At 39.1% G+C, this 288,358-nt stretch overlaps 4 protein-coding genes across 20 annotated transcripts in view; 1 reads left to right on the forward strand and 3 right to left on the reverse strand.

Moving 5' to 3' along the window:
- The window catches only part of epc1b (enhancer of polycomb homolog 1 (Drosophila) b), a 127,656-nt gene extending 102,989 nt beyond the window's left edge, over positions 1-24,667 (reverse strand). The window contains exon 1 of the mRNA XM_017495214.3: positions 24,201-24,667. Coding sequence (XP_017350703.1) covers positions 24,201-24,434 — 234 coding nt within the window. The 5' untranslated portion in view covers positions 24,435-24,667. The remainder of the gene's footprint in view (positions 1-24,200) is intronic.
- Positions 24,668-52,096: 27,429 nt separating this feature from the next.
- arhgap12a (Rho GTPase activating protein 12a) lies at positions 52,097-136,912 on the forward strand. 9 transcript variants are annotated; one of them, XM_017495223.3, is made up of 14 exons: positions 52,098-52,350; positions 71,875-72,901; positions 88,664-88,909; positions 97,428-97,532; positions 109,554-109,615; positions 109,954-110,035; positions 110,102-110,203; positions 123,996-124,094; positions 125,903-126,071; positions 126,155-126,253; positions 126,623-126,700; positions 134,901-135,035; positions 135,260-135,365; positions 135,495-136,912. In XM_017495223.3, the coding sequence occupies exons 2-14, from the start codon at positions 71,945-71,947 to the stop codon at positions 135,670-135,672; spliced, it is 2,418 nt and encodes an 805-aa protein (XP_017350712.1). In that variant the 5' UTR covers positions 52,098-52,350; positions 71,875-71,944; the 3' UTR covers positions 135,673-136,912. The 9 variants fall into 9 exon arrangements, with proteins under 9 accessions (XP_047018638.1, XP_017350714.1, XP_047018641.1 ...); XM_047162686.2 differs by having other exon boundaries at positions 135,260-135,369; positions 135,495-135,670; XM_047162682.2 differs by having other exon boundaries at positions 52,097-52,350; positions 109,954-110,203.
- A 3,334-nt stretch (positions 136,913-140,246) lies between these two features.
- zeb1a (zinc finger E-box binding homeobox 1a) lies at positions 140,247-192,783 on the reverse strand. 7 transcript variants are annotated; one of them, XM_047162681.2, is made up of 10 exons: positions 192,524-192,780; positions 169,706-169,867; positions 169,558-169,605; positions 169,188-169,325; positions 168,836-169,038; positions 167,890-167,992; positions 165,914-167,604; positions 165,166-165,777; positions 164,634-164,811; positions 140,247-143,902 (listed from the first exon to the last, which is right to left on the reverse strand). In XM_047162681.2, the coding sequence occupies exons 1-10, from the start codon at positions 192,579-192,581 to the stop codon at positions 143,346-143,348; spliced, it is 3,750 nt and encodes a 1,249-aa protein (XP_047018637.2). In that variant the 5' UTR covers positions 192,582-192,780; the 3' UTR covers positions 140,247-143,345. The 7 variants fall into 7 exon arrangements, 6 of the variants coding, with proteins under 6 accessions (XP_047018637.2, XP_017350696.2, XP_017350695.2 ...); XM_017495207.3 differs by having other exon boundaries at positions 165,914-167,601; positions 167,890-167,995; XM_017495206.3 differs by having other exon boundaries at positions 167,890-167,995; positions 192,524-192,779.
- An 18,714-nt stretch (positions 192,784-211,497) lies between these two features.
- Positions 211,498-288,358, reverse strand: part of gpsm2 (G protein signaling modulator 2) — an 87,617-nt gene continuing 10,756 nt past the window's right edge. For 2 of the 3 annotated variants that reach the window (XM_017495241.3, XM_047162689.2), the window contains 13 exons: positions 272,203-272,424; positions 256,981-257,116; positions 254,123-254,262; positions 253,443-253,566; positions 250,211-250,326; positions 231,042-231,197; positions 227,397-227,505; positions 226,158-226,287; positions 225,936-226,012; positions 225,529-225,693; positions 225,023-225,197; positions 224,012-224,241; positions 211,498-214,803 (listed from right to left, as the gene is read on the reverse strand). In XM_017495241.3, the coding sequence (XP_017350730.1) occupies positions 214,654-214,803; positions 224,012-224,241; positions 225,023-225,197; positions 225,529-225,693; positions 225,936-226,012; positions 226,158-226,287; positions 227,397-227,505; positions 231,042-231,197; positions 250,211-250,326; positions 253,443-253,566; positions 254,123-254,262; positions 256,981-257,116; positions 272,203-272,424 (1,930 nt within the window). In that variant the 3' untranslated portion in view covers positions 211,498-214,653. Of the gene's footprint in view, positions 214,804-223,575; positions 223,631-224,011; positions 224,242-225,022; positions 225,198-225,528; positions 225,694-225,935; positions 226,013-226,157; positions 226,288-227,396; positions 227,506-231,041; positions 231,198-250,210; positions 250,327-253,442; positions 253,567-254,122; positions 254,263-256,980; positions 257,117-272,202; positions 272,425-288,358 lie in introns of all 3 variants that reach the window. The other variant, XM_047162692.2, reaches the window with a different exon arrangement.

The raw sequence follows: 288,358 nt of genomic DNA on the forward strand, positions 1-288,358 counted from the left end.
AAGATTATCTGATCTCCAAGATGGCAGCAGGGTAGCACACAGCGGCCACTTTGGGTCCACTAATATGGTGCATGTTATGTGTAGCCTACACTAATTTGGAAAAGTTTGAAACAGATGTACATTGGAAGCACTGGTGTACATGTCTACCATCGCCAAATTCTGCTGAACATTGGAGAACAAAGCTCAGGAAGAATAAATAATGGACTGAAAGATAAGCTATGAAACCTCGGGCTACTACGCGAATCAGGCCTTAGAACTACGGTATTGCCTGATGCTGCTGGCCGGAAGAGAGAGCACCTGAAACGGTTTGCAAGGCAGCTAAATCGCAGAAAGCGAGCCGGCATCCGTGCTAGGCTAAATGCTAACCCAAGCCATCCAGCTCAACCATCTATTCTCCTCCCCAATGTTCGCAATAAACTTGACCTACTCAAACTACAGCTAATTACCCAGAGTGAAATCAGGGACTTCCACATTTTCATTTTTACAGAAACATGGCTCAATGACAGCATTTCAGCTAGCCGGGCTAACCACACATTGTGCCGAAAGAATAGCAGCATAGTCCGGTAAGACTCATGGTAGTGGTCTGTGTGTTTACAGGGATGTCACGAGAACTGATACTTCGGTAACAAGTTGGTACCAACATTCTTAAAACGTGACGGTACCTGTTTTTCTGCAGTAGCGTTAGTAATGAAGGTACCAGGGTTGCAATTCTTCCGGAACTGAAGGGGACAGCAAATATTCGCAAGTGTTTTAGTCGGTCCACAAGTGGTAAAGAAGAAGAACACCTACAAGCACATGGGGAAAAACTACAGAAGTTTAGCTCCGCCCCGACTCGTTGAGAGGAAAGGTGGTAGGAGTCAAATATGGAAACACTTTGCATTCGAGGCGGATGACAAGAAACATATAATTGATGTGAATTTAAACTAATGCTTGCATTCGGAGTATAAGGGGTATTTGTGTGTGTGTGTTTAGGAGTGCACCTTAGCACTTGTAGCCTCCATTGTTTTATTAGTCATTGTCAGACAGTGTTTGATAACTAAAATATCTCCCCCTCCTCTCTCTCTCTCTCTTTTTGCCAGTATTAACCAAAGGAGGATGTCCACCGGGAGTTTTTAATTTTATTTAAATTTTATTTATTTATTTATTTTTTAAACCACACCGTGGTATCAACTTTGGTACTGAGTGTCGTGTACTTTTGGTGGTATCAGTACCGACTACTAGATTTTTGGTATCGTGACATCCCTAGTGTTTACATAAACAAAGAATGGTACAGGAATGCCATTTTGGTTTCAAGCTACTGTTCGTCATTGGTGGAGTTTATGACTGTGAAATGCCGACCATATTACCTGCACAGAGAGTTTACCATTGTGCTCATTGTCACAGTGTACATTCCACCCAACGCTAATGCTAAGTAAGCTCTAAGTGAACTCTGTAGCTATCATTAACTTATAGACCGCGCACCCCAACGGATTTTTCATTGTCGCTGTAGATTTTAACCATGCAAATCTGAAATCATTGCTATCAAAATTCCACCAGCATGTTGATTTTGCAACCCATGGTACTTTGGACCTTGCTCACACCAACAGTTTACAAGGCTGCACCCCGCCCCCACCTCGGCAGCTCAACCACATCTCTGTTATGCTAATCCCAGCATACAGACCACTACTGAAACGTGCCAAACCAGTTCTGAAAGAGGTGACCACTGAAACGGGTCATGACATGTGCAAACTAGAAACCGTGGATGACTGCTTAAGTCTGCTCACTGTTGAAAACACAAGACTCTGCCTTCAGGTCTGATGACAAGGCAGCCCTCCGCACAGCAAGGGCCTATCTGTACCGGGCTATCAGAAAGGTAAAGTGCAACTACACAGAAACAATCCACAGTTACTTCACAAACACCAAGGACACAAGGTGTATGTGGCATAACGCCTTGCTCCCACATGCCCTGAACGATTTCTATGCACAATTAGAAGCACAGAACAACATGCCAGCAAGGAAGCTCCCACCGACCATGTACTTCATCTGTCTGCAGTAGACGTCAGTAAAACTCTGTCCCGAGTCAACCCAAGGAAAGCTCCAGGTCCTGACAACATACCAGGCCATGTGCTCAGGGAATGTGCTGATCAGCTTGCAGATGTCCTCACAGACATCTTCAACATTTTGCTAAGCCAAGCAGTTGTCCCCGTGTGCTTCAAGACAACCACCATCATCCCTGTGCCGAAGAAATCATCTGTGTCCTGCCTGAATGACTACCGGCCTGTTGCACTCACACCTATCATCATGATTTGCTTCAAGCGGCTAGTCATGAAACACACAAAGAGCAGTCTTCATACCACACTGGACCCACTTCACTATGTATACCTTGCCAACCACTCAACAGAGGATGCCATATCTGCTTCCATCCATCTGTCTCTGACCCATCTAGATAAAAAGGACAATTATGGTAAGGATGCTGTTCATAGACTTCAGTTCAACATTCAACAGTCATCCTACAACTGACAACAAAGCTGAGTCTGCTGGGTTTAAAAAGACTTCCCTCTGCAACTGGATCCTGGACTTACTGACCGGGAGACCCCAGTCAGTCAGGATCGGCACAACCACACTGAACGCTGGCGCCCTCCCAGGGCTGTGTGCTCAGTCCACTGCTGTTTACCTTGCTGACAAATGACTGTGCTGCAAAGTTCCATTCTAATCATATCATCAAGTTTGATGATGACACTACAGTTGTGGGCCTCATCAGCAATAATGATTAGTCGGTATACAGGGAGGAGCTGAACCAGCTCACAGAATGGTGTTGAAGAGACAGCAATCCATCTCTTAAATGTAGATAAGAGTAAAGAGATTTAGTCTTAAATCTCTCTCCTGGGCAATAAATAAATAAATGACAATAAAAACCCACTTCACTTGATATGATGATCAAGTCAAGTGGGTTTTTAATTGTCATTTATTTACATCAGCTTGCAGGTGTTTTTGTTTCAGCATTTTTTTTTTCCCATTTTTGACTGGCACATTTTTAGGAGAGATAATTCTCAAAATAAGGTGTTCACCTTAAATCTCTACTGGTCAACTGATTTTGGATTGGGAGGTGTTCTGAAAGTTAGCCACACCAGCCCCATAAATGGTGGCACTGCCTCTGACATGGCAGAATGAACGGAGCGGAGTACTCAGCAAAAGGGAAACTACTGCAGTTGCATTAAAATGCTGATAAAAATAATATGTGCAGCTACTGAATTGTTTGTAGATGCATTTGGATATATTTATTTATCATACAACTGTCTTCATTCCATCCAATGGAGTAGCAGTTTAAATATCTAACATTAGTTTCTTAATTGGATTTGCCCTTCCACCTTAAAAAGGACCAGGTCTTATGAGCTTGTGCCTGTAGATGGTGCCATGAAGCACACTAATATCACATACAGGCTCCTATAACATTATCTCCCCATTATCAAAATGTCACAAAAAATCATATGAAAAGTGTAATGTATTGTAGAAATACTTAGAATGAAGAAAATTAACTGCAGTATTTTTAATATTGGGCCTGTGTACATGGCATTTGAGACCATTGGATGCTGGCAAATTGCACTTTCTGCCTTATTCTTACTCCATTATTTCATTATTATAATAATATGGTACACTTATTTTCGTACAAAATGGTCTCAAATGTCAAGGTCACAGGGTCGTCATTTAAAACATTCTACAGTAAATTTCTTTATATTGAATATTTTGAAAGTATATTATTTTCAACTTCATAGAGAAGTGTCAGATTTAGTCAGATAATGGTATCGTAATTGGGCAGAAACTGTAAATAAAAAATCTGAATAAGAAGCTGATGAATAAGAAATCAGCTTCAGCCTTGTCACCTAGTTATCTTTTTAAGCTAAAAGAAATATGTATGAACGCATCTACAAACAATTCGGTACCTTGTATCACTCGTGGGAACACCACAGATATTTATACAGACAAGGGGGTTCCTACCCTCTGAATATTGAGTACTGAGCATTATGGAATAAAACCAGACCACAGCAAACTGTTATGAAACTCCCAGTATGTACTATACACATGATAGAAGTGAAAGAACAAACAATCAGAAAGTAAAAAAAAGTACAATAGTTAGTGTGTGTGTGTGAGTGTGAGTGTATGTGTGCACAGAATCTTTCATGTCCCAAAGTCCTATGTACAATTAGTAGAAATTACTGGACCACTCTCACCGGCTTAGACCTGTCCTCGGCGGCGTACTGCAGCTAAAAGGTCCAAACTGAGCATGGTGTGTCCTTCTTTGAGTTCAATCCCATAAGCATGCTCAGTTCTGAATAAACTCCGGCAGTAGTGAACATAAAGGAAAACCACAAAAAAACCAACAAACAAGTCCAACTCTGAAAGCGATCACAAAATAGGAAAAAAGAATGGGAGAAAACAGAAGGGGTTTTTTTTTTGGTCAGGATACCAGCTCCTTTTAAAGTCCATGTCCTAGTTCTAGTCCTGGTCATATTATGGAAAGTGGTATGTCTAGCCAGTCACGGTCTCATGAGGCATTAAAACATTGAAGGGGTAAACAATAACAATAATTACCATTAAAACATCTCTCACATTAATTGGTATTAATTGTAAACTTAATTGTAAGTGTATAAACTGTGCCCATTATGTGGCTGTGCTACAACCTACTCATTATTTTGTTATCGTTTTAAAAGCAAACAGTTTCCCTGCTGCTGAGTATTTGGCTCCGTCCATTGTGCAATGCCAGAGGCAGCGCCAGCGTTAATGGGGTTGGTGTAGCAAACTTTCAGAGCACCTACCTCTCAAAAATCAGTTGACCAATAGAGTTTTAAGGAATACCTTCTTCTAAGACCCACCACTACTTTAATAATTTAAACAAATTAATAAATAAGTCAGAAGCAAAAAGAATTGCAGAAGCCTGAAGTAGAAATAGCATGTAGACAGAATATTGGAAATTTTATGTAAATTTGCTTAATGATGAGCAATGTTGTAGTATGATGAGAAAAATCTTATCTTCAGTTAAGACAAATGATGACACTGTTTCTTATGGAAGGAAATGGGATATTTTAATATAAAATAAGAAAATACTCAATATTGATTATGGTAAAAGAATGAGTAAAAAGCAAAAAGAATTAGAAAGACAATTGTTAAATGCCATCAATGATTATTGTAAAAGGATATCATCAGCTACAAAAAAAGGAAGAACTGATTAGATTGCAATCTAAATTAGATGAGTTGTATCTGAACAAGATATACAATAGAGGAATGCACAAGAGGAATTTATATGATCCAGAGTTAAATGGATTGAAGATGGCAAGAAAAATAGTTGTTATTTCAGTAAATCAGAAAAAACAAGACAGGAAATAAATGCAATCACTGCTGTAAAAATTTTTTATAGATTATAAAGTTGTAACAACTAAAAAATGCAACCATTTATTCAACATACTGATTCAGATTTTAAAAGGACATATGATTCCAGTTTAAAAATTGAGGAGCTTGATACAGCTTTAAAGAAAGAAAATGGCTTTGGGGAAATCACCAGGTCAAGATGGACTTACAATTAACTTTTATCGGTTTTACTGGACTGATATAAAACAAACGTTCTTTGAAACATCAAAAGAATGTTTAGAAAGTAATGCATTACTAACAACAATGAATATATAGGTATAATTACATTAATACAAAAACCACACAAGAATAAAACAATTACTGATGATCTAAGACCAATTACATAAATTATGATTACAAAATATTTACTCATTTATTTATTTATTGTTCTTTTAATGCCATGCCAGCATCAGTGGCTATTTTCATGGCAAGGTCAAGGTAAGTAAAACAGGGCAGTCCAGTAAATCTTACAGCATTACAACAATAAAATCAACATTTCAGCAGTGTCAACAAAATATTTACTCAAGGCATTGGCTAATAGACTTAAAAGCAGTTTGGTTAAAATTATAAGCAATACACAATCTACACTCTAAAAAAAAATGCTGGGTTATTTTTGTGGCAGAGTCATTTTCACTTACAGTTACTGCTCCCCCATCCCAACGAAGTCTATATATAAACACCACTTTAGCAGCTCTAGCAATACATTTCTGAACACCTTCTTGTGTATAAATAAAGGAGACACCATGTTGACATTTGTTTATAATGTGGTATATTTGACATTTTCAAAGGGTAAAAATAACACTGAAAATATTAACCCATTTATGAAATAAAATTAATCCAGCGTTTTTGTCATTAGTTTAGTCAAAAATGTGGTCTGTCCTATATTTACCTAGCTGTTAGGCTAAAAATTACCCAGTTTGGGTTGGTTTTAACCCAGTGTTTTTTAGAGTGTAGTTTTCTTCCAAATCGATTAATACATACAACCCTGGCAAAAACTAAGGAATCAAACAGATTTTTACTTCATAGCAAATAAACAAAATCACAGATATGACAAAATTATTTTTGTTTAATAGCTGAACACTTTTATTTATGTTTATGTAGTTCTTGCAAAAGGGACAATGTACATTAATTAACATTCAAAAATCAATTTTTATTTTATATTACCAGGAAGTCCCATTGAGATTGAATGATCTCTTTTACAAGAGAGACCTGGCCAAGGTAGCAGCCATGCAAATTTATAATAAAAAACACAACATGTACAACATGTATTTAAACATCAAAACATTTTACCAAAAACAAATACATGTCTCCTTCACCACAATCTTTATGATTCCTTAAATTCTTCAATAGATGTGTATTCAGATTTAAATATTTTCATACATCATATTTTATTCCATGTCCAAGGTGCATAATAGGAAAAAGCAGTTTTCCCCAGACATGTCAGAACCCAGAGTATATTAAAAAGCACTTGGAGGAGCACAACTGGTAACTACCTGAGCTAAGAAAAAGAAGGTTAAAAAGTAGGGATGCACCGAATGTTTGGCAACCGAAATTATTCGGCCGAAAAAAAAAAGCACTTTCGGTGTTCGGCCGAATAAGTGGAAAAGGCCAAATAAATTTGAGCGAACAATGACATGTTTGATGACGCGACCAAATAGCCTAGCAACCAGAGTGAGACACACGAATGTCACGACCTCCACTTCCGGCAGTGCGCTCGGAGAGATGAGGGGGCACGCGCATGCACGAGCTACGTGCACGAGTGGTCAGCAAGCGCATGCTCTTCGGATGTTGACAACCATGACATTGTTTACTGTGGACACATGCGTTTGTTTTGTTTCTCTTCCGGAGTATTCTGTCACGTCGCGAGACGTAAGGAAGCAGGAGTACGGAAGCAGGTAAAGACGTATTTATTTAAGGGCAGGCAGACAAATCCAATCGTTATCCCAAAAACGTAGGCAAAGGGTCGGGTGATCAGCAAAAAGGCATAAACGGTGCAAAGCAGGAATCAAAGTCGCGGTCACAGAAAACAGGCTCAAAACACAAAACAAGAAACATGAACTAGTACTATGGACTGGGAGCGGAAAAACCAGCGGGGACTAAATGAACTAATCTATAGTTTAAACTAACTAAATATATCAAGAAACATAACATTAACAACATATCTAACTATACTATATCTACTATAATACTATATATCCCAAATATAATCGGCCGTATATAAGTGAATATAACCATTTTTTGCACTCGTCAATGCACTTTTTAATGCAGGCTACAGTGTGTTACATTCTTTCAGCAGTCAGTTATAGGCCTAACGTAGGTTATTCAAGGGGGGCTCTAAGATGACCACATAAAAATATTTTTATTTTACTAATTTATTTATTTAAAGTTATATTGTGCCTTGTTGATTTTTTTCTTTGAAAAGCAAGACAAAATAGTAAAAAGCACATTTTAACTATTTAATTTATGCAATGGTGAAAAAAATGGCAAAAACGCGAAAAATCATGTTCGGCATTCGGCCTTTGGCCAAGTTTTTCCGTTATATTCGGCCAAGAATTTTCATTTCAGTGTATCCCTATTAAAAAGGTAAGGTGGAAGATTATCTTTAAAGTTAAACATGGTAAAGATTTATCAATGCTGTACCCAAGTTAGCCTGAAGGAACATTCTGGCCTTGTGAAACATACCTCAATAAATTAAAATTAAATTGTTTTAATTAATGGCATATTTTTTTTCAGATCAAGTAGAGGAAAAAATTATGGAATCACTCAATGTTGAGAAAAAAAAATTATGGAATCAAAAAAAAGACAAAAAAACAACAACAAACAAACAAAAAAACAGCACAACAATTGATACTTCATTGCTCCTCCTTGGGCTTTTATGAAGGCCTGAATTCTTTAAGGCATGCACTTCACTCATAAAAAACAATATTTTCCATCAAGCTGGTTCCAATTTTCTCAAATAGCAGTTGACAGATCAGCTTTGCAGGATGGAGAATTTTTTTCATTTCCACAATAAATTTTCAGTTGGATTGAGATTCGGACTGTTTGCTGGCCATGTAATTGACTTCATATGCCTTTCCTGAGTCCTTTACAAAGACATCTTTGTAAAGTGCCCTCCACTAATATTGGCACCCTTGATAAATATGAGCCAAGAAGGTTGTGAAAAATTGTCTTCATTGTTTAACCTTTGATATTTTGTTCAAAAACATTCACATAAATACTCTGCTCTCATGTATATTAAACAATTACAAACACAACACAGGTTTAACAAAACAAAATTCTTTGTTAGATATAGATGTGCAACAATTATTGGCACCCCTATGACTACATATGAGAAAAATATATTTGAAGTATATTCCCATTTATATTTTACATTTTAGCACACCTGGGTGACTAGGAACAGTAAGTTGTTCAACCATGACTTCCGCTTTCACAGGGGTATAAATATGAGGTCACATGTAGGCCAAATTTCCTTAGTCATTCATAACAATGGGTAAGACCAAGGAATATGGCTGTGATGTGTGGCAAAAGGTTGTTGAGCTTCACAAAATGGGAAGTGGTTATAAGAAAATAGCAAAATCATTGAAAATGCCCATTTCCACCATCAGAGCAATAATTAAGAAGCTCCAGTCAACTGGAAATGTTATGAATCAACATGGAAGAGGACGTGTTTGTTTCAACGCACTGTGAAGAGAATGGTTTGAGTGGCCAAAAAAATCTCCCAGGATCACAGCTGGAGCATTGCAGAAATTAGTTGCACATTGGGTGTCACCAACATCACTACGAGTTGTTTGTAAGGGTTTCAAGTAAAAAGCGTTTACTTTCATCCAAATGCAAATTGAAGCGTCTTCAGTTTGCCAGCACTACTGGAACAAATCGGATCGGGTTCTATGGTCATATGAAATGACAAGAGAGCTTTTTGGCAATATATACCAGAGGTGGTTTTGGTGCACACAGAGAGGTAGCCATATGGAAAAATACCTCATGCCCACAGTTAAATATGGTGGTGGCTCTTTAATTTAATGTTTTGGGGCTGTTTTTCTGCCAGAGAACCTGGACATTTTGTTAGGATATATGGCACTATCAAATATCAACAGATTTTAAATGAAAACCTGACTGGGAACAACCGGCATTCTTTTGCCACATTCAGTGATGGATTTCCTTATTGAATGAGTTTTAAAATCCTTTCCATTGTTTCCTTTGACAGCTTGTGATCTCATGTTAGGGCCATGTTTTATTTCAAAAAGTCCAAGGTTAAGATCTGTAAGCACTCTTAACTGCAGATTAATTTGTTTTAGAAATCCAAATTCCAAAATGTTGCCATAATTATTTCCAACATTGAGCAATTCCACAATTCTTTCTCTTTTTGATCAGGAAAAAAATGCCATTAATTTAAATATTTTCACTTAACTTGTTTGAGGTATTTTTCACAAAGCCAAAATTTTCAGCTATTAAACAAAAATGTTTTGTATCAATTTGTTTATTTGCTACAAAGTAAAATATATATATATATATATATATATATATATATATATATATATATATATATATATATATCTCTGAGTGACATGTTTCTTGCATGTTCTAGCATACCTAGCATTACCATTTACTGGCATATTTTAATTTGTTGATAGGAGTGAATCACAGTGTAAAACATGACACTTCCTGTTGCCAGTTAGGTGGCACTATGGCTATAACGGGATACTGGCATTTAGATATCTTTAGGTCGGAGTTTTATCAAAACGTGAAGTCTGGAGCAGATTGGACATTGAATGTTTGTCCAATCTGTTTGTCCACTTCCTTTTTCATAGCGAAACACTGAAATTTGAGAGACCGCCATGACCATGCCATTGAAAACTCAAAAGCTTTGAAATTTAGCATTGTCAAGGCTTTTAGATGAGACTGAACAAATATGATGTTGATCTGATGAAATCTCTAGGAGGAGTTCATTAAAGGCCTTGAAATGGCAAAAACAGCAAAAATTAAAGAGAAAAATCAAAATGGCTGACTTCCATTAAGTTTAGGGCATTGGGTTCGAGATTTTTTGTATGTTTTGTATGGATATTGCACAGGTTTACCAAATTTCATACATGTAGGTGAAACATAGCACATCATTGAAATTCTGAAGGTGGTGCCATCAAGCCATTTTGCCATACTCAATTCTGCAACCGCTATCAGATGTACATTTTCACCATTTCTGACACATCTGCAAAGTTTTGTGCGTTTTTGGGTATGTTTAGGCCCTCTATAATGCGATTCATTTCAGAATGGAATTAGTATAATAATAATAATAATAATAATACTTCCCTTAGCACTGGCTATGTACCAAAATCATTTAAATTAGCAGTTATTAAACCCGATTAAAAAACCTGACCTCGACCCCTGACAACTGTCCAGCTATAGACCTATATCAAATCTCCCCTTTTTCTCCAAGATCTTAGAAAAGGTTGTACACAGCAGTTATGCTCGTACTTACATAGGAACAACATTCATGAAATTTATCAGTCATGATTTAGACCTCATCAAGACTGACCACAGTCTTTCATTTTATTTTCATAGGATAGACTTCTTTCATCTCAGAAATATTGCTAAGATAAGAAATATAATGTTCCAATATAATGTTCCAGTAAGAGCATAAACAAACTCCAGTTAGTCCAGAATGCAGCTGCAAGAACCCTTACTAGAACCAGAAGATACGACCACATCACCCCAATCTTATCCACACTGCATTGGCTCCCAGTGAAATCACATATTAATTATAAAATACTATTATTAACTTATAAAGCACTAAATGGTCTCATGCCACAGTATCTAAGCAAACTTTTTTTTCTTCTATGATCCACCACGCCTACTTATATCAAAAGGTGCAGGCTATTTGACGGTACATCAAATAGCAAAGGCTACAGCAGGGGGAGGAGATTTCTCTTATAAAGCCCCACAGTTATGGAATAGCCTTCCAATTAGTGTTCGGGACTCAGACAGTCTCAGTACTTAAGTCTAGGCTTAAAACATATTTGTTTACTCAAGCCTACCAAGAGTAGACTTTCCGCTACGCAAAGCACAGTCTTACTTAACAATCTCTCCCTCCCTCCTTCTGCAGAGCCACACACGATTTTATGGAGATACTAGAGATCCTGATCCTTTCTGCTCTCTGGACCTGCCTGATCCATTCGGATGCCCTAACTCTTAATGGAGCCCTCATCTACTCCAATTCCAGATGGACATTCTCACTGTGGTTGCTGGGACTACGTTTGCTACTAAAGGCCCCGGGACTGCAATTACAACATGCAGTTTTGCACGCAGGTCACTTTTGAACAGTGGACTAGTTCAACAAACAGACTTCATATTAAACCATAATGGACTTTCCTTTACTTTTACACTATCTGTTGTTACCCAGATGAGGATGGGTTCCCTTCTGAGTGTGGTTCCTCTCAAGGTTTCTTCCTCATATCATCTTAGGGAGTTTTTCCATGCCACCATCACCACCGGCTTGCTCAATTGGGATAAATTCACACATTTAAAATCTGTATCCCATGTTTATACGTTTCTGTAAAGCTGCTTTGAGACAATGTGCATTGTAAAAAGCGCTATACAAATAAAACTGAATTGAATTGAAATAATAATAATAAAAAAAACACTGAGCACATCCAATAGGGCTTCACACCAGCGGTGCTTGGGCCCTAGTAGTTAAAGCTGCAAACAGCGATGAACGTGCCCTAGCACCCAGATGCATGTTGGGGTGGCTCTGCCAGGGGAACACCATTACATTTATATAAAAAAAAAAAATAAAAAAAAAAAAAAAACACTTTTTAGCACTTGTATGTTTTCAGGAGTGTATCACGATGCAAAACATGTAATTTCCTTTTGGCAGCAGGTGGAGCTATAACCATAACTGAATATCGGCATGAAGATGTGTTCAGGCCAGGACTCTTATCAAACATGTGAAGGTTGGAGTAGATTGGGCATTGTATGTTTGAGTTATAACAACTTCCTGTTTCATGGCGTTTATAGCATGCTTTAGCACTTAGCTGTGTTGCTAGCAGGGTGTAACATATTTCTAGAGTGTTGCTAGCATATTCACCACTTGCTGGCATATTTTAATATGTTGCTAGGAATACATCAGTGTAAAACATGTCACTTCTTTGACAAAAGAAATTAAGAGGGGGAAAAAGGATCAGGCTTTGTTTTGAACTATCTTTGGTGAAATAGAAGAAAAAGACAATAATGGAGTCTACAGTATGTACAACCCCAATTCCAAAAAAGTTGGGACGCTGTGTAAAATGTAAATAAAAACAGAATGCAATGACTTGCACAACTCGACTTGGCATTATTTTGCTCATGCTTTCTTGCAAAAGCATTCTAGATCCATCAAATAACAAGAGCAACCCCTGTGCATAGCCTATAATAATTTATCATCATTGGCCAATTGTTGAAACACCACTCAAAGTGCTTCTCAAATTATTTATTTGATCGAACATATTATATTTACTTGATTATCATTTACATATAAATTTACCAAAGTTTATACAGACCTCTGGGGCTAAGAGTTAAAACAGGTTCACCAAGTTTTGTTCCATTTGATTTTTTTTTTTTACATTGTCTAGTAGCTTTTAATTTTTAGTAGCTTTTGCATTCTATTTGATAATTAAGGACAGGACTGAATACATTCATCCAAGCTGCACATGATTTCAACAGATATTTGTATTTTGTTTTTAAGGTCTTGAAAGGCAGGTTTGGATTCAGTTTGAATTAAAAAATGTAATACACTTTTGAATGAACTATTAATGTTTTTGATGTGTAACATTTACTTGTGTAATAAATTATTTTATAAGCAAAAGGCCTCAACTTTTCATTATTTTTTTTTTTTTAAATTAAATAGATTGTAGCTACTCTATTGAGTACTAGTGATCCAATGTGATTGTAGCCTAAAGTGTATAGCTGTAAACATACTTTAACTGTTTAACTTACAGATTAGCTAACATCTATTTGTGTAAATTTAAAATATATGCCAAACACTGTTAAAAATTATGATATAAATGCAACTACCGTAAATAATTTCACTGTACAACAAGGATATTGTATTTTAAGGCATACTATAAAATAGTGTGAAAAAAATTGCTGTAAAGAAAATGCACTGTGTTCCAATATATGGTATGCAATTAACTACTGTAAATAATATTATAGTAACAATATACTGTAAATCATTACACAGTATGCTGTAAATTACTGTTAGTTTTACAGTATTTTGGAATACAGGATTTTGCTGGCTATTTGTTGCCAGTAAGTTACTGCTAATTTTCCAATACATTTTTACAGTGTATATTTAGGTATTTATTATTTGTGTTGCCCCCCCCATTTTTTCTCACGTTAAAGGGTCATGAAACACTAAACTACATTTTCTGAGATTTTAACAGAGGTGTTCTTATTACACATCATAAAAGAATCTTAGCATCCATTAATTTTAATTGTAGGAGAAAACTGGTTAATTTTGGGCTTTTTTCCTCTGTTTTCATCTTCCGGGTTTAAAATCTCGTCGTATCACACGTCACAGTACGTCAATGACGCATCGGTGTCTCAATTATTCATGAGCCTGCATGTTCTTATCCTATGAGAAGATGCTGTCTCTTAATTATTCATGACAGCACATGGTGCTTTCCTACAGATGTAGTAGATGAGCAAGGCTTTCAAATGGGTCGCAAGAGTTTGTTTCAATGGTGTAAGAGTTAGAGTGTGCTGTCTCGGGAGAGCCATGAGAACCGGAGAAAGATGGACTCTGGAAGTGGAATTTGCATGTAAACAATGATGCAGTACTCGGTCCCAAGGACTTTTCTATCCCTTCAAATGAGGTATGTGTCTAAATTTTAACCAACAGTTTTACTTGCCTTTTAAGCTAATTTAACCGCTTAAAGCTCCACAGGCTGTCACATGCAAAACTATGCAACGAGAGTACGCATTAAAGAGAAGAGCCTTCTCCCTTTTATTCATGAAAAGCTTGAGCCTATTTGCTAGCTACAAAGGTAGCTGACAATTCTCCCATCCGCACTGTCTCCAGTTTTGTTTTGTTTTCCTCCATAGTCATGCCAGGTGCTAATGGTTCAAATAGTTAGGGCAGAGGACCTACACTGCTATCTATTGTGTCTCCATTTAGCCCTGGGGATTCAGGAGGAGAGAAGTCATCTGCCGCAACTGCAAACTTTGTCACTATCCAACTTTATTGAGAGTGTTCTGAAGTCTCGACCCCCTCTTCCTCCCTGCCACGTCCACTCCCCTTCCCTTCTTCGCACAGCCATACATGCCCATTTAAGTTTCATTTTTCAAAAACATTGAGAGGTAGACTTGAGCTGAAAGAGGGAAGTTTCATGACCCTTTAAAGTATGCTCCTTGGATTTGTTGGTGTGCTCAACACTCCGTAGGCTTACATGGACAACAATATCCCATATTAACCCGATTAAGAAACCACCACGTAAACAGCAATTTTTTTATTACCTTACTCCGACTAAAGTCATACTCAAAGTAAACACAAATAGAATTAAGACATGTGGAGTATTCCTGTTTTAGTCGCATTATCGACGTGCGTTACAGACATGTACACACCTTAATCACACTATTAACGTCGTGTGGGAGTTTTTGCCACATTTTGTGACAGTGCATCCGGAAAGTATTCACAGTGCTTCACTTTTTCCACATTTTGTTATGTTACAGCCTTATTCCAAAATGGATTAATTTAATTATTTTCCTCAAAATTCAACAAATAATAACCCATAATGACAACGTGAAAGAAGTTTGTTTGAAATCTTTGCAAATTTATTAAAAATAAAAAACAAAAAAGCACATGTACATAAGTATTCACAGCCTTTGCTCAATACTTTGTTGAAGCACCTTTGGCACCAAGTCTTTTTGAGTATTATGTTACAAGCTTGGCACACCTATTTTTGGGCAGTTTCTCTCATTCTTCTTTGCAGGACCTCTCCAGAGATGTTCAATCAAGTTTAAGTCTGGGCTCTGGCTGGGCCACTCAAGGACATTCACAGAGTTGTCCTGTAGCCACTCCTTTGTTATCTTGGCTGTGTGCTTAGGGTCGTTGTCCTGTTGGAAGATGAACCTTTGCCTCAATCTGAGGTACAGAGTGCTCTGGAGTAGGTTTTCATCAAGGATGTCTCTGTACATTTCTGCATTAATATCTTTCCCTTAATCCTGACTAGTCTCCCAGTACCTGCCGCTGAAAAACACCCCCACAGCATGATGCTGCCACCACCATGCTTCACTGTAGGGATGGTATTGGCCATGTGATGACTGATGCCTGGTTACCTCCAGACAGGATGCTTGCCATTCATGCCAAAGAGTTCAATCTTTGTCTTGGTCTGAGAGTCCTTCAGATGCCTTTTGGCAAACTCCAGGCGGGCTGTCATGTGCCTTTTACTGAGGAGTGGCTTCCGTCTGGCCACTCTACCATACAGGCCTGATTGGTGGACTGCTGCAGAGATGGTTGTTCTTCTGGAAGGTTCTCCTCTCTCCACAGAGACATGCTGGAGCTCTGTAAGAGTGACCATCGGTTTTTGGTCACATCACTGACTAAGGCCCTTCTCCCCCGATCGCTCAGTTTGGCTGGGTGGCCAGCTCTAGGAAGCGTCCTGGTGGTTCCAAACTTCTTCCATTTATGGATGATGGAGGCCAGTGTGCTCATTGGGACCTTCAATGCTGCAGAAATGTTTTTGTACCTTTCCCCAGATCTGTGCCTCGATACAATCCTGTCTCGGAGGTCTACAGACAATTCCCTGGACTTCATGGCTTGGTTTGTGCCCTGACATGCATTGTTAACCTTATATAGACAGGTGTGTGCCTTTCCAAATCATGTCCAAATCAACTGAATTTACCACAGGTGAACTCCAGTAAAATTGTATAAACATCTCAAAGATGATCAGTGGAAACAGGATGCAACTGAGCTCAATTTTAAGTGTCATGGCAAAGGCTGTGAATACTTATGTACATGTGCTTTTTTTTTGGCTTTTATTTTTAATAAATTTGCAAAGATTTCAAACAAACTTCTTTCACGTTGTCATTGTGGGGCATTGTTTGTAGAATTCTGAGGGAAATAATGAATTTAATAAATTTTGGAATAAGGCTGTAACATAACAAAATGTGGAAAAAGTGAAGCACTGTGAATACTTTCCTGATACACCGTACACACACGGCAGTGCTCAACCGTTTGACGGCAAACAGGAGAGATGGCTGTGTCCGAAATTGCGTACTTACCTGCTACATAGTAGGCAAGATACATGTTTTTCAGCACCTAGCGACAAATCTAGCGACTTTTTGGACAAACAGTAGCAACTTTCTAAATGTCCCAAATACTGTCCTGCAAGAGCGAGGTCTTGCTATCACACTGCACCCTCACCTTTCTCTGACATTTACATGGATAGCAATAATCTAATTATTTACCTTAATCTGAATAAGGTGTTTACATGAGTCGCTTTTAGAATATTTCTTTCATGTTCCCGTTTTACATGTTAAAGAACATAGATCGATTAATGGCACACATTAGAACCCCATGCCATGCCGTCCGACGTTCCCTCCAGAATTTCACGCATCAACATACCGTTCGTCTTCGTTATGGTACTGTATACAGTTTTCTGTGTTTATTTTTTAATTTCATGAAAGCTTCAAATGCAGTTAATTATTTGTTATGCTATATGTGCAAATAGGTGACTACTTGAAGCAGGGCTCTATGGTAACAATTTCTTTTAGGCGCACTTTATTACAAAGATTTAGGAGCACGGTTGAAGTTTAGGTTTTTATTTATTTATTTTTTTTTAGAGATGGTAACGTTAATGTACCACAATATAACACACTAGTAGGCATGAGAAAACTTGAGCTTTTAAGCTGTCAATTATGACAGAATTTAGGACATAGTGTGAGCAATGACATTAATTTACCTTCTGATAAACTAAATTTAATATTTTCAGTTAATTTTACAGACTGTATACAAAAAACAACTGTTAACCTTTTCCACCTTTTAAACAAATACCAAAAACCTCAATGTTCAGTCTTTGAAGTCTGCTCCTCTTAAATATATTTAAAGCTACACTATTATTTCCGCTGTCATGGTTCTGGGTTGGAGTCAGTTCTCAAACCACTCTGTGTATATTGTGTATATATCTGAATAATCTCATAGGATGTGATTGGGTGAGTTCATTTACCCATCAGATGCAAAGCGCTTTAGTTTAATGGCATTCATTAGGGATACACCGATCAGGATTTTTACAGCCGATACCAATCCAGATACTAGGGATGCATCAAAATGGAAAATTCTTGGCCGAAGCCTAATATAATGAAAAACTTGGCCGAAGGCCAAACATGTTTTTTCCCTTTTTCCCATTTTTTTGCCAGTTTTTTCACCAGTGCATAAATTAAATAGTCAAAATGTGCTTTTTACTATTTTGTCTTGCTTTTCAAAGAAGGAAATCAATTACAAAAACTACAATTTCAAAATATTTTTTAACACTGAACATTTTTTTTCATTCCAGCAGGCATAGGCTACCAACAAGGCACAATATAACTTTAAATAAATAAATTAGTAAAATAAAAATATTTTTGTGGTCATCTTTGAGCCCCCCCTTGAATAGCCTATGTTAGGCCTATAACTGACTGCTGAAAGAATGCAACACTCTGAAGCCTACAACAAAAAAGTGCATTAAAAAGTGCATTGATAAGAGTGCAAAAAATGGTTATATTCGGGTTATATACGGCTGATTATATTCGGGATGTATACCGCCCGCATTCCTGTACACCTCGCGGAGTACTATAGTAGATATAGTATAGATAGATACGTTGTTAATGTTATGTTCCTTGATAGATTTAGTTAGTTTAAACTATAGATTAGTTAATTTAGTCCCCGCTGGTTTTTCTGCTCCCAGTCCCTAGTACTAGTTCATGTTTCTTGTTTTGTGTTCGACCCTGTTTTCTGTGACCGCGACTTTGATTCCTGCTTTTCCCCATTTATGTCTGTTCGCCGATCGCACGACCCTTTGCCTGTCTTAACTACGTTTTTTGGATTACGAGGATTTACAAATTTAGGATTTGTCTGCCTGCCCTTAAATAAATTTGTCTTTACCTGCACCTACATCCATACTCTACTCCCTTACGTCTTGCCACGTGACAGATACTCCGGAACAGAAACAAAACAAACGCACAGTAAACGTATCCACAGTAAACAACGTCATGGTTTTCAACATCCGAAGAGCACGTCTCTCCCCTCGTCTCTCCGAGCGCGCTACCCGGAAGTGGAGGTTGTGACATTCGCGCGTCTCACTCTGGTTGCTAGGGTATTTGGTCGCGTCATCAAACATGTCATTGTTCGGTCAAATTTATTCGGCCTTTTCACTTATTACACGATGCACCGAATGTTCGGCAATAATTCCAGTTGCAGAACATTCGGTGCATCCCTACCAGATACCAATCTTTTTTTGTTTAAGCTTTAATCAGGAGGTCTGTCATAAATAGTTAAATGTAAGTTCTCTGCTCATGGTCACTGTTAACCGAGTTAAAATAATAGCAATGAGAAATACTGTTGGTTAATTGATAAATAAGCATAAAATATTTATTTTTAAATATCTTAATAAATAAAGAGTCCTAATTAAAAGTAGACTAACACAAAAATGATCCATCTTAGGACACAGGCTAATAGCCTTCTAAGGAAATAGCTTACTAAGCTTAATGTCAAATTGATATTAAATGCAACCCATAGTAATTAAATACCATTTAATTTCTGATTTTATTTATATTTTATGAAGTTATTATAGTATCTACTTTTATATTAAATGATTTATTTATAACTAAGCACATTTTAGCATTTTATTTTTTGTTTGTTTATCCATTTTAGATGGGTTCCCCCAGTACAGTGTTGCCATGTCTGCTTATTGTGCTTTTGGGGGGATTAAAACATGGAAACTGGAGTTGAATTTTCTAGCTCTATCTGGCAACCGTGAGCTGAAATGAGGTGAATGGGCTGTCTATTAGAGTTAGTGAAGGGAATGAAGGAGAGTAGCAGCATACTCCTTCTGAACAGTTGCTACTCTTGATTATGATTGGTGAGGAATTATTTAACAAAGAAGTTTGAATTAAACGAACCTTGTAGCGTTAGCATTATTGATAATTTACTCTGCCCGACGCGCTGTGTCTACACGAGCAGGTCGCAGTCGCTGGTACAGGTCATTTTGCATGATCAATAGAAGATGGCGGTTTGTGAGATCAGGAAGTTGAGAGAAGCAGATGATGTACAGTGTTACTTATCATAATGGCTTCTCTGCAGTATTTACACACTTGCCCGGTTGACTGAGGAGATGAAAAGCAGCGTGAAAATAACCATTGCGTGGTGTAGATGCATTTTGGACTTCCTGTAGTTTTTATCCCGATTGTATTATACAACTCTCAACAGGTCACTCGCACTGGTGCGAAAAAATATTTATTCACAGTCGCACAAAGTACTTTTCAGTCACAAATGCAATTGAAATGGTCGCACTGTAGAGCCCTGTGAAGCCATGGGCTGCGTCCGAAACCGTGCACTTACATGTATTTCAGCAGTTTCAGACACAGCCATGCAGTTAAATATTTGTCATGCTGTACGCGCAAATAGACGACTGCTTGAAACCATGGTCTGCATCCCAAATCACGTACTTACCTACTATATAGTAGCCGAGATACATGTATTTCGTCTACTACAGGCCAATAGGAGGCAAGTACGAGGTTTGGGAGCCAGCCGCGCTCTCTTTTTTGCAGTCAAACTGTTGAGCACTGCCATGTGTATGTTTCCTGTTCCTAAATGCGGCAAAAACTCCCACACGACTTTAATAGTGTGATTAAGGTGAGTACATGTCTGTAATGCATGTCGATAATGTGACTAAAATAGGAATACTCCACGTCTTAATTCGATTTGTGTTTACTTCGAGTATGACTTTAGTCAAATTAAGGTAATCAATAAAAAATTGCTGCTTACATTGTAGTTTCTTAATCTGAGTATTGTCTTAATCGGGTTAATATTGGATTATTGTTGTCCATGTAAACATACTGACTGACAATGCCTGTTTGTTATTATATATATATATATATATATATATATATATATATATATATATATATATATATATATATATACATATATATATATACACATACATACATACATACATACACACACACACAAATAGCATTCTTTTTTTTTTTTTTACAAAAACTACGACAAAAAATACTCTGGGGATGGTGTTCCAGTTCAAACTAATTTTTTTCTGGAAACGAAGAGGGTTTCCATATTTTATCCACTCAAAAGCCTACGAACACAAGAATCTAGTAGTCTGTACCGATACCACCAAAAGTACACAATATTCAATACCAAAGTCGATACCACGGTGTGGTATAAAAAAAATAATCAAAAATTTTAAATAAAATTAAAAACTCCTGGAGGACATCCTTCTCTGGCTAATACTGGCAAAGAGAGAAGGGGTTATTTTAGTTATCAAACACTGTCTGACAATGACTAATAAAACAGTGCTAAGTGCTAATAAGTGCTAAGTACACACACACACACACACACACACCTTATATGCTGAATGCAAGCATTAGTTTAAATTCACTGATATGGTGGCAGGCCAAAAAGATTTATTAAAACCATTAACATTTCAATATTGGGACAATAGGCTACATTTTGCTGACAGGACACCGGCTGAATGGCAATGCATGGTGGCCCATTCAGAGGTAGTTTATAACATTGCAATGCGTTAGCGTCGTTAAAAAATAACTGGCTATCGGAAACATTACATGGAGCATATCGTTAGCTAGCTTCACGGCTACAATGCCAGCTGCCTCAAACATCCATAATATAGGACCTGTCTTTCAGGTGCTTCGCCAAATTCCAGGTGTTTCCTCTCTGTTTGAAATGAACGAGAGCATCGGCTGCAGACAACCAATGCTACCTTTCCTCTCAACAAGCTTCCCTCTCTTTTCCTCTCAACGAGTCGGGGAGGAGCTAAAATTGTTGCCATTTTCTGTACTTTTTCCCACGTGCTTGTAGGAGTTTTTCTTCTTCTTCACCACTAAAACCGACTAAAACTCTTGTGGGTATTTGCTGCCCCCTTCAGTTCTGGAAGAAATGCAACATCGGTATCTTCATAACTAACGCTACTGCACAAAAACAAGTACGGTCACGTTTTAAGAATGTTGGTACCCGACTTGGTACCAAAGTATCGGTTTTTGTGACATCCCTATTCTGCGCAATGTTGACGTTCGTGATTGGCCAAAATACATACAGGCTGCAACTAATAGGAATGGTTTTCTATCAGTGCACATCCTCAAAGGACCATCTTAAGTAAGTTAGCAGAGTCAAAAAAAGGAAAGAAAGAGAGAAAAGACTTTGAAGGGGAAATAGACAGTCAGTTGGGCAGGATTAAAAAAAAACTATATTAAATTACTTTGGATCACCTGGTAAAAAAAAAGCTAGGAGGGAGAGGGCAGAGGGTTGTGATACGGTAGATAAGGATGAATGAACGACGTTTGCTTTGTGCCACACATAATTCAGAAATTAGTGCAAGTGTAATGTTATTATATACTACAGAGGCATTTATATTTTGATTATATTTACACAGACCAGAACTAATCTGTTCTATTCTCATTATTTTAAGTAGCTAAATATGTGTTTTTACATTTTGTTAATATTTGGCTTGCAGAATTTATTTGAAACTTTCTGCAAAAATTAACTCCATACAGAGCGGTCACACTCACTGTACTTAAGCACAATTTTGTGACATTGCTAGAACGTCATCAGCAGCTGTCTTTTTGGCAGTTAAGTTTTTTGCCACCGGCAACCATGTCACATTCTACTTTCTAAAGTGCCTTTCACACTGAAGACAATTAAGCGACGCAAATGTTTGATGCGATGACGTTTTTTAATCGAAACAATAGATCCCTATGGAGCTATTCACACCAGGCACCAGTCACAGTGCGAAAAAGCAACACTTTTTTTTTATCCAATGTGTCGATTTTTTTTCCTGTCGCTCAGCGACAAAACAGGCCATTCAATTATATTTGAGCTTTAGATCACGTGCCTGGAGCTGCTGCTGTTGCACAAAACGGCACGATAGGTGATGCTATAGCACAGAAGGCTGTTTTGGAAACCAGAGTAAAACAGTGAAGAAGGGTATTCCAGAAGAGAGAAGATAATGGATATTGAGTTCTTGGTATCAACTTATCAAGTTTCCATCCACTTTTAGCACATTTCTGTTATCGACAATGTGACAGTGCTTTAAAAAATTGCCATATTTGTTGTCTCCCGCCTGTTTCCATCCAATTGGCCTTTTATTGATTAAATTGTGTGCGCATCAGTTACTTATGCATTAAAAAGTGCTGTTTGCTCAGCACGCATGCTCTCTCTCTCTCTCTCACATGTGCACGTACCACGGAGATATAAACAAACTATCATCACACACCGTATTATAAAGTATATTTCTTACTGAAATATTTAATATTTGTTTGAATGCAAACAAATATTTATTTTCATGTTAGTTTGAAACAATATTCAGTATGTCATTTGTTATTTACTTTTATATTCTTGTTGAAACATGTCAGTAATAAATAACAAGATGGTAAGAATTGAACTGTCACTTCATTTATCAAAGTTTTTCCACCACGGAAAAAGAAAGTGGGCTGGTCTTGGGCATTAAACTCGGGTTTTGTCCCATTACTGTGTTATTGCATTATATTTCACATTATTTCATTCATACTAAAACAGCTTGATGGTGCTGTTCAAAAAACACAAACTTTCTGCCTCCCTTTCTGGGTAGAATACACATAAAATAAGAAATGTTTGTTTCTGTGCTTCTTAACAGTTTGTGCTGTGGCGCTATGCGCCAACATTTAAGTGATTCTTCTTCTCAGTGGTCAAAGAGTTTAGGCCGATCAGCTGAATAGTGAGTTGCGCCACCTAGTGTGCAGGCGTAAAATGACTCTCGGTCAGCGCCACCTATCGTGCAGGCGTGAATTAGGTGAAGGCGATAAATCGTTTAGCGCTGTGTGAAAGCACCGTCCGTCGGCGATCCGCTTCGATTTATCGCGTCGCGCTCAGTGTGAAAGGACCTTAAGATAGTTCTCGACCAACTATGATACCATGCAATACACGACTGTGCCTGCTGTAGCACAATCGGGCTGAATATCGTACAGTGTAAATCCGGCTTAATCCAGAAGTGATAAAAGCAAAAATAGAACAATTCTAGAGGCGTAGTGCTTGAATAGGTGTCGAAAAAGCTAAAGATGCATTACGAGTTACTCCTTAACCGACTATAGCGTATAAGCAATTAGCTTTCAATACCTCATGACCTAATGGGTGTCTGTTTACAAACTGATTACCAAACTAGACTAGCATTGTACAAACTACATGTTTAGACCAACTAAATGTTTAGACCCGTCAGTCTGCCAGTGCTGTATAAATACATCCAGTTTCACCGTGTCCCTCTATCTGAAATTCTATGTTACTACACCAACAGCAAAAAGAAAAGGAAGAAAATGGCGGACTTGGTCGTGGCTTCTTTGTACTCATCAGAGAATCTGTTTTAATAAATACTACACGTAATTAGTCACAATTCCATGATTTAATCCAATTGAGTCGCTTACGTTTAGTCTTGGCGCAGTAAATACCGCCCATATCATAAAACAAATACGGGGGTTATTTCGATTGTGTGATGGCGGCCATTTTATGCAAACCAACGCAGCCAAGCAGGGGCGCACACCGAATTGGGAAAGTGAGATTAAATTTGTAAACGCAAGCGACAAAAACCTACCGATTCCTCCTCTTTCTCCATCCCCGTTGGCATCTGTGGCACAGCCCGATTAATAGATGCATATTCGTGCAGGTCGGGTAGATCCTCACAACGGAAGATGGGTAGAGGCTTGGATGCGTCCAGCGCCCGTGCCCGAAAAGACAATTTACTCATTTTTAGAAAATATAATACGAGATGCAGCATAAATATATCCGATCTTCTAATGTTCACCACTGATTTTAATACAGCTGTCATGAAAGGTTTTATTTCGTGATCCTGGAATCTACGTTTCGATTGACTGTAGGTATAATTTTGCAGAGCGAGCGAACCCGGGAAGGCCCGGATCTCGTTCGCTCTCTCGGTCTGCTTTTCCCAGTCGCTCCGGTCCCTTTCTCTGGTTCAATACGCCATGGCCAACATGGCCGACATTAAAAACTCTTTAAGACTCCATTCGCTCTTGACGGCCCAACCCCCTGATCACAGAACTGCCATTCCCACAAGGTTTATTGCGGTTGCGCTGTGTGCGTGTTCGTGCCTGCTCAAAGCTAGAAGATATACATTATATATATATATACATATTTGACATACATGTGTGTGTGTGTGTGTGTATATATATATATATATATATATATATATATATATATATATATATATATATATATATATATATATATATATACCTACCTTTTAATAAGAACACAATATACAAATGTATAAAACCCAGATGGGCATGATTATTTGACTAGTGGATATCAGAACAGGTATTATTTTATATATTCATATCATATGATATATACTTATTTGCATTAGTGTGCTTAATCTTATAGGGTAGGGTAGACTAGCCAAAAACTTTAATACTGCTAGCTAAAAAATAAATCACCTAAGTAAATATATGTGTTCAGAAAAATTTCTAATAGCTTCTATAGTGAGGGTAAAAAGAAGTATATTGAAATGACGACTCACATATTACTCTTTACTAGCAGGATCAGATTAAAATTTCAAAGGTTACTTATGAAATAAAAAAATATGTTGTATATAGTGCATAAAGGTCATTTACATTTATCAATAAACATATATTACTTCATGCTATTTTCTTTTTTCATACCACTGGAAATCCATCATCAACACAGTTGGTTGAAATCACAGGCTGATATAATGGTAATGAGTCTTCATTAGTCACATATACATTACAAATTGTTTTCTTCGCATACACCAGCATGTCAGGAAGTTGGGGTCAGAGTGCAGGGTCAGCCATGATACAGATACCTGGAGCAGAGAGAGTTAAGGGGCACAAGGGCCTTGCACAAGGGCCCAACAGTGGCAGCACTTGGGCTTGAACCCCTGACCTTCCAATCAGTAACCCAAATCCTGCCACACACACACACACACACACACACACACACACACACACACACACACACACACACACAAAAAAAAAAAAATTGTGTTTTGGGCTTTATGTTTGAAACTTATGTTTTATTTTTTTAAACTTATGTTTAAGTTTGAAACTTACATTGTTGTTACTGTAGCACAGAATAAACCGATAACCCTTCAATGATTTAAACAACATGAATTATTTTTCTTGTTCATATATTGATTTTAAACTATGTTAGACTATTTAATGCAGATATTCAAACTGTAAAATGCCTGTCCGTAATGTAAAAGACATCAACAATTACACTTAAAAAAAACAAAAAACAAACTAGTTGTCACCTCTTACTCCCACCATCCCAGTCACCAATTGCATGAAATTAAACCAATGACATATAACATGTCCAATTGTAATCAGATGGTGGGAGTAAGAGGTGACAACTAGTTTTGTTTTTTTTAAGTGTAATTTTTTTTAAGGTCTTTGCATGAAAGGGATTTCTTTTTACTGCATCTGGCAAAGGATCACAGGACTAAATTCAGAATAAATTTATAAAATCAGGTGTTTCAGAAAATTCAAAATGCCAACCATGCTATAGTTTGTATCATTGTTCTCGGCATGACCCAAGGAATCTATCAAGACCAGTCTTGTGACAATTGGCAAAAGTAGTCAAAAGATATTAGCTTTTTTGAAATTTAATTATAATTTAAATTGTGCTGAACCTTTTTGTGTACCTTTAAGACATGGTACCAATGACAAATGCTGATTTTCATAACAACACAACAAGACATTCGTAAAATACATCATTTTATGTGTAAATTCAAAATGGATGACACCCAAAATGGCCAACAGGGTAATTTCATATAATTCAACTTTGCATGCCCCACAGAATATGCTTTTCTCATATCTCTTGAGCACTACGTGGAGCTGCTCAAAAACTGTGCAGGTACCTTCAAGTGATAATGTCTATGACATATAGTAAGATTGGTCTTAATGCACTAAAGCATTATAGAGATATAGCCTCACGTCCATTCTGGTGTCCTCGCCTTCGCCTACAAAATTCGTTTGTATGTTATTCGGGAACAGTTTGACCAATCAACAGGATTTCCATAATTTTAAACATTCTAGGAGATGTTGAAAAAAAGTAGGATTTTCAGAAAATTAAAAATGGCAGAAAATCGTGTAAGCAGAAATTAGAACCATATGTGTGATTGTGTCCTGTCGCAAAATGCGGTGAAAACTCTCACACAACGTTAATAATGTGATTAAGGTGTTTACATGTCTGTAATACATGTCAATAATGCAACTAAAACAGGAGTACTCCACATGTCTTAATTCAATTTGTGTTTACTTTGAGTATGACCTTACTCGGATTAAGGTAAATAAAAATAGCTGTTTATATGGTAGTTTCTTAATCAGAGTATTGTCTTAATTGGGCTAATATTGGATTATTGTTGTCCATGTAAATGCACTGAATGACACACAAACTTTGGTGTCAATATGCCAAAGCCTTGCACAGATTTGTTGCTGCATTAAACGATAACAGTTTGGTATATCAACACAAAATTTATAGATTTTTGTTGGCATGGTCTGAAGATGATTGCATTCCAATTTGGTGAAAATCGGGCAAAAAGTCTAGGAGAAGTTAGAAAAAGTAAGCTTTCCAGTTTGACCAAATATGGCATAATTGGTATAATTGGTACGCTCTCACCTGTTGCAAGGAGGCCATCTTTGTTTTCTTATTGGAAAAGGTAGGCAATGTGCTGTTCCTGCTTTCTCTGTAATCTTATTAATCCTTTCATTATTATTGCTCATCTGTAATATTTCTTATATTGGTTTAAGTAATTCGATGTTAGTCGATATGTATCTATGGCTATTTTTGGTGAATACATGGAAAAAGGCATTGTTTTTGATTGAATAAGAGATACCGTATCTCTTGGATGCAAATGTATCATAAAATAATCCAGTGCAGCTTCAAATGTTCTGAAGGCATGATACGGTTTGGTGAAAAACAGACAGAAATATAACATATTGTTTAGCGAAAATGTTGACCTTGGCCTTTCTAATGATGTGCTCATTCATGAGAGTACAGCCGTTATGTTTTATTTCGTGATAATTATATTTCTTGCAAGATCGTTTTTCCTTTTCTTTTCTTTTTGGAATTTTAGTTTTTATTTAAAACTATATGGTACCGTGTTGCCTCCAGGCAACATAGCCTATTTTAGCTTTATATATATATAAAAATGAGATGCCCATTTAATTGGTCAATGCTATCTTGGGGCAGAGAACTCAAATACCAACCAATGAAAATGCAAAAAAAAGTGGTAACATGACCCAAAGGGTTTAATTTTGTATCCTCTATCAGCACATGTCAGATGGCTCCATATTTTCTCCATTGAAACATACATTTTTCTCTCATTTTTGTCCAGATAATAACCTACAAAAAACTGAGTCACCTTCATTGGAAAGTAAAGAATTATTTTCAAAAACATTACATTATGTATCATCAAATGTATCATAGCACATTACAAAAAACTGCATGTTGCCTCAAGGCAAGATTGTACCATACCAGGCATACTAGGTTTGAATAAAATTTTATTTGTAAGGAAAAGAGTTAGAATTATCTGAATGTATTTGCATTTTTGCATGATTTTGTAATGTACAGTGGCAAGAAAAAGTATGTGAACCTGACAAATATAATGTGTCTAAAATAATAACACAAAAAAAATTCTGATCTTTCATGTCTTTATTGAGAACAACCAAAAAAACCCTCATAGTGCTTGTGGAAAAAGTATGTGAACCCTTGAGTTATGACCTCAAAAAAGCTCATTGGAGTCAGGTGTTAGCACACCTGGAGTCTCGTTAAGAAAATGAGTTTGGAGGTGTGGACTACAGCTACTTTGACTGATAAAAACCCCTCAAACTTTAGGAGTTTGCTCTGCACATGCTTTTGTGAGCCATGCCTTGCCAAAAAGAGCTTTCAGAGGATCTATGATCAAGAATTGTTGATTTACATAAAGCTGGCAAGGGTTACAAAGTGATTTCAAAGACTTTAGAAATTCACCAGTCTACATTTAGGCAAACATTCTACCAATGGAGACACTTTGGGACTGTTGCTACTCTACGAAGAAGTGGGCGCCCAGTCAAAATGACACCAAGAGCACAATGAAGACTCATCAATGAGGTAAAGAAACAACCCCAAATGACAGCCAAAGATTTTAAGGCATCATTGGAACTGGCTAACATCTCTGTTCATGAGTCTACAATATGTAAAACATTGAACAAGCAGGGTATCTCTGGAAGGACACCACGAAGGAAGCCACTGCTTACTAAAAAGGACATTGCTGCACGCCTGAAGTTTGCAAAAAAGAGCACATTGACGCTCCACAGCGGTATTGGCAAAATGTTTTGTGGACTGATGAAACTAAGATTGAACTATTTGGAAAAAGCACACAGCACTACATCTGGTGTAGAAGGGGCACTGCATATCATCATGAAAACATCATCCCAACTGCAAATTATGGTGGAGGAAACATCATGATTTGGGCCTTCTTTACTGTATCAGGGCCTGGCCAGCTTGCAATCATTGAAGGGAAGATGAATTCCCAAGTATATCAGACAATTCTTCAGGATAATGTGAGAATGTTTGTATGTCAGCTGAAACTGTGTAGAAGTTGGGTGATGCAACAGAACAGCGACCCAAAACACCGGAGCAAGTCCACAACAGAATGGCTTTAGAAAAACAAAATCCGCCTTTTGGAGTGGCCAGAGTCAGAGCCCAGACCTCAACCTAATAGAGATGCTATGGAATGACTTGAAGAGAGCCATACACATGAGATATCCAAAGAATATGACAGAGCTAAAGCAGTTCTGCCAGGAAGAATGGGCTAAAATTCCTCCTGAACGATGTACAGGTCTGATCCACAACTACAGGAAGCGCCTGGTTGAGGTTATTGCTGCCGGGGGGGTCCACAAACCAGTTATGAATTCTAAGGGTTCACTTACTTTTTCCACTGCCATTTTGAATGTTGAATGAGCGTGTTCAATGAAGACATGAAAGATCAGAATTTTTTTTGTGTTATTATTTTAGACACATTATATTTGTCAATACCCTTGACTTAGATGAAGATCAGATCACATTTTATGACAAATTTATTCAGAAAACCATGAAATTCCAAAAGGTTCACATACTTTTTCTTGCCACTGTATTTATAATAACACTAATTCACATAGTATATCTGCACATATTATGATTTAATATTATGATTTAATCATTGAGACTGATCAATTGTGACAGCCTATACGTAGAGATAGTGAATACTAAAGACCATTGTCTCTTTGTGAATTGGAAATTAATAGATGTTCTACAGTATGAAACTGTCATTTTTTATAAGTAATTGAGAGGGGTGCCCTTTCCCCCCACTTGAGCATCTGCCCCCCAAAATGTGCAAGGCCCTGCTAAACATGTTTGAAGGGAAATCAGATTGCAAAGTCAGGTGCATTAATATTCATTAATGTATGTTTTACTCAATGTGGATGTATGTTCAATCATCGTTGACTAATTTTTTAAAACATTTTTTGCTATTTTTATATGCAATGGAGAACGAATGGAGCAGTGCAAGTTAAGGTAAGTTAAACTACATATATTCACAATATACAGTTCAGTAAATAGCATATCAGACAGATTGAGGTGAAATGTTATAAGATTTATTGTATTATAGTTTGTCTATTAATTGCCTATTTATCAGATGTCTTTAGTGAATGTAACTGCCCATCGTTGGTCTATGAACTGAATTTAGTCTTTTTTCCTGTATTTTTCAGAAGAATTTAAAAAAAGATTTCTTCCTCAGTCACGTGATGATTTAGCCTCCGTCTGATGGTGACTGAGGTCATGTTGGGAATAAAAGTTAAGGCTGACAAACAGTAAACTGAAAAAAGTCATTGTCCGTGAATCTGGGCGTCTGCTAATGCTAGCGTGCATATGATGTCATGTGCCGTCGCCTAGAAGCGGCTTATAGTTCCAGTTAGTAAAAAAAACGCTAGTGATATACTTGAGATGATATTACCTTTCTAAAATCCACACACTAGACGGTAGAGTACACAGTGCATAGTGTACAGTACTTCATTTGGACCCAACTTTAATATTTACTCTCCAAAACATGTTTTCGGAAGAGAAGTAACGTAATGAGTAAATCTCCCCCGTGCCGCGCGCAGACCAACTAATCGATAATGAGATTTGTTGACGATTTCATAAATCGATTATTATCGATTTTATCGATTAGTTGTTGCAGCTCTACACTGAACTATATGAAAGTGTGAACAGTGTTCAGAAGCACAGTACAAGACATTCAAAGACATGCCTGAAGTAGAGTACAGTTTGTAGATTTAATTTTCCATGACCACCATCTAGCCGTACCTTTATTAGAAGAGGAAGTAACACAGATGAGTTGAAAGGGAATGATGGAGATGCCACAGCAAGTGCAATTTTAAAGAAAGTAAAAATGCATTAAATTCTGATGTTAGTTTTGATGCAGTCTATTGTAAGGATCAGGCTAGATCCTCACGGGTTTCTCAGGAAAGTTAATATAACTCAGCTGGACACAAAGTAAAAGTGCTGTTCTTCGTTTATTGCACTGAAGGATACCATAGGCTTATGCAGGTTACAGATCGGTCATTAAAAGAGGATTAACCAAGTAAAACATCCCAAAAATGGTACCTTACATGAGACGGTGTGTCAGCACACAATGTGGAGGTCAGAGAGAGAGAGAGAGCAGGGCGGCGATCACGCCCCCTGACCCCACATGACATCATCATAGCCAATCATTACATATCCCCCCACTTAAAATAAGGGCTGTCCTCAGGCCATAACATAAAGGAAACTTAACAATGCCTAGGTGCCTGTGTGACAGCTGACATAAGTAGGGCTACAAAAAGCAGTACCATTAATCACACCTTTGCCTGTTCCACATAACTATAGTCCAACATTCTGCAACAAGAACAGCATTTCTTTTTTTTCAATGTGCATTGAATTAACATTTTCAGAACTTCACATTGTTTGAAATAATAATGTAACATCAAAACCTCAAGGCACATAGACATTAACAGTATTTCAAAAACAAAGCAGTATGTCACATTATCCTATATAAGAAACATTCACTCTTCTTAGACAATAGACTGTCAAACCAATATAAGGCCTTCACAGACATAGCATTTAAAAAAAATATAAGACCAGAGAATGAGAAAAACTGAAAACATATCACTTAATTATTCAATTAGAGGAGCAAAATAAGGATTTGTCCACCTGTTAATCTCAGTTACAGGTGTGTGCCCAGGATGAAGGGGGTATGAGTGCATTCCTGTGTGAGTGGGCTGTGCATGCATATGTGTGAGGTAAGGAACCTCTGCATGCCTAGGGCCAAGGGCGTATGAGTGTGTTTCTGTGTGCACAGACTGTGGGTGAGTGAGGCGCACATCAGTGTGAGGTAAGACAAAGTCAGGGTGTGTGGACACCGAGGGAGCCTATGCCACCACTGGCTTTAGGTAGCCCGCCGGCTTCTGGTTGGTCAGCTTGGACAGCTGGCAGGTTACACAGGACAATACATACTTCTTAACATCACCCCACATACCTGGCCAGTAGACCCGCTTCTGTAAGTGCTCAAGTGTCTTGGTTACACCCAAGTGGCTAGCCATAGGGTGATCATGGAAGTATTTCAGCAGAGTGCCCCTCAGAGATTCTGGCACATAGAAGCATAGATCCTTGTGTGGATGAAGCCAGCAGGGAGTCCTTTTGTCCACAAAGTAAACCAGCCCGTCCAGAATATAGAAGCCTGGCGAATCCACACAAGGGCCGCTCTGCAAGTCAGTATATATTGATGAGATGATTTTGTCAGCCTGCTGGAGTGACTGAAACTGTTTTTTGTCTTCCAACACCATTAGTGGCTGGCGCCTTAGGCGCCAACTTAGAGCCAACTATGGTGTAAGATGGTAACAGGTCTATAGGCACCAAAGGGCCACTGGAAGAGTTTCACGAGAGTGCATCCGGAAATAGATTGGCCGAGCCGGGTCTGTGGACAACCTCAAAGTCAAAGTCCTGCAGCCACAAGCACCATCGAGCCAGTCGTCCTGAAGGAGAGGGCCTTGTCATCAACTACCTCAAGCTATTGTGGTCCATCACCACTGTAACACTAGAGCCCTCAATGTACGGACGAAAATGTTCCAGAGCCCAAATTACCCCCAGGCACCCCTTCTCTGAAATGAAATATGGGCATTCTGACTTGTGCAGGGTACGGCTCGCAAAAGCGACAGCCCTCTCCAAGCCATCCTCATCAGTCTGGGTCAATGCGGCACCAAGGCCTACATCACAGACATCCGTGTGTACTGCAAAAGGCTTCTCAAAGTCAGGCAAAATAAGGACTGGGGCACTGATTAGCTGTTGGTTTAAATAATCAAAAGACACCCGGCAGTCAGTGGAACACACAAATGGGGCATCCTCCCTCATGAGGGCAAATATTTGGATCGGCTATACGGGCATACCCTGAGATGAACCTACGGTAGTAACTTGTCATTCCTAAGAATTGTCGCACATCTTTAACTGTCTTCGTGTGGGAAACTGTTTAATCGCAGCCACCTTACCCTCGTCAGGGCCAAGGCCTTCTGGTGTCACCAGGTAACCCAAGTAGCATAATTTTGGTGTACAAAAATGGTACTTAGCCAGCTTCAAGGAAAGGCCTGCATCTGCCAAATGCCCCAACACACTGGCAAGGTCTTCTAGGTGCTGGTCAAAGGTCGGTGAGGCGACCACAGTGTCGTCCAGATACACCATACAGCAGTTGTGGGTGAGCCCTGCCAATACATCAATCTTTGAAATGTTGCAGGTGCATTTGATAACCCAAAAGGCATAACTTTAAACTGATAGAGCCCTTCATGTGACACGAATGCTGTCTTTGGTTTTGCGTCTGGGACCACTGACACTCACCAGTAACCCCGTGTAAGGTCCAGTGTGGAAATAAATCTACCACGTGCCAAAAAATCTAGAGAGTCATCCACTCTTGGAAGTGGGTAGGAGTCCTTCACTGTATATTTGTTCACTTTCCTAAAGTCTACACGAAATCTTGGATCTGCGCCTGGCTTTTCGACTATCACAATTGGAGAGGCCCAGGGCCCTGAAGCAGGCACAATAATGCCATCCTCCAACATTTTGGAAATCTGTTCCTCGATAATCTTTCTTTTTGCAGGTGAAGCACGGTAGGGAGGAAGACACAATGGCTTTGCAGTCCCAGTGTCTATTGTGTGCTCAAACAATGAAGTACGTCCCAACTTTGCCCCAAAAAGATGAACAAAGTCTCCCAATAGGTGTGCCAGTTTTTTCTTGTCCGCTGAAGGCAAGGCTGCTTGTTCCACCACTGGACCAAGATCGGTCTGGACATCCTTAAAGGTGAGGCTAGCTACATGGCCCTCCAAATCATCAAACTCCAGCAAGCATAGGTCTGGCACTGAGGTGGCATTATTTCCCAGTTTAACGCTTCCTGTGGATGGGTTGATATGGATGTCAGCCTGAATCATAAAATCTGTCCCTAAGAGAATGGGACAAGACAGGTCTGGAATCACAGCAAAGCGGTGAGTAAATGGTTGCTCCAGTAGTTGAACAGGTAGCCATACAACACCAGATAGGGTGCATTTTTTTGAGTCTTCCAACTCCAGTGGGGAAAAATTCCAAGGAAGAATGACATCTCCTTCTATCTCGCATTTAAGAAGGGTAAATGCTGAAATGGATGTGCCTGTATCCAGAGTCGCCTTCAGTGAAACCTGATTGACGACCACCACTGCCATCAGTGGAGTATTCTTTGACCTCATTGGGCTGTTTCGCACCAAATTAACTGTGTGTGAACTCTCTGTCTGTTGTGCACTGATCCCTGACTCCGTTCTCTGCTTACCCTCATGAGCCCTTTGAAACCTACGAGGCCAAGCAGAAGTCCCACCTCTCGTGACCTCAGAAGTACTTGGGGTCTCCTGGCTTATCTTAGAAACTACAGCTACCCCTCCGGTAGGTTCAGCACTACCACTCTGCCTATTTTTCCTACAGTTCCCACAATTGCGTGTGGTGACCCCCGGAGTCAAACATTTGTAGCAGTGCAGGTCCTGGTGAGGAGGTGTGGGGCAATGGGGGCTCTACTAGAAGAAACAGGTCCTAATACAGCATGTAGTTCATGGGCGGTCAGAAGTAGCTCTGTTAAAGTTGTAGGTGCGGTAGCATGAAGGGCTAGTCTATACTGATCAGAGACATGCCAGCAGATTACTTCAATCTGTTCTTGCTCAGATGGCGGTTGCTTTAGTCGCTTGAACTCAGTCACTAGGTGAGATACAAAAGTGGGGAGTGGTTCATTTGAAGTCTGAACTCTGTCCAAAATCCCTCTCCAGATTTTCTCTACATTGTTTGTAAGCAGGAAGGCCTGTTGAAAGAGATCTGAGAAATGCTCCCATGAGAGTAGGTGTGGCTGCATGGCAGAATACCACTTCCGGGGCTCCTTTCCAAATAACCTTATCAACTCAAGGAAGAACTGAGTGTCACATAAACCAAGCGTTGTCTTGTACAAAGAAACAGACTGAAGCCATTCGTCTAGGTCAAGAGATTTACCCCCATCAAACATGGGTGGCATAAGTCCAGGGAAATGGGCTAAATGAACAGCAGGTGTCTGTGGATGAAACAGCTCAGTGTGGCTAGTGAGAGTGTGTGTAACCGGGGTTGAGCTAAATACAGGGTAGGCATTAGAGGCTTGTCCCTGTGTCTGTTGAGAAGTCTGATGATCTTGGTTGGTGTGGCTAGTGAGTGTGCACGTTGCAGGGGTTGAGGTAAGTATAGGGTGTGCCTTTGTGTCCTGTCTATGTGAATGCTATGAGGTCTGTTCTTCTAACTGCTGCAGCAAGGTGCTTTGTAAGTCAACAGACATACTAAATGCTGATGTCAGCGTGTCTACCTGTCGTTGCAAATTATCTACCTGAGCAGCAAGACTCTGAAATATAAAAGACCCACCATCCACAATTTCAGGTGAAACCAAACTACCCTCATCATTACTACCCCCATATGTGAATATATCAAAACGCTTAGCCATTGCAAAAGTTGAGTAAGAATCTAGGCTGAAATGTGGTTATACTATTGCAGAACACCCTATCAATAATTAAATGAGAAGGGGAAAAAAATGCTTAACATTAGTTACATTAACCTCAGTAAGACACGTATCTCAACGGAGAGCAGTGATGATCCTAAGACACATATATAGAAGAAAAGATATATGCATGTATATATACACATGTATCCCAAAATACCCATTCACTGCATGTACTCCCAGTAGCAACAGTAACCTTAGTAACAGCAACCTTAAATCCAACAGTAACAGTTTAAAATGAATGGGTGTTTACTTTTTTATCACCCAAACACATACGTATTAAACACACGGTGCACACAAACAAAAGTCACAAAAAGGTCTCTTCTTTCTTTATAAAAATAAGAACCCGGGAACACGCAGAAAAACAGCAAGGGAAATTCACATCGAAAAATGTAGACCGCAACACTTAGAAAAACTATAGTGGCAAAAAAAAAATTTTTATTATCCCACGGTGGGTTTTCTCCACCAACGCAGTGAGACTTCGGTGGTTGCTAGTTTATCCTGCTAGCATGTGTGCCAGCTAACTAAAGGCCCAGCACGAATGAAACTTCACTTACAGTTCTCTTGCCTTATGAGCATCGAGTACGAAAGCCACATTTAAAGTTCATTCACTCTCTGGTGTCCAAACTTTTCTTTCTGAGGATGTTCATTCACAGTTCGGGTGCCAATTGTAAGGATCCGGCTAGATCCTCACGGGTTTCTCAGGAAAGTTAATATAACTCAGCCGGACACAAAGTAAAAGTGCTGTTCTTCGTTGATTGCATTGAAGGATACCATAGGCTTACGCATGGTTACAGGTCGGTCATTAGAAGAGGATTAACTGAGTAAAACATCCCAAAAATGGTACCTTGCATGAAACTGCGTGTCAGCACACAATGTGGAAGTCACAGAGAGAGAGAGCAGGGTGGCGACCACGCCCCCTGACCCCACATGACATCATCATAGCCAATCATTACACTATGCTTATTCATCTAATGCAGTGGTTCTCAGCCAGTGGGGTGTAGAAAGATCAGAAGGGAGGGCGCAATTTTTTTTAAGAATTCACAGATACGGCATCATTTGGGTACTCGGTGTATTTTATTGTGTTTCAAATAGAATATGCATAAATGGAAAAACTCAGCGTTCCCTCTCCCTCTGTATTTTCTTATTGCTGGGGAGAGGCAGAGTTTAGCCTGCTTTATATCTACTCGTCTGTGCAGACTAGTGTTGGCAACTTAACGACTTTTCAGACCCCTTTAGCGACTTTTTTTTTTTTTTTTTGCAAAAAAAGCGCCTAGCGACAAATCTAGTAACTTTTTGGACATACCTTAGTGACTTTCCAAATGTCGCCAGTACTGTCCTGCAAGCACGAGGTCGTGCTTTCCCGCTACACTCTCACCTCTCTCTGCATCTGCTCTGTTCAGTGAATGTCTGACAGCCGGAGATTTAACAATGTCATGGATAATAAGATGCGCCCTTCGTCCCAATTTATACAATTCATATGCAAATGAATTTTAGAATGCAAGACGAATGGAAGGCAACATGTTTTACATGTAAAATAGTACACATTATTACAGCCTAGTTTTCTTGTTCAAAGTAGTTATAGTGTTCAAAAACATTTTTAATAATTCATGTTCAATACCTGTCCATTATATAGTTTTATAAAAGTCATAAAAGTTATTTTTTTTTAAAAACCACAAGTTATAAGTTTTAAAGAAATATAAAAAGTACAAAAACACAAACGCAAAAAAATCTATATCTATCTATCTAGGCATGGAAAGCAAATATGGATATTCAGTATGTCACAGATGCTTTTTCTGTAGCGGTCTATATACTTAGTTACATCACAAAAGCAGAACAAGAAAGGGGACTGTTGCTTCAGCGTGCGCAAAATGAAGCTATGAATAGAAATCCTGAAACTAAGGCATCATTAAAACAGTTGGGAAGTATCTACCTATAAAAGAGAAAAATTTCAGCTCAAGAGGCAGAGTACAGATGGACAGGCATGCATTTGAAGGAATGCTCTCGTAAAGTACAATTTATTCCAATAGGATAGAATCCTGTAAATATGAGTTTGCCTTTGCATATGCTCCAAAATTATGTGGAAAAGTCAGATGATGAAAGCAGCTTTTGGATGACAAGCGTTGCTGACAGGTACAAGAACAGACCAGAGAAAGAACCACTACAAAATTTATGTCTTGACAGTTTTTGCTCTGAGTAGAGAGTTCTGACAAAATCAGAGATTTTTTCAGCAGAAAAATCAAAATCAGGAGAAAACAAAGTAATTAAACTCAATAACTGTGGGTATGTAAAACAAAGGACACAAACTGAACCTGCAGTAGTGAGGTATCTGAAATTTTAGACTACAAAGGATCCAGAAAATTATTATCATTCATTACTGCAGTCTTTTTTTTTTAACCACATTATAATGACTGTCAGCTAAAGAATATTCTCAAAAAATATGGTCAGGAAGTGCAACTGGTGATGGCAACAGAGCGCTGTTTGAAAAGGAAAGTGATACAATAGATAACAGCTTTTGGAGCAAGATGTTGATTTTGAATATGCATGGGGTCTAATATGTTCTGAAACTGAAAGACAACGTCATGAATGTATAGAAGTGATGATGGATAAAGTATTGCCTGATGAAAATGACAATCAAGGGCTTATTCCAGATCTTACAGGAAACCCTCAAACTACTTGTACTATTGAAACAAAACATATGGCAATGTCTAGAGATGATGCATATAACCAAACCCCGAGAAGGTCTCAGCGATCAAACAAATGGAACCGCTAGAGAATAAAGCTGAACTGGAAACAGTCCTAGGTATGGTAAATTAACTGTCTAAGTTTGAACCCTGCTTATCAGACATCAGTGCCCTGCTCCGTCAACTGCTAAACAATCCAGTGAGTTTGTATGGGATTCACAGCATGACATTGCATCCGCAAAATGAAAGATCTCATAACCAAAGAACTTGGTCCAGTACTAGCATGACCCACAAAAAGAGCTTCACCTTCAAAAGGACACATCGAAATACAGCCTTGGTGCACTCATGCTACAAGACAGCAGGCCAATCAGCTACTCATCAAGCTGACTAACACAATGTAAAGGCAGCTACGCTCAAATAGAGAAGGAGCTCTATGCGGTCATGTTCAGCTGCAAATGCTTTCACCAATATGTATATGGCCAAATAGTCATAGTGGAGTCTGACTACAAACCACTTGAGTCAGTGATGAAAAAAAAACACCGGCTGCAGCCCCACTATGACCTCAAAGAATGATTTTGCAACTCCAGAAATGTGGCTGTGGCTTACACCCTCTCAAGGAAATCCATAGATACAGAGAACAACAATCTCAGTAAAGGAATGGACATGCAGGTTCATATGGTGTAAAAGGCTATCTCTCTAGTGATGAAATGCTGCAAGAGATCTGTGCTGAGACTGAGACAGACAACCAGTTCATTCTGCTCAGAAAGGTGATACTGGAAGGATGGCCTGGAGAAAGGAGACAATGTCCAGCAAACATCACTGATTTCTGGAATTACAAAGACGAATTCTCACTGACTAACAGAATCATCGTCAAAGGTGAGAAAACCGTCATACCCACCTCACTCAGAGAAGACATGCTGTCACGCATTCACCTCAGTCATGGGCATAGAGAAATCCAAGCAAAGACCACAAGATGTATTATTTTGGCCAGGCATGTGCAAACAAATTGAACACATGGTCAAAAAATGTGCTACTTGCCTGCAGAAACATCTCTCAAATGCTAAGGACCCCATAATTCCTCGTGGAATTCCAAACAGATCCTGGCAGATAACCTCTCCACTTGGAACAAGGAAGAAAACATGGTCACTATAGACTTCAACAGCCACTACTTTGAACCGGACAAATTTACCACCACCACATCTGCCACAATCATCAAAAAACTCAAGGCTGATTTCATCAGACATGGCAGTCAATGGCCCACAATATCGGTGCAAGGAGTTTGAAGACCTCTATCTCAGTTTAGTGGAGTATAGAAACATTACCATTGACAACTTCAAATTACCTTCCCAGGTATTCATGAGCCTCCAACTCTGCTCGATACTGCCAACCACCAACCTACAACTCCTTCCCACAATCTTCAGTTTCACAGATGTATAGTCCAAATGCATACAAAAACAACAGCATCAGAAAAGGTATTATGACCGCTCAGCTCACACACTTTTTTTATGAGGAAAGTACTAGCAACTCTGCACCAAGGATGAAAAAAGCAGCAACACTCCATCACTGTCTCAGGTGCATGTGGAAATGACAGCACAGCATCAAAAAGACACAGAGATGCAGCCTACCACATAAGATCAGGCCGAATAGTCCGGCCCAGAGTAATTCTTGAATTGTAATTCATCTAGGGTGTAGGTGGATCACTGCCCATATAAGAGAAACAGAATGTAAAAATAAATTGGCAGAAATTGACTACGAAATAATGGACACATTGTTCATAATCACTGTTGCATATTGTGTTATGTTAAATGTTAATCGTTGTTGGAATGTACAATAATCTATGTGCTCATGTTGACGCAACAATGTGCCAACGGTATTGAGATTGTACTGTTTGAAATTTATTATAGGGACCTTGTAGTGGTTCTTTAGCCAAGCCACAGCTGTACATCACATTGTCTCAAAGTTTGTTTGGTTTGTTTTTTTAAAGGAAGGGGATATAATATTCACGAGCAGTGGACCCAGAACTGACCCCTGTGGAACACCAGTTATGAGTTGCTGAGTTTCAGAAATCCCTCACCTCCATGATACCTTGAAGGATCTGTCTGAGAGATAGGATTCCACCCAGCACAGAACCGTTACGGTGATGCCCAGGCTGGAGAGAGAAAATCCTAAAAAGTAGCTACTATCGGGCAAAAAAAAACAACAGAACACCAGTGGTTCTAATCCTTCATCTTTCCCATATTTTGAAAGTATGCATGACATATTAGCTAACTAGTAGGTTACAGTAAATAGTCTATACATTGCTAATTTTATGTATTTACTTTGCCATATAGAAAGTATCGTTAGGGATGAAGTCAGTTTTCTAGCATGCCAGGAGGAAATGAACGAGGATGCAGATGAAGATAACGCATCATCAGGTGATGGTACTCCAGAGGAAAGCTTTTCAGCCACACCACCAGATGTCGACCCACCCAGGACACAAGGCGACATTTTTTTGATGTAAATGCTATTTCAGTTAAATAGGCACTGTGTATGTATGTATGTATGTATGTATGTATATGTATAAGACAACTATTTGGAGGCATGTATTGGTTTGACTCATCAGGTTCAGTAGTTGTTACATAAGCTAGCTACTGTATGCTTCACATATTTGTCCCAACATTTAAAATGTGCATAATGTAGTAAATGGAAACACTTAAAAATATCTTTTTTTAATTTTCCAAGACTTTTAGCCATGTTTTTGTCAAAGCCTGTCACTTCAACTGATATTTCTATTTTTTTTTTTTAATGGAAACATATTGTGTACGTTACTCTCAAAGAAAGAAGTCTGTGAGATGCACTGTGATCTCTCAGCATCAGCAGCTCATGATACAGATGATGAGGCAACAAAATGAATGGGTTCAAGACCAAATCCAGCAATCCAAGCAAAGAGAGGAGAGACCCCTTAGTGCTTTAATTGAGAGCAATGTCCGTTCCATCGAGCCCATGAGATCAATACTTGTTGAGGGATTCTGAAGCACCCAGCCATAGACAATGTTTGCACCTCCTTCACTCCACCCCCCACACTTTCAAGGGTATCGCACACAGCCATCTAACTATCCCATGCATGGTTCTGCTGTGTCAAACACATCCACTGCTGAACATGAGTCAGAAGAAGCAAATAACTATACTTGATCGTATACTAACCTGTGAGCAGCCCGTCATTAGGTTAGCAGAAAACCTGCTTATGTAAAATAGTTTGTGAATGCCTGTATTGGCTTGAGTTTAGATATGTTTGCCTACATTACAGGAAAGACTGTGCCTTGTCGTTATATACAATTGCTTCGTAAGTGAAACTTCATTTTTTGTTTAAAAAGAAAAAAAAATATTTTCCATCCTACAGGGTGGTGAGATATCTGGAGCCGACGCCAGAAAACATGGGGCACAAGGCAGGGTACAGCCTGGACGGGGTTGAAATGTTTTTTTATTTAAACCTCTATTTTTTGTAAAGTAATATTTAACATAAGTGAGCAGAACTTGAAGAGATCCCTTTTTTATTGTACCTTTTGTTGTGTCCTTTTTTGCACTTCAAACCTGTGTGCAGTGTTCCTGGAATTAAAGCATATAAAACCCAACAGAAATGGTGTTTCTTTCTGTGATTAATGAGTAACACAAAGTACGTAAAGAAATTGTCTAGTTCACATTAAAATAAAAAGTGCAGCCCTTCTTCATAAAATAACTTCTTGAATACAGTTAACATCAGAGACTGGAGATAATAACATTGAACAAATACTAAGAAGTGTGACTTTCCAAGATCCTCAAAGCAAGCAAATATGCTGGAAGTTAACCAATTGTGCCTAATGTATACTCCTCCAAAGGGGAAAGGTTGCTGCCATGTATGCTGATAATGCATCTCTTATGACATAAGCATCTGCGCTGGGAGTGTGGTTCTGTGGTGCACTGTGGGGCTGGGGTAAGACTCTCTCCATAACTCCACCTAGACTTCAATCTCCCAAAAGCAATCTCCACTGTTGTTCTTGCTGAGCTGAGGTGAACATTGAACGACTCTTGTACAGGTGTTAGGCCTGGAGACTGTGGGTAACACTTCATCAGCCAGTCCATGAATGGATAAGCTGGATCTCCGAGGAGAAAGAAACGCACAGGTTTCCCCTGAATCACCCTCACCCTAAAGGTCATACAACAACACAAAGTTATTGATGTCACTGTGATCATTTAATGTTACCAGCCAAGACCATGGATAAATATTTTTTACCCTGGGGAGTAGATGGGCCTTTTTGTATAGCTGTGATTGCCGCTGTACATTGGCATCATGCACACTTCCAGGAACTTGGCAATTGACACTCCAAAAGCTAGATAAAAAAGAAAAAAGTAATGTCAGCATTACAGAAGTATATGTGAGTTTATTGGTCATATTAGCAGATAAACAACTTAGGCTCTAGTGTTTTGCATATGATATATAGGTTTGAGAGAAAGGTAGATATCCAAGTGAAAAGCCACTTATATTTTAAATTAAATAAAAAATGTGTATTGTGCTTGTTACTGACAAGTCATAAAACACTTCACAGGGCAGATAAATACTTAAAATGGAACCTATGATAGGACAGATACCAGTAAAAACAATTGATCAAATAACAAATATATAAATACGTGCTATATAAAATAAAGGCAAGATTCATGTGGGCTAATACAGGTAAATAAACATATTCTTGGATACTTAACAATATCGGTCATCAACGACTGCCTGCAGCACGTATGAGGGCCATCCTTTACGATTAACAAAGTCCCTATATCCATCTTTTGGTGGAAGTATGGGAATGTGCATCCCGTCAACGCATCCGATTATCTGTGGTATGTGATGTTCCGTTTCGAATCGGTGAGCAATTGCATTTGCCTCCTCCAGACTAGGAATCTGGATTAGATTTTTTGCATAGGATACCATTCCTTGCAAAACATGTACACAAACTTCTTGACCGTGCATTTGTGCATGCCAAATTGATTAGCTATTACTCGGTATTCCCCGCAGCTACCAAGTTGGTACAGGACCACTGCTACCCACATCTCCAAGGGCATAGGTGCATGTACAGCGACTTCCTGGAGACTCATGACACTCTCCATCACAGAACATAATTTTACAAATGATCTCCGGGACATGCAAAAATTCATTCCATTCCACCATTGCCCTGTCGGCCAGGGGCTGAAGTTGAGCTGTAGAGACCCTCCTGTTGGCCAGCTCCCTCTCGTAATATGAGCGGAAAGTCTGAGTGGGTTCATCCGTTAGACTGGGCCTTCCTAACATTTTTTCAAGGTCAGGTTTGTGCCTTGGACGTCCGAACACCTGAACTAAAAGTTTAACCAACCGGCTTACATGACTAAGCTCACCAGCCCTCCCTAGAAATCAGGAACTCGGCCCAACTGCGAGTTGGGCCAGTGAGTCGAGTCAGCATGAATCCCAGTCACTGCTCCTCTCTGGGCGTGGGGTCCTCCAGGCTTGTAAAATAAAACTGGCATTAAAGTATATAGCCTTCGGGACATACCTCAAAGCCATCGAAGAAAGCTGGTACTCCCAGGGGTACCACTGAGGAAAACACACAAAATCAATTGCTGGTATAGAGATCCCTGCGTAATGCTCTACTGCTGCTTCCATCTTGTAGGCAAAGTATTCTGTCACATAATAAACATAAAGGACACTAGGATGGACACAAGTGCAGATAAGAGGTTTTACTTAAAGAGAGGCAGGCAGACAAATCCAAACCATCAGACAATAGCGTGGTCAAAAAAACAGGCAATGGGTCAGGTGATTGGCAAACAGGCATAAATGAGGCAAAACCAGAATCAAGAACGAGGGTGAGAATGAGATCAAAACAATAACCCGTGAACCGATAACAAATGCTTGGTATACAGAAAACTCACATAATACTTTGCAAAGTCATAGTGTTAGAACAGTCTCTTATATACTGTGGTTGTGAGTGTGTGTGAGATTGGATGCAGGTGTGTGTGATTAGAATGAGTGTGAGTGTTCTGTGTGTGTGTGTGTGTGTGTGTGTTCTGGGAATTGCAGTCCATGGCGACCATGTTTGTAGGTTGCTGTGCCGTATGGGAAATGTAGTCACTGGTTTTGCTGTGATATGACACTTACAGTTCAAAAGCTATTAGCACAAACTGTTTGAGCTAGAGGGTTTGAAATAGCAACTCCAAATTTGCTATGGTGACATTTCTATCTTCTATCTGTGTATCAAATTTAATAACTTTCTTATTTATGGTTCTGTGGGCTGCCATAGACTCAAGAGTGGAAGAAGCAGAATAATATTAATAAGAAGGATGCTAACAATTACAATAGGTGCCTATGCACCTGTGGTGCTTGGCCCCTAATAATAATAATAATAATAATAATAATAATAACACAAATGAAAACAATAGGTACCTATGCACCTATGGCAGTACTGGGTTCTCCCCTTTGGGCTACAACAACTTAGTTAGGGCCCCTTAGTGCCCGCAACATTCCAGAGGCTGATGGACATCATCCTATGACCACATCGTACCTTTGCAGCCGCCTACCTGGACGATGTGGTCATATACGCCTCTACTTGGTCAGATCACCTTTTCCACCTGGGGGAGGTTCTGAAGGAGCTCCGGAAGGCCGGGCTGACAGCCAACCCGAAAAAGTGTCACCAAGGACTGACCAAGGCACAGTACCCAAGATACCATATTGGCCGGGGCCTCCTAAAACAAGCAAAGCAAAGAAGATCGAGGCAGTTAAGGACTACCCTCAGCCTATGTCAAAAAAAAAAGGTACGTGCCTTTTTGGGGTGGCGGCGTATTACCACAGATTGGTGTCTAACTTCTGTAGCCTCCCCCCCTCTCAGATCTCACAAAGAAGGGACAACTGGACAGGGTGAAATGATCTGCTCAGGCGGAGCAGGCGTTCCAAGCTCTGAAAGAGGCTCTATCCAGTGCCCCAGTGCTGCGTAACCCGGATTTCACCCTGCCATTCACGGTACACACAGATGCATCAGAGACCGGGCTGGGCGCCATCCTCTCGCAGATCTTTGATGGAGAAGAACACCCAGTCCTCTACATAAGCAGGAAACTGTCCCCAGCCAAGAGGAAATATGCTGCTATGGAGAGAGAGGCCCTGGCAGTAAAGTGGGCCTTTGAGGAGTTGTGCTACTACCTGGCAGGTTGACACTTCTCCCTGGTGACAGACCATGTGCCCCTACAGTGGATAGCCAAAGCCAAAGACACCAATGCCAGGGTAACACAATGGTTCCTTTCATTGCAGGACTTCTCTTTCCAGGTCCAACACTGGGCAGGAACCTAGCATGGGAACGCAGATAGCCTGTCACGACGTGACACGCTGTGGGCCCAATGCGCCGTGGCAGTAGGCTCTGAGCTGATGGCGGGTACTGTGATGGCAGGCCGGTGGCCGGCACACAAAAGAGGAAAAGCACTCCTCCTGCAAATGCCGCCAGGGTGCTGAAAGAACAGCTCCGCTTCAGCACCACAAATGTTTTGGACAGCCGGAGAGCATGTGGCCGCGAGGCAGGGCCAAAGAAACATACACAGCTGCGGCTAATGATCAGCGTGGCAGCTCTCCACCAACCAGCAGCCGATAGGAGCATATAAAAGGGCCTTCCTCCTCTAACAAAGGGAGAGACCATCTCCAAAGCAATGCTAACATTTTGTTCTCTGTTTCCCACAGCAGATACGGCCTCAGAGGAGGACCTTGCTCCCTGGCTGCCTCCACCGAGCTCCCCGACCTCCAGAAAAGGCCTAAACCTCCCTGGAAGACCAAACCATGCTCTCTACACCAACGAGGAAGACACCAGTCCCTGAGCACCTCACTCCACCACCCCTTTTCTCACCCACGCACGCACTTTTGAATAAAATAACCCTCCATGTTTTACACCTAAGTGGCCTCCTGTGTGATTGCGCTCAAACTGCCACAACCTAGGCTCGTTACAAGACGTTTAACCTAAAAAAAATATATCTTTGTTTAATATAGGTGTGCAACAATTATTGGCACCCTTTCAGTCAAAACTTTGTGCTACCTCCCTTTACCAAGAAAACAGCTCTGAGTATTCTCCTATAATGCCTGATGAGGTTGGAGAATACATGGCAAGGGATCTGAGACCATTCCTCCATACAGAATCTTTCCAGATACTTCTAATTTTGAGGTGCATGCTGGTGGACTCTCCTCTTCAGTTCACCCCACAGGTTTTCTATGGGTTTCAAGTCAGGGGACTGGGATGGCCATGGCAGGACCTTGATTTTGTGGTCAGTAAACTGTTTTTGTGTTGATTTTGATGCATGTTTTGGATCAATGTCCTGCTGGAAGATCCAGCCACTGCCCATTTTAAGCTTTCTGGCAGAGGCAGTCAGATTTTCATTTAATAGCTCTTGATATTTGATAGAGTCCATGATGCCATGTATCCTAACAAAATGTCCATGTCCTCTGGCAGAAAAACAGCCCCCAAACATTAAGGAGCCACCACCATATTTGACCGTAGTTATGAGGTATTTTCCATATGGCTACCTCTCTGCGTGCACCAGAAGTTCACCCAGGTGTACTAAAAAAAAATTTTTAAATATCAATGGGAAAATACTTCAGATATATTTTTCTCATATGAATTTATAGGGATGCCAATAATTGTTGCAGACATATAGCTAACAAATATATTTTTTGATAAACCTGTGCTGTGTTTGCAATTGTTTGCAAGTATTTTGGTGAATTTTTTAAACAAAAGATCAAAAAGGTTAAACAATAAAAACAATTTTTCACAATCTTCTTTGCTCTAATTTATCAAGGGTGCCAATGTAAGTGGAGGGCACTGTACGTGCTTATGTCAACTTTGACAATGTGTTTTATGGAAACAGTTTGAGATATCAAAAGTTTTTTCACCATGCTCTGATGATGATCTATGTGAAATTTGGTGAAGACTGGATAAATGGTCTAGCGGGACTCTGAAAAAGTAGGTTTTTGACAGCTTTTTTTTCAAAATGGCTGACAGACAAAAGGGTGTACTGTGGAAAAATGTACAGTATATCACTGGTGTTTGTAGGACCTAAAATCTATAAGCATATTGTAAATTTTGTTATATCTTTTTACCACAAGGTTTCCCCAAACTTCTCAGGTACCTTCAGGGCATATACCTGTAATGATATGCCAGTGGATGCCAATTTTTAAGTCAGCCAGACCGACGGTTTGGTTTGGTCTATCAAAACCATCCATAACCAAAAAATCCATAACTTATTGCTGGCAGGGACTAAAGATGTTCTGAGTCAAATTTGGTGGAAACTGGACAATAGTCTGAAGAGCAAAAATATGCTTTTTTCATATCTTGTGAGCACTAGCTGGTGTTGTTCCACTGGTAACACTCAAGATAGGGAAAGGTCAGATTAGACTTTGATTTAAAAAAGCTAAAAAAAATAAATAAAAGCCTGCCAGTTCTGGAACAAGATTAAGTTCGTAACAAAATGTGTAGTCAAACACCAAACTCTGGCCCGGTTATGATTGATGATCTTTAAGGAAAGAGATTTGTATCCACCCATGCCAAAGGCTGAGATCAAAGCCCAGTGGAGACCCAGTGGCCTCAAATTGAAACTTCAGAAAGTAAAGAATATGCTTAGACAGAAGCAGATAGTCATAGTAGGTGTTACACCAAAAGGGAAAGAAAAACTCACCAGTACTTGAGGGACTATGTAAATGATCAAGACTGATGACCAAATATTAGCCAACATTGATTACTGAAAATCGAAATCACAGATTCCGGCTAATGCTATGAAGGAGGAAATGGATTCTCCATTCTCCAGTCTATTAAATCGAATACAATGGGTCTGAAAGGCCAGATATGCTGCAAAGGGTTATAGTCAAGTAGCAGGAATAGGCAACCAGAAAACTTTCTCTCCGACTGCAAATATTACATCAGTACATACCTTGATGCAAATGGCAGCTCAGTTTGACCTTGAGCTCCATCAGATGGATGTTAAAACAGCTTATAGTGCTGTGAAAAAGTATTTGATTTATTCTGTTTTTGTGTATATCTCATACTAAATTGTTTCAGAAATTAAAACAAAATCTAAGATAAAACGAAATCAACCTGAGTAAACACAAAATACAGTTTTTAAATGATAATGTTATTTATTGAAGCAAAAAAGTTATCCAATACCAACTGGACCTGTGTGAATATGTATTTGTCCCTGTAGTTACTAGTTCCCCAAATCTACGAAACTGCATTCAAAATGGGGTTCAGTTGGACTACACGCAACCAGGCCTGATTACTGCAAACGCTGTTCAATCAAATCAACACTTAAATAGAAATTTTTCAACAGCATGAAGTTGGTTACAAGGTCTTATCCAGTAACACACTATGCCAAAATTAAAAGAAATTCCAGAAATGATGAGCAAGCTATTTCAAAGGCTCTTGGACTCCAAAGAACCAGAGTGAGAGCCATTATCACCAAATGGAAAAACTCAGCACAGTAGTAAACCTTCCCAGAAGTGGCTGACCTTCCAAAATTCCCCCAAGAGCACAGCAACTACTCATCCAGCAAGTCACAAAAGAGCTAAGGACAACATCAAAGAACCTACAGACCTCTCTTGCAACAATAAAGGTCACTGTTTATGAGTCCACTATCACAAAGACACTGGGCAAAAATGACATCCGTGAAAGAGTGGCGAGGCGAAAACCACTCCTAACCCCAAACAGCATTAAAGCTCATCTTAATTTTGCCAAAACACACCTTTGATGATCCTCAAAGCTTTTGGGAGAATTTTCTGTGGATGGATAAGTCGAAAGTGGAAGTGTTTCGAAGACAGGTGTCCCCTTAAATCTGGCATAAACCAATCACAGAATTCCACAAAAAGAACATTATACCTACGGTCAAGCATGGTGGTGGAAGTGTGATGGTGTGTGAATGCTTTGCTGCTTAAGGGCCTGGGCAGATTGCATTAATTGCGGGAAACATGATTTCTGCTCTCTACCAGAAAATCCGAAAGGAGAATGTCCAGTCTTCAATGCGTAAGCTGAAACTCGAGTACAACTGGATTATGCAGCAAGACAATGATTCAAAGCATAGGAGTAAGTCCACCTCTGAATAGCTCAGAAAAAGCTAAATTAAAGTTTTGGAGTGGCCTAGTCAAAGTTCTGACTTGAACCAGTTCAATAGATGCTATGGCAGGACCTTAAACTGGTAGTCCCATAACTTTTGAAATAGGTTTATAACCCTTCCCAGACTGAATATTTCAATCACCTTTTTCCTCATCATTTCTACAATTTCTTTTAACTTTGCCATAGTGTGTTACTGGGTAAGACCTTTTAACCAGCTTCATGCTGTTGAAAAAGTTCTATTTAAGTGTTGATTTGATTAAACATGGTTCACAGTAATTAGGCCTGGTTGCATCTAGTCCAGCTGACGCCCATTATGAATGCAGTTTCATAGATTTGGGGAATTAGTAACTATGGGGGCAAATACATTTTCACACAGGCCCAGTTGGTATTGGATATTTTTTTTTGCTTCAATATGTAACATTATCATTTAAAAACTGTATCTGGTGTTTATTCAAGTTGCCTTTGTTTTATCTTAGATTTTCTTTTAAGTTCTGAAACAATTTTATATGAGATATATACAAATCAGAAGAAATCAAGTACTTCAAGTACAAATACTTTTTCACAGCAGTGTAATTGAGGTGACCGTACAGTGGGCATAAGGTTCTGTTCTGCTAAGCTGATAGAATGTGCAAGCCATAAATGATTCCCTTTGTACTGAGAATACTCACTGCTATAAACTTGTTACACCGCTGTACCAGTGTGAGCAATTACGTAGGCCTACCTATCAGCCTCGAATATCGTTTGCTACATGAGATTCTAGAAGCACTGTAAGTTCCGGTGTTGTGTTGAACTCTGTTTCCCTAAGTTATATTTTGAAAATCATGTAACAGAACCTATGTTTGTTGAGTTTTTATGTCTTTAGTAACACACCCATATACTGTTATTTTTTATATATTTTTATCAATAAACAATGTTTTCACTTTAAATATTGTAGACTTTTGGAAGAATGTGTGCTCATGCACATCACTGTGAATTTTTCAAGTCTAAATATGTGACCGTTCTCAAAAGGCACAATACCTGGACATATTGATCATATTTCTCTTTTTTCCCCTTAGTTTGCCCTAGTTTAGAAAGGGCTGGGGATTGGGGGAAACAGATCCCGATGCAGAAACAGATCCCGATGCAGAAACAGAGTTGGACAACAACACCGGGACCTTTTACGTGCCTCCCTACTTGCCGAATCACTGCTGTCTTATTGTTCCGGGACCTGCAGATTTACAAATTAAGCACTGGCTACAACAGCAGAAGACCAACAGCAGTGATCACCTCAGATTCTTGTTCTTGACTGACAGGAGTGGAACCTGATGTCTTATGTTGTTGTAGCCCATCCACCTCAAGGTTTGATGTGTTCTGCTCACCACAGTTGTAAAGAGTGCTTATTTGAGTTATTATAGACTTCCTGTCAGCTTAGACTTGCCTGGTCATTCTCCTCTGATCTCTCTCATCAACAAGGTGTTTCAGCCTGCGGACTCTGCGCACACAGGATGTTGTTTTGTTTTTAGCACCATTCTGTGTAAACTCTCAAGACTGTTGTGTGTGAAAATCCTAGGAGATCAGTAGTTTCCGAAGCCCTCAAACCAGCCCATCTTGTACCAACAACCATGCCATGGTTAAAGTCACAGAGGTCACATTTGTTCCCAATCTGATGTTTGAAATGCCCATTAACTGAAGCTCTTGACCTGTATCAGCATGATTTTTTGCATTGCACTGCTGCCGCATGATTGGCTGATTAGATAACTGATAACTGTATGGATGTACAGGTGTTCCTATTAATGTGGATGGTGAGTGTATAATAATTTTATTTACTCCTAACTTAATTTAGCCTACATTTAATTCACCTTTTCTGTAATATAGCTCCAGATTTTGGCCAGGTGCTGTTACACTGCTAAATAATATGCACTTTTATTGGCTTAGATGTCAGTCAAAATATGTTTAGCTCCTACTTGTCATTTTGGCTCTGTGAACTATGGAGTTTTGTAGGTGTCACCAAATGCAAATCTGCTGTGCCATGCATGTGCCTGGTAATTTACGGGTGATTGACATTCATCAACATATGCAAGCGAGTATGAAGAAAATCAGTGTTTTCAAAACTTTTGTAAACACAGTAGAACTTTGTAGTTTGGTTTAGATTACAAAAATGTACACATTTACACACAACTTTACTAAAAGATTGATAAATGAGGCCGAATGTGGTGATTTTATTTGGTAAATTTCCATCTCATTCCCCCTGAAATTATTTCCTGACTCCCAGTGCTAACTTCAGAACACAGATGTTTAGGAACAATTACTTCATGAGTAACTTCAAAGGCATCCACAGAATACACCACAGAGGGCAAAAATTAAATAGACTTGATGGATTCTGAAATCTGTATGAATTGCACACAAAATACTCAGACATCTACATATATGCCATATGAAACTCCTACAATAATTTTTACTGCTGCGTGTGAACACAAAGACAGAAAGAGACAGAGTCCATTCAATTCCACATAACATTGCTGCTTGTGTCTGTCTGTCTGTCCACGCGATGGTGCACGTAATCCAAACCAGATTTCGACACCGTGTCGCTGTGACGATGAACTTCAGCGTTTTATGGAACTCGCGGGTGCGCGCGCAGGAGAAAACAGTGGAGTGTCTGCGGAGAAGTGTGGAGTGTCGAGTGTCGCCCCGTACCGAGGTCTGTTCTATTGAAACGAAGAAATTGTAAATAGGATTAACTGTAAGCCTAACTGTAAACCTTTAAAATAATAATAATAATTAAAAAAAAAAACCACCCACACACACAAGGACGAACACACATCACTGGACGTCCTCGCCGGACACGAAGAATTTTCCGTATAAAAGTTTCAGGTATGTGTCCCTGAAGGTTAGTACTGGATGGAATGTTAAATTTCACCAAAAAGAGTTTAACTTAAATATGTTAGCTAAATTTACGTAACTTAAGCAGGCAATCTAAGTATGATAACGAAACTGTACACTCTATTGAAACTTCCTGCTAGTGCTAATGTAACTCCCGTTTCCCTCACAGAGGAATGAGAGAGAACCTGTTCCTTCATGTCCGAGTTTAGGACCTGTTACAACTATCTCATTGACTCGCTAGCGATTTTTATTTATTTATTTATTTATTTTACCTGGTAATGGTCCTCGTTTATTAGACGTTTTTAAGTCAAACCCATCAAATATTGCTGTTTGTTGGTGCTTCCTCTACGAATGAAAATTCAGAAAATACGCAAATAAACAGTTAGCGAAAAAACGAGGCATGTTAACTCAGGCATGCAACTGCGATTGCTACCAAGGTGGCTAACCAATTTAACCAGGACGAAATATGTTCTCGAGTAGAGTTAGAAAATTCAAAGGACGTGTTTTGTAATGAAGCAACTCGAATTTTTATCTACAGAAAAACATGTTGAAGTACGTTTATTCTAGCGACTACTGGCAGGTATAGTTATGAAGTTGGCTAGAGGTATTGCAAACAGGTATTTTACTTGTTCGCTTTAACTCTAGACAGCTTTTTACAAGTCGTTCACCCAATCTTTAACTCCGTGTCAGTAACGTTTTCAAAATAATGTTACGTTCGATGCATTTTACACGTCGAACAGTTTCCATAAGGTGCGTCAACTGCTTAGGTAAGGTCTCATTTTAAAATTAGTTTTTTTCTATTTCCGGCAACAGCATTTGTCAACAGTAAAACAATTTTCCCATTGTATAGAATAATAATCTTTCTGTGAGTATGAACTGCTAGTTATCACCGCATTCATTTATATAGCAAATACACTCACTGGCCACTTTAATAAGAGCACCTTGTGTAAGGTCAGTTATTTTTACAAGTGATATAGCTAAAACATACACACAGTAGTCATATCAGAATAAAACCCTTTCCTGACACCTAAACGTTTAAAACAATTTCTTGTTAATAGTAATCAGACAGTACGCTTACATGGACAACAACGCGGGGACGTAATGATGTGTGCCATTAATCGATCTATGACATGTAAAACGGGAACATGACAGGAGTATTCTGAACACGACTCGTGTAAACACCTTAATCACAATATTGTCTTACTCAGGATAAAGTCAATAATTAGATTACTGCTGTCCATGTAAACATTGTCATTGTCAGTGAACTACTAAATTTGTATACAAGTCCATGTGTGAGCATTATACACTCACTGTCCACTCTCACCTGCTGTAAACCTGCTCATTCATGCCATTATCCAACCACCCAATCCTGTGGCTACAGAAAAATGCGATCTCTTACTGTCCAAGTTTGTGTGTATAAATTTTGAGGTGGTAATTACAAAGTGGTGTGTGTTCAAGTCATTTTGGAAAAATCAGATATCATGAGAACTTTGTTTGGTTTTAATTTTTATTTATTTATTTATTTGTTCTTATAATGGGTATAATCAACAACAGGAAGTAAATTTTGAAACAAAATAAATAACTGAACCATTAACATGCATAATTATTACTTAAATCTTATTGTCTGCTTCATATTGGGAACTTCCAACACTTTTTGTTATTGACATGCCCCCCAACTTGGAAAGTTGGGGCTCATAGGAAAATATGAGTTCCCGAATATTAATTATGACATTGTAATGGCATCCATGTGCGTTCACCTAATAATGATCACATTTCCTGTAGGACTTGTAGGCAGCATTAGTTTTTGCCATGGTTGGTGATGTCAGACGAGCTGGTTTCCGTATTTCAAAAACTGCAAATCTCCTGGCAGTTTCATGCACAATAGTGTCTAGAATTTACAATAAGATGGTAAGAGTCAAATATGGAAATACTTCGCGTTTGAGGTGGATGACAACAAACATATAATTGATGCTGTGAAGCCGGTGTGCAGCCGATGCTATCGTTCATTTCAAACAAAGCGAGGAAACACCTCGAATTTGGCGAAGCACCTGAAAGACGGGCCTTATATTATGTTTGTTTGAGGCAGCTGCTTTGTGGCCGTGAAACCAGCTAACGTTATGCTCCATGTAATGTTTGCTATAGCCAGTTATTTGTTAACAACGCTAATGTATTGCAATGTTATAAACTACTTCCTAATGGGCCACCATGCATCGCCATTCAGCCTGTGTCCTGTCAGCAAAATGTAGCCTAATGTCACTAAATTATTGAACTGTTAATGGTTTTAATATGGCCTGCCACCATAACTGTGAATTTAAACTAATGCTTGCATTCAGAGTACAAGGTGTGTGTGTGTGTGCGCGTGCTTAGGAGTGTACCTTAGCACTTGTAGCCTCTACAAGTTAACAACTTAATAAAATGACCACTTTATTAGTCATTGTCAAACAGTATTTGATAACTAAAATATCCCCCCTTTTCTTTTTGCCAGTATTAGCCAGAGGAGGATGTCCTCCAGGAGAGTTTTTAATAAAAATTTTTTTAAATTTATGTTTATACCACACTGTGGTATCGACTTTGGTATTGAGTATCGTGTACTCTTTGTGGTATTGGTACAGACTACTAGATTTTTGGTATTGTGACATCACTAGTAAGTAGAGTGCGCAGGGGTTAGCATGGCCTGCCTGCAGTCCTGACCTGTCTCTGATTGAGAATGTCCGACACATTATGAAGCACAAAATAAGGCAATGAAGGCCCTGTACAGTTGTGCAGCTGAAGAAATGCATAATGGATGAATGGACAATTTCTGCTTGCTAAACTTAACCAACTGGTGTCTTCAATGCCCAAATGCTTAAGTGTTATAAAAAGAAAGGGTGATGTTACACAGCGGTAAACAGTCGACTGTCCCAATTTTTTTGGAGTGTGTTGCAGTCAGTATATATTTTCAAAAATAAATTAAATTCACTAAGTAAAATAACAGTTATTATTATTATTATTATTATTATTATTATTATTATTATTGTTAACAACAAGAAATTGTTTTAAAGGTTTAGGTGGTATTAAACAGTGTTTTTTGCAATTACTTGTGTGTGACACTTTGAATAATCACAGACCTGACACAGTGCTGATTGTGTAATGCATTTGTAACAGCATAGCATCAGAAGGAATGTACTGTGACATGAAAAAATATGAGAAATGAGTGTCTGTCTATATTTGATTGTGAGTGAGAAAATGGGCATCAAGGTGTGCGTGCTATTTATTTTGTATATCCTAAAAGAACCAACTCAATTTAAAAAGAGTAGGCTGATCTTTGTGATTTTGTGTATGAAGAATTTAGATAGGCTCAATGTACGAATGTTTATTTGCACTTGGCAAACACTTATTAGGAGATGTCTTATACATGTTGTAGGCACTCCTTTTGTGGAATGACTTAGCACCATTCAGATATTCAGTCATGATCATACTCATGTTTTTATGTGCCACTACTGGTTCAGTGGATGAGTGCATTCTGTTGATCAGAATGTTCAAGCCCCAGCTCTGCCTAGCTGCCACTTTTTGGCCCTGGGCCCTTGACCATCTCTGCTCTAGAGATGCCATATCATGGCCGACTGTAGATTCATAAAAAGTTGAGAAATGCAGAGAAAATAAGTTCCGTATAACCTTTATACATTGGAATGGAATGGAATTTCTCCAGGACTGGTGCAACACCGCAATGGTACAGTGGCACAGTACACAGGGCTACATAAAGTGCCGATACATAGCAGTGTGAGAAGAGCACAAACAGTACAGTAAATACACAGCACAAGCACATTACCTTCACCGGACAACAGAAACAATTGTTCTTGCCTTCTTGGCTAGGCAGGTAGAGCCTAGGAGAGAACTTCTGTGCACACCAAGAAACTTGGAGTTTTTTCTTTCTCTACACTTGTTCCATTTATGTGCAGTGGCGAGAGGTCCATTCGGGTCCTTCTGAACGATCATCTCTTATCAACATTAAGAGACAGATTGTTGTCTCTACACCATTCTACAAGCTGCTCAACCTCCTCCCTGTATGCTGACTTGTCATGGTTGCTGTAGTATCGTCAGCAAACTTGATGTGATTGGAGCTGTGTATAGCAGCCCAGTTGTGGGTCAGCAGTGTAAACAGCAGTGGACTAAACACAGCTGTTGTTCAGTGTGGTGGTGCTGGATCCTGATGGACTGGGGTTTCCCAGTCAGAAAGTTTAGGAACAACTTGCAGAGGGAGGTGGTCAAACCCAGCAGGCTCAGCTTTTGTTAGTTGCTGTGTGGATGATTGTGTTGAATGCTGAAGCCTGTGAACAGCATCCTTACATAATTGTCCTCTTTGTCCAGGTGAGTGAGTCAAAGACAGGTGGATAGAAACAGATATACTGTCCTCTATTGAATAGTTAGGGTGGTAAATGTACTGGAATGGGTCCAGGGTTGTGGAAAGACTGCTCTTTGTGTTTTGTGGTTAACTGCTCAAAGCACTTCATCATGACGGTCATTGAGGCAGGTCACAGATGATTTTTTTTTTTGGGCTCAGGGATGATTGTAGTTGTCTTGAAGCACATAGGGACAACTATTTGGCTCAGGGAGATATTGAAGTTGTCTGTTAGGACATATGCAGGTTGATCAGCACATTTCCTGAGCACCCCAGCCAGTGGGTTAGCCCTGGACAGTTTTTTCCTGATGTCTACTGCAGACAGAGTACTTGGTTCACTATATTGTAATTGTATATAGTACAATAAAAGGCTCTAATCTAAATATACGCACATTCATTCAACAGACAACAGTAAGAATAAGGGGAAGTAAATGGGAACAATACATTTCTGCTGACTAGGAGGTGCTTTGTTGGAGTTCTTTTTGATATCTTCAAAAATGTCATAAGGTATCCACAAAACAAGAACCTGAAATAAAACAGAATTTACAGACTTTAATGTTGTGAATTCTTTATATTTCCAGATTTTTTGCATTAACACTGATGTCTGCTGAAAATTTCATTTGAATAGCCTCATTAGAAATATATTTATGGAAAAAAAATGTTGATGGATTTAATACTTATTTCCCCCACTCTATGTTCTAAAAGGATCATGAATAGGATACGAATAGCTTGTACAAATGCTCCTAAGAACTATTTATGAATAAATCCGTTCTTATCTAGCTTGATAACTGAGGCACTGTAGAACCCTGTTGTGTGAGGGCGTGGAGGGAGACTCTTGTTCTGTGTTTTAGTTCGCACTTTTCATCCTACTTTCAAAAACTCAACAAAAAAGTACAAATTAACAGAAGAGAGTCCGTCATAGACTTACGTCTTTTGCTCCACCATGTACACGCGCCGTGTGTGTGTTAGAGCTGCAACAACTAATCGATAATAATCGATTATGACAATCATTGTCAACAAATCTCATTATCGATTAGTTTGGTCTGTGGGCGACACGGGGGAGATTTACTCATTACGTTACTTCCGAAATCACACTTTGGAGAGTAAATACAGAAGTTGTGTCCCAAATGAAGTACCATACAATTACACTATACACTGTGTACTCTACCGTCTAGTGTGTGGATTTTAGAAAGGTATTATCATCTGAAATATATCACTAGCGTTTTTTTTTTTTTTACTAACCGGAACGATAAACCGCTTCTAGGTGACAACGCATGACGTCATATGCACGTTAGCATTAGCAGACACCCAGATTCATGGACAATGACTTTCTTCAGTTTACTTTCTGTCAGTGTTACCTTTTATTCCCAACATGACCTCAGTCTCTATCAGATGAAGGCGAAATCGTCACGTGACTGAGGAAGAAAGTCCTCTAAGGCAGGGGAACATTTTATTAGGGCTGCACAATTATGGCCAAAATGATAATCCCGATTATTTTGATCAATATTGAGATCTCGATTATTTATCACGATTATTCACTGTTTTTAGGGACAACATATTTTTATTGTACTTTCACATTTAAATAAACTGACCGCTGCTTTCACCTCCATGTTGTGCTACATTCCTGCCAATGTGCAAATTTTTGCATCAAATTAGACTGATCATTAAAGTGCATCATCTCATAGAAGCAAAATATAAATAAAATTGTACCCAAATTATAGGATAAGTAAAAATGCCATCACTCAAATGAAAATATGCATCAAATATAACAATATGCAACTAAATGAAAACAATTCAGGCATATGCAGAAAAGGCAATAACAGTGTTTACAGGAGGAGAGATGCAAGACAATTTCTTTTAGGAGATTACAAAAATTTAGGAGTACAGTTGAAGTTTAGTATTTATTTATTTATTTTTTAGAGATGGTAGCGTTAATGTGCCACAATATAACACACAAGTAGGCATGAGAAAACTTGAGCTTGTCAATTATGACGTAATTTAGGAACATAGTGCATGATCAATAAAAGATGGCGGCTGTGAGATCGGAGAGTTGAGAGAAGCAGATGATGTTCAGTGTTACTCGTCATTATAATGGCTTCTCTGCAGTATTTACATACTTGTTTGGTTGACTGAGGAGATGAAGAGCAGTGTGAAAGTAACTGTTGCTTGGTGTAGATGCATTTTGGACTTCCTGTAGTTTTTATTCTGATTGTATTATACAACAATGAACAGGTCACTCGCACTGGTGCGAATAAATATTTAGTCACAGTTGTAAATGCGAGTGAAACGGTTGCACTGTAGAGCCCTGAGTTTATATGCAAATTTGTCTTTCTTATTATGGTAGTCACTGAAAGCACAGAGACACACAAGTAAACTGGCAATAATGAGACACTGGTGAAAATGATCATGTGTTACCTGCCGGTTCAAGCTGCCTCCTTCACCACATACCCCGCCTTGACCACATATGCTCGACTCAGGCTGGGGAGCCATCCAGCAAATGGCGAATTTTTCATTGTTTCATGAGACCTTGTAATAATTCCACACATGACTGCAGCACTAAAGTTTAACATCATTATGTGTTTTACGTGCTCACATGTTTTACATCATCAAATTGCGATTGATTCGTCAGCTCGGCCAAATTTAGAGACTACCGATCGAGTCATAGATGTGATCAGGGCTGCAACTAACAATTATTTCGATTAATTCCCTTTCGATTATTTTGATTAATTCCCTTTCAAGAACCTTCAAACTAACTGTTCCTCAGTGGTGGAATGAACTTCCAACCTCAATCCAGACCACAGAATCTGTCACCATCTTCAAGAAACAGCTAAAGACCCACCTCTTCCGTGAACACCTAATCAACCCCCTAAAAAAAAACCCCAACAAACTCACTCTGGCACTTACACCTCTACTCTGCGCACTTTGCTTCTTCTAGAACTCAATTAATGGATCTTGTATGGAACTACTTGCATTGTTCTCTGCTTGATATATCGCTTTGCTTGTATTTTCATATCTATAAGTCGTTTTGGATAAAAGCATCTGCTAAATGAATAAATGTAAATGTACATTTTCAAAATCCATTAGTTGGCCGATTATTTTTTCGATTTATTGACTAATCGGAAGGTGGGGGCAAACTCTCGGTACCATTTTTTTCATTTATTTAAAATTAAATCCTAAATCTACTTCTGTATTAATGTGGTTCTCTGTTTTGAGGCTTTGACTGGGTTAGAGTTTCTGTTTATTTAATGTTATTAGTGTTTTTTCCTCGGCTTTACATCCTACACTGTTATTATTTGTTACAAGTCTTTAAAAATTAAGGACATTATATTTGTTATTGTGCGCAGACTGTTTATCAGACTTGAAATCAGTAGGGGCCTTTTCTTTTACTGGAACTTTTTGTCTTGGTAATTTTTTTTGGTTAGTTCAGCTTACTCTCTGAGTTGTTTTCACATTGTGGACAACTTTTGGTTATTGTGGGAAACACTGCTGTCTCATTTGTTTTATGGAGACTTTGGGTGTGTGTGTGTTTGAGGGATTGTGAGAGGATTGTGCTTTGAAAGATGTGAACTGGAACAGAGTAATGTTATTCAATTGCGAATCTGTTTTTAGAGGATCTAAACCTAACATGGTGAACAAATTATATTATAGAATTCAGCCAATTTTATTTGGGTTATCTCATACAGTGTGGCAAGGAATAATCTGGAAAGACCTTTGTAATATCATAGTCTAAAATGGGATTTAAAGAGAAGCGAATCAGTAAATGAATCACATGAAAATGTATCACATGAAAATGAATCACATGTAAATGAATAAATAAATTACAAAGAGGAAAAAAAAAATTTAAATCCACAAACTGAGTGCTACAAATATAAACTTAAGACTAAAACTTTACACAACTATTTGTCCAATTAGATAAGCCTGAAAAGACCACAATACACTCACACACACCAGAATATATATATATATATATATATATATATATATATATATATATATATATATATATATATATATATATATGTGCGTGTGTATGTATGTATGTATGTATATACATACATACATATTTAAAAAAAAAAAAAAAAGTATTTATTCATTAGTTTTTATGGATGCACAAAAAGCACGGAATTAAACTACATTTATAAATTAATAATAAAGACTCCCTTTCACTGCACCTTATGATTTCTGTTACTCACTGCTTTTAGGCATATTGTTTTACTTTTGATCATAGTGTTTTAATTAGTCATTACAGATCTTACTTGCGCTCCCACTGCGTGTGAGGAGCAACCCAGCCTCGTTATTAACAGATCACTTCCGTTATAATAAATGTTAACTGCAAGCGAGCAAATACAACATATTATGACAAACTTAAATTAAACTTTGTTTGTATCTTTCTCATTTGTAAGTCGCTTTGGATAAAAGCGTCTGCTAAGTGAATAAATGTAATGTAAATGTAAACTAAACCTTTTAAGCAACTTGCTTGGATACAAACATAAGTTTGTGCTCGTGCATTACTGTCGTGCTTCGGTGCTACACAAACTCTGCTTTATAAAGTTTGATCTTCAGGGTGTTTAATATAAAATGATACCCTGCCTTAAAGGACTTGGAGGTCACACACTTTCTTCCTCAGTCACTTGAAGATTACAACTCCATCTAATGGTGACTGAGGTCATGTTGGGAATAAAAGGTAATGTTGACATGAACAGTAAACAGAAGAAAGTCATTGTCGGTGACTCTGGGTGTCTGCTAAAACTAGTGGCATCACATTACATGCGTATGACGTCATGGGCCACTGACTAGGAAACGGCTTAATAAAAAACTAATGTGTTCCATTTGAGATGATACTACCTTTCTAAAATTCATACACTAGACCAGTCACATAAGGTTCTAAACCTTTTGTGAGCTCTGGACCCCTAGCATATTTCGAACAATCCACAACGACCCCCTCACTCCACAACAATTATTGGCTATATGTTGCTTTATTTTAATAATAATAATAATAATGATAATAATAAACTTTATTTTATAAAGCGTCTTTAAAAACAGTTTCTCAAAGCGCTGAACACAAAATAAGCAGTACACAGAATTTTTAAAAAAATAAAAGTTAATAAGAATAACAACAACAATAATAATAAAAGTAGACATCAACAGTTAAATGCAAGTTTAAAAAAGTATGTCTTGAGTTGAGCTTTAAAAATGCCAAAGCTCTGAGCTTCCCTAAGTTCGATAAAATTTAATCAAAACATTTCAAGATTTTATTTTTTACACTTTCTTGATGGTGTGACATTTAATTTGAGACTCTCTTGTTTATTTTATCCATCAATGTGACACTTGAACTTGTCTACCACTCACAGGTTTTTGCAAATGATTTAATTTGTAAATAAATTAAAAAGGCAGGCCACAATTGCTGCTGTTTTATCAATTTAGTGAAGCACCTGCCCATGGCCCATGCAAAAGCCCAGATACCTACCTCCACCCGCCCAGCTTACAGTGCTGTGAAAAAGTGCGGTGATTTTCTTCTGCTTTTGTATATGGGTCATATTAAATTGTTTCAGAAATTAAAACAAAATCTAAGATAAAACAAAATCAACCTGAGTAAACAAAAAATACAGTTTTTTAATTATTTAATGAAACAAAAATGTTATCCAGTACCAACTGGGCCTGTGTGAAAAGGTATTTGCCCCTGTAGTTACTAATTCCCAAAATCTATGAAACTGCGTTCATAATGGGGTTCAGCTGGACTAGACACACCCAGGCCTGATTTCTGCAAACCCTGTTCAATCAAATCAACACTTAAATAGAACATTTTCAACAGCATGACGTTGGTTACAAAGTCTTATCCATTAACACACTATGCCAATAATTAAAGAAATTCCAGAAATGATGAGAAATAAGGTTATGCATCAGTCTGGGAAAGCTATTTCAAACGCTCTGGGGCCTCTCTTGCAAGTCCTGACTTGAACCAATTGAAGTGCTGTGGCAGGACCTTAAACAGGCAGTTCATGCTCTAAAACCCTCTAGTTCTGTAAGAAGACTGGGCCAAAATTCCACCACAGGCCTGTGAAAGACTTATCTCCAGTTATCGGAAGCATTTGGTTGCAACTATTGCTGCTAAAGTTGGCACACTGAAATTTTAAGTTTAAGGGGGCAGTTGGTTTTTCACATAGGTGATAGGTGTTTCATAGCTTTTTTTGATTCAATAAAAAATCATAAGAACTGTATTTTGAGTTTACTCAGGTTGCCTGTGTTTTATGTAGTATTTCATTTGAAGATCTAAAACTATTTAGTATGAGAGATGCACAAAAACAGAATAAATCATGAAATACTTTTCATAGTACCGTACGCTCTCTCTTGACACAAAAATCATAAACAAAGACAGGAAACAAAATTAAATTAATCAGTGCAAATAATAATATATAATACTAAATTATATTTTGGGCACATGGTAGATTAGTGGTTAGAACGTTTGCCTCACACTGCCAGGGTTGGGGGTTTGATTCCCGCGGCTGCCCTGTGTGTGGAGTTTGCATGTTCTCTCCATGCTGCGGGGGTTTCCTCCCCAGTCCAAAGACATGCATGAAAATGGTAGGCTGACTGGCATGTCCAAAGTGTCCTTAGTGTATGAATGGGTGTGTGAGTGTGCCCTGTGATGGATTGGCACCCCGCAACCCTGAAGGATAAGTGGTATCGGAAATGGACGGATGGAAATTATATTTTTGCTGATTGTTCTGTTTACTGTTTGTCTTTCACTGGAGCTTGAGTCTTTTTTTTGCCTTTGTTTGTCAGTTCTTTGAGCTGCAGTTGTGCCAACTTTCTCTGCAATTCCCTTTCTTGAGTTTTGAGCTTCTGTTCATTCTTTCTATACTGCTTCACAGTGGGAGACACATGGTCATAAAACTCCTTATGTGTTTTGAAGTTTAAACCCCCTACTTCCTCCAACTTGCAAACTCGCGTTTGTGACTGAAAAGTACTTTGTGCGACCATGAATAAATATTTATTCGCACCGGTGCAAGTGACCTGTTCGGTATAATACAATCGGAATAAAAACTACAGGAAGTCCAAAATGCATCTACACTGATCAACAGTTACTTTCACACTGCTTTTCATGTCCTCAGTCAACCGAACAAGTGTGTAAATACTGCAGAGAAGCCATTATGATGAGTAACACTGTACATCATCTGCATCTCTCAACTCCCCGATCTCACAAACCACCATCTTTTATTGATCCCACAAAATGTCCTGAACCTGTGACTGTGACCTGCTCGTGTAGACACAGTGGCATCGGGCGGAGTAAATTAATAATAATGCTAACGCTACAAGGTGGGTTTAATTCAGACTGCTTTATTAAATAATTCCTCACCAATCATAATCAAGAGTAGCAACTGTTCAGGCTATAAACATACAGTATGCTGCTGCTCTCCTTCTTCACCAACTCTCAGCGCATTCACTTCATTTAAACACAGGGTTGCCAGATATTACTAGAAAAGTCAACTCCAGTTTCCATGTTTTGATTTATCCCCCAAAAAACACACTATTAACAACAGACATGGCAACACTACTGGGGGAACCGATCTAAAAGGAACAACTGATAAACAAACAAAAATAAAACTATTAAAATGTAAAGACAGAAAATGTGCTTAGTTATAAATAAATCATTTAATATAAAAATATATATACTATAATAATTTCATAAAATATTAATAAAATGAGAAATGAGATAATGTTTAATTAATATGGGCTGCATTTATTATCAATTTGACATTAAGCTTAGTTCACTGTTTTCTTAGGCTATTAGCCTTTTTCCTAATATGGATCATTTTTGTGTTAGTCTACTTTTAATTAGGACTCTTAATTGTTTAATATATTTAAAAATAAATATTTTATGCTTGTTTATTTATCAATTAACCAATAGTATTTCTCATTGCTATTATTTTAACTCGCTTAACAGTGACCATGAGCAGAGAGCTTATATTTAACTGTTTATGACAGACCTCCTGATTAAATCTTTAAAAAAAAAGATTGGTGTCTGGATTGCTTTCGGTCGTAAAAATCCTGATCAGTGCATCCCTAATGAACACCATTAAACTAAAGCGTTTTGCATCTGATGGGTAAATGAACTCACCCAATCACATCCTATATGAGATTATTCAGATATATACACAATATACACAGAGCAGTTCGAATCCTGGCTCCAGCCCAGAACCATGACAGTGGAAAATGTCTAATAGTGTAGATTTAAATATATTTAAGAGAAGCAGACTTCAAAGTCTGAACATTTGAGGTTTATTGTATTTGTTTACAAGGTGGAACAGATTAACAGTTGTTTTTTTACATACAGCCTGTAAAATTAACTGAAAAGATTAAATTTAGTTTATCAGAAGGTAAATTAATGTGTCATGGCTCACACTATGTTCCTAAAGTCTGTCATAATTGGCAAGCTCAAGTTTTCTCATGCCTACTCGTGTGTTTATATTGTGGCATATTAACGTTACCATCTCTAAAATTTAAAAAAACAACAACAAAAAAAAAACTAAACTTGAACTGTACTCCTAAATTGTTGACTGTGCTCCTAAATTTTTGTTATTAGGAACACAAAGAAATTGTTACCATAGAGCTCTGGCCTAACAGGAGTTTTTTTTAGAATTCAGTCAATGTTAATATGAATTAATAATATTCAATAAGTTAAGAAATCTTACTTTAATCTTCAGAATTTATAATGTGTTAATGTTAATTTGAGCAATGTGTGTTCTGTTTATGAGACCAGTTACTGTGAATCAACTTGTTGAAATGGATAAAATAAAGTTTTTATTTGCATTTCCTTCAGAATTGTGGAATTAATTATTGTTAATATAAAAGAAGGCATAAAAGGCAGAACTATCGGTATCGGTTATCAGTCTCGGCTGAGAAATTTATCATCGTAATGTGTGTGCATCTCTAATGTGTGTATATGCATGCATGCATGTATGTATGTTATAATAAAGCAACCAGTGCCCATCAAGTCCATGCTGACCCAGCGAATTGGAGCGTCCAATTACCAGATTGACATGGTGCTTCAATACACTGAGCCGGCGATAGGAGATACAGAGTACCTCACAGCAGGCGTTGTGAGTGATTTGGGGTCAGGTAGGTCATGCTGACAGGAACTCACCTATGAAAGAAACAACCACCCTACAGCCCCCAAACTAGGGACAACACCAAGGAAAGGAAAATAAAAGTAAAGATTAAAGCAGAGAAAATCCTTAAAGAAGCAAAGAGCATAGACTTATTTTTAACACTTAGAAGCACAGACTCACACACACACACACTTCTTAGGGTGGTGCCAAGCTCTTGCAGACACACGCTTGCACACACACTCACTCCTCTGGCACAGTGCCAACTTCTCGCCTCTGTCTAGTTACACCCTCTTTCCACTAATACAGCAGAGTGTAGGTTCACTGTTTACCAAAATACACAAACATTTATTTTTTTTATTCTAAGCTTGAGTGTCAACTTTTCAGGTGGCCTATCTGTTTAGACCATATTGATCCACTTCCTTAACATAAGAGTGGTATCCATAGGACTTTGCACACTTTCTCTTTTTCTGTATATTTTACTGCTGTCCATCAAGGCCCACTTAACAGCAACAACAGATCATTGCATGCAATTATTTCTTTTCTCAGATAAAAACACCCTCTTCTTAATTTGGAGAAGCCTTTTAAGAGTGTTTTTACTGCCTCAGGCTGACCTACAGCAAACCACACAAACTAATTATCTTAAAGCAAAATTGCTTACCTTTTTTCAGTGGCTACTGTTTGTACAGCACGATTCTGCGTCAGTCTGCTGTCGCTTCTACTTCTTGGCTCCTTTCCAATCTTGCCGACAATGGCAGTTTTTATCTGATGGAATCTTGTTCAGCAAAAATAAAAACTCTTCAGAGTCTTGAGGTTTTGATGCCAGAAAATAAACTTTATTACGAAGCAATAGATCCAAGATGTCCGCAGTGCATCTACCAGACTCCATCCTGATACACTCCTTTTTTTTTTTTTTTTTTTTTAAGAAACTTAAAACAAAAACACTCTATAGCTTATCTCTGCTATGTGATTACACACATGTCCTTGAACATTGGTGCGTCTTCTCTAACGAGCACCTTGCTGCACAGATGGCCTTATCAGTCCTTTGTGTACATGCACATTCTGTATTTTTTAACTTCTGCAGTTCGTACAATAGAACACTCAATTCAAGTCTTGGCAATAGTAGTAGATACACGTTAAGGAATAACAGATACCAAGCTAGCAAAACGATACAGAACAGGATCAACTGTATTCGAAAAAGATACAAACTGCACAATTTACTGCCCTCCAGTCCGAGTTCCTCCCTCTTGGGAACCACTATTGCCAGAGCCACAGGAACTGCCTCTATCCAGTTTTAGGAGATTGTGGTGTTCTATATGAAGTGCATCACCTCTATCCATTCACCTGACCTCACAGTCGATTTCTTTGACTCATTGTGTGACCTCAAAGGGTCCTTGCCTCTTTGCAAGTAGTTTGTGGGTAGTAAAATGAGTACTTTATCACCCAGTGCAAATTCTGAATACCCCTGTCATTCAGTCAGGATTGTCGTTCTTGGGCCTGGCGCAAGTTTTGCCCTTCGGTCCAGAACATACTGAATTTTGTTTCTGATATTAGAAGGTGCCTCCTTCCAGTTTTCCCTAATGATGTCTAAGATGTCATAATAATTTGAATGTTCGTGCCACTTATCCCAACTTACGAATCATATTTATAAGCTGTTTGATCAGCCCATCCATCTGTGGATGGTAAATGTTGGTGTGAATCAATTTAGTCCCAAATAATTTGTAAAGATTGCGAAGTGTCTGTGATATGAACATAGCGTCCTGCTCAGTCAGGATTTCTTTCGCATAATCCACCAGGACTAGCACAAAGCAATAACCTTGTGTGAACATTTCTAATGGCCAGACATGCTCCATGCTAATTACTTTGAAGGTGGCCTTGATTTAAGGGTTATAAGTGCAATGGCTCTTTTGGGGTTGCCGGTGGATTCACCAGCTGACGTTTAAGATATGCCGCACACCACCTACGAACATTACTGCGAATACCCGGCCAAAAGAAAGAGCCATTAGATGGCTTAGTGTTTTATCAAATGCCCAGCCGTGGAATTATGATAAGCTGCATGCAACAGAAGTTCTTCTTTAGGTTGAGTGTCCTGCATCACTCCATATGACCTGTCCTTAATAATCGGAAAATGCGGTGGTCCGACCTCTGAGGAGCACAGATGCTGCATGCTTGAAGAGCTCCAAGAAAGCCTCCAGATCATCCATGGAGGCCATTTACATGAATGTCTATCATCATGCGTTATCTCCCGGTTCAACCCGTCTCCTCTCCACTCACAATATTCACTCACGAACTGAGAGAGAAAACGTGATCTTCCGAGAAATCTTCCACTAATTTGAAATGACACTGCAAACGTCCGTGGGGATTTACTGCTGTAAAATATGTTTTGGACTAAATATTTTTACATAATTGGATTGTTTGTTACACTGGCAAAGGTCCAATGTTGGGATGTTATGGACCAGTGTACTACTACTACTGGGGCAGCTGTGGCTCAGGTAGTTGAGCCTGTTGTCCACTAATCATAGGGTTGGCAGTTTGATTCTCGGCCCACATGACTCCACATGCCGAAGTGTCCTTGGGCAAGACACTGAACCCCAAGTTGCTCCCGATGGCAAGTTAGCCATCGGGCTAACTTGCCATCGTTAGCACCTTGCATGGCAGCTCTACTACCATTGGTGTGTGTGTGTGTGTGTGTGTGTGTATGTGAATGGGTGAATGAGCCACAGTGTAAAGCGCTTTGGATAAAAGCGCTATATAAGTGCGCCATTTACTATGAGGCTTCAAGTGTGAGTTGCCTCCATTTTGTAATGGTTTTTGTTTGTGTGTTGGTGGTCTGACAGACCACTGCTGTTCTGATTGTATCTTTTTAAAATGTTTACATCAATCGAATCACAAGATTCTTAGCTTTCCAACAGTATTTGAGTACCTATGTACACATAGAAGCTGTGTAAATGGCAATGTTTTGCTCAAAACATGGCAAAAAAAATCTATTTTTACATGGTGGGCCGTCTGAACATCAGAAGGTTAACCGCCATGTATTGAGTTTTTCTACCTCATCCAGGTTTCTAACTAAATAACAGTTTCATGGTCATATTCATCCCCTTATCAGGGATGAAAAGTGAGTGGCCAAGTCAATCACCAGACTTTAACCCAAGTGAGCATGCATTTCACCACCTGAAGAGGAGACTGAAGGAAGAAACCCTTCAACAAACAAACAACTGTAAGAGGCTGCGGTAAAAGCCTGGAAAAGCATCACAGAAGAGGAAACCAACAATTTGGTGATGGCATTGAGTGGCAGGCTTGATGCAGTTAATGCATCAAGGGATAGGCAACTAAATATTAAGTGTTATTTACTTTAATTTACTTCAAGATTTATCTGTTTCTGTACTTTTGCTTGCCTAAACATTGTGGTAAACATGGTGGTACAAAAGGTTCTGTACTCACCGAAACTGTACAATTGAAGACTTGTGATTGTGACGATTGTGATGATTGTGATTTTCTTTCCCCTAATGTTCAACCGGCCAGTTTGAGAGAGCCTGTGTCCATGATAGCCTTAGATTCCTGTTCTTGGCTGACAGGAGTGGAAACCAATGAGATGGTCTTCTGTTGTAGCTCATCCACCTCAAGGTTTGATGTTCTGTGCATGCTGAGATGCATTTATGCTCATCTGTAAAGAGTGATTATGCATTACTGTAACCTTCCTGGCAGCTTGAACCAACCTCATCATTTTCCTCTGACCTCTCATCAGTTGCTCACCCATCTGGTACCAACGTATGTCATGCCACATTATTTCCCCATTCTGATGTTTGATGTGAAGGTTAAGTATACCCTTGGCTTCAGAAGCTAGTATTGCCCCCTTAAGCAGAAATAACTTCTTGTAGGCTTTTGCATAGTTGTCCACCAGTCTCTGACTGGCTTGTTGAAATTTTTTATCACTCTTGCATGCAATATTCTCTCAGTTGCAAGATGTTTGAGGGTTTCTTGCATGTACTGCCTATTTAATATACCCCCCCCAAACAATGTGATTCAAATCCGGCTTTGACTAGACCATTTCATAATCCTCCATTTCTTCTTCTTGGTGTATTTGCTTGTGTGCTTAGGATCATTATCCTGTTGAAAGGTCCACTTTTGGTTCAGCTTCAACTTTTGGACAGATGGCCTTACCTTATCTTCAAGAACTCTTTGATATGATGCAGAATTCATAGTCGATTCAATGAATGCAAGCTGTCCAGTTCCTGAGGCAGGGAAGAAACCCCAAACCATAACCTTTCCACCACCGTGCTTCACAGTTGAGATGCTTCTCCTGAAAAGCTGTCTTTGGTCAGCCCCAAACATGTCTGCTGTTACTGTGGCCAAACAACTCTACCTTTGATTCGTCTGTCCAGAGCACATTATTCCAAAAGGCCTGATCTTTGCCTATATGCTCATTGGCAAACTGTAGTCTTGCTTTAATGTTCTTTTTAGACAACATTAGCTTTTTCCCGGCACACCTCCCATGCAGGTCAAATTTGTGTCACAGTCTCTTTCTGATTGTAGAAGCATGCACTTTGACACCAACAGTTGCATGACTTACTTACTAGCAGATCCTGTGATGAAATTTTGGGCTTCTTGGAGACTTCTTTTTGCATCAGAGAGTCTGCTCTTGGGGTGAATTTGCTGGAGTGGCCAGTCCTGGCCAAATTAGCAAAAATCAAAAATGATTTTCCTTACAGTGGAATGATGTATCCCAAATAATTTGGAGATCTTTTTAAATCCCTTGCCAGACTCTTAGGCAACCATTTTTCTGGAGACCTTATGGATCTCTTCACATCTTGGCATGATGACATCACACCTCAATAACAAATAGAACACCAGACACTAGATATAAAAGGGGTATGAATAAGACAGGTTCCATCTACACTCCTTAAGCAGGTTCTAATCATTGGCACTCAATCTTGAACACCTGGTTCTAGGGCTGCACAATTATGACCAAAATGATAATCTTGATTATTTTGATCAATATCGTGATCTCGATTATTTATCACGATTATTAATTGATTTTAGTGATAACATATTTTTATTGAGTTGAGAGAAACCGATGATGTAGAGTTACTCTCTTCATCATAATGGCTTCTCTGCAGTATTTCCACACTTGTTCGGTTGACTGAGGAGATGAAAAGCAGTGTGAAAGTAACTTGGTGTAGATGCATTTTGGACTTCCTGCAGTTTTTATTCCAATTGTATTCTACAACTCCGAACAGGTCACTCGCACCAGTGCGAATAAATATTTATTCACAGTCACACAAAGTACTTTTCAGTCGCAAATGCGAGTGGAATGGTCGCACTGTAGAGCCCTGAGTTTATCTGCAAAGTTTTTTCCAGTTCTGCTTGATGACGTTTAATGTCCTCGACAACCTCTGTAGTGCCATTTAGCATCATGCTAGTGTCATGATTTCCCCTCGCACTAGCGCTGGAGCTCGAAGCAAAGCTAGCCGCTAGAGGGCTAAAATCCTAACTCCGTTTCGTGCTTTTGGTGCTACAAAATGACGTCATCCCTGTGCCGCGCTATGTGATTGGCTGTAGTTAGGAAGTGCTTGATTTGAGTGGAGGAAACAGTGGAGTTTTCTCTGAGCGGAGGACGAACTTTAAACGTTAATACTGAAGTCGATCGTGGGCAGTCAAAATCGTAATCGCGATCGATATTCGATTAATTGTGCAGCCCTACCTGGTTCTAATTTTATAGATTTGAAGGTGTGTGAAATAGGAGTGTACTTACTTTTTCCATGTGACTGATCTGGTTTTTTATTTATTTATTATTTATTTATTTATCTGTTCTAATTTAAATTGTGAAAACTACTACAAAATGTAAATTTTATGTTTCATTTGATAGTGTACCAACTTTATTCATATGCAATGTTTCAAACAGGAACAAATGTTTGATTGTCAAAATATGTAAAATAGATGTACTTATTTTTTCAAATTTATATTTGAATTAGCAGTTCTCTCTCTCTCTCTCTCTCTCTCTCTCTCTCTCTCTCTCTCTCTCTTCTTCAGATGAGTTTCTATTGTTCCAGGACTGGAGAGAATGCTTCCAAAACTTTGACCTCTGGCCTCTAAGGAAGGGATGGCTGATCGCAGCGACCTCGCAGTCGCCCCAGGTCAGCTGTACATTGAGGTGGAGTACGACTATGAATACAAATCCAAAGACCGTATGATTTCCATCAAGCAAGGTGAATGTTACCTGCTGGTAAAAAAGACCAATGAAGACTGGTGGCAGGTCCGTAAGGAGGAGGGCAGTAAGCCTTTTTATGTACCTGCCCAGTATGTCCGGGAAGTGCGGCGAGCCCTCATGCCCCCCACCAAACCTCTCCCGCACACTGGAGGTGGGGTTGGGACAAGAGTAGGATCTGAGAAAAAAGGTCTAACTACCATGGAGCTCAAACAGTTTGATGAGAGTTTGAGCAAGCAAAGTATTGTTCAGTCACCATATACTGGATATCAGGCAGCATTGCATGCACCCAAAGAGGACAAAGCCAGTCCCAAAAGCCCCAGGAGGCACGGGCAGCAAACGTTCCCGATCATGCAACACACTTCTCTGCCTTGGACCAGGGCTGAGTCCCCTCTCAGGCTCAGAGCACCACTGGATTTGGATGGAGAGATTGATATGGAGGGTGAGAAGAAGAGAGAAGAAGCAACAGGTGATGGGGAGAGGAAGAGAGAAAGGGGAGGTAATGGGGGGAGAGAAGGGTGGACAGGGGACAGAGAGTGGAAAAAAGATGGAGGCTGTGATAGAGATACAGAGAGGGAGAGTAAGAGGGAAAAAGAGATAGGAGAGGATAAATCAAGGGAACGAAAAAGAGAAGAAAGGTGCAATAGAGATGGAGAGAAAGTGGGGGATGGACAGAGGGCGAAGAGGAAAGAAGGAGAAAGAGCAGTTGATGGAGAAAAGGAGAGAAAGGGGGAAGGAGGGCGACACAAGACTTCTGCACCTGAAGAATATCCTAGAGAAGCGACGGAGAAAAATTGGAACGATTTGGAATCTGGAGATGAGCTCAGCAGCAGTTCGACCGAGCAGCTCCAGGTAGGTGGTGCTTTTAGAAACAGCATATGAGGACTAACTGATTTTCAACTTCATTGCAAGTGTCCCTCAGTGTTATGTTTCCCTTACATCACACCTCCAGAAAAACATTTAATACACTGACATCACAACAAATTGTGAAACGTAGAAGCAGTGGTGTGCATGGTATTGTTTTGTTTAATCCCACCCTGAAGGAATTCTGACCAATCCCTCCTACTCACACAGGCACTGTTGACCAAATGTATAGCATTACTTATCTTATAGCATTATCCTGCTCCACAGTTGGTTTTGTTTTTCTATCTACAATATTTTCTACTGACCTTAGTTGATTCTGTTTCTTACAATATAAAAGAAATAAGCAAGTTAAATCACAGCAGCACTGCTACAAATTAATCACTTACTATAGATGAATGAAATAATGAATAAGTAAAGTCCAAATGGGGTCAAGGTATCAGACATCACTAAGGCCAATATGACCCCTGTTAATTAACATGGGTTTCTTTGTCTTGCAAGCTTAATCTCTTAGTGCCTGATTTGACTGCTTGAGAGTAAAAATGGCCTGCTCCTGCTACTTTTTTGTTGTGTCTCATGGATCCTGTTCATCCCAGTTCTGATGTACACCACAATGTAGAGTTTTCCACCATAAGGCTACAGTACAGAAAAGTACTATTTCTTTACAGGCAGTTGGACATGATGGAAACATTTAACAATACATTCATCTAAAGCACGTACACTTGCATTTTTATATATATATATATATATATATATATATATATATATATATATATATATATTGTATATATATTGTATATATATATATTGTATATATAAGTATTTTGGTAGTGGAGAAACTTGATAGAAATTGTGTATTGTTGTGTTGTGACGTTTCAGGTCTTCGTGCGAACCCAGAGTAAGTTGAAGTAAGAGATTTCTTAATTAAGGAAGGACTTCTTAAGTTACTACAGACACATTGTACATCATGCCAAAACACTAGCGTTTATCAGGGCCAGTGTTTAACCAGAAACGTTATCAGAGACAACACCAGTTGTTGAGCTAGAATTTTTTTTTTTTTTAGCTAAAGTTTTCCAGCTAGTCAGTTTATTTTGTTTAATATTTCTTTGTTTACCACTATAGCTAGCTAATTTGCTACAGTTGACTCGTTTGCTTTTGTTGAGCACAGACAGTTTCATTCTGCTCATTCTTGGTTAGCACAAATGCAAAAGGATAAAGAATGCAGCTGAAGCCTAATAGTCAAAAGAACAGCAGTCTCATAAGCAAATGATCCATGTAGAGCACTACAATTTAATTTAAATAGCATGCTGGACATGGCATTTAAACAGTCTTAAAATGTATTTAATTTAACCTGTGGTAATGTTGGGTCCGAGTCCACCTTTGTCGAGTTCGAGTCGAGACCAAGTCCTTAACCAATTGAGTCAGAGTCCAAAACGGGCCGAGTTGGACTCAAGTCCGAGTCCTTAATGGAAGAGTCTAATTCAAGTCCGGCTGAGTCCAGAAAGTAATTAAATTGAAAAAGATTTTGCAAAAAAGAATCGCAGTTGTAAACTCAACACTGAACTGTTTAAATAAATATTAACCTTCACAAACCAATGGCAACATAAATGGAACAAAAAAAATCAATATTACATCTTGCCATTTAATATTTATATTTCATGTCATCAGGACCTCAACTAGTTTCCTATCAAAAAATGGTTTCAGAGAAACAGGGATATAGAAGTATGTGTAGAACTTTTATTATATTATAAGTATGTGAAAATACAAATGAACCTGTTTTATTGTATCACACTATATTGTCCTCCAGTTCAAGTTGACATTTCAGTTATTTGATGCCTCTCCCCCACAGTTATATAGGCTGAGAGAGAGTACAGAGTAGAGTTACATTCAGCAGCATGTCATAACAACAAGCTTCATGCTTTATTACTGATTTTAATCTGTCTATGAAGGACAACAAACTCAATTCTGTACACAGCTCTGTTCTTGTAACTTAAAATTTTTTTTTTTTTAAATTCCTAATATGAAAAAAAGAAAAAAAAATCCTATCAGCTGGGTTTATGATATTTATTACATTAAGAAGTGAATTTCAGGTGAAATGTAAGAATGGAATCACCAAATGTTTGGGGGTGGGCAATATGACTACAATATTATTTCACAATAATTATATATTTTCTTAGGTAGGTTTTCCAGTAGTATTCAAGTATGAAATACTATAGAAATTGAATAAAGCAATTAAATGTAAAATGAAATAGACTTCACTATATGACCTATACAGTGATTCTTATTAAATTTACTGAAGTTATTCAGTCAAATGAGTGAGTGAGTGATTTTCTCTTTCTTTTGTTGTTTGATTAACATTAATGACACAGACAGTTGCAGGTTTATTAGACTGCTGTCACTTTAAGACTTAATGCACAGATCCAATATGCTGTATTGATACACCTCCTATTTTTTCCCCAGCTGTTTACATTCACTGAAAGTGTATGCATGAATACTTGGCTAGGCCTGCATTTTGAAATGATGTGCACTTATTTATTTGACCGCCCAAGCGTAATAAGCCACTGAAGAGAACTCAATTCGGTACTCGCACGATGAGGCAGCTATCTGTGCGCACATTTCATACATAATTATTGTGTGCTGTGTGCATGTTACGTCATTACAGCAGAAAATACCAGAAACTGTTTACGAGTCGGCTGCAACTGTAATCGCTAGCATTAGTGTTTAGTTGTTTTTGTTTTTTTGCTTATTTATCTTTTAAAAAGGTCAGGAATGCTGTCAAAGTCTGGACTATAAATAAACCTAACAAGTTATTAGTTATAACTAAGCTCCTTATCAAATGTACAGTAGTTACTCATCATTACCGCTGTTGCAGCTGCTGCCACTATATTTTATTTGCAACTGCAAAAAGGTGAAGAGTCTTACATTAACATGTTTACTGAATAGACATTGTTGATCATGCTCTTTTGAATAGCATGGAATATAATGATGGTGGTGTTTTTTCACTTATTATTATTATTATTATTATTATTATTATTATTAGTGGCTCAAAACTTATTATTATTATTAGGGCTGAAAACTTATTATAATTGTAAGGATTTTTATTATTTAAACAAAAATTTCATTATTATTATTCTGCCCTAAAACTGATTGTGCATACCAAACCGTAAGGACTAGAGAGATGAAACTTTGAGGGAAGGTAGTACTACAGCGTTTCAAAGTTTCGGACAGATTGGCCCCTATGGTATAGTGAGCATGTTCAGAAAAATGTCCGTAACTTTTAAACCATTTGTCACACTTACATTTGTGGAATCCTTGGGACCAGATGAACAAAACGTGTATTTTTTTTTAAAACCTACTTTTCCAAACTGGTCCTAGCTTTTTTGTCCTATTCTGAACAAACCAGTGCCAAACAAATCTATTGTCTCCCTATCAAAAATGATCAAAAACAGTTTGAACTTTTGACTTGACGTAGCTACGGTATGTGAAAACACAGGAAGTAGGCATGGCCACTTTTAAATAAATGGCTATAAGTCTTGAAAGAAATGAGTCAATTCACCAAATTTGGTGTGCTTTTGTGTAAGGACAATCTGTGGTTGGCCAAAAAAGTTGGCAGTTTTGCCAGATGGTGGTGCAATAATACTGAAAAAAAGTGAAATTGGCTGTAACCATGGAGCCTTGAACTATGAGCATATTCATGTCTATTGAAAAACATTGGCTGCCATCGGCCAATCAAGTTTCAATAGCTATTAGACAAGGTTACCAATGGCCGATCAGAACAAAACTTGGTGGACCTATTTGACTCTTGGTCTAAGAGGCTTGTGCAAAGTTTTAAAGAAATTGGCCACTAGTTGGCACTATCACGATTTTTGTCGTTGTTAACGGTTGTAGGTAACGCAGTGATGGGTCTTCTCATTCTAAACATATTTGCCTCAAGAACCATTGGTGTCTGTCAAACCGTTCGGTAAATATTTCAGATAATATTAAAAACCTTCTTTTGTGAACTAGTAATAGGTTTTTTGCTGAAGTGAAATAAAACTGTTGCCGGACAATACTTTTGACATCTTGGATCAATAGTTATCAAAAAAGTGCAATGAACTTTTGATTTACCCTCACAAGAGCACATCAAAAGGTTTGAAGTGGCTGTGGCCACTTTTATTTAAATGGCTATAACTCTTGAGGGGACTGGTCAAAAATGGAGGAGTTTGGCCACTTGCTGATACTATAATATATTAAAGAAAAAAAAATTGAAAATGGCTGTATAAATGGTGTATAAATGATTGAATATCATTCAGTGTTTCAGAAATACACACATTCTTTGTATCATACATTAGATCTCCTCATTATAAACAACTTGGCCCCTAGGACCACTGCTGTCAAATCATATTGTTCGTTAGCACCACCTGCTGGCAACATGAACTGACGTGTTTTACACTAACTCAGACATACCATGTTCAATGTGCACCAAACTTCACGTTTGATACGGATCCTGCCCTGAAGACATCTACATACCAATGTTCATTTATCATTATAGCGCCACCTGCTGGCAACAGGAAGTGACATGTTTTACTCTGATGTATTCCTAGAAAAATTATAAAAATATGCCAGCAAATTCTAAACATGGTAGCAACACTTAGCTAAGTGCTGAAGCATGCTATTACTGCTATTAAACAGGAAGTTGTTTATAACTAAAGCATACAATATTTAATCTGTATTCCTCCCTGAAGACATCTACATGCCAATATTCAGCTATAGTCATAGCACTGCCTACTGGCAACAGGAAGTCCTTTGTATGTAATGACAGCGTCAAGAAGCTTCTTGTATGAAGAAATTAATTGGCCACAGTATTCAGGTGTGATTTTGGCCCATTCTTCTAAACCTATTGTGTTTAAATCTTGTTCAATTGGTTTCAAGTCAAGTGATTGACTGGGCCATTGAACGCCTTGATTTTTTTTTATTCTGAAACCAGTTGAGAGTTTCCTTTGCTGTATGCTTTGGATCGTTGTCCTGCTGGAAGGTCCACCCACATCTCATCATTATGGTGGATGGCAGCAGATTCTTCTCAATAATCTCCCAGTAAAGGGCTCCATTCATCGCTCCTTCAATTATATATAAGTCTGCCAGATGTTTTTCATCCATGCGATGAAAAACAGCCCCACACCATGATGCTTCCACCTTCAAACATCACTGTTGGTATAGTGTTTTAGGGTGATGAGCAGTGCCATTTCTTCTCCAAACATGGTGTGTAGTATGACAGCCAGAAAGTTCAATTTTCCTCTCGTTTGTCCAGACTACACTCTCCCAGTATTTCACAGACATGTTTAAATGAGTTGTAGCAAACTTTAAACAAGCTTCGACATGCCTCTTCTTTAGTAATGGAGTCTTATGGGGTGAGCGTGAGCAATGGAGTGCATTGCCTATTGTTTTCTCTGTGACAATGGTACCTGCTGCCTCCAAGTGTTTCTGGAGCTCTTTCCAACTGGTTCTTGGGTTACTCTTCTGACTATTCTTCTGACTCCCTGGTCAGAAATCTTGCAAAGAGCTCCTGTGCATGGCCGGTTGATGACGGAGTGATGTTGCTTCCACTTGCAGATAATGGCCCCAATGGTGCTTACTGGAACCTTGGTAATGAAAATCTATAGACCATCAATTTACAAACCCAGCTGATATTAATTTGCACAGGTATAAGTACTTTCTAACTACTAACAGATTTCAGCTGGTTATCTTACCTTGCCGAACTGCTTTTTCTTAGCGTGTTCATTATTTTTTTTCCTGTGTCATTCCGCTTTATTACATGTAACTTTAATTATGGACTTTCATGTTGTGAATTCTTTATATTTCTGGATTTCTTTAGTTAATACTGATGTCTGATGAAAATTTCACGTGAATAACCTTATTGGAAAAATATTTACGCGAAAAAATGTTGACGCGTTCAATACTTATCTCCCCCACCCCCCAATGTATGGTTGTAACAAATATACAGAGTTTGTTGACTGTAGCTGAAAAAGGGGCATACCAAAAATGCATATTTAAAAGGAGGCAAAATAAAGCCCATTTGATTGTGTCACAAAATTACCACTTCCTGTGTGTGTGTGTGTGTGTGTGTGTGTGTGTGTGTGTGTGTAAAGATGCATGTAAACGCCTCCATTTTCAGTGCAAGGCAGAAACAAAAGGCCTTGTGAATTCATTCTCAGAGTGAAGGGTGCTATAGCTTGAGGGTTACTTTCGAGAAGGTGTCATCATCCATTTAAAGCAATTCCCTAGTCATTAGTTATTGGCTTTTTTTTTTTTTAAACAACTGATTAATTATTAGCAATTTTTAAAAGGTATGAACTTTATTCCTGTCCCCAACCAAAGTGAACAGAAGAAATTGTTTTAGGTTTGTCAGCGTGCGTATGTGTGGGTGTTGGAATGAGAGAAAGAATGTGAGCATGCCCAGTGGCATGTTGAAACAGCCTGGTGGGGAATGTGAGCTTTCAGCACTTACACTTGTGCATGTGGCGCAATTTTATATATATATATATATATATATATATATATATATATATATATATATATATATATACACATATATTATATATACATATTATGAAACTGTGAAACAGTGCCAATTAATAAAGTTGATATACTTGAACAAAACCATAAGGAAAATGCTTTTTCAATCATTTATTCAACAGAAATATCAATAGATGTGATATTCGTCTGTGGAAAAAAATAAAAATACACCTCATAAGTTATTATTGCCCCTTTTAGCAGAAAGAACTTCTTGTAGGCTTTTGCACAGTTGACATTGGCTTGCTGGAATTTTTGACCACTCTTCCATACAATATTCTTTCAGATGCAAAATGTTTGAGGGTTTTCTTGCATGTACTGCCCATTTCAAATCCCTGCAAAACATTTCAATGGGATTCACCCTAGTGTGTGCCAGTGCTACCTCCAGGTCTTTGCATGTGTGTCTCCTTGACATAGGTAATGTGTCTTTTATAAACATTTAAACAACATTTGACATTATGTTGAATTCTCTCCAACATAGAAGCACTCACTCTCTCTGCTTTAAGACAGCATTTTCCAGCTGATTCAATCTGTGCTAAAGAAATCACTGCAGCAACTTGGAATTTCATATACAAAGATTAAAGCTGCAAGCAATGATGAACGGGTCCCTGCACCCTGGTGCACATTGGGGCTGCTCTGCCAGGGGAATGCCATTCCATTTTCTTAGCTCTTTTTAACACTTAGGTTAGGAGTGTATCATAACGTAAAACATGTCATTCGGATCAACATCATATTCGGTCAGTCTCATCTAAAGGTCTGATCATGCAAAATTGTGAAGCTTTTGAGTTTTGGCTGCACGGCGTGGGCGTGTTGGTCTCACTAAATTTGTTTCATCATTAAAAAGGAAACTGTTAAAACGCAAACATACAAGGTCCAATCTGCTCCAAACTTCACATGTTTGATAAAAGTCTGGGCCTGAAGATATCTACATACCAATATTCAGTTATAGTCATAGCACCACCTACTGGCAACAGGAAGTGACATGTTTTATACTGATCTGTTTCTAGCAACATATAAAAATATTCCAGCAAATTCTAAACATGCTAGCAACACTTAGCTAAGTGCTAACTAAACAATCTCATCTAAAGGCCTTGACGATGCCAAATTGCAAAGCTTTTGAGTTTTCGCTGAACGGCGTGGGTGTGGCAGTCTCACAAAGTTTGATGAAAAAGGAAATTGTTATAATAGAATTGTATCTCATATATTTAATGAAATCGTTCGTTAAATATGAAATTTCACAAACCTTGTTTTGCGAAGTAGTCCTAGGTTTTCAGTTATATTCATAGCGCCACCTGCTGACGACAGGAAGTGACTTATTCTAAATCAGAGATACAATGTTCAATCTGCACCAGACTTCACATGTTTTGCACAAAACCTATCCTGAGGCTATCTCCATGCCAATATTCAGCTATTGGCATAGCACCACTTACTGGCAACAGGAAAACGTCAAAAACAACTATATAAATTCTGAAAAATGGAATGGCTTTCCCTTGGCAGAGCAGCCCCAACAGCCACCCGTCGGCGAGGGACCATTTATCGCTAGTTGCAGCTTTTAATTTTTTTTTTTTAATTAATTAATTTAAAAAAGTAAGTACTTTTTTTGGAAAAAGTAAGTACTCCCCTACGTTTATCACACCTATAAACCCATAAAATTAGAATCAGTGTTCAAGATTGGGTGCTAGTGATTAGAACCTGCTTAGGAAGTGCAGCTGGATTCTGTCTTATTTAAACCCCTCTCATATATATTGTCTATTTTCAGTTCTTATTGAGGTGTATGGTCATCATGCCAAGATATAAAAGAATTCTGTAAGGCCTTCAGAAAAAAAGGTTGTGGATGCCTATGAGTCTAGCAAGGGATTTAAAAAGCTCTCCAGATTATTTCAAATACATCATTCCATTGTAAGGAAAATCATCAAGTGGTGCAGATTTCAGACACCGTCACAGCAAATTCAGCCCAAGAGCAGACAGTCTGATGCAAAAGAAGTCTCCAAGAAGCCCAAAATTTCAGCACAGGATCGTTTAGTAAGTCTTGCAATTGCTGGTGTTAAAGTACTCCAATCAGAAAGAGATTGCACAAATTTGACCTGTATGGGAGGCATGTCAGGAAAATGCCTTCACTTTCTCAAAAGAACATTAGAGCAAGGCTACAGTTTGCCAATGAGCATATATGCAAAGACCAGGCCTTTTGGAATAATGTGCTCTGGACAGACGAATCAAAGATTCTACAAAAATTGTTTGGCCACAGTAACAGCAGACATGTTTGGTGCAGAACAAAGACAGCTTTTCAGCAGAAGCACCTCATACTAACTGTGAAGCACAGTGGTTGAAATGTTATGGTTTGGGGTTTCTTCCCTGCCTCAGGGACTGGATAGCTTGCTAGCATCAGATCAATGAGTCCTTGAGGATAATGTGAAGCCATCTATCCAAAACTTGAAGTTGAACTGAAAGTGAAACAAGATAATGATCCTAAGCACACTAGCAAATCCACCAAGGAATGGCTCAAAAAGAAGAAATGGGGGGTTATGGAATGGCTTAGTTAAAGCCTGGGTTTGAATCCCATTGACATTTTGTGGGGGGGATTTGAAATGGGCAGTGCATGCAAGAAAACTCTTGCAACTGAAAGAATATTGCATGTAGGAGTGGTCAAAAATTCCAGCAAGCCTGGTGGACAATTATGCAAAACGCCTACAAGAAGTTATTTCTGCTAAAAGGGGCAATACTAGCTTCTGAGGCCAAGGGTATACTTACATTTTCCACAGAAGAATATCACATATGTTAATATTTCTGAATAAATGATTTAAAAAGCTAATTTTCCTTATGGGTTTGTTCAAGTATATCAACTTCATTAATACGCACTGTTAAGCTAACAGTTTCAAAAGCTAACAATTTTCCAACAATTTCATTTTATCCACATGACTATTAATCCTGGAAACAGTTCCTGGTTGGCACAAAGGCTTGTGTGTTCAAATCTGTGTGCTCAGAAATATGGCTTTGAACCTCATTTTTTAATATTTTGATGATATTGTGCACTATGTTGTAAATAAACTACAAACAAAAACTTCTTTCTTTCTTTTAGCCTCCTCAGATTCTTTCTGTTTCCACAGTGGCATTCCAAATTGATTAACCCATTAGGGGGTGTTTCATTATATCCCCATTTGTGAAAGACATCACTATACATGACCATTGACATTCCCTCGCATACAGCCTTTCTAAAACAAAAAGTGTCACACAAAAGTTAAATCAATGGATTGTTTTATGTGAATGAACTCTAGTTTACATAATCCAGTACTCAGAAGTCTTGGAAAAATATATTTAGTATGTGTTTTATGGCCCTATTTCAGTTTCCTTATTTTTTTTCTAACCAAGTTTAAACTTGATTTTCTAAAAAATACAAACATGTACATACATGCTGCTCACATATTGTAGCAGAATTAGTGCTGAATACAGTGCAATGGCAGTTTTGCCACTAATATGCTGTAAGTAACCGAAATAAGAACAAATGTCAGTACATCTCCAGGATCCAAAAACATCTCAGACTTTGTGGGGTTTCAGGTATAAACTGACCTTAAAGCAAATCAACAAAACAAACAATATCAAAAGTCCTAGGCTTGAGTATTTCAGTAATTAAATGCAATGGCTTCACATATCAATTACAAGGCCTGTATAGATTGAACTGGGTGTGTGAACAGGGTAAACAAAAATCTCTAGGGTTGTGTGTCCCTCCAGGTCTGAGCTTTACACCCCTCAGTTAAATCACAGTTTGTATGGAATTTTGTACTATAAGAACTGTGGCTAAATCGTATTCAAAGCATTTTAAATGAACTATGAAAGGGCACTAGGCACTCAGGGATGGTCTATATCGAGGTGTTTCTTATGCCAAAACGGCTAATTTAGGCTGTTGAATGCTAATGATTGTCTGCAAGCTATCATTAGAATAAGGATGCTGACTACTATCGAGTCTCTCACTGTGACCATGACTCAATTAGAGAATAAATGTGAGGATTTGGAGTCGAGGTCACGGTAGGGCTGGACGATATGGCCAAAATGTATATCACGATATATTTCTTAATTTCAGTCGATACGATATAATTCCGATATCGATATGAACAATATAAATCCTCAGAAAAACTGCCAAGGGCGCCCACAACAGATGTCTGTACCTTCAAACTTCTGTAAACTTCTCCTCCTATAAAACTATATAATAATTTAGAAATAAAAATGGCATAAATAAATGAACGTTCACCTTTTATTTGAATTTAACCTTCATACAAACAAGAAATGTGAAATCACCGTCAAATAAACATAAAACTCTCACCTTTGTAATATTAATATCTTTCACTTTAAACTACAACATAGGCTGATTATTTTATTCTTATAGACTGAAATTAAAGTCAGGATAAAAAAAAATATGAGAAATGCTCAGAGTTGCTGAAGAAAACAGAAAGTGTGAGCAATAACAACTACACATGTTGCTGGGGCAGGCACATTGTTGGGGCTTGATGACACCCTATGACAGGCTCTAGAGGTTTCTGGCAAGAAATACAAGCTGGTCTACATTATCTGGCTTCAAAGATGCCCTTTTACATGTGGCAATATTGCCACCTGTACTAAAAACCCTCTCAGAGGGGGAGCTTGTGGCGTGAATACACAAGTAATGTTTTGCCAGTTGGCTTACTCTGGGGAAGTTCTTATGAGGGACTTTCCACCAATCCAGAGGATTTGAGTCATTGTCAGCATCTGGAGACAGAAGGTAGTTGCTGAGCTCCCTCTCAACTGCCTGCTGTACACTCAAGCCTTCTGTGTTGGTACTGGTGGACCTGTTTGAAAAAAAGCTAGCCAGAGACCGCTTTGTTTTCTTGGCTGGTGTCACTGCTGCAGAAGCATCTCCCATGGCTTCTTCTCTGGACTCCTCTTCCCTTACCACAACAGCTCTCTCTCCCTTCAGCATCTCCAACACAGCTTTCTCTTTTGATGTATTCTCTCTTCTCCTCCTGAGTGTACTGAAGCTTGAATTTTGGGTCAACGAGGCATGCCATGTCAAGTAGATCATCCGTGGCTGGGTCATCATACTTTTCATTCAGGTATCCCATCACTGTTGTCTTTATGGTCCTGGTGAGGTCTGTGTCATCCTCTGCTTCCTTCAAGATGGAGGTGTTGAAGAGATGCATCACTGGTTTTAGGAATGACACACTGACATAGGACTCACCGGACAAGGCATCGGTGAATTCAAGGAGCGGGCTTAGAGCGGCATCTATAGACTCTAAAACGTCCACATCTTGCCAAGTAGGAACTAGCGACCTGGTCTTCTTGTCTTTTGAGAGGACCTCTGTGATGGCCCTTTTCTGCTCCAGAACCCGCCTCACCATTTGTTGACGGGAGCCCCATCTTGTTGGGGTTTCACTGATGAGCTTGTGCTGTGGCAAGTGATACTCCTCCTGAGCAGCTGCAAGGTCCCGTTTCTTCTTCCAGGAGTAGGAGAAGGCAGCCACCACCTTTTTACAGACCCCAACTGCTCTGTCCACTCGCTTGTCTTGGTGAACTTTCTCTGTACACAGAGAGAGAAAAAAAATATTGCAATATATAGTTCTCATTTGTATTTTAACTACAAAATTTGATTTATTTATATTATTCTTACAGCAAAATCACAATTCTTCTGCTTATGTACATTTTGTTGTTTTTATTTCACACCTGATTTGGCGAAGTAAACATCTGTTTCCATGCCAGTAAAACACCTTTGAATCTTATTAATATAACTGCTGTATGTATAAATCCATACAAATATGTATGTCTTAATTAAAGAATAAATGAATAGCCTATTCAGTCACTTAAACTGGGGGAATGAAATCACATGAAATCATAGCCTACACAACACAGAGCACCTCAACTCAAGTGTTTTAATTATCAAATCAAATGCACATTATAACACATGCTCAATGAACGTCTTATGACATGGCATGCAAAAACCACATAGCAAGCATAAAATTGTGTGAACACAAACATACTATAAACAAATATAAAGAATATAAAAATAGCTATTAGGACATTCAAGCACTAATAAGCTACATTTAGGTTAGGCCTATTTTGTGTTAAGCATATCGCCTATTTGTTACTGCAATGATCGTAGTAATGCCATAAGCAAAATAACATAACATAATACTCAAATGTATATTAACTGTGTATAACTTACCAATAGCGGAGTTCAGTCGGTGCCCGAAGCATTGTAGCCTTGTCCATCTGTTCAACTCAGCGGCTTTGATGATATTGGTCCCGCTATCTGTGGTGATGCAGACCTGGCGCTCCTCGCTGAGTCCCCAGGAGGTGAGCGCGTCTGTAAGTCCGGCTGCAATTGCTTTGCCCATGTGATCCTCGGGAAAGTAAACCGTCTGGAGGCATAAGCTGACAAGCTTCCAATCTTGGTCAATAAAGTGGACCGTCAGGCTCAAGTATGGTTCCGAGGTTCGGCTTGACCACAGGTCAGCTGTGATCGCAAAATATGACCCTGACTTCAGTTGCTCCTGCACCCTTTCCCTAACTTCACCGTAAAGTGTAGGTATAGCTGTGCGGGAAAAATATTTCCGGCCAGGGAGCTTGTATCTGGGGTCGATGACGGACATCATTTTCCTGAAGCCCACATTTTCTACCGTACTAAACGGCATCATGTCCTTAGCCAAAAAGTTTGTGACAGCCTTAGTAATGTCTTTATAACGTTTAGACTGTTTGTCATGAGGCATGAATGCAGCGATCCGCGTTTGCTGCATCGGTTTCTCTTTTGACACAGCTGGTGATGGGGATGTGGGTTGCGGTGATATTTCAGAGACAGGTTGGCTTAAACCTTTATGATGCCTCATCTTCTGACTCTCAGAATATTCTATCGGGTGGAACTGCTTCAGATGGTGGAACAGATTTGATGTGTTCCCGCTGCTAGTCGGCACCACTCTCCGACACATTTTGCAGCGCACTGAAACCTGAAGTTTATCAGAGCTTAGATAGCCAAACCACTTTCATACCACTGAATTAGTCTTTCCTCTCTTATCGACTATTTCATCTGCTTTCTCTTCACTTGTGGAAGCTCGCTCAGTCGCATTTGTATTGGGGTACTCATTTTATAGCTAAAACTTGCCGTGTTTTAGCTTAGCTTAACACTGCCGAGCACTGGCTGCGTGCCTGTGGTTTACGTCATCACGCACGTAGCTAATTGTGTTCTGCTCATTCTCCTCGGCTTGAATACAACAAACTGACTCCTGCGCCCTGAACGTCAGTCAGTGACAAATGTTTTAATGTATATCGAAATATCGGAAATGTGTTTAAAAATCATATCACCGTTATTGAAAAAATTTATATCGCGATATATATTGATATTGAATTATTGTCCAGGCCTAGGTCACGGTGTAATAACGTTAGGATAGTCGGAGTTCCAGAAGGCGCTGACACCTGTACAGCTGCTGCTGTAGCAGCCTTGTTAAAAGAGGCGTTTGGTCTGGAGAAGGAGCCGGTTTTGGACCGGTCCCACCAGACCCTTCAGCCGAAGCCCAAGCCTGGTGAACGACCACGAGCTATTGTGTACAGATTCCACTATCACAGTGACTGTGTTGACATTTTACGCCGTGCGAGAGAGATCCAGCGGATTAAAGTGTGGGATTTTACCATCTCCGTTTTCCCTGACTACAAAGCAAAGATAGCCCGGGCCCGCGCTGCATTTAACGTGGTTCGGCATCAACTTCGTGATATTGAGGGCGCTCGCTATGGAATACTTTACCCAGCTCGGCTTCGCATTACATATAACGGTGTTCAGAAGGACTTTATTTCAGAGGAGGAAGCAGGAGACTATGTTAAACTCTTGATATCGGGGTGGACTGCATCACCGACACAGCGGCGTCTTTTTTGTCAACGACAGTTCAAGTCAATCAAACCTATGGTTCATGTGAAGATTTTTTGTAGTTTTGGACAAATTTTTAATGTACTGGAAATTCGATCATGGCGGACTTTATGGGTCCCAATGGCTTTTTTGTTCCCCGTGAGAAATAAGTCATGTACAATTTTCAGACATCTTGGATTCATGGAGCAGAGGGAAAAATCATGTAGATTTGGGGCCTGGCCATTCAGATCTTGAGTTATTGGACACTTTAGGGAGATAAGGAGAATAATAAGAAGAAGAGGCAGAATACTAAGAATAACAATAGGTTTCCACCTGATGGAGGAATCCTAATAATACAACATAAGAGAATCAAACTTGCATACCTGGTAGAGAAAACTACACAGAGCAGTTGTGCAGGAGATCTGTCTGCAAATCCCCCGAGTTCCTTGCCAACCCTCCTTAAATATCCAAACAGAGAAAACCTTGTGTACTTTAATCAATAAGAATTTGGGGAAGAATGTTTTTTTTCGACCTCTTGGAGTTTGACGTTATTTTGACAGACACCTTACATTCCAGACACACAGAAACCTCTTAAACGTAATCCACCAAATGATACTGTCTTTTGATCAATAAGATTAACAAAGCGACCTTCTATATCAGTCACACCCAGAGACCTCTAAGATTATGTCAAACATGAATGAACAGGAAACCCCTTACATTGCAGAATATAATAATTCTCTCAGTGAGGGGTGTTCATTCTCCAACCTGAAAACACCTGAGCTCTTAATCAGAAAAGTCCTTACATTTGCAGAACACAAGTCGCTCAGTGGGGTGTGTTCTTTTGACTTTTACCGGAAGTGATGAGGGTGCCAGCCTTAACACACTTACCTCGTTCCAATTAATCTTCTGTTTTTTAAACTCCACTCCACAGCTCGTCTTTTCACTTCTCTTCACTCTGCAGTCATGGCACATGTGTGGTAGAAATCACAGTAACCTAATTTGACATAATTTTCATATTTTTGAAATGAGAATTTTAGGGATTTGTATTTTTATTTTTTCCAAATCTGAAATCTTAGGGTTCCGATTTTTTTACAGCCTGAAATCTTATCCCTAGCAATTTCAAAACAAAAAAGGTAAAAGTGTACATTTACTAAATACACCACACAATTAAAATTAAAACAAACTATTTAGTATGACATGTATTTAATTAATATATAAAAAATTCATATTTAAATCCATTGGTCAGTTTCCAAGCTCCATACATTTCCAGGTTTTTTAAAAATATATGTTTATTACATGTTTGTTTTTGAATTTTATGATTAAATGCATCATCTGTGTCTCCTTGGAAGGGAAGGCCTGACTCACCTGTCTACACTAACCTGCAAGATTTAAAGATCAATCAGTCGTCTTTGCCTCCACTGCCTTCATCCTCCCCACTTACTACACACACAGACTCGGAGACTTACAAAGATGCAAATGGTAGGCACTTCTGCTACAACCGCACCATGCAGGAGCGTACATGGAAGCCCCCACAATTACGAGACAGCTTTGTGAAGAGGGAGGAGAAATATGTCACTGAAACCACAGAGACTGAGGTATTGTTAACACCAACCGCGCTTTTTCCCCCTCATGCCTATGTATGATTAGTATTGATCAGTTAACACTTACACATACCAAACACAGGGAACAGCATCATCACCTTTCCCCCCCCCATCATCTCTTCTGACCAATTCTGAGCATCCCACACCTGTCACAACTGCCCACACACTAGTGAAATGCATGATGGGGTAGAGACTTGCCTAAAAATAATTTTGTGACCAACTTGTCTTTCTCTGTGTCTTTAATTTTACACTATGCATGCATAGCACTCTAGTCAATGACCACTAGCACGGTTAGATACTGTAGCACACATGTTGTAGGTGATAAAACAAACTATTTATTTTTAAAGATCATTTGTCTCATCTGCACTTGCATCCTTTTTAATTTTCTTCTCTGACTGGGTGAAGACTGTTGCTGGAAGAGAAATGTTTCTGTGTATCAGGTAGCCAGTATGATTCATACCCCTAGAGGCTGGTCTGAGGAGCTGTGTGTATATTATACATACATACATATATATATATATATACACACACACACACACACACACACATATATATATATATATATATATATATATATATATATATATATATATATATATATATAAACATGCACACTCACACACAGTGCCCTCGACTAATATTGGCATAATTGACATATCTAATATTCCCATTGATATATATATATTTTTAAATTGTTCGTGTGTGTGTGTGTGTGTGTGTGTGTGTGTATATATATATATATATATATATATATATATATATATATATATATATACCTCCTTTCTACAGTGGAGCTGAATGTCTACTAATATGTCATGGAGAACTTGCTGTTCATTGTCCAAAATGACTGATAGTTGTTGTGTCCTCTTTTCCACCACCACCTTGAAACTGTCCAGAGAGCAGCCCAAGACTTGGCCAGCATCTCCAGTTCTAATGCTGCCTCCACAGCATACTACTGCAAAGAAAACTTCTCTGGCAACCACAGACTGGTAGATGATCTCTAACATCTTGCTGCAAATATTAAAGTACCTTAGCTTCCTCAGAAAGTAGTCTGCTCATCCTTTTCTTGTACACACCTTCTGAGATGACCTTCCAGTCCAGCTTGTTGTTGAGATGGACACCAAGGTATCTGTAGGTGTCAACCAGCTCAACGTCCTGACCCATGATGGTAATGGGGCTGGTTGTGGTCTGCTTCCTCCTGCAGTCCACCACCATCTCCTTGGTCTTGGCCACACTGAGGAGCAGATGGTTCATGCTACACTACTCCACAAAGTTGTTGACCAGGTCCCTTTACTCCTCTTCCTGTCCATCCCTTGCACACGATGATCACCAGCAAGTCATCAGAAAATTTCTGAAGATGGCAGAGATCTGACCTGTACTGAAAAGCTACGGTGTACATGGTAAAGAGAAAGGGGAGAGCACAGTGCCCTTTGCAGTGTATATATATATATGGCAAACTGCAGGGGATCCAGAGTAGTGATTCCTTTGAGGATGGCTAATTTGGGTAATTGGGAAGGTAGAGGTGTGAGTCCTCTGAAGAAGGCTGTGATTGGGGGGGTGAACGGTTCTGAGATGAGCAGGGAAGAATTGGTGTGGATGACAGGCTGGGAAAAGATGCTTGATCTTGGGGAGGAGTTGGGGAAGAAGAGTCGGAGTGAGGGAGTGAAGGAGATGTGGGAGGGTGTCGTGCTGAACTTATTGAAGAACAAACTCATCTTATTGGCACTTTCTAGATTGCTCCCCGCCGGTTGTAATTTTGCCTTGAAGCCAGTGATCTGCTTCATGCCAGCACACACCTCCTTTGTGTTCTGCTGAAGCCTATCTGCCAGCTTCCTTCTGTAGGCTTCTTTGTTTTCCCTCAGTCTCACCATTAACTCCTTCTGCACCCTCCTAATCTGTTCCTTGTCCATCTTCCTGAAAGTCTGCTTTTTTTTGTTCAGTAGTTCCTTCAGGTCCTGGGTAATCCAGGGTTGTTATTAGGAAAACACTGCACCCTCCTGACAGGAACTATAGTGTTTGTGCAGAAACTGATAATCTGTTATGCAGTCCGTCATGTTGTTAATGTCTTTCCCAGCTGGTTCACATATCACTTACCAGTCTGTAGTCTCAAAGCAGATCTTCAGAATCTCCTCTGCCTCTTGTGACTCTCATCTTATGCTATTCTTTTTCATAAACTGCCTTGCGACAATAGATGACCAGGTTGTGGTCAGACCTTCCCAGTGGAGGCAGAGAAGAGGAAGTATATGCCCCCTTCACACTTGCATACAGGAGATCCAGTGTTCTGTTGTGAAAAAAAAATCACACTGCACTCCTGATACTCCCTCTGCATCCCGATCAGTGCATTGAGCTCATCCATTTTATTTCCAAGAGACCGAACGTGATGATGGAGGGAATGAAGGGCTTGTACTGTCTCCTCTTCGCCTTTGATTTGGATTCAGCTCTGCAGCCTCTGTATGGTCTCAGCAGTTCTTTAGGAATGTTGAACCACATTCCGGAGTGCAGCGCAGATCTTTGTAGCACTAGCAGCTAGCTGATCGTGTGTGTACATGAAGCGACCTGCTCTCTCCACGTGGTTCTCCATTCCTAGTATAGAGTGCATGATGTATAAAAAAAAAACTAATATATATAAACAGACTAAAACTTGGAAGTAAGAAAAAGACGAGCTAAAGAAATCGGATACCATGTCTTCAGGTTTTTCCAATGGGACAACCTGGGACAACTAAGAACAAAAATCTGAGGCTATCATGACGTGGCACAGACTCACCCAAACTGGACAGTTGTAAATTGGAAAAAGACCAGGCGATATTTTTTTCTAATCTTCAACTGTTTAATTTGGGTGAGCATGTGCCCATGATAGCATCAGTTTCTTGTTCTTGGCTGACAGGAGTGAAACCCAATCTGGTCTTCTGCTTTTGTAGACTATCTACCTCAAGGTTCAATGTTTTGTGCATGCTGAAATGATTTTCTGCTCACCATGTTTGTAAAGAGTGATTATAAGAGTTACTGTATCCTTCCTGGTAGCTCAAACCAATCAGGCTGTTTTGCTCTGACTGCTCTTATCAAAAAGGTGCTTCCACTCACAGAACTGTTACTCACTCAGTGTTTTTTGTTTTTTGCACCATTCTGTGTAAACTCAAGAGACTGTTGTGTTTGGGAAAATCCCAGCAGATCAGCAATTTCTGAAATACTCATACCAGCTCATCTGATACCATCAACCATGCAATGCTTACAGTCACAATTCATACAATTTACAGTCACAGAGATCATGTTTTTTCCCCCATTCCAATGTTTGCTGTGAAAATTAACTGAAGCACTTGACCTCTGTCTGTATAATTTTATGCATTTTTCTGCTGCCATATTATTGGCTGATTGGACAGCTGTATAAATGTGCAGGTGTACAGGTGTTCCTATTAACGTGGAGGGTGGGTGTATATTTACTTCATGTTAATGAACTCACCTTAGTGAATATTAATGAAATATTCTTAATTTACTAGTTAATAAGGAAGAGTTCAAAACACTTGTAAATCATTCCAGATTAATGTCTATTGACTTGTCTCCCGTTTTATTTGAGAGAAAACAAATACTGCACTTTTTGTGTATTTTTGAGTGATAACTTATTTACGTGCAATTGCAATTACATGCAAATGTCAGCCTTACATTTAAAAAATATAGTTCTTAACAAAAGAACAAAACCCTTTTTAAATTGTCCATTTAGGTAGGTATTTTACTGCATTAATGTGCTATAGTAGAAATTTTAAGGAAATTGCCATGTTTATCCACCACATATGAGGTGTGCACGAATACTAAAATGACATTTTCAACCAGCCATATTTCATGTTTTCAAAAGAGGGTTCAAAAACCTCTTTTTTTAAACTTTATATTAACAATAAGCATTTTGCAGAAAGATGGACAAATGTCTGAGAAATAAATATACTCAACAGTGCTGTGTGTGTGAGTGCCTTTTGAATTTGTAATGGCTATATTTAGGAAGTCACAACGCTTCATTGCTGTGTCACGTCCATAACGTTTTCAAGGTTAAGTTTATATCATATACTAATAATTACTATGGTCTGCACTTATATAGCACTTTTATCCAAAGCGCTTTACACTGTGTCTCATTCACCCATTCACACACACACTCACACACCAGTGGTAGCAGAGCTGCCATGCAAGGCGCTAACTTGCCATCTTTCTGTACAAAACCTTCTTTCTGTACAAAACTTTCTGTACAAAGCCAAATTATGTCCATGTTAATTATGATCAACAACTCATCTCCCTTCTTTGCTCTGAACAGCCATAATAATGCGTTATGAACGAGACTGTTACAGACGCTTCATATTAAATTATATGCATGTCACCGGTGCATGTTTGTTTACCATGATGCTGCTGTTAGATGACTGACTTATACAGGGCTCGAAATTAACTTTTTTTCTTGGCAGCACTGGTTCTCCTAACTCTTTAAAGTTAGGTGTGAAACAGGCTTTAAAGGGTCATGAAACCTCCCTCTTTCAGCTCAAGTCTACCTCTGAATGTTTTTGAAAAATGCAGCTTAAATGGGCGTGGATAGCTGTGGGAAGAAGGGAGGGGGAGTGGGCGTGGCAGGGAAAGGCCGGGGAGGAAGAGGGGGTGAACCTTAAGACTGTAAACACAATAAACTTGGATAGTGACAAAGTTTGCAGATGTGGCAGAGGACTTCTCTCCTCCTGAATCCGCAGGGCTAAATGGAGACACAATAGATAGAAGTGCAGGTCCTCTGCCCTATCTCTTTGAACCATTAACCCCTGGCGTGACTATGGAGGAAAACATCAAACAAAACCTGAGGCAGCGCAGATGGGAGGAGTGTTGGAATGGTACTCGAGCTAATAGGCTCGAGCTTTTCACGAATAAAAAGGCGAAGGCTCTTCCCTTCAAGACGGACTCTCGTTGCATAATTTTACATACGATGGCCAGCGGGGCTTTAATATTATATTATATATTGTATGTACAGTTTTATAATGTTTTATGTTGTTTTCCTCGAGCCGGAGGCAGCGCGGATGCGAGAATGTCGGAATGGTAGCTAGCTAATTGGCTCAAGCTTTTCACGAATAAAAGGGAAAAGGCTCTTCCTTTCAACGCGGACTCTCGCTGTATAGTTTTGCACGTGACCGTCTGCGGTGTTTGAAGCAGTTTAATTAGCGCAAAAGGCAAGTAAATCTGTCAGTTAAAAATTAGACATGCCTCATTTGAAGGGATGGAAAAGTCCTCAGGACTTGTTACCGCATCATTGTGTAGATGCAAACTGCTTTCATGAGCAAGTCTGAAGTCCACCTTTCTCCAATTCTCATAGCTCTCCCAAATAAACACACTTGAACTCTTACACCATTGAAACAAACACTTGCGACCGATTTGAACACCTCTCTCATCTACTACATGTGTAAGAAAGCACCACATGCTCTCATGAATAATTAAGAGACAACATCTACTCATAGGATAAGAACATGCAGTCTTATGAATAATTATGAGACACCGACACGTCATCCAAGTATTATAGTACATTGCCACATCACTGCCTGTCACAGGATGAGATTTTAAACCTGGAAGATGAAAATAGCGGAATAAAGCTCAAAATTAACCAGTTTTCTCCTACAATTAAACTTAATGGATGCTAAGATTGTCTTTTATGATGTGCAATAAGAACACCTCTGTTAAAATCTCAGAAAAAGTAGTATAGTGTTTCATGATGCTTTAAGCCTACTTTTCCGTTGGTGGATCCATGCTCAAAACATAATTGCCATCACCAACTTTAGGCGGATTACAAAAGAAATGTGTTCTGTGTTCTTTTCGTCCTCTCTTCAGCGCGCTGGATAGCTCCCTGTCACGTGACAATGGAGGGCAGTATAAGGGAGTGATTGGCAGCTAATAGTGACCAATCTAAACTCTGCGTTAAAGTTGAGAGTGTAAAGATGAAGGTTAATTGGTTATGTAACGTTGGATAGAACGGTGGACCGGTCACTGTATCAGCTCATAGCAGGCACATACTGTGCAGTAATTAGCAAAGGTTTTTAGAGAAATGAAACCGGTCGCACCACAACAGTTTTTTGCACTCGCACAAATGTTCAAATATATTTTGAGGTCACACAGATTAAATTTCGGGAGCATGTGCGACCAAAATGGTCACAATTTTGAGCCTTTCTATATTACTACAATCTGTTTCTGGCTTACTGTTTATCGGAACATTTTAGAAATTTTTATTAATTTATTTATTATAGTAACATTTTAGAAATTAAATTCTAAAAACGAAAACACCATGGGGATTTACATGGACCGCTACAATGTTATCGTTCTTATAGTATTTGAATAAATCTAAGTGTGTGTGAGAGAGAGACAGAGAGAGAGAGCGAGAGAGATGAATAGGAGTGCACATACAGTATAGTTTGTTACTCAGCTGATCGGTTACCCCCTACCTTAAAGGACACACCTCTCGTGATGATGTTTTTCCTATCTGTTTGACAGATTGCTTCTTTTTTACTCCTCTAGGTAGAATCTAAATGACAGCCATTATTAGACATGGTTAAAACATAACTACTGAAATCGTTAATACTTGCCAACGGCATTAGATGGACTGTTAATCATCCGGGGCTGAGCCCAGATTCTTCTCCATCAAAAGACCTTTAAAAATGTGTACTTCTGAATAAAATAGACTGAAAATCCATGCATGTATTTTCTTGCATGTAAGGGCTAATTTCATGTGGAACCTCCCATCCCAGATTTTTTGTCTTTTGTGTTTGTACTTTTTTTTAAATTACTTTTCATAACTTTTATGATTTTATAAAACTATATAACGGACAGGTATGGAACATGAATGATCAAAAATGTTTCTGAACACTATAACTACTTTGAACAAGAGAACTAGGCTGTAATAACGTGTACTATTTTACATGTACATGTTGCATTACATTCATCTTGCATTCTAAAAACATTCGCATATGAATGATATAAATTGGGACGAAGGGCACGTCTCGTTATCCATGACATTGTTAAATCTCAGCCTCTCACTGAACAGAGCAGCCACAGAGAGAGGTGTGAGTGCAGCGGGAAAGCAAGACCTTGCTCTTGCAGGACAGTACTGGCCACATTTGGAAAGGTTTGTCGCTAAAGGGGTCTGAAAAGTCGCTGGCTTGGCAACACTGGTCTGCACTGACAGCTAGATAAAAGGTAGGCTAAGCTCCGCCTTTCCCCAGCAAAAAGAAAATGCAGAGGGAGTAGGAATGCAGAGTTTTTCCATTAATGCACATTCGATTTGAAAATCAATAAAATACACTGAGTACCCAAATGATGCCCCGTCTATGTTTTTTCTCTTGAAAACACCTGTATGTAAAACACCAAATTGGGCCCAATTTGTACATTTTCACTTAGAGGTGTACTCACTTTTGTTGCCTGTGGTTTAGACATTAATGGCTGTGTGTTGAGTTATTTTGAGGGGACAGCAAATTTACACTGTTACACAAGCTGTACACTCACTACTTTATGTTGTAGAAAAGTGCCATTTCTTCAGTGTTGTCACATTAAAAGATATAATCAAATATCTACAAAAATATGAGGGGTGTACTCACTTTTGTGAGATACTGTGTGTGTATGTGTGTGTGTGTATGTATATATATATATATATATATATATATATATATATATATATATATATATATATATATATATATATATATATATATATATGTGTGTGTGTGTGTGTGTGTGTGTGAACGCAGGCTTAAATAATGCATAATCAGAGTCTCAGAGGTCAAAATTTGGTGGTTTAAATACCCACTAGACATCTCTTAATGTTTTTAAAACATATACTTTTCCATAGACAGGACCATAACGGTGAGATTTCACATCTGTAACAATGGGTTTTTCCTCATAAATGTGAAAATATTTTATCTTCTATGGAGAGCCAATGTTAAAATCCAGTACTTGTATGTAAAATGTGTTTAGTAGGTTTTGTAATACAGTGTAAATGTCACTGGATATTGTAGCGGTGTAATATTGAGCAGGGACAATAAAATCTTATACTTAGTACCCCTCACCCTGTGTTTTTAATCATTGACATACATGACAAATTGCTCAGTATTTATATAAGGAGATTATTTATTTAGCATTTATTTATTGAGGCTCCAGTGTCAGTGCATTAACAGTCAACTTCAAAGGTGTTCTTTTAATTTTTTGCATGGGAAAAATCTTTCAGAAAGACAGAGTGGGGAGAAGTGATGGGTAATAGTTTGTTTGCAGTTGTTATAACAAGCACTATAATTTTTACATTCTATTCTTTAGGTAATACTGCTAAATGTATAACTTGTGTAACGTAGTCACTTTCAAGTAGTGTTGTCTGTCACTAATGAATGCATTTAATTCATGTTCTTGAGTATACATGTTTTATTTGGACATCTACTGTTTGAGTGGCTATAAATTGTTTAGTTCTTGGTATATACAATGTGTGTATATGTGTTAATTCTGATTTAGTTCAGTCTGTCTCTTGCAGGGGAGTGGAAATATGGCTAAAACATGCAGTTTGGACCGAAGACAGCCCGCTCCCATTGTGACAAAATGGAGGCATAGTACATGTTTGTTGGAGACTAACAATAAGGTGTGTGTGTCATATATATATATATATATTATTATTTTTTTCTTTTTTCGATTAATCGGATGGGGGAGCAGGCAAACTTTCTTGTTTATTTAAAATAAAATCCACAAACTGAGTGTTACAAATATATAATCAGACTAAAACTTTACACAACTGTTTATCCAATTATATAAGACTGAAAATAACCCAATACACACAGACACACACCAGAATATATATTATTAATTTATTACTTACTATATATATATATACACACATACTTACTTGGCGGAGCATCGTCCTCAGTGGAGCAGGAATGCGGCATGTCGTCCTCCATTTACTCTGCAGGCTGAACTTGGTTGGCTGTGTCAACAGACTCAGGCATGAGCAGAACTTGGTTATCCGTGTCAACAAACTCTGGCGCGAGTATAGCTTGGTTGGTCATGATGTTGGTTTCAGGCATAAGGAGAACTTGGTTGGTTGTATCAACAGACTCTGGCGTGAGCATAACTTGGTTGGTCGGGACATTGACTTCACGTGTGAGAAGAACCTGGTTGATCATGACGTCGACTTCAGGTGTGAGCAGAACCTGGTTGGTTGTGACGTCAGTTTCATGCATGAGGAGAACTTGGTTGGTCGTGTCAATAGACTCTGGCGTGAGCATAACTTGGTTGGTCATGTTGTCGGTTTCCGGCATAAGGAGAACTTGGTTGGTCATGACGTTGACTTCAGGCGTGAGGAGTAGTTGGCTGGTCATGTCAGCAGACTCTGGTGTGAGCATAACTTTGTTGGTTGGGCCATTGGTTTCAAGCGTGAGCAGAACCTGGTTGGTCATGATGTCGCCTCGTCGACCTCCGACAATAACTTGGCGTGGGAGGTTGCCTCGTCGACCTCATACAGGAAAGTGTCTTGGGAGGTCGCCTCATCGACCTCAAACAGGAAACTGCCTTGAGAGGCCGTCTCTTCTACCTCAGACAGGGATCTGGCTTGAGAGGCCGTCTCGTCGACCTCGGACAGGGACCTGGCTTGAGAGGCCGTGTCCTCAACCTCGGACAGGAACCTGGCTTGAGAGGCCGTCTCTTCGACCTCGGACAGGGGCTTGGCTGGAGAGGTCTTCTCATCGACCTCGAGCAGGAACCTGGCTTGGGAGGTCGCCTCATTGACCTCAGACATGAACTTGGCTGAAGAGGTCGTCTCTTCTACCTCAGACGGGAACTTTGCTTCGGAGGTCACTTCGTTGACTTCTAGCAGGAACTTGACTTTATGCTGGAGCTCTGGAGATGGGACAACCTCATGGGTCTCAGGCTGGAACTCTGGGGATGAGACCACCTCGTGGGTCTCAGGTTGGAACTCTGGGGAAGAGGTCGCCACGTTGACCTCCGGCTGGAGCTCGGCTGCTCAGACCACATAGTGGGGAGCAGGTCACCCTCTTTGCCTGCTCATAATAGGTGGTGAATGGCAAGTCAGGTTTATCTATGAGGCAGGCCTTCCCCAAACACTCCTCCAGGTTGGGGGCGTACTCTAGACTCCCAAACTTGTTTATTAATAGTCCCACAAACTGAATTACATTGTACAAACCCTTGGAATCTGTACAGGCCAGCCGCGCCGCCCACTGGTGGGCTTGGCCAACAAGCCGGGAGAGTATGAACCCTAGCCACTGCTTCTGGTCAGGCTTGGGGTGTGCCAGATTCAAAAAATGCGATTGGCAGTCAAAGAGAAAATACTCAGGATAGCCAAAAAAATCCATCGTATGGCTCTGAGAGATCCATGGCAACCCATTGAGGAAGCTTGACAGAGTTGAGTCTTTGTAGGGTGCCGATCATCTGGAGTGTTTTGTGCTGGTCAGACCAATGCAATAAGACTGTTCTGGTCACGCAGACGTGGTAATGTTTCACTCAAACACAGACAAGAAAATAGATGATTGCACGGATTCTGTTTTAGGATTCTCCAGGATCTGTGTAGTGGATGCTAGAACTACTGCTTTTGTCTAGGGGAATGGAGAAGAATACAAAAATCCAGTTATACTGACCCCTCCAAAAGTGTTGGAACAGCAAGGCCAATTCCATTGTTTTCACTATACATTGAAGACACTTGGGTTTGCGATCAAAAGATGAATGAAACACTAGATAAGAATTTCAGCATTCAATTCCTCATATTTACATCTAGATGTGTTAAAACTTGGCACCTTTGTTTGAACCCTCCCATTTTTTCGAGTGATCAAAAATATTGGTACATGTGACTGGTGGGTGTTTCTCGTTACCTAGGTGTGTTCTGTTAGATTGATCATTTAAGCAGTTAATAGCTCTGAATTTCTACTCTTGGTTTGAGCCCTCGGTATTATGTGAATACTACATTTGTTGTTAAAAAAGATAAACCACCATGAAGAGCGGAGAGATATTTATGGGACAAAAGCAAGCCATTTTGAAGATTAGAAAAGAGGGAAAATGAATCAGTCATTGCACAAGCATTGGGCATAAAAACATCAGCAGTTGATGACAGAAACATTGTGAGAGTTGTGAAGAAAAACCCCAAAACAGTATTTAGTGGCATCACCAACAACCTCCACAGGGCAGGGGTGATGGTACCACAATTCACCGATCGAAGACTTGTAGAGGAACTGTAGAAATGTAGAGGCAGAAAATGTAGAGGCCTTACCACAACATGTAAACCACTCATCAGCATTAAGAATCAGAAGGCCAGATTGGAAGTCACAAAGAAATACAGGAATGAGCCAAGCTCTAGAACAAAGTGTTCTTAACTGATGAGACCACAATTAACTTCTACTAAAGTGATGGATGGACGAAAGTGTGGCAAAAGAAAAGATCTGCTCATGATCGGAAATGTACAAACACGTTGGAGGTAGTGGCATGGCAACTTCTGGAATGACCTCACTAATTTTTATTGATGCCATTGTAACTCGTGATGGTAGATGCAGAATTAATTCAGAAGTCTACAGATTCTGCCTGCTTTACAGAGAAATGCCACCAATTTAATTGAGCAGATCTTCATCATGCAGCAAGGTAATGACCCAAAAACCACTGCCAACAGAATGAAGGACTTCCTTAGGTGGGAAAAAAGTTAAAGGTTTTAGACTGGCTAAGTCAATTGAGAATGGATTTCACCTCCTGAAGAGGGGACTGAAGTTAGAGCCCCTTGTAAAACCTGGAAAAGCATCACAAAGGAAGAATGCAACATTTTGGTGATGTCAGGGGGTTGCCAGCTTGATACAGTTATTGCAAGAAAGGGATATGCAACAAAACATTAAGTGTTATTTAGTTTTATTTACTTTGAGACTATATGTAGCTCACTTATAAATTGGGTGGTCTGCCACCAAAGTTTTTTCAGCCACTTGGTGCAATAAAGGTTCCTCTTTAGGAACCTTCAAAATTCAGATTTGTCTGACCCTTCCTCCCCCAGACATCCTCATTCCATTAGTATAACATGTTCTATCACTTTTTCACTAAATTTTCTCAAAGCTGTTCCTCTTAAGTCATTCTGTCTTTTTGTTTCACTGAAGTTACTGAATAATTAGTAAACTACTAAATAAATGAATTTGGAAATAATACAGTGGGGGAAATAAGTTTTTCGGTAAATATATTTCCAATGAGGTTATTCACATGAAATTTTCACCAGACATCATTATTAACTTAGGAAATCCGTAAATATAAAGAATTCACAAGATTAAAGTCTAGAAATAAAGTTATGTGTAATAAAGTGCAATGACGCAGGAAAAAAGTATTGAACACACCAAGAAAAAGCAGTTCCCTTTCAAAGGGAACTTCGACGTTGCATTTAGCATAACAGTATGGGAACACCTTGCGCGCGTGACCGGTATCTGAAGCTTGTGTAAAATCATGCCTCTACTTATAGGCCTGCCATTATCAGGTGACGTGGCAATTAAGCGCGTCGCATGATATATTTATATCTCTCTATATTACTCTATATTTTCTCAAAATCTCTAAACTTTTCTATCCCTTTTTTTTTTTTTAGAAAAAAAAGGAAAAGAAAAGAGAGAGAAGTAGTGAGCGAGAAAGAATTCAAGTGTGTTACGGCTTGCTCCTGTTTCATCACGGGGAAAGGTGCACACTTTCCTCTCTGACTCCGAGGAGCCAGAAAGATGTGCTAAAAACTGAGAGCAGCATATAAAGAGCTGCTTGAAGTGATAACTAAGGCTGGATGAGCCTTTTTCTCCCCAGTGAAAGTAAATCCCTCACACTGCAGAAGCTCCCCTGTCTTCCAGAAGTGCATGACAAAATATCAGGCTTCTGGGGGAAAACCATGCATAAGCCATATTTATAACCCCACGATGTTGGATTATTCAGCCATTGTGGGGAATGAACGGCATGGCTATTTAGCTATGCTGAAGGTGGAGGAGGCGCTTGCGAGCTACCTCTCTCCATCGACGGCAGGTAATTGGGGGGCCGGCTTTGCATCGCAGACCACCGTATAAGGCTGCCGAGGCATTGGTCGGCAAGCCTATGCAGTAGTAGTCTTGCTTGTGGGTCACTGCAGACAATGACAGTGTTGCAGGCCTACCAAGCAGACCTGCTGAGTGAGCTCGACATATGGCGGCATTCAAAAAAGCCAGTTCCTTCCCTGTTGTCTCAAGCTCACATGGGCATCCACAAGTGGAGCCCGGGCCAGCACAAGTGCGAGGAAGACCCAGAAGGCGAGTATGGCAGCCCGCCAACCCCCGCAGACAGTGAGAGGAACCGGACGGCCACAGTCGCGTCTGCTACTAGGCCTGATCTGAGAATGGTCATAAAGGCCAAGCAGGCAAAGAAGAGCAGTCCTGAGGGGCCGTGGAGGGACGTATCAGGGGACATGAGGTTGTTAGGGCAGGTAGCCCCTGTAGGGCCTCCCCTAGCCTAGGCGGTCCCCAAGTTTTCAGTGTTCTCTGGTCAGCGAGTTGTCACAGGGCAACGAAAATTTGATGCTTTCCCTGCAATAGAATATGGAATAGTTAACGTCACTAAAAGAACATCAGGCAGCGTGGAAACTACTTCCAAATGTGTCTCCATGTTTTCTATCTACTGTAGAAAAGGGTTACCGGGTCCAGTTTATAGCTCGACCCCCCGCCCCCTGGTTCAGAGGTGTGCTCACCACAGTAGTCAGCACAAACCAGAGCCCGACGTTAGCGCAGGAAGTAAGTTCCCTTTTGGACAATAGGGCCATAGAACATGTACCCCGTTCCCTAAGGGACCTCCCTAGGTTTTCACAGCCATTATTTCCTGGTTCACAAAAAAGATGGGAGTATGTGGCCAATTTTAGATCTGCGTCATCTGAACCGTACTCTTCGGACATACAGGTTTAAGATGCTGGCACTCAAACTTATCGTGCCACAGATTCAGTTTGAGGACTGGTTTGTGGCGATAGATCTAAAAGGTGCATATTTCCACATAGAAATATCGCTAGCTTTATCCCTTCGCACCTTCACAAAGTGCATGGATGTTACTCTGGCTCCATTGTGACTTCAGGGCATCTGTGTACCAAACTACCTGGACGACTGGTTAATTCTAGCACGATCCAGGGAACTGGCGGTTCAACATCGAGATGTTGTTCTCGCCCACATGAAGGGCTTGGGGCTCAGGTTGAATCTCAGAAAATTATGCTTTCCCCAGTGCAGTGGACAACTTTTCTAGGGGTTATAAGGATTCTACTATGATGAGGGCGTGTCTATCCCCAACACGCGTAGGGTCAATCCTATCAACACTGAGAAAGATAAAGCTGGATCTTGGGAGACTATTGGCATTTATGGGCCTATTGCACAGGAGACCGTTCAGTGGTGGCTCAGAAGTTGGGGGTTTCATCCAAGGACAAAACCTCTGAGAATAATCAGTGTCACGTGGCGATGCCTACGTGCTCTGAGAATTTGAGTGTCCCCAGTTTCTAGCCGTGGGTCACACTCTAGGGGTGTCTCCTTAGCGCAAGACGGTAATGAGAGACACCTCCCTCATGGGCTGGAGCGCAGTCTTAGGCAGCTATCCAGCTCACGGTCTCTGGTGCGACCCTCATCTGGAGCAGGGTGGCTCCATCCACAAGTGGTGGAGTCCCTACTGCGAGGTTTGGCCAAGCGGGATGGCATGTGTTCACCTCCGAGGACACAACACATGGCCCGCTGTGGTTCACCTTCACTCCTCCTGCACAATTAGGGCTGGACGCCATGGTTCACATGTGGCCGAGGTGACATCTGTACGCTGTTCCCCCCCATCGCTCTGCTCCCACAAGTTCTAGTGAGAGTTCGCCAAGACAGTCTATGTCTACTGCTAGTAGCACCTTATTGGCCAGTTGGAATATGGTTCTGAGAGATAATATCCCTGCAAGATGGCACTCCTTGGGAGATTCCCATCCGCAGGGATCCACTGTAGACCCAGTGAACTGCACAATAGCTACAGTCCTGGAGTTCTTACAAGAGCGTTTCTCAGCGGGGTGGGCTCTTTCTACAATCAGGGTTTACTTGGGCGCCGTTTTGGCCAGCCATGCCCCTGTTGATGGAGCCTCTGTGGGGCAACATCCTCTAACTTCGAGGTTCATGCGTGGTGTCAGGTGGCTCAGGGCCATCTGCAGGCCGCGCATACTTTTCTGGGACCTTCTGTGGTCCTGGAAGGTCTGTCAGGTGCCCCATTTGAGCCCTTAGAGTATATCTTCTGTCTCAAGCTGGAGAGCTGATTTATCACCTTCGGCCAGAACTATGGAAACTGTGGGTCTGGCCCCTGAGGGGCACCAGCTCATAGATTCTTTTCTCACAACTGAGATTGTAGAGACCATGTTAAATGCTAGAGCACCATCCACAAGGAAATTGTATGCACTCAAGTGGCAGCTTTTTGTCTTGTGGTGTGAGGAACATCAGCTAGGCCCAGTGAACTGCGCAATAGCTACAGTCCTGGAGTTCTTACAAGAGCGTTTCTCAGCGGGGTGGGCTCCTTCTACAATCGGGGTTTACGTGGCCGCCGTTTCAGCCAGCCATGCCCCTGTTGATGGAGCCTCTGTGGGGCAACATCCTCTAACTTCGAGGTTCATGCGTGGTGTCAGACGGCTGAGGCCCATCTGCAGGCCGCGCATAACTTCCTGGGACCTTTCTGTGGTCTTGGAAGGTCTGTCAGGGGCCCCATTTGAGCCCTTAGAGTCAGCCTCTGAGAAGCTTCTGACTCTAAAGGTAGCTCTTGTGCTGGCCCTGACATCTCTCAATCGAGTTGGAGATCTACAAGCTCTCTCTGTTGCCCCTTCCTGCCTTGACTTTGCCCCTCGATTAGCCATGGCCTTCCTGTATACTTGGCCGGATTATATTCCTAAAGTGCCTACATTGGCTGCCCACCCTGTGGTGTTGCAGGCTTTCTGCCCTCCTCCGTTTCTCACATCGGAACAAGTGAGGATGCACCTGCTGTGTCCTGTAAGGGCTCTCTGTACTTGCGTCCACCGCTCCGGCCAGTGGCATAAGTCGGAGCAGCTGCTGGTCCGCTCTGGCGGTTACAGTAAAGGTGATGCTGTGTCAAAGCTTCGCATCTCGAATTGGAAAGTGGAAGCAATCTCTATGGCTTACGAGGCGCGCGGTCTTGCCATGCCTCTGGGCATAAGAGCTCATTCCACTAGGGCGCTTGCCTCCTCGAAGGCTTTGCCCAAAGGGGTATCCTTGCAGGATGTGTGTGCTGCTGCAGGGTGGTCTACGCCACACACATTCATTCATTATTAAAGCCTGGATATTCTTTCCACCACGGGCTCGAGTGTCTTGCAGTGACCCTCGGGCTTGGGTATTTTTGAACAGGCCCTACCCTCAGTATGACGGAGTGGGTATTCCCGTTCCCATACTGTTATGCTAAATGCAACGTCGAAGTTCCCTTTGAAAGGGAACATCGGGGTTACGCATGTAACCCTGTTCACTGAGAAGGGAACGAGACGTTGCATAGCACTGTTATACTAGGGAAGGCCTGTGAATTGCATCTTCGTTTCAGATAATAGAGGCTGGGGCGTGGTTCACAGATATAGATATCATGCGACGCGCTTAATTGCCACGTCACCTGATCATGGCAGGCCTATAAGTAGAGGCATGATTTTACACAAGCTTCAGATACCGGTGACGCGCGCAAGGCGTTCCCATACTGTTATCCTAAATGCAATGTCTCATTCCCTTCTCAGGGAACAGGGTAACCCCGACGTTCTCCAAGGTAAGACAAGGAACCAGCTGAAATCTGTAAGTAGTTAGAAAGTAATTATACCTCCTATCTGTGCAAATTAATAACAGCTGCGTTAGTAAATTGATGGTCTATGAAAAGACTTTTTGTTACCAAAGTGTCACACAAGAAACATCTCATGATGGGTAAAAGTAAAGGGCCCTCCCAAGACCTTCGCAACCTTATTGTTGTGAAACATATTGATGTAATTGGATGTATTTAAAAACTTCTGAATCTTCCAGTACGCACCATTGGGGCCATTATCCGCAAGTGGAATGAACATCACTCTGTCATCAACCGGCCACACACAGGAGCTCCTCGCAATATTTCTGACCAGGGAGTCAGAAGAATAGTCAGAAGAGTGGCCCAAGAGCCAAGGACCACTCGTAAAGCGTTCCAGACACACTTGGAGGCAGCAGGTACCATCATCACAGAGAAAACAATAGGTAATGCATGCCACCATGACCTCTATACATGTTCACCCTGCAAGTGTCTATTACTAAAGAAAAGGCATGTCGAAGCTTGTTTACAGTTTTCTACAACTCATTCGGACAATCCTTTGAAATACTGGGGGAGTGTAGTCTGGTCAGATGAGAGCAAAATGTAACTTTTTGGATGTCATACTACACACGATGTTTGGAGAAGAAATGGCACTGCACATCGCCATAAACACACTATACCAACATCGAAGTTTGGAGGTGGAAGCATCATGGTGTGGGGCTGTTTTTCATCGCATGCTACTGGCAGACTTCATATAATTGAAGGAAAGATGAATGGAGCCCTTTACCGGGAGATTCTTGAGAAGAATCTGCTGCCATCCACCAGGATGATGAAGATGAGACGTTGGTGGACCTTCCAGCAGGACAACAAAAGCATATAGCAAAGGAAACTCTCAATTGGTTTCAGAGAAAAAAAATGAAGGTGTTAGAAGTCAATCACCTGACTTGAATCCAATTGAACAAGATTAACCCTGCAGGGGAAAATAGAATGTTCGCACTTCCTCATCAAAATCTCAGAGTTTTTATCCTACAACCATAAAATTGACATCCCCAGAAACCTTGAACAGTCTACTTTCCAAATGTTTACAGATCGAAACTACACATACTTTTAGAGCTTTGTGAGGAGAGTAAAATGAACAGAATGCACGTTTCAGTCTCTGAGTCAGAAAACAGCTCATGATGTCCCACCCATTAGCAATGAGAGATATTCATATGATAGCATTATGGTAAATCGGCGGTCGTTATTGGGTAATTACAAGGCAAGAAAATGTGTGACAACGCCCAAATTTACTCATAAAAACAAGAGCACATGTTACCCGAAAAGCAGGCACTTCTCTGGGGAAACACAGCGCCTGGCGCTCATCCGGAGAAAACCGCCTGGAGCTCGCACATTTTACACGAAAAGCAGGCACTTCTCCGGGGAAACACAGCGCCTGGAGCTCATTTTACCCAAAAATGAGGACAGTGAGGAGGAACGTTGCCATTTCGAACTTCGACTTGATCCGGCAGAGGATGTTTGTGATGAGTAAGTTTTGTTGTCTAGCTTTTGTCATGGAATGATTATGATTACATGCGTAGCACTGCAATTCATGATGCACGCAAGCTGCAGCTAAACGTTTCTAAAGCCTTTCATAGTACATACATGTTCAGAGTTGAGTGAATTATTTTGCCTCCGTCAACTGTGCATACCATATCTATCACTTTTCTAGATAAAACATATGTAAAGCAGCTTGCTTTGCTAAAACCTCTGTCTACGTAACAGATTAGAAAAACGTATCATAGCAACCAGAAAGGTCAACTAATTACCCATAAGCTATAGATAAAGTTTTTCATTCATAGTCTTTGCTACCAAATAAAAACCCCATGGGAGTGCAAAGTATGTGATGTCCTCCTTTGCCTTCAACAAGACAGAAACTGTTTTGAAGCTTGGCATCCTGATCAGGAATGACAATTCATTGTTCTTTTATTCATCTTATTTTGTAGTATTCCATTGCATGTTTGGGGTTGAAAACAGTATTTTCAATAAACTGTAAAAAGGATTTTATTGTCTCTTCTTTCCTTACAATTCACACTAACCAGATGGGTGTGGGGTGTGGGAGACACAATGACATCCCAGATGGGCAATTACCTTTGACAATAGGGAGGGCCATTACCTTTGACAGTGGGGATGGGAACTATTACAGGTGTTGACACCTATCTCATCTATATTCATTGTGTAAGCCACTGGCTTTGAAAAAAAATAGTGTCACTTCAAAGTTCTACAACTTTTGTAGTCAGACCACATGACATTTCTGCATGATTTAATCACCTATGTGTAGCCAACACCTATGTTTACAAGGTTCAGAGCTCAAAAGTCCTGTCAAAAATGTTTATAATGTGTTTCACAGCATCCCAAACACCACTGAAAATAGGTTTTTTGAAAAGTGTAAATTTAAAGTTGATTTAAACAAAACCTATATTCATGACATTCTTACTGATCTCAAATTACTGTTGGTGAGTTTGTAGTAAATATTAGCATATGTAGCATTTTTGTATGATTGTTTTTTAGATAGGTGAAATATATTAAAATGTAAAGGCATGTCAGACTACCTCAAAAGTGTCTGAAAGGCCTCAGACTGTAGAGTGTTAAAGACAATATGTTTAGAAGAATGGGCCAAAATCACACGTGAATACTGCGGCCGATTAATTTCTTTATGCAGGAAGCGTTTTGAAGCTGTCATTACAAACAAAGGCTTCTCCACTAAGTTTGAAATAAATTTCAGTTAGCATGTTCAATACATTTTTTCCTGTGTCATTATGCTTTATTACACACAACTTCATTTATGGACTTTAATGTTTGGATTTCTTTATGCGTGTAGATTTCTTGAGTTAATACTGGTGTCTGGTAAAAGTTTCATGTGAATAGCCTCATTGGAAATATATTTACTGAAAAAAAATGTTGACGCGTTCAGTAATTATTTCCCCCACAATATGCTTTATGATGAATCAGCTGGGACTGGGTTAATATAGTCCTATAAAATAACTATCAGTCTTTGGATGTGGCAAATGAATAGGAGATTGGGAGCTAATTTGTTTAAATTTGATTTTATGTGATAAAGCATTCAAATAACAAAGTACTTTTTTTTTTTTTTTAAAGAAACTTTAGCGGTTATGTGTCAGCTTTATTTATATTTTTATACTAGCTTGTGGACTACAGAGTGGTGCAACAGATGTTTGAAAATTTTTCATCCCTATCATCCAGAGATCACCCTGTCATCTGTGGCTGGAATAATTAGCTATGGTATCTGGGTAGGAGGGATGGTACGCTCGTATTCCCCTGTCAATCACAGTGACTCTAGCCAATCATGGGCATCTGTGAGTTCATGCATACAGAAGGGGGTGGATAGCAATTTTCCTCTAAGTGTGTTATCCCACCCCATGACACAGCATAAGCAGTAGTTTGAAAAGATGCAAATTGCAAATGATCTGCCGGCCATACTTTCAACACTAAGCTGATATTCATATCATCTTTTCACTGTAGGGGGAAGTATGTGATATATGCATTGTTTGTAGGTATTAAATGTTATTGCTGTTTTGCATATCTAAACACCAGGTTTATTATCCAAAAACTACATGGAAAACAATTTTAACAGTGTAATTATTATTATACCATTTTTAATATTTTGCTGTAACCTGTTATTATAGCATTATTATAGGTAGGGATAGTACAATTAACTAGGAGGACAGAGGTCTTATGCATCCAGGTAGATTCAATTTGTATACGTGGTATACCTTTGGTTTACATGTTGTTCCTGTATACTTTCTCTACTTTCTGGACCCACTCCTTATCCATCTCCTACTCCACTTTTACATTGCTATTTTATTGTCGTTTTCCTTAGCCCTGTGAAAAATCTGGACCCCTAAATGTAACCAAGATCACTGAACATGGCAAAAAAGTCCGGTAAGCTAAAGACATACCAAAGAAAATGCAATGATATTTTAAGATTGCAAAAAAAAAAATTACTTCTATATTCAGAGTTTCCTAATCTTTATTACTAGATGATGCCTTTTGGTACATTCCCTTCCCTAGCACCAACAATTTAGTTAAAATAAAAGACTCAATATCTAATAACTATAAAAAATACAAAAATATGCGTTATATTCTGTGATAAGAAATACTGATACATCAGGACCTCCTTTTAGCACATGGATGTGTAAAATTGCCCAAGGAAAACTGATAATTATAACAAACTGCTTATCAAGCTCTGATTTTCTTGTTGTCTCATGTCTCACCCATAGTAAGAACTGGACTTCATCTTGGACAGTTTTGCAAGGCTCTCAATTGATATTTGCCAAAAGTCAGGCTGTGGCCACCAGTTGGGTAAGTGACAACCTGATATTTGCTAACTTGGGGAGAGAGAGAGTATTCACATATGTTCTTTTTCAGTTTGGGAGCCATCAATCAAAGACCGAATTCAGTGTAGATCTGAAAGGAGCAACTGTAGAGAAGGCATCCAAAGACAAATCCAGCAAGAAACATGTTTTAGAGGTAAACACCACTGATTGGATAAATTATTTAATTAATGACTGTTCACAGAAATTTTTGATTTCCACTGCTATTGTCAAAAAAATTTACAATCAGTTGTGGTTCATGCATAGGGCCAGGTGGTGCAGAGCCCACCATACAGTTCCCTCTGAAAGTATTGAAACAGCAGAGACAGTTCAGAGCCATTACACAAGCCTTTGGGCATAGCCAATACAACACTTTGGAAAGTCCTGAAAAAGAAACCAGTGGTACCAGCCAGACATTGAACAGGTTGTCCATGAAATACAACAAAAGAACAGAAAAGAGCAGCAGTTGATGACAGAAACATTATGAGAAACCAAAAACAACACTTGGTGGCATCACCAACAACCTCCAAAGGGCAGGGGTGAAGGTATCACAATAGACTGTTCAAAGAAGACTTAGAGAGCAGAAATATAGAGGCCATACCACAAGATGCAAACCACCTATCAGCAGTGAGAATCTGAAGGCCAGATTGGAATTCACAAAGAAATAGGGAGATGAGCCACAAAAGTTCTGGAACCAAGATTAACATCTACCAAAGTGATGGAAAAGCCAAAGTGTGAAGAAAGAAAGGATCTGCTCATGATCCAAAACACACGAGCTCATCAGTCAAGCACAGTGGAGGCAGTGTCATGGCTTGGGCTTGCATGGATCACTAATCTTTATTGATGATGGAACTCATGATGGTAGCAGCAAAATGAATTCAGAAGTCTACAGAAACATTCTCTCTGTCAATTTAGAGAGAAATTCATCCAGTCTAATTGGGAGGAACTTAATTATGCAGCAGGACAATGACCCAAGACACACTGCCAACACAAAAAAGGACTTCATCAATGGAAAAAAAAAAGTGAAATGTTTTAGACTGGCCATGTCAGTCACCAGAGCTTAGCCCAATTAAGCAGCATTTCACTTCCTGAAGAGGAGACGAAGGGAGTAACCCCCAAAACAACAACTGAAAGACTGCTACAAGCCTGCAAAAACACTATAAAAGAAAAATGGAACAGTTTGGTGATGTCAGTGGGTCACCGACTTGATGCAGTTATTGCAAGCAACGGATATGCAACCAAATATTGTGTTATTTACTTTCATTTACTTCAAGATTGTCTATTCCTTTACTTTTGTTCACCTAAAAATTGGCTACTCTGCCACCAAAGGTATCATGTTCTAAGTTGTTTATTTACATGTACATGTAAATAGCAGGAAATGAAAGTTGAAATTGTGCTCGATCATATTCATCTTTTGATCTCAAACCCAAATGTCTTAAGTGTATAGCAAAAACAATAGAATTGGATTTGCCGTTCCAATATTTTCTGAGGGGACTGTACATATATATATCAGCCGTTCGACAAATGTTAATCATAATCTATGATTTTGAAGTAACCTAGTCAACAGAAAAAATCCCTTCACGGATCAGCACTATACAGTAAAGTACAAGAGATTTTAGCTTGATTGGGTGTATGGACTATGAAACAGTTATTTGAATCTAATCCTGCCCCTTATTAAAATCTGTAAGATGAACTATATTTTCTTATACACTCTTAGAAGAAAAGGTTCAATATAGAACCTTAAAGAGTTCTGTTGGGTGCTTCATATTTGGAACCCTTAAGATACTATATAGAACCCTTTCTAAGGGTTCAATCAAAAGAACCCTGCAGGGTTCTTTGTAGCCTGTGAAAAGGTTCTATATACCCCATGGAAATAGGGTTTTTTTTTGTTTGTTTTGTTTTATTTTAATACATATTTGGACAAGCAAACATTTGATCAGTTTTGAAACAGTGCCTATTAATGGAGTTGATATACTTGAACAAAACCACAAGGAAAATGCTACAAGTTTTCAATGATTTATTCAACAGAAATGTCAATAGATGTGATAAATCATCTGTGGAAAAAGTAAGTACACCCTTGGCCTCAGAATCTAGTATTGCCCCCTTTAGCAGAAGTAACTTCTTATAGACATTTTTCATAATTGTCCATCAGGCTTGCTGGAATTTTTGACCACTCTGCTATGCAGTATTCTTTCAGTTGCAAGCTGTTTGAGGGGTTTTCTTGCATGTACTGCCCATTTCAGATCCCCACCACAACATTTCAATGGGATTCAAATCTGAGCTTTGACTAGGCCATTCCATAACCCTCCATTTCTTCTTCATGGAGGAATTTTCCTGTGTCATTCCTCTTTATTACACATAACTTCCTTTATGGACTTTAATGTTTGGATTTCTTTATATGTGCGGATTTCTTGAGTTAATACCAAAATCTAGTGAAAATGTCATGTGAATAGCCTCATTGGAAATGTATTTACTAAAAAAATGTTGATGCGTTCAGTACTTATTTCCCCCATTGTATGCTTTAAGATAAATCAGCTGGCACAGGGGTTAATATAGTCCTGTAAAATATCTGTCAGTGTTTGGACATGGCAAAAGAATAGGAGATTGGGAGCTGATTTGTTTAAATTTGTTCTTATGTGATAGCGACACAAGCATTCAAATAACAAAGTACATTTTTTAAACTTTATCAGTAATGTGTCAGCTTTATTTATATTTCTATACTAGCTTGTGGGCTCCAGAATGGCGCAACACATGTTTGAAAAATGTACATCCCTATCATCCAGAGATCACCCTGTCATCTGTGGCTGGAATAATTAGCTATGATGTCTGGATGGGAGGGATGGTATACTTGCATTCCCCTGTCAATCACAGTGACACTAGCCAATCATGGGCATCTGTGAGCTCATGCATACAGAAGGGGTGGATAGCACTTTTCCTTTAAGCGTGTTATGATACCCCATGACACAGCATAAGCAGCAGTTTGAAAAGATGTTTGCGAATTGCAAATGATCTGCAGGTCATACTTTCATCACACTAAGCTGATATTCATATTATCTTTTCACTGTAGGGGTAGTATGTGATATATGCAGTGTATTAAATGTTATTGCTGTTTTGCATATCCAAACACCAGGCTTATTATCCAATAGCTAGATAGAATTCAATGCAAAAATGTAAGTACACCCTTGGCCTCAGAAGCTAGTATTGCCCCCTTTAGCAGAAGTACCTTCTTGTAGGCATTTTGCATAATTATCCACTAGGTTTGCAGGAAATTTTGACCACTCTTCTATGCAATATTCTTTCAGTTGCAAGATGTTTGAAGGTTTTCTTGTAAGTACTGCCCATTTCAAATCCCCCCACAACATTTCAAATCTGGGATTCAAATCTGGGCTTTGACTATGCCATTCCATTACTTCTCAAATTCTTCTTTTTGAGCCATTCCTTAGTGGATTTGGTAGTGTGCTTAGGATCATTATCCTGTTGAAAGGTGCACTTTCAGTTCAACTACAACTTTTGACAGATGGCTTCACATTATCTTCAAGCACTCTTTGGCATGATGCAGAATTCGTACAGATGGTACTCAACCAGAATAAACTTTTTGCGGCCGCTGGTATGGCTGCAGTTGCAGTGAGAATATACATTTGCTGCTCTTGACCACTAAGTGGTGCTATAACTACAGATTTTCACAAGAACGTGTCACAGCTCATTTTGCAAGTAACTGTGACATTTGCAGTCAGTGGAGAATACAAGAAAAACACAAATTAAAAACAAATCATATTAACGGAACCAAATTTAGTACTCAAAATTTCATGTAAGCATTTGTTGTTTAGAATGAATTCAAGCTGAATAGTAAATGTCAAGACTGTGTTCTGTGCTTACTACCCCGTATTTTATTTTGTTAAACTTTAAAAAGATGTGCATTATTATTTATATAATTGTATCTTGCAGTATTTAGTCATTTTGCAATAAAATAAAAAGATTGTTTATTACTCTGCATGGGAGCATTGAGAGTGGTAGCCTAGTTGTCTAATACTCTACATTAATTAGTAGGCTTTTTCAAATGTTGCGACCGCATTATTTAATATTTGTCACAAATACAAACATTTGAAATGTACATTTAATAATGAGAAATGTTGCATTTCAATAGGTGCTTTATTGGTTATCTGTCCTTTTTATTAGTAGTAGGTGTATTATTAATTGAAACATTCTTTGGAAAAAACCCCAATAATCAGAACTAGCCATTACACCCCCATCCCCCCAACCCAAAATTTACACCATGATCAACTGTAGTATGTGTAGAATGTAATTTCATTTGTAACATTATTGGTGTTTCGAATCGATTGTTAGTTTGTAATTAAAAATCAGATAAAAACACTAAAAGCCCCCCTCCATTGCACATGTTGGTTGATTAGTTGGTTGTAGGTAGCTTTGAAGATGAAGAGAAGCACTGCCCAGCAAATTATTTTGCATTACTGGTCAGAGAGGGACATAAAAAAAACATTTGCTCATTAGTACAGTAGGTAGTATATTAATATGGCGTAATCTAGCTAACAACACTCCACATCTATTGTAGCTAGCTTGCTAATTCATTGCAATTTAGCCATAACTATCAATATAATAAGTTAGCTAAAAAATGCCCTGTTATGTTAGCTAAATTTTATTTTAATTGTTCCCATTATCGTCAACAAGAAGGTTGTTCACACTGGACGTCACGTTCACAAAGTCTCACAATAAGTGAAGTATATAAGTTTTTTTCAGTTACAGTGTGCTTACATTTGGACTGTTGTTATGCCCTGTAGAATTTGTTTTAATGAAACAATCACTTTATCAGAAATGCTTGATAGATAGATAGATTGGTTGATTGATTGATGGATTAGACAGATAGATGGATGGGGAGGTAGATAACCAGAAATTATGCAGTGGCACTGCAGATATAACAAAGGTAATTTTTTCAGTGTATTCATTAATTTTTTTTTATTTAATAAAATTAATATCAGGAAGCATACCTATTCACACTTCTATTCAAACCAGGGTCCTATGTTCCCCAGTTCAATATTCTGTTAAAACACATTAAGAAAACATTTCACAAGGTTTTATGTAGTCAGGAATCAATTTCCAAGGGCTCTAGTAACTTTATTATCTTTTAACTTTAAACACCAAAACACACTTAAATTAATAACAATATACGTTAGTTTAAACATCCATTAGTATCCATTCTTCATCCACACTTGAAATTTATGAAAGTTGTGGAAAATTTACACAACTTGTATGAAATTTATGAAACAAATGCAAGGTTTATTATGTGCCATATAAATCTGGGGAACATAGGACCCTGGGAATGTAGATACACTTCCTGTCAAAAATAACCACTTGAATGTGATATACTTGCAAACACATACATACATGCACACCTCTTTATTTTTAAGAGTTCATTTCTGGCTGGGGGATGAGTCATTGTGACACATTTACAAATCAAAAGCTTTTAACAGCACAGCAGCTAGGGTGTTTGACAGGCATCTGGGAAACAGAAAAACAGTCCACTGCAGCCTCGCACGTGAAGTTAAAGAACTTTTTGTAATCCAATTTAAGAGCATCTGCTAAATAAAATTTCCTCATTTGTCGACGTTTCCCCAAATTATCTTCTAAATTCTCATATCCAAATCTCTTTGTAAACGATGTGTCCAAAGAGCACAAACATGATGCACATCCCCTGATTGATTACTGAATGGATGTTTAACATGTACATAAGAATTACATGGTGTTAGAATTAAGGTGAGATATCGATGGCAAAAAAGCCATTTTTGTGCATACTGGTCAGTTTTCAGATTTTGCTTCGATAGTGTCTTATTTAACACTGATACCATGAAAATGACAAAAGTTCACATTAAAATGATTATTTTTAGGCATTTGTTGTTTTTGCGTCTGCCAATTTCTCCGAACTTTGTCATAATTTAGCATTTTTAAGCCAGATATATCTCCGTGATCACTCTTGAAAACAGCGAGTGTTTGGTATCGTTGAAAAGATCATTCCCTTTAGTGTCATGATAGCTGGTCTAAATATGGTCATTTCCTTTTTAGAGATCACCAATAGTGAGAAACTACAGGCTGACCTAATCAAGAAGACAGAATTTATTGGCTAAGGAAGTTTAAAGTTAATTTCTGGCGATGTATGTCATTTGTCAAAATGCGTCACGTGATGTGTTCTGCTTGCTTACAACAGAGACATCATGTTAAGTTCTTGTCCGATACCAGTCGGAACCAAAATTTGGAGTGCAGTGACTGATTACCTCTTGTCTGGGCCCGGGAAGAAGTAACACCGACGCAGATATCAGTGAAAGCTTCTTAGTTTTAATATTCAGAAAGCATTGTGTATATAGAAAGGAAATATTGATAAAGAGTGATAAATGTCAATTGGAAGAGGTCACAGATTGAATCAGGACATCTGTTGCATAGGTTTGAGTGATATAGGAACTAAAGGCGGCTATTCTACAGGAGGCAAGAAGAAGAGCCAAGAGAGAGTGAGATCAAAAGGCAGAGTGAATAGGAATGAGCAAAACAACATGCTCCAAGAACACAAAACAATTCTGTTCCGGTGCATCGTGACCAGAGACCCTCAAAATTGAGACGCAGAGATCATGCCTTGAAACTTATCACATCAATACAGTAAAAAGACATGGGGAGAATACAGAAATTCCATGCAAAAAAATAAACAGATGTAAGCAGTTTTCCATAGCCCGATAAGTAAGTAAGGAAAGTACATGAAAAAAGACTCTGTTCCTGAGAAAGAGGAAACAAGCATTAGTGCATCGAGGCATAAAATACACGGGATGAATAACTCTATAGGAATATCTTCTCTGTCTGCCCTCCTCTCATCACATCTCTGTACGTACATTGTTTTAATAAGCTTTGAAAATAACAGTCACTGCTGATTTTTTTATTTGATAACATAAAAATAATGATATCATATTCTTGTTACTATTTATTTATTCTGTTATATATCATAAAGCGAAAGCGTCACAATTCCAGTCTTTTGCAAACCGTCCCTTTGTGCCACTTGGTGGTAATTTCTTGAATGACTTTCACATGTGACTGATTTGTATTTACCTCTGTGGCCTTCTGACGGCAGTACATGCAACAGTAATGGTTGTCTACCTACTGTAGTGGAATCAATGAATGCGAACTATCCAGTCCCTGAGGCAGTGAAGCAACCCTAAACTATAACATTTCCACCACTGTGCTTCACAGTTGGTATGAGGCGCTTCTCCTGAAAAGCTGTCTTTGGTCTGCGCCAAACATGTCAACTGTTAATGTGGCCAAACAATTCTTTGATTTGTCTGTCCAGAGCACATTCCAAAAGGCCTGGTCTTTGTCTATATGCTCATTGGCAAACTATAGCATTGCAAAGGCTTTTTCAAGACTTACCAGCAGATCCTATAATGAAATTTTGGGGTTCTTAGAGACTTCTTTTTGCGTCAGACGGTCTGCTCTTGGACTAAATTTGCTAGGATGGCCAGTCGTGGACAAATTTCTGAAGGCCTTACAGAACTCTTTAGACCTTGGCATAATGACACCACACACCTCAATAGTAAAGGGAACACCAGACACTAGATATGAGAGGGGAGTAAATAAGACTGGTTCCACCTGCACTCCCTAAGCAGGTTCTAATCACTGGCATCCAATAGTGAACACCTGATTCTAATTTTATGGATTTGAAGGTGTGATAAATGTAGGGGTGTACTTACTTTAATGTGAATGATCAGTTTTTTTTTTTGTTAATTTAAATTGTGAAAATTACTAAAAAATGTAAATTTTGTGTCATTTGATAGTGTATCAACTTTATTAATAGCCACTGTTTCAAAGAGGATCAAATGTTTGCTTGTCCAAATGTCAAAAAAGTCAACAATTTCCATGGGGTGTACTTATTTTTTCACATGACTCTGTGTGTGTGTGTGTGTGTGTGTGTGTGTGTGTATAGTTGGGAAAATTAGCTAATTAGATTGAGCTGCCCACACTCTCCACCATTATATGTCGGAGACACTAGCAGATCAGCTCAGATGGGGAAAATTTGCTAATTTAATATTTCTGATAATTTATTCATCCAGTGATAAGTTGAAATTAGTGTACTTATTAATTATGCATTAGATATTACCTCTGTGGCCACCGGCAATAATATCCAAAATATAGTGAAACACTCTATAGAGCATAGTAACAAGATCGGCAGTTCAAGGCAGTAGACTTATCAAGCAAATAAGATGCGTATATTTAAGACAGATGAGACTTTATTAAACTATTCCACTACAAATAAAGTAATCTAACACATAAATACGCACACACAAACGGGTGAAAATGGCTTTGAACAGAGAGTATGAAGTTACAAGTTTCTAGCACCGTATCCTATTTTACAGTTCATGACTTGAACAAACCATCAACTTATTAATTTACTTTTGCTTCTTTTAAACATATTATATGCACCAATTCAGCGAGAATTTGGGGTACTGTGTTTTGCCTTTTGAATTGTTGTTCCAAATGGGGATTCCCTCATTACATCCTTGTGCAGAAGGGATTCCTGCAATGGTTATTGGTCAGTGTCTGGTCGGCATATGAGTGGCGTCTTGGAAGACTTGCTTAATGAGCTTGGCGGCGGTTCTAGACTGAGGGACCAAGCAGAGGTAATCTCCCCGAAGATGTTGACTGTGGAGAACTCTCTGATGACTTTGTCCAGCTCTGTCCCTCATCTGTTTGTTGTTTTGCAGAGACTCTTTGGTGTCATAGGATTTTAACCCTTTCTGGCTAGTCCAGTCCTCTAAGGGTCCCAACCAATCAGTGGTGGTCTTTTAGGATGACTGGTGGCTAGTTCGGTCTTCCCCTCCAATTAATTTGCATGATACTTTTGGGTCCATGCTTGCTGTTACTTTGTGTTGGTTGGGTCTTTACTCTTATATATGGAATTACATAGTGAGTTATCAAAATCCATGGTTCATTAGTATTCTGGAAATGTTAGAACTAAAACAGATACCAAATATCACATATTTGACTTTATAATGACTAACTTGCCAGATATATTGGCCTAAATACGAGATAATAAAAGCCTAATAGCTAATTTTGTGTTATATACATTGGTAATGTATTTTACAGAGCCTACAGTAAGGGGGTAAAAAAGTATTTGATCCCCTGCTGATTTTGTACGTTTGCCCACTGACAAAGAAATGATCAGTCTATAATTTTAATGGTAGATTTATTTGAACAGTGAGAGACAGAATAACAAGAAAATCCAGAAAAACGCATGTCAAAAATGTTATAAATTGATTTGCATTTTAATGAGGGAAATAAGTATTTGACCCCCTCTCAATCAGAAAGATTTCTGGCTCCCAGGTGTCTTTTATACAGGTAACGAGCTGAGATTAGGAGCACACTCTTAAAGGGAGTGCTCCTAATCTCAGCTTGTTACCTGTATAAAAGACACCTGTCCACAGAAGCAATCAATCAATCAGATTCCAAACTCTCCACCATGGCCAAGACCAAAGAGCTCTCCAAGGATGTCAGGGACAAGATTGTAGACCTACACAAGTCTGGAATGGGCTACAAGACCATTGCCAAGCAGCTTGGTGAGAAGGTGACAACAGTTAATGCAATTATTCGCAAATGGCAGAAACACAAAAGAACTGTCAATCTCCCTCGGCCTGGGGCTCCATGCAAGATCTCACCTCGTGGAGTTGCAATGATCATGATGACGGCTTGACCTTTACAGACCATATCTCAGCAACTGCAAGGTCCTGTAGGTTCATCCTTTACAACATCAAGAAAATGTTTTTCTGCTAAGGGGACAGGACAACTTCACCGCATCAAAGGGACGATGGACAGGGCCATGTACCATCAAATCTTGGGTGAGAACCTCCTTCCCTCAGCCAGGGCATTGAAAATGGGTCGTGGATGGGTATTCCAGCATGACAATGACCCAAAACACACGGCCAAGGCAACAAAGGAGTGGCTCAAGAAGAAGCACATTAAGGTTCTGGAGTGGCCTAGCCAGTCTCCAGACCTTAATCCCATAGAAAATCTGCGGAGGGAGCTGAAGGTTCGAGTTGCTGAACGTCAGCCTCGAAGCCTTAATGACTTGGAGAAGATCTGGAAAGAGGAGTGGGACAAAATCCCTCCTGAGATGTGTGCAAACCTGGTGGCCAACTACAAGAAAAGTCTGACCTCTGTGATTGCCACCAAGGGTTTTGCCACCAAGTACTAAGAGGGGTCAAATGCATATTTCCCTCATTAAAATGCAAATCAATTTATAACATTTTTGACATGCGTTTTTCTGGGGGGTTTTTTTTGTTGTTGTTCTGTCTCTCACTGTTCAAATAAATCTACCATTAAAATTATAGAATGATCATTTCTTTGTCAGTGGGCAAACGTACAAAATCAGCAGGGGATCAAATACTTTTTTCCCTCACTGTAATAGTTAATTTGCTAAGTATAATAGTATGTATATACATTAATAAATACATTTTGGGATTATAGGCATGGGCAACATCCGTTTGCAGATAATAACAATCAACTTGTGAGGCATGTGGTATGAACACAGATAAATAACAGCATGATGATAACAAACTTTGAGTTGGTAAATGGTACATGGCGCACTTATATAGCGCTTTTATCCAAAGCGCTTCACACTGTGTCTCATTCACACACACACTCACACACTAGTGGTAGCAGAGCTGCCATGCAAGGCGCTAATTTGCCATCGGGAGCAACTTGGGGTTCAGTGTCTTGCCGAAGGACACTTTGGCATGTGGAGTCACGTGGGCCGGGAATCGAACCGCCAACCCTAAGATTATTGGACGACCCACTCTACCACCTGAGCCACGGCCACCTCATTATAAGCCTTATATAAAACATGATACATTGAAATAGATTTCATGTAACAGAAATTAAATGGTTCTGTCCTGTGCCCTGTGAGTGGTGTGAAGAGCTAATTCAACAAGGTAAGCATGTTCCATCTCCCAGTCATTGTCCTTGTAGGCTATATGGAGTGCTCTGATTGTGGAATGTGTGAACACAGGGTGCTTTGGGTTCCTGGCTGAGAGCAAAATGTCTCATTCCAAAGGGGGTTCCCCCCCTTCCTTCCTGAAGTCATCGACTTTACTGATGAGGGCCCTTGGATTTAATATGTTGGGTGATCCATCTGGTCTAGGCCAAAGACCTAAATCAATAGGCTTGACAGAGGTTTCTGTGGTTGAGAGGATAGCTGGGATAAGGCAGATGCAAACAGGCGGTAATTAAGTATCTCCTTAGTGTCCGCTGAGTGTATGGTCTCCTGGGATGTACACTGAGATTCTCTCTTTATCTATCTATCTCGCTCTCTTTCTCTCTCTCTCTCTCTCTCTCTATATATATATATATATATAAATATATAAATATATATATATATATATATATATATATATATATATATATATATATACACACACACACACATACAGTGCGGTGAAAAAGATTTACTGATTTCGTCTGTTTTTGTGTACATCACGTACTAAATAAAACTAAGGCAACATGAGTAATCACACAATACAATTTTTATTTATTTCTGCTTTTTTATTGATGCAAAAAAAATTATCCAACACTTAATCAGTCACCCCATGTGAAAAACTACTTGCCCCCTTAAACAATTGATGTACTTTTGGAGGAATTTAGGAAGGTCAGACACTTCTGGGAAGGTTCACTACTGTGCCGAGTTTATCCATTTGGATATAATGGCTCTCACTGTGGTTTATTGGAGTCCCAGAGCCTTTGAAATAGCTTTGTAAACCTTTCCAGACTAATGTATTTCAATCACCTTCTTCCTCAAAATTTCTGGAATTTCTCAATTTTGGCATAGTGTGTTACTGAGTAAGACCTTTTAACCAACTTCATGCTGTTGAAAGAGTTCTATTTAAGAGTTGATTTGATTGAACAGGGTTTGCAGTAATCAGGTTGCTGGTTGCAGTAAATCTGGTTGTGTCTAGTCCAGCTGAACCCAATTATGAATGCAGTTTCACAGATTTGGGGAATTAGTAACTATGGGGTAAATACATTTTCACACAGGCCCAACTCGTATTGGATAACATCATTTAAAACTGTATTTTGTGTTACTCAGGTTGCCTTTATTTTATCTTAGATTTTGTTTTAATTTTTGAAACAATTTAGTATGAGATACACAAAACACACAAGAAATCAGGATGGGGCAAATCTTCACAGCACTGTGTATGTGTGTGTGTGTGTGTGTGTGTGTATATATATATATATATATATATATATATATATATATATATATATATATATATATATAATATATATAATGTATGTATATATACATATAATGTATATGTATATATGTATGTGTGTATATATATATATATATATATATATATATATATATATATATATATATATATATATGTATGTATGTATGTGTGTGTGTGTGTGTATATATATATATATATATATATATATATACACACACCACCTTAGTGTAAGTGGTGATCCAAAAGAAAATTCCAAAAAGTAATTTCACCTTATGCATTCTTCGAATTATAGAACTGTTTTACTATTAAAAAAAAAAAAAGTTCTTTGCTCTCCAACAGTTCTATATAGTACCATTCTTTTGGGAAAAGGTTCTATTGGCTAAGTACAGAACCCCAGGGTTCTATATCAAACCCCAAGGAACCATTTTTTAAAGAGTATACAACCACTGTATTGTAGGAGTGCATCATGACCTAGACACACCTGCACAGGATGCACATGTGGATTGGGAATTTTTTTTTGTAAGATTCATTTAAAACCTGCAATAACATGGACTAGGAACTATTTTTCCTAGAATCATCCTATAGAGTAGGTTATTGATGTTAATCGATTCAGGTAAAGATGTCCCTGAACCTCACTCTACACATACACATAATTGTTTACAAATGTCAGTATTTTCACACCAGATTTTCCACCACGACATTTTGGTGCTGTCCAATGTGTCCTTGAATAATAAAGGTCACCAGACAAATTGCAGAAAATCTAGTCATCTCATTTTGGTGTTTATTTTGCACATTTTGGACTATGCATAGTATATGCGAATGTGAAGTGGGGGCGTGGTTGAGCATCAGCCGTTAGCCTGAGTTTACTTGTGTGTGTCTGTTTGTGCTTACAGTGCCTCCCATAATGAGCGAGTGAGAGAGAAAGAGATCCAGCACAGACACTTGTGTGTGTGTGTGTGGTTGAATGAGTCCGCTGAAAAGTGAAAGTAAAAGTAGATAGAATAAAAAGATAGAATAAAAACTCCTTTTGAGTTGCAATCAGCCTGCCTCCTGATTCCCGACCCAACCCAGAAGTGTTGCAGCAATAATAACTTGTTATTCAGTAATTAGTTGAATATTGAATAAGTTGATAATAAGTTGTTATACAATAATAACAAGAAAATAATCAAGTCAAATGAAAGATACAATTTTTTTTATTACATTTTCTTTCCCACACTATTCAGAATAGCACAGCAGTCGTGGAATTAGTGCAGCAAAATGTTAAATTGCATTTTGCCACATATATTTTCACTTACAAAGAAATATTAAAATTTCAAATATAATTTGTTTCTCTTTATTTTTATGACAATTTTTTTGGTGGAACTTTATTGTAATGACAAAAATAGCAGAAGGATAGATTCACTTGAATCTATTGACCAAGTTCTGTTTCTGTAGAACTTCCGGTTTGGTCTGAATTATTAGATTTAAGGCTGAAATTCTACCAAGTACAATAAGGTAATTATTAGACAGTTTATTAGACAAGACAGCACTCTCGACCAGCATCATGGAACTGAGGAAATATCTTTTGGAAGAATGGTCTTCTATCCTTCTAGTTTCAGAGATTTGTGGAATCTATGCGAAGTTGCATTGTTTTAATTTTTATTATTAATGAATATATTTTTCTACATGTATGCTTAGGTGAAGACTCAGCGTGGTACAGAGCTCCTTATTCAATCAGATAGTGACAGCATCATTAACGAGTGGTTCAAAGCCCTAACTGAAGCCATAAATATACATGTAAGAATACACACACACACACACACACACACACACAATTCCATATACAGTATACATGATCACCTAAGTCATCAAAACACATCACACATACCACATACAGTCTCCTCCAAAAGTATTGCAAAGTCAAGACCAGTTCTTTTGTTTTCATTTACTCATATTTACATCTAGATGTGTTAAACAACTTGGAACAAACATGGCACCTATGGTGGCAAAATTACTGAAACAGATAAAGTCTTAAATTAAATAACACTTAATATTTGGTGGCATATCCCTTGTTTACAGTAACTGCATCAAGCCGGCGACCCACTGACATTACCAAACTGTTGCATTCTTCCTTTGTGATGCTTTTCCAGGCTTGTATCACAGCTTCTTTTAGGTGTTTTTTGTATTGGGGGCTTTCTCTTCATGCTCAATTGGGTTAAGGTCTAGTGTTTTAACTTGGCCAGTGTAATACCTTCAAACTTTCCTGGGTCATTGTCTTGCTGCATGATGAAGTTTCTCCCAATTAGATTGGATGCACTTCTCTGTAAATTGGCAGACAGAATGTTTCTGTAGACTTCTGAATTCATTCTGCTGCTACCATCATGAGTTACATAATCAATAAAAATTTGTGCACCCATACCAGAAGCAACCATGCAAGCCCAAGCCATGACACTACCTACACCATGCTTGACTATTGAGTTTGCATATCCTTTCTTTCTCCAAACTATGGCCTTTCCATCACTTTTGTCGAGATTTTTCCTCTGTATTTCTGTGAATTCCAATCTGGCCTTCTGATTCTTACTGCTGATGAGTGGTTTGCATTTTGTGATATGGCCTCTTTATTTCTGCTCTCTGGATCTTCTTTGAACAGAGGATTGTAATACCTTCACCCCTGCCCTGTGTAGGTTGTTGATGAAACTGACTGTTGCTTTTGGGGTTTTCTTCACTGCTCTCACAATTAGGGATGTCATGATGCCAAAATAAAAATAAATAAATAAATAAAATAAAAAAAATAAAATAAAAAAACTCTCCTAGAGGACATCCTCCTCTGGCTGATACTGGCAAAGAGAGAGGGAGAGGGGGGGTATTTTAGTTCTCAAACACTGTCTGACAATGAGTGGAGGTGCACTCCTAAACGCACGTGCACTCACAGACAGACTCACGGACACAGAATTCTTGCATTCAGAATATAAGGTGTGCATGCGTAGGTGTGTCTGTGAGTGCCGATACTAGCTTTCCTCTCTTTTCCTCTCAGTCGAGGTGGAGCTAAACTTGTTAAGCTAACCTAATCTTCTGTAGTATTTGCTGCCCCATCAGGTCCGGAAGAATCGCAATCTCTATACTTTCGTTACAACGGTACAAACGCTACTGCAGAAAAACAAGTACAGTCACGTTTTAAGAATATTGGTACCGACTTGGTACCGAAGTATTGGTTCTTGTGACATCCCTACTCACAATGTTTTTGTCACCAACTGCTGTTATTTTCAGTTCCCGACCTGTCTGCTGGTTGTTAGTACACCAGTGGTTTCTTTCATTTTCAGTACATTCCAAAATGTTGTATTGACTATGCACAATGCTTGTGCAATGGCAAACAAAAATTGTTTAACACATCTAGATGTACATATCAGGAAATAAAAGCTGAAATTCTGATCTATCGTCTCATATTCACCTTTTGTTCTCAAACCCAAATGTCTCTAGTGTATAGCAAAAACAAAAGAATTGGCCTTACCATTCCAATACTTTCAGACTATGACTGTACATAGAGCACCATAGACACAGTGTATCCATATGCTTCTTTCTTGTCTTCTGTGTGCATGCATTTTGAGGCCTGGGAGTCTGATGAGGCTACTGAAGAAGACATGCCAGAATCTCCTGAACTAGAGAAACATGAGAAAGAGATACAAGACCAACAGAAGAAGACCAAAACAAGGCTGAGGAAATTTCTCACACGTAGACCCTCTCTGCAGGCTGTTAAAGACAAGGGTTACATCAAAGGTAAATATAGACATGCATAAATTTATACGTATACATTGGGATTTGCACATGACAATACCTTCACCATCTTGTTGTGTGTGTAGATCTGGTGTTTGGCAGTAATCTGATCAGTCTCTGTCAGAGGGAGAAAACTACTGTCCCTCACTTTGTCAAGTTGTGTATCGACTACATAGAGAATCAAGGTACCATAAGAAAATGTATTCAGTTGATATTAGTTCCTCAGGGTTAAGTAAGCAGTATAATGTTTTTTAAATCCAAACGTAAAATTGTTTTCACTACAAGACACATCTACTTGTAGTTAGACTAAGATTGTCATGCTACAGTGTATTTTGGGTATTTTAGGCTGGACGTTTCTCCTTGGTGCCGAGAGAGGCATTACTGATTGAAGAATAAATTTACCGCAGGAATTAATGAGGGAATATTTAATGATTATACTTGCATTAACACCTTGAAAACAGTTGAAAAAGTTGGCTATTATTCAAAACTATGACTATGTGACTATGATTCAATTTCTACACTCATTACAAAAACCTGTTTTTCTGTTATTTTAGGTCTGAGTTTGGATGGTCTCTATAGAGTAAGTGGGAATCTGGCAGTCATACAGAAGCTGAGATTTGCTGTTAATCATGGTAATATATATATATATAAATATATATATATGTATGTATGATATTTATATACTGTAGGCTGTATATACAGTTGAAGTGAATGACACTGATTATATCGTTACGCTTGTACCTGTCAAGAGGTGAGATATATTAGGCAGCAAGTGAACAGTCAGTTCATGTGTTGGAAGTATGGCTGCACGATTATGGCCAAAATGATAATCCCGATTTTTTTTTTTTTATCAATGTTGAGATCACGGATGTGCCACTGACTTGCTGCATGACCCACTTTTCACTTGAGATTCAATTTAGGAACAGATGTCCTGACAGTTTCCTTTAGAATTCGCAAGTATACTTCAGAATTCATTGTTGCATCAATGATGGCAAGCTTCCCTGGTCCAGCTGCAGAGGCCAAAACCATGATACTACCACCACCATGTTTCACAGATGAGATAAGGTTCTTATACTGGAATGCAGTGTTTTCCTTTCTCCGAACATAACGCTTCTCATTTAAACCAAAAATTTTTTTTGGACTCATCCATCTACAAAACATTTTTCTAATAGCCCTGGCTTGCACACATGATCTTTAGCAAACTGCAGAAGGGCAGCACTGTTCTTTTGAGAGAAGAAACTTTCTCCTTGCAACCCTGCCATACACACCATTGTTGTTCAGTGTTCTCCTGATGGTGGACTCATGAGCATTAATATTATCCAATGTGAGAAAGGCCTTTAGTTTCTTAGAAGTTACCCTGGGTTCCTTTGTGACATCGCAGGCTACAACATCGTTGTTGTTCGACCACTCCTGTGGAGGGTAACAATGGTTAACTTCTTCCATTTGTACACAATCTGTCTGACTATGGATTGGATCATGAGTTGCATCATATATCAACAGGGGTATACCCAAGTATCCTGGCAAAATTCCCCCATTGGCCCTTCTCTATCATCCTAATAATCCCCATCTCTGAATTGGCTACATCACTCTCTCTTCTCCACTAGCAACTGCTGTGTGGTGGGCGTTCTGGTGCACTTTGGCTGCCGTCGCATCATCCCTGTGTATGGTACACTAGTGATGGTTGAAGAGATCCCCCCCATACTATGTAAAGTGCTTTGAGTGTCTGGAAAAGCAGTATATACAGTGCCAAGAAAAAGTATGTGAACCTTTTGGAATTTCATGGTTTTCTGAATAAATTTGTCGAAAAATGTGATCTAATCTTCATCTAAGTCAAGGGTATTGACAAATATAATGTGCCTAAAATAATTACACAAAAAAAATTCTGATCCCTCATGTCTTTATTGAACACACTCATTCAAAATTCAAAATGGCATTGGAAAAAGTAAGTGAACCCTTACAATTAATAACTGGTTGACTCCACCTTGGCAGCAATGGTCTCAACCAGGCGCTTCCTGTAGCTGTGGATCAGACCTGCACATCGTTCAGGAGGAATTTTAGCCCGTTCTTCCTGGCAGAACTGCTTTAGCTCTTTCATATTCCTTGGATGTCTCATGTGTATGGCTCTCTTCAAGTCATTCCATAGCATCTCTATTAGGTTGAGGTCTGGGATCTGACTTGGCTACTCCAAAAGGCGGATTTTGCTTTTCTGAAGCCATTCTGTTGTGGACTTACTCTGTTTTTTTGGGTCGTTGTCCTGTTGCTTCACCCAACTTCTACAACGTTTCAGCTGACGTACAGACATTCTCACATTATCCTGAAGAATTGTCTGATATACTTGGGATTTCATCTTCCCCTCAATGATTGCAAGCTGGCCAGGCCCTGATGCAGCAAAGCAGGCCCAAATCATGATGTTTCCTCCACCCTACTTTACGGTTGGGATGAGGTTTTCATGATGATATGCCGTGCCCTTTCTACACCAGATGTATTGCTGTGTTTTTTCCAAATAGTTCAATCTTAGTTTCATCAGTCCACAAAACATTTTGCCAATACCACTGTGGAGTGTTAATGTGCTCTTTTGCTAACTTCAGGCATGCAGCAATGTTCTTTTTAGTAAGCAGTGGCTTCCTTCGTGGTGTCCTGCTGTAGATACCCTGCTTGTTCAATGTTTTACATGTTGTAGACTCATGAACAGAGATGTTAGCCAGTTCCAATGATGCCTTCAGATCTTTGGCTGTCATTCGGGGTTGTTTCTTTACCTCAATGATGAGTCTTCATTGTGCTCTTGGTGTCATTTTGACTGGGCGCCCACCTCTTGGTAAAGTAGCAACAGCCCTTTTAGATTTCCATGTATCTCAGGAATCTCAGATTATGCCTTTCAGATCTTCCGTCATGCCTTTCAGCCTGTTCTACAATTACTTCTATTAACTTTTAGTTCTGTGCTTAGAAAGTGTGGTTCTCCTCAGAGCGTTTCAGATCGAGCTGGGGAGCCTAAATGAACACACACTAACACATTCATGCTCAAATAGACATCCGAGTTTATTCATGCAAACCAAGAGTATTTATACACATTGATAACAGCAGTGCGTGGACAGTTTCTACTGGTGCAGGGGCCAGACAGATAGACAAAATACACAGCACACTATGAAAATAAGTCTTTTCAAGAGACAGAAAATACATATGCCAGCTATAAGAAAGGATGGCAGTTTATCAACTTATTTAAGAGGTAATTAAATCATTCATCATAGGTATTTGACAGCAGTTCATAATATGAGAGTACATGATATAAGAGAATTTCCTTTCAAGTCCTAAAGTGTCTCCATTTGTAGAATGTTTGCCTAACTGTACACTGGTGAATTTCTAATGTCTTTGAAATCACTTTGTAACCCTTGCCAGCTTTATATAAATCAACAATTCTTGATCGTAGATCCTCTGAAAGCTCTTTTTGCCGAGGCTTGGCTCACATAAACGTGTGCTTCTTGTGCAGAACAAACTCCAAAACTTTGAGGGGTTTTTATCAGTCAAAGTAGCTGTAGTCCACACCTCCAAACTCATTTTCTTAACGAGACTCCAATTAGCTTTTTTGAGGTCATTAACTCAAGGGTTCACATACTTTTTCCACAAGCACTATGAGGTTTTTTTTGGTTCTCAATAAAGACATGAAGGATCAGAATTTGTTTTGTGTTATTATTTTAGACACATTATATTTGTCAATATCCTTGACTTAGATGAAGATCAGATCACATTTTATGGCAAATTTATTCAGAAAACCATGAAATTCCAAAAGGTTCACATACTTTTTCTTGCCACTGTAAATGTAACTGTAAACCAATATTAAATGAAAACCTGACTGCCAGCAGGTCAATAATCCAAAACATACATCAAAATCAACACAAAAATGTTTTACTGACCACAGATTCAAGGTCCTGCCATGGCCATCCTAGTCCCCTGACTTGAACCCCATAGAAAATTGAACTGAAGAAATTTTCATTTTGGTCCTGTGTTGATTACAGAAAACCCCAAATGAATTAAAACTTGTGACCCATATTCTTGTTTTGTTTTTTTTTTATTGTTTTTTTTTTTTTTTTTTTTTAAATATTAAAGATGTACTGTATCTCACAAAAGTGAGTACACCCCTCACATTTTTGTAAATATTTGATTATATCTTTTAATGTGACAACACAGAAGAAATGACACTTTGCTACAATGTGAAGTAGTGAGTGTACAGCTTGTGTTACATTGTAAATTTGCTGTCCCCTCAAAATAACTCAACACATAGCCATTAATGTCTAAACCTCTGGCAACAAAAGTAAGTACACCCCTAAGTGAAAATGTCAAAATGGGGCCCAATTAGCCATTTTCCCTCCCTGGTGTTATGTGACTTGTTAGTATTACAAGGTCTCAGGTGTGAATGGGGAGCAGGTGTGTTAAATTTGGTGTTATCGCTCTCACACTCCCTCATACTGGTCACTGGAAGTTCAACATGGCACCTCATGGCAAAGAACTCTCTGGGGATCTGAAAAAACAGAATTGTTGCTCTACATAAAGATGGCCTAGGCTATAAGAAGATCGCCAAGACCCTGACACTGAGCTGCAGCACGGTGGCCAAGACCATACAGTGGTTTAACAGGACAGGTTCCACTCAAAACAGGCCTCACCATGGTCAACCAAAGAAGTTGAGTGCACGTGCTCAGCGTCATATCCAGAGGTTGTTTTTGGGAATTAGACGTATGAGTGCTGCCAGCATTGCTGCAGAGATTGAAGGGGTGGGGGGTCAGCCTGTCAGTGCTCAGACCATATGGCGCACACTGCATCAAATTGGTCTGCATGGCTGTCGTCTCAGAAGGAAGCCTCTTCTAAAGATGATGCACAAGAAAACCCGCAAACATTTTGCTGAAGACAAGCAGACTAAGGACATGGATTACTGGAACCATGTCCTCTGCTCTGATGAGTCCAAAATAACCTAATTTGTTCAGATGGTGTCAAGTGTGAGTGGCGGCAACCAGGTGAGGAGTACAAAGACAAGTGTGTCTTGCCTACAGTCAAGCATGGTGATGGGAGTGTCATGGTCTGGGGCTGCATGAGTGCTGCCGGCACTGGGGAGCTACAGTTCATTGAGGGAACCATGAATGCCAAAATGTACTGTGACATACTGAAGCAGAGAACAATCCTCTCCCTTCAGAGACTGGCCCGCAGGGCAGTATTCCAGCATGATAACGACCCCAAACACACCTCCAAGACGACCACTGTCTTGCTAAAGAAGCTGAGGGTGAACGTGATGGACTAAACCCTATTGAGCATCTATGGGGCATCCTCAAATGGAAGGTGGAGGAGCACAAGTTCTCTAACATCACCAGCTCCGTGATGTCATCATGGAGGAGTGGAAGAGGACTCCAGTGGCAACCTGTGAAGCTCTGGTGAGCTCCATGCCCAAGAGGGTTAAGGCGGTGTTGGAAAAGAATGGTGACCACACAAAATATTGACACTTTCAGCCCGATTTGGACATTTTCACTTAGGGGTGTACTCACTTTTGTTGCCAGTCGTTTAGACATTAATGGGTGTGTGTTGAGTTATTTTGAGGGGACAGCAAATTTACACTGTTACACAAGCTATACACTCACTACTTTACATTGTAGCAAAGTGTCATTTCTTCAGTGTTATCACATGAAAAGATATAATCAAATATTTACAAAAATGTGAGGGGTGTACTCACTTTTGTGAGATACTATATGTTGTACAATCATTCTGCCACAGAAAATGAAAAGTTCAAAATTACTGAAAGCCCAATATTGCCATGACATTCATGTTCATGATGAGTTTATGAAAACGTCCAACTGCAACTGTACATGCTGGAACAGGTTGGTTAGTTCCAATGAAGGGAAACTAATGTACAGCATACAGTCCCCTCCAAAAGTATTGGAACAGCATATCCAGATCCAGTATCACTTGAAAAATGGGTGGGTTAAACAAAAGGTGCCATGTTCTTTAAATTGTTTGATATATCTCAATGTAAATATCAGGAAATTAAATCTGAAATTCTGATCTACCATCTCAAATTCATCTCAAACCCAAATGTCTTCAGTGTACAGCAAAAACAAAACAATTGGCATTGCTGGTCCGACACTTTCAGAGGAGACTGTAAAAAGATGATATTCTTATTATTAGTGGTCACTTACTGCTGGAACACTATTGTTTTTGTTAGGATTTTTAGGTGTCCAAGCAAGAAGTGTTAAAGACCATAAGTCTTAGTAACACTGGAGGAAAGGTGCAGTATGCCCCCCACTATGGGGGACCCACACAGGCCTGATGGTGGTCCAATAGCACAAGGTTTTACGTTGTAGTCCATATCTCATGAACTGTTAGTCTTGCACTGACGGTTCTTTTGGCCGGGGATTCCTTGAGTTCTCCCAAAAAAAAAATCCCGAAAAATTTATTAGCATTATATGCAAAACCTAGTTTTGTTAATTTGTCCTATTTTTGGCCTATCTTCAGAAATGTGGTGCCATACTAAGCAGATTGTGAACTTGAACAATTGTCAGAAACATGTTGACATTTGTAAACAATATGACTACCACATGTCAATCAGTTCTACTGAGGCAGAGTTGTAGCTGTGACTCGGTTTTACAGTGAAAACAGCTATAGAGTGAAAATTCTTTTTTGCTCATTTTTTAAAAAAAGTTTGTGGCATGGTCATGCATAGGGGGTGGCGTTAAGGTCAGATAACTGTTTCCCAGTTATTTGATTTGGTGCATCTAGTATATGCTAATATGTAAGGGGTATGTAGTTGAGGATATAATTACTTAATATAACATGCCACCAACATGTTTAGTACAAGGTTCTGAGGATGTCTGCAAAGTTGGGGTCATTGCTATTCATAGGGGGAGGGCTAAGGTCAGATCTCAGGAACTATAAGTCTGATCGAAGTTGAATTCTGTATGATGTTTCTATCTGCTAATCTGTAAGAGGAAATTTGTCGATGACTTAATTACTTAAAAAAACATGGATGCCATCAGCCAATCAGTTTTCCATGGGAATTTCACACAGCTAGCATTAAGTAAATAAGTATAAATAAGTATTTAAAACATGTTGACATTTGTAAACAATATGGCCACCACATGTAAATTAATTCTGAGGTTTTTACTGATTCATGATTGCTTAAATGGATTTGCACAAAACTCGAGAGATATACAGGACAAGATTCTGAGCTTCTGTGTTTGTTCATGTTTGTGCACACAAAAACAAGCTCATCTTTTGGAAAATAAGCTGTACAGTGAAAATAATTTTTTTATATTGATTCTTTTGCTCAAACTGTAAAAATAGCTTTTTGGAGCCAAAGCCATATCACCCTGCAGTTCTTGCCTTATTTTCCACTGAAGCTAAACAGGGTTGAGCCTGGCCACTACCCGGATGAGAGACCTCTTTTGGAAAACTAAGGTTGCTGCTGGAACTGGTCAAGTAGGCGCCAAGGCGAGCAGCAGCCGGTCACAGCAGCTCCTTGTATATAGTAGTGTACATATGCATTATGTACATGGGCTACTTGTATAGTGGAACTGTACATTGTTGCTTGCTGTATATACTGCTCATATGAATGTGTGTGTGTATATAGAGTTTACGCTTATGTCTATACATATTTTTACATCCTGTATACTCTTTATATATCCCTGTATTGTTCTCCTTACTATCTCTTTTATCTCTTATTTCTTTTTTTCTTGGCTACTACTGTGACACCCTAATTTCTCCATCTGGGGATTAATAAAGTACTATCTTACCTTATCTTATTAGGGAGGCCAGTAGGTTTTGCTCACCCTGTGGTCTGTGTGGGTCCTAATGCCCCAATATACTGTAAAAACATCACCGTCCATTGCATGAGACATTAAACCAAGTCCTGACTCTCTGTGGTCATTAAAAATCCCATAGGGGTATAATCCTCGTGTCCTGGCAAAATTCCTCCATTGGCCCTTATCATGGCCCCCTAATAATCTCTATCCTTGAATTGGCTACATCACTCTCCTCTCCACCAATATGTGTGGTGGGCATTCTGGCACACTATGGCTGCCCTCAAATCATCCAGGTGGTTGCTACACACTGGTGGTGGTTGAGGAGATTTCCCCTGATTCAGTGTAAAGTGCTTTGAGTGCCTAGAAAAGTGCTATATAAATCTAAGGAATTATTATTATTATTATTATTATTATTATTATTATTTAGCTCTTAAATCTTTTTGATAATTTGCAAAATAAGCAAAAACCTACTTTTGCAAACTAGTCCTAGGATTTTTGGCCTATCTTCACAAGTGTGGTGTCAGACTACTCAGCTACTACAGCAGAGTGTGACTTTCAATAATTCAATTATCAAAATATTTAAAACATTCTAAGAAAGTGGAGCTGGTTTACTCAAACATCTGTGATTCATGATTGATAATATGGATTTGAACCAAACTTGAAAGACATGTTCTGTACAAAGTTATGAGGATGTCTGCAAAGGTTGGGTGTGGTCATTGAAATCGTGCAGAGAATAGCTTATTCTCAGGAACCAAAAGTCTGTTTGAGCTGAAATTTGGTGTGCTGCATCATTTTGCTGATCTGTAAATGGAATTTTAATCATTACTTAATTGCATCCAAAACATGAAATGCCTGCAGAAATCTGTTTGGCTGAAGGTGGTGGCTGCAGCCAATCAGATTTCAGCAGGCATTTCACACAACTGGCATTGAACTATCGTCTCAAAATGACAAACTTTCACAAAGAAGATTGTTGTTTGTGGCTATATTACATATACATATTTTTATGTATTATATACTTCAGTCATCTGGTATAAGTCACATTTGCGCTTTCTCTTAGATGAGAAGATCAATTTGGAAGATAGTAAATGGGAGGATATTCATGTGGCTACCGGAGCACTCAAGATGTTTTTCCGAGAGCTTCCAGAACCACTCTTCACTTATACCTACTTCAATGACTTTGTCAATGCCATTAGTAAGTAGAAAGAAACCAACTCTGTGTGTGCCTGATTGTGCAAGTGTGTATGTTAATGTATTTTTATTAATGAATGAGAACTAAAAACAAAAAATAAATTGAATGTACAGTAATCAGCAAGTTTTAAGGCAGAGACAAGTCTCCTCCTGACTTGATGATATGAATACAGATTCTACCTGTGTGTGTATGTGTGTGTGTGTGTGTGTGTGTGTGTGTGTGTGTAGAAATCACAGACTATAAACAAAAAGTGCTGGCCATCAAAGATCTAGTGAAGCAGCTGCCTCAACCCAACCAAGATACAATGCAGGAACTTTTTAAACACCTGAGAAAGTGGGTAAATATATACATTTAACATGTGTGTTAAATACAGGAAAACAAAAAAATATATACATACCTATACATTATATAGGTAATTTAAGAATTGCGGTGTCTATATAACATGTATGGATGTGTTTGTAGAGTAATAGAGCATGGCGAGGAGAATAGGATGACCACGCAGAGTATTGCAATCGTCTTTGGTCCAACTCTGTTACGTCCTGAGATTGAGAACATGCACATGGCGGTACATATGGTTTACCAAAACCAAATTGTTGAACTTATTCTACACGAGTATGAGGCCATATTCGAAATGCCATGATACATCTTTCACCATCTGAAGAGTAACTTCTGAAATTATTCTTTGAAAACAGTGAAATATTGAAAATGTATTAACATGCATAAGCATGTAGGATCCATTTGTAAAGTAAGCCCAACCATTTTTTTTCTTGGAAAAAAATTGCTTTCATGGAGTGTTTTTTTTTATTTTTATTAGTAGTAGTAATTTCTTTTTGGATAGTAGCTCTTATTGGACTATATGGTTCGGTCCATAAGTATTTAGACACAATTTTTGTAAGTATGCCTCTGTACACCATTACAATGGTGTGGCAATCAAGGTGTGATCGAAGTGTTGACTTTCAGCTTTAATTCAAGGGGTTTAACAAAAATATTGCATTAACTGTTTAGGAATTTTTGCAGAATACCTCCATTTTCACTGGCTCAAAAGTGGACAAACTAACAATCATAAACATTAGGATTATTTTTAATACTTGGATGCAAATCCTTTGCAGTCAATGACTACCTTTACTGCAGCTGTCTTCAGTTGCTGCTTGTTTGAGGGTCTTTCTGTCTTTAGTAAGTGAAAAGCATGCTCGATTGGGTTGAGGTCATCGGACCAGCTTTCAGGTAGCTTTTGCATTATGTTTTGGGTCATTGTCCATCTGTACTGTGAAATCGCTGTCCTATCAGTTTTGCAGCATTTGATTGAATCTGAGCAGAAAGTATAGCTCTATACACTTCAGAATTCACTAAACAGTTAATGCAATATTTTAGTTTGAATTAAAGCTGAAAATCTACACTTCAATCACATATTTATTGCTGCATTTCAAATCCACTGTGGTGGTGTACAGCGGCAAAATAAAAAAAAATGTGTTGCTGTCCAAATATGTATGGACCTGACTGTATTTTATACACTTGGATCTTCCACATAATCATGGATCATCCTGTAACTTGACCAACAAGGTTTTGCTGGGCGCCATGGTTTGATGGGAAGTGTTTTTGTGGGTTGAACTCTGAATCTTGGAGTGCTTGGAGCTGAAATGGGACAATGACTTCTACTACTGTTCTCTGATTTATTTTATTTTGCTGTGTTATAGGCTTCCTTATAGAACAGGAAGCCCAATACAGAGGTGCCAACAAGAAAATACAAAATGAGATTTTTACCACAAAAACTCAAGTGTTCGGCGTGGCTTCTTGTTAACATCCTAAATGATAAAACATGTATTGGTTTGTATATATTGTATGTATATTTGTGTCATGGAAAACAAAAATTTTTAGTTATACAGCTGTGTACGGAAACCTCAATATGTTGACTCCTTGGAACAAAAACTGATCTCTAAATTTAATATTTGTTTGTCCCATGCCTTTCTTTTTCACACTGGGCAGTGATGTTTGAATACTGTAGCCGTTCCATTCAAAGAGCAGTGGCACTGTGCTTTTCGTCTTCTCCAACCCTAGGTCATTTTAGTTCAACTAGCTGATCTGGTGTGAAATGTCTACTGCAGAAGTTTGTATGGGTGGAAATGTTCAAATGGGTGCATGGTTTGCTTACTATTGTCTCCTGAGATCACTTTAAGCTGGGAAGACAGGGAAGCTTAAATCTGTTAAATTTCAGAGATGCTGTGCAGAGATACTGTGCTCATGATATTTCTGCAATTGTCTTTGAAAATATTCACTCTTAAATACCTTTCGGCAGACACTTATTTTGATCAGGGATTAAAGGAAAAAACTGCACTGATGAATATAAACAATGCAACAGGAAAGTCGAGCGCACAGTTTAAATATGGAAATAGTCATAGTCCTGAGTGTAAGTAGACAATTATGGCATATAGTTTGTTCATATCAACTTTAAAAATGTAGGTAATTTTAATAACAGTTACAGACAGATATATTTCAGTTTTACTTAATATCATAACCCCAGTGGGTCGAATGTCCAAATACACCAAGTTAACGGTCTCTTTAAACAGTCTTGAAGATTCTAGAAAAAGTGTAATGACTTTTAGAAGCTTCTGATTAGCCAGTGGTCATAATTAGGCACAAATTGGGAGTGCACCTGTAGGTGTATTCAAGAGCCTACCTTTAGAAGCAGTGCCTTATTGCCTACCATGGGAAAATCCAAGTAACTCAGCAAAGACTTCAGAAAAAAAATTGTGGACCTACACAAGTCTGGTACCATGAGCATTTGTACAAACAATTGTATACAAATATAAAAATCTTGAGACCAGACAGACACTGTATCTTTGAGGCAAGAGGCACAAATGAACACACAGGGTTGAACAAACTTTGAGCCAAAAGATTCAACTGAATCCCAAGATAATAACAAAGGCACTTGTGAAGGCGTTGGAGGCATCAGGTACCAAATATGTACACTACCTCCACCATTAAGAGAGTCCAACATCACCATGGCCTGAAGTGCTGTTGGACATTGAAGAAGCCCAAGACCAGGATTTTAAAAAACAAACAAACAAACACTAAAGTTTGCAAGAAAAGGACCCAGCCCTTTGTAGGACAACAATGTAACTGTTTAGCAATAATGATCAGTGCTGCCCATAGGACCTGACTTTAAACATTTAATTATACACTAAGTACATTTTTGTCCAAGTTGGCCTTCTTCAACCGCCTACCACTAACAATAAATATTGTTTTCAAAGATTTGACGCTGCCATCAAAGTGAGATGCAGTAGTATATTAGATCGCGGGATTCCTATAAAAACAAGCCATTTAAAACTGGAGGGCCTGAAGTAGTAGGAGTAGAGCTTAAATTATTTTAAATGAGCAATTTGGCAAAAAGGCTGAATTGGGGACTTTTACATTGAATGAGCTCAAGGTCTGTTTCTGGAAAAAAGTGGCTTTTAACACAAATGTGTTTGTCCTGATTGGACCTGATGTTACACATGGGCACCAACTTGGGTTAAACATTTAATTATACAATAATTACAATAATTGTTTTGCCATACATCATTTGTGATGATAGAGAATTTATTTCAGGGTGGGAGGAATATACAGTTTACAGCTCAAACAGAGATGCCATATTCTTTACAGAAGTGCAAAATATACCAGAAGCCATTCCTTCACACAAATTCACACATCAAGCATGCACATTTACACTTCCCATTTGGTTTAAATACAAAAGAATGAGGGAACTGAACACAAAATCATGGTTTTTAAAACTAACACTGGCTAAATATATCTATCTATCTATCTATCTATCTATCTATCTATCTATCTCTCTCTCTCACACACACACACACACACACACACACACACACACACACACACACACACACACACACACACACACAAAACAAAAAAAAAACAAACACACAGGCCAAACGTTTGTGGACACCTGACCATCACAGCCATAGAATTTTTGAACATCTCCTTCCAGATTTAGTCCCCTTTTCCCTATTATAACGACACTCCTCTGGGAAGGCTTTGAACTAGATTTTGGAATGTGGCTGTGGAGATTTGCCCATTCCCTCAAAGAGCATTAATGAGGTCAGGCACTGATGTTGTGAAAAGAGGCCTGGGGCTCAGTCAGCATTCCAGTTGATCCCAAAGGTCTTCGGTGGGGTTCAGGTCAGGGCTCACGAGTTCTTCCACTCCCACCTTGGCAAACCTTATCTTCATAGATCTCACTTTGTGAACAGGGGCACTGTTATGCTGGAATATATTTTGGCTAGGCCTCTTTGTTCCAGTGAAAGGCATCTGTAATGCTACAACACACAAAGTCTTCCTTCCAACTTGTTTGTAACAGTTTGGTAAGGCCCACATATGTCAGGTGTCCATGTTTTTGGCCATATGTGTATGGCGGAAAATGGGGTGAGGTTTTTAATCCGAAGAACACTAATCTCAACTGTGAAGAATGGAGGTGGTAGCAGCATCATGCTGTGGGGATGTTTTGCTGGAAAAGTGACTGGTGCACTTCAGAAAATAGATGGCATCATGAGGAAGGAGAATTATCTAGAAATACTGAAGCTAAACCTCAAGACAGAATGTTAAAACCTGGTCACAACTGGGTCTTCTGGCAGGACAATGATCCTGCAAAAGATGCCACCAAAGTTATAACAAAATGGTTTAAAGAAAACAAAGTGAAAATATTGGAGTGGCCATCACAAAGTTCTGTCCTGAATTCCATAGAAAATTTATGGACTGAACTGAAAAAGCATATCTGAGCAAGGAGGCTCACAAACCTAACTGAGTTACGCCAGTGGTGTCTGGAGGAATGGGCAAAAACTCCAGCAATTTATTAATGAAGAGCTTGTGGAAGGATACACCAAGTATTTGATTCAAGATCAAGTAATTAAAAGGCAATACCACCAAATACTAACAAAGCTTATGCCAACTTTTGACCCACTGAAAATCTGATCAATATACACTTAAGTACAGTTCTTGCTGAGAGTATTGGAATGGCAAGGCCAATTAATTTTTTTTCACTATGCATTTGGGTTTGAGATCAGAAGATGAATATGAGATGACAGATCAGAATTTCAGTTTTCATTTCCTGATATTTACATCTAGATGTGTTTAACAACTTAGAACACCCACCCATTTTGTCAAGTGATCAAAAATTTTGGAACATGTGACTGATAGGTGTTTCTTGTTACCCAGGTATGCCCTGTTAAATTGATTGTTTAAAGAATGAATGGCTCTGAATGTCTAGTATTGGTTTGTGCCCTAGGTTTCGCCTGTGAAGACTACATTTATTGTTAAAACAGGATAAACCAACATGACGACCAGAGAGCTATCTATGGGAGAAAAGCGTTTTGAAGCGGAGAAAAGTGGAAAAATCTATCAGAGCTATTGCACAAGCATTGGGCATAGCCAATACACCAATATGGAATGTCCTGAAAAAGAAACAAACTACTGATGCAGTTATTGCAAGCAAGGGATATGCATCCAAGTATTAAGTGTTATTTACTTTAAATTAAGACTATCTGATCCATTATTTTTGATTGCCTAAAAATTGGGTGGTCTACCACAAAAAAGTGCCATGTTCCAAGTTGTTTAAACACATCTAGATGTAAATATCAGGAAATGAAAGCTGAAATTCTTATTTGTTGTCTCATATTCATCTTTTGATCTCAAACCCAAATGTATTTGTATATAGCAAAAACAAAATAATTTGCCTTGCCATTCCAATACTTTCAGAGGGCACTGGAAATGTCTCAGCTATTATTTTGAAATCACCTCTTATGGAAATAAAGTAGATACCATAATTGACTCACAGGAAATGTGTGGTAACATGAACTGTGTCTAGTTGTGAAAAACTGAGATTGAATGTTGTTAGCCTAAGTGTATATAAACTTTTATCCTCAACTGTATTAACTTTCTTTTTTTATTTTTCTTAAAACTGGTCACTTTATAGAAGGTAACATTCAGCATAATCTTCCTAGACACATACACATGCAGTCTATAAAAATTACTGACATGACTGATTCAGACAGGGCCAAAATCCCTGTGCTACGCTGGTAATAAATACAATACCTCACCTCCAATGTAAAACTAGTGAAATCTGAAAAGTACAACCTATAATACTGCCCATATGTGTGGAGAAAAAAAACAAACAAACATTAAAATGAAAAATCTTATTAAAAACTAAAAACATTATTGTTGTTGATATTTTTAATACTGAAGGTAAAAATACACAATATACATGTGCATTGATGTAAACACAAATATTTAAAAACAATACATCAACAATGAATAATACTGTAATGTGTAATGGTTAAAACAATAAAAAAAACAATACAATTAAACACAGTCACTTGCTTCTGTTTCTTACATCAAGTGCACTCCTTCACTAGAATGTGTTCACTCCTTCATTGTCACTTTGTTGTTTCCTCATTTTCCTATACCTTAATCTGACTGCTTATTGTCTCCAAAGCAGTAGTGTGGGGGCCAGTGCATTTGTTCAAATTCTGACCAATTCAGTTATGCCACATTATCCAGTAATTACCCTAAGGTAAATTACTAAGCATGTAATAACTGAATGATTAAATCAGGTATTACTTAATTAGTGGGAAAAATACTTTAGTTTCATAATGGCCCTTTGATTATAAGTTTCCAAACCACTGGCATCCAAACCATTTCACATAGAAATGTTATACTGCTCTAAGCCAAAGTAAGCAGCCATAAGTATTCACAAGGCCAGCATGAGAAAAACTGTAAACCCAAACTATAACACACAACAAGAATCAAAAACTGCCTTCATGATTTATTTCTCCATCATAATAAATGCTAAATTTGTCTATTTTTCTGAAAAGTCTAAATGAAAGTTAACTTGGTTTCTAGACTACACATCTAGAGAAGTCTTAAAATACTTCATAATTGGCTTTAAAACGATTTATTTGTTTATGGATTAGCAAATTAATTAGAATGAATGGCACATACAGCTTGGCGGTCTTGCATAAGGCTGGCGAGGGGTTCCCTAGAACCTTTCATAGTTCATCTATTACAAATTAACACATTAAGAATTCAATAATGCTAAGGGTGAAACAATGTGTTCTCATAACTGCATTCAATAAACTTGATCTGCAAATCTAATAGTTCACACTACTTAAATACTTGTGTTATAAATGGCTTCAAAATGTATGGTTAATAAACTAGTACAAATGGTAAATTAACAAAATGTTACTAGTTTTAATCTCTCTAAGTACATGTTTTGAGGAGGATGTTATAAAATTAAATTACTGTATTTCTATAGGTACTCCATCACAGACCTCTCTGGGCATGTACTGCACTGTTAAGTGAAAATAATTCTGTGAAGGAGAAGGAGAGCTAACACTGGTTTTGAGTTGTGACCTACACAATTCCCTGACTGAAGTGTTTTTAAGCTGTGTCATGTTCCTACATACTATACCACAGAAAAGTGCACTTTATAGTATGCATCATCTATAAGAAATCACCAACATAGCAAGGATGACCACTTAATGAACTTTTTTCATTAACAACGTTGTCATTATTAGAATTTAATCATCAAATTCTTTTTGCAGATATTAGCATTTAGGAGTGTTTACATTAAATTAGAATTGAATATGGATTCCAACCAAACATAATTTATACCACAACAACAATAATTTAGCTGTTTAATGGATTACATATCAATTATTTTTTTTATCTTTATAGATGATCCCATGATATGTAAGTGCAAACTTACTTCCTTTGTACAGACACAAAAACTAAATTGCTATGCAAACACTGGCTGGCCTAATTAGAATAAAAATACTGAATGGTATTTACTTGAGGCATTATGTATTCATAAATAAAATCATAAATGTACCTACAATGCATCTTAGTTTTTATCTCAAAGTACTAAAATATTGATAAAATACTGATTTAGTAAACTTCACTGGCAATAAAAATGTGTAGAAATGTCACCTGACTGCAGATGGAACAATTCAAAGTAAGTCATCAGTAACAATAATAAACAACTGGAAGTTGAGGTTCAGTAAAACCTTTCAGTTGAATCCAGCTAATGAAATTGAACAATTTTCTGATTTTTTATATAGCTAGTTTACATACTGCTGTAATTTGTGGATCAGGCACACCAGTGATCATACACAGTAAATTAAAAACACAAAATAATCCTTCCAAAGTAACTCACTGTCTTCAAGAGTCAACCAAGGGCTTGTTAAGCCTTAATCTTTCACAGAGCAATATGGAGTTACTAGAGAGAAACATCATTACTTGTTTTCTACAGCGTCATTTAACACGTCATTCTCCACTGGTTTTCCCCATTTCCTCCTTTGTTTTGCTGTCCATCATGTCTTGCATGCCCAAAATCTTCACCACTTCCTTTTCCAGAGTATCCAACTCCACTGGGTCCTCTTCTGTCACCTGTTTTTTCCCTCCTCTCCCCACTTCCTCCTCTTCTTCATCATATTCCTCACCAACCCTGACCACTCTTATGTCACTCATGTCAAAGCCAGAAAAATCTTCACCATCTTTTTCTCCTTCTGGTTCTTCATCATCATCATCATCATCATCATCATCTATCTCCTCTTCAACTTCGCTCTCCCTCTCATCTGAGTCAAGCTGTGAGGGAGGTGTGGATGAAGCATTATTTGTCTCTGGCTGGTCATAACCTTCCTTCTTGCAGTAGGAGTAGCGATGGTTCATGTGTTGGGAGTAAGAGCCGGAGTGTGAGAAGCGTTTGCCACATTTATCACACTGGTATGGTTTCTCTCCAGAGTGTAGACGTGAGTGCTCGATTAGGTGGTGCTTGTGTTTAAATGCCTTCTTACAGACTCCACACTCATGAGGACGTTTACCTGTATGATGACAGTGAAAATAGAAAATTGATATATGTTCCACAACAATGCTGTGCTAATATATTCTACACTGTTTATTAATAGCTATGTAATCAATTTGTATTAGCCCTTATGCTGCAGTTACACTAGGCTTTAAGCATGCATATTTTTGTTGGACGCCACTGCGAATATGGACGGGAACAGGATACATCATGATACTTCAGGGCACTGACGTTTGCATATGTAATTACATTTTACAGCAGTAAAATGTCATACAATATTTGAAGCCATTAAAAAATAATTTTATGTAATAATATAATAATAAGAATGAACTTTATTTTATAAAGCGCCTTTAAAAGCAGCTTCTCAAAGCACTGTACATAAAATAAGCAGTACACACAAAAATAAATCATATACAGTGGCAAGAAAAAGTATGTGAACCTTTTGGAATTTAATGTGATTTAATGTGTATTGACAAATATAATGTGTCTAAAATAATAGCCTAGTGTGACTCTGTTGTTACCCAGATGAGGATGGGTTCCCTTCTGAGTTGGGTTCCTCTCAAGATTTCTTCCTCTTAACACATCTTAGGGAGTTTTTCCTCGCCACCGTCGCCACTCAGTGGCTTGCTCAGTTGGGATAAATTCACACCTTTAATATCTGTATACCGTGTTGATATTTCTGTAAAGCTGCTTTGAGACAATGTCTATTGTAAAAAGCGCTATACAAATAAAATTGAATTGAATTAAAATAAAACAAAAAAAATTCTGATCTTTCATGTCTTTATTGAGAACAACCAAAAAAACCTCATAGTGATTGTGGAAAAAGTATGTGAACCCTTGAGTTAATGACCTCAAAAAAGCTAATCGGAGTCAGGTTTAAGCACACCTGGAGTCTCGTTAAGAAAATGAGTTTGGAGGTGTGGACTACAGCTACTTTGACTGATAAAAACCCCTCAAACATTAGGAGTTTGCTCTGCACACACTTTTGTGAGCCATGCTTTGCCAAAAAGAGCTTTCAGAGGATCCACGATCAAAGAATTGTTGATTTACATAAAGCTGGCAAGGGTTACAAAGTGATTTCAAAGACTTTAGAAATTCACTAGTCTACATTTAGGCAAACATTCCACAAATGGAGACACTTTGGGACTGTTGCTACTCTACCAAGAAGTGGGCGCCCAGCCCCAAATGACACTAAGAGCACAATGAAGACTCATCAATGAGGTAAAGAAACAACCCTGAAAGATTTTAAGGCATCATTGGAACTGGCTAACATCTCTGTTCACGAGTCTACAATATGTAAAACATTGAACAAGCAGGGTATCTATAGCAGGACACCACGAAGGAAGCCACTGCTTACTAAAAAGGACATTGCTGCATGCCTGAAGTTTGTAAAAGAGCACATTGACGCTCCACAGCGGTATTGGCAAAATGTTTTGTGGACTGATGAAACTAAGACTGAACTATTTGGAAAAAGCACACAGCACTACATCTGGTGCAGAAAGGGCACTGCATATCATCATGAAAACATCAGCCCAACTGTAAAGTATGGTGGAGGAAACATCGTGATTTGGGCCTGCTTTACTGCATCAGGGCCTAGCCAGCTTGCAATCATTGAAGGGAAGATGAATTCAAAAGTATATATCAGACAATTCTTCAGGATAATGTGAGAATGTCTGTACGTCAGCTGAAACTGTGTAGAAGTTGGGTGATGCAACAGAACAACGACCCAAAACACGGGAGCAAGTCCACAACAGTATGGCTTCAGAAAAACAAAATCCGCCTGTTGGAGTGGCCAGAGTCAGAGCCCAGACCTCAACCCAATAGAGATGCTATGGAATGACTTGAAGAGGGCCATACACATGAGACATCCAAAGAATGACAGAGCTAAAGCGGTTCTGCCAGGAAGAATGGGCTAAAATTCTTCCTGAACGATGTGCAGGTCTGACCCACAGCTCCAGGAAGCGCCTGGTTGAGGTTATTGCTGCCGGAGGGTCAACCAGTTATTAATTGTAAGGGTTCACATACTTTTTCCACAAGCACTATGAGGTTTTTTTGGTTGTTCTCAATAAAGACATGAAAGATCAGAATTTTTTTTGTGTTATTATTTTAGACACATTATATTTGTCAATACCCTTGACTAGATGAAGATCAGATCACATTTTATGACAAATTTATTCAGAAAACCATGAAATTCGGAAAGGTTCACACACTTTTTCTTGCCACTGTAAAAGTTAATAAGAACAACAACAACAATAATAATAAAAGACCTCATCAGTCAAATGCAAGTTTAAAAAAGTGCATCTTAAGTTGAGCTTTAAAAATGCCAAAAGTCTGAGCTTCCCTGAATTCAGGAGGAAGAGAGTTCCAAAGTGAAGGAGCATAGACAGAAAAAGTCCTGACATCAATAGATTTTAAGCGTGTTTGTGGAATAGTTAACAGATTACATTGTGAGGAGTGCAGTCTGCGATTTGGGGTGTAAGGGATTAACAAAGCAGATAAGCACTGAGGAGCAAAGCCATGTAATGCTTTGTAGGTTAACATCATGATCTTAAAATCGACACGGAACCTGACCGGGAGCCAGTGCAAGGACTCCAGAACAGGAGTAATATGATCACATTTCCTGGTTCCAGGAATCCTGGCGGCAGAGTTTTGTGCATATTGCAATTTGTTGATTGTGGATTTAGAAACTCAAGCTAAAACGGCATGAGTTTATTGGTTTTTCAGCCACAGAGAAGTTCAGCATAGGGCGCAGTCTAGCTATTTCTGAGCTGAAAAATAAATGTTTTAACAGTGCTCTGAACAAAAGAAACAAATGTAAGGCTGGTATTGAAAATTACTCCAAGGTTTTTCATTTTACTTTGAGTCTCTAGAACAGAGCCATCAACAAACAGACATTGGACGAGCTTTGAGAATTTGATGACAGGAACCTATAAGCATAACTTCAGTTTTCCCGCTATTCAAGCACAGAAAATTATTGTTCATCCATGTTTTTATCTCAGAAATATAGTCAGAAAGAAAACAAACAAGGTTTTCACCAGATTTTGAGTGAATGTAAATTTGGGTATCGTCAGCATAGAAGTGATAATGGAGGCCAAGCGATCGCAGCAGATGCCCAAGTGGAGATAGATAAATATTGAAAAGTAAAGGGCCTAAAACTGAACCCTAAGGAACACCAGTGATTACAGAGCTAGTGTCAGACCTGTAACCACCCATAGAAATAAACTGGGAACGGTCAGTAAAATAGGATTTAAACCAGTTTAAAACTGTCCCAGACACACCAAACACACTTTCAAGGTGGGTAATTAAAAGACCACAATCCACAGTATCGAAAACAGCTCTAAGATCAAGAAGAATAAGAATGGAAGTAGCGCCAGAATCAGAGGCCATCAACAAGTCATTGGTAACTTTGACCAACGATGTTTCAGTACTGTGAAGTTTACGAAAACCTGACTGAAGGGGTTCAAAGAGGTTATTAATTGTAAGATGATTACATAGTTGAGAGGCAACAACACGCTCAAGTATTTTTGCCAAAAACGGAAGATTTGAGATGGTATGAAAATGGCTAAAAATCATCCACGGCAGCATTTTCCTTCTTTGGTACAGGTGTAACAGCAGCAGTCTTTAGTACTGCTGGAACGACCCCAGTATCTAATGATTCATTTGTAATGCTGAGGGCACCAAACATTGAAGCACGATTTAAATAGGTTTGTGGGAATTGGATCCAGCAAGCAAGTGGTTGTTTTCATGCTGGATACTTCCCTTGTGAGAGCCTCAGAATCAAGCAGTGAGAAATGAGTGAACGAAACACCAGTGAACCCAGATGGACAAAAGAGTGAAGTGGCAGAGTCAGGTGTAACAGAAATTTCTTTGCGAACATTATCAATCTTAGAATTAAAAAATTGAAGAAAAGAATTAAATAGCTGCTGAGAAACAGGCAAAGTGGTAACAGCATTAACTTGAAGCAATCTGTTTATGGTTTGTAACAAGTGTCTGGGATTATTTTGATTATGTTTCCATTTGTTAAATATGCCATCTGTTCCAGTTTTCAACAACACCACAAACCGGCACTCTTTAAAAAAAATAATAACAATAAAGTTTTTTTTTTAATCTTTCAAAGCTGTGTTGTAAAGTATAGGATAGCTCGATACCGCTAAAATTATCGCTTCAATTTTTTAATGTTTTTTTTTTTACTAAAAACGTCACACAGTGACATTGCGATCATCTATTGATCATGTCTCCACGTGATACGATTACACAGGTCAGAGTTTACCAAATTTTAACTTTCATTATGCGATGTAGTATGAAAATTCTATACATGAGCTTGTGTTTCCGGTCTGCCGTTTTCGAATGTGTTTGAATGAAAGTCAACGGAGTGCTAGAGTCTAGTGTGACCACGGCATTACTTGGGGCTAAACTACATTTCTATGTTACACTAGAATCAACAGGTTTGGAATCACTACCAAATGTCAGTTTTTGATAGAATACATTTTAGAACACTTTTTATTAACTAGGTACCATTAAATTGATTTTAAAATATAGTTAAGGGATTATTAATACACTATGATCAAAAGTATATAGACACCCGTCATAATTATTGAGTTTGGGGCAGCCACTGGTAACAGCTGCATAAAATCAAGCACATTGTCTACGTTGATTACATGGAGCGTAATCCTGGACCAACACTGGCAGTAGAACAGGTTGCACTGAAGAGCTCAGCAACTTTAAACCTGGGACTGTCTTAGGATGCCAGCTTTGCCACGAGTCAGTTCGTGAAACTTCTGATCTGCCCTGGTCAACTGTATAGTGCTATTATTACAGCTCAACCATGAAGCGGTAGGCCATGCACACTTCTACCACTACCACTCAAGCAATGCTACAGAGTGCCTATCCAGAGTTGTATCAGAATTACAGGCTAGTTTCTAAAGTAACTGAGACTTGTGTTGTAGTAAACCCGACTCAAATTAAGTTACTACTAAACCCAAAGTTTAGTGGTTTTGGCTGTACTTTAAATCAGTTAAATGCTGAACTGGTATTGTCCTGAGCCCAACATGGCTAATTTTTTTTAAATCCAAGTTTAAATCTAGTAAACCCAAAGTAGTGTGGTGTTTTCAAATAGTGTTTTTGGGTTCCCATTTAAATTACAAAGTTGTAGCACTGCCACATAATGATGCATTTTATACGTGTGTGTATTTAATGTAATTATTGCCACATGTAACTTGTCATTTTTGCCCTGTTACTGCAATCACTGAAGTGCTTGGTCTTGTCCTTGCATTATTGTGAGACTCAACAAGGTCACCGCCTCATGCCATATCTTTGTGGAAGTGAACATAAGCCAGAAGAGAGACAACAGAGGGAAGCATGCTCAGCTGTTTACGTCAAAAATACTGGTGGATTACTGCCACCCGTACCGATGGAGATTGCTGCTGAGAAATACTGTTGGGACTATGTTTCCTCTTTTATATTTTGGATCATGCAGGGTGCAGGTTTTTTTGTAAATATTTGGTGACTTTCCTCTGTACAGTACACTGCAACTACTGAACTTATTTGGTGTTTGTTTGTTAATTGCTCTTCACTGCACACTGTTAGAGTCTGGATTAAGTATAACCAATGCTTCTCAGGAGCAACCTTTTACAATGTAACCCCAAGGCAGTGTGGGTTTTGCCTGATGGACCATGGCATTGTTGAATTTAAATGTTTTAACTGTACAAAGTGTGAGGAGGATGACATAATATTGCCTTGAAAAAAAGTTTGTGTTCAAAATTCTAGAACATCAAATAAGTAAGCTGAGTTACATTATCTGCTTTATGTGACGTGTAGTCATAAATGGTTTAATCGCTGTATTGTGTAAGGATTTAATAATGACAGATCTGTTGTTAAATACATTACCAAGCACGGTTCACAGGGTATGTACAATGGTATTGAGAATGTTATGGATGATCTCTATCCTGAGTCCCAAATTCAAGGATGATCCGAAAATGCCAAAAAGTGAGAAAAGAAATTAAGCAGTTAAAAAGATTGGAGGCAGAGAGACAAGCTCTGTCAATTGAAAATAAGCTATTGCACTCCCAAAGTTGATACTGCTATATCAAATAAAAAGGGCCAAGCCATCAAGAAAGAAAGAGCAGTTGAAATAAGGAGTTGCAGTACTAAAAGCAAAAAAAAAAAAATTCAAATTAAAAATTTTATTGATCACACACACAATCATACACAGTATGACATGCAGTGAAATGCTATTTATGACTGCCCGGTGACATGGAAACAATTGACATAAAACATAACTTAGAAGTAGAAAAAGAAAAATATAAAATATAACCTAAAGGATATAAAGGATAGATGGCAGAAAAAAGTATGGACAACATGTGGAATAAAGTGCAGATATGTGCATTTGTATGTGCAATACAATGCTGTGCAACACCAAGTTGAGGTAGTTGCACAGAATAAATGTTTATAAATACAGGATAATATGCATATATTAACAGGAATTTAGGGGGTGTGGGTGTTTTGCAAAAGAAATACCAGGTCTAGTCCTAGGTGGTCCTCTGCAGTCTCTATGTGTTGGCCTTCAGGGAGCGGAAGTGCTTCCCTGACCACAACAGAGAGAAGAGTCCATTGTGCGGATGGCTGAGGTCCTTCACTATCATCCTGACCTTTGTCCAGCACTACTTGCTGATCGCACAAACCTTGGAAAGTCCACCTATCCTGCTTGGTGCTGTTCCAAAACCAGGCTGTGGTGCTTCCCATCAGGATGCTTTTGATGGTGAAGGTGTAGCAGCTCATTATTATGGCATTCCAGTGATGAGGGTGAGGGAGGGTGAGACATGTCTGCCTGTCAGGAAGTTGGAGATCCACTGACACAGGGATGGACCAAGTCACAGGTCCTCCAACTTGGTGGTGAATTTGGAGGGGATTATAGTGTTAAATGTTGAAACAAACAGCATTAACATGATGTCCCCTCTTGGTGTCCAAATGGCTCAGGGCTCTATGTCGGAGGTGTGTGATGGCATCATAAGTCTTGAGCGACTGAGACGGTATGCGAATTGTAAAGGGTCTAGGGTATCAGGTAATGAAGAGGTGATTAAGTCTCTGACCAGCCTTTCAAAGCACAACCAAGGTTAGGGTTACTGGGCAATAGTCACTAAGGCAGGCAGGCTGGGGTTTCTTAGAGACAGAAATGATAATAGACTGTTTAAAGCGTGTGTGAATTACAGACTGTGCCAGGTAGAGGTTAAATATAGCCGTGAACACTGGTGCCAGCTGGTCAGCACAGGCTCTAAGGCCTTGACCTGAGATCCCATCTGTTCCTGCTGCCTTCCTTGTGTTCACATGCCTGAAAGATTTCTTCCAAGTTGATGAAAGGGTTTCCCCTTCTGATACACTCTGCATGCATGCTGCCATTAGCACTGTTAGTGCTGTTAGTACCACTAATGCCATTAGCTCCATTAGCTCTGTTAGATGCAGCCTTGAAGTGAGCATAAAAAGTGTTCAGCTCATCCACTAGAGACGTGTCTGAACTGTGACTCTAGTTTCTTGTATACCTCCCTCTGAACCGGAGGTTCCTGTTTCAACCTTTGTTTGTATCTAGGTATGAGGAAGATGGTCTCATGGTCCAATTTCCCCAAACGGTGGATGGGACTGTGCCTCTTTGAACAAAGTGTACCAATGGTCCAGGAACCTTTCGCCCCTTGTGGGGCAGGTGATGTGTTGGTGGAAGTTTTGCACTGTGCGTTTGAGGTTGGAAGTCCCCTGCCACAATGAACGGTGAGGAGGTGAGCATCCTATTGTTGAGTGCGAGCCTCATGTAGTTCACATAACGCAGTGTCCATGTCCACCTGTGGTGGAATATAAATGGCACTGACTATGACCGAAGTAAATTCCTGAGGAAGGTAGAAAGGGTGACATTTGATGATAGGAGCTCCAGGTTGGGTGTGAAGGAGCATGTGAGAGAAACAATGCTCATGCTATCACACCAGCTGCTGTTTACCATCAGACTCCCTCCACCTCCTGTTGACTTCCCCAACTCCACCGACCTGTCCATGCAGTAAACCGAGAAGTACTTGGCCGACTGGATGGGATGGTCCAAAACCACTGGGTTCAGCCATTTCTCGGTGAAGCAGTGGAGTTTGCAGTCCCAAATATCTCTCTGGAACTTAACCCTGGCCCTGAGGCTGTCGAGCTTGTTTTCCAGAGATGGGACGTTGGCTAGCAGGATGTTAGGTACTCAAGCATGGGATGCTTGAACCCTCAACCTGTTCCTGACGTTGGCTCCTTTCTTTCAGTTCTGGTAATACTGTATCTGGTAATAGCCGTGATTAAAAGTAAAATAGGTTAAAGTGCAAAAATTAAACAAAAACCAACACACTGTGGTCTGAGCAGTTGTAACAATCTCACTGGTGCCATCTTGTAATCTTCACTATACTCAAGATGCCATCAAATATATTATGAATAAACTTACAACTAGTGCTCCATGCAGTGGTTATGATTAGATATGAGTGATTGCAATGCAGAATATTTTGGAGGCATACTTTCTCCAAACAATTCTGCACAGTTCCCAATGGCAGTAGTATGACTAAGAACAGCTGATCCTGTAAATGAGCACAAGAGTGATCCCAGAATTGCAAATGCCCCATCTGTTAGACAGCTGTCTCTTATGGACATTAAAAGCCTTGTTTGAGCAGTAGGTGCTTTTCAAAACTGGTTGGAGAGATCTTACAGAGTTCATGTCAAATCTAGAGTATGTAGTACATTGTACAATTTGTCTAATTCGGATGCATGTTTACTGCTTACGTCTTGCCTTCCTCAGATGTTAGATGTAGCTCTAGATGTTCCTAGAGCAGTCTCCCAGAATGTTCTTAACAGAACAGCAGTCAGAGACATGGAGAGAGGCTCTGCTCAGACTTTTCAGGACTGTTTTGTTTAACTGGAGAAAAATTACAGAGGTGACAATGCAACCAGAGGAGCACCCTGTATCATATGCATGAAGGTTGAGGGTGGTGTTTGGTTTTTACTGTGGAATGTTAAATGTGCAGTATTGCTGTGTTGCATTTAAGTCCGCATTAATTGCTCAGACTAGTGCATATATGTGCGAAACCTTTGATCTGCATGTAGACATACCATAAAAGGAAACGATTTTAAAAAATTATAGCACTTCAACTTGACCACTCCGAAACGACATGCAGAATTAAGAAATCTAGTTGCTGCATACAAAAGCAGACAGGGGAAAGATGAACTTTTCTAGATCAGTCTGCAATTTCCATCACAGACCCAAAGGTGAACAGTCAGTTCAGGAAAAGCTGTAATTTGTTATAAATGTGGAAAGGATGGCCACCGAGCAAGACATTGCACAGACAACAGGAAGCCCAATCAACGTATTGTTTGTTGTACATGTGGAAAGATGGGACACATGGCATCACTATTCACACAAAAGAGGTTTGGCATATCAAGACCTGCTTGAGCAGCTTAGACACCGATTTGAGATTGTTGAAAGGACAGCAAGAAGAGGAGTCCACTCACACCTTGTTAGACACATTTTGGAGAGCAGGACAAATAGTTGTTAGTTTAAATGAAGATGTTTCATGATTTTGAGAAGGCTCATATGTTACATATAACTTAAAAAGTCATATTTTTCCATGTGCCTGATGATGTATATGTGGGATGTATATATGTACATGTGAGGACAAAGGGAGGGGCAACTTTCTGTTTGTATGTGGCTTTCCATCAAACCCAAACAGACCAAATGAAGGACAATGTAGCAGTGGGTCCTTATTCTTGTGAACCTGACATAATGATCTTCATAAGTCAATAAACAGTACAAAAAGCAATAGCAACCAGTTCTATAGGATCCAACAACCATCCAAAGGAAGCCTAATTATGGATGATGTTTGGATGATTCATTGATTGCATTCTCAGGTGCCACTGTAACAGATTTTTAAACAGGAACTGAGAAAGAACAAACTATTTGAAGGCCCTTGTATGCAAGCAAGCTCTTCCAACACATCTACACTGACTGAAGCGACTATAGGAGATTGTACAGGACATTTGCATGGTAGAATTCACTTGGTACATTAAAGTCAATTATTTCACAAATGGAGAAAATTATTGTACAGGGTGTATGAACAATGATGGCACTTCACAGAGACCACACACACACAGAATGTCACCTTAACTGATGGTCCCAATTGCTTTTGTTTAGAATTTACACTGGCATGCAAGAACTCTAGTGCCAAAGTGGGGGAAAGGTAAGACAGGGTGGCACCACCACTGGGCATTCCTCCAAGTAAGATGTATGTGATTTTATGTGATGCTTTATGGTCAGAAAGGAAAAATCTGTAAAAAATTACATGAGTGAAATCCCAGCATCACCAAGCTGCCACAGCTGGGCCCTTGAGCAAGGTCCTTAACCGTAAACTGCTTAGTTGAATAAATGAGATAATTGTATGTTGCTCTGGATAAGGGCATCTGCCAAATGGTAAATGGTCTGCACTTATATAGCACTTTTTTTTTTAACCTTAGCGGTTCCAAAGTGCTTTACACTGGTTTTCATTCACCCATTCACACACACACACACACACACACACACACCAATGGTAGCAGAGCAGAGTCACAAAGAATGGTCTAACCCCACTTATACCAGGACGTTAATCAAACCAAGAAGTTGATCCAAATATAGTATTGGAACGGGAGTAGATTAAAAGGGACTATTATCAGTCAAAGGATACCAAATATTAATACATGGGTGATAATTCCAGTACAAGGGGTATACGTTGTTTTAGATGCTCTGGTTCAGTCCAACTCTGGTGAATCTGTGGTGCTTTTCACGTGTGCCTTGCTACTGCGGTTACTGAAATAAAGTCATTTAAAGTATAAAGTCAAATAAAGTCACAATTTTCAGTTTAGGTATAATTCTGTACAATTCTGATAAAAGATTCTAAAGTAACTGAATCAGCCAAAAGCACCATGGTAACAAGGTTGTATCAGAATTACACTGACAGGGGGCTTTATAAATTCCCCATATCTTGAGTGAGCATCTGTGGGATGTGCTGGACAAACAAATTTAATCCATAGAGTCCTCAGCTCACAACTTACAGAATTTAAAGGATCTTCTGCTAACGTCTTGGTGCCAGGTACTAAAGCACACCTTCAGACATCTTGTGGACTCCATACATCGATGGGTCAGAGCTCTTTTGGCGGGGACCTAACAATATTAGGCAGATGAATTTAATGTCATGGCTGGCTGGGGGCTAGTTTCTAAAGTAACTGAAACTTGTATTGTAGTGAACCTGAGGTGCTTTAAATCATGTTTAAAACTACTTAACCAAAAGTATGGTTGCTAAACTAGTTAAGTGTTGAACTAAACCTCTCATCAGCAGTAAAAATCAGAAAGCCATATTGGAATTTGCAAAGAAACACAGAAATGAGCCACAAAAGTTCTGGAACCAAGATTAACCTCTACCAAAATGATGGATGGAAAGGCCAAAGTGTGGAGAAAGAACACCAAAACATACAGGTCTGTGCAACATGGTATGGGAAGTGTCATGGCTTGGGCTTGCTGGATCAGGCTCATTGATCTTTATTGATGTAACTCATGATGGTAGCAGCAGAATGAATTGAGAAGTTTAGAGGAACGTTTTGTCTGTCAATTTACAGAGAAACACAACCAAATTAAATCAAAAGGAACTTTATCATGCTGCAAGACAATGATCCAAAACACACTGCCAACTCAACAAAGGACTTTATCAGAGGGGAAAAGTGGAAGGTTTTATAGAATATTTTCAAATATATAGAGTATTTTCTAATCAAGTAAATGATGTAAGTATGTACTGAGTTAGAAAAATCCTGTATCTTCCAGTAGAGGATTGTTTAAATCAACATTTAACCTTTTTTATTAAAAGCAGCCAAGTAAAAAAAAAAAGTATTTAGACATTATGTGCATGAAATGTTTGACTCAATAAGTGCATTACCCAACTCATATCTAACCAGTAGATAAGACGTTAAATAAATTTTCACAGAACTGCATTAGTCTGGAATGATTATGCTTATGCTTAAGCCCTAAGACCGGCTTGACCTAAGAATGACTTGAGGTGAAAAAGTTAATGTTATCAAGGTAAAGGGCTAAGGATGTTGAAACAGATCAACATGGAAACCATAAAACAGCATTTAGACATATGATTAGGTTGTAAGAGTGAACTTTGTAAGAGTAAAACCTTTTTTTTTTTTCACGTTTACCTTATTCCCTTTTAATTTACTCATTTTCATGTGATTAATTTTCATGTAATTCATTTACTGATTTGCTTCTCTTTAAATCCAGTTTTAGACTGTGATATTACAAAGGTCTTTCCAGATTATTACTTGCCACACTGTATGAGATAACCCAAATAAAATTACCTGAATTCTATAATATAGTTTTTTCACCATGTTAAGTTGAAATCCTCTAAAAACAGATTTGCAATTGACTAACATTACTCTGTTTCAATTCACATCCTTCAAAGCATTGGCATGTTTTTTTTACTCTCACAATCCCCCAAACACACACACACACACCCAAGGACTCCATAAAACAAATGAGACAGCAGTGTTTCCCACAATAACCAAAAGTTGTCCACAATGTGAAAACAACTCTGAGAGTAAGCTGAACTAACCAAAAAAATTACCAAGACAAAAAGTTCCAGTAAGAGAAAAAGCCCCTACCGACTTCAAGTCTGATAAACAGTCTGCGCACAATAACAAATAATTTCCTTAACTTTTTAAAGACTTGTAACAAATAATATAACAGTGTAGCACATAAAGCCGAGGAAAAAACACTAATAAAATGAAAAACAGAAACTCTAACCCAGTCAGAGCATCAAAACAGAGCACCACATTAATACCGAAGTAGATTTAAGAGGAGTGAGTCCACAAAATATGATATGATATCTTCAAATAAAAATCCGAATACTGTAGAGCTGGAAGGCCGAGTGCAAAAAATAAAAATAAAAGAAGAGCGAAAATGACGAAGCTGTATAGATGATGCAGTTCACCCTGATATCAAGAGTTTAACATAGTCTCCTGCTTCCTCCGCTGAAATAAAGTCCTTCTGAACACCATTATATGTAATGCGAAGCCAAGCTGGGTAAAGTATTCCATAGTGAGCGCCCTCAATACCACAAAGTTGACGCCGAACCTCGTTAAATGCGGCCCGGGCTATCTTGACTGTGTAGTCAGGGAAAACGGAGATGGTCAAATCCCACACTGTGATAGTGGAATCTGCACACAATAGCTCGTGGTCGATCACCAGACTTGGGCTTCGGCTGAAGGGTCCCGTGGGACCGGTCCAAAACCGGCTCCTCCTCCAGACCAAACGCCTCTTTTAACAAGGCCGCTACAGCAGCAGTTGTACATGTGTCAGCACCCTCTGGAACTCCAACTATCCTAACATTATTGCGCCCTGAGAATCTCCTGGAGCTCCTTTTCAAAAATATCGGCAATGTCCTTCCTCAGTGAAGCCAGCAACTCAAGCCTGAGTGCAGCGAAATCAAAGTCACCGCTCGGCGACGCGGATTCAGGGGAAGAAGGGGACTCGAGGAGCGCATACTTGGCCTCAGTTGTGTCTGAATGCTACCACGGGTTATCGTGTTCTTTCCAGACATTTTAACGTACCACAAAGTTAAAAGTGCAAACAAGGAAACGGAGTAGAATAAGTCAAAATCTATCGTATGACCGAAAAGCGCTAATTAACTACAATTTTAATCGAAATCAGCAGGAGCCTCCAACTTCGCATCCTACTCCATTGACCTCCGAATTCGAATCCCCATAAAACCTGTTTTTTTTAAAGAATTAAACAATTTGGGTAAATAAAAACAGACTTTTAAATAGTCTTAAAGTGACACTTCCTGCTGCCATTTGGTGAAGCTATGATTTTGACAATAATCACATCCATGTGCTTGGCTCCCATGACCATGATAATTGGCAGTGAGAAAGTGTGAAAGTTGCATCTGGAAAGTATTCACAGTGCTTCACTTTTTCCACATTTTGTTATGTTACAGTCTTATTCCAAAATGGATTAAATTCTTTATTTTCCTCAAAATTCTACAAACAATACCCCATAATGACAATGTGAAAGAAGTTTGTTTGAAATCTTTGCAAATTTATTAAAAATAAAATACAAAAAAAAGCACATGTACATAAGTATTCACAGCCTTTTCTCAATACTTTGTTGAAGCACCTTTGGCAACAATGACAGCCTCAAGCCTTTTTGAGTATGATGCTACAAGTTTGGCACACCTATTTTTGGGCAGTTTCTCCCATTCTTCTTTGCAGGACCTCTCAAGCTCCATCAGATTGGATGGGGAGCATTGGTGCATAGTCATTTTCAGATCTCTCCAGAGATGTTCAATTGGGTTCGGGTCTGGGCTGTGGCTGGGCCACTCAAGGACATTCAGAGTTGTCCTGTAGCCATTCCTTTGTTATCTTGGCTATGTGCTTTGGGTCGTTGTCCTGTTGGAAGATGAACCTTCGCCCCAGTCTGAGGTCCAGAGCGCTCTTGAGCAGGTTTTCATCAAGGATGTCTCTGAACATTGCTGCATTCATCTTTCCCTCGATCCTGACTAGTCTCCCAGCTCCTGCCGCTGAAAAACATTCCCACAGCATGATGCTGCCACCACCATGCTTCACTGTAGGGATGGTATTGGCCATGTGATGACTGGTGCCTGGTTTCCTCCAGACAGGACGCTTGCCATTCAGGCCAAAGAGTTCAATCTTTGTCTTGGTCTGAGAGTCCTTCAGATGCCTTTTGGCAAACTCCAGGCAGGCTGTCATGTGCCTTTTACTGAGGAGTGGCTTCCGTCTGGCCACTCTACCATACAGGCCTGATTGGTGGAGTTCTGCAGAGATGGTTGTTCTTCCGGAAGGTTCTCCACTCTCCACAGACACACGCTGGAGCTCTGTCAGAGTGACCATTGGGTTTTTGGACACCTCCCTGACTAAGGCCCTTCTCCCCCAATCGCTCAGTTTGGCCAGCTCTAGGAAGAGTCCTGGTGGTTCCAAACTTCTTCCTTTCACAGATGATGGAGGCCACTGTGCTCACTGGGACCTTCAATGCTGTAGAAATGTTTCTGTACCCTTCCCCAGATCTGTGCCTCAATACAATCCTGTCTCAGAGGTCTACAGACAATTCCTTGGACTTCATGACTTGGTTTGTGCTCTGGCATGCATTGTTAACTGTGGGACCTTATATAGACAGGTGTGTGCCTTTCCAAATCATGTCCAATCAACTGAATTTACCACAGGTGGACTCCCATCAAGTTGTAGAAACATCCCAAGGATGATCAGTGGAAACAGGATGCGCCTGAGCTCAATTTTGAATGTCATGGCAAAGGCTGTGAATACTTATGTACATGTGCTCTTTTGTTTTTTATTTTTAATAAATTTACAAAGATTTCAAACAAACTTCTTTCACATTGTCATTATGGGGTATTGTTTGTAGAATTTTGTGGGAAATAATTAAATTAATCCATTTTGGAATAAGCCTGTAACACAACAAAATGTGTTAAAAGTGTAGCACTGTGAATACTTTCCGGATGCACTGTATGTACTTGAAAGTTTAGAATTGTCTACATTTCTGCATAAATATAATGTAAAATAATCACATTTTCACAAGTCCTAAAAGTAGATAAAGAGGGATTAAACAATTAAACAAATGAGACAAAAATATTATACTTATTTATTTATTGTGGAAAATTATCCAATATTACATATCTGTGAGTGGCAAAAGTATGTACCTTTGCTTTCAGTATCTGGGGTGACCCCCTTGTACAACAATAACCAACTAAATGTTCCGGTAACTCAATCAGTCCTGCACATCGGCTTTTAGGATTTTTAGCCCATTCCTAAGTACAGAACAGCTCTGGGATGTTAGTGGGTTTCCTAACATTAACTGCTTGCTTCAGGTCCTTCCACAACATTTCTCTTGGATTAAATGTCAAAACATTGGCTTGGCCATTCCAAAACATTAACTTTATTAATTTAAACCATGCCTTGTTAGAACAACTTGTGTGCTTAGGGTTGTTGTCTTGCTGCATGGCCAACTTTCTCTTGAGATTCAGTTCATGGGCAGATGTCCTGATATTCTCCTTTAGAACTCGCTGGTATAATTCAGAATTCATTGTTCCATCATTGATGGCAAGGTGTCATGCCCCAGATGCAGCAAAACAGGCTCAAATCACGATACTACCACCAACATATTTCACAGATGGCATATGGTGTTTTCCTTTCCCCAAGCAGAATGCTTCTCATTTAAACCAAAGATTTCTATTTAGGTCTCATCCATCCACAGAATTTTTCCATTAGCATTCTGGCTTGTCCATGTGATCTCTGGCAAACTGCAGATGGGCAGAAATATTATATTTGGAGAGCAGTGGCTTTCTCCTTGCAGCCCTGCCATGCACACCATTGTTCAGTGTTCTCCTAATGGTGGACTCATGAACATGAACATTAGTCAATGTGAGGGAGGCCTTTAGTTGCTTAGAAGTTACCCTGGGTTTCTTTGTGACCTCGTGGATTATTACACCTCTTGCTCTTGGAGTGATCTTTGTTGGTCGACCACTCCTGGGGAAGGGCTCTACAGTGTGACCATTTCAGTCGCATTTGCGACTGAAAAGTACTTTGTGTGACTGTGAAAAAATATTTAGTTGCACCGGTGCGAGTGACTTGTTTGAAGTTAATAATAATAATACAATCGGAATAAAAACTCCAAAATACACAACAGTTACTTTCGCACTGCTTTTCATCACCCCAGTCAACCGAACAAGTGTGCAAATACTGCATAGAAGCCATTATGACAACAAGAGTAACACTGTACATCATCTGCTTCTCTCAACTTGCCGATCTCTCAAACCACGATCTTTGATTGATCATGAGAAATGACCTGAACCTGCGACATGCTTGTTTAGCCACAGCGGCATTGGGCACCAGTAAATTATATATAATTTAATAATAATAATAATAATAATAATAATAATAATAATTATTATTATTATTATTATTATTATTATTATTATTATTATTATTATTATTATAACAACTGGCACCCTGTCCAGGGTGTACCCCGCCTTGTGCCCGATGCTCCCTGGGATAGGCTCCAGGTTCCCCCGCGACCCTGAAAAGGAGTAAGCGGTTGAAGATGGATGGATGGATGGAATAATAATAATAATAATAATAATAATAATGCTAAGGCTACAAGGTTGGGTGTAATTCAAACTTGAAATAATGAAAATAATTCCTCACCAATCATAATCAAGAGTAGCAACTGTTCACTCTGGAAATATACAGTACGCTGCTGCTCTCCCTTCACTCTTTTCACCAACTCTAATAGACAGCATATTCACTTCATTTAAACTCAGAGTTGGCAGATATCACTAGAAAAGTAAACTCCAGTTTTCATGTTTTGATTTAATCCCCCCAAAATGCAATATTATCAGCAGACATGGCAACACTGTACTGGGGGAACCCATCTAAAAAGAACAACTGAAAAATAAATAAATAAATAAATAAATAAATAATACTAATAAAATGTAAAGACAGAAAATGTGCTTAGTTATAAATAAATAATTTCATATAAAAATATATAATATCTTCATAAAATATAAATAAAATAAATTAAATAATGTTTAATTACTATGGGTTGCATTTAATATCAATTTGACATTAAGCTTAGATTGCTATTTCTTTTGAAGGCTATTAGCCTTATTTTTCCTAATAGGGATAATTTTTGTGTTAGTCCACTTTTAATTAGGACTCTTTATTGTTTAAGATATTTAAAAAATAAATATTTTTATCATTTAACCAACAGTATTTGTCCCATTGCTATTATGAGCAGAGAGCTTACATTTAAATGTTTATGGTAGACCTCCTGATTAAAGCTTAAACAAAAAAGATCGGTATCGGCAGATCAAAATGACAAGAAATTGGTATTGGGCTCTAAAAATCCTGATCGGAGCATTAGGGGAACGCCATTAAAGTAAAGCACGCTGCATGTGCTGGGTAAATGAACCCGACCAATCACATCCTTTATGAGATTATTCAGATATATACACAATATACACAGAGCGGTTCGAGAACTGGCTCCAACCCAGAACCATGACAGTGGAAAATGACCAATAGAGTAGCTATAAATATATTTAAGAGGAGCAGACTTCAAAGACTGAACATTGACTTTTTTGTGTTTGTTTACAAGGTGGAACAGGTTAACGGGTGTTGTTTTTTTTTGCATACTGAAAATATTAAATTTAGTTTATCGGAAGGTAAATTAATTTGTCATGCTCACACTATGTTCCTAAATTATGTCAATTGTCAAGCTCAAATTTTCTCATGCCTACTTGTGTGTTATATTGTGGCACATTAACCATCTCTAAAAAAAATAAATAAATAAACTAAACCGTGCTCCTAAATTTTTATAATTAGGTCTTGAATTTATACACAATCTGTCTGACTGAATTGGTGGAGTCCAAACTCTTTAGAGATGGTTTTGTAACCTTTTCTAGCCTGATGAGCATCAACAACTCTTTGAGGTCATCAGAAATGTCCTTTGTTTGTGCCAGGATATACTTCCACAAACATGCATTGTGAAGATCAGACTTTGATAGATCCCTGTCCTTTAAATAAAACAGAGCACTCACACCTGACTGATATCCCATTGATTGAAAAGACCTGACTAATTTCACCTTCACATGAACTGCTAATCCTAGAGGTTCACATACTGTTGCCACTCACAGACATGTAATATTGGATAATTTTCCTTAAAGCTTCATGAAACACTAAACTACATTTTCTGAGATTTTAACAGAGGTGTTCGTATCGCACATCATAAAAGACAATCTTAGTATGCGTTAATTTTATCTGTAGGAGAAAACTTACTTAATTTTGAACTTTTTTCTGCTATTTTCATCTTCCTCGGACTTGCTCGTGAAAGCAGCTAGCATCTACACAATGATGCGGTACCCTAGGACTTTTCTATCCCTTCAAATGAAGTATGTGTCTAATTTTTAAACATGACAGTTTCACCTGCCTTTTGAGCTAATTTAACCGCTTAAAGCGCAGCAGGCCATCGCATTCAAAACTATGCAACAAGAGTCCATGTTGAAGGGAAGAGCTTTCCCCCTTTTATTCATGAAAAACTCGAGCCTATTTGCTAGCTACCATTCCGACACTTCTCCCATCCACGCTGTCCCCAGTTTTGTGTTCCTCCATACTCATGCCAGGGGCTAAAGGTTCAAATAGTTAGGGCAGAGGATCTGCATTGCTATCTAGTGTGTCTCCATTTAGCCCTGGGGATTCAGGAGGAGAGATGTCCTTTTTGTCACCATCCATCTTTATTGATGTGTTCTGAAGGCCCCCCCCCCCCCTCTTCGTCCCCTGCTTTTACCTACCACGCCCACTCCCTTCTTCACATTTTTCAAAAACATTGAAAGGTAGACGAGCTGAAAGAGGGAGGTTTCATGACCCTTTAATAAATAAATGACAAGTATAATATTTTTGTCTCATTTGTTTAAATGGGCTCTCTTTGTCTACTTTTAGGACAGATTTTACTTTTAGGAAAATCTGATGTTTAAAGTCATTTATGCAGATATCTAGAAAATTCTAAAGGGTTCAAACTTTCAAACACTACTGTATGTACGATATATGCACCAAGTTTATGTACCATGGCCAACGACTCCGACGAGATTTTGAGCATGTTAAAGGCCCCAAAAGCCAGATACCTTGAAAAAAATAATACATCCAATATATAAGAAAATATATATAAAATAATAAAATATATAAGCATCCTTAGAAGAGAAGTAAAAATAAATAAATCGGCCCTGTGCACTTTCAGTGCTTGGTCCCTAAAAGGTTTATTTATTTTAAAAAAAGAAACATGACAATTTATTGGTCACAAAATGAAGGCTATTCCATGTGTCAGATTGCCAAGAAACTGAAGATTTCATACAAAGGATCTAAAGAGAATAGAAAAAAGAATTACGGGATGTTTTTTTAAATAGTACAAGTGAAATACCAGTTTAAGAGAAAATTTTTATATAGCAAATTAAACGAAAAGATTCAAACAGCAAAAGAAACCACAGTGGATAACTGGAAATGAGTATTGTGGATAGATTGTCTAATTTGAGGTGTCTGGATTGAAGAGGCGAACATATTTAGGATGTAGAGTTAAGAGAAGGATGCTGGATGTATGCTTGACACATTCAATAAAGCATGGTGGTATGGTGCTGTAGGTGCATAGTGCATAGGCAGAGTGCATATCAGACATGACATCCTGTGTGGCCAGCGCTTCCATGATGCAAATTTCATTATGCAGCAGGAAAAAAAGTCAAATAAAACTTCTAAGATATGCAAAACCTGTTTGGTGAAGAAACAGGCAGCTGAAGTACTGTCTTTGATGGCCTGGTTGGCACAATCCCCAGAACTCAACCCTATTAAGCGTTTGTAGGATGAGGTTCACCATAAAATCAGAGAAAAATCTACAAGCCAGCATTACCTCTGGGTCGATTCCATTCTGTCATAAACAAAGACATTTCTTAGTGATTTCAAACATTTGCACACTAGAATACATGTCCACTTAAACAGCTAGTGGTCAAATAATCTATAGCCACTCTTGCTTATAAGCATCCCTTCTTCAACTGAGGTTTAAATGACTCCCTATACATATGGTGACATTTTCGATTACACTTTGGCCTGCAAACAGCTTTCAAGTTTCAAGCCAAACCTTGGACCTTTTTAAAATGTACCTGTATGTTCATATTTGTGACGTAGTAAAGAGCTGCTCTTCTGGAAAATCTTGTCACATAGGTCACATGCATACTGGCCACCATGCATCTTCCTCCTCTTCTTGTTGGGGGAAAGGTTGCAGTCATTCAGCCCCTCGCACCTGGACATGGATTCATCTCCAGCATCAGTCTTCTCCTTCTGATAAGCATGATGGTCAGTAAGATAAGGATAAGCAATTAAATTCTATGGCAGTTGTATCCAATCTTATCCGGAATGGGCCAGTGTGGGTGCAGGTTTTCATTCCAACCAAGCAGAACCCACACCTGATCTACTGAAAGTCAAGATCAACTGATTAAACAGGTGGAATCAGGTGTGGCTCCTGCTTGACTGGAATGAAAACCTGCACCCACACTGGTGGATAAGATTGGACACCCCTGTTCTATGGTTATGTAGGACAGCACAATATTGGAGAATTAAGAGAGCCAACAAAAATTTGGACATACAATCAGATAGCAGTAACATTTCATTTGGGTAAGTCAGATGCTTTCTTACCTGACAGCCATCGAGTACTGTTCCCTGTGTGTCTGTTGATGGTATTGTGGTGATGGTGCTAGCCTTGTTGCTGAAGGAAGTGGTGAGGTTAGCCTTGCTGTTGGTGGAAGGGGAAGTATATGTGTAGGACAGCTGGGGGATGAGGATGGTGTGCTGTTTGGTGGAGATGGCAGCTCTTAGGCAGGGAATTCCACCAGGCTCTGCAATGGCAACCAGAGTTGGCAAAGGTGTGGCTATGATGTTTATCGGACTTGTGGCTGACTGTGTCACATAAATGGTGTTGCCATCCAATGTGTCCTTCTTGAAACATGTCAGATTGAGCGGTTCCTCTTGGGTGGGGATAGATGGCTTGGTGGCAGACACCGCAATGGTGACAGAGGTGTTACCATTACAACAAGAGGACTTTGGGAGTGAGAGATCCAAAGGTTCGGCTTGCCCTTTCTCTTCCACATCCTCCGTCTTTATGATGATATCAATATCATTTGTAGAGAGGTTTAGAGAAGGAGGGTCTCTGTGCTGGCCCACCGATTCCTCATTGTGTGGTTCAGTTGGAACGTCCAGGATTTGGGTCTGGGCGTCCATACTGGGCTCTGGTTGAGAGTTTGCAATAGTCTGTGAAAAAATTAAAACTGTAAGGTTTTGATTAAAGAATCATTAAGATTTTCTATAGGTATGCTATGAAATATCTGATTTATTTGTATTATGTCAGAGTTAGCATCTTAAAGGCACAACAGTGTCCTGTGATTACCTGTTGCCCATTTTGGCGATTTTCAGGGTGGTGTAGTAATATGTTCTTTAAGCGCATTCTTTGAAACCACCGACTGACCACATCCACAGGCAAACTGACTGATACAGCAACTTGAGACAGCTGCTCTTCACTGGGGTGTGAGTCTTTGCTGTATGCCTCAAGGAGGGGCAAAAGACTCTTCATAGGTGGCTGATCTACACTTCCAAAGTCTTCATCCCCCAGCAGAGAAGAGAGAGACCTGTCAGGTCCTTGTTCATTGCTGTTGAGACAATTCAGGTTATCAGTGCTGCTGGGGCTGTTGTCACAAAAAAGACATGTAGCGTAGTTATGGAAGCCATCATCACAAACAACACTTCTGTGAGCTGTTGTTGAATCACTTTGTGCAGTCATTCCCTCTTTCCTTTCTCTCTCCTTTTCTCTCTCTATCTGTAAAGCTTCTTCACAATCTGCCTTAATCTCAGTCTCAGTTTTGAACTGATTTCCCTGTAGCAAAGTTGACCTCAGGTCTTCAGGCTGGCAGCTGTCCCTAGAGGTATTGGTCTCTTCTGCAACCTGGTTCAGCTCAATGAGTGAATTGTGTTCTGCTGCCATGATGGTACATTCTGGGGTTGATTTCAGATCTGTAGTTCCTACAGCTGGAGTTACTTGTGGGTTCACCGCTGCTAACTGTCTCACCACCAGGCCCTGAGACCCATTGGTTGTTCTTAGAAGCAACAATGCTGGCTGTGTATGCTTTGTCTTTCCTGGGACCAGCTTTGTGACTTTTATTATGGATGCTGTTTTATTCTGAGCAGCTGACTCTGTGGATTTAAGTATACTTCTTTGTGCAGGTACTGGTCTAGAGGTGGGTGGTTTTTGGGTTGGAGTGACATTAGACTGTGTCGTGTTAGTTTGTGCCACCTTTGTAGTTTGTGTTGAATTCAACTTTACCACTTCTGGTGGTGCCATATTTGGCTCTAGAACTTTTGCTTGGGCCAAAGTTTGATGTCGCAATGCTGACTGTGCTGCGTTCAAATCTGATGTGCTAATTTGTGGGTCTACACTATAGTTTATGATAATTTTGGAATTTCCATCCTGATCCAGCACAGGGAGAGAGATTGCAGAAATCACCTGCAAATGGGGATGGGGAGACTGCACAAGCACTGCTTGTGGCTGCCCTTGATTAACAACCTTACTACTAGCTCCATTAGCATTTGAGCTAGGCACAGCCTGCCACACCATGTTTCCATCCACTGCCACTTTCAACGTGTTCTGGAGGTCTCGTAGGTTGATGCTTATTGGCTGAACTAGACCCACAGTAGGTAAAACTAGTGTCTGTACTACACCCTGAGGAGCAGCAGACTGAATAGAAATTCCACCTCCTTTATTAGTAGTGCTGGTAGTGTTGATAGCGGTTGTAGTAACAACCGATGTAGTTCTGACAGGTTTAAGTTCATGCTCATCAGGCTCTTCTTTAATCTTCTTAGGAGGAAGCTGTTCCTCTAAAGGTTTGTTATCAATGTCAACTTTCTCCCGCAAGAGGATACGTGTAGGGTGAATCAGGGTATGGGCTGCTTTGACTCCAGGAGTGTGAGACAAGCCATTAACAGCAGGGGAAATTGATACACACTTCTTACTGCTGATATGAGAACTGTAGGAGCCAGAGTGGGAGAAGCGCTTCTTACAGTTTGAGCACTCATATGGCTTCTCTCCTAGACAGAGAAGGAGGAGCACACTATCATATCTGTTCATTCTGCGATCACATAGCACTCACATGTAATTCAATTTGGCCTGACTCACAAAGCAACCAAATGTATAAATGCCAAAGAAATGGCACAGAAATACAGTAAACCATCCAGCTTAAACTGTTGTGAAACTTTATGACACTGGAAGGTCACTGGCTATAATACTTTCTGTATAATGGAGTTTACAGTCGGTTACTCGGTGTAAAAACCAAATAACCCAATCAATACAACAGTGATTTTGTGGCAACTAACCACTGTGGATGCGTAGGTGTTCCTTCAGGTGATGTTTATACTTAAAGGCTTTAGAACACTCTGTACATTTGAACTTTCTGTTTCCTCCCAAATGTGAAACCATCTTCTGAAAGAGAGAAAGAGAGAGAATTCAGAATTCCTCTAGATCTTACTTTGTATTATGTTTATTTTGCATTTTTTGGTTAATCTGGTTGATATAAAATCTTAATGGGATACAGCTACACTACTGTGTAATCAAAATTATGTGTACACCTAACCAGCATGGCTGTTTGTGGGCCTTCCTCAAACTGCTGCCACAAAGTCAGAAGCACACATTTGAATATCAGAAAATTGGAAGCACACATTGTCTAGAATCTTATTGTATGCTGTAGCATTAAGATTTCCCTTCCCTGGAACTAAGAAGCCTAGCCCAAAACTGTTCCAGAGTGACAATGCTCCTCCTGTGCCCAAAGCGAGGTCCATAAAGGAGATGGTTTGTCAAGACTGGTGTGGAAGAACACAAGTGGCCTGCACACAACCCCTATGAACCCTTTTGGGATGAACTGAAATGCTGACTGCATGCCAGGCCTCCTCGCCCAATATGAGTGCCACTATAAAGCTTCTATGACTGAACGGGAAAATCCACATAACTACTTTCCAAAATCTAGTCTAAAGCCTAGCTGTGATATTTATTATAAAAGTAAAAAGATGATTAAATAAGGAAAAGGATGTTTAGCAAGCTCATGGATGTGATTGATCAGGTGTCTACATATTTTTGGTCATAAAGTGTATGTATAATATTGTAGAACATAGGAATTTGAAAGATCGGTTTGTGTGGGGAAAAATATATATTGAAAAACTTTTGAGGTCTCTTTGGTGTGGTTATGTGCACATCTAATATCTACTGGCTGGATATTCATGTCAAGTTTCCAGCATTTACATAGGGTTTAAGAGAGGTGAGGTATACCTGCTCTCTTCCATTTTTGTGAGCGTTCATGTGTCGGTCAAGCTGTGTGCGATAGGTGAAAGTGTAGCTGCAGAGAGAGCAACTGAAGTCATCCTTGCTTTTTTCATGACGCAGCTTGATGTGCTCCTTCAGCGATGTGTGACGCTTGTAACCTCGGGAACAGTATGGACATGAGTGGAGCTGAGAGAAATCATCAGGTGTACCTGAGAGAGTAATTCGCATTATGGAGAGACATTCGCGTTTTGTTTTTTCTTCTGAGCTTGACATAAAATAAGTTTTAAAAAAAGTAGAGATAGTAGAAAAGAAAGAAAAATAATTAATTCATTGGAAGAGCTTGTACAGTAATTTGTACCGTTCTCATCATGGACACCTCTTTCTGGCGTGCCCTGTTCCTCCTCTGGAATGTCTGGACAAATGACCCCTTTCTTTCCCTGCCATGGGGTTTCATTCATCTGACCTCCTTCATCCTCTTCATCAGTTACACATTCCTCTTTTGATGAAACACACATAGCAAAATGGGTCACACACACACACACACAAAATTAGCACAGAGATGCAAACTGAGTGAACAAAATGGGCACAAATAGACACAATTATCTATTCCCTCTGCTCATTTCAACCTTCACTACAGGATTTCTTTTACTCATAGCATAGGATGAAAGTTTCCTACATTTTCACACTCCTCATGTAGCTGTGCTACAGAGAGTATGTAATTTGCTTACCTTTCACCCTTATTTCCTGTATCAAAGCATCTGGCCCCAGGTTGCCATCTGTACATATTCCAGACAATAATTTATAATTAATTCATAGAATAATTATATTTTATCATTATTAACTCTGAGTAAACAATTGTTTACTTTGTTTACTGACCATTCAATGTATGTCCCTTGTGTAGCTGCTGTGCTGCACCGAGCTGGAATACTGACGGCTTTTCCTCTGAAGTGTCAGCAATACTGTCTTCTTCCACAATGTGGAGTTTATCTTCATCATCAGAATCTGAAGCTGCTTCTGACACAGTTGAGAAACTTTTCACTGAAAGAAAGAGGGAGAGAAATTATGTGGGATTACTTTCTTAATTGAGATGAATAAATGAATTGAGAATGACCTAGGCTCTATTTCCCAAAAGCATATTAGCATAAAATGAATAGAGACCTAGCACAAAGTATAGCATTGAAAATTCATCCTGTTTCCAATGCCCAAAATACACTGTATGACCCAAAGTATGTAGACACACCTTGCTATGCACAAATGTTCTCTAGAATGATTAAATTTCTGGCAGACTGATGAATGAATCTGGGTATTGGAATGGGATGTCCAACAAGCTCTTATAAGTGTGATTGTCCTTTGTATTCTGTAAATTGCAGCTGGTAACCTTGACAGTAAATTCATCGCTAAAAGCCTATATACGACTATTCAGTGTGAGTCGTTAGCACACTTAATACTTCCTGTACAGACTGTGATGTCAAGATAGATGAAGCACAAGGTAATGTGAAAAGAGATAATGTGAGATCAAATACATTTAGATCTCCCTGTCTTTAGTCTCTGGCCAGATGTGAAATGTGCACATCTTTGCGATCATGGACTGATGGTGGTGTCATCAAACTGGAATACTGTATATCATAATTTGTTTGGGATATGAACTATTTACACTATGTAAATGGAAATCTTTTGACTTACAATCTGCAGTTTTTGCAAACAAACAAACAAATAAATAAAAAGGAGGGGACCAGTTTTGATCATTGTTAAAACTCCTAACATCTGGACTCCTACTTGTTCATGTGAGAACACATGCAGAAACCTTACCACACAGTCACACAGCTTGGTGGCTTTGGGTGACACCTCTCAGTCAATCACTGAGTAGGGTTTCCCTCAGTGTGCTAAGCATCTCTTAGCATTGCCAATCATCTGATGAACCATGGGTCTGTGATACCTGCCACGAGCACAGTTGTGCAAACACACATACACAGGCCGGAGTGGGTATCTGCAGTATCTTCAGAGAGCGGGCCTCCCCCAGTGCTTCAGCTTACAGTGGTGCTTGAAAGTTTGTGAACCCTTTAGAATTGTCCATACATCTGCATACATATGACCGAAAACATCAGATTTTCAAACAAGTCATAAATGTAAACAAAGAAAACCCAATTTTAAAAAATTATACTTGGTCATTTATTTATTGAGGGAAACGACCCAATATTACATATCTGTAAGTTGCAAAAGTATGTGAGCCACTAGGTTTAGCAGTTAATTTGAATGTGAAATTAGAGTCAGGCATTTTGAGTCAATGGAATGACTATCAGGTATGAGTGAGTGCCCTGTTTGATTTAAAGATCAGGGATCTATCAAAGTCTGATCTTCACAACACATGATTGTGACCGTATCATGGCACAAACAAAGGAATTTATTGAAGACCTCATAAAAAAGAGTTGTTGATGCTCATCAAGCTGGAAAGGTTTACAAATCCATCCAAAGAGTTTGGACTCCACCAATCTACAGTCAGACCAATTGTGTACAAATGGAGGAAATTCAAGACCATTGTTACCCTCAACCAACAAAGATTACTCCAAGAACAAGACGTAATAGTCAGTGAGGTTACAAATGAACCCAGGTGCTCTCTCTAAGCAACTAAAGGCCTTGCTCACATTGGCTAATGTTAATGTTCATTAGTCCACCATCAGGAGCACAATGAACAACAATGGTGTGCATGGCAGGATTGAAAGGAGAAAGCCATAGCTCTCCAAAAAGACCATGTCAACAAGTCAGAAAGAAGGCTATTGAAAAAATGTTTTGTGGATGAATGAGACCAAAACAGAACTTTCATTTAAATGAGACATGCTATGTTTGGAGAAAGGAAAACACTGCATTCCAGCATAGGAACCATCCCATCTTTGAAATATGGTGGTAGTGGTATCATGGTTTGGGCCTGTTTTGCTGCATCTGGGCCAGGACAGCTTGCCATCATAGATGGAACAATGAATTCTGAATTATGCCAGCAAATTCTAAAGGAAAATGTCAGGACATCTGTCCATGAAATGAATCTCAAGAGAAAGTGGGTCACACAGCAAGACAATGACCCTAAGCACACAAGTCATTCTACCAAAGAATGGTTAAACAAGAATAAAGTTAATGTGGAATGGTCAGGTCAAAGTCCTCACCTTAATCCAATAGAAATGTTGTGGAAGGACCTGAACCGTGCAGTTCATGTGAGGAAACCCACCAACATCCCAGAGTTGAAGCTGTTCTACACTGAGGAACAGGCTAAAATTCCTCCAAGTTGATGTGCAGAACTGATCAACACTTACCAGAAACTTTTAGCTGCAGTTATTGCTGCACAAGGGGTCACACCAGATACTGAAAGCAAAGGTTCACATACTTTTGCTACTCACAGATATATAATATTGGATTATTTACCTCAAAATGTAAATGCCTAAGTATAATATTTTGTGGGTTCTCTTTATGTACTTTTAGGACTTATGGGAAAATCTGAATGTTTTAGGTCATATTTATGCAGAAATATAGGAAATTCTAAAGGGTTCACAAACATTCATGCACCACTGTAGGGTTTAAGCAAAGTATTCTCTGATAATCACTTGTTTTCTGTCTCAGTGATTCATTCACAAGCCCAGTCATCTGATGACTAGTGGACCTGTGATGCCGTTATACACAGAGCTACAACTCTAAGTGATTACCAGCCATGCTGCAGAATTTGCATTCATGCAACCAGTGTACAAGTCTAAGCTATGTGTCCTCTGCACCGACAGTCTCAGAGAAACAATCTTCGTTTTGGATGTCCCCTGTGATACAGCATCACTCCAATTTGCAACCATCAACCCCTCTGTGTAAGAGCTGATCGAAACCTTACTCCTAGCAGTGGGACACCTAGGCCAGGACACAGAATGTCTCTTTACCATTTAAGTTTATGTATGGCATCAGATGTGGTACATAAAATTCGCATTTTCAAAAACTCAACAAAAAAGACAAACCAACAGAAAAGGGGCCATCAATAGCGCTCAGCTTTGGTGGCTTCATAACTGCCAGCTAGAACACTCACTCTCTCTCTGGCTATGGCAATCACTGAAAGCACAAAGAAACACATTTGCCGGTCACACAGGTGAGAATAATCACATGCTAACTGCCGGTTCAACCCGCTCCCTCTCAGTCATTAGTTGACCATGCTGCCACATACCCCCACCACCCGCCTCAGGCCAGGGAGCCGCCGGGCCTGCAGCTTGGGTCTTGGGCAGGTCACAATCAGTGTTGTCTTATCAATTTATGAGCGCAATTGCCCATGGCTCTTCCACACTTCTTTGGATTTACTGTGTCCCACCCATCTCACGGATCTCAGGACAGCTCTCAGATGTTGTAAGTGCCACTGCCAATCATTACTGTAATGTATCTAAAATTAATCTAAATAAAAACAGTATACGCATTGTACAGCTCGAGTCCATGAGATGTCGCTGGGGCTGTAAACAAACCAATTGGAACGGTGACAAATTGGTGTAACCCAAATGGAGTGGAAAATTTTTTCTCAGGGTATTGGAGCCAAGGGAAGTCCCGTGTCAAATAAAAGAGAGCTGCACCTATCCTTTCAAGCAGTTCACAGCACAGAGGAAAATTCCCCTTGCAACCTGGCAACCTGTGTCTCTGGGGCATTGAGAGATGGTCTCCACAATTGACCAATGTGAGGTTAGCCGCACTTTTTTTAGACTTCCCTCCAGTTGCAGCCCCTCCCTCTCAGGAACCACCATCATCGAAGCCACAGGAACGATCTTTCTCCATGGTTTCAAGAGACTGAGGTGGTATATTTGACATGCATCACCTCTATCAGTTTGCCTGACCTCATAGTCAACTTCTGCGACTTGCAGTGTGACTTCAAAGAGCCCGTGCCACTTGTTAATTGTAAATTACAATTTAGAGTGTGATGTGGGTAGTAAAATGAGTACCTTATTTCCTGGTGCAACTTCCCACAGCCTAGTACCCCACTATACAGTTGGTACTGTAGTTCTTTCCAAGGTGTAGAGTTTGTTTTCAAGTCCAGAACATACCGAATTAAATTTTTACTGTTAGACAGTCTCTCTTTCTAATTTTCCCTAATGATGTCTAAAACGCCATAAGGCTTGCGCCCATACAGCAGTTCAAATGGGGAAAACCCAGTGGAGGCTTGTGGGACGTCATACTGCTAAAAACAGTGGTTCGAGCCACTTATCCCCGTTCCAAGAATAATCGTGAACAAATTTATGAATCACATTTTAAGCATCTGATTTAACCATTCAATCAGTGCATCTGTTTGTGGATGGTAAACACTGTTGCAAATCAATTTAATCCTTAATAATTTGTACAGTTTGTGAAGAGTGCGGGTGGGATAGCACAACTTTAGGCTGGATTTATTGACCATCATTTACTCTCACTTGGTCGAAGGTGTGCCTCAAGGTCTCCACTGCTCCAAGGGGAGACCACTGACCACCGGAGTCATTCAGATGCTGTGCATAGGTGAAGGGGCGGCTGACCTTGAAGAGCTGTAGCAAGCGAAAGCATCAGCAGTGCTCCTATGTTGTCCGGACAACCCGCTGTGGGGACCACCCTCTTGATGCTTGGATACTCAAGCTGTGTCCATGATGGCAACTTCCCCCGATAACAATATGAGGAGTCAGAAAGCCCATACCTCCTCCAGCCATTCCCGTGCAGTTGCCATAAGGTTGCCAAAAAGGTTTCCAGATCATTGGTGGAGGCCATCTTGCAGAGCAGCAGTTGTTGCGGGGAACACAGCTGGAGATGTGGTGGGCTGCAGCAGATACTGGAGGGCCCACCAAAAAAACATCAAGCGCTTCTCGACCTGCACTTCAAAGCCATTGGACAGGAGCAGGCCAAGAAGTGCTTGATGGAGACTGTATGTGCGTATGTGAGACTGTGCAGGAGGCGTCCATGGAAATATAGAAAATTTAATTTTAGAGAAAAGCTTATTTTAGAGCTTAAAAACATGTTCAATGTTTGGATTTGTTTTAATAAAATAAATAAATAAAAGATCACTGTCCCTCACAGGGGTAACAATACATCACAAAAGAGTGCCCATATTCTGCTTTTACAAAAAGAGACACTAGGCCTAACTAGCGTTCAAAATATATAATATTGTTACTATGAATGCAGATTTAAATAGACTGAAAAGAGACACACTATTAGCATCACGAATATATATAAAATTGGTTTCACTTTGCCCACATTTTATATTTTTTCCCTACATTCTTTTGAATGTGGATGGAATAAAGTAAAATATTAGATGCCACAAGTGTACCTTCTGCCATCATTTACACATCTGAATGACCATGTAATATGAAGTAATGAAATTAACATGAAATTAAAAATGACCTTATATGGCCATGGGCATTGTTTCGACTCAGGACAGCTGTCATTTGCTGCTATTGTCAAGCAACTGTTTGATGCTGTACACAACAGCGCTTCACGTTTGCTGAGAGTAGGATCATGGTTGAGAGGCAGAATTTGGCCAACAGTTGCCGTAAGCCTTTTATAATAGACCAATTGGTGTGCAAGAAGGTGGGAACTACAGATAGGGGTTAAAGCAACGCATATGTGCGCACGTGATGCAGTATTAGACCATAAGCACATCATAACGAACCTAAAGCATAATCCCAGACATTTTCTCAAATTTAAAAATCCCAGCCGGATGCTTTTTAAGGTCCAAAAAAAGAGGACATTTCAGGAACATATGGTCACCCTAACAAAAGCATTTCAGAGTACAATGTGTTAATTTCTACCAAATTAACTTTGTGCAAAATTCATTTGTGCATGCACCAGGAGGTTACTCATGTGAGCCACGACTGGCAAGAGAGAACCAGAACTATAATCAAGCAGCTGTCTATTTTGTGTTACGTCAAAAGATTAATTTTAAGTATTCCCATTTTTAATAAATGTACCTGTATTCTAATTACTTTGTTTTTTGACATAACTGTAACACGGATAATAGTCACCAGTTTTTTGTATCCTGGTTACATAACACCGTTACATAGTGTGTATGTATGTATGTATGTGTATACACACACACACACACACGCACGCACGCACGGACGCATAAATAAAAGAGATGCACCGATGTATCGGCCAATAATCGGTATCGGCTGATAAAGGCAATTTTTCACACTATCGGCTGATAGTTTGAAAACATCCGATCAGGGCCGATTATATCTTATCAATCAAAAGAAGGAGCAAACACATCGTGCTGTGTGTAAAGATGATGTCTCTTGTGTGGAATGTTGGCAAAACTGTTTGTAAGCTCTAAGCTCTGCTAACATTTTACATGGGACGCTGCAGCAGTGAAGCAGGAGTTTCGGTGTTGAGTTCGGTATCTGCACCACAGAAAATCTTATTACTCCTCTATACACCTCTGACCATTTCTTTATCCAGTTTTCTATTTCTCTCCCCTCACTGTCTCCACCATCTCCTTTTGTCACAAGCTTCACTCCATTTCCCCCTCACACTTCTCCAACATTGTCACAACCTCACTTCCCTCTGATAGCCACCTCTCCTCACTGGACTTAAACACCACAACTTACATGCTATGTTCCACTCTAACATCTTCTATTGACAGCAGCTGCCCCCTAACCTCCTGACCAGCCCGCACATCGTCCCCTAGCCCTTGGCTCTCAAAAGCTTTGCGTAACAACTGGGCCAAACTAAGAGCAGCTGAAAGAAAATGGAGTAAATATAACGATCTGACTGATCTAACCAATTATCAAACACTTCTCTCCTCTTTTTCCCATAGCATCTCCACTGCTAAAGCCCTATACTACCAAGAGTAGATTGGCAGCTCTCCCAACACCCATACTCCCTTCAAAACCTTTTCTTCTCTTCTCTGTCCACCTCCTCCCCTTTCCCCTACCTCTCTCACTGCAGATGACTTTGACACTTTCTTTCCCAACAAGGTTACATAAATCAGGAACTAGTTCTCAACCCCAGACATGCATAGACCGGCTCCTCCTCCATGTAACTCTCATCTGGCCTCCTTCTCTCCTCTCTCAGAGACTGATGTCTCAAAACTCTTCCGCTCTAGCCGTTCCAAAATCTGTCCTCTTGACCCTATCCCTTCTCACCTTCTTCAGTCCATCTCTCCCACACTACTACTTGCAGTCACACACATCTTTACCACATCACTCTTTACTGGCACATACCCTACCTCACAGACCCAGGTTACCCCACTGCTTAAAAAACTGTCACTTAACCATGCTGCAGTTGACAACTACAGACCTGTTTCCCTCCTCCCTTTTCTTTCCTAAATCCTTTAAAGAACTGTTTTCAATCAACTCTCCAATTTTCTCAGACAGAACAACCTCCTGGATACCAAGCAATTAGGCTTCAAAAGCAGTCACTCCACGGAGACTGCTCTGCTTTCCGTCATTGAAGCCTTATGACTAGCAAGAGCAACCTCAAGATGTCCTTATCCTACTCGACCTCTCTGCTGCTTTTGACACCACATCAATCATCAGATCCTCCTGTCAACTCTCTCCAGCCTAGGCATCACCGGAACGGCTCTGCTATGGGTGGAATCCTCTCTCACAGACAGACCCTTCAAGGTATTGTGGAGGGGAGGTATTTCTGAAACTCAGAAACTCACAACTGGAGTTCCTCAGGGGTAAGTTCTGGGTCCACTGCTCTTCTCTATTTAAACGACATCTCTAGGGCAGGTGATTGAGTCTCATGGCTTCTCATATCATTGCTATGCTGATGACACCCAGCTCTATTTGTCCTTCCAGCCTGATGATCCATCTGTCTCTGCATAAATCTCTGCTTGCCTGTCTGACATCTCAGACTGGATATGGGAACACCACCTTAAGCTCAACTTGGCAAAATCTGAGCTTCTCGTCATCCCAGCCTGCCCCCTCACTGTACAGTGCGGCTCAACCACACTCAAGCAAACCAGGACAGCCAGGAACCTTGGCGTGACTTTTGATGACAGTTTGACCCTATCTCACCAAACAGGCTACACAACTACTAGTCCAGGCTCTTGTCATATCAAAACTGGACTATTGCAATGCACTACTCTTGGGCCTCCCAGCCAGCTCCATCAAAGCCCTTCAGATGATTCAGAATGCAGCAGCACATCTCGTCTTCAACCAGCCCAAAAGGACCCATGTCACACTCCTCTTCATCTCCCTCCACTGGCTACCTGCAGCCGTCTGTATCAAATTCAAGGCCTTCATGCTCACGTACAAGACCTTGTCTGGAACAGCACTATCACTACCTTCATATCATAGATATCACTATCTATCACTATCTTCAAAAAACAGCTAAAGACCCACCTCTTCCGTGAACAACTAACTAACCCTTAAAACGACAACCCCCACATTATCCTTTTTTTTTAAAAAACGCAACTTACTCTGGCAATTACACCTCTACTCTGTGCACTTTGCTTTTCTAGAACTCAATTAAAAGATCTTGTATGGTAGCACTACTTGTATTGTTCTCCGCTTGATATATCGCTTTGCTTATATTTCCTCATTTGTAAGTCGCTTGGGATAAAAGCGTCTGCTAAGTGAATAAATGTAAATGTAGTATATTTCATATCCAGTAAATGTCAATATACAAAAAAGTTTATTTTATATATTACCAGTTTGATGTTCAATTATGAAGTATAAATGCTTTTGTTTGTGGTGAGTGAATGTGAGCCTAACAGGAGGTTTTTTTAGAATTCAGTCAATTAATTCTGTCAAAGGAATTCAGTGATCGATGGAGTAAGATGCGAAGTTGGAGGCTCCTGCTGATTTCGATTAAAACTGTAATTAATTAGCGCTTTTTGGTCATATAATATATTTTGACGACTTCTAGTTCATTTCCTTATTTGCACTTTGAACTTTGTGGCACGTTAAGATGTCTAGAAAGAACACGAAAACCCGTGGTAGCATTCAAACACGACTGAGACTTAATGTGCGCGCCGTGAGCAAGTCTCCTTCTCCCCCTGAATCTGTGTCCCTGAGCAGTGACCCTGACTTCGCCGCACTCAAGCTTGAGTTGCTGGCTTCACTGAGGAAGGACATTGCCAATATTTTTAAAAAGGAGTTTCAGGTGATGTTCAGGGATGCGCTGTCTACTATCCAGCTTGACCTGCAGGCCGTGAAACACAGCAGGCTGGTCGCTACCGATGCTACCATATCAACACTGAAAGGTACTGTAGGGGAAATGGGGCACGCGCTCTCCAGTTGCACCGATGACATAGTTCATATGAAGACTACTATCGAGTCTCTCACCGCGATCGTGACTCAATTAGAAAATAAATGTGAGGATTTGGAGTCGAGGTCACGGCGTAATAACGTTAGGATAGTCGGGAGTTCCAGAGGGCGCTGACACCTGTACAACTGCTGCTGTAGCGGCCTTGTTAAAAGAGGCGTTTGGTCTGGAGAAGGAGCCGGTTTTGGACCAGTCCCACCGGACCCTTCAGCCGAAGCCCAAGCCTGGTGAACGACCACGAGCTATTGTGTGCATATTCCACTATCACAGTGACTGGGTTGATATTTTACGCCGTGCGAGAAAGATCCAGCAGATTAAAAAGAGGGATTTGACCATCTCCGTTTTCCCTGAGGTTCGGCGTCAACTTCATGGTATCGAGGGCGCTCGCTATGGAATACTTCACCCAGCTCGGCTTCGCATTACATATAACGGTGTTCAGAAGGACTTATTTCAGCGGAGGAAGCAGGAGACTACGTTAAACTCTTGATATCAGGGTGAACTGCATCACCTATATAGTGGAGTTTTTTTCACTTTTATTCTTTTTTTTGCACTCGGCCTTCCAGCTCTACAGAATTCGGATTCTTAGTGAAGATATCGTCGAATGCATTACTTCGTCTAGATTTTGTGGACTCACTCCTCTTAAATTTACTTCTGTATTAATGTGCTTCTCTGTTTTGATGCGCTCACTGGGTTAGAGTTTATTTCATTTTATTAGTGTTGTTTCAATTCAATTCAATTTTATTTGTATAGCGCTTTTTACAATAGACATTGTCTCAAAGCAGCTTTACAGAAATATCAACATGGTATACAGATATTAAAGGTGCGAATTTATCCCAACTGAGCAAGCCACTGAGTGGCGACGGTGGCAAGGAAAAACTCCCTGAGATGTTTTAAAAGGAAGAAACCTTGAGAGGAACCCGACTCAGAAGGGAACCCATGCTCATCTGGATAACAACAGTTAGTGTGAAAAAGTTCATTATGGATTCATATGAAGTCTGTATGGCGTTAGGAGCAGCCGTAGTCCCAGCAGTCTGGAATTAAAGAAGATTTGAGCTCCATCCAGAGGCAGAAAGGATCTGGATCTCTAGTATCTCCATAAATTCGTGTGGGGCTCGGCAAAAGGAGAGAGGGAGAAAAAAGATAATTATGACTGCGAAGTAGTAGAACAGAATCTAGTCAGGGTAGGCTTGAGTAAACAAATACGTTTTAAGCTTAGACTTAAACACTGAGACTGTGTCTGAGTCCCGAACACTAATAGGAAGACTGTTCCATAACTGTGGGGCTCTATAAGAGAAAGCTCTTCCCCCTGCTGTAGCCTTCACTATTCGAGGTACCGTCAAATAGCCTGCATCTTTTGACCTAAGTAGGCGTGGCGGATCATATAAAACCAAAAGGTCGCTTAGATATTGTGGTGCGAGACCATTTAGTGCTTTATAGGTTAATAAAAGTATTTTATAATTAATGCGAGATTTTACTAGGAGCCAATGCAGTATTGATAATATCGGTGTGATATGGTCGTATCTTCTAGTTCTAGTTAGGACTCTAGCAGCTGCATTCTGGACTAACTGGAGCTTATTTATATTCCTACTGGAACATCCAGACAGTATGGCATTACAGTAATCTAATCTAGAGGTGACGAATGCATGAACTAGTATTTCCACATCATGTAGTGACAATATGTTTCTTATTTTAGAAATATTTCTGAGATGAAAGAAGGCTATCCTAGTAATATTATCTACATGAGCATCAAATGATAGGCTGGAGTCAATAATCACTCCAAGGTCTTTAACTGCTGTACATGATGAAACAGAAAGACCATCCAGAGTAACCATGTGATCAGAAAGATTACTTCTAGCTACACGTGGGCCTAATAAAAGTATTTCCGTTTTATCAGAATTAAGTAGAAGGAAGTTAATTAACATCCAATGTCTAATGTCCTTTACACAATCCTCAACTTTAGTAAGCTTCTGTCTGTCCTCTGGCTTCGCTGAAACATACAACTGTGTATCATCAGCATAACAGTGGAAGCTAATTCCATGTTTACGAATAATTTGACCTAGGGGTAGCATATATAAAGTAAAGAGCAGTGGGCCTAAAACAGAATCCTGTGGAACTCCAAAAGTAACCTCAGTACGCATGGAGAAATTACCATTTACATCTACGAACTGATAACGATCGGTCAGATAAGACCTGAGCCAGGAGAGGACTGTTCCCTTAATACCAACAACATTTTCTAATCTATCAAGTAGAATAGTGTGATCTATAGTATCAAAAGCTGCACTAAGGTCGAGTAACACAAGCAGCGAGACACAACCCTGATCGTAAGTCAGTAGAAGGTCATTTACTACTTTAACTAACGCTGTCTCTGTGCTATGATGAGGTCTAAATCCTGACTGATACATTTCATGAATGTTATTCCTATCTAAGTACGAGCATAACTGCTTTGCTACAACCTTTTCTAAAATCTTAGAGATGAAGGGGAGATTTGATATTGGTCTATAGTTGGACAATTGAGACGGGTCAAGATCAGGTTTTTTAATCAAGGGTTTAATAACTGCTAATTTAAGTGATTTAGGTACATAGCCAGTGCTTAGGGAAGAATTGATTATATTTAGAAGTGGTTCAATTACTCCTGGACAAATCTGTTTAAACAAACATGTAGGTACGGGATCTAGTATGCAAGTTGATGAATTGGCTGAAGAGATTAATGTAGCTAGTTCAGTCTCTCTAAGCGGAGCAAAACACTCTAAACATTGATCTGATATTGCTACATTGTCATGTAATGGGTTTGTTACAGTACTGTCCGGTTTTAATTTAATGGCCTGTATTTCACGTCTAATATTTTCAACCTTATCAATGAAAAATTTCATGAAAATTTCCTCATCTTTACGTGCTACACTGTTATATTACTTGTTACAAGTCTTTAAAAGGTAAGTACATTATATTTGTTAAAGTGCGCAGGCTATTTATCAGATTTGAAGTCAGAAGGGGACTTTTCTCTTACTGGAATTTTTTTTTTTTGTTTAGGTAATTTAGTTGGTTACTTCGGCTTACTCTTTGAGTTGTTTTCACATTGTGGACAACTCTTGGTGGGAAACACGGCTGTCTCCCTTTGTTTTATGGAGACTTTGGGTGTGTTGGGGGGAAGGGGGTCCCATTCTGGCTGGGACAGGCACGCCTTTTGAAATGTCTTCCACTCGAACTTTAATTTGAAAGTAGGAGGGGTCGCTATTTTAATTGACAAAAGCTTACAGTTTTCATACACTAACGTTATCGCTGATGCAAACGGTAGATATATTGTAGATGCTGGTACTCTAATGCAAAGACAGGTATTGTATACGCTCCTAACTTAGATAAAATTTTTATTTATTTATTTTAATTATTATTTTATAAATGGCATCCCTTTATTGTGTACTTTATGGAGTTACAGACACTTCCCACTTAAATTTTTGTGCCTGATTTGGGTTTTATAATATTTATATAACCAGCGACAGTTATTAAGTAGCCATGATGAGTCGGGGGGGGGGGGGGAGGGTGGTTGTTTTGTTTTGTTTTTTTCTTCTTCTCAATGAAATATTTGAGAAAGGGAAGGGTGGAGAGAAAAGAAGAGAAAAGGTAAATTAATCACATGAAAATGAATAAATAAATTAAAACGTAATTAATTCTGTCAATATGAATTATTAACATTAAATTTTGGGTACAATTTTATTTATGTTTTGTTTCTATGAGATGATGGACTCTAAGGACCAGTCTAATTTGATGCAAAGATCTGTACATTATCAGGAATGTAGCACGACATGGAGTTGACAGCAGTGGTCTGTTTATTTAAATGTGAAAGTGCAATAAAAATGTGTTGTCCCTAAAATCAATGAATAATCATGATAAATAATCGTGATGTCAATACTGATCAAAATAATCATGATTCATTTTGACCATAATCGTGCAGATCTATTAACTACTAAATGAAAAATAACATCAACTGTGTGAGCTTTTAAAATTATGTCTATGTAAACAGTAACTATGTTTACATCCATGTATTTTTATGGGTATTTTTAAATATCGCATAATAAAACACTGGATGGGAACACCAGATGTGAATAAAACCTCCCAAATGCGCATTTAAAAAAACATATGGGCTCAATTGAAGTAGATTTTTTTTTTATTCGATAAGAAAACATGCACATAAACAATGATGGAAACAAGTATAATAGTGCCAAATGTCCTCAAGGCAAAATTACATGTTGAATTACATAAACTGGATAAAAACATATCGCAATAGATACTTGTATTTTCTGCCCAGCAATTTGACAAATTGAAAAAGAACACAGCATTAACAGTGCTTGAATTAGTTTCCTCTGCAATTCATTGGGTTTGTATATTTTGTTTGAAAACAAAATTCCAGCATTCAAAATGCAATGCATACATATTCACCTACCTAAAATACCGTTCCAAAATATTCACTATTAAAATACCATCTCCATTATTTGTCAGGTAATATTTCAACACATTATTTTTCAACCTCACAAATTCAGGCTGCAAAAATTCGGGTCTTAAAATTCAAGTCTTCAGATACGGGTCTCACAGGAAGAGCAATGGATTGCTGATACCATTGTAACATGTTACTCTGGGCTGGCCACTAGTGGTGGGATTGTGCAAACAAGCCACAAGAGAAGATGAACCAAGCGGACTGGCATAAAGTTGGCTTGACATTGGACATTTGGTATTCACAGATATGCACAAATTAAGGTCATAAAACCAATTGTTAAGTGTTCATCTAGGTGTCAGCTATAACGCACACCTTTTAGATTTTTGATATTTAATTAAATAAACTGTCTAATCATATCTAAACCTTGTGATGTTTTTATACCGTATGGACATATACACAAAATTTACCATAATTTAAAGCTCAATAGCATTTGAAGAGAATGACTTACAGTCACAAAACCAACTGGAAAGTGTTCCTGCAGGTTTCAGGTATGATGCACACCTTTTAGATTTTTGATCAAATGGTGTGCGTTAAAGCTGACACCTAGATGAACACTTTACAGTTGGTTTTATAACAAAGTCATTCCCTTCAAATGCTGTTGAAGTTAGAAACATGTATACCAATATGTAACTTTAGAGACGGTCCCTTAATTTGCACATATCTGCGAATACCGAACTTCCAACGGCAGGCCAACTTTATGCCAGTCTGCTGGGTTCATCTTCTCTTGTGGCTTGTCTGCACAATCCCACCACTAGGTGCCGGGCCCAGAGTAACACGTTACAATAGTATCAGCAATCTATTGCTCTTTCTCTGAGATCCAGATGTGAAGACTTGAATTTTAAGACCAGAATATTAAAGACCTGGATTTTTGCAGCCTGAATTTGTGAGGTTGAAAAATCATTTGTTGAAATACTACCTGACGAATAATGGTAGGTTACGATGGTATTTTAACAAGTTAATATTTTGGAACCGTATTTTAGGAAGGTGAATATGTGTGCATTCAATATTGAATGCTGGAATTTTGTTTTCAAACAAAATATACAAACCCAATGAATTGCAGAAGAAATTAATTCAAGCATTGTTATTGGGTTTTTTTCGATTTGTGTCAAATTGCTGGGCAGAAAAAGTATTGTTATTGTGATATGTTTTTATTCAGTTTATGTAATTCAACTTGCCATTTTGCCTTGAGGACATTTGGCACTATTATACTTCCATACACATTTACCGAATAAATTCCTTGAAGCACATCAAAGTTATGTGACTTTGCCTCAACAAATCATGTGATTTGTTCAGGGATATTCAGCAATCGTGGCCAACTTATACAGCGCAATGGCATGGTGGGTCGCATAAATGGACTAACCAGCAATCAATCTCATTGCACAGCATATCAAATGTTGTTTTTGTCATTCTGAAATGCCTCAGCTTAAGTCTGTTATCGAAATGATTTGGTATATTTATTTACCTCCCAGAATGGCCTCGTTTCCTTTCCCAAATTTCAGACATCTGCTTCCAATCGCAAGATAACACAAGGTTTGTGAGTCATTTATTATATTGGAAAAAAGGTTTCACCACCTTCCATTTGTATTGATATTTTATGACAGTTTCCCTAGAAGTGATCATTTGAACACTTGGGATGAAAAGGTACTCACGGTTCACACGTTTTTTCGTAAGGAATTAAAGTCATAAACAAGACATATCCCTTGATCCGCACGAACAGACTTTTTTTTTGTCCTCGAGGACAACCCCCTTTCATTTTTGGGATATCCCAAGTAATCCCAAACTGCAGATTTTAATTTCTTTTTCGGCGGGGTATGGAGATTGGTCATATCAGCCTCGCTTCTCTCAGACATTTTCTCCACTGTATGTATGTATGTATGTATGTATGTATGTGTGTGTGTGAAGCAAGTTGACGAGTCTGAAAGCCAGTCGAGGGGTAAAGGAGATGCACATGCGCAGGCAAGATTCTCCATCTGGTTGCCTTTTTTTCTATAAGATAAGCAAATGTACATGGTATGATAACCTTCAATTTTCATACCGCTGTATACTGTGAAACCTGTATACTGCTGCAGCCCTACTCCAGATATACCCAGCTCTTCAGCTCATCCCAACGTTTTCAATGAGGTTTAGCTCAGAAGGTGACCATGTCAAAAGCTTAATTCTGTGGTCACTGAACAATTTGGACATGTTTTGAATCACTGTCATGTTTGAAGATTGAACAAACCATTTGGAATATTTTAAATTCTTTCGATAATTTTTGTGAGGTCATCTCTGTAGATGATGTCTGCCAAATTTGGTAATAATTTTGTCCAATTTACAGTAGGAGTACTGAAAACACAGTTTGTTTTTTTTTACATAATCCAAGATGGTAGACAGGTAGTACACTTGAATTTCAGATGTTGGTGTGCGTTCACGTCAGCATACTCCAGGGAATTATAAGAAAAATTAACTGTGAATTTAGCCCAAATATTTCAAATGATATAAGGGAAAAAATAAAAAAATTGTTACAGTTCTTGGCCACAAGGTGGCACGGTCACCAATCTTCTGTACATTCAGGGCATGGTCCTAAAAATATTTATCAAGTTTCATGGTGATACATAGATACATTACTGTGATACACCATCACATCCTGTATTTTGCATTTGCCAGCACATTACAGGAGAATGTTTTTGAATATCAAAATTCATTTGATTACTTTTGTTCTTAAACAACTAATTGATAAAATCTATAATAAGCAATTATGAAAATCGTCGCCAACGAATCTCATTATTGATTAATTGGTCTGGGCCCAGCAGGGGTACATTTACTCACTGCATTACTCATGTTCCAAAAATACGCATCGGAGAGTACAGACCAAAGTTATACTATGCACTAGGGATGTCAGGATAACAAAAATCTAGTAGTCGGTACTGATACCACCAAAAGTACATGATACTCGATACCAAAGTCGACACCACAGTTTAATAAAATTTTAAAAATTAAATTAAAAAACTCTCCTGGAGGACATCCTCCTCTGGCTGATACTGGCAAAAAGAGAGAGAGAGAGAGAGAGAGAGAGAGAGAGAGAGAGAGAGAGAGAGAGAGAGATTTTAGTTATCAAACACTGTCTGACAATGAGTGGAGGCTACAGTGGAGGTGCAGCACTCCTAAACACACGTGCACACGTACCCCTTATACTCTGAATGCAAGCGTTGGTTTGAATTCACTGATATGGTGGAAGACCAAAAAGATTTATTAAAAGCATGAACATTTGAATAATTATTAGTGACATTAGGCTACATTTAGCTGACAGGACACGGGTTGAATGGCGATGCATGGTGGCCCATTAGGAGGTAGTTTATAACACTGCAATGTGTAAGCGTCATTTACAAATAACTGGCCATCACTAACATAAATGGAGCATAACGTTAGCTGGTTTCACGGCCACAATGCCAGCTGCCTCAAACAAACATAATATAGGACTGTCTTTCAGGTGCTTCGCCAAATTCCAGGTGTTTCCTCACTTTGTTTGAAATGAACGATAGCATCGGTTGCACACCAGCTTCAGAGCATCAATTATATGTTTGTTGTCATCCGCCTCGATTGTGAAGTATTTCCATATTCCATACCACATTTCCTCTCAACGAGTCGCCGCAGAGCTAAACTTCTGTCATTTTTTCCCGTGTGCTTGTAATTATTGTTTTTCTTCTTCACCACTTGTGGACCGACTAAAACACTTGCCCATATTTGCTGTCCCCATCAGGTCCGGAAGAATTGCAGCCTCGGTACCTCCATTAGAACCGGTTCCAACGCTGCTTGAGGAAAAACAAGTACTGTCACGTTTTAAGAATGTTGGTACTGACTTGGAACCAAAGTATCAGTTCTCGTGACATCCCTACTATGCACTAAATTCATACACTAGATGGTAGAATTTTAGAAGGGTAGAATCATCTTAAATAGAACACTAGCATTTTTTTTACTAACCGGAAGTATAAGCCCTTTCCCAGTCCATAGCATATGACATCAAATATCGGAATACGACACTGCTAGCTTTAGCAGAATACAAAGAGTCAACAAAAATAAATGCTTCAGTTCACTGTTTATGTCAACATTACCTTTTATGCCCAAAATGACCTCAATCACCATCACACAGAAGCTTAATCATCAAGTAACCGCGGAAAAAAGTGTGCAACTCAGAAAGGCAAGGGAGCATTTTATATTAAAATGCCACAAAGAAGACAGTAACCGGAAAACTGTGTAGCACGGAAGCACAACATCCAAAATGCTACACTTTCTGCAAGCGGTTAGAGAAATTGGTGCCAGTTGCTTAAGAGGTTCAATTTTAATCAAGTCTACTGTCATAATATACTGTATTTGCATGCCTGCAGTATAAATTCTGTTCTTTATTAGTGATCTATTTGTAAAGAGGCCATGTTGCTCTTCACTCACAATATATATACAGTGAGGGAAATAACATTTTTTTCAGTAAATATATTTCCAATGAGGCTATTCACATGAAATTTTCACAAAACATCAATATTAACCCAAGAAATCTGGAAATATGAAGAATTCACAACATTAAAGTCCATAAATAAAGTTATGTGTAATAAAGTGGAATGAAAAAAGTATTGAACACGCTAAGAAAAAGCAGTTCTCCAAGGCAAGGTAAGGAACCAGCTGAAATCCACAAGTAATTATATCTCCTATCTGTGCAAATTAATATCAGCGGGATTAGTAAATTGATGGTCTATAAAAAGGCTTTTCGTTACCAAGGTGTCACACAAGAAACATCTCATGATGGGTAAAAGCAAAGTGCTCTCCCAAGTCCTATGGAACTTTATTGTCACAAAACATATTGATGGAATCGGATACAGACGTATTTCAAAACTTCTGAATCCTCAAGTAAGCACCAGTGGGGCCATAAAGTGGAAGCAACATCTCTCTGTCATCAACCGGCCACACACAGGAGCTCCTCGCAAGATTTCTAACCAGGGAGTCAGAAGAATAGTCAGAAGAGTAGCCCAAGAGCCAAGGACCACTTGGAAAAAGAGCTCCAGAAACACTTGTAGGCAGCAGGTACCATCATCACAGAGAAAACAATAGGCAGTGCACTCCACTACTCACGCTCACCCCACAAACTCCATTACTAAATAAAGGGCATGTCGAAGCTTGTTTAAAGTTTGCTACAACTCATTTGGACAAGCCTATGCAATACTGGGAGAGTGTAGTCTGGTCAGATGAGACCAAAATTGAACTTTTTGGCTGCCATATTACACACCATGTTTGGAGAAGAAATGGCACTGCACATAACCCTAAAAACACTATAACAGTTAAGTTTGGAGGTGGAAGCATCATGGTGTGGGGCTGTTTTTCATCGCATGGTACTGGCAGACTTCATACAATTGAAGGAACGATGAACGGAGCCCTTTACCCGGAGATTCTTGAGAAGAATCTGCTGCCGTCCACCAGAATGATGAACATGAGACATGGGTGGACCTTCCAGCAGGACAACGAAAGCATACAGTAAAGGAAACGCTCAGTTGGTTTCAGAGGGAAAAAAAATCAAGGCGTTAGAATGGCCCAGTCAGTCGCCTGACTTGAATCAATTTGAACAAGATTTAAAGACAATATGTTTCGAAGAATGGGCCAAAATCACACCTGAATGCTGCAGCCCATGAATTTTTCATACAGGAAGCGTCAAGAAGCCGTCATTACAAACAAAGGCTTCTCCACTAAGTATTAATTAAATTTCAGTTAGCGTGTTCAATCATTTTTTCCTGTGTCATTCCACTTTATTACACATTTCTATTTATGGACTTTAATGTTGTGAAATTTCATGTGAATAGCCTCATTGGAAATATATTTACTGAAAAAAATGTTGACGCATCCAATATTTATTTCCCAGATTGTATATTTTATATATATTATATATATATATATATATATATATATATATATATATATATATATATTATATATATATATATATATATATATATATATATATATATATATATATATATAAAATTGGACAAACAGTTGTTTTTTATGCACAAAAAAACACTGATAATAAAACTACAATGCTAAATCAATAAAATCTCACTTTCACTGCACCTTATGGTTTGTTACTCACATATTGTTTGTGTTAATGTAAAGTTTTTCTCTGAAGTTTATATTTGTAACACTCAGTTTGTGGATTATTTTTAAATAAATGAAAAATATGGTATTGAATTTTTTTTTTTATCCAATTAACAATTCGTCGAAAAAATTACCTTCTGATTAACTGATTATGAAAACAATCATTAGTTGCAACCCTAGACAGGTCTCACAATGATCTGAGCCAAATTTGATGAAGACTGTACTAAATTTGGAGGATGAGTACCAAAAATGGCAGTTAGATGTAAGCATTTTTAGCATTTTTCATTATTGTATCTATTAAAGAGTAGGAGCAGCGAAAAAAGTATTTTTGACAAAATCCAAGATGGCGGAAAATCTAATTAGTCGGAAATTGAAGAAAACGTAGAATAACAATAGGGTACCTATTTGTGACCTATTTGGTACTGGTTGTGATCTCAAGAAAATTAAATCTGTTATATTGAGATCACAAGAGAAAAAAAACTGTTAGCTTGAGAATAACAGTACAGAAAAATAAATTACTCATGGCCTTTCTGGATTTCCACATGTTTTAGTTATGCCTATATTTTATTCATAAGAAATTCTAGGGCTGCCAATAATTGTAATATAAATGGTTTCTTTAAAAATCTGTTCTTTCTTAGCATAAATTAACTTCAGTTAAAGGTTGCATGTTCAGAGTTGAATTAAGCTTGTTTACCACAAAGACATTTATAATAAACCTTTTTATACATATTTACCAAGGGTGCCAATAATTCTTGATCTGATTTCTGTGTTCTGAAAATGCATGAATTCTCAAAATGTAATTATTGCTGCCTTTAAAAAACATAATATTGTGATAGTTTAAACTTCAGGGGCTGGAATACAACGACAGTTGTTCAGATATTTTAGAAACTCATTCTAGATTTAGTCTCTCATAATAAGAATGAAAAATAAAGCTACAGTTGAAGCCTATGATTCTACAAGAACTGCTCCCCTCTTCAATTAAATTTATACAGCTCTTACATTTACATTCACTCCCTCGCTCATTCTTGGCATCACGAATTTCTCTAATCCAGCCGTAAAACACGACCAATAAACATTTGTGTCGGTTCGATCAAAGAAGACCTAATTTGTGCATGTTTGTGAGTGTAGTCACGTCCGGAATCTAACGGAGCTTAACCGACACGCGCAGGAAACAGAACTAAAAATGTAAGAAAAAAAAAACAGTACAATAAGAGAACGATGCTCCCCCATGATGCCGCGCGCTCCTCACGTCATAATGTGAAGTCACCGATCATTGATCACCTACATACTGGGAGGCTCCACCTGAGCGCACACGAAACCATAACATGACTATTATTCTACATGTAATCATCCGAATAATCTATACAGGACAAAAATAATACTGTAAAGGTAATCGTTATCTCACCATTATCTATGAATGTGCAGTCTATTCATCAACTGAGAAATCCGAGGAGCAAAAACACTCGTCGAATGGCATTCGTCAAAGCATTCACATTCATAAAAATCAGGTTCAGGATTTTGTGGCACACGCAAAAACAGCTAACATGTATATAACATGTCATATAGCATTTGTGATATTTTAGAGACAGTTTCAACAGAAGACTGAAGAGACGCGAGCTTAGAAGCCCTAAGAAGGTGTTACATCACCTAGACTACCTGGCCCGTGTCCGACATCAGAGCCAAACCCCATCCCTCACTACATCATCTAACGGTCCGCTCCGCCACTCCGGCCCCACCTACATTACATAAACACTTCACAGGAAACTGCTTCCACTGCACACTATTGAAATATCTAGCAACCACCTTATGCGCTACTTTTGTTCTTCCTCGCCCGCCGACCGTCTTTTCCATAACTATAACAAACGATCAGGACAGAACAAAGCCATGAAACTGAACAGAAAACAGTCTTTGTTGCACCGCTGAAATCAGAACACCATCTGTTTTCTACCTGCACAAGTTGCCATTTGCTGCAGCGTGCACGCGCCTCGGCTTTTTCGCTCCTGGTGATCGGAACGGTTTTCGGGCGACAGTTCCTTTTCACGGTTTGTGCTCCAACTGCACCAGAAATAAATGGCGAGGATTTAGCCGTTAAACGATGCATTAGCTTGCGCCATTCTTTTTCCGCTCATCGTGCAGGTAGACACGGTGATGGCTCCGGTAGCCTACGCGGGGCGGTGCGACGCTCGCGCGTCACACGCACGCACGCAGGAAAAGGTAGATTCACGCTTCTAACGGTACAGCGCGAACCTGTTGTTATTTAAAGGAAGCGCAACATCAAACATTTCATTCTTTCCGGAGAGAAACCAAAAAGGCAACCTTAGTTTGCAGAACACAACAGTTCTGTTAAAATACAAAGTTCAAACGTCACTGCATAGTATAGCCTTAAACAGCACACTCACTAGACAGCAATACAGGTTTTCATACTTTAGACAACCTAAATAAGCCGGTATTTAGGTAGGTTACAGATTGAATGATGTCGAACAACAATGAATTACACGTAGAGAAATAGTTTATGCACTACGCGAAAAAATGCTTTTTTTTCTGAAACTAAATTACAGGGTTTGCTATTCAGAAAACAGCTCAGGATATACCACGTGAAACGACCGCGAAGCAGTGGAGAGTTTCTCCAGATAACGGTCTGGGAACAGAACAGCTTTCTGTCACAGGTAGACAAGCTAACGGTTCAGATTAAGCTATCCATTTGGACAGTCTACCAAGTCTGCACACTTTTACTGAGTTCGTGTAAATAAAGTAGTTAATCTAGGCGTTAAAATGATCAAAAAGTGGCCAAACCTTAACAGCCAAACGAAACGCGCTTCACCTTTTCATTTCGCCTGTCCGGAATCACACTGTCCACTCACCATTAGTTCTCCTCGGTTTCGTCTGCTTTCTACGCAGGCACCTGGGGCCATCCGCCATGATTCTGTACCGCGGCCTCGCTGAGCTGATTACCGCAACACCAGCCCCCTCCCGCCCTATCCGGGGCCATCGCTGCACCTGGTTTACGACACTCTGCTTTACGACAATACCCTTACGTGAACAGTTCGTCGGGTTCTCTTCTCTCCCTCGCCTGTTTATCACGAATTTTGTTTCCGCACATACCAATAATTACTAAACTAATACATCGTAGGTATAAAATAATAATACAATAATAAAGTAACATCGTATAGAAAACAGGCCACTCCCAGTGGTAACAGACACCGGGCTAGTTAGATTAACCCTATATGTACCAGTGCATGTTTCATGGGCACTTTGGATGGATGAGTCTGATCACGTGACCAAGCATTTCACTAACAAAACTAAATCAGCGTATCCTTATAGCCAAAATGAAACAAAAAACATATACATGGATCGCCTTTATCAATATGCAATAATAAACGAGATATACACTAATAGTGCAGCAATAATGTTATTATAACAACATATATACATACACAATCACTGGCCACTTTATTAGGAACACTTGTGCAGCAGCACAATGCAAAAATAAAAAATCATTCAGATACAGGTCAAGAGCTAATGGTAAAGGTAAAGGTAATGTTCACATCAAACATCAGAATGAAGAAAAAGTGAGATCTCTGATTTGTTTTGAGTATTTCATAAACTGCTGATCCCCTGGGACTTTCACACACAACAGTATCTAGACTTTTCACAGAATGAGGTGGGAAAAAAACATTGAGTGAACATACGGTTCTGTGGATGGAAATGCCTTGTTGATGAGAGGTCAGAGGAAAATGGCCAGATTCAACAGGCTAGGAAGGATATAATAATTGAAATAATCGCTCTTTACAACCGTGGTGAGCTGAAAAACATCTTAGCATGCAGAAAAAAAAAAAACCTTTGGGTGGGTGGATGGGCTACAGCAGCAGAAGACCACATTGGGTTCCACTCTTGTCAGCTAAGAAAAGGAATCTGGGGCTATCATGGACACAAACTCACCCAAACTGAGCAGTTGAAGATTAGGGGGAAACAAAATCACCTGGTCTTTTCCCAGTCTTCAACTGTCCAGTTTGGGCGAGCCTGTGCCCATTATAGCCTCAGATTCTTGTTTGGTTTAATGTGTTGTTCATTCTGAGATGCTTTACTGCTCACCACAGTTGTAAAGATCGCTTATTCGACAATCTTGTGCAATGTGACAACCTTTATTTTCATCCAGAATTGCATAAATTTTTGGCTAAGAGCTGGTATTGAGGACAGGAGAGTCGAACCACTCCGTAAAGTCTTCTCCAGCACATCCCAAAGACTTTCAATGGGGTTAAGGTCAGGACTCTGTGGTGGCCAATTCAAGTGTGAAAATGATTCCTCATGCTCCATGAACCACTCATTCACAATTTAAGCCCAATGAATCTTGGCATTATCATCTTGGAATATGCTTGTGCCATCAGGGAAGAAAAAAATCCATCGATGGGATAACCTGGTCATTCAGTACATTCAGGAACTCAGCTAACTTCATTTTATTGCTGCATAATGTTGCTGAGCCTAGACCTGACCAATTAAAGCAACCCCAGATCATAACACTTCCTCCAGAGGCTTGTACGAAGGCACTATGCATGATGGGTGCGTTGCTTCATGTGGTTCCCTCCTTACCCTGATGCACCCATCACCTAGGAATAGGGTAAATCTGGACTCATCAGACCACATGACCTTTTTCTATTGTTTTCCATTGCATAAAGTCTCATCTTTATGCAAATTGAAGTCATTTTTATGTGATTAGCCTCACACTGATTAGGCCAAACAGCTATTAGTCCCAATCCTGTAAGTTCTCATCACACTGTGCATGTGGATATGCTCTTACTTTCCCTATTAAACATAGCCATAAGTACTACTGTCATTTATTTATAATGTGACATCTCCAAGCGTTTTAAAGATTTCTGATCGTGATTAAATCGTGATTAGGGTTAAAAAAAATTGTTGCCAGCTGAAACATGAAAAACGATCCAATCATAGGCTCTTAAGTATTTGCTTATTTAAATCCAAACAACAAACTGTTTTGCCCAGGTTATACAGTACTTATAACCCTCTTTGTGTTCCTAGCTCAGTGTTTCACTGGTTCTCTCTCCACATCCCTTATCGGGCGCTCGCCTGATAACCAATCAGAACGCAAAGCAGGTAGTTTCAAATGTTATGTGTCACGTCGCGAGATGTAAGGGAGTAGGATACGGAAGCAGGTGCAGGTAAAGACATTTTTATTTAAGGAGGCAGGCAGACAAATCCAAATCGTAATCCAAAAACGTAGTCAAGACAGGCAAAGGGTGAAGCAATCAGCAAACAGGCATAAACTGGGCTAAGCGGAAATCACAACGAGGAAACGAGGAAACGAGAAACAAGGTCATACACATGGAACACGAAACATGAAACTAAGACTGGGAACTGGGAGCGGAAAACACCAGCATAGACAAAGTGAACTAATCTAATGTTTAAACTAACTAAATCAATCTAACTATATTAACTATATCTAATACTCCGTGCCTTGTACTGGGAGGCGTACGGTATATATATCAAACATAATCAGCGCTAAGTGCTGGCAACTGAAAACAATAAAGACACCCACCCGAACAACAATCAACAACAGAACAGGGAGGAGACAGAACAGAAACAAAAAAAAAAACACGTGTCCATAGTCAACAATGTCACGGTTGTCCACATTCAAAGAGCAGGCGCTCGTGCACCTTGCTTGTGTACGCACGCGCCCTCCGGCTCGACAAGCGCGCCGCCTAAAGGGGAGATCGGGGCAGTATGAAGTAGAGATGCACCAATTACCAAAAGGCAATTTTTCATGCTATAGGCCACCGGCTGATAGTTATAAAACATCTGATGATTAGGGCCGATTATATCTTGTCAATCATAAGTGGGGGGGAAACACATCGAATTCATGCTGTGTGTAAAGATGATGTCTCTTGTGTGGAATTACATTGAATTGGGTGACAATGATGACAAAACTGCAGTTTGTAAGCTCTGCACTGCATGTTAACAAATGAGTGCTTTTACACTGCAACAGTGAAACGGGAGTTTTGGCGTTGATTTAATTTTTTTACACCCCATGGAAATTGATGGCTTTTTTTTTTGTTTTGTTTTTTTACATATTTGGATAAGCAAACATTTGATCATCTTTGAAACAGTGCCTATTAATGAAGTTGATGTACTTGAACAAAACCAAATGGAAAATTAGTTTTTTCAATCATTTATAACAGAAATATCAATAGATGTGATAGATCAATAGATTCTTCTGTGGAAAAAGTAAGTACACCATTGACCTCAGAAGTTAGTATTGCCCCCTTTAGCAGAAATAATTTATTGTAGATGTGTTGCATAATTGTCCACCAGTCTCTGACATCGGCTTGCTGACATTTTTTAACACTCTTCTTTCATTCTTTCAGTTGCAAGATGTTTGAGGGTTTTCTTGCATGTACTGCCCTACTGCCCGTTTCAAATCCCCCACAACATTCAAATCCCACATGGGATTCAAATGTGGACTTTGACTAGACCATTCCATAACCCTCCATTTCTTCTTTTTGAGCCATTCCTTGGTGGATTTGCTAGTGTGTTTAGGTTTATTATCCTATTGAAAGGTCCACTTTCAGTTAAGCTTCAACTTTCAGACAGATGGCCTCATATTATCTTCAAGCACTCTTTGATATGAAGCAGAATTCATAGTTGAATCAATGAATGCAATCTGTCCAGTCCCTGAGGCAAGGAAGCAACCCCAAACCATAACATTTCCACCACCATGCTTCACACTGGGTGTGAGGTGCTTCTCTTGCAAAGCTGTCTTTGGTCATTGGCAAACATGTTAGCTGTTACTGTGGCCAAACAACTCTATCTTTGAGTCATCTGTCCAGAGCACATTATTCCAAAAAGCCTGATCTTTGTCTATATGCTCATTGGCAAACTGTAGTCTTTCTCTAATGTTCTTCTTAGACAGCAAGGACTTTTTCGTGGCACACCTCCCATGCAGACCAAATTTGTGCAATTTCTTTCTGATTGTAGAAGCATGCACTTTGACACCAACAGCTGCAAGACTTACTAGCAGATTCTGCGATTAAATTTTGAGGTTCTTGTAAACATCCTTTTGCATCAGACGGTCTGCTCTTGGGCTGAATTTGCTGGGATGGCCAGTCCTGAACAAATTGGCAGTCGTTTGAAATCTGTGCCAGGATGATTTTCCTTACAGTGGAATGATGTATATCAAATAATTTGGGCATCTTTTTAAATCCCTTGCCAGTCTCATAGGCATTTTTAGAACTTGGCATGATGACCTACACTCCCTAAGCAGGTTCTAATCACTGGCACCCAATCTTGAACACTGATTCTAATTTAATGGATTTGAAGGTGTGATAAATGTAGGGGTGTAATTACTTTTTCCATGTGACTGGTCTGTTTTTTGTTCATTTATACTTTGAAAATGGTATAAATGAGGCCTACAAAATGTTGATTTTATGGTGGGGTTTTTTTTTTTCATATTTTACATTTGATAGCGTGTATCAACTATATTAATAGGCACTGTTTCAAAGAAGATCAAATGTTTGCTTGTTGAAATATGTGTTTTAAAAATTATAATTTCCATAGGGTGTACTTATTTTTTCACATGACTATATGTGGGTAGCAGCAAACAAAAAACGTTTATTCAGTACAGTAGTCACATGACTGATCACATGTTAACAAAATTCTGCACAATATTCTGCTCAAAATATCCGCTGGTGGGCACAAAATTGTGACTCAAACATAACACCATAGATACGGTGCTTTACAAATTTCCCAGCACAGGAAAGTCTGAAGGACAGAATATATGCTAACAAGTGTTGTGTCGATCTCCGTTACCACCAGCCCCGCCCCCGCCCAAACGGCAAAAAAAGCAGGCGTGCACAAAAAACTCGCCCCCGAGATGGTGTGCTCGTACCACTGAGGTACTTTGGAAAGACCTAAGGTTAAAAACTAATGTTTTAAATGACTTTTATCTGCAGAATGTTGTAAACTAACTCATGTTAGTTTTCCTTAGGGCTTTCCAGAGTACCTCAGTGGTACAAGCATAACATCTCCAGGGAGAGTTTTTTGTGCACGCACGTTTTTTTCGCGGTTTGGGCGGGGGCAGGGCTAGGGGAAACCTGTCCCGACAGGGAAAAGGAGATTGACACAACACTTGTTTCTCTGGAAAATGAAAAGCTATTTATTGTGTGTGTGTGTATTTATGAGAAATAGAAAGATAGAGAGAGATATGCTGGTGAGGGAATAACTGGTTATCGCGGTTATGACACAGGTTATAATGAACTAACTTCTATAATTGTATAATTAGACCATATACGTCTCAAGCATGGAAGTTATGTCCTTTACTATACACGTATAAAATAGACATTCATGAGTCATGACTAAAGGGTTACGTCTGACACGGTGATATGGTATTGGTATCGAATAATTTCAAAAAGAAGAACAAAAAGAATTTTTTTTAAAATGCCACAGTTTTTATATGATATCGTCTCAGTATGTAAAACTTATATTGACTTGATTTCTAACCATTTTCACTGTTGAATGTATGTTCATGAGAGAACACATACGCACACATAGCTTACTCTTACTATAGGTTAGGTTGGTAATAAACTGAACCTTAATGCAGTGACTTTTTCACATATAAATAACAGAGGCCTTTTTTGCACTCAGATTTCATCTCCCACCCTCCCTCCCCTATTATGGATCTCATTCAGCCTACCCGCTCGTCTGAGGACATTGCTCTGTCTCCTGCCGGACCTAAGTACTCCCCTCTGTTCTACAACCCCGCACTCAATGCCGCTGTGCTACGACAGCAGCAGGTCGCCAGGAATTACCTGGCCTTCAACTCACCGCCCATGTTTATGAGGGACTACCCCATGCCACGCCAACAGGAGGGGGAGTCTGTGGTCGGGGCTAATACCATCTCCCGCCCTCCCTCCCCTATTATGGATCTCGTTCAGCCTGACCGCTCGTCTGAAGACGTTGCTCCGTCTCCTGCCGGACTCAAGAATTCCCCTCTGTTCAACAACCTCATGCTCAAAGCCGCTGTGCCTTCCTGTTCAGCCGAGGACGTCGCTCTGCCTTCCTGTTCAGCCGAGGACGCCGCTGTACCTTCCTCTTCAGCCGAGGACGCCGCTCTGCCTTCCTGTTCAGCCGAGGACGTCGCTCTGCCTCCCTGCTCCGCCGAGGACGTCGCTCTGCCTCCCTGCTCCGCCGAGGACGTCGCTCTGCCTCCCTGCTCTGCCGAGGACATCGCTCTGCCTCCCTGCTCTGCCGAGGACGTCGCTCTGTTTTCCTGCTCCGCCGAGGACGTCGCTCCGCTTTCATGCTTTCAAGTTGATGAGTAGTTCAGAAATGCATGATACTTTTTCAAGGTATTCATGGCACTATTCGTCACAAAGTTGAACAGCATTGTGTTAATTGTAGCCAGGCTCGACGTGGGCTAGTATGCAGTACTGGCACTTCTACATTTTACTCTTTCCCAGCAAACTATTCCTCAGTGGTGGAATGCACTTCCAATCTCAATCCGGACCGCAGAATCTCTCACCATCTTCAAAAAACAGCTAAAGACCATGGCAACTTATGTTGCCATTTTTATTTCTTTGTTAAATTTGCAGATGATGGTGAAGTTAACTTGTTTTTTCAAGTGGAGAAGTTGATGAGAAGTTGAAAAATTTTATAGTCTTAATTTTTAATGATACAATGTTCTTGCAAATTTTTATCTATGAAAAGGATTTCCTGTTGTTTTTTTTTTGTATTAAATCATAATTACTGTTTTGAATGTCCAGAGATTCACTGCTTGTTATTTTATGTAAACAATGAATCAACAAAAACATGGATTGTGTGCTGATTATTTATTCATATAGGCTGATTTGTTTTATTTATGATTAATGATGCATGAATGTATGAATATTTAAAATAAATAATGAAAATTCTGGTTAAGAGAATGTTAGGGGAACATTAAGAGAATGTTAGATGGATGTTGTGGGAACCTTAAAACATTGTTCTATTTCTGTAAAGAAAATGTTCCTAGCTAACCAAAAACAAACCTTAAAAATGTATGTTTTGGGAACATACTGGGAACCCAAATCTAACGTTCCTACAATGAACAAAAATTGTTAGCTGCGCTGTTCCCTTTCTCTTGACAAATCACAAGATAAATAAAAAAATATATAAAAGTCTCAAGATAAATAATGTTAATGCTACTCTATCATTAGTCAGACAATGACTATGTTTACATGTACATTAAATTCTGTTTAAGGTCTATATTCAGGTTGCAGCCATATTCCGAATATGATGTTTATATGCGTACAGGCATTGGAATTTTCCTGTATACATGGTTGTTGTAAGTATGCCTGAGTTGCTATTCCTAAATAATTAGCCTAAAGCTAAGCATCTGCCAGCACCCACAATTCCTTGAGAATTGAGCATGCGCATATCTCCTTTCAGTGGATTTTCTGAATAAGGTATTTACAACAGATTTTCGATAAACACACATACATAACATAATAATAATAATAATAATAATAATAATAATCATAATAATCATCATAATAATAGTATATAGTATCATACAGATATTGCATTATTAAATTATTATATATTAATTTCAATTCAGTTTTATTTATATAGCGTTTTTAACAATGGACATTGTCCCAAACCAGCTTTACAGAAATATATAAAGTCAGGATATAGATTTTAAATGTATGAATGCATCCCTAATGAGCAAGCCAGAGACAAGGAAAACCTCCCTGAGACAATATATTATTATTCTATATTATAAAATTAATAGTTTGGCAAATGGTTGTCCCTTTGAGTAAATAAATGTATGGTGAACATCAGCAAGATCTCCTAGTTTCTTTTATTCACTCTAGAAATTCAGAACAAAATACTTAATGATTAGCCGATACCGGCCGATACACATGCCAACGTGTGAATAAGGGGAGTACTGGCAATTTTCCCCCTACTTCAAGCGTGCTGTGTTCATGTGCTGTTTTAAGGATAAAGCACAGAGGTTCACTGAAACATGCATCTGCATTACAAAAACTAGTTAATCTGGGCAAACCTGAAAAAGTCAATGTATAATTCGGACACTGATTAAATTTAATTATACCATGGTCTGTCCAAATGCTTGATTCTGATTGGCTGGAAGGTGTGCATTAAGTAAGGGATAATACACAACTAGGTGTGCATTACACAATGTTACTGCACGACATGTGGCAAAGAACCACATGATAAAAATTGTTTTAAACATTTTGTTAAAGTACATGAAATATGATTCACGGGACATTTATTCATGAAAATAAATGCAGCTGAAGACTGACGTACTGCAATAAAATGTGACAGGCTTTCTCCAGAGGACACGATGTATGAAATCTGGCATTCATAATACCAGGTGTGAATGGCTATGCGACTTGGCTGGCCAACTGTGATCTGATCATCCAGGACGCATGTTAATGGAAAATGTGAATGGGGCCTTTGACAAAGATACTTCATGAAGTATGTTCTTGTGCTGTCCAATTGTTGTCAAGGGGTTTTTCTTCACCAGGGAAAGAATTCTTCTGTCATCTTCCACAGTTGCTTTCAGTGGTCTTACAAGCCTTTTGGTGTTCCTGAGCTCACCGGTGCATTCTTTCTTTTTAAGAATGTGCCAAATAGTTGATTTTTCCACACCTTCTTATGCTATCTCTCTTTTTTGAACCCCTCCTAGACCATTCATCTGATTTTCACCAACATTGACACAGATCATCTTCAGACCAACCCGACAAAAAGTTTTTGAACTCTTGATTGGTCAAATCTTTCTCGAATGATGCACAAATGAATTTGAAAGTGATCATGCTAAAATGGACGCAATGCTATACCTCAATAATGCTTTAGCATATTCAGACCAAACTTAGTCTATGTCATGAGCATCATAATTTGAGGGCAGCAACTCAGTTTTGGAACAGCGCCACCTAGTATTCATGAGATATGGAAAAAACACATTTTTGCTTATAACTTCTGAAGGGTTTGTCATAAAATCATGACCAAGCTAAAATCATGCTTGCTTATCTCCTCACTTTGCCTCTGTATTGCTTGGCCACAGAATTGCTGCTTGCAGGTATATTTCTGGTTCTTCTTCTTCTTCTTCTTCTTCTTCTTCTTCTTCTTCTTCTTCTTCCACTATTGCGTCTATGGCGGCCCATAGAACCGCTTGCGGAAAAGTTATGAAATTTGACACACAAATAAAGGACAATCTATACATTAACCGAAGCAATTTTGGAGTCTCCATCTTAAACCCTTTAGCAGCAGCTCAAATTTGCACTCACGTTTATGCTAATAACTTTTTTTTCCCATAGAATTTTTATTGGAAAATCGCATTTTACATATAATAATACCCCATCCAACAACCCCCACCATACCCGGCCACAACAAAATAATCACAGCCAAAACCAAAAGAAAGGGGGACACAAAATACAAAAAAAAAAGTAAGATGATTAGTATTTACCGTATATACCTTCCCTCAATCCACTTCCAGGGTGCGTACATCATTGAAGTAGGTAATAAATTGTTGCCATTTTCCCAAAAATTATTCACCCCTGCCTCTGATGTTATACTTGATTTTTTCAAGTTTTATAATGAAGATTAAATCTTTAAGCCAGACTTATATAGAGGGGGGTTGTGGAGAGGTCCAAGACAGCAATATTCTGCACCGAGGAAGTAATGATGCCAAAGCCACAACACTAGCTTGTTTATGGTTCAGAGGCTGACGCTGAGATGGAACACCAAAGATGGCAATTAAAAGACAGACATCTAATTTGATTTTAAGAATTTCAGAGACAGTTTTGAAGAAAGAGTTCCAAAAGTTCTGCAGTTTGGGACAGAGTGCAAACATATGACTGAGGTTACAGTGCAAAAGTTAGCATTTTTTTTCACACATGTCAGGAACATTGGGATATATTTTAGATAGTTTACTCCTAGAGAGGTGAGCTCTATGGACCATTTGAAATTGTAAGTCTAGCACTTGTGATGGTATGTATATTATCTAATGCCCTGCCCCAGTAATCATCCTCAAGCTAAAGGCCTAATTCCTCTTCCCAAGCACTAATGGTTTTGATATTGTAAGAATTGTCCTTTTCCAGATCATTGCATATATCTGTGAAATAATACCACCCTTATGAGGATTCAGTTTGAACACCTCTTCCCATGCAGACTTTGTAGGTAAGGAGGGAAACCCAGTGAATAGGGAGGAGACACAATGCCTAATTTGAAAGAAACGTATTAGGTGAGACGGAGGCAGGTTGAATGACGAGGATAATTCAGAAAAGTTTGCAAACACATTATTAATGAAAAGATCCTCAAAGCATTTCATATCCTTCCTTTCCCAAAAAGAGAATGTGGAATCTATAAAAGAGGGGGGAAAGAGGTGGTTATTACATATAGGTTCCATGGTTGAGGCTGAGACAGATTTAAAATGACGGTAAAACTGATAGAAAATTTTTAGAGAGGTACATACTATTGGATTATCAGTGTAGTGTGAAAGGGGTATAGGAAGGGAGGAGAACACCATAGCAGGGAGGGAAATTGAAATACAAGACTTTGCTTCTAAGTGGCACCATGGAAGAGAGGGGGCCTGCACCCAGAGAACCAGCTTCTGAATATTAGCCGCCCAATAATAATACATGAAATTGGGCAATGAGAGGCCACCACTTAGTCAACTCTTTTGAAGTGAAAATTTGGAAACATTGGGAGTTTTTCCTGCCCATATAAAAGATGAGATTAATCGGTCTATATTCTTGAAAAAAGATTAGGGTAAAAACAAAGGAATGGACTGAAAAAGCTAGAGGAAGAATGCGCATTTTTACCATATTTATTCTACCAAGAGGGTATTATTATTATTATTATTATTATTATTATTATTATTATTATTATTATTATTAATTAGTCTACCAAGAGGGTAGAATGATGCAAAGATGCTGCCCATCTTTGAAAGGCTGACTTCATATATGAAATTAAGGTGTCTCATCAAAAAGACTAAGAACATGGTGTCTCGTAAAAAGACTAAGAACATTATTTGACATACATGTGTGTGTGTGTGTGTGTGTGTGTGTGTGTGTGTGTGTATATATATATATATATATATATATATATATATATATATATATATATATATATATATATATATATACACACACACACACACACACACACACACACACACACACACACGTATGTCAAATAATGTTCTTAGTCTTTTTACTTTCTCAAGCACTTCTGGGACTGTGTTGATGAGACCAGCTATAAATTCATGCCTGTCAATGGAAACAGAGCAACAGCCTGAAAAACTGCTTTCAGCATCAGCTAGTGAACCTGGCTAGATGGTCCAAAATAGATGAGGTTATTCAGGCAAAGAAGAAAGAATATATGATGATGAGGTACAACACAGATGCTCTTGTCCAGTCAAAGAAGAAAGAGTACATGGTGAGGAGGAACAGTACGGATAATGTCTTCCAGAAAAAAAAGAAAGAGTACATGGTGAGGAGGTACAGCACAGATACTGTCTTCCAGAAGAAATGAAAGAGTACATGAAAAAGTACATGGTGAGGAGGTATAGCACGGACACTGTGTTTGAGAAAAAAATAAATGAGTACATGTTGAGGAGGTACAGCACAGTTATTATCTTCCAGAAGAAAATGAAAGAGTACATGAGATATGCAGGTGGACCCAGAGTTCAGAGTACATCACATACTACAATGTACTCTGTGCAAGACAAAGAACTGTGTCAGTGATACTGCAAATCATGTGCTTCATCGGTTGCAATGCACACTCAGGATCAAAAATAAATATAAACCATACATCCATTCCAGCCTGGAAACACCCCAGCCTTTGTTTTCTTCAAGATTCATTAAGGCCCTACACATGTCTGCACAATCTGTCACAGAGCTCTGTTTCCTAATCAAGTCAGGGTCTGTAATAGAACCAGATTTTACAAAAATGTTCATGTTGCATCTTGCTTAACCAGGAAATATGTTCATGCTTATGATAGTACCTGCTCAGTGTAGTTGTGTAGTTCCAGAAGAGAGAAGGCAGGAATGGATCATATACACAGTACTGACCAAGATTCTGTGACAACTGCCTCAACTCCGGGAGGAAGGGGATCTTTTCATGCTTACAGTGCTCTTGAGTGCGTTTACTGGAACAGCAGCATTCAATATTTCCGGTAAAACACTGCATTCCATTTGAAAACTTCCTAGGAAACTGAAGCCACCATATCAAGGACTTGGAAATCTCCTAGATGAAGTACAAGCTAGATTATGCGATGTGGATATTCTTATCATTGATGAAGTGTCCAGGATCTTTTTGCCTATGTAAACTGGAGATTTCAGAAGATCAAAGGCAGCAAGAAACCTTTTGGGGGAATCTCTGTCCTCACTGTGGGAGACTTTCACTAAATGGCACCTCTTGGTAAAGTCAAACCACTCTGCATGTCAGACCCAGTGGCTAGATGATGGGGGTTGCTTCATTAGACCACTGATTGCATATAATCATTGGATGATCAATTAATTCGTATTAATATATTTATAAATTGTTTTATTATCATAGTAAATAATTGGTTTCAATATCTAGATATATTAATACTTCATATATGAGCTTAAATAAGAATGTTATTGTAATGTGTGCACCATGCCAGAGGAGGATGGGCTCCTCCTGCTGAGGCTGGTTCCTCTCAAGGTTTTTTACCACCTAACTTCTTGGAGTTTTTTCCTTGCCACTGTTGCCACTGGCTTGCTGTCTGGGGGTGTGCCAAGTCCTGTCTACCTCTCAGGTCCTTACCAACCAGGTTTTCCCAAATAAGGGTTTCTGAATTGAGGAAAATCTTATAATGAATTAAATCATGAAAATGTAAGTTAAGTAAATAATAGGGCTGCATGATTATTTCAAAATCTAAATTTAATCATGTTATGCCTTAGTGTGAGTAGAGTGTAGAGCAAATCACAAACAGGTGCAATTTAATTACATAAATATATTCTGATGCACTGTGTGTTTTAGGGTGAAGTGTGTGCACCTGCTTCACACAAACTGCATCTTTGAATGTGCTGTACTTTTGAGTCACTTACAGTCAAGCAGTAAGCCATGGTTTACAGTGATTTCAGAACAGCTAAGGGGCTTTCTTAAATGCGTGTCAGCTTTTCTGAAATCAGTGTAAATCAGGGCTTATTGCTTTTATAAAACAGTTCATACATACACAGCAACACACTGATGCATTTTTACATAGTATTCACTTTATTACTTTATACAGTAAGGTTCACTTTATGATTTCATACACTTTTTTTTTTTTTTTTTTTTTACTTTTGTGGTGGACAGAAACTTTGACCATTTCACCAGTATTCTTGAGGCACAAAGGTCTAAAGATTTGAAAGTGAAAAATTTAAAACACAAATATTACTATTGTTCAATTCAATTCAATTCAATTTTATTTGTATAGCGCTTTTTACAATAGACATTGTCTCAAAGCAGCTTTACAGAAATATCAACATGGTATACAGATATTAAAGGTGCGAATTTATCCCAACTGAGCAAGCCACTGAGTGGCGATGGTGGCAAGGAAAAACTCCCTAAGATGTTTTAAGAGGAAGAAACCTTGAGAGGAACCCGACTCAGAAGGGAACCCATCCTCATCTGCGTAACAACAGTTAGTGTGAAAAAGTTCACTATGGATTCATATGAAGTCTGTATGGCCTTAGGAGCAGCCGTAGTCCCAGCAGTCTGGAATTAAAGAAGATTTTAGCTCCATCCAGAGGCAGAAAGGATCTGGATCTCTAGTATCTCCATAAATTCGTGTGGGGCTCGGCGAAAGGAGAGAGGGAAAAAAAAAAAATTATGACTGCGAAGTAGTAGAACAGAATCTAGTCAGGGTAGGCTTGAGTAAACAAATACGTTTTAAGCTTAGACTTAAACACTGAGACTGTGTCTGAGTCCCGAACACTAATAGGAAGACTGTTCCATAACTGTGGGGCTCTATAAGAGAAAGCTCTTCCCCCTGCTGTAGCCTTCACTATTCGAGGTACCGTCAAATAGTCTGCATCTTTTGACCTAAGTAGGCGTGGCGGATCATATAAAACCAAAAGGTCGCTTAGATATTGTGGCGCGAGACCATTTAGTGCTTTACAGGTTAATAAAGGTATTTTATAGTTAATGCGAGATTTTACTGGGAGCCAATGTATTGATAATATCGGTGTGATATGGTCGTATCTTCTAGTTCTAGTTAGGACTCTAGCAGCTGCATTCTGGACTAACTGGAGCTTATTTATATTCCTACTGGAACATCCAGACAGTATGGCATTACAGTAATCTAATCTAGAGGTGACGAATGCATGAACTAGTATTTCCGCATCATGTAGTGACAATATGTTTCTTATTTTAGAAATATTTCTGGGATGAAAGAAGGCTATCCTAGTAATATTATCTACATGAGCATCAAATGATAGGCTGGAGTCAATAATCACTCCAAGGTCTTTAACTGCTGTACATGATGAAACAGAAAGACCATCCAGAGTAACCATGTGATCAGAAAGATTACTTCTAGCTACACGTGGGCCTAATAAAAGTATTTCTGTTTTATCAGAATTAAGTAGAAGGAAGTTAATTAACATCCAATGTCTAATGTCCTTTACACAATCCTCAACTTTAGTAAGCTTCTGTCTGTCCTCTGGCTTCGCTGAAACATACAACTGTGTATCATCAGCATAACAGTGGAAGCTAATTCCATGTTTACGAATAATTTGACCTAGGGGTAGCATATATAAAGTAAAGAGCAGTGGGCCTAAAACAGAACCCTGTGGAACTCCATAAGTAACCTCAGTACGCATGGAGAAATCACCATTTACATCTACGAAATGATGTACTTAACATCTACGAACTTGTGTTTTATATATATGTATATACAGTGCATTCGGAAAGTATTAACAGCGCTTCACTTTTTCCACATTTTGTTATGTTACAGCCTTAATCCAGAATGGATTAAATTCATTATTTTCCTCAAAATTCTACAAACAATACCCCACAATGACAATGTTAAAGAAGTTTGTTTGAAATCTTTGCAAATTTATTAAAAATAAAAAACAAAAAAAGCACATGTACATAAGTATTCACATCCTTTGCCATGACACTCAAAATTGAGCTCAGGTTCATCCTGTTTCCACTGATCATCCTTGAGATGTTTCTACAACTGTGTGTGTGTGTGTGTGTGTGTGTGTGTGTGTGTGTGTGTGTGTGTGTGTGTGTGTGTGTGTGTGTGTGTGTGTGTGTGTGTGTGTGTACACATGTATTGTAAACAGTGCATCTGGAAAGTATTCACAGCGCTTCACTTTTTCCACATTTTGTTATGTTACAGCCTTATTCCAAAATAGATTAAATTCATTATTTTCCTCCAAATTCTACAAACAATACCCCATAATGACAGTCACATTTTATTAAAAATAAAAAACAAAACAAAACAAAACAAAACAAAAATCACCTGTACATAAGCATTCACAGCCTTTGCCATGACACTCAAAATTGAGCTCAGGTGCATCCTGTTTCCACTGATCATCCTTGAGATGTTTCTACAACTTGATGGGAGTCCACCTGTGGTAAATTTAGTTGATTGGACATGATTTGGAAAAGCACACACCTGTCTATATAAGGTCCCACAGTTAACAATGCATGTCAGAGCACAAACCAACCCATGAAGTCCAAGGAATTGTCTGTAGACCTCTGAGACCGGATTGTATCGAGGCACAGATCTGGGGAAGGGTACAGAAACATTTCTGCAGCATTGAAGGTCCCAATGAGCACAGTGGCCTCTATCATTCGTAAATGGAAGAAGCTTGGAACCACCAGCACTCTTAGAAGAGCTGGCCGCCCGGCCAAACTGAGCGATCGGGGGAGAAGGGCCTGAGGTGGTGTCAGGGAGGTGACCAAAAACCCAATGGTCACTCTGACAGAGCTCCAGCGTGTCTCTGTGGAGAGAGGAGAACCTTCCAGAAGAACAACCATCGCTGCAGCACTCAGGCCTGTATGGTAGAGTGGCCAGACGGAAGCCACTCCTCAGTAAAAGGCACATGACAGCCCACCTGGAGTTTGCCAAAAGGCACCCAAAGGACTCTCAGACCATGAGAAACAAAATTCTCTGGTCTGATGGCTTGAATGGCAAGCATCATGTCTGGAGGAAACCAGGCACCAGTCATCACCTGGCTAATACCATCCCTACAGTGAAGCATGGTGGTGGCAGCATCATGCTGTGGGGATGTTTTTAAGCAGCAGGAACTGGGAGACTAGTCAGGATCGAGGGAAAGATGAATGCAGCAATGTACAGAGAGATCCTTGATGAAAACCTGCTCCAGAGCGCTCTGGACCTCAGACTGGAGTGGAGGTTCATCTTCCAACAGGACAACGACCCTAAGCACACAGCCAAGATAACAAAGGAGTGGCTACAGGACAACTCTGTGAATGTCCTTGAGTGGCCCAGCCAGAGCCCAGACTTGAACCCGATTGAACATCTCTGGAGAGATCTGAAAATGGCTGTGCACTGATGCTCCCCATCCAACCAGATGGAGGTCCTGCAAAGAAGAATGGGAGAAACTGCCCAAAAATAGGTGTGCCAAGCTTATAGCATCATACTCAAAAAGACTTGAGGCTGTAATTGGTGCCAAAGGTGCTTCAACAAAGTATTGAACAAAGGCTGTGAATACTTAAGCTCATGTGCTTTTTTTTTGTTTTTTATTGTTAATAAATTTGCAAAGATTTCAAACAAACTTCTTTCATGTTGTCATTATGGGATATTGTTTGTAGAATTTTGAGGAAAATAATGAATTTAATCCATTTTGGAATAAGGCTGTAACATAACAAAATGTGGAAAAAGTGAAGCGCTGTGAATACTTTCCGGATGCACTGTATATATACACACACATACATACATACATATATAAATGTGTGATTAATTTCATACATGTATACACACACACACATATATATATACATATTATATATAAATAATTAAATGATATATATATATATATATATACACACACACACACACACACACATATATATATATATATATATATACATACACACACACACACACACACACACACGACAAGATGTAGGCCCAGGTCATTTCTCCCAGCATAAAATATCAGGACAGCTGGATCCATCTCATGCCTCCCTCTTTTCATTGCCCAGTTGTATTCTGGAGAGCTACATTTCACTTGTTTTGGAAACATAAATCAAAGACATTTCATATATTTTCTATAGAGAATGCATAGACTTTGTCATATAAATTAGAGTTGTATATTATTATTTTCATAATTAAACACACAGGTATCTGTAATTGTCAATTAATTACACCTAACATTAAAATTTATAATCATAAATATACTGACAAATGAAAAAAAAATTTAACCATTACAAAAATTATTCATCTTAACTTTTAATACTTTAAATAAATTTCACATTTAACTTTGCCTTTATTTAATATGCTATGTTATGTTTTTCTGTCTCTGTCATTACTCTTTCTGCTCTCTCTATTTGAATGAGAGCTTAGAATTTAGGAGCATACTCAAGCATACTTACAACAACCATGTATACAGGAATATTCAGATGCCTGTGTACATTTGCCTGCATTTTGACACTTGGACACTGTTCCGTAGTTAAGCCCCATGTGGTCAAACATTAATTTTATTTTAGAGAAAATATCTGTCTCAGGCAGTTCTGTTGGAATCTGTCAAGCCATTTAAGCTGATGGCAGCAGGTCAACCACATTTGAGATGAGTACAGCAAGACAGTCAAAACATATGTCTGGTAGACGTAATCTTGGTGTTAGTTGTAATGTCACGATTTGACCAGACCCTTTTATTCAGCTTCCAAAAGACCATGTAGCTTGCATGTGTATATTCGATAGTGGATCTCAGCATCGAGAGTGCCATCCCATTTCAAAGTGCTCCCATGATACCCAACTGTGTCAACAACATCCGACGTGCTTTGTACCATGGCTCAAAACAGGCCTCGCCTTGTCTTCTTCAGATTAATTGTAATGCCAAGAGCAACACATGCTGCAGAGAATTAAATTAATCTCCTGCCTGTCCTCCTTTGAGTGTGCTATTAGATCTGCATCATTGGCAGATCTAATATAGGCGTAATATAGACACAAAATATTTGTGTCTGTTTCTGTATTCAGATTAAAACCAGAAGTGGGTGCGGCCTATACAAGTATTTTTATTTATTTATTTTTTAACCCTGCCACTATGCCCTGAAAACACTAAAATAACAGGGCTGCTTCAAAACGAAGTAATTTTTCCATTCACAAACTATAACAGCAAATACCAATTTGCATAATTTTATTCAACTTCTGAACCATACAACTTGAAGAACATTCTGAAAAGCTTTCCATCTTCTATCTAATGTGACTGAGTAAGCAGGCTAACTATGTTTCAAAGCAGTGATGTATTTCCCAAATTGTGAAACTGTTATTTAGACTATAGTTGACAACAATTACCATTTATAAATATTTTATGAGATTTACTTTGGTTTTTAGGTTCCAGAAAGTTTGCTGGGCATGCTATCAGAATCTGATATAAAATTTGGACATAGTGCTTCTGTTAGCCAAAATGGGATCCAATAAACAGCATTCCATTATAGTGCTGGTATAATTTTCTGAGATTTTCTATGGTACCCATTATAAGATGGGTAAATCATGGTCATAAACGAATGCATGTGGTCGAGAACAATATTTAGAGAAGATGAGGCATTCAAATGATTCTCAACTGGTGTTACATGGCCCAATACATTCCCCCCACACTATTATGCCATCATAACAAGCCTGAACTGTTGACACAATCCATGGGCCAAATTTTATTGAAAATTAGTATTGAACGTGTAAACATATTTGCAGTGATACTATTCACATGAAATTTTCACCAGACATCAGTATTAACTCAAGAAATCCACACATATAAAGAATTCACAACATTAAAGTCCATAAATAAAGTTATGTGTAATAAAGTGGAATGACACATGAAAAAAATATTGAACATGCTAAGAAAAAGCATTTCTCCAAGGCAAGGTAAGGCAATGAACCAACTGAAATCGGTAAGTAATTATACCTCCTATCTGTGCAAATTAATATCAGCTGGTTTAGTACATTGATGGTCTATAAAAAGGCTTTTCCTTACTAAGGTGTCACACAAGAAACATCTCATGATGGGTAAAAGCAAAGAGCTCTCCCAAGACCTTCGTAACCTTATTGTTGCAAAACATATTGATGGCATCGGATACAGACGTATTTCAAAGCTTATGAATCTTCCAGTAAGCACCATTGGGGCCATTATCCGCAGGTGGAAGCAACATCACTCTGCCAGCCATGCAAGATTTCTGCTCCTCATAAGATTTCTGACCAGGGAGTCAGGAAAATAGTCAGAAAAGTAGCCCAAGAGCCAAGGACCACTCGGGAAGAGCTCCAGGAACACTTGGAGGCAGCAGGTACCATTGTCACAGAGAAAATAATAGGCAATGCACTCCACCATGGCCTCTATGCACTTTCACCCTGCAAGAATCCATTACTAAAGAAAAGGCATTTCAAAGCTCATTTAAAGTTTGCTACAACTCATTTGGACAATCCTATGAAATATTGGGAGAGTGTATTTTTGGCTGTCATACAACACACCATATTTGGAGAAGAAATGGCACTGCACATCACCCTTAAAACACTATACCAAGAGTGTAGTTTGGAGGTGGAAGCATCATGGTGTGGGGCTGTTTTTCATCGCATGGTACTGGCAGACATCATATAATTGAAGGAACAATGAATGGAGCCCTTTCCCGGGAGATTCTTGAGAAGAATCTGCTGCCATCCACCAAGAAATGACAGCAGATTTTTTCAGAGAAAAAAAATGAAGGTGTTATAATGGCCTAGTTAATCACCTAGCTTGAATCCAATTCAACAAGATTTAAAGACAATATGCTTAGAAGAATGGGCCAAAACCACACCTGAATTCTGCGGCCAATTAATTTCTTCATGGCAAATGGTCTGCACTTATATAGTACTTTTATCCAAAGGGCTTTACACAATGTCTCATTCTCCCATTCAAACACACTCACACACCAATGGTAGCAGAGCTGTCATGCAAGGTGCTAACTTGCCATCCGGAGCAACTTGGGGTTCAGTGTCTTGCCCAAGGACACTTCGGTATATGGAGTCATTTGGGCCGGGAATCGAACAGCCAGCCCTACGATTAGTGGACAACCCACTCTACCACCTGAGCCACGTCGCCCCTCCTTCATACAGGAAGTGTCTTGAAGCTGTCATTACAAACAAAGACTTCTCCACTAAGTATTAAATAAATTTCAGTTACTGTGTTCAATACTTTTTTCTTGTGTATATAAATATATTTACTGAAAAAAAAAAAGACACGTTCAATACATATTTTCCCCACTTTATAAGATTAGTCAGGACACTGTTTGGTTTCTGTGTGTAGTGCATCATGCCTCTGTGTTTAGCTGCTAGTGAGCAGGGTGATGGGAAAGGGGAGGGTTGTGAGCCCCCTGCTGGGAAAACAATTCACACTTCTCCACAATAACATTGGTTCACAGATAAAACAGACAGCACAACTAAAGCTTTTTTCACAGTAAAACACTGTGGACAACTGCCACAACAAAATTATGACATTTAAACCTAGTAGGCTAGGTAAAAACAAGGGTAAATCTTATAGCCCCGAGTGTCTCCTATCATATGAGCCATTAACCACTACTGTGGAGTAAGACAGCACAAATTCAATGCTGAACAGTGGGCACCCTAAAACTGGCAGAAATTTTGGGACCCCTTTTTTAGGGCCTTTGGTAAAAAGAGTTAATGGTAAAAATGGCCTTTGTAAAAAGATTTAATAATGTGATTAAAAACTTGTTTGCTGCTAATGAATTAAGTAATATCCAGAGTGTGAGCATAATGCTACTTTTTTATTTTTAAGTAACTGAAATGCCAGAAGTACACATTAACATGCACGAACACCCAGTTCCAACCATTTATGAGACAACTAATCAATGCAGTAATTGCAAGCTGATTGAATGTGCTGATTAGAATCTCTGCACCTTTCCTGGAGAAATAATTCCTCTTTCAGTACAAATAATTTAAAACTACTGCTTAAAAAACCCATACAAACAAAACTGTAAAAAGATACACCTGTGTATACACAGTGTTTTTATATTCAATAAAAACATACATATACTAATAAAAAATACACTAAAAACACTGTCTTGAAATATAAGCATTTCTTTTTACAATTTAGAATAACAATGCCATGAGTTGAGTCTGACATCAAATACCAAAATGTGCCTGTGTAGTTGCAACAATCCCATATGTTGTGGAAGTTTTAGTGGTAAACAAAATGTATCTCCAGAATTCCAGAGTGGTCCGTGGAGGATCAACACTAATATCACTGTGGGCAGTGTAGTGTGCATCAGGGTTAGGGTTTGTGTAAGTTTGTAACAGTGATTTAACACATCCATACTATTTTGTCTAGAATTTGTCCTAGACCATATGCATGAAACTGAAAACCAAAGGATAATTTGACTATTAAATCTACGGCTGGGCTCATGATGGTGCAACAAAAAAGTATTCACCCATCATCGTCAGATTGTGAGCCCAAATACATATGATACTATAACCATCCATGGCTGGGAGCCCAATGAGCAGAACTGACCATGCTCTCTGGGTGGGAGGGATAGATGGGATACTCTAGTCCATCAGAGCAACATTAACCAATCTTTATGTGTCGGACGAAGCAGGTGTTAGCCTTCACTGTACCTGGTTGGTAGTTGTTGTGTGATAGGTGAGAGCTGGCTTGGAGGTGGGAATTGGCAGGTGACAAATTGGGGAGAAAAATTGGGAAGCATCAAATAAAAAAACAAAACCCTATATAGCTGCATGTGTACACACACCCCTCTGCATGCTCAATGGAATGGAGGTCAGTGTGTGTGTGTATGTGTATAGTGTTCAGTCCATGGATGGCAATGTGACTCTTTGTTCATTCATCCTTTTGGATTGAGAGCGGACAATGAGACTGAAGAAGTCCTCATCAGGGATAGTAGGTCCATGGATCAGAGCAGGAGGAGGGGCACACCTCTGTTCATCTAAACGAGAACCCTGAAAGAGAGAGCAGTACAGTACAGAGTGGGAGAGAAATAGTGAATATGACAGAATAAGAGAAGCAAGACGTGTAAAAGTCTCCAGTAGCATTCTTAGTCACAATATGCATGGAAGTTAATCATAATAATTCATACCCACTGTTTCAAATGTTTTAAGAATTATGTCAGTCAACTGGTATAAAATAGCTGAAATGACCATGAGAAAAGGGGAGCAACTGCAACTGAAAATGGCGATCCTGATATTACTCAGAATGATGAGCAAATTAGCAAATATGCTAATTAGCAAAATATGATTGACTCACCCATTCTGCAGTGGCAATAAATGTGACAACTCTCAGAGTAAAACGGCATTAATGCCAAAATCAGACAGTTTTACAACCATAATGCTAATTTAAAGAAATATGATTACTTCCCAGAGTGTTATTCACGTGGGAAAGAGAGACATACTTTAAGGGAATGCAAGTTTTTCTTAGGAGAACAGCTCCTAAAATTGATTTGAACCAGTTACAGACTATGGTAAGCAGATTGAGCAAGGAGACTGAGGAACTGCATGCTCACAAGGAGTAGCAGGGATCTAAAGCCATGTCTCCTTCAGCATAGGGATCACGGGTCTCCATTTCAAGTGTAGCAACCCATCACGAGACAATCATGGTAGAGCACTAGTAAATATTGCTGTTAGAGACGGATGCAATGATTGGTTATTATTATGGTATATAATCTTAGGCTCAGATATCATGACTAAGTGTGGTTATATCATTGACTATGGCAACAATAGTATTTTGTGTAATCCTCAGTGTGAAGACGCAGTCATAATAATCTTTTTTCCTCCCTCTCTCCTTTCCCCCAAGCCCCACACGAATTTATGGAGATACTAGAGATCCAGATCCTTTCTGACTCTGGATGGAGCTCAAATCTTCTCTAATTCCAGACTGCTAGGACTACGGCTGCTCCTAAGGCCATACAGACTTCATATAAATCCATAATGAACTTTTTCACATTATCTGTTGTTACCCAGATGAGGATGGGTTCCCTTCTGAGTCGGGTTCCTCTCAAGGTTTCTTCCTCTTAAAACATCTTAGGGAGTTTTTCCTTGCCACCGTTGCCACTCAGTGGCTTGCTCAGTTGGGATAAATTCACACCTTAAATATCTGTATACCATGTTGATATTTCTGTAAAGCTGCTTTGAGACAATATCTATTGTAAAAAGCACTATACAAATAAAATTGAATTGAATTGAAAGACAAGGTTGTGGAGATTTCTAACATGCTATAAATGCAATAAAAAAAAATCAGAGGATTATGATTGAGATACATTGTTATCAATGGAAGATTCTGAGTTATCAAAACTGTTGGATCAAAACAGATGTTTTTGCTAATTCAAAGCATGATAGTGGCCATGTTGATACTAGTGTGATGGAAGGTTCATGGACATGACCAACCCTCCCTCAGACAGTACAATTATCCAGATGAGGCAGATCCCTACATACAGCATATTGTGGATTCTCTGTTAGAACAGGGTATTATTAGGACTTGACATTAATTGGCCTGTTCACAATCCAGACAATTTTTGGAGATTGTGTACAGACAACAGGGAGCATAACAAAAGTACACCCACTTGTATTGTATTGATATTGGCATCTCTCTTGCCAGAGACTGACAATTATTTGGCTCTTGACCTGTCCCATGGTGTCGGGTGCCAATACAAGTTTGCTTTTAAGATCAAAAACACACAGTAAACTTCGAATGTCCCCCCACAAGGTTTTGTGAATTCACCCACTCTGTTTCACCAATGGTTAACAAAAATATTGGAAATGTTTTCTAAGCCTGAATGTTTGATTCAGTATGTGGATGATTTGTTGTTAGCGACCGTTACCAGGGATGAAAATCTCTTTGCTGGCAGAATTGTGTCAAGTGTCTTTTATTGTCATTTCCACCATATACAGCTGGTACAGTACACAGTGAAACAAAACAACGTTCCTACAGGACCATGGCACTACATAAAACAACACACTAACCATATGAGATGACAGGGAACTAAATAAGACCTACACATTTCTACATAAAGTGTATGTGCAAATGTGTTCAAACAACATAGACAGACAATACTACTAAAACAGGGAAATAGGTACAGTAAATGACAGCATAGCACAGAGCAGTACACAGTTCTAATATGGAAGGGTCAGATATAACAGGTAGTGCAAAAAGATAACAATATAATACAAAATGCTGTGAATATAAACATAACATACCATGACATAGTATACCATAACATATATGGACATAGCAGTTACTACAGTAGCAGCCAGGTGTGTGTGTGTGTGTGTGTGTGTGTGTGCGCACGCACGTGTGTGTCAGTCCAGTCTCTGAGTATTGAGGAGTCTGATGGCTTGGGGGAAGAAACTGTTTTCTGACATTATACCTTTTGCCAGATGCCAGTAGGGTGAAGAGTTTGTGTGAGGGGTGTGCGGGGTCCTGCACAATTCTGGTGGCTTTGCGGATGCAGAATGTGGTGTAAATGTCTATGATGGAGGGAAGAGAGGCACCAATGATCTTCTTCATGATGATGGCTTCTGTTGATGAATTGCTTCAGTTATTGGAAGTGGCAAGACTCAAATTGAATCCACAGAAAGTCCAGTTGATTAAGTCAGAGGTTACTTCTCTTGATGCCTAGGTAAGGAGGGCGCACACCTGATTTGCACAAGGTGGAAATTATTCCAGTTCCTGTATCCATGATAGCTTTGAGGTCATTTTTAAGAATAGTTGGATTTCATTGAAGGCTTCGCAGTTGCTATTGCAAAACCTCTGAACTGTCTCATTTCAGGAAGAAAGAAAAAGAATAATTCAGCATTGCTTACTCCAGACAGAACACAACCATTATTTTGCAGATAGCTGCAGCAGAGGAAGCTCTTCTGGCTGTCCTCCTGAAGGAGCTACAGGGAAATTTGTGTCCCATTGCTTATGCTTCTCAAGTACTCTCTCCATTTGAAAAAGGCTTCTGACTCCTATTCAAGACATATCTTGTTGGCTCAGTGGGCAATTTCCCCACTTTGAATGTTTTCAATGAAGTGACACTGCATACTCCACACACACCTCTACAGCTTCTTTTGAATAGCAAAGTGAAGGTTATATCTAGCGCCGGTCTAGGCAGGTGGACCTTAGATTTAGGATCCAAAAACATGAAAACTGTCTACAAACCCAACTCCATGCTGCCACGAACACTTCTGCATGAAGGCACTCCACACATTTGTGAACACAAGCACATCTGACCCCCTGAAAGTGTTTTTGACGTCAAAGCTATTGAAGGAGTGTGGATGTGGATGTTGATGGCTATAGGTATTGGCAAGAGGGGAAGTACCATATTATTCATTCTGACAGAGGAAACTTTCTGCATAAATGTCTCTTATTTTTCAGCTCAGTAAGTGGAGGTGACAGCATCATCACAGACTTCAGAGGTTGTCCCAGATTTAGACTTGAATATTGGTTCAGATTCGACAAATGTGGAATTACTACTGGGGAATTTTAGAATAGGAATTTTCTGCCCATTAGGCAGAAAAGAGGTTTTACCAGTGCAGATGGCTGACCTCTGGTTCACTGTTGTCCAATAACAAGCTTTATGGTCAGCTGCTAAGAACAGCATACATAAGATTGCATTGTTGAAAGTTAAAGCACACTAGAAGAAAGGGACCAACAAACATGGTGAGGTAATTTAATAGTTGATGAGCTAGCAAAGAAAGCTGCTGACACGCAAGTGTCACACAGCAAGAATCAGTTGCCGCTATCAACATTAGAGAGCAGGCAGACCCTAAAAGCATTCAACAGAGTGATACTTCAATAATAGAAGCAATCAGACTGAAGAGCAATGACAAATGATTACAGATGGTCCATTTGCACAGCTAGTCATACATGACAATGTGTTACTATACAGATGTGGTGACACTCCAGTGTGAATTCCATCTTGAAGATTGCGGAATGATATTTAGTATCATATCCACAATCAGGGGGGACACTTGGGTGTAACAAAAGTTTAAAAAAGTGTATCTAAAAAGTTTAAATAAAAGGATAGAAAACATGTTTTGGTGGCCAGGTATAGATAAGGACATGAAAGGTGGATTCAGATACATTCTGGTTGTTGTTGGCACATTTAGCAAATGGGTTGAGGCATTTCCAATCAAGGCTTCTCCCACAACATGAGTGCATTTGGAACAAATTTACTGTAGATTTAGTTTCCCAGTATAGCAAGCGACAGAGGCACCCATTTCACAGGGGGAAAAACAATGCAGATCTTGAAAAACTGCTTGGAATAAAGCATCAGCTTCACTCGCAATCATGATGAGTAAAAAGATCAAACAGAACATGGAAGACAGCCTTGAAAAAAAATTATGTTGGAGAACAGTCACATTGCTTCTTTTGGGCCAAGAACGGCCCAACGGGGGACTGTAAGAAATAACAGACTGCCTCTAAGAAGATTCCACTCCAAGGTAGGTGTTAGAACAAGCTCATCTCCCAAAAGGCTTAATTATCATAGGGACAATTCATCTCAGTCTCAGCAATAGGTGGATAATATCACCTGAAGTGAAATTCAATCAATTGAAGCATGGGAGTGGCAGTGGGACATTAAGAACCATCCTTGAACAAAGGTGTATGTGATATAATTATCATTCAGAAAGACATCTGTCTAGACAATCATATCACCCCACAATTTGGTCACACCTGTCATGACATCAAAAATATGAGAATGGAAAAGGATCACTTCAATTGTTACCTTTAATTTCAATTTAGAGTGAGACTTCATTTGCAGTGCCCAGCATAAATGAGTACACCCCAACAGATGTCTCAGAAAATCATCTGTCTCTTTAGAATGAATACTTTCTATAGGACCCTATACAATAATATATTCCAGCAACCCTGGTTTATTGGTTGCAAATGTGATGTCAGTACAAAAAACAAAACTGAAATATTTTTTACAAAGTGATTTAAGACCATGGTGCAAACATTAGTACACCCCAAAGTAGCTTTTAGGAATTAAACTTGATAAAATGCTAATTAACTGGAATTCAACAACATATTAGTCTGCTCAATCATCACACAGGTGGCTGCAGGATAATTGACAATTAAGGATGGTATTTAACCCATAAATTCCCCTCTCATTCAATGCTGACAATAATGGCACCACATGGAAGAGAAATGTCACACGACATGAGAAAGAAAGTAATTTCTTTAAACAAAAAGGTCAGGGCTACAAGATAATTAGTAAACAGGGGTGACTTTCCCATGACATGATATAACGTATGCTGCAGAGGAGTGGCATGCATGGGTGTCATACATGAAGGAAGCCACTGCTAAAGCCCATGAACAAAAAAGCCCATTTAGCATTTGCCAGGGCCTATGTTGCCAAAGGTGAAGAATATTGGGACTCCATACTTGTCTGATAAGACAAAGGTAAATTTTTTTGGAATTGATGGCATCCAAACTGTATGGTGTCGCAAAGGGGAAGAGTACAATAAAAAATGCATGGTACACACAGTAAAGCATGGCAGTAGCAGTGCTCTTCTGTAAGTTGTTAAGAGTGCTGCAGGTGTCTTTGAATTACACTTCATTGACCATGGCATCATGATATCACAGATGTACTACTAAATACTGAAAGAGAAGGTGCTACCATCTCTCCATGCCCTGGGTCGCTGGACACTCTTTCAACATGATAATGACTCAAAACATACATCCAAGGCCACTGCTGCATTTCTGAGGAAGAACACTGTGAAAGTGATTCAGTTCTGAAAAGACATTCAGCATCCAGGCTCTGAAAGAACTCATTCTCTAAGAATGGAGAAATACAGTATAGATGTGGCAGTATGTCAGCAACTTGATCACTCCATGTCCAGAAGAGTTGGTGCCATTCTTAAAAATCATGCAGGCCATACAAAATATTAGATTTGGTAGAATTTGTTGTAGGATGTATTATTTTTGCAACACCTCATTTGAATAAAATGTATTATGTGCCCTTGTCACTGCTGTGCTGCAATAAAAATTTTCATTGAGATCTGCGACATCCTCATCATTTTTCACCAGTATGTTTTGAAGTCAGCCAGCATTTTCCCCATGGACTCGGGCAGTTGTGCATTTTCAAGGATCTTAATAAAATCTTGAGCCGCTGCGGATGTCAAAACAAATGTATGCTCCCCTAATGTAAGCACCACAATTTTGCGGGGTAAGCAAATCCCCAATATATTTGTCGGCCAATTAGGAGATTTTTTTTACCATATAAAACGCTCAAAGCTTTTCATTACCTCCATAGAAAAGTCCTGAAAAAATGTAGTCTGCTGTTGTTGCACATTCTTTGTCAGTATAGCATAGAAAATGACTGTGATGTAACATCAGCGTTGGACAAAGAAATACAAAGATGGGCCACAAATGTTCTGGAATGAATATTAACCTCTACCAATTGATGGAAAGGCCAAAGAAAGGATCTGCTGATGATCCAAAACATCACTTTGTTTTTACAGTGCACAAATCAAGTGGACCACAAACAAGCCACAAATTAACTGTAAAAAGGGCAAAAAGTAAACAGCGCCCTCTGCTAGGCCTAGATACGTCTTGTCCTTTTTTTTTTTTTAAGAAGGTGAATATTCACCACCTGGGTTCAGCAGAGGACTACAAAATTTACTGTCACCATCGCATGGCTGCTTTTGGACATAGCATGTTCCCACATTAGTTTCCCAGCAGCTGATGTACACTATCCTGCACAAAGCAGATAAGGCAGGAATTTCCCCCACTTCAATTGGGGTTATGAAGGGGCTTTTGCTGTTTATTACTGGTTATGGAAATTGTGATCAATAGATTGATCAGTGGAGGGAATTGTGGAAATTAATCAGAAAATACATTTTATATTTTTTAATGACATATTTTATATTGCACATGATTCATTTTATTATAATAATTTATAATACTGGTCTTTATGTAATTCGGAAAGCAACTCTGAATTGGGGTCTACATGTGGAGGGCAACTTGACATGAGAAAAATTCATTATTATGAAATGGCCTTAATTCCTTGAACTTGGAGCAGAGTGCACACATCACTATCAGGACAAGAGTAGAACAAAAACATTAAATTGCCCAGGCAGGCTCCAGTCACTCTATATAATAAATGTAGTATTTACCAAGTTATGCAGTGGACTGCTTAAGATGAGGATAAGTAAAAACCTTGATAGATTAATAGGCAGAACTCATAGTACAGTATAGGAAGTATGAGCTCATTATACCTCCTACAGTGTAGGAGGTATAATGTTGAGATCAGATCAGAATGAAGAAGGTGTGATCTTTGTGACTTTGATCATGGCATGGATATTTGTACCAGCAGGGCTGGTTTGAGTATTTCAGAAATCCTATTCCCTAAATGCACTATTATTATTATTATTATTATTATTATTATTATTATTATTATTAGGGGCTGAGCACCAATGGTGCAAGACACCTATTGTTTTTCTGTTTTCTACTGATTTTTCCTTATATCATTTGAAGAATTTGTGCTAAATTCACAATTTTCCCCCCTATAATTCTCTGGAATATGCTGAAGTGAATGCACACCAACATCTGAAATTCAAGTGTACTTCCATTTGTTCATCTTGGATTTTGTCAAAAGCTGTTTTTTCCCCTACTACTCCTCCTACAAATTATGTCCAATTAACACCAACATCTTCAGACCAACCTGAACAAAAATAATCTAAATAATGTTGATATTCTAAATGATATGCCAACAAATCTGACAGCAAAACCGCCAAACAGGAAGTGAGGCTTTATCTCAGTAACAAACTTGCACACTTATACAAATCTTGGTTTAGGACCATATCAACTGGTCAAAAGTTACAATAACATGGTGGAAATACTTCCATCTAAGCTCAATTTTTGCTTTTCCTCCTCTTCTAAATCTTGTCCAATCTTTACCCAATTTGGCTCACATCATATTGAGAACTGTCTAAGCAAAAGTTATTAAAAGAACTCTGGCATTCAAAGCAATTTTCCCATAATGGACTGGCAAATGTGTGGAACTACAAATCATTCATAATCCCTTTGCCTATAGTTTTGAATCTGCTTTTTGATTGCTTATGCAAAAATAAGTGGAATACCAAAACTACCACAACATAGCTATGTGACATGTCAAAATGCTCAACTCAATGAGAAGAATGGAATTGTGTGTATTCTAGTGATGTCACATGCCCACCATATGACATCACATGCACGTTAACCCCCAAAATAAGTGGAATCACAATACTACCACACCATAGACATGTGACACATCAAAACGCTCGACTCAATGAGAATTGCCTTATGGGTATTCTTGTGACCTAACCATTGCACATAAACGGACTGCCATAAAACCTATTATATTAAAAACTTGAGTAAAATACAAATATTAAAGCTCACGATATGACCTACTGACCGACATGTGCAGCTGCATGTGGGTGTGCATGGGCACACTAGTTATTAGTATTCTTCTGAGACTCAAAATTTCTAAATGCTACTGCTCCCAGAGCTTTCTGACTTAGTGTGCTACGACTTTTCTAACGAATTACAGTTTTCCTGTTAAAGAAGCTCAACTTGGCTAAAATTCCCATTGACTTCCATAAGAAATTTCTGACTGTTATAAGCTCTTTTCAAGATACTTCCACCAAACTCAGCACAGTCCTTCAAGCTGTTTATGCTGTACTTTTTCTAATTGATTGGACTTGCTTAGATTGGCACTTAGATTCAAACTCCAACTGTTAAAAGTCACACACCTGTATGCGCAAGGCCTGAAGCCCCTTTCCTCTCCCTCTCACCCTGTCAGTGTACCTGTAACAGACAGTCACTTCATCTATCGCACTATGAATGCCATACACTCTCCATACATTTCTTTCTATCAATCTACCTGTATCACTCGCTCGCGCCATCTGACTTTCTACTTGTATCACTCTATTTGTCATCTATCTATCCACTGAAATATCTTTAAGCTTATGAAACATAACAGTTTCAAACTTTCAGACAGGCTTTGTAATAGGAATCCTATATCCTATCCTATATTTTCTATCATTCTTTTTTCTTTCCTCCTATCACTTAATTGATGAACATAACTTAATCCTATTAGTGTTTTTTTTTTAAATTCTACACTGAACTTGAAGTCATATAATTACAAATGTAATTACAAACAGGCAATAATAACATGCTCATTCTCACCTGGCTCTTCACCAGCATGTCAAAGAAGTGATCATCAGGTTCAGAGGTGTCAGTGTTGGCCATGAGCTGATTGAGGACAATCTGCCTGCTGCTGTTCTGGTTTGTCAGGAATTTCCACAAGACAGGCACACTTCCTACGGCCCTCTGATCCTCTACCCTCCAGCTCTGAGCAGAATCCAAGACTCCTAGAAGTGTGTCCTGGCCTGGTGATAATGCAGATTCTGAAAAAGCTGTGGAAAAAGATAAATGAGAATGATTAATTTACCAGTTCTGGAATTCACAACCTGCTTTATCTTTGCTGAATCTCTAATATAGCCATTTTCACTCTAAAACATTAAACCTGTTTTTAATGAAACAGCACACTACACTATACAGCATACTTCAGGGACCTGACTAAAAGAAATATATACTATATGGCCAAATATTTGTGGACACCTGACCATAACAGCCATATATGGGCCTTACCCAAACTGTTGTCACAAAGTAGGAAGCAAACAATTGTATGGAATGTCTTTGTGTGATGTAGAACATAAAATTTCCACTTCACTGGAACCAAAAGGTCTAGCCCAAACATGTTCCAGCATGACAAGGCACCTGTGCACAAAGCGAGGTTCATTAAGACATGATGTGACTGATATCACTAATGCTCTTGTGGCTGAATGGGCAAATCCCCACAGCCATGCTCTGAAATCTAGTTGAAAGCCTTCCCATATGAGTGGAAATTATTATAACATTAAAGAAAGGAATAATCAGGAATGTGAAGTATAAAATGACATATGTTATGTTGTCAGGTGTGTATGGTTAGGTGTTCACAAATTTGGTGATATTGTGAACTGTGAACCCTCAACAACATCCACCTATATTGCATTATATTTACATCTACCATTTCAAAAAAGTTGGACCTCCCACCCACCTTTCCTAGGTAGTCCAAACTTCAGTAGTTAAACAGCTGTGGAGTCTCAAGATGATCAAAAATATTCCGAAATCAAGCATGAAGGAATTAGCACTTACATTTTTTCAGATTTTTGGGCAAGGATGAACACAAGGAGGAGGGGTTAGAGGCAGCATTGGACTGGCAGACCAACCGCTTTTGAAAAGAACAGCGCTGGTCATCCATTCTGTTGCCTTGGAAACGACTCAGCTGGTCAAGAAAGCTTCCGTTACCCAACATATCCGCACTCACACACTACATGGGGTCAAAGAAAAAAGTTCCTGCAATTTGTCTTATACATAAAATAAATTACAGCCAGAAAGTAATTAAATCTTGATCTTGACTGAACCAAAAATTCAGAATTCAAAGCATCATTCACATTTGCATAAAATTTATATTTACTGGCAAATTTTACTCAGTGCAGGACATGTAGTAGAAGACTTGTAAGTTGTAGAATCAGTAATGATTAAAAATTAATATGTAACTTGTGCACCCATACACTCTGAATAACCTTAAATGCTTATACAGTATTCTAACTGCCAAAAAATCACCCATCAGCCATACAAAGTGATTGATAAAGACTCACTTTCTGAACAGGCTGCTTCTGAGAGGTCTTCAGAGTGTTGCTGGTGTCCTGAAAAACTTTAATGGAGCTGTTCTTCTTCCTTCGCAGACGATTCATGAAGAAGAATTTGGAGGAGAATTTGGTCTTTGACTGCGTACATAGAACCTCATTGCCCCACTTCTGACACTGCGAAAGACAAGACCAAATGCAAAGAACAAATAAAGTGACAATCATTTATGTTGTTTAGAAATGTATGTGTGAATGTATGTGTGCACACACACACACACATACATTTCTAAAAAACTGAGAGGAACTGTCATGTTGATGTCTTAATAAAGCAGGTTTTGTTCTGCACTGGTAGTGGCTGATGAAGTTTTTAGGTTTGATATTATCAGCTGATGTCAGCTTGTGTATGAGGCTGCAATCACTTTGAGCTTTTCTGGTGTAAGCGTCATCAACTCCAAATTCTCCATGCTGTAGGGTCTGCTCATCCTGGGTCTTGCTCCTGGAAAAACAAAGACTCTTGTTGCTGCACCACATTATTTTGTGCTATCTGTTATTATTGTAAAATGAAGGTTATTATTATTATTATTACTATTGACAACTATGCTATTCTATTTTATTGAGCAGTTACGGAGTATATATTTTACCATGCAGGTTATAATCAATCTCTTTGTTCTCTGACAAGACAGGATTATTTGTACTGTAACTGAGGCCGAGGACAGTCTGGAGGTCAGACACATTCATACGAGCAGTTAGCTCACCACAGCGGTCACCTGTCTTAAAAGAAGAAAAAAAACCACAAAACTTAAAAGTTTTTACTTTTGTCCTTAAAAGTTTAAAACTTACTGTAAGGAATAATTGACGACGGGCCATTGAAAGCTGCCAATCAGGAAGTAAGGGCAGATCTCAGCGATCTTGTGACGTATTTTGACCAAACCTCAAGTTTTCTTGATTTAACAAATTCATGATTTATCTATCAGAAAGTCAGCCATTTAATTAATTTTAGGAAACATTTTTTCCTTCTTCTCTTACAAATTTTCTCCAATAACCATAAAATCTGGGATTGAGCATTTGGAGATGAACCTGAACAAATCTTGCTACTCAGATTTTTGATATGACGAATACTGACAAACAGGATGTGAAGGCATATCTTAGCGACAGCATGACATTTTCTGACTAATTATTTTATAGATAACAGAAGGACCTCACCATAAGAGATTCCAAGAAGTTTAATCTTGGTGGTGCTATAATTCACAAACGCACAAAATTGCTAATAACTTTAAAACTGCACCACATCAAACCAAGATCAAACCAAGGTACTTGTTTCTGTTGATTCTCCTGAAGGTGCAACATTTTATCTATATAAAGCATTTGTGTTTTCTCAAACAGTAAGTCAGCCAATTAGAATTTTAACAAAAGCTTTTTTTTTTTTTTTTTTTTTTTAACACTTCTACTACAAATTTTATCCCATAACCATGAAATTTGGAAGACAGAATCGAGTGTCCATTAGGGCTGGGTGATATATCAATATAATATCAATATTGTGATAAATGATACAATACACTTTTCTGAGATATCATTGGTATCTTGATGTATTTTTAACGTTTTTAATAATTACAAATTAAATAACACTGAGTGGATGCGGTTGATGTAACAAATATTTTATATATTTTACCGGATGTTAGGTATATTATATATCGTGATATGCATTGTGTATCGTACAAATGTCCTCAAGTATCATATGATATGATATTTTTGTCATATCAGCCAGCCCTAGTGTCCATCTAAAACAAAACTTCTTTCTCTTTTATTACTACAATTTACCACTACCACTTCTAGTAAACTTGGACAAGAGGACTTGTTTACTTGCACCTGGATGTGTGTACCTCGTTAGAGATTTCCAGATGTCTCTCTGCAAAGTGCATGGCCTGGTCATGATTCCCGAGGACTGTGTGGACATTACCTAAAATCCAGCAGGCACGACCTTCACCAACCCTAACACACACACACAAACACTAACATATATGCTCACAAAGTAGTATATGCAGTGACTGGTTGTATTTCACAAGTTCAATTAAATTCAGTTTTGTTTGTATTTAACAACGCGCATTTAACAAAGCGTATTAAACAATGGACATTGCCCCAAAACAGCTTTATAGAAATATATAAATTCAGGATACAGATTTTAAATATATGAATTTATCCCTAAAGCAACGATACCAAGGGAAAAACTCCCTGAGATGATATGAGGAAGAAACCTTGAGAGGAACCAGACTCAGAAGGGAACCTATTCTCATTTGTGCTATATGATCATCTAACAGCTGGTTGGACTAGGCAACTTGCGTGAGTTTCTTTCTATTTTTTGTCTATTATTTTATAGATTATCTATCATCCTTGTCTGATGTGTTCATCTCCTAACAAATTTTGTGTTATTACTATTTCAACACGTGGTAAATTATCAAATAAATAAATAAATACACAAATAAACAAACAAACAAACAAACAAATATAAAATATAAATATATATATATATATATATATATATATATATATATATATATATATTTTTAAACAAAATTCACACAAGTGACCAACACAACATGTGTTAAATTATTGTCCAATCATGTTGTGGATTGCGGTGCAGATGTTATCATCAAAATCTAAACTAGCCCCAAAGTGAATGTTCGTTGCTTTGACCTTTTGAGGCGAGGAAACAAAATGACCACAGGTAAGAGCATTCATGACTAATTGTTAGTGCTGCTGAAAATGACTGGCCGATATTTAGGTAGGGAGTTCTCAAAAATGTATTCATTAGAAAACAGTAACTAAGCAAGTGATAATTAACTTTACCTATCCAGACGGGATCAAAAGTACATCATGTACTGCTTCCTGAGTGTTAGCATCACATTACTTGTGTCATGTGTTTATGTTGGCTGTGGAATATGGACTGAAGTTATTCTATAATTATCTGGGTCTGCATCTTATCTGAGGCTCCAAGTTAGGGTTAGGTGGATGCTGTCACCAAGGACAGGAGGGATGAGAGATGCTAACGTAGATGCTCACTTCAGTTGATTACTTTAGCATACAGCTCGCAGTAACCTTAGAAGTTTCCATTCCCTTTTTGAAAGTTAATGATAACGTAGCATTACAGCTATTCACTGTGATGTAATACAGCAAGTGGGTTAACGTTAACTGCATTTAGCAAGTGCTTTGGACAAGGCAAGCTGTAGTAATTAGCATTAAGAGGATGGGTTGGAGCAGTGTTTCTTCATGCATTTGGTGAATGTTAATGCTGGTTAATAGGTGCAAACCATCAGTGGCTAACGTAACTTAGCCAGCTCAATAATGTCAAGGCCAAAAGTTCTTCACAAGGTTAACGTGACAAAAAGAGTGAAAAGAGTTTAGGTTGTAATGCTTTCCACTATCTCTGAAATGTTGGCTGACTTAATTAGGTTGTGCAAAAGTGTGGCGGTGAGGTGCTAAAGGCAGGAAAATAAATATTTGCAAGCTAGCTAGATTTTCCTGGTGAGTCTACAGCGCCATTTTGTTCATTGGGAGAGTGGACGTCACATTTAAAAAATTACAGAATTTGGGATTCTGTAATGCAATTTCCCAGTTGAAGCCCAAAGGCGTTTGTCTATATTTTGCAGCTAACAACTAACGAACACTCTTTTTGCTCTTACAGCTTTTCAAACGGAAAGGAGTGGGACTCCTGTCTCTCCAGTTGGCAGGGAGATTTGTAAAAAAGATAAATTCTTACATCTGTCAAATGTTTTAATGATTTTAATAAATGTCACCTGATTTTTAGGCAATTGCTTGTTTATTTTGTAAGCATTTTAGTATAAGTTTTTTTTTTTAAAAAAAAGTATAAACAACACATCTCTGTTATTTTTGTGTTATATTTAACACATCTTTGCGTGGAAATATTTAACACACAGTTTGTGTTGGAAGCAACACACAATGTGTTGTCCTTAACTAGACATGCAGGAGTGTTAAATATTAACACATGACATGCTAAATATTTCCACAAAAAGATGTGTTAAAAATAACACACAGCATGTGCTAAATGTGCTAACACACTGACTGTGTAGAAAGCAACACAAAATGTTGTCCTTAACTAGACACACGTGTGTTAAAAATTAACACATGATGTAAGAAAGTAGGACTCCTTCCTTAAATCCTTCAGATTTGTACCTCAGCACAGAAGATAATCGGAGCTGATCTGCCATCACTGGAAGACATCTACAGAACACATGTCTGAAGAAAGCTATCAACATCTACAAGGACCACACACACCCATGCCATCACCTGACTGAACTACTTCTGTCTGGCAGGCATTATAAGACATTTCATATCCTTCAAGATACTTCAAGACTATGGAATACCCTTATTCCCAGAGCTATAAATGCTCTGTACCAAGACACAAAGAACTCTCTGGCTTTTTAACTGTTTGTAGTCTTTTAAAACTGTTGGCATAATCAATGGAATTCAGAGACTGTAATCTTGTCCGGAATGGTGTGGAATTGCCAAAACTGTTACGGGGTACTGTTTGAACAGTTAAAATTGACATTGTTATATACTCAGAAAACAAACAAACAAAAAAACATCCCTTTTTCAGGAGGCTATATTTTAAAGATAATTTTGTAAAACCCAAATAAGCTTTACAGATCTTTATTGGAAAGGGTTTAAACAATGTTTTTCATGCTTGTTCAAATAACCATAAAAAATTACTGCACATGCATCTGTGGAACAGTTCTTAAGACACTAACAGTCCTTAAGACATTAACAGTTTACAGGCTGTAGGCAATTATGGTCACAGTTAAAATAACTTAGGACACTACAGAGCCCTATCTACTGACTCACCTACGTAAACATGCCATAGGCCTGCTGCAGGGAGGCATGAGTACTGCAGATGTGGCTAGAGCAATAAACTGCATTGTCTGTAATGCAAGATGCCTAAGGCAGTGCTACAGGGGGACAGGATGGACAGCTGATCGTCCGCGCAGTGGAAAATTACATGTAACCATGTGTCCCCCCCAGATGTGATCAAGAACTTGCAAATGCCCCCCACTTTTTGCAGCAGAAAGAATGTTGCATGGAAGAGTGGTTAAAAATTCCAGCAAACCTGGTGGACAATTATGCAAAACGCCTACAAGAAGTTATTTCTGCTAAAGGGGGCAATATTAGCTTCTAAGGCCAAGGGTGTTCCTACTTTTTCCACAGAAGAAAATAACATACATCTATTGATATTTCTGTTCTAATTTTCCTTGTGGGTTTGTTCACGTACATCAACTTTATTAATAGGCACCGTTTCAAAGTTACAGTTGACCTTGTCCAAATATGTTAAAAAAAATAAAAATAAATAATAATAAAAAAAGCCAACAATTTTCCTGGGGTATACATATTTTTTCTTATACTGTATTTTTCTTAGACTGTATTTTAAATACATACTTCTGTAGAGTGGGAGCTTAAGGAGTTAAGAGGTATTGGGGCAGTGTAGTGTGGTGGTTTGTGTGTGTGTATGCATGTACCTGTCACTGAGGTCCTGGGCAATGATGAGGTGTTTAAGGTGATAGTCTATAGCTCTCTTGTAGTCCTGCAGAAGAGTGTAGGTGTTGCCTAGGCTGTAGCATGCCTGAGCCTCCACTGCCCGATTCCTCAGCTGCCTTGCCAACTGAAGAGCTCTCCTGGCAACAATCAAACAAATATAACAGAAAACAGAACAAAAACTACAATGTAAACAGTAAATACTGCTTTCAGTACAGCACCACCTTGTTTTCAAAAATTATGATTAAATTATAAAAATGCTAATAGTGTTTGAATACTTTTGCCTATTGTCATGAGACCACTCTTGATAGATTCTTTGGGTCATGCCAAGAACAATAATACCAATTATGCCATGATTGGCCAAACCTACTTTTTCCAAACTCCTCCTAGACTGTTCATCCAACATTCACAAAAATCAAATTGGATCATGCCGCTAAAAAGTTATCAAACTCAAGCTGATTAGTCAAACCTTTCTCGAATAACATGCAAACTAATTTGACAGTGAACATGCTGAAATGGACGTGAAGCTATATCTCCAGAACACTTTAGAGCATTCACATCAAACTTATGATATATGATGGAAATCATGACTTGAGTACTCATGAAATATGAAAAAAGGAGATGTTTACTTTTCAAACCATTCAATTTTCACCAGATTTGACTCAGATCATCTTCAGTATATGCTGACAAAATGTTATGGACTTCAAAGTGATTAGTCAAACCATTCTCATTCTTCTTCTTCTGGCTAGGGTGTCTATGGCAGCCCATAGAAACATAGTTTTAAATTTGGCACAAATGTTGCCAACGCTCTAGCGCCACCATTGAGTCAACCATTTGAGCCTAATTTGGAAGTATGTTTATGGTCATAACGTTTCAACAATGTGTCCAAAAATTTTTATAAATTGAAAATCATGCATCCCTGGATTCCCTGGGTTGAGACATCAATGAACCCATCAATTTCTGCCTAATGAAATTTTCTGCCATGTTGGATTGTGTCAAAAACTTTATTTCACTACTCCTCCTACAAATTTTGCCCAATTGCCACCATATTTGGCACACTTCAGAGTAAGTCTCTCAAAATTTATCAGAGAATTTTGAATATTCCAAATGTTTGCCCGTAATGGGCCAACACATCTGAGAGCAAAGCCGCTAAATAGGGAGTGAACAACTTGTAGCCATCTACCATGAACTGAGTCAATGCAACAAATTTCATGACAGCACCACCTACTTGTCAAAATTTTAAATAACATGCTAAAACTGATTACATCTAAAGTCGGCGTCACACCATCTGATTTTTCCAGCGATTTTCAGATTTTAGCTTAATTTGCATAATCGCCTGCCAGTTGAAGGGAGACAGGAAGTCATTAATCCCTTGACCGTCTGGACTCCCTGCTGAGATAATCACTTCATCAAATGGAAAAATACTTCTGACATGTTTGGCATTATCGCTGGGCAGTGGGCAGGTACACCTGGACAAGTCAGTAAACAATGAGCAGGAAGCACCGTTCATACATACAAGGTGAAGTAGCCGGCATCACTTGTCAGTTCGGATGAACGCAAAGTTTTCTTCTTCATTGTTCTTTACATTCTGTCTATCTAATAAAATGTTATGAGCATGTTCCTACCTCTAATTCCTGCTGGAGAATTGCAAAGCCGTATTGTCCGTCACCTCACAAATGTGGTTTGGTCCAAAGCTTTCTGTGCTTCTCTTCTTCGTATGCAATCGCAAACGACACGGCACAAATAGCAACTGCTGCCAACTGAGGATGGCAAAATCAGCAATAACAGTTGCTAAGTGTGACACACCTCACCCAAATCAAGTTGTTCCGAATAGGCTAGTGTGGTCCTGGCTTAACTGTTATTTTTGCTACTCCTCCTTCAAATTTTATCCAATCTCCACCAAATTTGGCTCACATCACCTTGATACCTGTCTGAACAAAAGTTTTCAAAGGGAATTTTATATTCAAAACTGTTCTCCTGTAACATGCTGGCAAATGTTAAAAAAAAAAAAAAAAAAAAAAAGGACGCGAGGGTGTATCTCAGCAATGTATATAGAGATCATGAAACTTGATAATTTTCAGGACCATGCCCTGAATGTACCCAAGATGTTTCACACTTGTGGTCAAAAACTGTAATAACTTTTTTTTTTAAACATACAGTGGTGCTTGAAAGTTTGTGAACCCTTTAGAATTATATACAGTGAGGGAAAAAAGTATTTGATCCCCTGCTGATTTTGTACGTTTGCCCACTGACAAAGAAATGATCAGTCTATAATTTTAATGGTAGTTGTATTTGAACAGTGAGAGACAGAATAACAACAAAAAAAATCCAGAAAAACGCATGTCAAAAATATTATAAATTAATTTGCATTTTAATGAGGGAAATAAGTATTTGACCCCCTCTCAATCAGAAAGATTTCTGGCTCCCAGGTGTCTTTTATACAGGTAACGAGCTGAGATTAGGAGCACACTCTTAAAGGGAGTGCTCCTAATATCAGTTTGTTACCTGTATAAAAGACACCTGTCCACAGAAGCAATCAATCAATCAGATTCCAAACTCTCCACCATGGCCAAGACCAAAGAGCTCTCCAAGGATGTCAGGGACAAGACTGTAGACCTACACAAGTCTGGAATGGGCTACAAGACCATTGCCAAGCAGCTTGGTGAGAAGGGGACAACAGTTGGTGCGATTATTCGCAAATGGAAGAAGCACAAAAGAACTGTCGATCTCCCTCGGCCTGGGGCTCCATGCAAGATCTCACCTCGTGGAGTTGCACTGATCATGAGAACAGTGAGGAATCAGCCCAGAACTACACGGGAGGATCTTGTCAATGATCTCAAGGCAGCTGGGACCATAGTCACCAAGAAAACAATTGGTAACACACTACGCCGTGAAGGACTGAAATCCTGCAGCGCGCGCAAGGTCCGCTGCTCAAGAAAGCACATATTCATGCCCGTCTGAAGTTTGCCACTGAACATCTGAATGATTCAGAGGACAACTGGGTGAAAGTGTTGAGGTCAGATGAGACCAAAATGGAGCTCTTTGGCATCAACTCAACTCGCCGTGTTTGGAGGAGGAGGAATGCTGCCTATAACCCCTGGAACACCATCCCCACCGTCAAACATGGAGGTGGAAACATTATGCTTTGGGGGTTTTTTTCTGCTAAGGGGACAGGACAACTTCACCGCATCAAAGGGACGATGGACGGGGCCATGTACCGTCAAATCTTGGGTGAAAACCTCCTTCCCTCATACAGGGCATTGAAAATGGGTCGTGGATGGGTATTCCAGCATGACAATGACCCAAAACACATGGCCAAGGCAACAAAGGAGTGGCTCAAGAAGAAGCACATTAAGGTCCTGTAGTGACCTAGGCAGTCTCCAGACCTTAATCCCATAGAAAATCTGTGGAGGGAGCTGAAGGTTCGAGTTGCCAAACGTCAGCCTCAAAACCTTAATGATTTGGAGAAGATCTGCAAAGAGGAGTGGGACAAAATCCCTCCTGAGATGTGTGCAAACCTGGTGGCCAACTACAAGAAACGTCTGACCTCTGTGATTGCCAACAAGGGTTTTTAAACCAAGTACTAAGTCATGTTTTGCAGAGGGGTCAAATACTTATTTCCCTCATTAAAATGCAAATTAATTTATAAAATTTTTGACATGCGTTTTTCTGGACTTTTTTGTTGTTATTCTGTCTCTCACTGTTCAAATAAATCTACCATTAAAATTATAGACTGATCATTTCTTTGTCAGTGGGCAAACGTACAAAATCAGCAGGGGATCAAATACTTTTTTCCCTCACTGTGTATATATATGTATATATATATATATATATATATATATATATATATATATATATATATATATATATATATATATATATATATATAAAATATGCATAAACATAACCTAAAACATTATCAGATTTTCAGACAAGTCCTAAAAGTAGATTAGGAGAACAAAATTAAACAAATGAGACAAATACATTATACTTAGTCACTTATTTACTGAGGAAAATTATCCAATATTACATATCTGAGTATGTGAACCTTTGCTTTCAGTATCTGATGTGACCCTCTTGTGCAGCAATAACTGCAACTAAATGTTTCCGGTAACAGTTGATCAGTCCTACATTGGCTTTAAGGAATTTAGCCCATTCTTCAGTGCAGAACATCTGGTGGAGTCCAAACTCATTAGAGATGGTTTTGTACCCTTTTCCAGCCTGATGAGCATCAACAACTCTTTCAGAGCCCTCAGAATTTAAATTAACTGCTTATCCTAGAGGTTCACTTGCCACTCACAGATATGTAATATTAGATATTTTTTCTCAATAAATAAAATATAATAATATTTATCTTATAGTATAAGATAATAATAATATAATAATATTTATCTTATTTGTTAAATTGGATTCTCTTTGTCTACTTTTAGGACTTGAAAATCTGATGATGTTTCAGGTCAAATTTATGCAGGAATAAAGATAATTCTAAAGGGTTCACAAACTTTCAAGCACCACTGAATATCATTTGAAGAATTTGTGCTAAATTCACAGTTAATTTTTCCTACAATTCCTTGGAGCATGCTGAAGTGAACGCACACCAACATCCGAAATTCAAGGGTACTTCCTGTTGAATGGGGTTGCACGGTATACCAGTAGTATTGCAATGCTAAAGCTTCAAAATACTGCCGATGCCACTGTATTTTTTAAATGGCAGTATTGTCAATAAGGTAGTACCGTAAGTAATGTTGTATATGTGCAGCAATTAATACTATTTTCGCTAAAACGACACTCATTGCTCACATCTCACTGCTTTTGCAGAATACACAAAGGTTAGTAACACTTAATTTAACCTAAATTCTTTATCTTAAAATTTAAAGATTTCCTGTTTGCTACCAAGCGAACTAACGTTACGCTAACTGTTGTGTGTAAATATTAAAATTAGCCATGTTTGCTAGTAAGTGACCCAACTTTATGCTAACCGCTGTGTCTAAATAATAAAATCAGGGTTAGTACAAGGTGCTTGAAGTGTTTGAATTTGGCTTCTGAAATTTAAGTATTGGAAAACCTTAGAAAAACGGGAAATAGCCATTTTTAAGCCATTTCATATCTAGTGGTGCTTTAAAAGTTCTTGGATTATAAAAAGTCAATAAATACGAAATCACTAAATAATTGTAAAGTGTTTATTTTTGAAAGAACACAAATACAATCCTTTCACCTAAAATATAACACCCTGCTGCAGCCCCTCCCTTGCCTCCTGCTATTTACTCACTCATTTCAGAGACATCTCCGGTCCACCTCTCAGACTCCTTTAGCAAATTTTCCCCAACTCAAAAAAGCACCTAGCTACAAATCAAGCTACTTTCCCTAGAAGAGAGTGGCCAATACTGCCCCACGAGCGCAAGGTTCTGCTATCCCTCTGCAAGTACACCTCTCTCTCTCTCTCTCTCTCTCTGCAGCTACCCTGTTCAATGAACGGCAGACAGGAGCAGCACATTTATTCACTTCTAACTTTCTGTCTGAATGATATCAGTTTACATATAGCCAAAATCACAGCACCGCTGATGTCTTTAACTTATGTCTATGGTGATTTTGTCAGAAGATGTCGTGGTTATATCAGGATATTAGCAGTGCAGAGCAGCACGTTGGAAATGGTTTGGACGTGACTGCTGGTTAACATGTAGTCTTAATTTCACTCACTATTTCATACTCGTTCCATTGTCTGACAATATGACAATGTCTCTTGTATAGTCCTTGAAAAGAACAACAACAAAAAATATTGTGCTTGAAAAGTCCTTGAAAGTCCTGGCATCTGTCCTTCATTATGAACCCTGTAAAATTAGCCGGGTTCATAAGCGAGTTCATTTCCAAATTCAGTTATTTATTCCTAATGTTGTGTTCATTCTTAAGTACTCTGAGGACAATTTCCACATGCATGATTTCATTGCTGAATGAAATCATGCAAATGATGCAGACAAACTAATTCAGTGTGGCACATTGAATTAGTTGCTTGCCTATTGTATGATTTTTCTTGAGTTTTTCCCAATTATTGAGTTTTTCCAATTATTTATTCTCATTAATAAAGTATTGAAAGGAAAATCTGGTTTGTCAGTTTTCATTTATAACTATGTATTTCTGTCAATTTGGTTCATTTTGTAGATTTGAATTATGAATCAACACATTATTGCATGGTATCGTGATACTACTTGGTATCATGATACTTCAGCTGGTATAGTATCATAAGATATGTTTATGGTATCGTGACAACCCTACTGTCGATCATCTTGGATTTTGTTAAAACTTTTGTTAAATCATTTATCATTTTTGCTAAAAATGCTTACATCTAATTGCCATTTTTGCTCCTCCTCCTCCTCATTTTGTTTAATCTTCCCCAAACTTGGCTCATATCATCTTGAGCCCTGTCTGAACAAAATTTATGAAAGGAACTAACAAGATCTTAGAAAAGGTTGTAGCACAGCAGCTATGCTCGTACTTACATAGGAACAACATTCATGAAATGTATCAGTCAGGATTTAGGCCTCATCATAGCACAGAGACAGTGCTAGTTAAAGTAGTAAACGACCTACTACTGGCCTCTGATCAGGGTTGTATCTCCTTGCTTGTGTTACTTTACCTTAATACAGCTTTTGATACTATAGATCATACTATTCTCCATGATAGACTAGAAAACACTGTTGGCATTAAGGGAACAGTCCTCTCCTGGCTCAGGTCTTATTTGACCGATCGTTATCAGTTTGTAGATGTACATGGCGACTTCTCCACGTATACAGAGGTTAAATTTGGTGTTCCCCAAGGTTCTGTTTTAGGCCCACTGCTTTATACTTTATATATGCTACCTCTAGGTCAAATTATTCATAAACATGGAATTAGCTTCCACTGTTATGCTGATGATACACAGCTGTATGTTTCAGCAAAGCCAGATGACAGACAGCAGCTTAATAAAGTTGAAGAGTGTGTAAAATACATTAGACGGTGGATGCTTACTAACTTCCTCTTACTTAATTCTGATAAGACAGAAGTACTTGTACTAGGACTACATGTAGCTAGAAGTAAGCTTTCTGATCACATAGTTACTCTGGATGGACTTTCTGTTTCGTCATGTGCAGCAGTAAAAGACCTTGGTGTGATTATTGACTACAGTCTTTCATTTGATGCTCATGTAGATAATATTATTGGATAGCCCTCTTTCATCTCAGAAATATTGCCTAGATAAGAAATATAATGTTAATACATGATGCAGAAATATTAGTTCATGCTTTTGTCACCTATAGACTAGATTATTGTAATGCCTTACTGTCTGCATGTTCCAGTAGGAGCATAAACAAGCTCCAGTTAGTCCAAAATGCAGTTGCTAGGGTCCTTACTAGAACCAGAAGATACAACCACATCACCCCGATCTTATCCACACTGCATTGGCTCCCAGTGAAATCCCGCATTGATTATAAAATAACATTATTGACCTATAAAGCACTAAATGGTCTCGTGCCACAGTATCTAAGCGAACTTATGGTTTTCCATGATTCGCCATGCCTACTTAGAGCAAAAGGTGCAAGCTATTTGTCGGTACCTCGAATAGCGAAGGCTACAGCAGGGGGAAGAGCTTTCTCTTACAAAGCCCCACAGTTATGGAACAGCCTTCCAATTAGTGTTCGGCACTCAGACACAGTCTAGGCTTAAAACGTATTTGTTTACTCAAGTTTACCATGAGTAGACTTTCTTTTATGCAAAGCACAGTCTTACCTAACAATCTCTCCCTCTCTTTAACCCCCTCTCCCTCTCTCCTTCTGTTGAGCCACACATGATTTTATGGAGATGCTAGTGATCCTGATCCTTTCTGCTCTCCGGACCTGCCTGATCCGTTCGGATGCCCTACCTCTGGATGGAGCTCTCATCAAATCCAATTCCACATGGACATTCTCACTGTGGTTGCTGGGACTACGGTTGCTAACATGGCCCTGGGACTGCAATTACCACATGCAGTTTTGCACTCGGGTCTCCTTTGAACAGAGCATCAGTTCAACAAACAGTTTTCATATAACAACCCGAATGAACTTTCCTTTACGTTTACACTATCTGTTGTTACCCAAATGAGGATGGGTTCCTTTCTGAGTCTGGCTCCTCTCAAGGTTTCTTCCTCTTAACATCTTAGGGAGTTTTTCCTTGCCACCGTCCCCACTGGCTTGCTCAATTGGGATAAATTCACACATTTGAAAAAAAAATGTGTATCCCATGTTATATATTTCTGTAAAGCTGCTTTGAGACAATGACCGTTGTAAAAAGCGCTACACGAATAAAATTGAATTGAATTGACCTCTCACATATCAAAATCGCTCTCCCATAAATTTTTGCTTAGCTCATTATATTGCTTCTATTGTGCTTGGCCATGTAATTGCTGCTTGCAACTATAATTATTGTTATTATTAATATAATAGTAACATTACTGCATATCATTTTTGGCACACTTTCCCTCATACAGTGCTCGATTTAAAACTAATCTGTATTTTTTCATCTGTTGTTTTCCTGTAGAAAATGTTGTATAGTCTGATTGTATAGTAGTTATTAATATTATCTATAAATCATAATCATATTACAATGCTTGTGGTATATTCATACCCTGCTTTACTCATATTCCCATTGCTTTAATACCACCATCCATATTTACCAAGAGAAAAGACAATAATTGCTGCTTTGTTCATTTAGTTTAACCCTTTAACCATGAATTGGCCCGGTTTGTGTGTCGAACCTGCCTGTATGATTGTTTGGGGACTTCCCTTCAAAAACTCGTGAATGTATTGGTATAAGCAATATTTTGAAACTTATGGCTCTAGACATTACAATAAATTAAACGAATCCAACTCTCTCTTAATAACAAAACATGAGTTTGTAGAAAAAAAAAAAGGTGTCCTTTCTAAACATTTAGGAAAAACAGTCTGCGTTTTAGGTGTATATTACATATACATATATATATATATATATATATATATATATATATATATATATATATATATATATATATATATATATATATATAAATACACACACACACACACACACACACACACACACACATACATACATATGTATACACATATACATATATACACACACACACACACACACACACACACACAGTATCTCACAAAAGTGAGTACACCCCTCACATTTTGACTTGTTAGTGTTACAAGGTCTCAGGTGCGAATGGGGAGCAGGTGTGTTAAATTTGGTGTCATCACACTCACACTCCCTCATACTGGTCACCAGAAGTTCAACATGGCACCTCATTGCAAAGAACTCTCTGAGGAGCTGAAAAAAAGAATTGTTGCCCTATATATAGGTGGCCTAGGCTATAAGAAATTTACCAAGACCCTGACACTCAGCTGCAGCACGGTGGCCAAGACCATACAGCGGCTTAACAGGACAGGGTCCACTCAGAACAGGCCTCGCCATGGTTGACCAAAGAAGTTGAGTGCATGTGCTCAGCATCATATCCAGAGGTTGTCTTTGGGAAATAGTCGTATGAGTGCTGCCAGCATTGTGTCACGATTTCCCCTTTAAGCAGCGTGCTCTAAGCGCGAATGCGCGAGCACCTGCTTTTCCGCTGTTGACCGTAATGACATCTGGACACGTGTGTTTTGTTTATGTTTCTGTCATGTCTCCTCCCTGTTCTGTCATTGGCTGGGATTTCACGTGGGTCTGTATTGCTCTCAGCTGCTAGCAGTTTAGACGCTGATTATGTCCGCATATACACCGCACGCCTCCCAGCACACAACGCGGAAGATTAAATGTTTATAGATAGTTTAGCCCGTGTCATAGTCATAGCCACGGTCCATGTTTTGAGTTAGTTCGCGCTAGATTATCCGCTTCCAGTTCCTCGTCATAGTTTGTTTCTTGTTTTGTTTATCGACCTAGATTCCTGCCTTGCCCCGTGTATGCCTGTTTGCCAATCGCCTGACCTCTTGCATGTTTGTGGATTACGTTTCGGATCACGTTTTGGATTTGTCTGCCTGTCTGTCTTTCAAATAAACAACTGTTCATCCAGCACTTGCATCCGTCCAATCTCTGCTCCGTCACGATTCGTGACACATTGCTGCAGAGGTTGAAGGGGTGGGGGGGGGTCAGCCTGTCAGTGCTCAGACCATACGGCGCATACTGCATCAAATTAGGGGTACTCACTTTTGTTGCCAGCGGTTTATACATTAATGGCTGTGTGTTGAGTTATTTTGAGGGGACAGCAAATTTACACAGTTACACAAGCTGTACACTCACTACATTGCATCAAAGTGTCATTTCTTCAGTCTTTCACATTAAAAGCTATAATCAAATATTTACAAAAATGTGAGGGGTGTACTCACTTTTGTGAGATACTGTATATACAGTCTTCACCTGTTTCCATTTAGGTCAATACTTCCACCCTTCAAGCACATGCACATGAGTTAAAGCCCAACACTTCTGCCCCTCATGCTAGTACATGCTGCAATCATCTCTATTTTTCATTACACTTTGACTTATAGTTTCATGGAAACTAATTGTAATACAGAAAACGTCTGGGTTACACATGTAACCCTGTTCCCTGAGAAGGGAACGAGACATTGCGTTTAGCATAACACTATGGGAGCACCTCTCACGCACGACCGACAACTGAAGCTTGTGTAAAATCATGCCTATTTATAGGCCTGCCATGATCAGGTGACGTGGCAATTAAGCGCGTCGTGTGATATAAATATGGCACCTGTGAACTGCGCCATCAGCCTCTATTAATAGAAGCAAAGATGCAATTTACAGGCCTGCTCTGGTATGACAAAGCTACGCAACGTCTCGTTCCCTTCTCAGGGAACTGACGTTCCCTTTCAAAGGGAACTTCGACATTGCGTTAGCATAACACTATGGGAATGAGAATACCCACTCCATCATACTGAGGGTACGACCTGTTCAAAAAGACCCAAGTCCGAGGGTCACTACAAGACACTCGAGCCCGGTGTGGAATGAATATCCAGGCTGTAATAATGAATGAATTTGTGTGGCATAGACCACCCTGCAGCAGCACACACATCCTGTAAGGATACCACTTTGGACAAAGCCTTCGTGGAGGCAACCGCCCCAGTGGAATGAGCTCTTATGCCCAGAGGCGTAGCGAGACCGCGCGCCTCATAAGCAAGAGAGATTTCTTCCACTATCCAATTAGGGATGCGCTGCTTTGACACAGCATCACCTCTACTGTCGCCGCCAAAAGCAGACCAGCAGCTGCTCCAACTTACGCCACTGGCCGGAGTGGTGGACGCAAGTACAGAGAGCCCTTACTGGACACAGCAGGTGCATTCTCTCTTGTTCTGGTCTGGGGAATGGAGGGCGGAAAGCCTGCAACACCACAGGGTGGGCAGGCGATGTAGGCACCTTAGGAATATAATCTGGCATAGGATACAGGAAGGCCTTGGCCAATCCAGGGGCAAAGTCAAGGTAGAAAGGGGCAACAGAGAGAGCTTCTAGATCACCTACTCGCTTGAGAGATGTCAGGGCCAGCAGAAGAGCTACCTTTAGAGTCAGAAACTTCTCAGAGGCTGACTCTAAGGGCTCAAATGCCGGCCATGTAAACCCTGATTGTAGAAGGAGCCAACCCCACTGAGAAACGTTCTTGTAAGAACTCCAGGACTGTAGCTATTGGGCAGGTCACTGGGTCTGGCTGATGTTCCACACACCACAAGACAAAAAGCTGCCACTTGAGTGCAGACGATTTCCTTGTGGATGGTGCTCTAGCATTTAACATGGTCTCTGCAACCTCAGCTGTGAGACCAGAATCTATGAGCTTTTGCCCCTCAGGGGCCAGACCCACTGTTTCCACAGTTCTGGCCGAGGGTGATAAATCAGCCCTCCGGCTTGAGACAGAAGATCCACTCTAAGGGCTCAAATGGGGCACCTGACAGAACTTCCAGGACCACAGAAAGGTCCGAGAAAGTATGCACGGCCTGCAGATGGGCCTCAACTGCCTGACACAATGCATAAACCTCGAAGTTAGAGGATGTTGCCCCACAGAGGCTCCATCAACAGGGGTGTGGCTGGCTGAAATGGCAGTCATGTAAACCCTGATTGTAGAAGGAGCCCACCCCGCTGAGAAATGTTCTTGTAAGAACTCCAGGACTGTAGCTATTGCGCAGTTCACTGGGTCTACAGTGGATCCCTACAGATGGGAATCTCCCAAGGAGTGCCATCTAGCAGGGCTAGAACTTGTGGGAACAGAGCGATTGGGGGGGGGGGCGTATAGATGTGACCTCGGCCACATGTGCACCATGGTGTCCAGCCCTAATTGTGCAGGAGGAGTGAGGGGGAACCACAGCCGGCCGTGTGTTGTCTCCTCGGAGGCAAACACATGCAGTCCTGCTTGGCCAAACCTCGCCATGTGGACTCCACCACTTGTGGATGGAGCCACCATTTCCCCTGCCTCAACAGGATGTCTGCCCACATATTCCCAGAATGTACATTGCACTCACTGGCAAACTTTCCCTCTGGGCAAAGAAGAATTAGTTGCGACTGCCTGAACAGGGGGACATAATCCTCTGTTGTCTGTAAACACACGGTGACCTCTCAAATGCGGAAGAAGGAATTTCATTGCTAGAAATATGGCCCACATTTCTAGGCAATTTATATGCCGCTCCAGATGAGGGCCGCACCAGAGACCGTGAGCTGGCTGGACAGCTCTCTAAGACTGTGCTCCAGCCCGTGAGGGAGGTGTCTGTCATTACAGTCTTGCACTAAGGAGACACACCTAGAGAGTGACCCAAGGCTAGAAACCGGGGACACTCAAATTCTCAGAGCATGTAGACATCGCCCCGTGACACTGATTATTTATTTCGTCCTTGGACGAAACCCCCAACTTCTCAGCCACCACTGAACGGTCTCCTGTGCAATAGGCCCATAAGCACCAATAGTCTCCCAAGATCCAGCTTTATCTTGCTCAATGTTTATAGGATTGACCCTATGCATGTTGGGGATAGAAATGCCCTCATCGTAGTAGAATCCTTATAACCCCTAGAAAAGTTGTCCACTGCACTGGGGAAAGCGTACTTTTCTGAGGTTCAACCTGAGCCCCAAGCTCTTCATGTGGGCGAGAACATCTCGATGTTGAACGGCCAGTTCCCTGGATCGTGCTAGAATTAACTAGTCATCCAGGTAGTTTAGTAAAAGGATGCTCTGGAGTCACAATGGAGCCAGAATGACATCCATGCACTTTGTGAAGGTGCGAGGGGATAAAGCTAGCAATATTTTTATGTGGAAATATGCACCTTTTAGATCTATCGTCACAAACCAGTCCTCAAACTGAGTCTGTGGAATGATAAGTTTGGGCGTCAGCATCTTGAACCTGTATGTCTGAAGAGTACAGTTCAGATGTCGCAGATCTAAAATTGGCTGCATACTCCTATTTTTTGTGGACCAGGAAATAATGGCTTTAAAAACCTCCATCCCTCAGGGAACGGGGTACATGTTCTATGGCCCCTTTGTACAAGAGGGATCTTACTTCCTGCGCTAACGTCGGGCTCTGGTCTGTGCTGACTACTGTGGTGAGCACACCTCTGAACCGGGGGGGTCGTACTATAAACTGGATCCGGTAACCCTTTTCTACGGTAGACAGAACTGATGGAGACACATTTGGCAGTAGTTTCCACGCTGCCAGATGGTCTTTAGTGACTTTAACTATCCCACATTCTATTGGAGGGAAAGCATAAGATTTTTGTTGCCCTGTGACAGCTCACTGACCAGAGAACACTGAAAACTTGGGACAGCCTTGGCTAGGGGAGGCCCTACAGTAGCACTGGGGGCTAACTGCCCCAACAACCTCATGTCCCCTGATGCATCCCTCCACAGCCTCTCAGGACCGCTCTTCTTTGCCTGCTTGGCATTTATGACTATTCTCAGATCAGGCCTAGTAGCAGGCCACGACTGTGGCCGCCCGGTTCCCCTGGCTGTCCGCGGGGGTTGGTGGGCTGCCATACTCGCCTTCTGGGTCTCCATCGCACTAGTGCTGGCCCGGGCTCCACTCGTGGTAGCCCGGGTGAACTTGAGACAACAGGGAAGAAACTGACTGAATGCCACCATATGTCGAGCTCAATCAGCAGGTCTGCTTGGTAGGCCTGCAACACTTTCATTGTCTGCAGTGACGCACAAGCAAGACTACTACCGCTTAGGCCTTGCCCACCAATGCCATGGTTGCCATACACGGTGGCTTGGATGGCAAAGCCGGCCCCCCTAATTACCTGCCGTCGATGGAGAGAGGTAGCTCGCAAGCGCCTCCTCCACTTTCAGCATAGGTAAATAGCCATACTGTTCATTCCCCACAATGGCCGAATAATCCAACATCATGGGGTTATAAATGCTGCTTATGCATGGTTTTCCCCCACAAGCCTGATATTTTGTCATGCACTTCTAGAAGAAAGGGGAGTTTCTGCAGTGTGATGGATTTACTTTCACTGGGGAGAAAAAGGCTCATCTCCATCTCCAAAAAGCTCGTCTCCAGCTCCTCTTCCGGATCCATAAGAGATATACCGAACCTGAGACGGCTAGCTGCCTTGGCAGCGGCCGGCCCAGATCTGCGAGGCTCTGAAACCCAACTCGCTTCGGCCTCGGTTTTTAGAAGAGTGCGAGTTGCGAGCCGAGCTGCTTAATGTAGGCATTACCATGCGCAGCCTCTCGAGGCTGCCATCAAATGCTACATCCCTAAACACTTCACCCAGAAACTGTGCACTATTCCCAGTGATGAAACAGCAGCAAGCCGTAACACACTTCCTGAATTCTCTCACTCATATTTTTCTCTCTCGCTCATTCCTTTTTTTTTCTTCTCTTTTTTTAAAGGGATAGAAAAGTTCTGAGATTTTGAGAAAAGACAGCGAGGAAATGAAGCATCTTTTGTTTCTTTATATAAACAACAGACATGTAGTCTTTCACTGAAGATAATAAAGGCTGATGGCGTGGTTCACAGGTGCCATATTTATATCATGCGACGCACTTAATTGCCACGTCACCTGATCATGGCAGGCCTATAAATAGGCATGATTTTACACAAGCTTCAGATGCCGGTTGTGCGTAAGAGGCACTCCCATAGTGTTATGCTAAACGCAACGTTGAAGTTCCCTTTGAAAGGGAACTGCAAGTATTTAACAGGAGTTTGTCATAATAAAAACTAGTCCATGCACAATGCTCTGTAAAGATTGCCGTGGAAGCGGGGATGTGGTCAAGCGTTAGCTGGGGATGAGGAGGTAGATTGAGCAGGTTTATGCGTGGTTTGGTTATCTTTTAGGAAGGCCGTGAACCAAAGGGAGCAAGCTGAGCTGAACTCTGTTTGTGCATGGGTCCGCAAAACACTGAAAAGTACTTGCAGAATAAATTGAAAATAAAAGAAGCAGAAAGCTTTGTCAAAAGTCACCTGTCTTCCGAGTTCTACAGTGCTGCCAAAAGCCAGGATGAGGTACCAGATGCCCTCATGGAACTTGCTGTTCTCAGCGAGGAAATTAAGTCCCTTGCCAGCCTCCATGAGACACATCATCAGGCCCTTCTCAGTTTGTGCCATGAAAAGCAGCAGCAGTTCAAATTGACCACTCAGGAGCAGGTTGAGAACCAACGGGTGCTCACAGACTGTTGTAACGCACCACACCTCTAGATGCAGTGCCTCCCTCTGCAGCTGCGATGATCACAAAGATGGCCTCCACAGATGAGGCCTATGTGGAACTCTCAGAGTGAGTGGCAGTTGCATGGGGATGGCCAGAGGATGAATGGGCCTACACCACCTCCCTTGCTGTCAGAGGAAACCAAGCTTACTGCCCAGCAAATGCTGCCACGAGCACAGCTGGAGTACCAGACCATGTGGAAGGCAGTGCTGCAATGGGTTGGCCAGTCCCCAGAGTTGCACGGCTTCCAGTAGGACCAGCAGAGTGGATCCAGTGCCACTGGCTAGCATCTCTGGCAAAGCTATCCCGCTAGCGAAGGACCACATGGTGGCCTCCGCAGTGGCAGGGAGCTCCCCTTGTTCACTTTCTCTCTCTCCCTCTGCTTCCAGAGGTGCCAGGGCCCCATGTGTACAAAGCTGTACACATCAGGCCTTGGTGGACTTGGCGTGTTTCCAGACCATCGTCCACCAAAGCCTGTTTCAATGTGGGGCACTGGTGGATGCACAATTTGTAATCGTGAGCTGTGTGTGCTGGGGATGCGCACGAGTGTCTGGTGGAGCCAGTCATAATTAAATTCCCGGGGAAAAAGCATAGAGTAGAGGCAGTGGTTAGTCTTCTCCTCACCCAACCACAAATACTTTGGATAAATTGAACAGGATTTCGGGTATGTTTATGGATCCTGTATTAGTGAGGCATGATGTGAAATGTATGTATCATTGGTTGGGAAGGTGTTGCCAGGGCTGTCAATGTCAACTCTGGGTCAGGGGGACATGGAGGGTGGGGAGGCAGGGGATGGAGGGGAGGGCCCACCCTTTGTAGAGATTCCCCTCTGGGATTTTCAATTGGAGCAGTCGTGCAACGAGTCCCTATGGCACACCTTCGACCATGTGAGAGTAAGTGATGGTCCAAAAATTCATCCCAATGTTGTGCTATCCCACCTATATGTTTCAGTTGTTAATAATAGGTTATATCAAGTGATGCAGGACACTCAAACCAAGGAAGAGATGACCTAATTGTTGGTACCAAAGAGCCATGCTAATCATAATCCCATGGGTGGGCATTTAGGGCTGGATAAATCACTAAACCATCTCATTTCCATGTTTGCAGGTGGTGTGCAGCATGTCACAAATGTCAGCTGGTGAATCCACCAGCCACCCCAAAAGCTCCACTGCATCCCCTTACATTGATCAAAGTCTCCATTGAGAGAATTGGCATGGACCTCATTAGAACAGAGTGCATGAGGGCATAACCTTATGTTAGTTTTAGTGGACTATGCAATACGATACTTGGAAGCTGTAGCTCTTCGCACCATCTCAGCATTGTGGAGACACTCTTCCAAGATATCTGCCAAGTCGGGATCCCAAATGACATCCTGAGTGAGCAGGACACTTTCATGTCACGCAACCTTCACAAACTGTACGAATGATTAAGGATAAATAATGGGCTTGACGAACAGTTTAATCAAACCCTTAAAATATGATTTGTAAGTTCACTCACAATGATGCTCAGAATTGGGATAAATAGCTTGAACCCCTATTATTTGTAGTACTAGAGGTCCACAGGTTGCAAGAGAATTTTTCTGTTGTGTTTTCACCTCTACTCAGTCACATAGACCTCATAGAACACCACATTGAGACTCCTCCAGGTGTGGTTGTATCAAGCGGTTTGCCTGAACACAAATAAATGTGGTTTAGTGTCATGGGCACCCAAGGCTCATTGATGAGCGATGGGAGCAAAGCCCAATTGGTCTGATAAGAATAGTTTTTTTTAAAATCAAATTTAAATCAGGTTTTCCTTCAAGTGATATTAAGTAATTGACAATCATTGTAAAAATGTCAGAATAATAAGCGTTTCATTTTTCGTATGTCAAAATGCTTAGAAATCCTTTGAGCCCTAATGAGGAGAGGAGGCTGTGAGGCATGTGTGAGAGACTGAAACTTTGATCACATTCTGTAACTCTTATCTGACAAACAGTCCTTTTTTTCTTGAGCTTTGTTACATCAAACAAATGTTTAAAACTCAGAAAATATTCAACAAATCACTTAACTAATGGCATGTTTCATGTAAGGACACTTTGCTACTAATTTGGTGGAAAAATGTGTAAACTAAGCAGGAATTGTTTGATTTATGGCTATTTAAAAACACAAACATTTAGAAAAAAGCCAAAGATAATGGTGACAGATTATGAATTGTATAGAATGGAACTCTTGGCCCTAGTGCCAAGCAAATGCTCATAACTTGAAAAATATATTTCAAAATGCTTAGGTATGTAGAGGTTTTTTGAAAGAGGGAGTAGCTCAACAATTTAAAGCTTGTATGTAGTTTCTATGTGAAAATATAGGAATTTTATATGAAAATGTTTTTGCTGAAAGAGCAAATTCAGACAATTTACTCTCAAAACTGAAGTTGTAATGACATAACCCACTGTAGCTTTCCCTGATTAAAATGAATGGGGAAGAAAGAAGGATGGATAGAAAGAGAAGGAGGAATACAATCTGTCTGTAATTTGGAATTTGACATCGGGCCCTGGTCTGCCCAGGTTTAAACAGGTGAATTTAGTGGTTGTAATTTAAGAATTGAACGAAGTAGACCAGTTTTAAAAGTGCCTCAATATATTCATATGGGGGGGGATGCGGTTTGGAGCCTTGATACATGGCAACCATAATTTTGATATTTCCCAAAAGAACAAGCATATTAATACCATATAATATCTACAATTTTGGCCAATTTTGTGGCTCAAACTCAAAAACTGTGACCCGAGGATAGGTCAAAAATCCTAGGACTAGTTTGCAAAAGAATGTTTAGCATATTATGCAAATTAGCAAAAAATATAAGTAGGTGAAGCTGCGTGGTTCTTGAGGCTTTTTTTGTTTGGGAAAACAAAAGGAATCAGTGGAAGGAAGAATTTGGTTTGTAAGACTAAAAGATACAAACCAAAAGATAAACACTTGCACTCTAGCACCACCATTGGGCTGATCGGGCTCAACTCCTTTGTCTGAGTAGTGGGAGTACTATCTGTCGATCAAGTTTCAAGTCTGTACGACTTACGGTTTTGATCTGCATGATTTGTTTTTAAGAAGAAGAAGAAGAAGAAGGGAAAATCCTAACAATTACAATATGCTTCCAGCACCTTCAGTGCTTAAGCCCAATAAGAAAAATCTTGACAATAACAACAGGGTTCCAGCACTTGGTGCTTGACCCCTAACAATATGATTATGTGAACAGTATGTTGGCTCTGCCAAGCCAACAAAATAAATAAATTAATTAATAAGGTAATGCCACAGTACAAGCATGGGGAATAAAGTAATCAGTACTAATCAAACCCAAGACAGATTTATAGCAATGCTTAAAAATAACTTCTGTTAAGTTAGCACAGTGGTCAAAAGAATGGCTATGGTTTGCAGTAGATGGATTATTTTCAAGCATTTCAGTATTTGTGAAGGTAAAGCTAATAACAAGCAATGGATAAATAAGTGTAGATTCACTTGTAATGCTCAGCAGCCTTCTCAAACTCTCCCAGAAAAATGTAGGCATTTCCTAGGTTACAATAGGCCCTTCGTTCAGCCGCCAGATCACCAAATTCTTTTGCAATGAGGAGTCGCTAAAGGGTGGGGGGAACACAAAAAACACTTGTGAGTATTCAATCAGTCCATTCATTCAAAAACACATTTGTAAGTATTCAGTCAATATTAACCAATTACAAATTGGAATATATACTAGTGCTGAAAATGGCAAGTATTCAAGCTTTACCACTTATATTCCTTTATTCATAGTTTATTTTATTTAGCTTCTTTTTGCAAACAAATGGTCAGCTGTTGATATACACAGATGAACCAAAACATTATGACCTATCATGAATGATGCAAATAACACTGATTATCTCGTAGCACTGGCACATGTCTAGGTCTGGGATATATTAGACGGTAATCAAACAGTTGGTTCTTATTGTCGATGTATTCAAGGTCAACAAAAGCTATTCTGTCTGGTCTGAACCAAAAGAAGGGCTACTTGGCACAAGCCACAGAAATTTTTTTAATGAGGGTTACCGGAAGAATGGGTCAAAGCACACAGTGCCTTGCACCCTGCTGCGTATAGGGCTATGTAGCTGCATTGTAAATGGATCTTGGCGCAATAGGAAGAAAGTCCCGAGTGTACATATGTTTATGCATAAATAGACTAACTAATGTAAACATTGACTCCATCAATTTCAAATCATATCATTTGAATGGATTAATACACTTATCTATGGAATAGCTAATCAGCCATAACATTAAAGTCACTGGAAGGTGAGGTGAATAACATTGATTATCTTGTTACAATGACACCTGTCAAAGGGTGGGATATATTAGGCAGCAAGTGAACCGTCAGTTCTCAAGGGAAAAATGGGTATGCATAAGGATCTGAGTGGCTTTGACAATGGCTAAATTGTGATTGCTACAGTTGCAATCAAAATTATTCAACTCCCATTGCAAATCAGGTTTATTGTCAAAAGTTACAGACTTTCAGCTATTTGCAATGAACAAATCTGACAAATTTGTTTGATTTGACAAAACTTTGACCCGTACCACCAACGACAATGTTTAGGTAGGTAGTATGTGTCAACGTAACATCCACATGAATTCCAGGATCCAATGCTTCCCAACAGAGCATTGCACAGAGCATCACACTGCCTCTGCTGGCTTGCCTTCTTCCTTGTTTGAGGAACATGACAAAGAGTTCAAGGTTATTGACTTGGCTTCCAAATTCCCCAGATCCTGAGTGCCACTCAGGGGTATAATGTAATATTATGTAAAATAATTACATATAATATTATAAAGAATATACATTATGAAATATTTTCATTTGCATAGAATTAAATCAAAATAACTTCCACTTCTGTCTTTCAGCGTTTAATAATCAATTATGAAAATCGTTGTCAAAGAATCTCATTATCGATTAGTTGGTCTGCGCACGGCACATTTACTCACTACAATTCTTCTGTTCCGAAAACACACTTCGGAGAGTAAATACTAAAGTTGTGTCCCAAATGAAGTACTATACACTTACACTATGCATTATGTACTCCACCCTAGTGTGTGAATTTTAGAAAAGCAATATCATCTCAAATAGAACACGGGCTTTTTACTAACCGAAAGTATAAGCCGCTTCCTAGTTGACGGCACATGACATCATACGCACATATTGTGTCACCACTAGCTTTAGCCTAATACCCAGAGTCACTGACAATAACTTTCTTCAGTTTACTGTTTATTTACCTTTCATTCCCAACATGACCTCAGTCACCATCAGAGGGAGGCAAAATCGTCACGTGACTAAGAAAGTCCTCTAAGGCAGGGGGGCATTTTATATTAAACACTGCGGAGATCAAACAATGATGCACAAGCACAAAGTTATGTTTATATCCAAAATGCTCCACTGTGTGCAAGGCGCAGGGGAAACTGGTACAAGCTGCTTAAATGGTTTCATTTAATTTAAGTTTATTGTATATATGGTGTATTTGCGCACTTGCAGTGTAAATTCTGTACTTTATTACAATGGAAGTGATCTATTAGTAACGAGGCTGCGTTGCTCCTCATGCGCGGTATTGAAGCGGTGATACACAGTGTAGCACAGAAAATCTGTAATGTCTAAGCAAAACACTATGATCAAAAGTAAATAGAGGTAAAACAATATTCTTAAAGGCAGCGAGTAACATAAACCACAAGGTGCAGTGAAAGGGAGTTTTTATTATTCATTTAGGACTGAAGTTTAATTCAGTGCTTTTTGTGCATCCATAAAAAATAATGCATAAATACTTATAATATAAACTAAAATAAATAAATAAATAAATATATATATATATATATATATATATATATATATATATATATATATATATATATATATATATATACTTACAATATAAACTAAAATAAATAATTTTATATATATATATATATATATATATATATATATATATATATATATATATATATATATATATATAATTTATTTATTTTAGTTTAAATTATATAAGTATTTATGCATTATTGTATATGGATGCACAAAAAGCATAGAATTAAACTACAGTCCTAAATTAAAAATATATATTCTGGTGTGCATGTGTATTGGGTTCTTTTCTGTTTTGGATAAACAGTTCTGTAAAGTTTTAGTCTGAAGTTTATATTTGTAACACTCAGTTTGTGGATTTTATTTTAAATAAACAAAATAATGGTACTTAAAGTTTGCCCCCCACCCCAATCCGATTAAAAATAAATCAGCTAACTAATCAATTATGACAATAATCGTTAGTTGCAGCCCTACTGCTCACTTTAATTTTTATGGAGTTTTATGGCGTCACTATAAGCAAATGAGCTGTGTCTGGAACACGCTTTGCATTTTATGGGTGATCATCCTACGACATTGTGTAATTACAAAATTCTGTCCTAGCCTCCAAATTCTAATCTGATCAAACATCTATGCGATGTGCTGGAACAAGAAGTCCAATAATCGGGGCTCCACCTTGCAACTTTCAGAACTTAATGTATCTGCTGCTAATGGCCAGATACCACAAGGCACCTTTAGAGGTCATGTATAACCCATGCCTTGGCAAGTCAGAGCTGTTTTGACAGCAAGGGGAGGGCAAATAGCATATTAGGCAGGTGGTCATAATGTTTTGGCTACTTTGTGTACATTCCAGTGCCTATGTATGCAACAGGAGATAAGTGATAAAGGCACCTGTTGGTGGGAAGCCACAGCATTGCAGAAATTGCTGAGCAGATACTGAGTGTTTCCCAGGTTTCCATAGGTACGCCCTTGAGCCGCTCGATCTCCCAGCTCCTTAAGAATGCACAAATTCTCCCTGTAATAGAACACTGACTGTCAGAAAAAAATGGCAATGAAACGATCAACCGATAGTTTTTAAAATTTATACTGAATGAAAACACTCAAAGTAAAATATTGCTAAATTTTATTACAAAAATAAACAGTACTGACTGTGCCATGAAAATGTACTGTACTTTTTAAAAAAATCAAATAACTATATAAGTATTAATATATATTAACTATTAAAAATATTAAAGCAAATAAAAGATCGACATCCAAACTGAAACAAATAGTAACACTCCTAATTACAAATAAAAATAGAGATATCCAAAATGAATTAAAAAACACTTCAAATAACAACAAAATTTGTCAGTGATAGATTTTATTTTACCTCTAGGGGCCACCCTCATACTGTATAATGACAATGGATGCAACCGTGAAAAATTATCGTTGTGGAAAACCAATCAATTGGTAGACTTCTACCCTCTAGCATTCAGAAAGTGCCAACAAATCAAAAATCTCATAGATACAAAAATTTGTCTGATATTGATATTAACATTAATAAAATTTTAAAGCATACAAAACACACTAACTCGTAATACTCTGCTGCTTTTTTAAGTGCTGCGGTGACCTCCTTTGGGAACTTTCCAGGTTCTGAGTCATTGCAACTGACACTCTTTCCTTTAGCATGGTACACATTCCCAAAGTTATATAGAGCTCTGGCTTGTCCCACCTGCCGCACACACAAGATAGACAGCAACAAAGATCACATCTACATTTGAACACATTTTAGACATATAATAAAAGACAGTTCATTAGTGCTGTAACAATTAGTCTGAAAAATCTATAATGTCGATTATGAAAAATGATCAACATGTATTTTTATATATTCGACTAGTTATTTAGAAAACTAGTAGCAGAAATTCAAGAGTGCACAGGACTCTACCCCCCATTTAGAATGTAATGCAATATTGAAAATGCTGGAGGCAGTAGCAGCACTGTTACTGCAGCACAACACAGCACTGTGCAAATGCTTTCAGGCTGAGGTGGTTTTAGAGAATACAAAAAAACCCTTCCTCGTACTTTTAATGAGAGAAGAATTTAAATGGCAAATGTAAAAAAAATAAGTTTTACAATTTTTTTTTAAATAAAAGCATAAAACAATGCAGTCTGTGCAAAGCAGAGATGTCTTTCATAGCTGCACAGATGTTTAAAACAAAAGCAGCTGAGAGTACCTGCTTGGTGAATGATATGTATAGCAATGTCATGTAATAAGGTCGGGTAAAACAGCAGAATCTAACTTTTTTTTTTTATTTAAAATGAGCAATAATCTTTTATTGAGCACGTACATGAAAAAAATTACGTGTTCAAAAGTATTTCCTTAACTTACCTCGATTTACAATGGTAAGCTTATAATAATGAGCTGTCGGGTACGATTTCGCTGGAAACATCAGTTTTACGTCACTTTCGTGACCTTTGACATCACCGTGCCTTTGTGTGGTTACCTCACATCCATAAACGGAAAGAAGAGCCGGCTACTATATTGCATGTGTGGGGGCTGAGGATGGTTGTGTTTGCAGCTTGTCCTTACAAGAGTTGCTTAGAATTTTAAACTTGTCATCTAGATGGCTGCTTTTAATCTGGATAGTTCTAAACACAATCATCGTTCACATCTAGGGAATCAGCTGTTCACCAAGAAACCTCAAACTGCAGAGAGCCTGCAGTTAAAAAGGCAAACCGGGAGAGCCCGTGCTAAAACAAGAATAAATATCGTCATGGGTTTTGAAAGAGATCTGAAGGGAATGAAGACTGATGCAGAAATGGCTTTTGTCAGGTAACACATTTCAGTGGCTCAGTGGGTAGCTATCTATCATTAGCACACTTATTTGCTTGATTGAGCCATGTATCGAGTTTCCTACGTTTTTTTGTTTTGCTATGATCAGTGTCATAAATTGCACTTAGTTTCTACTAGCTAAGAGAGAGCAACTCACCTCTAATCCAAGAAAACCATATCCGCTGCCACCTCTGTTTTCAAGTATTGGAGCAAATATACAACCTATACAAATACCTTTACCATCATATTCATCTGCGCAGAGGAGCAGTGCTGAAGCACAACCCACATTTAAAAAACTAAATAAAATAACTCTACAAATAACTTGCAGTTTTATGTTTCAAACAGAGATGGTGATAGAGAGGCAAAAGTTCAGTACTGCAGCTATTTAATGTCAAATTAATTTAATATAAAATTTTTAGACTATATAGTTTTGGCTGGGTAAGATTAATGATGGTGAATATTTGAGCAGTTTAGATAGAGATGTAGAGAGAAAGATCCATTTAAATCAATACATTTGTTAAATGTTTCTTGTGTAATTGTCAAAAAAAGTCCTTATTTGTAATTTAAATTTGTTGTTGATTTTGGAACATAATAATCATTAGTTCTGGTTGAGAAAGTCAGTAGAGTAACAATAAGCTAAATCGTTCCTCATTTTTTTTTAATGGCAAGATATTTACAGCCATTCTCATTTATAAGCCACATTTAAAATGATTAATCATTCATTTGTCAATTCATTTACATAAATAATTATCAATTAATATATTCTTTATATGCAGTTCTACAATTTATACATGGTAGTAAAGCTAACATTTTCACACAAGTCCTAAAAGTTAAGATAATCCAATATAAAAATGAGAAAAATATTATATTTAGTCATTTATTTATTGAGGAAAATGATCCAATATTACATATCTGTGAGTGGTAAAAGAATGTGAACCTTTGCTTTCAATATCTGGTGTGACCCCTTGTGCAGCAATAATTGCAACTAAACATTTCTGATAACTGTTGATCAGTCCTGCATGTAGGCTTGGAGGAATTTTAGCCCATTCTTCTGTGCAGAACAGCTTAAACTCTGGGATGTTGGTGGTTTTCCTCACATGAACTGCTTCAGGTCCTTCCATAACACTTCTATAGGATTAAAGTCAGGACTTTGACTTGGCCATTCTAAAACATTAACTTTATTCTCTTTAGAGATGCCGTGATACACTTTCACAAACATATGTTGTAAAGATCAGACTTTGATAGATCCCTCTTCTTTAAATAAAACAGGGTGCTCACTCACTACTGATTGTTACAGATACATAATACTGGATCATTTTCCCTCAATAAATACATGTGTATGTATAATTTTTTTTTCCTCATTTGTTTAATTGGGTTCTCTTTATCTACTTTTAAGAAAATCTGATGATGTTTTAGGTCATATGTATGCAGATGTATAGAACATTCTAAAAAGAGTTCACATCCTTTCAAGCACTACTGTACATTCTCTCTCCCACGCACAAAATCTACACACACACACACACACACACACACACACACACAATGGAAGAGGTACATACACAAGACATTTGCATTTTTACAGTAACATGTTATTCAGTGGAGGTGTGATCTGCTAACCTTATCCCCAACATCTATGCAGATGTCCAGATGCCTCTGGCAGAAAATTACTGCTTCATCAAAACGCCCCAACACCTTTAATGTGTTCCCCAGGTTGCCGCTGGCTTTGGCTTCACCAAGCAGGTCCCCTGTTGTCCTGAAAAGGAATTCAAAAGATGGAACTTAAAATGGTGTCTTTCTACCAGTAAAACTGATCAATTTACACTTTCAAAAAACAAAAACAATAATAACAAAAAAAAAAAAACAATGTTCTTGTATATGAACAAGTATGACAATTTGTTGATGGTTGGTGCATTAATTCTACATTCAACATTACTAATTCTACACCGCACTCTATCCCCTTTACCAGTAATAAAGTACTCCATAATGGAAAAGCAGTGGTTATTCTGGTTATACTGTGTCTAAGTTTTTTTATTCTTTGAAAAATAGACTGCATTTTTGTTCACAGGAGAGTAATCTGGCTACACTGGGGGCTTGTGATCTCAAACTGAGTTGAGGGCAGAGTGAAGGGGTGTAGGGGAATGGCTATAAAATGACTCCCAAGAGGCCCATCCAAACACAAACAAGCATTTCAGATCAGATAGGAATTTTCCAAATTAGATTTCTCAGCCACATAATACACTCGACAACAAATTCAAGCGAGAACAAAAGAGAAGCTGCTGAGTGAACAACTGACTACAACGGGTGTAAAAATTGATACCAGGAACTAACTGTTTCGCACTCCAGGATGTGCTATTAAAGGAAAATAATCATCAACAGAATGGTGTGATGCAGCCCACCATGAGACCAAGCATATTATAATGGTACCATGATTGTTTGTGTCAAATACATTTATCATTATTTGCCATCTAATTGACCCAGCTCATCTAATGTAGCCTATGTTGTGCCACCACACCTGAGAACCCAGAAATCCTAGAGTAAGATGTCCTTGGTAACAGCATGTCAGTAGCAACTCAATGTTTCTTACAGCTCTACACAGCATCCACAATTATTACTGCGGTAATCAGTGTTCCTCAGGATTAATTTTACTGCTGAAAAGATATAACACTATGAGTGAATCTGAAACTTTATTTCACATCAAAACTGAATTTTTACCAAAAAAAGTGAGATTTGTCTTTCTCCAAGTAAAATATTAGTGTGTATTGGGCAACTAAATAGAGCTGCAACAACTAATCGATGAAATCAATAATAATCGATTATGAAAATCATTGTTAATGAATCTCATTATCGATTAGCTGGTCTGCATACGGCATGGGGTTACTTCTGTTCTGAAAACACGCATCGGAATACATACCAGTTGTGTCCCAAATGATTCTACCATCTAGTGTATGAATTTTAGAAGGGTAGTATTGTCTCAAACGGAACACTAACGGTTTTTGTATTAACCAGAAGTATATACTGGTTCCCAGTTGATGGCATGTGTTGTCAAACAAATGTAATGGGACGCTGCTAGCTTTAGCAGAATACCCAGAGTCAACGACAATGAATTTCTTCTGGTTACTGTTAACTTCGGTTGGGGAATGAGTACTTAACCCAAGTGAAGGAGTTCAAGTACCTCGGGGTCTTGTTCACGAGTGAGGGGACATGCGAGCGGGAGATTGGCCGGAGAATCGGAGCAGCGGGAGCAGTATTGCAATCCCTTTACCGCACCGTTGTGATGAAAAGAAAGCTGAGCCGGAAGGCAAAGCTCTTGATCTACCAGGCAATTTTCGTTCCTACCCTCACCTATGGTTATGAAGGCTCGGTAGTGACCGAAAGAACTAAATCGCGGGTACAAGCGGCTGAAATGGGTTTTCTCAGAAGGGTGGCTGGCCTCTCCCTTAGAGATAGGGTGAGAATCTCGGTTATCCGAGAGGAACTCAGAGTAGAGCCACTGCTCCTTTGAGTTGAAAGGAGCCAGTTAAGGTGGTTCGGGCACCTGGTAAGGATGCCCCCTGGGCGCCTCCCTAGGGAGGTGTTCCAGGCATGTCCAGCTGGGAGGAGACCTCGGGGAAGACCCAGGACCAGGTGGAGAGATCATATCGCCACACTGGCCTAGGAACGCCTCGGGATCCCCCTGTCAGAGCTGGTTAATGTGTCTCGGGAAAGGGAAGTTTGGGGTCCCCTGCTGGAGCTGCTGCCCCCGCGACCCGATAACAGATAAGCGGTTGAGGAGGGATGGATGGAATTCTAAATTTCCGATACTAAATTATTCAGAGTGATATCGGCCGATACGATAGTTATGCCTCCTTTTAAATTAATAATAATTAATTCCACAATTCTGAAGGAAATGCGAAGAAAAACTTTATTCTCTCCATTACAAAAAGTTGTTTCACAGTAAATGGTCTCAAACAGAAAATACATTACTCTAACATTAAATAATTTCTGAAGATTAAATTAAGATTTCTTAACTTATTGAATGTTATTAATTCATATTAACATTGACTGAATTCTAAAAAACCTCCTATTAGTCTCACATTCATTCACCACAAATAAAAGCATTTCTATTTCATCACTGACAACAAACTAGTAACATATAATATAAACTTTTTTTAATATATATTGACATTAATTGGATATGAAATACACTACAAATATTTTTATATTTATATTTTTCTGTGCAATATATACACTTGTCAACTCATCTTCATTTAAATCTTTCAATGGTGTGCTGCCGCTTTAATTCAGCACAGGCAGCATGACAAAAATAAATAAATAAATAAAAAATTAGACTCGACGCCGAAACCCACTCTTCATTTCTGCTCACTTCCGGTGTAAATTTTTAGCAGTGCAGTATTCATGCAAGTATTTATGCATTATTTTTATGCATGCATAAAAAAGCACTGATAATTAAACTGCAGTGCTAAATGAATAATAAAATCTCACTTTTCACTGCACCTTGTGGTTTCTGTTACTCACTGCCTTTAGGTATATTGTTTTACTTATGTTTACCTTGATCGCACTGTTTTAATTTAATATTACAGATCTTACTTGCGCTACACTGTTTATCAATGTGTCTACATTACAAGTAAGGAGTAACATGGCCTCGTTACTAACAGATCACTTTCGGTATAATAAATGACAGAAATTACACTGCAAGCGTGTAAATACAGCATATAATGACAAAATTGAATTAAACTAAACGTTTTAAGCAATTCGCACCAGTTTTCCCCAACCCCTTGAACAGTGGTGCATTTTGGATATAAAAATAAGTTTGTGCTTGTGCACAACTGTCGCGCTTCATTGCTACACAAGCACCGCTGTGTAGAGTTTGCATGTTACAATCTTCTTCAAGGCATTTAATATAAAATGCTCCCACGCTTAGAGGACTTGGAGGTCGCACACTTTTTTCCACTGTCACTTGACGATTACGCCTCCTTCTGATGGTGATTGAGGTCATGTTGTGCATAAAAGGTAACACTGACAAACAGTAAACAAGAAATTTATTGTTGTTAACTCTGTGTATTCCGACAAACCTAGCGGAAGCGCGTTACGTGCGTTTGACTGGGAAACGGCTTATATTTATGTTTCATAAAAAAAACAGTAGTGTTCCATTTCAGATGATACTACCATTCTAAAATTCATACACTAGACAGTAAGTACATAGTGCATACTGTAAGTGTATAGTACGTCATTTGAAATACAACTTTAATGAATCGCACGAATATGAATCACATAAAAATGAATCAAATGTAAATGAATCACCTGAATATGAATCACATTAATATGAATCACATGTAAATGAATCATATGAAAATGAATAAATAAATTAAAATGTGAAATACATCTTTAGTATTTACTCTCCGATGCGTGTTTTCGGAACAGAAGTAACACAGTGAGTAAACGTACCCGTTCTACGCACAGACCAACTAATCGATAATGAGATTCATTGACAACGATTTTCATAATTGATTATTATTGAGTTTATAGATTTGTTGTTGCAGCTCTAATAAATACTTATACATAAAATAAACTAAGTTTATTTAAAGTTTTAGTCTTTATTTAGTTTATACTTGTAAAGCTCAGTTTGTGGATTATTTTAAACACACACAAAAAAATGGTATTGAATGTTTGGGGTCCAGCCCCCCAATCCGATTAACCAAAAGAAAGAAAACAAATTAATCAACCGATTAAACAATTATGAAAATAATCATTAGTTGCACCCCTACAACTAAATAAATTATCTTTCTCTCCACTTACTTTAAAACTTAACAATAAATAACAATGACTACGTTCACATGGACAGCAGTAATCTAATTATTGACCTTACTCTGAGTAAGATAATGTGATTGAGGTGTTTACATGAGTCACTTTTAGAATACTCCTGTCATGTACCCGTTTTACATGTTTTAGAACATAATTAGATTAACAGCCCGTGTCATTACATCACCGCGCCACTCCGTCCCTCCAGAATTTTACGTATCAACAAAAAGTTCGTCTTCGTTATGGTACCGTATACAGTTTTGGGTGTTTTTTAAAAAAAAAAAATTTTAACGAACGCTTTAAGTGCAGTTAATTATTTGTCATGCTGTGCGTGCAAATAGACAACTGCTTGAAGCCGTGGACTGTGTACCAAACCATGCACTTACCGTCTATGTAGTAGCCGAGAAACATGTATTTTTCCCCACTACAGGCCTATAGTAGGCATGTATGCGGTTTTGGACACAGCCGAACTCTCGTTTGCCGTAAAACATAAAACTGCCGTGTGTGATCGTGTCCTGTCGCAAAATGCAGTGAAAACTCTCACAGGATGTTCATAATGTGATTAAGGTGTTTACATGTCTGTAATACACGTCCATAATGCGACTAAAACAGGAGTACTCCACATGTCTTAATTCGATTATTGCTTACTTCGAGTATGACCTTAATTAGATTAAGGTAATTAAAAATTGCTGTTTACATGGTAGTTTCTTAATTAGAGTATGGTCTTAATCGGGTTAAGAGTGGATTATTGTTGTCCATGTAAACGCACTGAATGTCTAACAACTAACTAATATAAAATAACAATTAACAAATAATGCTTTTGGCCTTTCACAAATATTCACTATAGTCACCCTTCTTTTCAATAACTTTCTTGATTTATTCACAACCAATTTCAGCTGAAGCAGCCACCACAGCCTCACAGATGATGTTCAAAGCGGTATATTGTCTTCCCTCATTGAAAATCTCATGTTTGCAAAGAGCCCACAAGTTCTCAATTGGATTTAAATCAGATAAGGAAGGGAGCCAGGGCATTATTCAGTCAATTTTGAAACCATTTCTGGCTAACCAAGCAGTGGAGTACTTAGACACACGTGATGGAGCATTGTCCTACATAAAAATCAGTCTTCTTGAATACTGCTGACTTCCTCCTATGTTTGATGAAAGTAACTTCTATAACCTGGCAGTAGTTTTGGAAGTTGATTTTCTGTCCATCTTCAACAAAAAAGGTCCAACTAGCTCATCCTTAATTATAGTTGCCCACACCATTATCCCGCTCCCACTTTACAAGTGCCTGACTTGAACTGGTGCCCTATGTTCATTAGTGATCCAGCCATGGGCCCATCTGGTCACTCTCATCTCATTTGTCCTTAAAACCTTTGAAAAATCAGTCTCTCTGTCTCCTATTTCTTGGCCCAATCTTGATAACTCAACTTATGACTCTTATTAAGTGGGGGTCTTGATTACTTTGACAATGCGTCTATGCACATTGTACTTTGGGAGAATCCAGGTAGGTTGCATTTCTGGAAAATTGTGGCACTGGAGGCTAAGGGTTTGCTTACACTTGGTTTCAAATTCCTAAGAGTCTATTTCACGGAAAACCTCACCTGGTCATTCCAGATCTTTCATCTTATAATAAAAGCACAGCGCCTCCATTTTCTAAGGAGATTAAGAAGTCAACCTGTCTCCCCAGGTCCTGGCCAATTTCTACAGATGCAAAACCGGAGGGGAGCATACCAACAACCTGCTTCATAGTCTAGTATGACAGCTCTACTATCACTGACTGCAAGGCCCTTCATCTAAAATTTAAATAAAATCTACACACCCCTGTTAAAATTGCAGGGCTTTGTGAAATGAAACAATAAAACCAAGATAAATCATGTTAGATCTTTTTCCACTTTTAATGTAATATAGCAACCAACAAAATTCAAGTGAATTTTGAATGGGGCACTTGTCAAGATAAAGGGAATTATGGATAGATCCAAATACCAATATCTTTTCGCACAAAACCTGTAGACCTCTGTTAGACAGCTGAATATAAAAAACTGCCACATTCCAGCATGAAAATGACACAAAACCAAGTCAACAAAAGAATGGCTTTAGAAGGTAAACATTTTGGAATGTCCCAGTCAAGTGCCCAAATCTAAATCCTATCAAAAACCTGTAAAATAACTTGACAAAGGCTGTGCACAGGAGATCCCCTCACAATTTGATTGATCTGTGGCATTTTTGCAACGACGTGAAATAAAATTGGCAAATTAAATGTGCTAATTTGGTAGATTTTTTTTCTCAAAAAGACGGAGTGCTATATTACAAGCAAAATGTGCTAAACAAAGTTTAAGTTAAAGCAGGGGTCTTCAATCATATGCAGATAGGGCTGACGTGACTGCAGACTTTCATAACAGCCTCCATAACAATTGGAGGCACACTTAATAGTTGGATGCTTGATGGCTGGAGACTGTGGAAGCGGGTGCATGTTTGAGCTGCAAACAGAGAAGAGGAGGCTTGCAAGTATTGTCACCATGATTTTCAACACACTTTCCAAAACTCAACAAAAAACCAATCCAACAGAAAAGGGGCCGTTACTTCTCACCTGTGTCTTATTACCGCCAGTCTACTTATTTGTGTTTTTGTGCTTTCCATAACTCCTGTAACTTGCAAGAGAGAGACAGTGTGTGTCATATCTGGCGGAGCATGCAAGAACCTTGAACTTGAACTAGATGAAAGCAGTGAGCTAGTGATGGCCACTTTTCTATTGAGTTTTGAAGAGTGTGCTAAAAAGCATGGTGACAAATGCGAGCACCGAGCTGCTAACATTCCACCTGCCTCCCACCGCCATGGAAGCCTCCCCAGCTACTTGATCTGCATCATGTGCAGAAGCTGTACTTTGAAGCGATTCGAGGCCGAGAGCTGGCGGGTACTATAGAAGCTACTGTACATGTGCCTCTTAACAAGATGGCCTCCATGGACAATCTGGAGGCTTTCTTGGAGCTTTTTGAGTGTGCAGCAGGTGTGCAAGTATGGCCAGAGAAGGAACAGGCTCTGATACTCGTCCACCTTGTTAACAGGGAGACGCCCAGCTTGCTGCCCAGCACCTGGAGTAGTCCTGCATCAAGAGGGTGATCTCGTAGCGTGTCTGCCGGACACCTTAGGAGTACTGCTTATGCCATCAGTTTCTACAGCTCCCCAAGGTCAGCCGCTCCTTTGCCTACTCACATCAGCTGAAGAACGCTTGTCGCCGGTGGTTGATGGCAGAGGAGCAGGACACAGAAAAGATAATTGAGCTCTTTGTACTGGAGCAATTCATTGCTTGACTCCTGACAGGAAAGGCGTAACGGGTCCAGTTCCACGGGCCCACGTCCCTGGACAAATCGTTCAGCTGGAGGAGGATCACTTGGCACTGGTCCCTGGTCCAGGCGTCCCTGGTTTTTCCTGTCCCTTCTCATTCCCTGGAATGACTCGATTTCCACATAGCTTTTTCTCCCCTGTGTCTCTAATGTTCCATGCTCAGTCTCACTCTCCACTGCAGTAGCATCCCACGCCCACCAGAGCTGGGGCAAAATAATTTCATGTAAAAATTTTTTAACAAAATATGAAAATTAAACTGGAAAAAAGCATAATCAAATTAAATGTGTGTTGGAGGGTGGAGCTGTGGGAAATGTCCTAATCATTGTTCTGCGTTGCAATGACCATAAGAGGGGATAGATGAGCACTTCAAGAAAGAGAGCGAGGGAGCTGGAGAGAAGACAATTCTGTATGTGTGTGTGAGCAAGATTAAAATTTGCACTGCTGAAAAGAGAGAAAGGGAAAAGTGACAGCAAATAAAGCCACTGTGTGGATCACACCAAGTTTGCCTCTTGCATTTTTACACACATTTGTGCTGCCCCTCTGACCTTGCACAGTTGTTCTTGTCATTCATCGTCTGAGAGTGCATGTTCCCCCTTTAAATCTCTATAAAATTTCATACCAGTATTATCCCACATAACCGGTATGACCATATACCGTGGCAAGCCTAATAATCAGAACTAAGTCCAGCAAAGCATCAATGCGATTCAATGCTCTGGCCAGAGAGTTTGTGCTGGGGCCACGTCTTGACTCAGAGGAGGGGGAGGGCTTCGCCCCTACCTACAAACCTCCATGGGGTTTCCACTTGGGGACTTCCCCTTGAAACATATGCGTGATGAGTCTCTTCACCGCGCCTTTGACCAAATGAGATTAATGTTCGAATAAGAGAGGTGTTCAAATAATCCAGCCAGGACTTCTTCAGTTATTAAAGATAGGTTATATTAAATGAGGCATTGTCATTGGTATACAAGAGCCTTCAGGAAGTGTCATTCCATGCAGCTTACTATAATCCAATGAAAAGGTATCTACAACAGGATAACACACTCAACCGTCTAATGGCTTGTTTTTATTGGCCAGGCATTTGCGGCAACGTACTAATGAAAGAGATATGGAGCTCATCGGGCCATTAGAGAGGTGCACACGAGGGTATCACTTTGTGTTAGTCAGGTTGGATTATACAGTGAGATATCCAGAATCAATGCCTCTTCCAAACATCTCAGCACATAGTGTAGTGGACACACTTCTGATTAATCTCCCAAGTCGGGATCCTGAAAGAAATCCCGACTGACCAGGGCACATCCTTTATATCACAGCCTTTGAGACCGGTACGAATTATTAGGGAATAAATCGTTTTGCATCAGTGCTTACCATCCGCAAACAGATGGAGTGGTTGAACGTTTTTATCAAACACTTAAAAATATGATCTGTAAGTTTGTTCAGTATGATGCCTAGAACTGGGATAAGTGTCTTGAACCTTTGTTATTTGCAGTATGAGAGGTCCCCCAAGCCCCTGCAGGGTTTTCCCAATTCAAGTTATTGTACGGGCGCAAGCCTCATGGCAAATTAGACATCATTATGGAAAATTGGGAGAAGGGACCTTCTAACAGCAAAAATGAAATTCATTATGTTTTTGGTGACAGCAAAACTCTACATCTTAAGTCACCTAACCCAAGAAAATTTGCATCAGGCCCAAGAACTACAGTCCCAGCTGCAAAACAGGGTACTCAGCTATGGGAATTTCATTATATAATATGAGATAAGGTACTCATTTTACTACCAATGTCAAGTTCTAAATTACTCACAAATAGGCAAGGGCCCTTTCAGGTCACACGGCAGGTCTGAGAAGTCAACTATGAGGTCAAGTGAACGAATAGAGGCGATGCACATCCAATATATCACCTCAATATCCTAAAAATGTAAAGAGGCAGTTCCTGTGGCTCTAGCAATGGTGGTTCCCAAGAGGCAGGAGCTGGGACCAGGTAAGTCTAAAAAAGTGCAGATCAATTCATTGTGGTTCCTTGTGGGGACCATTGTGCCAGAGAGCACAGGTTGCCAGGGGCATATTCCAATCTTGTCACATCAAGATTCCTCCAGGTGGGGTTGTAACAGTCCATCCGAGTTTCCTGAACAAAAAAAGTGGTTTGGGATAAACTCAAGGCTATGGTCAACATGTGAGTAATTGAAGAGTTGCACAGTGATTGGAGCAGCACAGTGGTCTTGGTGCTCATTTTTGTATGGACTTTAGAAAAAACAATGCTGTGTCTAAATGTGACGCATACCCAATGCCACACATTGATGAACTGCTCAATCGGTTAGACACAGCTCGCTTTTATTTGTCTGACTGGTAAATGCCCTTGACTCCAAACAATGGTCTTTTCTTTTTCACTTATTGCTTATTTAGATGACATGATTGGTTGCTCCATTTACAACACTTGATAGCTGTTCTTGGGACAGGTAGGACTCGCAGTAATTCAAAAGAAGTGTACAATTGGATGGATAGAAGTACAGTACCTGGGTTTTCACGTGGGCCATGGGCAGATGTATCCCCAAAGTGATAAGACAGCAGTGACTGCAGCCTGCCCGAAACCCAAGACCAACTGACTTCACTAAAAAGGGAGCACCACATCTGTTCCAGTAGATGGAGCTGTGCAAGCAGGCTTTTTGCCAGGTGAAAGTGGTTTTGTGTTGGGGCCCGCTGTTGCATTCTCCTAACTTTTCTCTACCTTTTGTTCTGCAGACTGACGCATTGGACAGAGAACTGGTGGCCGTTTTGTCACAGGTGGTGAAGAGGGAGGAGTGCCCAGTGCTGTACATCAGCCGAAAGCTTTCAGCAATAGAGATAAGTACAGCATGATCCAGAAGGAGTGTCTGGCCATCACATGGGTGCTCCACAGACTCCGGCACAAGTTACTGGGGCACCCATTTACCTTCTGATCATGTTCAAATGCTCAGTTTCCTTCCTTGAGATGTTTTGCCAGGCCTTTACTGCAGCTGCCTTCAGTTGCTGCTTGTTTGTGGGACTTTCGGCCCTCAATTATTTTCTTACCCAAGTGAAAAGCATGCTCAATTGGGTTGAGGTCATCCGCCATTTAAGAACGTTTAATTTATTTGCTTTAATAGAACAGAGTCTGTCTGTCTGTCTATCTATCTATCAATCAAGCCCTTGGGTTGCTTCTGCAGTATGTTTTGGAAAGATCAGCACGTCATTTGGCTTGACCTCACTGAATGCGTATGGATCGGTGCCACATCAGCTCATCAACTACAACCACTGTGTTCTTCCACATGCCCAACATCATCGGGAGCCTGGTCTCAAATTACTTACAAGGACCTGCAGATGGGCTTTGCCCTCCAGGATTTCACCACCGGATGGCAGCAGTTGGATGTAGGAATTACCATGGGATGCTCAATCTCAAAAAACAAATGTCCACATGGGCAGCAAGTGGAAAGCCCATGCTGAAGTTGATCTGGTAATTAGTAGGCTGAAGCACAAAGAGATCGTCAGCAGAGGCCAGAAAGGAAATATCGCTCTTAGGTGGGGAGAAGCTCTGCTGGTCTGGTACAAGGACAGCAGGAAAGAGATGAAGGAATTGGAAGTGTCTGAGATGACAAAGATGGAGGTTGAGTGCTATAAGATCAAGGCTGTAGCACAGGGACAACAGGGGACTGGACAACATATTAAGGTGCTCTTGGCAGAAACAGCAGCATGGCAAACCTGTGGAAAATCCCACAGGTAAGGCTTGGTTGTCTTATCAGGTCAACATACAACTCACTCCCCTGCCCACTGAATCTGCAGCAGTGGTTTGACCAGGAGGAATGCTACCCTCTGTAGCAGTCCAAATGCAAGCCTCCAGCACATCTTCTCAGGCTGCAAGACTGCACTCTCCCAAGGGTGGGGACACAATCAAGTACTGAGCAGATTGGCCGAGGTGCTGCAGAGACGTAGACAGGTCATAAGTACTGGTCATCCTCCACCAGTGTGTTAGCACATCCAATTTATCAGAGAAGGTAGGGACGACACAAGTGCCATGACGAGTTCCAACAATGATAGTGACTTTCACCCAAGACTGGAGAATAATAGTCAACCTTGGCATGAAACTCCAGTTCCCTAGTGAGATCACCAATACAAGTCTCCACCCTGATATTGTGATATGGTCCAGCGGCGCCAAAAACTGTGCACCTCATCGAGCCATTTGTCGCATGGGAGGAAGGAATAGAAACCTCCCATGAGAGGAAGAGGCTGATGTACTCAGATCTCATCACTGAGTGTAAGGAGGCTGGCTGGAGAACCATCACCTGGTAGAAGAAAGATGCTGTGGCTTTCTTGGAACATCAACTATTTGCCTCCTGAGGGATATGGGAGTAAATGGAGCAAATCAGAAGAAGGCCCGGAAAGATCTGGCTGAAGAGGCTTTGGCTCTGAATGAGGAAAAAGGAGAAGTGTTGGGGTAGTAACATCTAACCCAAGGTCTAGTTACAGGGGGTGGCAGGGAGACGTCCCTGCCACTGCTCCCCCAACAGGACACGTTCAGGGGTTAAAGGAGCAAAACGTTATTGAGCGGTTGGACCCAACTGACAACCCTACAGCTTACCTATGCCAAATGGCACCAGAGGCACAGAGCATGCATTAATGTTGCCAGTGGGGCTTGATACAGCCTTAGTCACTGGGGAGGCCTGTATGGTTTTGGCTGCATTAGGCATGGTGGTAAGGTTGAAGGAAGAGTGGTTCTATGGGCACCGGAGGAGGTGTGACAGGCAGTAATGCCAAAGCAATTCATCATTTACCTGTGTAATTAAAGGGTCATTATCAATCTGTACTGTGAACTGTCCTATCAGGTTAGCAGCATTTGACTGAATCTGAGCGGAAACTATAACTCTATACACTTCAGAATTTATCCTGCTACTTCTATCAGCAGTCACATCATCAATAAACACCAGTTCCATTGCCGTCCATGCATTCCCACGCCATAACACCATTTCCACATATTTGATAGATGATGTAGTATGTTTTGTATCATGAGACCTTCTTTTCCTTCTCAATACACTTCCTATCATTCAGGTACAAGTTAATCTTGCATCAGAACTGGTCAGACTTTGGCCTTTCTGTTCTTGAATGTTACCAGTGGCTTGTGTCTTGAGGTAAACTGTCTGTATTTACATTCATGAAGGCATCTGTTGATTGTAGACTTTGACAATGATATGCCTACCTTCTCCAGAGTGTTCTTGACTTGGCTAGCTTTGAACGGGTTTTTCAACAAGGAAAGAGTTCTGCGATCATCCACTTTAGTTATCTTCCGTGCCTGCAGGAACCCGTGCATTCCTTCATTTAAGAATGTACCAAATTGTTGTTTTGGCCATTCCTAAAGTTTCTGCTATCTCTCTGATAGTCTGTTTTGTTTTTTCAGCATAATGATGGCCTCCTTCACTTGCATCAACACCTCTTTGGACTGCATATTGAAAGTTCCCATGATCAGCTACCAAATGCAAATTCAACACTTGGAATCAAGCCCAGACATTTCATCTCCTTAATTTGCCATGAAATAATGAGGAAACAGGCCAAACCTGGCCATGAAACTGCTTGGCAGTCAACTATCCAATTACTTTTGAGCCTGTGAAAATGGACTGACACTGAAAAAATGGCTGAAATTCCTAAACAGTAAATGTAATATTTTTGTTAAACTTTTTACAATCAATTAATGACCAAATATTTCTTTGATTAATCAATTAATCTGATTTGGGAGGGGAAAATATCTGTACCTTTTTTAGTTTATTTAAAATAAAATCCACAAACTGAGTTTTACAAATATAAACTTCAGATTAAAATTTAACATTTACACAACTTTTTGTCCAATTATACACACACACACACACACACACACACACACACACACACACACACACACACACACACAATCCCTACATACATACATATATATTTTAGGGCTGCAACTAACGATTATTTTCATAATCAATCAGTTGGCGGATTATTTTTCATTTAATCGGATGGGGGCAAACTTTCAGGACCATTTTTTTCGTTTATTTAAAATAAAATCCAAAAACTGAGTTTTACAAATATAAACTTAAGACTAAAACTTTACACAACAGTTTGTCCAATTAGATAAGACTGAGAAGAACCCAATACACACACACACCAGAATATACATTATTAATTTAGGCCTGTAGTTTATTTCCGTGTTTTTTTTGTATTAATAAAAAATAACACATACGTACTTATATAATATAAACACACACACAAATATTATATATATATATATATATATATATATATATATATATATATATATATATATATATATATATATATATATATATATATATATATATATATATAGGGATGCGCTGAAATGAAAATTCTTGGTCGAAGCCGAATATAATGCAAAACTTGGCCAAATACCGAACACGTTTTTTGCGTTTTTTCCATTTATTTTGCCTTTTTTTCACCATTGCATAAATTAAATAGTCAAAATGTGCTTTTTACTTTTTTGTGTCGCTTTTTCAAAGAAAAAAATCAATTACAAAAACAACAATTTCAAAATATTTATTTAACACTGAACATTTTTTTTCATTCCAGCAGGCATAGGCTACCAACAAGGCACAATATAACTTTAAATAAATGAATGAGTAAAATAAAAATATTTTAGCATATGTTAGGCCTATAACTGACTGCTGAAAGAATGTAACACTCTGTAGTCTACAACTAAAAAGTGCATTAAAAAGTGCATTGACAAGAGTGCAAAAAATGGTTCTATTCAGTTATATACGGCTGATTATATTCGGGATATATACCGCTCATGTCCCTGTACACCTCGTGGAGTATTATAGTAGATATAGTATAGTTAGATACGTTGCTAATGTTATGCCCCTTGATAGATTTAGTTAGTTTAAACTATAGGTTAGTTCATTTGGTCCCCGCTGGTTTTCCGCTGCCAGTCTATAGTACTAGTTCATGTTTCTTGTTTTGACCCTGTTTTCTGTGACCGTGACTTTGATTCCTGCTTTGCCCCGTTTATGCCTGTTTGCCACTCGCCCGACCCTTTGCCTGTCTTGACCAAGTTTTTCGGATTACGATTTTGATTTGTCTGCCTGCCCTTAAATAAATACGTCTTTACCTGCTTCCGTACTCTACTCCCTTACGTCTCACGACCTGACAGAAACATGCTCCGGAACAGAAACAAAACAAACGCACATGTCCACAGTAAACATCCGAAGAGCACATAGCTGCACGTAACTCGTGCATGCGCGCGCCCCCTCATGAGGTCGTGACATTCGTGTGTCTCACGCTGGTTGCTAGGCTATTTGGTCGCGTCATCAAACACGTCATTGTTCGGTCAAATTTATTTGGCTTTTTCACTTATTGCTAATTAATAATTTCGGTTACCGAACATTCGGTACGTCCCTCAAAAAAAAAAAAAGAATTATATATATATATATATATATATATATATATATATATATATATATATATATATATATATATATATATATATATATATATATATATATATATATATATGTATTGATGACAAAATTGAATTGAAATGAATACTGAGTTTTGGTTCAGTGCAACACTATTAATTAGTTAATTATTAAAATTTGAATCATTACAGTTAGTAATATAGGTGAAACATATACATAGAATATTACCTCTGATTAGTATAAAAAAGTATTTAAAAAATTTACCTGGTTAAAGTTAGGTCATGGTTGTGGAATTCCAGAGCCATGGTGTAGTCACACAGGTGGAAGTAGGCATTGCCTAGCTGACTATAGATGGCACTCAGCATCAACAGATCCTCTGTCCCCACCTGCATTGCTGCTTCAAAGAATGGTACCCCTGCACTGTAATCACCCTCTTTACACAGACGCTCTCCCTCCAGAGCCAGCTCCAGACAGGAGGCCTCCATCCTGCAGGGGAAGATCCAAAGACCATGAAGTACTATCATCAGCTGTGGGCATTGAAAAAAAATTACGCTGGCAAGGCAAAGAGCGCCCGATTCCCCAAATCCTACAAAAATTAACATGAGACCAGTCTATCATGTCTACCTGCTCTATTTTAAGGGAAATGAAAAAAAAAAGACAAATGTGATTGAAGAGGAGAGTGGGCAGTGAGTATTGTTCTGCAAAGAAAAGGGGAAGTATTATTGGAAGTGTCAACATTTTTTCAGTAAATATATTTCCAATGAGACTTGTCACATGAAATTTTCACCAGACATCAGTATTAACTAAGAAATCCAAACATTAAAGTCCATAAATGAAGTTATGTGAAATAAAGAGGAATGACAGGAAATAAAAGAACATGCTAACTGAAATTTATTTAATACTTAGTGGACAAGCCTTTGTTTGTAATGACAGCTTCAAGACGCTGGCTGTATGAAAAAATTAATCCATCGCAGTATTCAGGTGCGATTTTGGCCCATACTTCTAAACATATTGTCTTAAATTCTTGTACAGTTGGATTTATAGTTCCTTCAATTATATGAAGTCTGGCAGTACAATGTGATGAAAAACAGCCTCATAGCACAATGTTTCAACCTCCAAACTTCAGTGTTGGTATAGCGTTTTGAGGGTAATGTACAGTGCCATTTCTTCTCCAAATATGGGGTGTAGTATGACAGCTAAAAAGTAAAATTTTGCTCTTGTCTGACCAGACTACACTCACCCAGTATTTCATAGGCTTGTCCAAACTTTAAATCAGCTTCAACATGCCTTTTCTTTAGTAAGGAAGTCTTGAGGTGTGAGCGTGCATAGAGGCCATGGCGGCGGTGGAGTGCATTGCCTATTCTTTTCTCTGTGACAATTGTACCTGCTGCCTACAAGTGTTTCTGGAGCTCTTTTCGAGTGGTCCTTGAGGCTACTCTTCTGACTATTCTTCTGATTCCCTGGTCAGACATCTTGCAAGGAGCTCCTGTGCTTGGCCGGTTGATGACTGAGTGATGTTGCTTCCACTTGCAGATAGTGGCCCCAATGGTACTTACTGGAAGATTCAGAAGTTTTGAAATACATCTGTATCCAATTCCAGCAATATGTTTCACAATAAGGTTGCAAAGGTCTTGGGAGACTTCTTTGCTTTTACCCATCATGAGATGTTTCTTGTGTGACACCTTGGTAACGAAAAGCCTTTTTATAGCCCATCAATTTACTAACTAAGCTGATATTAATTTGCACAGATAGGAGGTATAATTACTTTCTAACTACTTGCAGGTTTCAGCTGGTTCCTTGCCTTACCTTGCCTTGGAGAACTGATTTTTCTTAGTGTCATTCCAATTTATAACACATAATTTTATTTAAGGACTTTAATTATGTGAATTCTTTATATTTGTGGATTTCTTAAGTTAATACTGATGTCTAGTGAAAATCATGTGAATAACATAATTGGAAATATATTTACCAAAATGTTGATGCGTTCAATACTTATTTCCCCCCACTGTATACTGATCGGTACATACTGTAACCACAGCTGAGCGTAGGTACTAATTGAATGCAGTAGGTATCATCACAGAACACAATTTCAGATGCACATCTATTTCTTTTTACTGACTTTACAGCAGTAAATTTAAAGGTCATAATACTGCAATATTTAACTGACTATTGTCAAGATTTATTTTATTTACTTTTAAAAACACAACTGCAAAACACCTATAAAATCCATTTGCTGTGTTGTTTTACAAAATGCTATGGACAGTGGATTTAATCAAATAAATTGGCTATGTGACAAAAGCCGAAATGGCCAGTGTTGTTGGGGTGTCATTGGAGAGTCATATTGTAGAAGAGTACCTTTTGATTCTATTCTCAATTTATTAAAAAATTTAAATCTGTTGAAAATGTCATACTACTATGCCACTATTTTTGTGTCTGTGGTGCTGTATTACAGCAAATTATCATTTTACAAATTATTTTGTCATGTGGAACATTAGTGGAAGAAGTAAAAGAAGAATAAGCAGAAGAAGAAGAAAGGAATTTCCATTATTATTGTTGTTATTTCTTTGTTTTTAATGTTGTTGCACCACAAGATGGCAATGAAACTGTTTGGATGCCACTTGCAGCTATATTCGCTGTATGCGTTCTTACAAATGCTTGTGCTTATTTAGTCATACTTAGGGCTGCAACTAAAGATTATCTTCATAGTCGATTAATCAGCCAATTAGGTTTTCGATTGATAGGGTGAAGGGGGAACCGAATCAATCAATTAATCGGAAAAAAAAACCATACACAATCGTCCGATTCATCCATTATTAAAAAAATTACTACTTGCTACCCTATCCAAAACCATCACCTGATTGCTGGTGTTGTTATAGCAGTACAGGAAACTAACTTAACAGTTACAAACGTAACAATACAAGAAACTAACTTAACAGAAATAAATTTAACAGTATTGTAAACAAAAGAAATGTAATATTTGGATGGTCAGTTTGGTATGGCTGACACAAAGTTTCGGGACAGTTATGGTAAACACAGTGTCAACTGTGGAGAATGCCATAAACAGGTTGCATCTAAAAGTGGAAGCACCTCAAAACTCTTCCACCATTTACAACTTTGTGATGCTGCCGCAACCACGGACGCAAAGGCTTAGCAGTCTGAAAAGTATTCTGCCGCAAAACAAAATACGTTGTAAGCTTTGTTTTCCCGTGCTGTGCCTTATGAAAAGAAAAGTGCTAAGTAGCAAGACATAACTAAGGTGGTGGATACCACACCACTAAAGATATGATCCCTGTTGCAACAGTGGAACATGAAGGCTCCTATTTTTGAACAGCTGTGTATTTTGGACAGGAAACCCTGTAATTGTACTCTATTTTAATCAATCAGTCTGTTATTGTTGAAGACAACTGAAGTATCATTCTCAGAAATAGTCCTATTTCTTAATATACAGTATCTCACAAAAGTGAGTACACCCCTAATATGTGTGTGTGTGTGTGTATATATATATATATTTTATATATATATATATATATATATATATATATATATATATATATATATATATATATATATATATATATATATTAATTATACATACACACACACACACACACACACACACACACACACACATATATATATACACACACACATACAGTATCTCACAAAAGTGAGTACACCCCTCACATTTTTGTAAATATTTGATTATAGCTTTTAATGTGACAAAACTGAAGAAATGACACTTTGCTACAGTGTAATGTACTGACTGTAGCTTGCGTAACAGTGTAAATTTGCTGTCCCCTCAAAATAACTCAACACACAGCCATTAATGTCTAAACCGCTGGCAAGAAAAGTGAGTACACCCCTGTCCAAAAAAAATGTCCAAATTTTGCCCAAAGTATCAATATTTTGTGTGGCCACCATTATTTTCCAGCACTGCCTTAACCCTCTTGGGCATGGAGTTCACCAGAGCTTCACAGGTTGCCAACTGGAGTCCTCTTCCACTCCTCCATGATGACATCACGGAGCTGGTGGATGTTAGAGACCTTGTGCTCCTCCACCTTCCGTTCGAGGATGCTCAATAGGGTTTAGGTCTGGAGACATGCTTGTCCAGTCCATCACCTTCACCCTCAGCTTCTTTAGTGTGTTTGGGGTCGTTATCATACTGGAATACTGCCCTGTGGCCCAGTCTCCGAATGGAGGGGATCATGCTCTGCTTCAGTATGTCACAGTACATGTTGGAATTCATGGTTCCCTCAATGAACTGTAGCTACCCAGTGCCCGCAGCACTCATGCAGCCCCAGACCATGACACCCCCACCACCATGCTTGACTGTAGGCAAGACACACTTGTCTTTCTACTCCTCACCTGGTTGCCATCACACACGCTTGACACCACCTGAACCAAATAAGTTTATCGTGGTCTCATCAGACCACAGGATATGGTTCCAGTAATCCATATCCTTAGTCTGCTTGTCTTCAGCAAACTGTTTGCAGGATTTTTTGTGCATTATCTTTAGAAGAGGCTTCCTTCTGGGATGACAGCCATGGAGACCAATTTGATCCAGTGTGCGGCGTATGGTCTGAGCACTGACAGGCTGACCCCCCACCCCTTCAACCTCTGCAGCAATGCTGGCAGCACTCACACGTCTATTTGCCAAAGGCAACCTCTGGATATGATGCTGAGCACATGCACTCAACTTCTTTGGTGACCATGGTGAGGCCTGTTCTGAGTGGAACCTGTCCTGTTAAACCGCTGTATGGTCTTGGCCACCATGCTGCAGCTCAGTGTCAGGGTCTTGGCAACCTTCTTATAGCCTAGGCCATCTTTATGTAGAGCAATAATTCTTTTTTTCAGATCCTCAGAGAGTTCTTGGCCATGAGGTGCCATGTTGAAATTCCAGTGACCAGTATGAGGGAGTGTGAGAACAATGACACCAAATTTAACACACCTGCTCCCCATTCATACTTGAGACCTTGTAACACTAACAAGTCACATGACACTAGGGAGGGGAAATGGCTAATTGGGCCCAATTTGGACATTTTCACTTAGGGGTGTACTCACTTTTGTTGCCAGCGGTTTAGACATTGTGTGTTTGGGGTCGTTATCATGCTGGAATACTGGTGAGGAATACTGTTGTGTGTTATTTTGAGGGGACAGCAAATTTACACTGTTACACAAGCTGTACACTCAGTACTTTACATTGTAGCAAAGTGTCATTTCTTCAGTGTTGCCACATGAAAAGGTATAATCAAATATTTACAAAAATGTGAGGGGTGTACTCACTTTTGTGAGATACTGTAGGCTATTTATTTTATATAGTTTTTCATTTACATGTTATATAGTGCAGTTATATATTTTCAAACAGGGAAGGAAACCCTGCTTTTGCATTTTATTTTAATCATAGTATGTTTAAATAAAAGTGCTTGTGACATCTCACATGTGGCTTTAACTTATAACTGAACATTTGGCCCACTTTGTAGAAAATACAGAGATCTATATAATGTATCGTCATTCAGCCTAAAAATACAGAGTAGGGATACGCCGAAATTTCGGCCATCGAAAATGCCATTTAGTCATTTTCGGCCAAAAGATATGAGGACAATAAAATGTTTTTACTAGGGCTGGGCGATACAGCTAAAAAAAAAAATTAATAATCAACATAATGTTTCATATCATTCGGTATCGATAATTATTGGTAAATTTTAATAACCTTTTTAAAACAAAGACCAGTAGAAAAAAAGGTTTGAATTTAACCACTGTACAGTGAGGGAAAAAAGTATTTGATCCCCTGCTGATTTTGTATGTTTGCCCACTGACAAAGAAATGATCAGTTTATAATTTTAATGGTAGATTTATTTGAACAGTGAGAGACAGAATAACAACAAGAAAATCCAGAAAAACGCATGTCAAAAATGTTATAAATTGATTTGCATTTTAATGAGGGAAATAAGTATTTGACCCCCTCTCAATCAGAAAGATTTCTGGCTCCCAGGTGTCTTTTATACAGGTAACGAGCTGAGATTAGGAGCACATTCTTAAAGGGAGTGCTCCTAATCTCAGCTTGTTACCTGTATAAAAGACACCTGTCCACAGAAGCAATCAATCAATCAGATTCCAAACTCTCCACCATGGCCAAGATGAAAGAGCTCTCCAAGGATGTCAGGGACAAGATTGTAGACCTACACAAGTCTGGAATGGGCTACAAGACCATTGCCAAGCAGCTTGGTGAGAAGGTGACAACAGTTGGTGCGATTATTCGCAAATGAAAGAAACACAAAAGAACTGTCGATCTCCATCGGCCTGGGGCTCCATGCAAGATCTCACCTCGTGGAGTTGCAATGATCATGAGAACAGTGAGGAATCAGCCCAGAACTACACGGGAGGATCTTGTCAATGATCTCAAGGCAGCTGGGACCATAGTCACCAAGAAAACAATTGGTAACACACTAGGCCGTGAAGAACTGAAATCCTGCAGCGCCCGCAAGGTCCCCCTGCTCAAGAAGGCACATATACATGCCCGTCTGAAGTTTGCCAATGAACATCTGAATGATTCAGAGGACAACTGGGTGAAAGTGTTGTGGTCAGATGAGACCAAAATGGAGCTCTTTGGCATCAACTCAACTCGCCGTGTTTGGAGGAGGAGGAATGCTGCCTATGACCCCAAGAACACTATCCCCACCGTCAAACATGGAGGTGGAAACATTATGCTTTGGGGGTGTTTTTCTGCTAAGGGGACAGGACAACTTCACCGCATCAAAGGGATGATGGATGGGTATTCCAGCATGACAATGACCCAAAACACACGGCCAAGGCAACAAAGGAGTGGCTCAAGAAGAAGCACATTAAGGTTCTGGAGTGGCCTAGCCAGTCTCCAGACCTTAATCCCATAGAAAATCTGTGGAGGGTGCTGAAGGTTCGAGTTGCCAAACGTCAGCCTCGAAACCTTAATGACTTGGAGAAGATCTGCAAAGAGGAGTGGGACAAAATCCCTCCTGAGATGTGTGCAAACCTGGTGGCCAACTACAAGAAACGTCTGACCGCTGTGATTGCCAACAAGGGTTTTGCCACCAAGCACTAAGTCATGTTTTGCAGAGGGGTCAAATACATGATTCCCTCATTAAAATGCAAATCAATTTATAACATTTTTGACATGCGTTTTTCTGGATTTTTTTGTTGTTATTCGGTCTCTCACTGTTCAAATAAATCTACCATTAAAATTATAGAGTGATCATTTCTTTGTCAGTGGGCAAACGTACAAAATCAGCAGGGGATCAAATACCTTTTTGCCCCCTCACTGTATTTTTAATTTACCCACTTTATTAAGGCAAACATAATTTTAGTTTTAACAATCAAAAACGAAATAGAATTTAAACAAATATCTAAATAAATAAACAAGTGTTAAAGAAACTCTTGAACTTAATAAAGAAAATGTTACAAAATGCGTGCAATGTAAAAGTGTAAACGTATAAGAATAAACTTTAAGGTAGATCAACATCACATTATAGCACAGAAAGGGACTCCTGGTGCTTTGGTTTATGCTCAGCCTGTTAGATTAGTTAACCTACCTGTATATAAAACTTCCACTTTAACACTTACTTTCGCATAACACTGTGCTGAGGTCCACATCTGACGAGATCCTGCTCTGAGGACACTCACTGTCCTCCCCAGAGCTGACATTTTAACAGAAAACACAAAAACTGGTAAAGCTCACATTTATTAAACTCCGCCTCTTCCCAGCAAAAAGAAAGTCTCTCGCAGCTTGTTTCTCCATACTTGGCCATGTGTTTTTTTTTGTATGTTTTTTGCAAAGTTTACACACAATGGTGTTCTGATGTTTTTTTATTCACAATCTTCTCGGCAGGCTCTGAACTCATTTTCTCAGGTATTCATGTGTTCTGGCGTCACCTTGCGATGGCACCCCATACAGTGCATCCGGAAAGTATTCAAGTGCTTCACTTTTCCACATTTTGTTATGTGACAGCCTTATTCCAAAATGGATTAAATTCATTATTTTCCTCAAAATTATACAAACAATACCACATAATGACAACGTGAAATAAGTTTGTTTGAAATCTTTGCAAATTTATTAAAAATAAAAAACAAAAAAAGCACATTTACATAAGTATTCACAGCATTTGCCATGACACTCAAAATTGAGCTCAGGTACATCCTGTTTCCACTGATCATCCTTGAGTTGTTTCTACAACTTGATTGGAGTCCACGTGTGGTAAATTCAGTTGGTTGGACCTGATTTGGCAAGGCACACACAACTGTCTATATAAGGACCCACAGTTAACAATGCATGTCAGAGCACAAACCAAGCCATGAAGTCCAAGGAATCGTCTGGAGACCTCCAAGACAGGATTGGAGGTCTTTTTATTTAATTTCTTTAATTTCAGGATTAGAGGTCTTTAATTTAATCCATTTTAGAATAAGGCTGTAACATAACAAAATGTGGGAAAAGTGAAGCGCAGTGAATACTTTCCGGATGCACTGTAGATACACAACTTGTTATTGGCTGTTTGCTTATCTCTCGTAGCACACTCCTTTATCACGACATATGATAGCCTGTTTATGATCCAGGGACGGCGCACGCTTGAAGGTTGTTCATGCAACCAAACTTCATGTCTGTTTACATTTTATCGAGTGTTATACTGAACATTTTTTTCTAACATTAATGATAAAGGTACCGTCGATAAATACAATATCGTTTTATCACTCAGCTCTAGATTTTACGCTGCGCCACGCCCCGTGCCACATCTCAAATCACTTATAACAATCACACAAGCTAATTTCATCACCACGCTACCAAGCAAAGCGATGTTACAATCATGTTAGCGGTGTTTAACTATTTCAAAGTTTCTGATAAGGATGTCACAATAGCAATTTGCAGTCTTTGCTCAGCTGAGGTTTCAAGATGGGATACATTGTATTTTTCTACAACAGGTCTGATACAGCACATGAAAGCACGACATCCAATTCAATATGCAGAGTAAAGCAAAGCAACAAAGATTAAAAGTAGGGGTGTAACGATACACTCAGCTCACGATATGCATCAAAATACTTAAAAAATCAAACTGAAATTCAAATAACAGATTTATTTCCAAAACATTAACAATTTTCAATAACTTTCCCTGCTGTACATACAATTTAAAGATTTCATTTAACATTCTGTATGTAAATTAATAATTGACTAGGTGTTTCACTGAACAATAATATTGAATTTTAACATGAAATTAGAATTAAGATGGCTGAAACCCCATGAGGAGTTTTGTTTGTTTTGTTTTTTTACAAAAAAAAAAAACATGTCTACATTTTCAGGAAGAAGCTGGGATCTTTGTGTGAAATGCAGATGGAGGGCAGGAAGTGATTTTCTACATAGGAAGAACTATTACAAACTCAAAATGCCAATGTTTTCCATTGTTTATGGTTGCTCAAATCGATCAAACCGAGAAACCACAAGCAGCTTTTATTATGTACCAAAAGTTGATGATCATATTGGGGGGGGAAATGCAAGAAATTGACTGAAAAACGCAGGAAAAAGTGGCTTGTAAACCTGCGTCTGCGATCGGGAGGATACTGCTCGTGTGTGCAGTGACCACTTTGTCAAAGGTTAGTTAATACAACTTACATATGCTTTGTTTATGTAATGTTAGCTGTTTCCGTACTTTATAAAGTTGAAAGTAACTGACTTTGCGATGATCTATGTCTTTAGTTATGTCTCGGCAGACCTTTGAGAGTGGTTAACCTAAAAAAAGTAATGCCACTCACCCGGGCGATAACCAAACAAAAATTATTGTGGAGCGCCTTGGTACCGAGGTCGTTGACCCAACCACTAACAAAAAAGTTGTATGCCTACATACTTTTGAATGCTTTCATTTGTTTTCTGGAGTAGATGGATGTCTGGAGGACAAGGTCATTGCTTATATCTACCGCCTCGATGGCAGGCAAGTATTTAAATTTAGTAGAAAAAAAAAACTCTCCTCTTCATAAAATAAGGATCGCGTCCAAAATATGTTGTGATTTTCTGTTTATAGCTTTATCTTGTAATAGTGTCTAAACCAGTACGGTATGGACTTTCCGCCATCTCGTCCATTCTGCTCTTCACTTCCGGCCCTCCGTTTGAATTTCACGCGTCGTCAAAATCACATGACTGCAAACAAGCTATAGGATAAAACGGACGTCATATCGTAAAAAATAAATAAATAAAAAATCGCCATAACACTACGATACATATCGTAACATTTTTGCATCGCAATATATCGTACCATGATATATCATTACACCCCTAATTAAAAGTACTTGTTTTCTGCCTAGTTTATGAGGGTAACCTGCCATAGAGAGGAACCTATTGTCATGTAATGGAGATTGGAGACTGATACAAATGCAGTAAAAGGCTTTATTGAGAAGCAGGCAGAGAAATCCATCCAAATCGAGTAACAAAAACGTGGTCAAAAAACAGGCACAGAGTCAGGCAAACGGGCAAAACCAGGCAAAACAAGTACCAATAAACACAAGGACAAAACAGGCTAAAAAACCATGAAACAAAGAATAGGGTTCAAAGTATTAGTACGGCTCTGTTGGCTAAACACAAAAAATCAATACTTAGCAACTAATGAATGAAACACGAGGGTATAAATACACAAAGTAATCAAAGGGGTAACGCGAAATAGCTAAGAATGAGTAAATTTACATGGACAACAATAATACAATATTAACCCGATTAAGACAATACTTTCGATTACCTTAATACAGAGGTTTTCAACCTTATGCAACTAAAGCCCCCCCAAGCCTTCCTTATCATGTGGCACCCCCCCCCAATATTGGAGGAGACCACATATAGTGTATGTGTATATATATATATATATACACACACACACACACACACACACACACACACACCCCTAATCTATAATCTGTTTTTGATAGATAGATTTTTTTTTTTTTTTGCTTTTGTGGTTTTTTACTTTTTTTAAATTACTTTTCATGAATTTTATGATTTTTTAAAGACACTTTTATAAAAGTATATAACGGACAGGTATGGAACATGAATGATATAAAATGTTTCTGAACACTATAACTACTTTGAACAAGAGAACTAGGCTGTAATAACATGTACTATTTTATATGTAAAACATGTTGCATTCCATTCGTCTTAAATTCTAAAAACATTCGCATAAGGATGATTTTGTTATGTGTCATCGTTAAATCTCCGGCTCTCATACACTCACTGAACAGAGCAGACACAGAGAGAGGTGTGAGAGCAGTGGGAAAGCAAGACCTCATGCTTGCAGGACAGTACAGGCGACATAAGACAGAAAGTCGGTAAGGTTTGTCCAAATGGTTGCTAGGTGGTATTTTTGTTTGTTTAAAAAAAATAAAAAATCCCTGAAGGGGTCTGAAATGTCGTTAAGTTGCCAACACTGGTTTGCACTGACAGTTAGATAAAAGACAGGCTAAACTCTGCCTCTTACCAGCAAAAAGAAAATACAGAGGGAGAGAGAAAGTGGAGTTTTCCCATTTATGTATATTCTATTTGAAAAGCAATAAAATACACCGAGTACTCAAATGATGTCCTGTCTGTGGTAAATAAAATTGTACCCAAAATATAGGATAAGTAAAAATGCCATCAACCAAATTTTCAATCAAATATAACAATATGCAAAAAATTGAAAACAATTCAGGCGTATGGAGAAAAGTCAATAACAGTGTTTACAGGAGGAGAGATGCAAGACAATTTCTTTTAGGAGATTACAAAAATTTAGGAGCACAGTTGAAGTTTAGTATTTTTTTTTTTGTTTGTTTGTTTTTTTTAAGAGATGGCAGCGTTAATGTGCCATAATATAACACACAAGTAGGCATGAGAAAACTTGAGCTTGTCAATTATGACAGAATTTAGGAACATAGTGCGTGATCAATAAAAAATGGCGGTTTGTGAGATCAGGAATTTGAGAGAAGCAGATGATGTTCAGTGTTACTCGTCATCATAATGGCTTCTCTGCAGTATTTACACACTTGTTCGGTTGACTGAGGAGATGAAAAGCAGTGTGAAAGTAACTGTTGCTCGGTGTAGATGCATTTTGGACTTACTGTAGTTTTTATTCCGATTATATTATACAACTCTGAACAGGTCACTTGCACTGGTGCGAATAAATATTTATTCACAGTCACACAAAGTACTTCAGTCGCATTTGCGACTGAAATGGTCGCACTGTAGAGCCCTGAGTTTAACTGCAAAGTTTTTTCCCGTTCTGCGTGTTGAGGTTTAATGTCCTTGACTACCTCTGTAGTGCCATATAGCATCATGCTAGTGTCACGATTTCCCCTTGCGCAATTGCTGGAGCTCGCAGAGAAACTGGCAGCTCGAGCACTAAAATGCTAAACCCATTTCCAGGTTTTGGCATTATAAAATGACTTCAGCCCTGCGCCGCTCAATGTGATTGGCTGTAAGTGCGCGAAGCGCTTGATTTGAGTGGAGAAAACAGAGGAGTTTTCTATGAGCGGAGGATGAACTTTAAACGTCAATATCACAGTCGATCATATTCATTTAATCATGGGCAGTCAAAATCGTAATCGCGATTGATATCCGATTAATTGTGCAGCCCTAACGTATAGCATGACAAATAATTAACTGCACTTGAAGCTTTCCTTAAGAAAACACCCAAAACTGTATATGGTACCATAACGAAGACGAACTTTATGTTAATACGGGAAAACTAAGGTTGCTGCTGGAAGTGGTACGAGATGTTAAACCGAGGTCCTGACTTTTGTGTCGTCATTAAAAATCCCTGGACACTTCTCATAAAGAGTAGGGATATAACCCAGGTGTCCTGGCGAAATTACCCCACTGGCCCTTATCTATCATGGTCCCCTAATAATCTCCTTCCATGAATTGGCTACATCACGCTCCTCTCCACCAATAAGTGGTGTGTGGTGGGCACTCTGGTGCATTATGGCTGCCGTCGCATTATCCAGGTGGATGCTACACACTGGTGGTGTAGGTGATTTCTCCCCCCCTTACAGTATAAAGTGCTATATAAATCTAAGGAATGAAGGAAATGAATACAACAGTAGAAAAATATGACAAACTTGTTGACCATTTACGGCAGCACCATCAAGCCCTGTAAAGCTGGATTAGAAGGTCATTTATCAGTAAAACTGTAACTCTGTAGTAGACGTTATATATCGTGGCATAAAATGATGGACTGGTCAGATTAAAATGATGAGGAATGTGAGTCAGAGAGGCCATGTGGAATAAATCTGGTCATCTTAATTATGTTTAACTGAAATATACCTCAGGGCATGTTTGGTATCAATTTAATACATATTTCATGGTGCGCAATGTGGCAAGGGTTTAGGTTTGATTTTGACACTGTTGGGGCCATACAAGCAGTCCGCAGAGCCCCCAATGCAATACATGCAAAAAAAACCCTGCAAAAAACAAAACTGTGTGTATGGCAGTTAGGATAATTTGATGATATGCTCAGGATGGCAGCCAAAAAAAAAAAGAAAGGTGGACATTAGGAGCTACTTTACAACGTCAAAGTGCACGCACGCGCACACACACTAACGTTTAGGCTTGCCACTCATCCTGTTAACACGGCACTGTCACGTATTGAAAAAAATACACTGTCCCTGAATCAATATGAGAGGCAATTGATCCTGTATTTTAGTGTACAGAACATAACTGTTGGAATAAGGATGGTGTCTTCCTCACGTACCGGTAGCCTGCATGATGTGCATCCAGTTGACAGAGCTTTGATGCTCCATACAACTGGATGTAGCTACAGCCTCTCACACATTAGCAAGAAACAGCAAAGCCAATCCAATTAGCGACATGGGTTAGGGAGGCGGGACTTGCAGTAGAGAATGAGATCTGTTAACTGTGGTGTGTACCACAAATTGTGCTACTGCCTATCTTGGCCAGGATGCTCTTGTAAAAGAGATGCCTAATCTCAATGAGACTTGTTATTTAACCTGGTTAAATATAGATTAAATAAAAAAATAAATATTAAAAAAAACCACAAGACACCGACGGACAATAGTGGTTATATATAAACACATGTTTATTGTTTGATAAACATTATTGCTAGGGAAAATTCAGTAGTCCCTAAATATTGGTATGGACATGTCCCCAGTGTCCCTATTAAATTTGACGCCCCTAATGTGGTGACATAAGTATCATACAAGTTTACGAAATAATATTCTACAGGTTTTATATTTGCAATGTGATTGTTCTTCCCACCAACATCCAAAGATATGCATACTGGGACAACCATGTCTACACAGGAGACTTTTTGTCATTGTTCCACAGACTCATTCTCAGAAACCAAATTAACATACTCAGACTGGGGCTCTACTCTTCCATAAAATACACTGTGCCTCTCCCATTTTGTGCATTGGGCATTATACATTACAAAGAGGCTCAGAGGTATTAAAAAAAAGCCATGTATTATAAAATGGCAGGGATGCTGACAACTCTGTCCATTAACTTTTCAAGTTCTCTCTATTTTACTTTCTGTATATTGTGTACTTGTGTTTTCTATAACAAGCCCTTTTATTACTTTATCCCTTAATACTCAGTTTACTGCAAGACAGTAAGGTTTAGAGCTGCAACAACTAATCGATAAAATCGATAATAATCAATTATGAAAATCGTTGTTAACGAATCTCATTATCGATTAGTTGGTCTGCGTGCAGCACGGGGGAGATTTACTCATTACGTTACTTCTGTTCCGAAAACATGCCTCGGAGAGTAAATACTAAAGTTTTGTCTCAAATGAAGTACTGTACGTTCACTTCTCATTAGGCGAAATGCTGTAAACCTCTGTCCTCAAAAATGTTTGAGATTATGCTGGCTGTAAAACCAAAGTGAATCTGGCACGTGTTGTATCTAAATGCATTTTATAAGCACAGACAGAGATGAAGTTGGTGTGAAGCGGCAGTTACTGTGAACCGAGCCACTCTAAATAACTGATGAGCCGAACACAGTGACACGGCTTTACCATTTCAAATAGAAACGAGGCAAAACAAAATCTAAATCTTTGTTATGGTGTCGGTTCGGTTGCATTTTTGAAACGTGGACTTAAGACATCTTAATGCTAATTAAGGCCTTATTTTTACATTAAGGAATTTAAGACATTTAAGACTTTGTAAGGACCCGCAGACACCATGTTAAGTTTACCTAGTAAATTGGAGTCAGATAATTAATTCATAAAATTAAAAATACACATTTAACCTTCGGCTGCACCTGTTCCAATCTTTGGTCATAGGAGAGCAGGACTAGGATTTTAGTCCAACAACTCAACGCTAATGTTAAATATTTAAGAAAAGCGTGATAATATAGTGTAAAATAATCCTTTCAATTAATCTGTGAAAATGTTTTTTCTTTTTAGTGTAGGTCAAAATGCTAAGTGAAACTGCAAAATAAATGGTCACAGTTAAGCAAATATATGGTATATTCATTTGTTATACTGTTCTATGATGCCTGGGGATTTAAAAAAAAAAAAAAAAGGCATCATACCGGGCATAATCCTGCAATAATACTAAACCTATTACGCATCGGCATCAACCACTGGAAAACCCATATCGGTCAATCACTAGTACCATGTACATATATTTATTAATGGCTCTACACATTGTTTACAAAAGAATACATAGAAAATTATTACCAAGCAAGCAAACCTGTCTGTAGTCCATCTATATCAGTGCAGCCAAATACTTTACATATCTAAACCTTATCGTTTTAAACTTTTAAATAACTAAGCAGCATATTTAGCCTTGATAATTATTTATCAACCTACCTGCTGTCTTTCACACAATCACAACACACAGGCCATCTAAAAAGCTTTGGTGGTGTTTGAGCTGCTCTGGCCAGCTTTATGGACATATCTAAAACCCCTGACCCTTTCCACTGGCTAAGACTAGCTTCAGCTACTAACCAAACACTAATGGTCCAATTAACTCACTAAAATCTATAAAAGTACATACAACTGAAGAAAGATTAAAACAGTAATGTGAAAAATATTCAATCTACATTTCAAGCAGCTTACTGTCATTACTGCTCATTTAAGGGCAGGAGTTGCAGTTGTCTTAGACAGAATCTGCCATGCTCAGCATTCTCAGCTAATCTCATCATGTCTATCTTTTCACTATAATCTGTGATTAGGGAGCACACAGTTACTAGACACTAATATTCAAAGTGAGCAGCTGTATTTCAAGCAAAATAATTCACATGTTAAGATAAATATAAATCCAAATGTCTGGAGCTGTGCACATTTACATAATTATGCAATCACACAGGTGAGGTAGTGCAAGAGCCCTCTTCTGATATATACCCTCCTCCAAATGATAAAGTTACCTAATGGGTAGAAAAGGCTTTTCTCTATGGCCAAAATATCTATTCTAAAATGACCACCCG

This window comes from Ictalurus punctatus, chromosome 20, assembly GCF_001660625.3.
Source record: "Ictalurus punctatus breed USDA103 chromosome 20, Coco_2.0, whole genome shotgun sequence".
Taxonomy (NCBI): domain Eukaryota; kingdom Metazoa; phylum Chordata; class Actinopteri; order Siluriformes; family Ictaluridae; genus Ictalurus; species Ictalurus punctatus.

Bases quoted from the DNA above. Each gene is read 5' to 3' on its own strand.
- arhgap12a (XM_047162682.2), top strand. From the start codon at position 71,945: ATGGCTGATCGCAGCGACCTCGCAGTCGCCCCAGGTCAGCTGTACATT. The intron at 72,902-88,663 runs GTAGGTGGTGCT...TCTCCTTGGAAG, and splicing joins GTTCGACCGAGCAGCTCCAG to GGAAGGCCTGACTCACCTGT. The intron at 135,366-135,494 runs GTGGGTAAATAT...ATGTGTTTGTAG, and splicing joins CTTTTTAAACACCTGAGAAA to AGTAATAGAGCATGGCGAGG.
- zeb1a (XM_017495206.3), bottom strand. From the start codon at position 192,581: ATGGCGGATGGCCCCAGGTGCCTGCGTAGAAAGCAGACGAAACCGAGG. The intron at 169,326-169,557 runs GTAAGCAAATTA...TTTCATCAAAAG, and splicing joins ACAGGAAATAAGGGTGAAAG to AGGAATGTGTAACTGATGAA. The intron at 165,778-165,913 runs GTAATCACAGGA...ATTTTTTCACAG, and splicing joins ATCGCCAAAATGGGCAACAG to ACTATTGCAAACTCTCAACC.